The sequence below is a fragment of the Falco rusticolus genome, chromosome 11 (assembly GCF_015220075.1).
Source record: "Falco rusticolus isolate bFalRus1 chromosome 11, bFalRus1.pri, whole genome shotgun sequence".
In the NCBI taxonomy this organism is placed as follows: Eukaryota; Metazoa; Chordata; class Aves; order Falconiformes; family Falconidae; genus Falco; species Falco rusticolus.
The window spans coordinates 2,177,259-2,465,616 of NC_051197.1; the positions used below are offsets into that span (position 1 = coordinate 2,177,259).

Below are 288,358 nucleotides of genomic sequence, written 5' to 3' on the forward strand. Positions count from 1 at the left end.
GGGCAGGACGGGGCTGTGCAGCTGTGCAGGCAGCCGTGCTGGGGCAGGATGGTGCTGTGCAGCTGTGCGGGCAGCCGTGCTGGGGCAGGATGGTGCTGTGCAGCTGTGCAGGCAGCCGTGCACGGGCAGGATGGTGCTGGCAGTGGGCTGAGCCCCACAGCGTGGGGCTCCCTGGGGATGGCTCCCTGGCCCTGCCGGTGTCCCAGGCTGAGCGCCGCCTGCAGCATGGTGGTGGCCCCCTGCTCAGTCCAGCTGGTGCGCCCCAAAAAGCGGCTGGCTCCGTGCACCTGAGCTGCATCATGCTGCGCCCTCCGTGCCGCGCTGCACCCCGAACCACAGCAGGATGCTCCCCAGAGCGCGGTGTGGTGCCTGGCCAGAGCAGGGCCCATCCCAAGCAGCGCAGCGGGAAGGTGTCAAAGGTAAAAATAAAACTATTTCATGTAACTGAAATCCTCTGCTTGGGCCCATCCCAAGCTGCTTCAAATAGCAGCAACAGGGGTGGGGGGGACCCGTGGGATCTGGGGACTCCATGCGGGACCCACAGCAGGACCTACTGCCAGCAGTGACCCCCTCCTGTGGGTATGTCTGTTCTGCAATATGTATTATTATTATTATATTTTATTTTTATTGCAGCAGTCTTCTCTCTGCAATGAGGAGCTTGCCGTGGGGATGAGGACGTCCCTGGGCCTGTCCTGCTGTCCCCCATGGGTCAGCCTTTCACCAGCACTCCTGCAGCCCCCCAACACGGTGACAATCTGCAGCCGGACCAGCTGCCGTGAGCAAAGGCAGCGTAACGGCGCTGTCAGCACAAGCTGTGTCCAGCTCCACAGTGTGTTGGCAACCCCATAACAGAAACCCTGTCCCAGGAGAGCCTGTCCTGCCCCCACAACAGGGGTGCCTCCCTCAGCCCCATGGTCAGAGCTTTGCAGTCCCCAACCTCCTGCAGCACTGCAATAGCAGCATCACAGCATGGTGGGGTGGGAGGGCAGCTCTGCAGACCACCCAGCCCCCCACCGTGGCTGGCGCAGGGGCTCCCTGAGCAGCCGCACAGAGCCGCGTCCCGGTGGGTTTGAGTGTCTCTGGGGACGAGACCCCCCAGCCCCCCCGGGCAGCCCGGCCCGGGGCTCTGCCACCCTCCCCGTGAAGAAGTTCTTCCTCATATTCAGGTGGGACTTCTCGTGTTGCGGTTTGTGCCCGTTGCCCCTTGTCCCATCACTGGGCACCACTGGAAAGAGCCAGTCCCATCCCCCTGATGCTCTCCTTTAAGATATTTGCATGCATTGGTAAGATCCCCTCTCCATCTTCTCAGCAGACAGACAGAAGCGGTGATGGCATCTGACCAGGGTGGCAGAAATAGCCTCAATAGACCAGAAACTTGTGCAGCAGGAGCAAGGGCTGGGAGCCCTCGGGGACGGGGAGCCCTTGGGGACAGGCTCCTTGTGTCACCCTAAGAGGGATGTTCGAGAGAGCTAAAACATCTAAAGCATCTTAAATTGCATCAGCTGGGCCACAACCTGCCCTGTCCTTCCTGGACAGCCCAGGGATCCCAGCGGTGTCCCCACCACCAGGCCAGTTCACCCACCTCCCCTTCGCAAGGGGCCACCGGTGCCGTGAACCCTCGGGCTTCGTTCCAGCACCACAGACTCGATAAAATCTGTGCTTTGTGGGCCAGCCCTCAGCTCCTTCCTGTTTTTTATGACAAAACTGTCAGCACTTCAGTTTTTCATTTCTTTTTTTTCATCTCTAGGACTTTTAGGGGAACTCTAAGCCAGTGGCACCTAAATCTCCTCAGCCAGCAAACCACTTCCAGCACTTTGCAAATCCTTATGGCTGGTTTGTAACTTGGAAAATGCTCTGTGCTGCTGGCTGGCGCACGGAGGGACACAGTGCGGTGGCCCACAGGGTGCTCAGGGGCATGGGGCACCCCCATGAGAACGTGGCGCAAACCTCGGGGGGGGCTGCAAGGCCAGCAGAGCATTCAGCATCCAGGCGCCCAGCCCCCGTTACAATAAGCACCGTCCTGAAGGGGGTTTTGCTACGTATGCAAACCAGAGGGGATGGCGGTGGCACCAGCCATCCTGGTGCTTGGCATCTGGTGGCCCCAGCGCAGGAACCTGTATCCCTGTCCCCATCCAGGCCTGCAGTGGGGGGCACGGGACACCCACAGACGCTGGCCTGATGGCTTGGCAGAAAGCTGCCACTGAGTGTCATTACTCAGATGAGAAATCTGCGTCCTCAGTGTTTCTTCAGAAGAAACCCAAGATTCCTTCAGTGCCTTTCCCTGGCAGGGAGCTCTGCGCGTGGCTCAGGGCCGCAGCACCGGCTTGCAGCCGCTGGCGTGCCGGGGGGAACGCACGTGTTCATCCCTGACTCCTATGGACCAGGGGGGAAAAAGAACAAGGAAACCCAGCCCCCACACCCAGGAGAGCAGACAGTGCCTGTGCACCATGGGAAAAAGCAACAGGGTGGGTTTATTATTTGATTTATTTGCATCATGGTTTCTATTAACAATGCCGACCTCTGGGTCAGAAGTTTCCTGGCAGCAGCGGGGGCTCTGCGGGACCCTTGTCCCTGTGCCCCAGGTGCCAGTGCAGAGCCAACAGCGGCTCGTCCCCAGGACTGATGCCCGGGGGAAGGTTTACGGCTGGTGGAAATCCCCGCTGCAACCCCAGCGCCCTGGCCTCAGTGGGAAACTGTGTCCTGGAGGACAGCTGCCACTCGGCCGCTGCTGAAGACGGGGCTGCTGGCACCAGCCATCATTAACACTGGTGGCAAGGAGGGGACAGTGTGTGCATCCTCCTCTCACAGCCCCAAGGCTGGAGGTCCCAAGCCCATCCGGCTGGGCTGGGGTCCTGCACCATGGACCCCGCACACATCCCAGCCCCTCCTGGCCCAGCCCCAGTGGGTGTTGCACACCCCAGCGCACGCCTGGGCTGCGCAGGCCGGTTGCATTCCCTGGTTGCAAGCTGCAGTTCCATGCACAGCTGGTTGCACAGCTGGTCGCATGCCCCAGTTGCAGACCTGGGAGCCACCCCCTCTCCGGAAAGACACATTTCTGCACCCTGTCTTCCTGCAGGTTGTTTCTCATCCTGCTTCCCCCAGATATCTGAGCAGCAAATACACCCCCCAGATGTATTCCCAGCCCCTTCGGGCGCAGCCAGGACCTGCTGGGGGGTCACTGGAGGCAGCACAGCTACACCCGCAGCGGGAACACTGGGGAGGGGGAGCAGGCACCCATCAGCACCGTCCATCCGCTAATGAGGAGGAAGCACCGCATTGCTGCCGCCACACGGACGGACGTGCTTTGGATGCTGAAGGAAACCACGCGAACCCCACAGGGTGCTCGGGCCGGTGGCAGTTTTGGATGGGAGGCCAGGAAAGCAGAGCCAAGAGGTGTCCTCATCCCCCGAGGAGAGGAGGAAAAACGGCGCCAGCAAGCCGCCCTGCACCTGAACTGGGATTTCCCACCCCAAAGTGGAAGGGAAACAAAAAGGATTTGGGTTATCTGGCAACACAGCTGCCATGGGAGCATTCTCTCTGCTGCTGCTGAGAAGGAGAAGTGAAAGGCGGCTGTTATTTCAGCGCCAGAGCAGCACCACCACGTTTGCATGTACTAATGAAGCCGCTGCCTGGCAGAACTAGGTCACTGGAAGGCAAAGCGAGCGAAGGCGTGCAGAGGGGGGCGCAGGCAGAGGGGAGGGGGCCAGGGCACAGCACCCTGCCCCTGGGCACACCGCCTCCCCCCAGCATGCCCGGTGGGGCTGGTGGCTCACCCACAACTGCAGCGCTTTGCTGTCCGTCCCTGCTGGCCGCTTTCCTCCACCCAGAGCTGCAAATGGTTTTTCAGCCCCATAACCCGCTTCCCATCCCACACGTCCCCTGGAGCCACGGGCACAGCGCCGGACGCAGCTGCCACAGCAAAGCGTCGTGGTGGCGGGCACGGGGCTGCCCCTGCTTCCAGCCCAGCGCACCCAGCTGTGGTGTCAGCTGCCCACCCCGGCCAGCCGAGGCTGAAGCCTCATCTCGGAGCCTGTGGAGCCCCACGCCATGCTGCAGCAGGGTCTCCAGCACCGCCAGCTCCCCCGGCATCACCCGCAGCGAGAGTGGCACCGTGTCCCCACCGCCCCCTCGCCCTCGTGCTGCTGGCCGGCAGGATGTTGTTTTTACTGGAAAGTCAGTTGTTTTGGGTCAGGCGGGGACATGAAAGCATCCCGCGAGCTGGCCCCGGTGTCGCCCTGTGCCGGGCGCAGGCTGCGCGACCATTGCCTTCCTGTCTGCACTGCCTTCCTGTCGCCGCTGCCACCAGCACCGGTCCCCGCTCCACCGCCAGCTGCCGCTCAGGAAGATGAAGGTCTCGCAGCCAGAACGATGGAGCGGGTGGCCGTGCCCTCCAGCCGCAGAAACCCTTCTTTTCCGTCCGTAAGAGAAGGGTTCCCCGTGTCCGCTGGGTTTTGCCACCCGAGGGTCCACTGCTATCGCTGCCCTGGTGCTGGTAGCGCAGCCGCCTTCGTCGGTACAGCCCGCGCCACCCTGTTAACAACAGCAGCACCAAAAACAACAGCCAGGGTCATGCTTTCATTTATTCACTTCATATAAAAATCTCTTAAGAATGCATCTGAACACAATATATAATACTATAACATACATTGTGTGAAACTTTTGGAACCAATAAAATAACCACCTGGAACAATGCAGTGTTCAACAGACATACAAACCCATTGATCATGCACAACTGTGCTATTTCATTAACTAGTTAGTCACAAGTTGGACCAAAAGCTTGAAACATATTTTACAAACTGAGATTGACACCGCTCACGATGCCGGACAAGCTTTGTCAGAAGAAGTTTCACAGCACAATTATTACATCAGTTCACATTTTTGTCATAGAAATTCACATTGGGTTGTTCAGAAATTGGAACGTGACATTTAAAAGCCGGCCTGTCCATGGGGGTTTCTTTTCTCTGGTCCCACCCCCCACCCCCACCCCCCTCTAGGTTTTCAGCACTTCCAACCGCCTGCCCGCTGCCCTGGGGTCCGGTCATCGAGCTCACACCACCCCCCCACCCCCCCACCACCCCCCGCAGGCGGCAGCCACCCAAATGCCCTTCCTGGGTTGCGTCTGTCTCTTCAGCTATGTTCAGGTTCTTGTATTTTACGCAATACAAAAGGTTACAAGAAAAAAAGGCAACTCTTATTCCGAGTTTTCTACACAATTAACATTGCCGCCGACAGGCAATGTTAATTCATATAAATTAATAACTTACAAAACATTACAGTATATACATTACGTAATAAATACACTGTTATAAACAGTAATGGAGGTGTTAGAGCTCAAGGCAGTGCAGGAGGAGGACGGTGGACCTAACCCTAGGAAACGTGAACGATAGGCGAGAGAAACACAAATATCTGAGCGTGCAAATTCCACTGAGCCAAGGAGCTGCCGAGGGGGAACGCGCGTCACACGCTGCCTTATCACGTTACTTATATATGTACTGTGCTGTGCCATGGAAACAAACTACCCTCTATCCTGCGCACGACAAAAATAAAACCCCATTGAGGAAAAAATACTGTTATTCCTAGCAAGCGAACAGAGATGGTGCACGATGGCATGAAGTGACTTTAAATGGGTCGCCTGGGGTGTTAAGATGACGATTAAAGGTGCGATAATGCAAAAGAGGGTTTCCCTTCTATTTAGTCTGTAAAAGTGATTAACTGCAATAAAGTGACAGGTATTGCCCATGAAAAAAAGGAAGACTGCTTCTTGTAACAGGAAGAATCAAAAAAGTATCTGTCAATTTTGAAACACTTTGCGTTGCTTTTTATACTAAACTCCGTGTATTTAATTAATAGACTCTTGAAAAGACATGAAAGTGTTTACAAAGAAGGCACACAGGTCTGCAGACAGGTGGTCAGGTGGACAGGTTTTATATGGAGAGTTATTAATCAGTAGTTTCTATCAGTCTAACTGGTATAAATTCCAAAACTAACAGTATAAAATCTCTCAGTTGTGTGTCGTTTACTCTTCAGTCATGACCCAAGCCAGCTCCAGGACAGGACAATGCTCTCAGCTGACAAGGCTTAAACCACAATGTAAATCACCTGTTAATTTCCTGAGCAATCATTCACTACACGATCTTTAACCCTGACTCCAATCTCAAGTAGCTGGGAAGATCTTTCAGCCCATGTCAGACACAGGCCTCAGACCCAGGCTGCAGGCTAGCCCGTGAGACTGCCCGCGTGCTCATCAAGTGTTTAAAATCCACCCACACAGCGACAGGACATTATGTGTCGACAGGAGACGTATCTTCTGTCACGATTTCTATGTTCGCCTCCCTCTGTGAATCCTCTTCCCCTGGGTCGGCCACGCAGAGTGTCTTTGTATTGCTGAAGTAGCTGATGCTCTCGCCGTCCTTCTCCGGCCCATCTGAATCCTCCTCCTCCAGCGTCAGTTCAAACTGGAACTTTTCCATCAGACTCTGACAGTCCCTGCCCCGCTCCTCCAGTGGAGGAGATGGGCTCTGAGGTATCATGCTCTGGTACCAGTTCCTGTTGTCCTCCAGCGTATCCAGGATGTCCTGGGCATCGGGCTGCACCAGGTCAGCCCACGTCTCCCAGAGTGGATGGACGATATAGTCAATGAACCCCACCTGAGGAACACAGGAACGCGGCACACTTAAGGCCAGGGAATGACTAGGAGCAGGCTGCCGTCTAAAAAGTTCAGATGCTGTGAATACATGACTTTTACAAGCAAAATACCCACCCCCAGAGCAAGTCCCCAAACCAGCACGGTCTTGATCGCAGACATAATCATCTGATACCCACAGCTGCACCTGCAACGTTGGGCTAGGTTGATGTCTGCAATCAAACCTTGGATGAAAGTTTAACTAAAAGCAGGAGCCAGAGGAAAACTCGGCGACGGAGCTGCCAACCCCATCCCATGCTGCATGCGTGCCTTTAAAGATCCCTGCAGATGCCTGGTCCGGACTAGCCTTGCCCTGCAGGAGTCAGGGTGAGCCATCACTTTGAAGGCAGAACATCCCACCGAGAGATGCTTCTTACCAGCTGTTAGTGCAAGAGAGGCATTTTAGACCATCATTGCCTCTACCCCAACTGCACTGAGAGAGCTTGCTGTGTCTGGGGTCGGACCCGCTGGTGACCATGGACAAGGCTGGTGCGCTGATGGCAACGCCGCCGTGACCCCAGCGGAGGCACACGTGTGGCTGGCAGCTGTGAAAACGCCAGCGCGCCCCAGGCCAGCAGCTGCCCCAACGCCGAATGTCACTGCTCTTACGGAGCCAAGTCTGACCTCTAGGTGTATTTTACCACTGTGCGTAGTTTGTACCTACTCTGAACTCTTTCACGGTCCTGCCTCTCTCTATGAACATTTCAGCATTTCTGCTCTACTCTGCCAAAGCAGGCACCGCGTTTTGCTGCGGAGCTGGCGCTGGTGGAGATTTCCTCTCCTTTCCTTTTGTTTCGGGAAGAGCGCAGAAAGCTGGTCAGCTCATCCCAAGAAGTACTCCTCTCACATGAAGGCGACAGACCGCTGCTGCCCGGCTCCTGGGGACGACATGCCAGCGGTGGGAACAGCAAGGGCTGTGGCCGAGCCCGTCAGCCCTTCCGCCGGCCGGCGCGTAAGCTCTGAGCTAAATCATTTTTCAATTGTCTGACTAAGAGGACGTACGTCCAGGATGGAGAAAGCTGAATAGCCGTAAAGAGGATTGAAATTCTTCTGTCTTGGCAGAACGCGTCCCTTCTCTCCTCGCTCTGCCGGACAACATTTCTGTGCAGCAGGAAAATGGCTCTCAGAGGGGCCAGACTCAACGTGCAGATGTTTGCTTTGGAAATCACACATGCCTCCTTCAGACACAACAGGATGTCAATAGAACCATTAACATTCAATTGTAACATACTGTGGAGGCAGCTTAAACAAAAAGGTGATGAAAATTTCCTGCAGCACATGTTCCGGAGAACTTTTAAAGTGAAAAAAAAAAAATATTCTGTATGGTTAGTTAATGGTTTCACTGCCACCCAAAATGCTCGGGGGCCATACAGCACCAATGGCCTGGGATCGGTCACTTTGTCACCAGGCCACTGTTTTTTTAAACAAACATCCCAAATTATGGAATAGCTGGCCAGACAGCTGACCACCGATCTTCCAATATTTTTGTGATGTAAAGAGGTAACATCTGAAATACTTGCGTACTATTTTCCAATTAATTCCTTGTTTTGCTCCAGAATGGATGTGCCACCTCCCTTCCTCCTTTGCCACTAGCTGGGATTTCAGAGGTAGCCATTTTGTGCAATTCCCATTCTTTTTGCATAGCAAAAATACCATTTTGAAACCTCTGTGAAGTGCGTATGTGAAACAAAAAAATTAATTGGAGCTCACATGCGGAACACATGGGCATTTTCTGGCCAAGCCTGGCCAAAGGATTCATTTCTTGTTAGGTTAACAAATAAGACAGATTTTTCCAACAAAATCACCAAGTGGTTGAGTGAATAATTTTGAAACCACTTGGCTTAGCCGAAGAGGACATTTGGAAATAATTATCATCAATTTTGTTACTTATTCAAGCTGAAAAACCTCAATGATGACTTGCTCAAGTCATTTAAAAACAACAACCAAGACACCACTATATAAAGATTGGAATATGTTTAGACAAACATAAATTACCGACTTTGTTACAGCCTAACTGGGTGAAATTTTACAGCCTGTGCTACACAGGTCAGAACAAAATCTGACCTTGAAACCATTGAATCCATGAATCAGAACTAGAGATGAGCCAATTCATCCAAAAAAAAAAAAAAAAAAAAAAAGGCAGCGCCATCTCCTTTAAGGTTTGTATTGACCTAAGTAAAATATTTCTTTGACTTCACCTGGCACACAGCAGCTCCAGCAGACCCCTAACTTAACTGGCCAGATCACGCTCTGCAAAACTGTTCTGCACGAGGCTCAGTAATGACTGATGGCCAGACCTTTCCAGCATCCTGAAGTGGATCTCAGCTGGGAGAAGCTCCTAACCCTGCAGTTTCAACGGGGCTGGCATTGATGTAAATGTCTAACACGGGGTATGACGTCAGTAGGTTTAGGAGGTGCTAATTAAGGAGGCTGGAGGGCATGAAGGCAGAAGAAACCTGGCAGAAGGAAGGGGAGGAGATCAGAACTGCACTTTTCAAGCCTGGGGAACAAAAGGAAACGAACTCACTCTGGAAACTGGGAGAGAAACAGGGCAAGATGAACATGCATTTGGAAATGAGGAGACACCAAGGGGTACATAAAGGAATCTGAACAGCCTCGCCAGTCTGTATGGGCTTCAGGCACAGCTGGATGTCAGGGTCAATCAGAACCAACCCTCTGAACAGCTGGCTGTTTGCCTAATTGTGCTAGAGAAAGCAGATGAATTTTGTCTCAGTTTTAAAAATACAAGCTTAGGCAGTACGAAAATGCAGCTCATGGCCAATTACCTGCGATTTTTCCACTGACGCTGTGTGTTTGTCGCACATTGGACTGATTTCCATTCCTCTTTCTCGCTCTTTGTCTCCCTGCTGGAAGAACTCCTCCATGATCCTGTCCGTCCACTGCCGGTACAGCTCCAGAGACTTTGTGGGATTACTCAAGTCTGCACAATGTACCATATTTCGGAGAACCTGCAATTACATTAATCAGAAAACTCATAAAATCAAATGCAAAAAAAGAGGATGGTTTCAAGCTGTATCTGCTTGCTTAATTCAGAACATCTAACCACAAGACTCCTCGATTTCCAACAGCCTATAAAAATATTAACATCGTAACATCTCTGTATACGAGACTCGCTGCTATGGTCTGCTCCAGAAGTACAACGGGCTGCATGTTTTTCAGACAACTCGGTACTTAGACGGGGTGCAGTTGTGGCAATGGTAATTACATCATACAGGTTTGTTTTTGAATGCAGGTGCTTCCCACCATTCAAAATTTATTTCCATGCTCTCAGATGGTTAAATGCTCCTACTTTATTAAATGAGTAATATCCCCTCCACGCACACAAAAAATGTGCCTGACTAAGTGTGGTCGCAAGGACTTAAGACAGCAACAGGGTGACCTGTTTTAACATCAGCAGTCTTAAATAAAAATGACGGGAGTTTTCCCATGAGTCTGTTCTAAGAATTTGGCCATCAAAGTGGAGAGAAGATCAGGATGTATCTTGTCCTACTAACTACGTAACCCTGTTCCAGTTCTGCTTTGTCATTTCTGTAAATCAAGGATTATGTTTTAGAGAGAACAGACTGTACATGACTGATGTCTCAGAGTGAGAGCTGCTTTTTGTGTGGAGCCACAAACTAGAATCTTGCACCCCTGCAATGCTACAGCAATCTTACTGTGCTTTTTTGACAGGAGAAACAAATGGGAGAAAGCAGCAAGGGCATTCAGGAGCCCTCAAAAACTCGGCCCTCCAGATTAACTTCAGCAGAATGCGCATGTTCGCCGTTCCATGCTCTAAGGGTTAAATCCCCTTTACCTAAAGGATATGGGACCACCTTGTACCCCTTCATGGTGCAGAACAGAAGAAAATGCTGAAAATTTAGGTCAGTAGCTGCTGTATATGGTCCATTCAAAAGCCAGAGTGCAAACAGGAACATAGTTTCTTCAACCCTCAACCAAACACACAAAATCCAGGAAACTCGGCTGACGTACCTGTATTCTGTCTGTGTAGTTGTCCAGAAGGAGGACTCCTGAACTGGTCACCTTCTTGGTTTCCACCATAGTCTTCAGATCAGCTAACAGACTCATGTGCTTTGACATGTCTGTAGCCAATACCTTTACAGAAGTGAAAACAGGATCTCAGTACAGGCAAGCATACAAAGAAACCAGGGGTTTTGTCTAAGAGGAGGAGCACTGGGTGCATGGGTCATACCATGTCGATCACCATCTTCCTGAGTGTCTGACGCTGTTTCTTGGTCAGGTTCTGGAAGATGTCACAGTGCTCCTCTTGAAGCAGTTTGAAACCCACAGCAAGATGGTGGTTCTCCAAGACAGATTCGTCATTGTACATCAGGGCTAGTTCGGAATCTAGCAAAGCAACACAAGTATGTGACTCCAGCATGTGAAATGTGTGACTTCTAACAGCAAACGCTTGTCCTGGGTACTGAAATGTTTATCTGTATGCAATACATCGGGAAAGGTTTTCTTTTTTTGCTTAATGCATGCCAAGAGCGTGCGGTTTTCTAATCCGAGCACATATGTATATAATATAAACAGCCCTTGCTCGGTTCTAATGAACAAAATAGTACTCAGTTGACTTAGTTACGGGCTTTAGAATCACTGACAACAGAAAGCATGAATCCTGCAAACACACTTTCCAAAAAAGAACAATACCCATATTTTGGAATCAAGTAACATGCTTAGCCTGTTGCAGCAGAACACAGTATGAAACACGGTATTTAGCTTTATCGTTGTCAACAGCAATAGCACTATTTATCTTATAGTAATGATCAATTTTGCACTCAGGACTGGACGAATTATTATGCGTTAGCAAGTAGTCGTATTCACAAGATTCAAGGGCACTTTGCAAATTGCACTACAATAGCTTCCTTTGTTAGGAATTCCATTTTAATTACTGCTTTATTTCAAAATGTCCATCTAGTTTAGTGCACAATATTTTGAGAAAGTAATGCAGCCTGAAAGTTGTAATTTGTGACCGTGCTGTAATGGAAAATGCATTTCCATTAGTTTCCAAGTTTGCAGATGAAGTTATTGTGTTTGAAACAAAACTCACTTGTATTAATAAGAAACTGATTGGAGACCCCAGGGTGATCCACATCATGAATTGCAGCTGCAAAAATTGCAGCAAGAATTTCCAAATCAGTGAAGACGGCCTAGGAAGGAAAAAATGGAATTTGTCAGGCAAATCCTTACGTTTTATCTCTCAACAGTCTGGGACGCTGATTCAGAGAAACAAACTGTGCTTTAAAAATTAGTTTTCTGAGGACAAGACATTACTCAGAAGAAAGGCCTAGAAGCAGCATGTGCTCTTTAAGATGAAAGAGATTACGGGCAAAGGTGCTGCTGAAATTTCGTAACGGTGATTTCCCTGGCAGTAAAGGGAGCCCTCAGAAGAGCAGGCAGCATGCTGCTTTTTGCCAGTTGCGTGCTACCGGTCCTTGACTCAGCTTAAGGTTTTTCTGCTACGTTCACACAGGCAACATGGTGCTTTTATTCTGCCACCCCACCCTGGAACGTGATGACCGCCCAACACAAAGCACTTCGCTCAAACTAGGGAACTCACATCCAGTGCGGGGGTGGAGAGCAGAACATGTGTGGACTGGGCAACATCAGCGGCATGGAGGCTGTTGTGGTAAGCTACATCCGAATGGTAGTGGTCCTCCAGCGTCATCATGTACGTCACAAACGTGTCTGAGGAGATCTTGAAGGTTTTTAGTAGATCTCGCTCCTGTACAATAAATGGTAGAAGCATACACGCATTTATCAAATAAAGTTGTCACACTGTAGAAGGCAACAAACCAGAAAGCAATTAGAAACTAAAATAGTGTTGTAAAAGAAGCAAATTGGATCAGAAGATCACGCACCTGAAATATAGCGTACATAATGCAGGTGAGCGGCCTGTTGTGGGAATACCTTGCAACATTAAATATGTTCAGTCCCCACTTATTTAGATCTTCCAGTTCCTTTTGAAAGGACAAAAACAGAACCGTTACAATATTTTTCAAGACATTTATCACTCTCATGTCTTTTGCATTTTCCAACAGTTTAAACAGATGCAAATTCAATCTTGTGATAAGTGTGTGAGTGCATGAACATGCATACTTAATTAAGTACGCGAAAACAGAGTAACTGTGAAGGGCTGCTGCCAAAGAGCTTGTACAAGCAGATGACATTTCTTTGTGTGGCAGGGGAATTATTTATGATGTGTGTTTCCAGGTAGCAAGAAGAAATGCCCTGACAGAGACGAAGGCCCCACAGCCAGTTTGCTGGATATGGTGTTTGCTCTCCTCTGCATTCATCACATATTTTTTCATTATTTTAGGGGTATTTTCAAGGAATTTATGAACATAGAATATGCTGTTAGGGCCTGGTACCATTAATTAAAGCATTTGTAATGGACACATCACTTCAGAGATACTGACTGCAGGTTTGGTTGTGGTTTTTTTTGGGGGGTGGGGGGTGGCAAGGGAGGGGGACAGGCCAGCCAGCCAGTCCATTCCTGGCTTCCAGATAACTCTAGTTCTCCCAGAACTGCAAGAATCTGTCATACCTTGGCCAGATGGTCTTCCTTTTCTGTTTTCACACCAAATCGTGAAATGCTGGTGTTATTTAAGCTTGAACTATGCATTAATTTTTTCACTCCACTGATCTGTGTCATGAGCTGCTGTTTTTTCTTCTTCTCTCTGTCTTTCTGGGTGGGAGAAGGAATCTCCACATCATTCTGCTTGTCTGTAACAAATAAAGGTGAAATGAGTCAACATGGTTTGCAGGGTGAACACTCATCACGCCACTCAAAATCAGCCCCTTAGCCTTCCTGATTAAGTGGCTCTCCACACCAGTTCAAACCCATGTGTTTCTGCCGGGGGTCTTCTCTAATTTTGGGACCGAACTGAACCAAACCCAAAGCAAACCAGGCACACAACCTCTGTTTGCCCTCTGCAAGACTGAATCTTCCCACTGAACCCTGCTGGGACACGAAGCGCCAGGCTGCTTTCATCACAGCCATTTTCAAGCCGCACTGCTTTGGGACACGGCACGTGTCCAGGAGTTAGCTCTCCATGCCTGAAGGGCCCCAAGTTCTGCTTATGGCTAGATCTCAATTAATTTTGGTTATGTATGTTCAGGAAAATAAAATATATATTCGAGAAACACATTTTTCCTCAATAAAGTATAGAAGCATCGATTTTTGCATTCACTCTACTGATACTTATTAGGGCCAAACTCATCTCCATAGCCCCTGCTCTTAAAACACCAACGCAATTAACAAATCTGTGTCACCGATTCATTCAAGGTTTGCCCTTTACAAACATACACAGACTAACATACAATGCACAGGCTGTATTTCTGTCGTCATGCTCAGAGACAGTAAGAGCATTGGGGCACATTAAGTAGGCACCTCGTGGGGCACAAACTTGGCTGCAGAGCTGTGCTTAAGAAAAAAAATCTATCCGCATATGCTACTTACTGCCTTTGCAACTGATTTATTTGCTGGGTGAAAATGGAGATACAATGGCTCAACTTTCACACTAACCATTTTTTATGAACTTTTAGAAAAGGCTCTTTGCACCTTTGCATCTCTGAGGACCTCCAGAAAAGACTAGGCATCTAGGCACCAGTTACTTTTGCCTTGGTTGAATTAAAATTCTCTGAAATAAGAACTACCAGCGTGTCTGCACCACTGCAATTAAGAAGGAAGCCATTATTCACAGCAATAGTCAAGCTGACATCAACGGGTGTTTCCCCTGTGTGTTTTTGCTGAACAGAAGGACTTTCCTCTACATAATCTCCTTAGCAATGACTAAGGTTAAGGCAGCACAAAATGGACATTCTTGAGCCGAAATCTCTAATTTGTTAAATCATGTTCCCATCGTGGTGGCAGCAGCAACATCCCTCGCCCCTCAGGAAAGGGCATGTGCCGAAAGGTCATCGTGATCCTCCCCATTTACGTGATGTGGCCAACAATAAACCCACTGTTTTCTATCTTTGTCCTTCATCCAGATCCAAAGCTGGCATCCTTGCTCTCGCTGACCAAACGGTGACGGCAGGACTGGCCCCTCTGCAAAGGACGTCACTTCCTCAGCTCATTTAATATGTCAGGAGACTGAATGAAGTCATGTGATCCGGTGCTAGTATCTGTAGGTTATCCCCATTGAACAAACACTGTTTGGACATAAATTAATGTCCTCTCTGCATATTTGTTTGTTTGTTTGTTCAACCTCCTCAGTTATAAGACTCCTGTTATTTTGTGTGTTCAGTTAATTTTAAACCAAGTTTTTTTTTTTTTTTTTTTTTTGGGGGGGGGGAAGTAAATCATAAAAATGTAACAGCCTGACTTCCTAAAAAAAGCTTTAAGAACCTTTTAAAAGCTTTACTAATTTATTTTTAATATGAGCAATCAAGTTGCAGTCTGGCCCAATCTGGAGAGCCTGCACCACTCGGCATTAGCGCAGCACTAAGCGGCCGAGCGGCCCTCAGACTGCCACAAAACGGTGAGGACGTCACCATTACAGAACATGTGAGCAAAAGCAGAATAGGGAGGAACAAGACCATTGTCAAGACCTGCAAAAGGAAATGCAGTTACCTGACCCAGCCTGAGCTCAGGGAATAATACAGCCCTGTTAGCACCAGCAGCAGCTTCAGCTAATTAGTCCCCGCTGAGACACAGACTCGCTAACTCGAGTGTATGTGTGGTTTATCAGTTTTATATCAGGTCCACAGTATCAAGCCACACTGGGTATTTCTGCTGCAGCATATCCTGCTCCAGAGACATACGCCTACTGGCAAAGAACTGATGAACAACAAACTCCCAGAAAATGCCATGGTGTTCATGCTTCCCGGCGCGTTGTGTACGCTCCAGGCTCCTCCAGCTGAAGAAGTGGCCTGCTGGCTGGCAGCTAGGCAGTCTTGTTTCTACTCCCTGTATTAATTCATGTTCTGGATGTTACGATTAAGCTGAGCAATAAGACAGGGCCCATGGATTCCCGCAAAGCAGCTACAGACTTACATGGATTATTAATGATGTGATGTGTCCTAAATGCATGCAGTAGTTCCAGTTGCAACTGGCTACTGAAATCACTTTAAAATCCCTTAATGGAAATAATTGTGTGTCATACATTGAATGCATTCTGGGCCATCATAACCGCAGGGCACGAGTCCCCCACGAGCTCCGGCATCCCACATACATTCAGCATTTGAAGCTGTTGGACTCAGAGATACGTATGTGAGGGTCCTGTGCTAAGCTTCATTTTATATGCCAATGGTCACAAATTCTAAAGCTGCTTGAAAACACAGGAAATTATATTTTTCATAACAAATATATTTTATAAATGCAGAGGATTAATTCACATCAGTAGTCCTACGAGCTCCAACAAACCTAATGAAATGCAAAATATTCTCTTTACCCTTCATTCTCACATCCAGTGCAAAATGAGAAAATACACACAAATATATAAAATGTCCGGGCTGAACCTAAACCCTGTCTCTGAAGGGGAAGATGCAGCTGGATGAGGCAGCAGTTGCAGAGATGAGAGTATGCAGTTGGGCTTGTGTGACTTTGTCCTTTAAGTAAGGTCAACGCAAAAATCAAACATTGCATAACGCAGCTCCCAGTCGCTTAATCCATCTGAACAGCAAAATCTTTTGAATTGAAGAAGGAATTCTTCTGTGGGTGGCCTTATTCAAACACCGTATTATTTTCCTCCCCATGTCCACTTTGGAAGTGAAAAATCAAAACATTTAAATAATGATCTGCCCCAAAGGAAAACTGGGCACAAGCACCTACTGATGGCTATTAGGCTGCCATTAATCGTTATCTTTGAATCACCCGAAAGCTTGGGATGCAACGCCTTACCCAGGAAAGTGTTGGAAATGTACTCAGACACCTGGTTGCCGGAGCGGCTCATCTCAGAGAGGTGTGTCAGCTCCCGGTTCAGCATCCTCTTGAACTGGGAGGGGAAGAGCACAAACACAAAGGTGGCATTTTTCTGAATGTTTTTCCAAATTAATACAGCTTTATCACAAGCAAGTCCACAAACAAGATGTTAAAAGCAAAATTCTGGAGATACCTGGAATGGAGTCAGCGACACATAGTTTCATTTAGATATACTGTTCAGCAGCAGCATCACTAGATATTTCTTTTCAGTACCTTAAACTACAAAATTAATTTCCCCCAAAGATGCATATTAGGTTTTACTGCAACAAAATGAGAAGGTAATGTTTCAGAAAATCTCTGAAAGATCAAATTCTTGTATTGTTTTTAAGTTCCACATCCTATAACCTTCTTTTGTTCTCAATTTTGTAAGTTTGCTCCATTTTGAATTATGCAAGTAAAAAACTGCCTATGTTCAGCACATAACAGAGATATGCCACAAATCTGAAGATCTGCTTGGATCATTACAGTAAAATCCAGGATTCGAGCATTTGTTCACCCAGCTATACAAGCTATGGTCCTCCTAATTTTCTAATCACACATTTTCATTGCTGCATCATTTTACCCCGCAACAGTGAATTCCCAAAGGGGAAAAAAAAATCTACATACATGTATGCTGCATGCACAGTACACACATATGTCTATCTCTTGCCATACAGTACGCACAAATAACCATTTTAAAAGCATGTTTTCCTTATAGAGCTTTTATCCAAGCAGTACAGTACAAAACCCCAGCCATTTATAAGCCTTCAGGATTTAAACCCACCTTAATATAACCCCAAGATACAGATAACAAATAGTTTGCTTCAGGCATTTTGGAAAACTCCACGCCACCGTCCACAAATCCTCACGGAGAAATCGCCGGTCAGACAGGAGAGCTTCCTCGGGCACACCGACACCCCCTTCCCCAGTCAATAAAAAAAATCAGTGTTCATCAAAGCCAGAGATCCCCCAACGCCCGGCAGTTGCTAATCCCAGACAAAGCCAAGCTTGGCACAGCATCTTTGCAGAGGGCTGAACGTGGGTGTATTTGCTCGCAGGAGAGAATAATGAAATCAGGGATTGCACGAAAAAACGAGAACTAATCCAAATGTATTCAGCTGGATGGCTGGAAGCACTTATGAATTATGAATTGTCCTGGTTGCTTAGTTGGCTGAAGGGGGTCCCCACTCCACATCAGCTTTGCTCAGCTGAACTGTACAGCAAAAAAATGATGCTGGTTTCTGCGGGCTTGCCAGCTTTAGTAACACAGCCATCTTTTTAGAAGGAAGATTAAAATGGAGGAAGCTCTGTGCATATTTAAATAAGTCAAAAGTAGGCAGCAGCCTCTTCTCCATTTCTGCTTTGTTTTAATCCTCTTCATTACAGAGGATTTTCAAAGCAAGTATTCACAGATGGATTTTTAAAAGCATAATTTTTCACATTTTCCATGTGATCATACGTTTTTCCCCCTACATGGTAAATGGCAAAATGCAGCAATGTAGCAAAATGTACCTTTGCCAACTGGAACTATTTCTCAGGTAAAAGGTATAAGCTAATAATAACCTTAAATCTGTAAGGTCAGCCTGCAATTAATAAATTCTTTTTTACAATATATTCACAATCCCAATTGCAAGATTTAATCATTATTGTAATTTATTTTAAGCTGAAATGCAACCACTTTACTAGGAAGCTGTAGCTGTCCTTTTAGCATCAAATCAGAAGAAAAGCACATTGTCCTGGGTCTGACAGAGATCACAGCAAGGAGTCACCGCCGATGTGCTGCACTCGCCCTGCTTTAGGATGTCCTTGGTGATTGCTAGCTGTAACACACTGCACGACAGCGGCCAGCACGCCAAAAATAAAAGTGCAATCTCTGGTCTAAAATTATTTACTTCCTCCAATTGCCTTCATTAAATGTTATCTATCAGCCTCGCTTGCATGACATCATGAGGCTTCCTCGTGTGCTCTGGGACGTGTGGGACATGTGGGGCACCGGGGCAGCCTGTGCTGCATTGCACCCCTGTCCCCACTGCAAGAGCCCGCACGCAGGGAGAGGCAGAACCCGCACACAGCCCGTGCAGAGCTCCCCACTTGCTGGACCAGCACTGAGCACCACAAAAATCACGCCTCACTGGCCAGGCATGGCTCCAGCTTCTGCTCAGCACCGTCCAGATGGAACTGCCGCTCAGCCTTTTGGCCATAAGAACCACACGGTGCAAATGAAGTTGCAAACCCACCTCCTTCTCTCCTTGAATTTATGATTATCAGAGGTGGAAAGCTGATGTCACCTCCCTTTGAGCACGTGGCTGTCTGCGTAGATCAAAGATGGGGTGCCATCTGCTCGGATTCTGCCACCACCATCTCTGCTGCTTTCTCTTGCAGGAGCCTGCCTTGTCCTAGTGTGACTGTCACACAGAGAGGCCTCGTTTGCCAGGTTACTCAACCAGTTTAAATACTGCCTCATGGGATGCAGGTGGGAGCAAGATGTGAAAGACGGTATCTCGTGGGATACGGCCAGGAGCAGGATGTGAAAGATGCTGGCTGCCCAGGAGAGCATCCCACAGCGCTGGGTCATGGACACGGGCTTTGGCTCATGGGGTCTCCAGTAAACTTTGTGTCAACCAAGAGGGACAAAAGCCTTTTTGAAACTCCTAAGAGAAACCTTAGTGACGGAGAACGAGTGGCAGCGAGAATGAAAACCAAGTAAGAGAAAGCCTGTGGGAGGAGAGGAGGTCTCTGACCCTATCAATTCCTCACAGTGACGTATTTTCGCTGGTCACAAGCACCAGCCACCGACACATGAGCACTCCCACAGACTTACAGCAAAGCATGTGCTGAAACATTTCTCTGGATCGAGGCCTTTATCTTTACAAGGAAAACACCATAATCAGATGATCACACAAACAACTTTTAAGCAACGTTGAATCTGTCTGGTTTTCTGTACAATTGCCCCTTTCAGACTAATAATTCCAAGCAGTGGACAAACATCAGAAAAAATTGCCTTTACCTCACAATTGGCTGCCTTTTCACAGCGGCACCAAGCAATTAAATGGCCTCCACAAGGTCACCTAAGCCATCTGCAGTAGAGATGAGGGCAGATAGAAGACCTTGGGTTTCTCATATCTGATCTTTAACCAGGAATCTGTTCCCTTCACCTCCTCCAACAGCCTTAATCTTGCTCACTTTTCCTGACTTTTAATCAGCAACCTTTTATAAACGAAGACAGCAGTATTAGAGCACTGCTAAAAGGACTACCGGGGCCAGACCCAGCCGAGACACCACCCACAGCCCGAGACACCACCCACAGCGCTGTAAGAATACCCACGTGCTTTGCAAAGTTTATTGCAAATTACCATCTGAATGATGCTGGCACCTAAGCAGTATTTACTTAATAACACTATACCCTTTTAAAATGAACAGAGTTCAGCATGGACCAACGCATGCTGATGGTGCACTCGGCAATCACAGTGTCTCTGCTGCTCGTGGGGGGCATTTGGGATTTTTCCTGAGCTTCCCTTGATGTCAGGATGCTCTGCAGTGACACAGCTTCCTCTGAACTGCTTTTGCCATTTGCCTGCGGCGCCTGCGGGGAGAAAGCGCGTTTGCTGCCTCTCTGCACAGATCAATGACTGATGTCATGTGCAAACCTCTGTAAGATCCCTTCATTAAATCGATTTGACAGCAAAGGGTAAAACAAACAGATTGCACGCTAGCAATGAGAAAATACCAACTGCTCTGCCATTAAGCAAACAGAAGTGGTGCTGCTTTAAAAAGCTCGTGCATGAGCACAGCATGGCCCTCAGCTCGGCAATTACAATAATGCGTATCAGGAACATGTGGACATGTGCTGTTATTTTCATAATTAATAATCATCTTGGTGCCTTTTACAAAGGAAATAAGCACCGATAACCTCACTGTACAGATGGGAACTGAGGCACACACAGAATATGCGCGTGCACACAGGAGGATGTACACGGGAGGGGATGCCCACCCCAGAAAGAAGCAAAATCAGGAAAAGGGCTTGAGGGTCCCTGCTCTCTACCCAGAACTCCAATCACAGGACCGTGCAGTTAACACATTCAGCTGATGAAAAGAGTGCAGATAACATAAATAAGATGAAGCCCCAGCCAAAAATTTTAATAACCAAATACACATGGTGGTACAGCTGACCTTCCCAGCAAGTCGCAGAGGTCTAAAACCATCTGGAGCGCTGTGCGAGAAAAAGCCAGTGCATTGCATGGAGTTTTCCTGTTTTGCATGCTCTGAAGTAACTGCAGAAGTCATCTGAACCAAATTAAGTCTCCCAGAAATTGAATCATTCTTTGATTACCAGCAGTGACCCTTTTTCATGTATTCTCTGGTAGAGGGAATCACAGTTTCTTTCCAGCTTTCCAGTCGTGTGTGCGTGCGGCAATTTCCTTGATTACTGTTGGGAAAGTTCACTCATAGTTCCCCTCTTGGCTGCCCACACTGCACCCTTGCTGCTCATGTTCCCTCTGCACCGGCAGCTGCACTATTTGCTTTGCAAGGACATGACCATGGGAGCTCAGCAGGCGTGCAGCGGCATCAGCATCAGCACTGAGCGCGGCAGCTCCCTCCCTCCCTTGGCAGCCGGCCCTCCACCCCATCCTAACCAAAAGCTCTGTGTGCGAGGCCTGCCTGCCTTCATTTGTGTGAGAGACAGAAAATTTGGCCTGTCGTAGATTAGGCCAAACATCTGCCAGACTGAGGAGCCCCATCACGCTGGGAGCGCGCCGGCAGAGGGGCCACCCTGTGCCACACGGGGCGGCGTCCAGGGCAGCACCCAGCCACACGTGGGACATCTCCCCAGTGCTTCAGTGGGCAAAGTCCCACCTTTCCGGCTCTTCATGGAAGAAACAACTCTTCTTCCTTTCCTAGGAAGGTTAGGGAGAGCCACACCGCGGCACACACAGCTCTTGGCCTTTCCAGCCCCACACCAGCTCCAGCGATAGTCCTGCTGTTATTCCCATTCCTACTCCCCTTTAGAGCAGGCATGAGAGGTGTTCCTGGTGCTTTACAGGGAGACTAAAGACAGGAGGATGTATCTGCTGCTGATGTAAATCCTTTGAAGTCGATGTATACCAGCTGGGGTTCCCTGAGGCCAAGAGTCCTTATGCAAAGAGGCTGCTTAAAAAAGTTTTAGTCATTTGCAGGAGCTGAGGGCAATTTCAAGATAAAAGAGCTGCTGAGATGCTGTGGGGCTCCAGCCTGCCCGGAGTACCTAGGGAGAGTGGGGTCCCACCCCACACTTTGATGGAGGAATCTCGGTGCAGATCTCCAGTGTGTAAAAATGTTTATAAACTCCGTTCCCCGCGACCCACCCTTCTGACGCAAACATTACATCCCTCACTCTTCCACCACTCCTAGGCTCCTAGAAATCCTTAGAACAAAAGGATTTGTGGTACGATTGTTACTTTCGCCTTTGATTTCCACGCAAAGGCTGCTGGGCTGAATCCTTCTCAGCTTAATTGCCTGGGTAAATTACTGCAGGTCCAGAGGCGCAATTAAACTTTGGTGTAACTCCACTCGTTTCAACAGCTCTTCTCCTGGGAATAACTGGATGCCCAGCACTGGGAGCTGGGAAGAGCTGACACTCACCTGCCTGTGTGACGGAGCAGGAACGAGAGTCCAGCCGGAAATTATTTACACACAGGAGGGAAATTACTCATCCGTGTATACAGCAACCAGGTCAAACAGCAAATGTGTAATGCTTTTGTCTGGACCTCTGGTCGCTCTAAGAGAAGAGATGTCACACTCATGTGCTAATGCAGGTTTGTAAAAAAATCAGATTAGTCTCATTGCCTGTGTTTCAGAAGTTAGAATGAGTATTTCCAAATACCTAGCCCTCTCTTCCTGACACGGACAGCTCATTCCTGTATTGCACAGAGACACCTACCCCTCAGGCAGACAAAATTCCCGGAGCTGGGATTTTGCCTGAGCAGTGGCAGAGCCAGGCTCACCGTGTGCGCTCCTGGGTGCCCCGGGACAGGGGTCAGACCCAAACCTGGGCACCCCCTGCTCGCTCCTGAGGCAGGGCAGGGAAGCTGATCTCTGGCACACAAGTGCCTTGTAAGGTCATTTTTCATTGCTGTTTTTTCCTCAAAACCTGCTGGTTTTGGAGTGCTGGAGCATTTCTTTTGTTGCTTCTTAAAACATCTGCAAATGAGTTAAAATTCTTTAATTTATAGAAGCCGTAACTCATTCATTTGTCTGTGCTTTCCTGATGTTACACCACTTACAGAAAGGGCTATATCAAACAAATTTGCAGCTGTCCTTGTTACACCGTAATTTCTATCAACTTTCCTTTTGAAGCACTCACACCAAGGATGACGGGAAGGTGCATTTAAATGTTTAAAGAAAAAAAATGAGCCCACTTCGCAGTAATCATTACTAAAGGGAGGAAAGTTTTCAGACGCATTTCAATGCCTGAAGAAAAGTGGAATGGCTGCAGTCAACTATCAGTCATTAAAAAAATCAAATGCTTTTGCAACTCTTTCTAGTCCTTGTTTCCTAAAACAATATATTTTTTAATGTGCTAGAAACTATTTTTAATGAGATACAAAGTACTATTTGTTTTTGGGGGTTTTTTTGTTTTCCCTTCAGCTTATTTTTTAAACCAAAAAGTAAACACACGGTTATGAAATCTCCAATTTCACATCAAAGGAGAGTTGATTTATATGTATGTTCAAAGGAAGACTTTAAAGGAGTAACATCATGACCAACTTGTTGGCCTTATGTTATTAAAATAATTTTAAATTCCACAATGTAAATGTTGATAAATAAATAGCATGTTGCCATAAATCAGCATGTGGCTGCTCATGAAAGCAGTAACATATATCTGATGTAGACAGAACAATATTCAGGTTTTACCCATGAAGTTTAGCATTTCTGAAAGCAGCCAGCAGAACCTCCCTTGGGTGGGACGTATTTACGCAACACGGGGCTTAAGAAGTGATGAAGTGGAACCTGAAGCAGGAGTGTTAGCACCGGTAGGTTTCCAGCTCATTTCCAGAGACCTGAAATATGCAAATGGCATTAAAATGCCAGAAAGGAAAAACTCCCAATAGGATCCTGCCCGAGGAAAGCACTGTGAATTAGCACTGCCTAGAAACAATACTGAATCTCCTTAGTTAAAAGCAGGCTTGGGGCATGTTACTCACTTGCTGGGAACTGGTAAGGCAGAAGAAAAAACCCCTCCGCCCGATGCTGGCGAATTGGTAAGGTCGTAGAGAAACCACCCCATTTACTTTCCTGAAAATGAATGTGTCATGTGTAAGGTGTGCCTGCCTGAGTTTTTGTTGGCACACGAAGAAAATGCCTGCCATACCCTGCAGGGCCAAATCCGCTTACCACCTCCTCCATCGGGCAGTCCGGAGGCACCCAGTGCTGATGGATTCACTTCGCGGTGTATCCAATAGCACTGTGTCTGGTACCCAGCAGCCCTCGGTTCAGCTTTACATTTGTTGTTTGGGTTGACATGAAATAGCAAGACTGAGGGAATGTAAGATTTCACGCTGCGTGGTGTGACAGAGCACATATTGTGTGGTCTCCTCAGGTGGAAAAACCACAGCAGGGGGTATGGCCCAGTCTGCAGCGCGATCTGAAGCTCCTTTGGTTCCTTTGGCAGAAGCACAGGTTGATTTCTGCTCCATCCAAAATGCTCTTCCTACACTTAAGAACAGGTCTCTTGTAGCCAATTAATACACGCAACCACAACCGGAGCCTGCGTGTCAACTTACTCGATTTTGTAAGGATTTCCTCACCAGTAAGTACCAAACTGCACATGGCAAGAGCTCGCAACCACACGAAAGCTGAGCAGCGATCCCTCAGGAACTGTACTCTCTTCTTCATCACTGAAAGGTACATTTTGTAACATAAAACAAATTACACTGTAAGGAGGAAGGACCACACCGATGGCACATTGCAGGCAAGGGGTAACTCCTGAGACTAGTACCACCTTTTCCAGAGCAGCTGACACAGCGTGGTCAGTCTTCATACCACGTTTTCAGCCCAGCACTGGTTGTATTTTTCACTTGAACGAGAGGTGAGCAAAGAAAACCAGCAAAAAGGAAAAACATTTGTTCTGCAAAATCATTTTTATAGAGTTTTACCAGGTGGAAAAATGTTTGCCATGTTAAGTGCAAAAGGAAAATCAGGAAGAAGAGATGATGAGTACCAGCCTGAGCTGAAGGCTAGGAAGCAACAGCAAAATTAAAACCTACAGCAGCTTGTTTGTTGACATAAAGTTGATTAAAGAAAGACCTGATGCAGCTGACAACATCTGTGGCCTCAAGAGCAGATAGCGCTCCAGAAGGCTGCAGATCTCAAACCAAAATCTTCTGTCAGTCACACCCATGCAAACCACACTGCTGCCAAATGACTACGCAAGGAGAGCCCACAAACCCGCGAGCCTCCCCAGCCGCTCGTCCCTGCCAGGGCAGGCAGGCAGCAGGCAGAGGCAGCCCTGCTCCCGGGGAGCTCGGGGCTGCGCATAAGGAGATGCTGGCCATTCAGATGAAATATGCCTGGATTATACTCTCAATCTTCAGGAGAAAAAAAAAGAGAAAAAACCAAACATCTGAGAGGGAAGAGCATTTGTCATTTAACAAAGAGAGCAATGCAATTAAACATGGGATTTTGTTAATCGTGTGAAGCAGCAATTTAAATTTAATTTAAATTTGAGTCAGGCTCTGCAGTCATCATTTAAGCAAATCCAGCTGGGGTTTTACCTGAGTAGGAGAACAGGCTCTGGAAAATTCAAATAACTTTGTGCCCTGAGATGACTCTTCCATGATGCCCGTGATGAGGAAAAACTCCGGCAACTTTTAATTGACAGAAGTCTGTATGCTTCAGAAAACACAGGATAAAGAGCAAGTCCTAGGAAGAAGTCAGTGTAGCTCTACAAGACGGTATCCCCCCAGAAAACATGGCAGTTGGTCCTGCCAAAATGAAAATGAGGCTAACGCAAGCACCAAAACCATACGGAAGGCACTAATTAATGTAAATATATTTAAATGAAAAGTCCTTCTCACACAGAGATAGGCAAATTATTTGCAGAATAATTTTTATGTGGCGTTTGCCCAGCTGTGCTAAACCAGCAGCAAGGTGAGGCACTTCTTGTTTGTTTGCTTTAAACACAGGGCAAAGGCTTTAATCAGAGGAATCTCTCCCTCTAAGAGCTCTGACGGATGAGCCTTCAAACCAGTACATCTCCACAACATGTTCTGGCTTTGATAACGCAACATCTTTCAATTAAGTTTCACTTAGCGCAAGTATTTTGATCCCCAGCCGCCCCACCGAGAGCAGTTGCTCTGCAACTGGGTAAAAAACAAAGAGTTCGGAGTAAGGCTGTGCAAACTGCCCTGGTCCACAAAATCGGGTCAGGATTGGGACTGCTCCAAGGATTAAAGCCTACTCTGCAATCCTTCACAGCTCACCCTCATCTAAGTGATGCTTCTCCTCCGAGATTTCATGCTCATTCTCCGGTATCCTCACTTCACTTCCAGATAGGTCACTGCTCTGAACAGTTAGTCACTCTCTAGTCCTGCCCTCAAATCATGATTCATTTTGAACCTGCCTTTGAGCTATTATTTATTTAAGCCCCACCCTAATGTGTTATAACGTAAAAGTCTGAGAATGCAGAACTTTTAAAACACATCGCATCCCAGCACAAGCAGAAATCTTTAAAGGACATGTTAGAAGGTCCTGGGCACTGTCACGTCCCAGAGGATGGCAGCTCCACAGAAGGGCTCCCAGGAGGATGGATTTGAACCAACATTCAAACCAAAGTCTTCTTATCTGCTGTGGCTATCTAGACGTGCTGGTCCTGGGATCTCCCTCGTATGGGCTTTTCCCACCCGTTTACCACAACAGTCCCAGCAGGTGAGGATGCATCTGCCGCTCAGAGTCACTGTGCTCTAGGAGGCACCTCAAACAGTGGCACTGGCTCCCGATGCTGGACACTTCTCCCAGTGGTGCAGCTTTCCAGTACTTAAACATTTGAATCAGTTTGACTAAGACGTTCAGAAACTGGCAGCCCAGAGGGCTCACAAGACCAGAATATTATATTGTTAAATAACCCACATACGGCCCCACTATTCCACCCCACTCTTATGACATATCTGATATAGTCAGAATGATTTATTTTAGAGGCCAAAGAGCAAGGGAGGAGGAACAGGATGGATACAGAGATAGCTACCCCATAAGTCCATTTATGATAGTGATGAGAACTGATACACAGGAGTTGACTCGGACCCATCTCCGCAAGTCTTGAACATCCATGAGGAGCTCTGAGGGGTTTTACAGCCTGGGGCAGAGCCACTGCCCAGAGCCGGCTCCTCCTCACTCAGCAGGCTTCACTGGAACCTTGCGCTCTCCACTCCCAAGTGGCTCTGTTAAAAAACCTGGCTCCTGCATCACCCATAGCTTTGCCTTAAGAAAAAGACTGCCCTGTCCTCTAGCACAAGGACATCCTCAACACAAACGAAAAGCCATCAGATAAAACCAAGATGGAGTGAATATTCCCAACCTCAGATATAAACAGCTCCTACCGCAGTTCTCACCGAGCACAACGATCGCCTAGCATCCTGCTCTGCAGACAGCAGCTGTACGTCTAAGAAACAGTTAACCGCTGCTGAACACGCCGACGTCAAACCTGACACGGGCAACGTGTTAGGGCTCTGCAGGGACTGAAGCAGAGCGATGCCAAGGGCTGCTCTGACCAGCCTGCCACACTCCAGAGAGCTGGGTAGCAGATCCCGGTTTCCATAACGTAAGTCCCTGGGCGAGGGGAATACCGGCGTGCGGCTGGGGAACCGCGTGCGGAGCTCAGTGATTCATCCCGGCTTGTAAAAACAGGAGACGTGGAAGTCTCTTTGTTTGCTGGCTGCTGCACAAGCGAACAAGCCCCTCTTTGTGCGGCACTCGGCTATTTTAAAGCGCATTAAACAAAGGAAGTTACAGCAAAAGCAAGCAAAAGACTAAACAGGTCGGCACCACTTAAGGGAAACATCACGTCCAAAGGGGATGAGACGGAGGGCTGGTGGGCTGGCAGAAGACAGGCGAGCGGGCGCGGAGGCTGTGCAGCCCAGCACATACGCTGCTGGCACTTGGCCCTGTGCCGTGCTCAACCTCTACCACTGACCCCAGGAGTTTACATTAGTGTCCAGATGTTTATTTAGCCACTGCCTCCTGAAAGCTAGGTGCGGCCTTGCTCCTCTTTTCTGACTGAAATGCCCTTTGAAATACAAGCAAAATGAAATCAGTTATGTTTATCTTAGTGGCTTCTGGCTCACAAGCAACCAAGATAGGAGTGCGAAGCCCTGACGTGCTGCTGCCCTGAGCCACTGGCTGGAAACGGCCTTGGGTGGCAAGATTTGAGTTGCATCATTCAGCACTTGGGAGTAACGGAGATGGCTTTAAGAGCTGACATGAGAAACTAAAGATTTACTCTGCAGTGTCTGCAGCTGCATGAGCAGTGCTGGCGGGGACAGGTCCCCCAGGGAACAGTCCGGAGAGAGCAGCGGGTTTCAAAAGTGTCAAGAGCACAAGGCAGGCACCCTGATGACACCACCTCTGTCAAAATCAGAATATCCTCACAGAGCACAAACGACATCACCTGTCCATTTACTTACTTGACAGACTGCAAAAAGCTCTAAATAAGACTGGTCTGCTTTAAGGAGATGGAAAGGTACTGCTTGGGCCCATTCAGATATATCTGTTTTAGGCACAGTCTGGGCTGTATACTGCACAGCCAGGAATCAAACGTCTTCTCCATCCCTAAATGCTTGGAGCTGGCAAGACCAGCATTTCAGCTGGGAAAAATACTTGCTCCTTTTTAAGATTCAGGAGATGCACCGAGTGTGTCCTTCTCAAGATCCCAAATGCTAGGCTAGGTAGTAGAGCCGAGGGGGTCCTGCACTTCCATCCGCAGGACAAGCGAGGCTGCGCACAGCTGCCTAATGCCAAATGCAACATTACAGGGTGGCCACCAAGAGAGAATATACCCCCTCTTTATCAGCAGGCCCATGACTCACAAATCCTTCTGAGACACAGCAGCTGTCTGAGCTGGAAGTTGGACAGGGTGATAAATGCAAGCAAAAAAAAAGAATATATATGTTACAATAATGTAAATATGTGGTCTGCTTCTTCAGGCAACACTGAGTGCCTACAGAGCTTTTTGCAGGTAATTTCGTTTCACTGCACAGCTGCAGTGCCATACTCTCCTCACAGCAAAAGGTTAGTATTAATGTTAGGAAAATAAATCCCCTTCGTATTGGTTGCATTCCCTGCAACCAGGTAGTTTTCCAGATAACTTTCTAAATTAGAGAGAAAAAAACTAAGGGCACTGTGCACGGTCAGTTGTTCTGCAGCAAAAGCTTGGAGCTGGAGCAGCAAGGGATTTGGGCTGGCCTGCAGATCAGGCACTGCTCTGGTAATGCAGCAGGACTCACAGATACCGACAACACACAGGGGAAACAGTTTCCCCTTTGCCAGTTTTACGTCCAATCCCTGCTCCTGGGACCGTAGTGTCCCACCGTGCAAGCAGCAGTGCTTCCCTGGCTCACACTGATGTCAGTGCAATCAGACTCGTTAGCTCACAGTAAGATTAGCTGCTCATTTCCTCACTTCTCCTGTAATTAACTCACATCTTAAAAACGTATATGCACATGTTTTAACTGATGTTTTCCGAAAACCATCAGCTTAAAGCCAGGATGCTGTCCTGCATGGTGTTTCCCCCCAGCAATTCCTTTTTGTTGCAGGACTTCTGAGAATCACCCTGCGAACACGTATGCCGAGATCCTCCCTCTCTCTCTGCTGTTGTTGCAACTCTGGGTTTTCTAAACTACGTCTGTCAGGAAGGAGACAGGAAATTCGAGTCACACTTGCAACAGCTGTGCCATGCCTACTATCAGTCTCAAATGACGTAGTTTGGCTTGGGTGGCGCGGGGCCAGGAACTCGGCGAGAGCGGAGGTCAGGAAGATAGGTCACTGTTTATACTGCTCTTGCACTTGGGAGCATGCTGAGTCTATTTGCTTTCTTCCTATCTATACTGTTTCTCTTTCCGTTTTTCTTTAATAATGTGGAGCCCAAGCATCCTGTTTTCAAAACATCTGACTGTTTTTCTATTTACCGGTGACAAATTTAAATGCCGTTGACCAAAGCTGGCAGTTGAGTGGGATACTTGGTGAAGGGAAAAACCTTACCAATTAAGGACCGTCGCAGCCTCCTCCTAAAGATGCACGTCTCTAAACCAAGGGCTTCTTGCTCTGCAAGATCACTCTGCAGACTGTACGTCTGCCACCAAAACCCAAAAGCCACAAACCCCCAAATTAATTTATGTCAATATTTAGTGCTGATGAGGCAAGGAAAGTGAGGTGTGAGGCCATTTAATGTTCTTCTTTCGCAGATGAAAATGATACTGGAAGTTGACCAAAAAACGCAGACATTTCAGAAAATGGTTATGAAAGAACAAAGTTTCAGGAACCTTTTGCTCAGCCCAGCTGCAAGCCATCTGCACACAGAGAGATCACAACTTTTAATTACTACAACAAGCAATTTAGTTAAAGTCTTTCACCTTCACGAGTCTGGTTTGGCAGTCAGAAAAAAAAAAAAAGAATCTCAAAGTTAAGGGTATCAGTGTCCACATTGGAGGTGCAGCCCTCTGCAGCCTAAACCTTTCTCAGCTTTCACCCTGGGTTCCCTCAATACAAACAAACAAACAAAAAATATTCTTTCTTGAAAGCTTGGTCTATAAAACTTTTATTGCTTCCTTTGGCCCCGCACGTTGTGGTAATCGCTAACAGAGGAGGAAGCCGAAATAATAGGATTTCTCTGCTCAACGTTTTTCATAAAATCAGTTTATGATTCAGCATTTCTGATTTCATTAATTTCCACTTAGGAAAGAACCCAACAACAACATGGGGTTTGTGCATTACAACTGGGAACCGGGTTTCACCGTGGCAGCGGGTCAGAGCCAGGGATGCAGCAGACACAGCCCGAATCCCAACGACGGAGCAAGCTCAGTCTGGGACTGCAGAGCTGCTCCATCAGACAAGGCACGGTTGTAAACACTGCATTAAAGCCTGGGTGAGAGAAAGCTGAGCTGGAAAAGCCAAGGGATGGGGAGCAGCCAGGCTGTCCCGGAGGTGCGAAGGCTGCGCTGGCAGCCAAGCGGTGCCGCGGGGCAGGGAGCGCCGCCACCCCGCACAGCGCCCGGCAGCCAGGCTCCTGCCCGGGGGGATGCTGCAGCCACAGCCTGGCGTTCGGCTGGGCAGGACGGAGCTGGGGAGCCCGGCTCCAGCACGGGGAGGGGGCAGGCAGGAACAGCAGCTTCTGAAAGTCGCACACAAGGGTTCAGACCTCGCATTTCGCCTTTCCTCTCTGCTGCTTCTCGGTGCGCTCCTGGGACTCTGCTCTCCCTCGCGCTCCTCTTAGCACAATGTACTTTTCTGGCTTTATATTACTTACTTATACTTACTCTCTCTAAATTAGAGAGAAAATACCTGACTCCTCGCAGTAGAACTCAAAACTCCCCTTTCATTACAAATTTAAAAAACCCACCCAAACCCCAAAGGAGCCAAGGTCCCGGGAGGCGGGCGAGCAGCTCCCCCGGGAGCCGATTCCCTGTGCGGGATCTCTGCCGGGAGCCGATTCCCTGTGCGGGATCCCTGCCCTCGCTCCCTGCCCGCGCGGGCGAGCGGTGCGGAGCCAGCCCACCGCTGGGGACACACGGGGCGCCCACCGACGGGCACAACAGCGACCAACAACGCACCGCAACGCTTAGAGCTTACCGCTATTACGGACAGGCAGCAATGAAGATAATTGACTTCTGAAGTGATAATTTGTTAAATGCGGGCGTTTGCCCGCTGTGCCTGGAAACATCGGTGCCGAAGGGACGGGCGCCGGGCGCCTCGGACCGAGCGGAGCGGGGCCGGCGTGTGCGCGGCGGGCGCTGCTGGGACCCGCGGGGCACCCGCACCCCCGGCCCAGCGCCGAACTGCGCGTTCCCTCCTGCACAGCCGGGATGCAGGCGGCCGTGCCCCGCACCGCGCCCCGCACCGCCCGCCGCCCGGCTCCGCACCGTGCCCCGCACCCCCCGCGCCCGGCTCACCTTGTTGGATGCCATCTCGCTGACGGAGCGGTAGGTCTGGATGGTCTCCAGCTGATCCAGGCACCAGTCGAGCTCCTCCAGCGTCTCCATGGCCAGCTTCTGGTAGGGCTCCTCTGCGAAGAGGCAGACGGACATGTAGTCGGGCTGGCGCGGCGGCAGCCTCTCCATGCCGGGGCCGCCCGAGCCGCCGCCAGCGCCGCCGGAGGTGCCGCACCGCTCCCTCATCATGCGGCCGCCGCTGCGCTCCCCTCGCCGCCGGCGAGCAAATCCCCGCCCGCCGCTGGCAGCCGGCACAGCCCCGGCCCCGGCCGCCCGCCCCGGCCCGCCCCGGCCCGGCCCCGCAGCCCGCCCCTGCCCCCGCGGCACGGGGCACCGGGCGCCCCCGAGCAGGGCCGGGCTGCGGGACCGCCGGCTACCCGCCGGCCCCCGGCCCCTGCGCCCCCCCGGCCCTGCCCCCCAGCCCTGCCTGCCCCCGCACCACCAGCCCACTCCCCATCCCCGCCAGCTCTGCCTGCTCCTGCTCCATGGGCCCACTCCCCATCCCCACCTGCCCCTGTGCCCCACCAGCCCTGCCTGCTCCTGCATCCCCCGCCCACTCTCCATCCCCCCCAGCCCTGTCTGCTCCTGCTCCCCCGGCCCACTTCCCCATCCCCACCAGCCCTGCCTGCCTCTGTGCCCCGACCCCGCTCTGCTGCCCCACCAGCCCTGCTCCCCAGCCCTGCCTGCTCCTGCGCCCCTCCAGCCCTGCTCCTTCACCCCTGCCTGATCCCGCTCCCCTCCCCAGCTCCCACCTGGTCCAGCTCCCTGCCAATCCCTACTCCCTGCCAGCCCCTAGCTCTGCTGGCGTGTTCCCTGTGGCCTTGACCACATCACCAGCGCTGCGTCCCACTGGTCCCACTCCCCAGTGCCATGTGCCTGTGCTCCCCAGCAGGCCCTGCACCCCAGCCTTGCCAGCCCTGCTCCCCAAGCCTGCTGGCCCCTGCTCCCACCAAGCTCTGCTCCTTGACCCTGTCAGCAGGACAATGCGCTCCTGAGCGGCTCTCAGTGTAAAAGTTAAGGTTTACATAAGCGGATACAGTGAATCATAAAATCTCTCCATGAATGTAACTGCTTCTCATAATACCAGTGACATATGCTTACCCCGTAAATCTGTCAAAGTTAATGGATTCAGCATTTCTAATGGCACTGGCTGAGCAGGTAACAGTGACATCAGAGGGCAGGATTGCTATGATATACACTCAGCGAAGCATCTGCTGTATAGCACGCATGCTGTACACACGTATGCCCCATATGTGTGTATACCACTGCCCTCCCTGTCAAACCCTCACCAGGACTGCATGGGGTGTGCTCCCCGCAGGGCTGCCACCCTCTTCGGCCCCCCGTGTCCTTGGGGGACCAAACTGCACCTCGTGCTGGTACCTGCCTTCATAGGGATAGATCCTCATCATCATTCACCATCGCCATAAAGCAACGAACATCATTAATAAGTATTGTGCACAGGCTGTATGTTCAATGTTGGAAGTTACATGGCAGAAAGTAGATGCTGCCAAAGAGTATTTCAGCAATAAACTTGCAGGGAGTGCTTGGAACTGGCACATTGTAAAGATTCAGTAAATCTGAATCTTTGTGGCATTGAAAATGTTTTTTCTGTGCTCACAGAGCTCCAAACATGGCAAGTAATCTCATTCTTGCATACTTCTACGATACATATATCAAAAAGCAGGTGGAAATAGCCAAAACACACAGAACTTGAGCGTATTTTCCTTTCTAACATGCATATTCTCTATCAACTACTTTATCATGTGAATTAGTTGACCTGGAAGGGCTCAAATTCCTTGTAATAGAAAATGTTTGCGTTGATAAAACTAACACAGGCTAAATCATGACTTTAGGAATTGGAAAAATACCATCTCCTCAGACAAACTAAGGAGGAGCTGACCATACGTGTAAATAACGAACTGCACTGTGCTGTTGTAGTGTGTTCTCCGAGACTTCTCCACTAAGCAGAACCATGGCACGTGTGCATTCCTGCAGCAGCAGCAGCAGCAGGAATAGGTTCATAGAGGACAGACTCTGGCACTAGACCCTAATTTAGCCCTTTTGGGGATTTCCAGCCTTGCCCAGGGTCGAGGTTGCAGGACCTGCTACCCCAATAGTTTCACTTCAGATCTTCACCTCCGAAAGAACCATCACGGCAATGCAAGACCAAGAACAGAAATCTGCACTTGATATTGAAGGATTTATTTTCCCCAGAGCTGATGAAAGGTTCAGGCTATTCCCTTTATATTCCCTTACTTTGAAATCAGAGTTTTGTGTAATAAAAGAAAAAAAAACCCACCACCAAAACCCAAGGAAAGGTACTAGATATTACGGAGAACAATGTGAATTAGGAAACTTCAAGTATAAGGTATGGAACAAGGGGGTTTGGCTACTGCTAGTTCTAAATAATTGAAAATTTTATTTTACCTTTTCAGAAGATGAGATAAATATACAGTGAATATTTTATAGATTCTAAATGTTTTTCAGAATTTTTAGCAGACTATATCTGGACAGTCGTGCAAAATGACCGTTCCTTGCCACCAGCGTTTTGCAGCATGTGAGCTGCTTTTCTGCTTCATCTCCCTGAGGCTCCCCTGGGAACAGTGGGAATCCCTTTGGTCTGAAGCCTGGTTTACTCATGTAAAAGTACGAGCATTGTCACTTACCTAGGCCTTTTCAACAAAAACATTTAGAGGACAATAGATTAACGATTTAAATGCAGATGTTTTGAAAACTGCTACTTAAAACATCTCAAGTCATTTCAATGGCAAAGCTGCAGTGAAATGATAGTAAACTGTTCTTGCTAAGTATAATTTTAAGGGGAAAAAATGGGTGAGTACTGCTACTGTTCAAAAGCTTTTTAATGCCCAATTTAAAATAAGTGTATTTCCATATAAAAGTACTGTTTCTAGCTTTTTCTGACACTAAGCCAGCCTGCACATTTCCACTGCCCTCCTGCGCACAGCTCTGTCTGGGTCTTCAGACCCAGGGAAAGATGCATCACCTTCATCCTTGGGTAGCTTCTCTGAAATTCTGCAGTGTCTTTTGGTTTTGACTAATCCAAATATTTTTTCACTCACTAAGTAAACGAGCCCTGTGAAATGTGGCTCTGGTGGTGTGCCTCCCTCCAGGTGTATGCATGCTTCTCAGCTTCTCCACCCTCCCTGCCCTCCTCGACTCCTCAGTCAGTCATTTCTGAACCTGCGGCAGTTTTAGCTCGGTTTGCTCGACCAGTAAGTACGTCAAAAATACCACATCCCTACGAGTTTCAAGAAATTAGACAGTCAAGCAGAAGAAAAGACATTATCCTCCTTGACAGAAGGAAGACAGCGTGAGCTCAACCTTTCTTAGAAACGGGGTAACTGTCTCCTAAGCCGCTTTGTAAGTGACCCAGTCTCAGACCAATCAGACTGGAAACCCCAATTCCTACCAAACCAGCCCTCTCTGGGCACATCCAAGTCCTCTGACTCCCTGCTCATTAACTTGTTGTGACTGTTTACAAATAAATTGTGAAAGCACCGGCTACGATTACACAGATAAGGCTAAATTTGCACCAGGTGTTTTTGAAAAACAGCATGTAAAATTAAAGTGCTTACTCCCAAGTCCCTAGTGAAATGTAAGATACACAGCTATCCAAAAATAAGTCTGATAGAACACCAGTTAGAAGTTGCTCTTCTATGAATGCAATAGCTTTCTGTGGGAATGATCTTAAAAGGGAATAACATGGATTCTCTAACTTTCTTAATAGTTAATATTCATGGATATATACCACATTAATCACATTTGAATATTTTAAAACTAGCGGTACCTAGTGATACTGGTAAGGGAACTAAACAACAGAACCAACGCAGCCCCTGTGAGTGAGAGCAGCTCCTCCTCTGCTGATGCACCATGCCACCTGCCACTCTGCTCAGCACTCCTGCAGCATCAATCCCTGCAGACAGCACAGCCAGAGCTGCGTTCGATACAGCATGATACACGAGAGTACGATACACTCTCAACAGCTCGTGATGCTTCAGTGCCAGCTCTGCCTGCAGGAGCAGCATTTGCTTCTGCCGAGGTGGCCATGCAGGGCACAAGAGGGAACTGGAAGTGATAGCAGGGAACTGAGGAACCCTCCAAAAGCAGGGGGAAAGAAAAAGAAGTGACAGAAGAGAAAGATGAAGCGCCATTGGGATTCTCCCAGACTGGTATCTAGCGTTACTACAGGGATTCACATAAACAATAAACAAAAGTTCAGATGCTACATGACGTGTTCTTTCCCTGAATCCAATGTGAGCGTCCCACTGACATCAGGAGCACAACACCCTCTGTCAGAAACACCGTTAAACCATCTCCACTCGTGGACTTTGATAACCTTCCTGGTACAGCTGGTGCACATGGTCACTTACGGAAACAGTCCTGCAATTTCTGGATATGAACTCCTGGAATACTATATATGTGTCTTCAACTGTATCATGTTTCAGTTTATATTTGGGTGTTGCATAACTAAGCCCTTACCCATAAAATTATAACCAGCATTTCCGTCATTTTTTCTAGCGCCCTACGTGAAATCATTTCTGAGACAGAATACAGAACTAATTAAAGACAGGAGTTTGTTTCAGTTTTCAAGTATTCATGGTGTTTCTGCATGACTTTTGATCCTGGTGGCAATTTAGCAGGAACCGAGGTGACATTTTGTCACAAGACCCGATTTGCTGCCAGACCATCAGAGGACAGACTGGCTGAGCCCTCAGAAGCAGCACACCATTTAATATTTTTCCGTTGGCACTTAGGATGTTCTAATGTACTGAAATACAATTCATTTATGTGCCAGTATTTTGCAACAACTGCATTTTTGGTACTTTTTCCATCTGTTTCTTCTTCATCTCTGTAAGACGATGGAATGGAACATACGGTATCTCTCACTAGAGAAGTGCCTTAGCAGCCCATTTTTAGAAGCTTTTTCCCATTTGCTGACTTGGCCATGCTATTGGTTTCTCACGGTGAATATGGACTTGAGGCTTCTTTTTCTTCTTGAGTACGTGAAAAGTGAAAGGATTTGGACATCATCCTCTTTCTGGGAGTGGTTCAGCTGAAGAGCAAATACACACTTCACCAGAAGGCCTATGAAGTGTCACAGATGAGACGGGGGCTTAATATGATGAACTCTTGGCCCATACTCCCCCACCAACCCCATGTCTGTGCCGTGCTTCCCTGCAGCAGAGAGCCACAGCCCCTTGCCACTGCACAACCACGCGTGCAAGCCCCTGCGCTCGCCCGCTGGCTGGGGTATCGTCGAGCATGAGGCCAGCGTTATCTGCAGCTGCAGCCGTGCGTTCTGGTCCCTCTCTTAACCCACAAACTTGCTGTCCCCATCCTGTTAGCCAAATGCGCCGAGCCTCAGGAGGCAGCACGGCACGGTGGTGGGGCAGAGACCGCAGCCCCAGGGGCTGCGGGAGGCAGTGGTGTCTTTGCCCTCAACTGCCACGGCAGAAGAACCAAGATAGGAAATACTTTGAAACCAGCTCCAAACGCCAAAACTCAAAGTGAGCTTTTCTCTCCTCACAATTCCCTCTTGCCACCCCAGTCCCCTTTAAATAAATACATTAAGACATAGCGTGTCTTGCTTCTGGCAGAGAGCATAAAGGCTAAAAAGTTTTAAGTGGCCAAAATACCAGATCGCAAACAGGTGAGTTAAAAAAGCTGGAGAGGACTTGCAGTTCTCCTCTTTGCTCAGCAGAATATTACAGGTGCCAAATAACTACATTCTCCATGATATAGCAGGCTAATATTGCTAATGGGTTTCTATCTTGTGAACAGGTTGTCCAATTTGGCAGGCCAGAAATGTTGCATACAAATATTTGCAGACATCTTTACAAACTCTGCTCTCCTCAACTCTTAAAGATCAAATTATGGACTGACTGTATGGGTAAAAGATTTAATTCCTAATTCTGCAAAAAAAAAAAGAAATAGTTACTTCTAATGGATAGTAACTTTGCTCATAAACTTTATGCGTGTAGTGTTTAAGACTCAAAAAACCCAAAAAATCTCTATGAAACATGGCTGCCGAAAAGTTCAAAGAGAAACTCTTATGATGATGGTTAAAAAGCAAGGCATTGCTGCTTACAGCAGTCTTCCCAAGTTTTAACGCAGTATATCCTATCCCACGTACGCAGCCAGTAGTTCACAGTACCAGTAAGACATCTTCTGGGTTATTTACTTTTAATTGCATCCTGGCTGCAATAAATTGCAGCTCTTTATAATTGTAAACTTCTTCAAAATTTGAAGCCATCCTTCCTACAAGCACTCTGCAATCAGTTCCAGCCTGCCTTTGTAGCAGCAATTCATCTGAGACTCCGGGGACAGCCACCAAGGTCACCAAAGTGCCCATATTCCAGTGATTCCAGTTGATTTAATAAAAAATATTATCACTCTATCTTAACCTTACCTCAACAACAATTCAGACTCGGGATCAAATCTGCTCACTTCAAAGCAAAATTAGTAAGAACGGTTGCTCTATTTTGCCTTGGAACGGCTTTAATACTGGATCTGTTCCCAAATCTAGTATGTACGTGGCAGTAGGCAGGCGCTGAAACGTTCCCTGAATGTTTAACAAACTGATAAAATACAACAAAACCTGAAGCAGGCAAACACTCATAAGAAACAAAAGATAAAAATTTAAGTAATACAGAATAAAATGCTTCCCTAGTTTCACTAGTGACGGGGAAACAAACGGTCAATAATGAGTCCATTTGGTGAACTGAACTCCACTGCAGCTCTTAGGTGAGCTGGGGCTTTTGAAGTCCCCATGTCCTTGTATGGGAACATGTAAATGTTTATCCTGGTGCATGAAACCGCTTGCAGGCACTGAAAACTCTGCTTTAGGAAACGTCTGAAAGCATGCTCCCAGGCGCCTAACCTGAAAATAACATTAAGGGTGCAATTTTAAAATGTGCTTAATTCTCAGTGTGAATCCATACAACGCAACCCCTGTCCCAGAGGCTTTCAGCACATTTGAATATTTTGCTTATTTACAGATATTTAAAATAATCTACACAGTAAAAAAAAAAAAAAAGGCACATTCAGATACAGACCTTTCTTAAAAATTGTAAAAATACACATTATGAGTCTTTATCGCTGAGAATTCGTCAGAGGACATTAAGACAAACCATTTTTAATTATATAGCATACTATATTTATTATAGATTATCTTAATTGTCATTATTATAGATGACCAAAAAGATTAAGCAGAGAAGGGAGATCCTCTACTTAATCACATGAATGACAGATTATTGTTTTGCGAGCAGTACAGATGTCATTAATGTTTAGTGAAGGCTTCATTTACATTTCTCAGTCCTTGACTACTAATGACTAAGAGCTTCTATGAAAGCAAGCTGGCAAAAGCCCTCTTTGTGGGATCCTCACATATGATGTGATCCACCAGCTGAACTCACCTGTGCTTCAGCTGAGACCCATTTGACTGTAAGTCCTGATGGAGGTTAGAGGACAGAAAAATAAAAGAGGAGAAGGAAAAGAAAGGAAAAGGAAAGGAAAAGGAAAAGGAAATGGAAAAGAAGGAAAAAAAAGGAAGGGTGGCCTGCGTGATTTAACAAGGTACTCTATGTGGTCATGGCTTAGATAAAAGTCATGCAGATCCAGATCACCGAAGGTGTTCCCTCCCATTCCCTCCAACGAAAGAATACGGCTACTTAAACTTAAAAAAGCAAGATTCATTATATGCCCTGCAATAATTACTAGCCAGTGTCTAGCATCACTCTAAAACCCGGGAGCACAGAGCATGTTCAGTAAAACAGGTTTATCAACAAATGGCATGCCAAAACTTGATCGAACAGGGACTCGGGCAGGCTGTCAGCCATTTACCCTTTGCCTTCCCTAATATATCTGTGGTTGCTTACAGATTGTGCGGACATGTTTACATATTTATCCTTGACAATGCCGAGTGAATAACTGACACCAAATAATTTATTTGTTTAATGTATCCTGTTAGTGCATTCATGACTACCCATGAGCAGAGAGCTATTTCCTTGAATTAAACTATTGTTCTAACAGATCCAACAAACGTATTTGAGAAAATTGTTCTGTAGATGGGTTTGAAAATTCACAGGGAACAAAATGAAAGGCAGAGAGCACAAATGCAGTGATTAATTTTAAATCTTCAGTGAAAATCTCCATGTCTGACAGCACCATCTTACAAACTGCAAGCACTGAAAAAAGCCCTGTATCCTGTAATTAGGGGTTTCTTTTATAGATGCTCTGTATGTTTTCCAATATTCAGGGAGTCTATGGACCAGATTGTCAAACTTTTTTTCCAAGCACAAAAGCTAGATGTGTACCGAAAAGGGGGTATTATTCAAAAGCACGATGTATCCAGCAGAACTACCCAACGCCGCACGTGCCAGCAACACTGCCAGCACACAAACATGTTCCTGCTTGTAGGTTTATGGACACTTGCGCACTCCCGGTCCGCTGGACCGCGGGGCTGGAATTAATCTAAAATCATGGGAACGACAGAGTCTTTAGATACACTTCCCCTCCTCCCCAACATTTCATTGTATGCAATGAAACTAATTATATCTTTTGCAAAGATAAGTGCAGATGTGCTAAGAAAGGCACAAAGCCCCAGCACCTGTGGAACAGGTGGAGCCAGTACGCTCTTGAGCAACTCCCCAAACAAATGGATGATCCTGCCCTTCTCCCCCCTCCCGATCATATTTTTGGGACTCCAGTTCAACCAGTAACTCTAGCTGTCCCCTCTCACATTTCTCACACCTGCAGCTATACTGCAACCTCCCTCTGGTGGCAAGGGTGGTGGGGGTCAGAGCGAAGGGCTCTGGCTTTGCTCCCCAGCATGGGGCAGCTGCGCTGGGCACCGGGAGAGCCGTGGAGCGGGGCCAGCAGGTGCCAGGGCTCGGCAGGAGATGGGCAGGCTGCAGGCGGCGCGGGCACGGGCACTGCATGCAAATGAACGGAGAGCTGTCTCGAAGCAATGCTTTTAGCGAAAAGCTGTTTTAGAAACGTGGACTTTTCTGTTAGCCAGCGCTAATACACGCGAGGAGGTGAGAGAGGCCAGGGTAGCGAAACCCCTGCAAAGAGAGACAATGGGATTAACTGGCAAAGGCACCGCTAGAGGTGGCACTGGAGGAGATCCAGCTGTGGGGAACGCAGACAAAATCTTAACACAGGCTCAAAAGCAGCAGAAACAATGGAGTCTGTATTCAGAGATGATAGAGGAAGATAGAGACAAAAAAAATGAAGTGAAAGCTTTCTACTGCTAGTTGCGAAAAATGCCAGGAAATGAGAGATGCTGCTGCCAGGAATAACGTTTGTGATACTGAAATTGTTGATGAAAGTGTTTGACATGCACTACGACCTCAGGCAAAATAAGGCCAAGATTTTGGGGGGCATGTTTTTTTTCTCCCAAAAAAAAGAACAAGGAGCAGAAGAAATGAACTCCTCCGTTACACTGCTGAGGAGTCTGGCATTATAAGTTCCCTAATTAAAGACAGGTCCTTTCTGGGACACACCATTTCAGTTGCCCAGAAAGGCTGCTGGGAAAACTCAGGCCCCAGAAAAACGGCTCCAAACTTGCTAAAGACGCCAAGGCAGTGATTGTAACAGCCCCCGCCAAGAACATCGGGGACACATTCAGGAGTGGAAGACTCGGGGGAGTAAGCAGAGACGCCTCACCAAGTGAAGGCACGGGGACCACAGAAAGCAATATGAAAAGGAGAAAGAAGAACCTCCTGCCTGTAGGGAACGACACAAACCCAAACCACTTCACATCCCCATGCTGCATCCCAAGAAGGAAGAAGGCACAGCTCATTTAACCACCAAAACAGAGGCTTCCAGTGACGGGAGAAATGCCTGCAGCATGACTTGGCCATGCCGCGAAGCGCAGGAGACGTCTGCGAGTCACTCGACTGCCATAGTAGCAGCGATGTTTCTGAGTCAACAGCCAATGTGTTCGCTGCCGATCACTGAGCCAGCTGCAATGTAATCTGAGCAACACCGATAAGCAGTAATATTAGCCTGGAGAAATGTCACTGGGGTGGGGGGGCTCATCTGAGCTATCTTTAGCCATCTAAAAGTTAATCACCTAAGCTCCCCGCACAGTCAGTGGAAAGTGGCTGGGACCTCCAAGGGGTAATCCTGGTCTATTCTCAGCATGACTGCTGCGATGGGCTGAATCACCCTCCGGAGGTGCCGTCATTCTCCTTTAACTACAGAAGGCACCTCTACTGCAGTCACAAGACACTGGCTGGAAGGGACCTCCAGATGTCCTCTGCTCTGGCCTCCCACCAGTAGGACTATCCCCCGCTAATCACCAACATCAAACTGATGCACAAGTAGCTGTAGGGCACTGTTAGCCTCCCCACACCCCTCCTGTCATCAGCCACCAACTGCACACTCAGCCTTTATCACCACCCCTAGAGCCTGGTGGCCCAGCAATACCCAACCCTGTCAACAGTCCGTCTGGCCAGCCAATGCTGCTTCAGCTTCCACGTGGGAATGCTGTGGGAAATGGAGCCAAAGCGCTTATTGCAGGAGGCCCTCCGTGTTCCCACAGCCGGGCCATCCTGCTAGCCCTTGGAGGAGGAGGTCAGGGCTTTCAAGCACAATTTGTCCTTGGCAAATCGGTGTCTATCATTCCAGATTCACTTTCTTGCCCTCTGTGTGTCTGGAAACAGACTCCAGCAGACACCCTCAGTGACCTCTCTGGTGACAGGGAAAAGCCTGACTTGTCCACAGTTCCCCAGATCCCCTTCACCCTTCTCAAAGACAGACCTTCTCAAGCACCAGAATTTTTCGTGATTGACACACGCTGACCTTACAGCCACACCAGCCAGCTTTTCCAGCCAGAATCCTGTCCAACAGGTGGACTTGAACACATCCACCTCCTCTATGTGGCCCCTAACACACCGCTCCCCTCCATCCCTCTCCTTCCCAAGCTGCCTGGGGAAGCAGATGCTGGGGCCTGGGCCAAGACTCTGGCTGTGAAGACTGAGACAAAAAAAGTCACTGAGTATTTTGGCCTATTTTGGCCTTTCGTGTACCAGCTGTCACTAAGCGGCTTCCTGCATAGATTAACATTTCTTCTGAACTTTCTTTCCATACTCCATACCCTCGTTGGAGTCCCCCCGCTAGTCACAGCTCCATCGGCCTTTGGTCTGCCCAGCTGCACCCCACACACCCAAACAGCTACATCCCTCCCTTGTTACCGGTCCTTTTCACTCTTCGCCTGCTCTCTTTCTGCACTTTGACTCGTTAAGAAGCTCCTTGCTTCACCAAGTTGGCTTCTGCTGAAATTCCTGATCTTCCTGCACAACAGGATGGTTTGCTCCCGAGCTCTCGATGTTTTCTTCAAAAATCAGCCACTACTTAAGATCGGTCTATAATTTTTAGATGGCTGAAGTTACGTGAAATTGATCCTGTGACAATGATGGAGTCTTGAGACCAAGCAGTGAACAGAAGCCCTCGGCAGCAAACAGAAGAGTTTTTGCAGAGCCCTGGTGCTGGGAAGCCTGTCCCCCTAGCACTGCTTTGATCCCGATTCCTGCAACCCACCCCAAAGTGAGCGGCAGGAGATCAGTTGTGGGGGCTCAGCCACCATTTTGAAGGCAAAACCGAAACACTTCAAGGAAACCCATACCAAGAGGTCAGCCTGGAGCGAGAGCCAAGCCCTGATGGAGCCAGTTAAGGCAGAACTGGACAAACCTGCAGAAGTCCTGACTATACCCACCAGTACCAGTGTGCAGGCTGGCTGGGGTGGATCACAAGCCAGGTCATGAGAATCAGGTCACCAAGGACCCACACAGGCTGGCAACTCACTGAACAGACCACTGACTGTCAGCAGTAATGAGGCAATTGCTTACCAATTAGTCTAGAGGAGGGTGATTGCGGTTTATTATCGCAGGAGTTGGAGAAGTCGCTCAGTTTCGCCAGGCTTTGTGGCAATAACTGTGGGTGCCCACAAGCAGCACTCATCATTAGAGTTAGTCCTCTAGTGCCAGTCCCTTGCACTGGGCAGCAGGTACTGGGAGTACCAAGAGCATCACTCCTTCTAGGAGAGGATAATGACACGGAAGAGGCAACCAACAGCCGAGACACCTGCCTGGGACAATCTCAGCAGTTCAGTCTGGGTGTTGTGCCCTGCTGAGCTCAAGAAGCTGAAGCTCTGAGCTGAAGGAGGCATCAGGTGGGGGGTACAGCTGTAGTTCTTCAGGGACTGCTGGTAGGAAAGCCTGTGATGTCCCCACAGACACCTTAAAAACAGACCAAAAAAGAATGAAGGAAAACGGGAGGGGATGCTACTCGGGTATTGCCTTGCAAAGAACTGAATTTACGAAACGTTGCTTGGAGAGAAGGACCAGAGGTTCAGTGGGCATTGCAGCAGGGTGCAGAAGATGTTTAATCATGAATCTCCATTCCCACAGAATAAATAATACTAACATCTCTTTTTGACTGAGAATGAGCATTGGGAACCACTTGGAAAGGACCAGCTAATCAAAAGTCAGGGTTCTGAATTAAACTAAAAAAATACTTACATTTATTTCGTGTGTTTACATATGTCAGATATGCATGCATGCTAAAACAGCTGTGTAAATCTCAACTTTAAAAATGCTACAGTGTAAAGATTAGAGGAAGATTCCCAAAGCAAAGTTAACGCTGCAACTTTTGCATTACAATGAGGTGCAAAAACGAGGCGTAAACACTAAGAACACCTGAAGGTGGCTAATAAAAGCCTATGAAGCTTCCCAGAGAGGTAATTTCTGATGTGAAGATAAGTCTAAAGGTTTAATCTGAAATGCTAACGAGGGAGGAAAACTGAAGAAGTTCTGAAGAAGGATTTAGATTGGAGATACCATCTCACCTTGGGGTGGGATGGAGTTTTTGCCACAAGGCAGTCCCGGTTTCTGCAGTGTCCCCTCCCTCCCTCCCTGCCTGTGCATCCCCCCCCCCCCCAGGCAGCCACGTGGAGCGAACAATACAGTGTAGCTGCCACATGCCACAAATCAGAAGGGTAAGTGACAGTGCTTTTATGGTGCCAAATGGAAGTAACAAAATGCAGGAAGCATCTTGTCAGATGTCACTTAGCAGTGATATCATGGGGGAATCTGGGAACGGGATTTGCCTGCATAGTAGGAATTCCTCAGTGCATGGAGAGGGAGAAGCAGAAATGGCAAGAGGGGCAGAATCTAATCTTGGCCTGTTGAATGCACGGGAAAGATTGTTCAGCTCCAACTTTATCTCGGGGAGCAAACACAGGGTTTGGCACATTATCATTTTACTGACCAGGCTTGATTCCTTGTTGCCCTATAGGATTCCTGCCTTAATCACAAGACAGGAGATAAAATACACGCAAGAGAGTACCTCTCCTACACAGGGACTAACAAGTGCAAAAGACTGATGGTGCACTTAAAGGAGAGACCTGCACGGAGAATGCTGAAAATGTTTTTTCAGATGACGTTTCATAAGAAAATAAAATACATACCTCGAACACATTTCTGAAGACAGATCACAGTTACCAAGGTCATTATGAATTTTTAAATTAAGTGAATCCTCACCACACGTTTACTCAACACGCTCCTCAAAGTGCAGTGAAAAGAGAGCTGCAGGCTGCGCATGGAGATGAGCATTGGTTTCGCTGGGCTGCAGAAGGTTCCAGCCCAGGCCCCAGAGCTGAGCCTGGGGACTGAAATCCCAATTTCCTGCAACTCACGGGGTGCCCAGATTGTGTTTTTGTTTCTCCAGCTAAACAAGGAAAGGTTGGACCGCAGTAAGATGGACACTTTACTATATGAGTAAATGTGTTTTCTTCCTGAGCACATGGCGTGCATGTGAATGCACGAGTGTGAGAAAGACACTGAAAAATCAGGATATGATTGTGAAATTACCTAGCTACCCACTTAGGATCTACCTGTGCCGTGCAGCACATTATCTCATTCGATACATGTGGGCTGGCTCTGAGAGGGCTGGTAAGCTTACACGTGCAGGGAAACCAACTTGGATCCTGGAAGCAACATCGTTGTGCTAACAAGGCACTCCACCTAAACTAATTAGCCCTGCCTTTCAACAGGCTTAATTAGGTGGGGCACCATCCTGTGCTGTTGTGGCTAGACGCCTTCCGGTTCTGGATCTGGCTCACCCGCAGCCAGCGTGCGGATGGCAGCGCTACCTGGTGCCATGGCCGCCGCCTGTGGGAGCGCAGGGCCTCGCTCAGCCGCCTTCCGCTGCACGTCTGCGCAAACCGCCGGCGCCCCTGCTGCCGCCCTGAAATCCGCCCTGGGAAACCGCGAGCTGGCTTTCACAACAGGCCTAAGACGAAGAAGGAACTATCGAGACAGACCACAGCAACGATTTTAATTCAACAAAGGGGAAAAAACCCACCCTGACACACGAAAGATGCGAAGGGCTAACCGTACTCTATTTCATTGCTTCAGAAGTTTTGCAAACCACAAACAAAAAGGTCTGCGTTTGGATCTGCCACAGAATCCAGATGTTACTTTCACCCACGTACCCATCTGTAGCCATTAAATCAGGTTTTGAACCGGGTTAACCTGAAGATAATAAAACTTATGGTCTAGGTATTCTGTCAAGAGCGAAAGTCCTTTGACTGTGGCGAAACAAATACCGGGGTAGGAAATGGAAGAGGAACCTCAGGAATGAATCCTGGAAGCACAAAGCACAGTGCCAATCTACCTGAAAAGCTCCCCTTGGCCAGTGGCATTAGAGGTAAAGACAAAGTTTACTAATAAACCTTAGCTCTTCATAAGGGAAATTAATCAGAAGTTTTAAATGAGGGTCAGAATGAGGCTACCTGTGCCACCACAGCAATGCAGAACAGGCTGTTGGTAAGACCTTGGACTTGTTTAAATCAGTTTCCTTGGCTCCTGGAAAGGTTACAATTTAACACAAAATTGTCCTCCATTTCCTCTCAATTTAATTTCCTTAAGGTCTTCAATATGAAAGTTAAGAATGTGGCTCCTGGAAGCATCCCAGTCATAATTCGTAGGAATTATTTAAGACACATATCAACCTTCATGTCCATATGCCCCGCTCTCAGCCTTGGAAAGACTGGGCGTTCAGTCAGCTGTTACATTCTGAGCCACCACACCAGCCATTTAAATTATATTAATTAATAAATATAATTAAATGGTTTGGGTTTTTTTTTTTTCGTGGCTATATGTAATTTCTTGAAAGCATTATCCTTAGGACGGAAGCTTAAAAAACTGATTTAGTTTGGAATTTTAATCTGTTTTCCTACAATAGATATTTCATGTACCCAAAGGGTAATAATGTCAACCTCAACAATTTACCTTACGTGAACTTTTTGCCCTTATTTAGCCTCTCAAAATAAATGAATATGAGCACCATCCTACATCTGAAACCCACAGATATTGCTACTCCGCATTGAGCAGAGCCACTCAAGTACGCAGCATGTTGCAAAAAATGACCTGTTTTGACATATTGGGTTTTTAAGTGATACTCTGAGTAAGCCCTATCGGCCGATCTGTAATTGTACCAAACGACACTGTGGGAAGTCAGAGTATTGCTCACTGCAGACCGTGGGTCGGTCATAGAGCCGAACCAGCAGAAATAGCTTGAACAATCTGAAAGTACACGCAATTAAAAAAGTTGTTTCTTAATCTTCAGTCCTCCAGCTTTTGAAAATGTGGAATGTTTTGCACGTTGAGCCAGTGCCATTCAAAGAGATCTCTGGTGGCACCCTGAGACATATGGATTCACTTTTTGCGCGTCTGCACGCTGTAACTCTGAGCATACGGAGTGAGCCTCAAGTCACACAAATAAAAATCTTCAGACCCGCAGTAGCCCACAACAGAGCTAAAATATTCACTGTGCTAATCATCTGTATTAATCTACCCTAGCAAACAATTTCAGCTGTTCCTAGCTGTGACTCAGTGTGCTTTATGTTTACTAAACTGCACATACGTCCTTTTAGAATAATCTGTCTAAAATCACAGAGTGAGTCCCATGGGTAAAAGGGTGGGGAGGAAGAGGGAGATGTCAGTATCCTACAAACCAGCATAATTTGTTTTGACAGCTTTTAATATTCCGTATTAATCTTTTGCACGTGCTGATCTCCACTGTGCCTCTGTGTCACCTTCAAACCGAGGCCATCACACCCTGGTCGCCACCTTTTTAAAAGATGTTTTTGGGATGTGGCTCAGCACTGGACCATATTTTCCCCGACACTGCCAGGGACACAGCATCAGATTCATTAAATGGTTATCCATAGTCAGAAATAGATAATAGAGAACATCGGATAATAACTTACTTGTGGGGTTTTTTTCTTACACCTGGATCATTTTAGCCAGAAGGTGATTAAACCTGGAGGTCCGATTCCTGTATGACCACTTTCCTAACATCTGAGGTCTCGGTCCTGACCCGAACCAGGCTGTTCGCACTGAGCTGCACCATCAGAGAGGTGCCTTCAAGGGGCAGATGGAGGACAGGCTTGACAGCGACAGGCAGGCTTGGAAGTGTAAGCCCTTGTCAAATCGCTACAGCCAGCCCAGGTAAAAACAGCCTTTCACTCTCAAAATGCATTCAGTTAAGGCCCTCACAATATATTTATTTAAGCACCTCAAACCAAGTTCAAGGAAATAAAAATGTCAGCTATACCGATAGCACCCTTATTAATTAACAATCTCAGTTAAAATATCAGATTAAATTGACATGGAAACTGAAATATTCCCCATTGAAGGTCAAGTATGGGTTGGCCTGCTGCAGATTATTCCAGTGCTTACTTTTTATGCTTTAAGTTTTATGCAGCGTGGCACCTTTCATAATTTCTTACATTTAGCAGCATAATAGAGGCACCTCGTGTTAGCCTTGGCCAAGGTCTCTGGGCTGTCATTCACACTGCCTCGCTGAATTAATTAATTCTGTGAAATAAGTTCAGTGAAATCCATAGAATTTCTGTGAAACATCTGATTGTAAGCTGCACATGACTTTCCATTTAAGGCAATCTGCAATAAGAGACATTCTAGCAGCATGCTAAATTGACCACATTTGGATGTGTTACAAAGGCAGGCTCAGAATGAGCAGCTGCTGCTGAAAAATGTGGTGTGAGCATCATCTCTCCTTGTGTTTCATTTTTTTTGTTCCTGATCTATAAAGTGTGAATAACAGATTTTTGGCTTTTACCTGGATAGTTTGTTCCCACTGTAAGCGGATGGAAATATTTAAAAGTTTCACGCAATATAGTTGAAACCCAGGAAGCTGCAAACAGTGTGTGACATTTCAGTAACAGGAATTTTGGGAAATACCCTGCCCAAAGAACTTGAATTAAGATGAAGGCCCAGCATACCTCTTTGACTACAATCTGGATGTGGACCATGTCGCATAAAGTATCACTGCTAAAACAGAAAATACTCCAGTTAGACTGGAAACTTGTATCTGGATTTCTCTTCTTCAAGGAAGTATCTTTGGGAAGAAAGGGAGATAAACATTTCACAGCTGTCAAATGCCAGTGACATCTATTATTGACAAACCCTGCACTTGTGTTTCCTATCTTGTAAACGTTTACTTCTCTGAATTTTTGCTAGCGGGATTGGCCCCACGCTGTGCTCAACCCATCAGATGCTAGCCCCCACCCCGAGCAGATGGTTACAGCACGTCCTCTCGGGCTGTCTCAGGCCAGCTGAGCACTCCCTGTGCCTGTGCTGACCCAAACATCCTGCACTCCCATCAGCAACAGCAGGGCCACCATCCCAGGTCACTTCTCACAGAGAGGGAAGGAGGCAGGGAGGGAGGGAAGGGGAGCAGGAGGACAGGCTGGCTTTTCCACCTCTGGGAGTAGTACGGTGGCTTTTCAGAGAATGCAGTGAGTGCTTCTGTCAATCTAATATACAGTATTTAAAGAAAAATATGTTGCTTGCAAGATGTGACATCTTAGAATCATTTTGTTATTAAGTGCTAAGCTCGTAAAACCTACCTAAACGCGTGCTTGCAGCACAAAGGGCCTAACTGGATTCAACCCATTTTAAATGAAAATACTGGGGTGTCTGGAATATGCCCTGCGGGCCCTGGCAAGCTGCACCCAAAGCTTCGCTCTGAACGCCTGGAACCTGGAGTCTTTTAGGTACAAGGCAAAAATGTCTGCTTAAGAAATTTTTTGAAGTGTGTGGAGGTGTGGTAGAAGACTTTTCATATGCACAGATGTTTAATTTCCTCTTGGAAAGACATATTTATGACAGCAGGATATTTATACTAGAAAATCTACATTAAAAAGTATAGCTCTTTTAAAATTAAATCCAACTACTTAAGTATTTCGTACTGAATGATGGCCACTGATCATGGGTCCTAGGAAACAACAAAACCCAGCGTCTAACCTTGGGTCAGATCCTACTCCTCTTCTGGTTGATGAAAGGCTGCTTGCCACTGGCCTTCAACAGGCACAGTACTGAATAAAAAAATCACTAGACATTAATTTTAAATCTATGCCGTGCCAGATTTTTGAGTTTGGTGGTTTTTTTGGTTGTTTTTGGGTGGGTTTTTTAAATTTTGAATTCTTAGAATTATTAAGTGCCTGAATGCACAACAAAGTCAATCAATGATACCTTTAGATATGAAAACATATTCCACAGAGACAGACATATTTAGATGTCTTTTAAAGTCTACTGCTTAAAAAAATTAAATCTTTGTAAGCATACGTATTTTTCCAGTGAACTGAATTAACTTAAGAACCTGGTATGTTTTATTAATAGCTATAAAAAATTAACAGTTGTTTCCTTTCTGTCAAAAAATTATTGTAATTATACAATACTTAAGGCTGTCACTTACAGACACTTCTCACAGGGAAAATAGTATTACAATAAAATGTTTCATTAACTATTAGCGTAATATTCTTTACTAGTTGCACAATGACATGCTTACATTAATAAGCATACCACACTTAACTATATAAATCTTTTTTAGTCAATCAGGAGATTAAAAGATACCAATAATAAACCCAGAGCATTTCTAGGTGATTTGAACATTGAAAACAGTCAAGACGTTCATTGTTCAGTGTCACCATTTGGGAACTGGTGAGTCTAAACCGCGTCTCAGAACGGACGCGATTCCACAACTGAACAGAGGGAAAAGTGCATTAGCAATCCTTTACGCCATCTTTAATTCTACCTAGTTTATATATTGATTTTCAAAGCTCTTAAAGTTTTAATCTTTATCATTGTTCTCCTATAATTGTAGAGTTAACTTTGGTGGGCAAAATGTCCACCCTAGAGAGGAAAACGGGCAAATTCAAATTCTGCCTGTCCAGGCCAGTGCTGTACCCTCTGTACATGCCCCTACAAACCAGAACCAGGCATTGCTCCCACCACAACTAATCAATGTGAAGCAGCAGGAGTTCCTGCCCAGTGACGGACTGAATAACTTGGCCACTAACAATCAAAACACAAAGTTAGAAATACTGTGTAAAACACAACAAGAAAGCAACTTACACTTGGAACTGGATCCTGCAGGAAGACAAAGGTTTGAACATTGGGACTGGCCAAGGACGGGCTGACGGCTCTGGGATTTGTGCGGTGCATTACCCTGGGAACGTCTCCGCACAGATACTCGGATGCAGCCTCTCACACTCCCATGGCCAGCTGTGTCTGGGACACAATGCTGCAGCAGTGAGCTCAACCTCAGGGGAGGAAGGAGAAACTTATATATAGCTGCTGCAGGGATGAGCTGATGGGTGCTTTCAGGAGTCTGTTTCAGCTCCCACTGGCTGGAAAATGCTGATGACATGGAAGTTGAAGGGGCTCAAATCAGTGGGACAATGAAGAACCCTATTCATCACTAAGGCATGCACAAACTGTGCCCCACAACCTAAAAAAAAAAAAAACCACAAAAAAACTTGGCCTGCCAGAAGTTTGGTTTGCGTGTTTTTGTTTGTTTTGGTTTGGGTTTTTTCTCAGATCAAGTACACATTTTTCAAACTCATATGGAACTGATTCAGTACATTGAAGACCGCGCTGTCAAAATCTCACCCACAGCAACTATTATCATTCTATGCAGAAAACAAAAGAAACACAGATTTTATCAACTCTGATATTAGCAATGGCAAAGTCTTATTGTCTTCGCAGAGGCCTTAAGCAATCCAGTACAAATGGGAGCTGAGTAAAGCAATATAGGGCGTTCAGGGCTTGACCTGTGCTTAAAGAGCAGAGTGAATATGGGGACATGAGAGCATGCCACTGCAAAGATCTCTTCGCTGCCACCTTGGATTCACAGTTGCCTGGATCATTCAGAAAGAAACCATTCATCAGAGAGAAGCCCTTTTAATAACCTATGACTGTTTTGATGGTTTTCTCCTACGTAAAATGACATCACATTTCACATCAGTGAAATGACAACCTCAACAAAAAAACCCAGCTGTTTGGCTCCTCAGCTGTTCTGCAGAAACACAGTGCTGCTGTGGATTACAACATACCTGCTTATCTTGTCAAGGAAAGGTACTCCCTCCACCTGGGTGAAGATGCCATCTATATATATATCCTTAGGTTTTCAGCTCGCAGCCCCTTCGGAGCCTCTGTCTGATGGGCAGAGCCATTCCTGACACCAGGCAAGGAGAACTGACCGACCCGGAGCTGCCTTCAGCAACGGGCAGGATGGCAGCTCGGCGAGGTCGGCATCTCCCCAGCCGCAGGGATGAATGGATGCCCAGGGCAGCCCAGGGGAGCCAGCGTGCCTCAGAGATACAGCAGGACAGCACGAGCACACGCAGGGAGTCCCACTGGCATGGTGGCTGTGCGCCCCACAGCCGCGGATGGCAGCTGGGCCCAGGGAGTGACAGGCTCCTGATGGCAGCAGCACGTGTAGCATCTTCATGTGACATCCACAGGTGGGGCGGAGGGGAAAACAGTTTTTATCTGTTGCTATGGAGTCATGATTAGCTTGTGTGTCTTCAGAGCCTGCTGAGGAGAAGTGAAGGCTATTTTCTTAAATAGATGTCATGAAATCAATCCTTGCAGAATTTCTGGAGTCAAAGGCTAAACAGGTTTGCCTGAATACCTTCTGTTACTCGATACACAAATAAATCTAGCCGGGAGACCTAAAATGAGTGTCATTTTTCAGCTGGAGCTGAGCTCAAAAAATTACTCTTTAGTCTCATTTGGAGCTGCTTATGCGCACAGTAACATAACAAAAGTGTGTTAAATAAAATGCAGCCATTATCTTCGCAGAAAATGAGTCTTAGGAAATAAAGCAAAAAAAAAAACCCAAACCACCCCTTATTGTAAAGCATAGTGACTTCAGAAGGAACTTTTCCCTTATTCTCTCCAAATGCTAAAAGAAAACCTGATGTTCCTCTTTTAAAATGTGTCTGCCTCTAGGTCTTTGGCACAGGTTTACTGATGGGAGGGCCGGCAATCTATTTAATGACTGCATTGACGTCAATAGCATAACTGAAATACTTACTAAGATGCATGAGTCCAACTTTCAGGGGGTGTGTGTTTGCAGGCAGGCACAACACACGAAACGGAGTCTCTGCAGGAATGAACTACCCCAGAGGAGCAAGAAACGTCCCCAGCGAGGTCTGGAGCTTTGTCAGCTATGGTTGCTTTTTCTACAGGTAACTTTTAAAGCTCACTTTAAAACGCACTTTCAATTTCTGAAGCAGTAAGAATCACTTGCCCATTCAACAGCCTTAATTTTACTCAGTCATGTCATTAAGCTGGTATCGGTCTGATTTCTTTTACAGTGTTGCTTAGTTTCTAAATAATCTGCATCATTATAGCACCACATCCTTTAAAAACAGTATTTGTACGTAATAATATTTATAGGTAAGTCTACAGCACCACTGAATTCACTGTACACAACCGGTTACTTTTTTAGATCAGCTCTGTCGTGATACACGGTTCCTCTTGCACTCTTGTTAAAAGCCAAAACCACCAGATCTACTCGACTTGTACAATCTTTCTCAAGATCAAAAGGCTGGATCTTCAGCCAAACTCACAGCAGACCAACAGAACTTCAAAATGAATCCTCTGTTTCACACATGCCCAGCGCCATTCTCTGCACACTGAGCAGAGGCAATATTATTCTGCAAGAGCGCTAGCTCCATACTAATCACTTGGGATTTATAGATATTTGTAACCAAGAGCTTACTTTGATGCACGGGGATCGTTAACTCCTACAAAAAGTTGGGACTCTCATTAGCACAAGCACCAGCATTACCCAGCCTTCTGTTTACGCTTTATACAAATGTTTGTGCACGAGTCTGTGTACATCTTACACCCACATAAAAAATGAAAGAGTACAAGTTTTGAGTTCGTGTAAAGGCATGTGAGAAGTGCAGGCAAACGTGCAGATGTACAGGAAAGCAGAGGCTAAGGCACAAGCATGAAAAATACCAATCTTTCACTCCCATCCCCAGAGAGGAATTTTAACAAAGCTTTAATCCCCTGAGCCCTGAAAAGCCTGTGTGTGACATATCCCAAAGCGCTACACCCGCCGAAGACTCGGGTTGCAAAACGAATCAGCTATGTTATATTGCTAGCTATATAATTAATTGTGAGGACAGACTGTAATTATTCAGTGTTGAAAGTATCCAAGGGGCACTTGGTCGCCTGCTCTTAAGGAAAGTTTCTGCAAGCCCCTCGCAGCTCCAGGAAGCACACAACGCTGCCTGACCCCTGACATCACGCTTTGCTCCCGACAGCCATCAGTAACATTTAAATGGAGCAGACGGTCAAGTGAACCAGTGTGGGAAAATACCGTCCATCTGGGTATGGATCTCTCGGCAGCGATGTGCCGCCTCTCCCCGGGACCCCCTGCTCAGCCGGGGAGGCTGCTCACTCCCTGTCATGCCACGACCGGCACGGGGCTTTCTCCACAGTCTCAGGGAGGAGGGGGTTCACATACCGCAGCGCCCACGGGTAACACACAGGCTTCTCCACATGCACTGCAAAGGGAAGGTGACGGCGTGCAGAGCCTACGCTAGTCCACACAAACACCAAGACCAAGTCCGCAACCGCTGTCAAGCAGTGGGGGAGAAGCCTTGATACTGGGAGTCTAAGCAAACAGCACTGATACTGTGCTGAGCTGAGAGGAAGAATGTGGTAAAATACAAAAATGTCCTGGGAAAAGTACAAAGGAAACAAAACAGATGGAGAAAAGATTGTACCAAAACGGGTGGAAGAATGAGAGGCTTAGACTGAATGTGGCAACCAGTGCAAGATGATTTAATTCAGAGGGGATTAGGGCCAGTGAAACAAATACATATGGAGGAAGGAACAAAACTAAGCAGGAACTGCCAGACTTGTTGCTGGTTAAAGATTTTATTAGTTGAATCAGTTGGGTAGGAACTAAAGACCTTTCACTGATGCCAGGGGAGAGGAGAGCTGAATCGAGAAGAGAAGGCACTGATGGATTCACTGAGCCCAAGACAGCACCAAGGTCAATGAAAGTAACTGTGGCAGAGGCCACGTTTAAAAAAAAAAGGGGGGGGGTAATATGGGGAAGAAACATCAGAAACACTCATATGACAATGCGTTTGTGACAGTGTGTTTATATCACTGTTTCTGTAACTCCAGAGAAGGTAGCTGGGTAGCGTCCATAACCCCGGCCCCGTGCAATCGTGCTCTGCACTGCTATACACTGCTTTGGAACCGCGTGGTCTCCAGTATTCCCATTATCCTTCCCAGCTGGGGAGCGCACGAGCTAATTAAGGATTTATGTACTTTTTGCTACAGTTTCATATTTCCATGTTATGGTTTCTCAGTTAATTCATAAAAGCAATTTTGTTCGTTCCTGTGATCTGCAGTTATAACAAAATAACAGGAAAAATCTGCCACATTTACTTAAGCTGATACCAAGGACAAAACACAGGATGTTCAATACATACTCCTCTTCCTTTTATGGCTGTGGTTATAAGGTTAAGAAAGCTCTGAAATTTAGTGACATCAGTATCAGCTTTGAAAGCACTTTGTCCCATGAAAAACCCGGCCAGAATTTTTTAAACTTTCAAGAAAATGAAAGCAAGCAAGAAAAAGAATTTCATAATTTCGACACAGCTCATTCATTTCGCCATGGGCCTGGGTCCTCAGTGATGCAACTCCTTGGGAGTACACTAGCAACAGATTTGGCTCCTCTCACTTTGAAACAACTGACAAATCCTGTAATATTTTAGCTGGAGTAAACAGCTGGCATGTATTACTTCCAGTGCAAATGCGGAATGTAATTTGTCTCCCTCCAGGGTAATTTTATTAATGTATGCTAGTTTGCTTTAAACCCCGAGTTCTGTACTTTTCATAACAAGATATAAATCACTCCACTAATGACAAATAAAAGGAGACTTATATGAGGTGCTCATACTGATGTCAATTGATTGTGGTAAATCTATGAATCAACGTGTGACATGGGAGAGCTAAAATAAAATTCCGAGCTTTGCCGACTAACCAATCTAGAGAATATAAACGCATTTTATTTCAAAACACATTCTTTTATCTAGAAGTATGTAACGCAGCCTAGTCCCAATGTTTTCATTACTGCTTCCTTCTCCAAAACTTTCAGGAAAAACACTCTGCGTCCTTTCAGACACAGGAGCCATTGGCACATAACTGGAAGTGTTCTGATAGGAAAAACTCTCCTTCCTTTCATAATTTCCACATCAGAAGCCATCTAGGGGAAAAAAAGCTGTAAACACTGAAAAAAAAAATAATTCCCCTAAAAATCTTTGCTCTTGCTGCATTTAAATGGAAACTTCCTTAGAAAGTAAATGGCCGTAATTGTTTCCTGCCATACTGAAATGAGTTACCACAGGTAACAATGACTGTGAATAGGTAAAGGGAGGCAATCACCACATCGATCAAGGGAACTGCTGTGCAGAATCACCGCAGCTTCCATGGGAAACAAGAAAGGCTCTGCAAGAACCTGGGATGCACTCTGGGCAGCAAAGCGGGGACACTGAATTCAACAAGGGCGGGCAGAAATTCAGAGTGGTCCTGGCTTACATGCTAGAATAGCACAAACCAAGAAAATAAATAACTGCAGGATAGAGGAAGACTGGCATTCTTCACTACATGGCTATTTGCACATGAGCGTGGGCAGAATGTGAGCTGAGGGCACGCAACCTACCACCAGAGCAAGCAGGCAGGTGGCTGGGTGCTGGCCTCACCTGAGAAGAGCGCATCCCTTCTCAGCTACGACTCCAAGCCTTGCAAAGCCCCTGACAATCTGTGAGCATGGCAGCTTTGTCAGGCTGGTTTTCAGAGTCTTCCTTCAACGTGTCCCTTCACAGCAAGCACAGTCCTGACGCTCTCAGCACCGGGGTGCGACAGGATGGCAGATGCAATGTTTTAGGCTGGCCAGGAAGGGAATGCTTCAGCCTAGAAACTAGATCCCGCAAGAGTTGGTAACATCCATCAGCAAATAGAATCTGAAATTGAATTTAGGCAGAGAACCCAAGGTTTTTTCACTAATAATGTCAATATTGGCCTTTTTCATGTAGGAAATAACACAATTTCCTATCAATCTCAAAAATATTTCTTATTCTCATCTACGAACTGTCACAATTTACATAACTTGTGATGATACAACTCACAGGTTTTGTTTCATTTGAAGACTTCACCTGAAGTCAGTTAAGATTCATGGCTAAGAACTCACTTACTTGAGGGGCCACTAATCCAACATACACTTCTCGAATTTTTACAAATCCCACAAGCTGCTGAGCTGCAGTTTTCTTCCACAGTCCTTTTGCTACCAAGTAAAAATGTGCATGCTGAAAATGCATCCAGCACGGCTCATTTCCACATGTGGGCTTATTTTTTTTTTCCACATCTCAGGTAAAATGTTAATATAATTATTTTTAGATATATTCACCCATCCACATATAATTACCAGCACTGAAACATTAAAAACCATGAGTCAGGATCACAAGGCTAAAAATGCTAAGTTGGATTCTTCTCAGTTGCTTTCTTTTTTTGAGCTTTGTAGAGTGAACCAACTTGCTCTACAGTTATGTGTGTCAGACCCTTCAATCAAAAAGGAAGCTTGAAATTTTCATGTAACTCCAGGATTAGAAGCTTGGGTTAGCTAAAAAGTAACAAGTATCCTATGGCTTGTGTTGGAAATACTGTAGAAGAATACCCACAAAGTGTTAAAAAGTTGAAAGCAATCATTTCCACAGAAAGTGTAAAGAAAATTAACCTAACAATTCCTGTAAGGGAATTCTCTCTTCATTATTAGATTCTGTAACTTATACACACAAACCTATGGAAAGCTTATGATTTTTTCCATACAGGCCACAAAATCAAAGTCTTGCTAGAAGAGATTTTTAAATAAGGTGATGAGTTGCATTCCTGCTCGCTCTGACTCGACACTGCTCACATACAGGGAGTGGAAGCAAAGTTTGTGTTGTCCAGTTTTGTTCCCACATCAGAGCTTTCCACATCCCATAAACAAGTTTTGAGGAACCTAATCTGGAAGTGTCCAGGACTATACGTGTCCCCAGACAGTAAATAATACACAGCATGAAAGGAAATGATAGTTTTCCAGGCTTCACACACTGTAAAAATTAAGCTTTACTAGTCCCTCCAAGCACATAATTATTGGAAAGGCTGAGATTAAACCTTATGAATGGGCACTCCTCCAAATCTTATCTTCTTCTCTGTGGGAGTAACCTTTAAATTAGCGCAAGCAGGGCCAGCTGTGTTCCTGAGAGGGGTCCTACAAGCCCTCAGCACTGTGTGGTGTAAAAATAAAGAAACTTGTCATAAGTGAACAGCAGGCTGCCTCTGCTTCCTTTCCTCAGTGCTTCACCCTACCTGAGCAGCCCCCTGCTCCCACCACCTTGCTCCCTGCCTCTGCTTGCTGAGCCCACCCCCTTGCTCTGGCACTCCAGGCAGGCGCTGAGCCCCCACGGGGGTCCCTTGCTCGCCCAGGCTCTAGCACAACCTGTACACAGTGCACTGCCCAGTGCCCTCTGTCCAGAGGCTTTGCTCAGTGCTACTGTCCTCCGCGTTCGCAGTTAAACCCACTTGTGTTTGCTGGGGTCTCTGACCCGGGGTGAGGACAAGGTGACTGAGGTGGAGCGCAGACAGGAAAGAAGATGCGATTAGCCACACTCACTGACTTCTGCTCTCGTTTGATTGCTAAATGTAGATCTCAAAAGACCACAAAGAAACAATGAAACAAAAAAATGCCATTCCAGGGCACCCTAATAAAAGCAGAGGAAGTTTCACCTGAGAAAGGTTTTTGAGATTGCAATTTTTACATAGATCACATGGAAACAAACTGAAATAAACAGGATAAAAAAAAAAAAAGTACAGCTGTGTCTGAGCCTGTTCAAGGCTTGTAGGCTGGGGCTTGTCCAGGCCTGTGCAGCACAGGGACTCAGAAGAATAGCAGTCACTGTGGCCATGACTATCAAACCAAAATCATGTTCATCTTTCATGCTAATATACATGGATAAACCCAAACGCCAAGCTATTAAAACAGAGATATTTTGGACCCGATGGTTCTCTCATATTGGTTTTGCACAAGTAACCCAGAAGAAGCTCTATGAGCCCTGAACTGCACCGGGGAGGGGGCAGAAAAGCAGCTGTTGGTAAAACGATGCGCAATAAGCATCACCTGTATTTGGCCTTGTAGGCGATTATCAAAGTCCCACACTTACCTTGCAGGTTCACTCTGGAGACAGGTGGCTGACTCGTTACTGGAGATCTCCTACAGGGGATAAAGAACACTCTGCAAATAGCTATTATTTTATCCTTTCAAACCCTGTTGGCAGTTCAAACTGCCAACTCCCACGATTAAAAATCCTTTTCATACTCACAAAGAAGCCCCAACCACTTTAAAATGATTTTAACAAACGGTTATCAACAGTTAACAAAGATAAACAGTTAACAAACCGTATCAACGTATCTGTTAGGATAACTCAAAGATGTACATCCCCTGGCTAGGCACACACACGTGCTGGAAAGAAGGCATGCCAAGAGAGATGTGCCATCATCTCACACTGCCTTTGCAATTTTCTGCTCAAAATATGCCTGGAAGTCAGCAAAGGCTGGTCTGTGTGGCTGAAGGGGGTCCCCCAGAATCAACGCTTTCTCCTGAAAAGCTTTTTTTTCTTACAAGGTCTGGACTGGAGCTTGGAGTAATCTCAAATACCACACCAGTGTGCAGGCTGCAAGGCAATGCCATAGGTAAGGTGAGAAATGAAAGGCTTTAGAGCCTACAATTAACAGTTTGAATTTCACCTGGAAACAAGTAAGGAGATGCTGCAGTCGCTAGTGCAAGCTCTAAGACAGCTGAAGGACATTTTGTTTGACAAGGAGCAACAATTTCATCAGAAAAGTCTGGATTTCAGAAGGACCAAAAGCTATTTGAAAACCTGATTCAAGTCAAGCAAACAGGGTCTGACTGGAAAAAGGCTGCAGTATTTGTCCAAATGTCAAAATATTTCATTGTGAGATTTGCCAAATAAAACTGTTAATTTTTCAAGTTGAAACCATGATTTACTCAGGCAAAAAGAGGCTTCTTTTTTAAGGAAGTTAAAAAGAGTTGACACCAAAATCAAGACACTTCATTTTGGATTGAATGCAGTATTTCTGGCTGACCAAAACTGAAACTTTGGGCTTTTGCTTCCCTAAGAAGTTTCTGATACATTTTAACTGAAGCCAGATTTCCCCACACTCTCTCTTAGCCAACCTCCTAACCCCAATTTTTTAAGTCAGCGACTGAACTGAAACATCCATTATTTGCCAGTTCTCCTTTGAAGCTAAAATCAAAGCAAGTGAGCGGCTCAATTCTGCTGCAATTGTAGCTCCAGGGGGTTCTTCAGAAGTGCTCCAGGAAGGCCTCGCTAACCAGGTAAGATCTGCGTTAAGAGTAACACAGCTACAGTCCTGCTTCAACCCCTTGGCCCCAGCCTCCCGATCTGCCGGCACTGCTCCAGAGCCTGCTCCTGTGCAGGGGGCTCCCCTGGTGCAGCACCCGCCTGCCAGCTGGGATTTCAAAGGCTCAGCTTTTCTGGAGGGAGCTACAGGACCCAGATTCTTTGAAGGGTTCAGCACAGGGCACACATGTTGGATGCCAACTTCTCTGAAAATCTGCCCTGACCTGCCGCTGCTGAGCCTTTGAAAAGCCAGATCTTGAAATCTCTAAAAAACAGAAACTCCCCAATAGGGACACCACACTTCCAGTATCTGGGGAGGCGTGCTCCAGGTATCTCCAAATCCTGCACTGAGTTGCACAGACATGCCTTCGGGGAGGCGGGGAGGGATGAAGTAGTGTTCGGGAAGGTATTCCCCACTGCAGTGCCTGAAAAGGGAACAGTGCTGCTCCCAGCATCCTTGAATTATGTCCTGGCCATGCCCATCCTGGTTACTGCAGCAGCCATGGCACAGGCAACAGAGACCCAGAGATCTGGGGTCTGACAGCACTGTCCCTTCTTAGCCACCACCACACTTCAGCATACATGGCTTCGCTTCCTGATCCTTCTCTCTTGCTGGTGGGAATTAGGAGTAGGCGCCGGATGCTTTCTGACTGTGTCCTGGGCCACATCTGCCAAACACAGGCACTCCGAAACCATTAATCATACTCTCCTCTTTTCCAATCAGGAAACTGCCTCAAAACCCCTGATGTTGAAGTCCAAAAAATATGACTTCTAGTTGTTTTTTTTTCCTCCAGCCCTTAACATTCATATTTTCCAGCATTTCTGTAAATATGTGGGACAGCATCCTCTTTTTCTTTCTCGGGCCAGGAGGGGTGGAGGGGGAGGAATAAGTGAGGGGAGAGGAGGGGCTAAAGAAACACTGAGATTCTCATGATCCCCAGAGCAGAAGTTTAAGTAAAATACCACATATCATGAGACATATGATAAAATCATGAGCTGGCAGCACGGCTGTAACCCAGCAGAGCTGTCTGGAAACTGTGCGGGAAGCTCCGCAGTGCCTGGAAGCACATTTTGCCACGGACTTGGATGTTTGGTATATAATGGTTTAAACATTTAATGACTTTTACTTTGGCTGGGCAAATGACTTTATACCTCAATCAAATCTGGGAATGTTTTCAAAAGGACACTGCAAGATGCCTGTGTGTCCTACAGGTTACGCCCTCGCTTCCTTCCGGCCCCGTCCAATTTCAGATTCCTCATTAGGAACTGCTGAAATGCTCGAGCTGTTCAAAAAAGCAAAGCTTAAAAAAAGGAATCTATTTCAGCCATCTCTTTTGCTATTAACCTCCATCTTGGAATGTGGTGGCTCCTTCCCATCAAAATTTGCAAACACAAATCAATGGGAGGAAAGCCTCGTGCCTGGATAAAATGCTGGGCTTTATGTAAAACACAAGGTTGCACTGGAAGGCAGAAAGCAGAGCCTGCGGTGGGCACCCAGGCAAGGCCACGCATGCAGCAGTGCAGCAAGCCTGTGGCATCCCACCGGCATGCGCTTCTGCAGCTCATCCTTCCCCTCAGGAGCCAGCGGGACATGGGAGCCACCAGCGCCTGCCCGTCCCGGGGTGGGATGGGTGGGTGCGTGACCGACGTCACCAGGAATGAATGATGCTGGTTTCATGCAAAACAGCTCTCTTGGGGCAAAACAGGCCAGAAAGTGACGATGCCCGGCTCATTATAAATAGCTAAGGGGAAACAGTGGCTCTGGACAAAGGCCTAAAAAGGTTTGTTTAGTTTCTCCTGTTCAGCAGGTATAAAGCCCAACACTCTCCCCCTCGGTTCAGTGCATTGCCTTCCCGGTTCAGCGCCAGGACCGAGCGAAACGGAGCGCTGTGGGCCCGCTGGGCGGCAGGCAGCCCCCCCAGCACAGCTGCTGGGCACTGCTGCCCGCCCCGCCCGGGAACCCCCACCTCCTGCTGGGGCCTCCCCTCGGCGCCCACCCTCTGGCCCTGACCGCCTCTCTGGTGAAATATGGGTGGCGAGGCCAGGCAGCTGGACCCCTAACGAAGGCCTGGGGCGGCCACGGCGGCACAGGGAGGCAGGTGTCACACCACGGCAGCCCCTGCCCGAGCAGGCACACACCGCCGCCCCCACGGCGGGCCGCCCCCGGCCCTGCAGCCCGGCGCCACGAGCGAGCGGCAGGGCCGCGCTCTGGCGCCCCCTGGCGTCCCGCGCAAGAGGCGCGGCGGCCCCTCAGGCGGCGCGGCCGCAACCCGGCGGCGGGCGCCGAGCAGCGGCTCCCGGGGCTCCCGGGGCTCCCTGGCCCCTGCCGGGCCCTCCTCGGGCCCCCGCTGCCTGCCAGCCGCCAGGCGATGGAAAGCGCCACACTTACTTGTTGGAGGTGCCGTGCAAATTGGTAAGGAGCGTGAAGTTGTTCCTCACACTTCGTAGACTGGCCAGCACCTACGAGACAGGCAAAATGGGAGACATTACCTTCTCCACTTGAGGGGTTTGTTGGGGTTTTTTTGTAATTTGAGAGGCTGACAGGCTGCCAACTCACCTGGGCGAAAGGTGTGACAATCAGGTCGTCCCCATGCCTAAGAAAAAATGGAGAAACTGTGTAAATTCACCTCAGGCAGGGCATCACTCACTGCCGAGAAAGCACGTTTTATAGAGGGAGTTTTTCCTCAGACAAAAAAACCCAACCAGCATTAACCCATGCGGCGTTTGTTTAACACTACATAAAATCTTGTTCGTAACAGAAAGCTCTCGCAAAACAACCCGGCTGGAGCGGCTGTTCGGGTTGGCAACACCAGGCAATAAAAGCCAGGAAATTCAGAAGTTAAGGCAACACGCTCACACCGTGGTGGAAAAAAACCCGTAACGGTCCAGGGAAAGGTCAGCTTTGAATTTCCTGGCTTTTGTTGATCTCTGTCACAGTCTTTAATGTTATTCAGATACTGGGTTTTGTCTGGCTGTTTTCATCATGGAAGATCTGAGCAGAAGTTCTGAGCAAAATACATCGTCACCATCAGTAAGAGGGATTTTTTTGGCGATACGATATGTAGCACTGGCGCGTATATGAAAAATCCAGTATGACTGACTGAACTGAGACATGGCAGGGCAGAGCTATTGCTGTGCAGCACAGCCCTGACAGCGGCTGGAAGCAGGGCAATGCAGCGTGGCTGCTAGCAGGCTCCATCCCTTGGTGTCCTGGTACGGTGCGCACCAGGGGCACAGAGCGACGGCAGGAGAGCAGGCAGGGCTGCAGGCAGGAGAGAGGGGGCATGCCTGCGGGCAGGAGACCAGGAATGGCTGCAGGCAGCAGGGGAGGCATGGCTGCAGGCAGGAGAGCAGGACAGTTGCAGGTAGGACAGCAGGAATGGCTACAGGCAGGAGGGCAGGAATGGCTACAGGCAGAAGAGAGGAAGCAAGGCTGCCAGCAAGAGAGCAGGCATGGCTGCAGGCAGGACAGCAGGCATGGCTGCAGGCTGCCATAGGCACCTCTAGATTCTAGACAATACCCTTCAAAGGGGTATTCTCCCTGGCTGTGCTGCCACAGAGCACGTCCACTTGCCCAGACTCAGGTATCAGTGCTACTAAGTCGACATTTTAATTAAAGTTGTCTCAACACTGATGTCAAAACCAGGTCAGGAGATGCTGGCTCCTCCAAGAGCCATGGGAGCTTTTACGCCTGCAGTAAACGGACCCCTCTAACTGCAGGCAGCTATGAAGCTGGGGGAAATCAGGGTGGCGGGCAGAGCTGGACAGGGCTCTCCCCATGCCAGCACAGCTTTCTCCTCCAGCACACTGCTGGGAACACAGGGCAACTGTCAAGATCCACCATTTACACAAAACATGGCATTTTCATAATTTGGAGTGGTTACTTTGTCTCTGGTAAATATTTACTAAATGTTAACCAACATGGATGGACATTCCCTTTCAGAAGAATTCTCCTCATGGATCTCGCTAATATTTAGATTTAGGACAAAACTTGTAGGCCTTCTGTAACAGTTAAACTTTTTTTTATGAGCACTTCTTTTATAGCTTAATGGTCACTTTAAAACTTTAAACTGTGCCTTTTAAAATAAAGGGCTGCAAATCCAGGACACTCATTTAAGCTCCATGCTTTGTGTTGTATTGATCCTCTCAAGCTTAACCATCTGTCTCAGCTTTCTGCTCGGTTGTAGTGAACAACCCATGACAGAAAACAGGATAGAGAAGAGTAATACTGTAAATGTAAGTACAGTATATTTCTATTGCCCAGGTTAATGGAGCATTAACTACTTAAGAAAAAGCAGAGATCATGTCAACCAGGCTCTGAGAATGTATGGTGAGAGTGCAACGGAGAAAAGAGTGCAAGCAAGCCAAGCACTGGAGCGTCAGGGTTCTCCTGTCTGCAGGTCCAACGGTGGCCTGGGCAGCTCACAGCAGTCTCTACCCTGAGCACAGCCCGGGCTTTACCCTGCAGTTTGCTGCAAGCGCTTCGTACCCCTAACACTAATTCCCACGTGAAGAACTAGTACCAAGAAAGGTAACATGCAAAATTTCTCTGTTATTTCAGGATATGAATTTGAAAGCTCTTCTGCTAGATTACAGAGAAAAGGGGAATATTTTTGAGGATGGCATGGGGGAGAGGGAAGTCATGCCTTGGCAGACCATAAAAGCACCCATCTTGGGCACGCAGGCTATGAAATGTGAGTACCACCTACAGGCTCCTCTTAACAGAGCTCTGAGGATTACAGGAGGCCACATAAAGCTCTTAGTTACTGTAAAATATGATGTGAGTGGAATTTATGCTTACTGTTCACTTGGGAGAGAAGAGTTCCTGGACATCGTCTTTGGTGATAAGTCATAGTCACTGTCGGATCTGTACAGGAACGACTCCCTGCGCTGGCTGTGGCCCGGGAACGTCGTGTGCAATACGAGTCCTGATGAGGAGCTGGCCTGTGGGTCCAGTGGGCTGCGACCTGGTGACGGGCCATTTTCCACATCGAAGCTGTGAACAAAACACATACTGTGTGTCACGCGCGTCTGTCAAAATATGTTTTTCAGTGCATGTGTCATGTTTGCATTGCCCACACCATGTCATTTGATCAGTACAGGAGACGCAGGGCTACATTTACTGGAGCCTCTCGCTGGTGTGTTTTTATTGTATGCAAGCAGGACTCTGCATTACGATAAAACATTTACCCCCGAGGCTTCCTTCCTGACTACATCTGCTCAGTCTTCCTTCAGCCTGAATTTCTCTAAGCTCAGCACAGCTCCTGTCACTCTCAGCATGAACATGCAGCAGTTAAACACTGCTACCAGGCTCTGCAGCCCTCCTCATGCCAGCCCCATGGCCACAGTGTTTGCACAAGTCAGGGGGTTTGATTTGCCAAACCTCACTCCAAGCCTTACAAGTGTAACAGGGACTAGAGAAGCTATGACATGCCACTGTCCTCCAGCCAAGCCCTGTCCCCATCCACTCTGGAAGCAAATTTTTGAAATCCTGCAAGATTGGCAAGGACTTGGCAGTTGTGTGAGCTGGATGTTCGAGTCTCTTTTCAGCCATAGTTCACATCTTAGCCATTCAAGAGATTAGTTCATCAGTTTCAAATAGCCGGGCTGCAAAATGAAAGACCATTTTAAAAAAATTCAAAAAGCCCCAAACCTTCTGTCACCATTTCCATTATACACCCACTTTCTTACGGTTTCGTAACTTGGCTGCTGCAACTTGTGGCTGAAGTCACCCTGGACACTTCAGCAAGTGACACCCCTCATAAACCCTGAAAATAAGAAGGTTGGCCTCTTTTGCTTGGGCATTCAGATCTGATATAAATACCATATGTGTGACCATGTTCCAGCTCAGCCAAGTGAAGTACAGCTGCATTCAGCATGAATTTTCTTGCCTTTGGAAGTCTGAGGCTTCATTTCACTTGCAGCGGGAGCTGAGATCTCACTCTAACCAGGGCATGTGCTTCTCCCCATTCCTGATGTTCTCCCAATTTATTTCCCCCACTGGGCAGGTGCTTAGACCCTGGCCATGGCACCAAGCTGCAATCTCGGCTGTGCATTTCTCTGTCCCTCCTTGCTCCTGCCTGACCCCACTCTTTAAGTCAAAAGATCCCCTGAACACAGTGGCAGGGAAGACCCTGTCTCTCTCCGCTCTGCAGAGCACACAGCATGCTTTTAACTACCCTGTGAGGAGGCAGACAAAATATACACATTAAAAGAGCAAAACTTCTGGCAGATCTGAAAGTAAGTAATGCACATAATTGTGAAAAAAATACAGGAGCGTGTGTCTAGTTGCAAAATGTATTGGCTTATTCTCCTTCTGTATGGAGTCCATACATACACACAGAGATTTAATACAGGTCGATCAAGGGATGAATGAGAAGGGGAAAACAAACACTAAACACCACAGAAGGGAATCACTAGTAGAGAAGTCTTGGAGAAAACCACTGACATGACGGTGCCATCGCTGAACTTGACCTACATTATTTAGAGATGAGGCCGGAGAGAATGAAAGACGAAGCAGGCTCAGAACAAAGGCAGCCTGCTCGAACAGTGACCTGACACCTCGAAGCATTAAGGCCACCTACCTCCCGACCAGGAAATCTGATTAAAATCCAAATTTTATGGCATAGCCTGTCTGTGGTTCTCTGGGCATTGGCAGGAAGGATGCAGAGCAGAGGACAAACCCTCTCACCACTGAACACCCAGGCACCAACTACAACCTCAGGTTTTGCAGAAGCATTTCAGGTTCCTGTATAATAAAACTGAACATCTTTCCTGGAGAAGCACCAAGCTGCAGTGTGACACCAAACTGCTTCCAGCAATGCAGGAGTGGGACACAGGAGCTGCACTGGAAGCAGCAGTGGTGGTGAAATGTAGGCTGCATGCCCTGATGTGGCAGCTCCTGATGTGAGCTGCTTCCTGGCATACACCAACTATTTCGTATGAACAACCACCAATGAATTACTGAACAATTTATCAAGTATCAGTAATAACACACCGTGTGTGAGAGACTGCACGCTTTGCTTAAGCAGTGATATTTATAACATAAATGTCTATTTACGGTTGTGTATCCACTTGGGAGGGAGTGGGTGCTGAGCGAGTTACTTTTGATGTCTCCAGAAACTACTTACTGGAGTGGAGCAATAAAAGACTATGTGTCCTGGCAGTTACTGTGTTCCTCGTGGCTGCAGATAGAGGGCAACTACTTTGGTCTCATGCCATTTGGTCTCACATATGGCTCCTCAAGAATTAAAAAATGCATGAGAACATACATTTAATTAGTGCAATCAAAAAATCACAAGCACCACTGCAAAGATTTTTAGATTCTTTGGAAATCCAAAGGCAGGGCACCAGTATAATACAGAACACACTGAAGGAGACTCCTACATCTACTGTGCCTCACTGTACTGTTTACTTACCTGACTGCTTAAGTACATCTTGAAACTGGTAATGGCTCAATTAATATTCTTTTCTTTTGCTCTTTATATTCTGCTGTTTTACCAATGACAGCCTGAGTACACTTTATTTGTACCCACAAAGTAATCAACGGAACAAACTCAGCTCTGTAACTATGGCGTCTACAAACAACAGCCAGCTGATAGTTAATCCGTACCTATTCAGAAAATTAACCTTGATTACTCAAAACAATTTATTGCAAAATCTTCAACTGAGAACATTTAGTTTACTGACACAAATGGAAATACAGCAATGAACTAAACCTGAGTGCTCAGCTGAGCACAGCTGCTTCTGGCTCTTTGATACTCTATCCGCTGCTTGCCCATAGACCTTAGCAATTGGCTTGCGAGAAAAAGTTAACACACAAGGTTTAAAAAGTGTGTAAGCAGAGGAACAAGTTTAGTAAGAGGGGAACTATCCACCAAAGATCTGGTTTTGCATGGCTTACGGTAGCATGGCTTCTATGCCTTGAGGTAGGTGGAAGATACTCAAATCCTCTTCCTTTCCCCTCTTTTAACATAAAAAAACCCCCTCACTGCTAGCCTAGGCCTATTCTGAGTCACTCATGCAGAAATTCCCACCTAAGCCCGAGGGATTTTCAGTATTTTCAGAGGATGTGAACAGTTACATAGCCGGAGGTGTTAAGAAGGACCTGACACTCTGTGACCTGGGTTAAAGGTGGAGGTTAAGCCTTGGCAAAGGCAGAGCTCCCCAGGAAACAGTTCCCTGAACCGTGAAGGTTTTGCAGATTTCTACAGCACTTGCAGCTCTTGATGAGCTGGAGACATTCAGGCTGCGTTAGTGAGAAGCCCGGCACAGTTGACGCCCAGCTCGGAGTGCCGTGGCTGCTTGGAAGCTGGAGCCACCCTGCTTGCACGCAGCCAGCTCCTGGCTGCACACTGCCTGTGCTTCCCGTACCAGCGCCTGGGATGCTGCAGCATAGATCACGCAGTTAATCCAGCTGGAAAGGCGTTTTTATTTCTTTCCGCAAGTTCAGCCTGCAGCCATGCCGGCCCCCTCATCTGGCTCCTCTTCCTTGGGCCTGATCCAGCACTCAGCCAACCATGTGCTCAGCCATTAAATCAACAGAAAATTCCCCCCCAAAAGTGAGGGTGAACAAGGAGTTTGTAGCTCTCTCTACCAAGTGTCCTGTTTTATGCATTTTTAAGTGTCTATTTTGAACAGGCACTCCCAGTGGTACAGGTGGGTGGGCAAGGTGTTCACCAGGATGGCCAAACCCGGGTCCAAGTCTCTGCTGTCATGGCTTTTTAACAGTTACAAGAAGTCAAATATGGGAAACTGTTTCCCCCAGATGACCCAACATCAGGAGAATGTGGCTCGAGATATGTAGAGCAAGAGTTTAACCTTGTGTTTTTCAAATCTCTGCTGTACACTAAGTTCAACAGTTGCTTTTGGTCTATACAACAGCCCATCTAGAATTGTGTCCTGAGGGAAAAAACATCTCCCAAAGAAACATTTGCTGAAATTGTCAAGAACTGCAATTAGATTGTAAAGTTGCCCTCTCAGGGCTGCATTTCCCACTAATTTTTTTCATTACAAGTTAACTGATGAACTCTGCTGGAAAAACTTAATCACCAAAGAATACTCTGCAGATTGTAAGGGCCCTCTCCAAAGTCTGCAGCACCCCACAGTCTTTGCCTAAGTGGAACATAAAGCTGCATTTGTCTCGTTAAACATAAGGATGGCAAAGCACAAAGCACCCACTGCTACAATAGCCTAGAGAAAAAATGCCAAAATTTGCTTGCAGTTTACCTTCGAGCAACAGCGCTTGCAGTCAAGACACCCCATTTGTGAAACAACCTTTGGGACCGGAGCACTGAAGCAGTGGTGGCAAGTGCCAGAGGTAAAAAATCAGGGGACACCTGATCTGTTATTCTATGGTTGTTCCTCACCCCATGTCCAAACCAAGGCTGGATGAAGTATCTTTGGCCCAGGGCACAGTCCTCAACCATGATGTACTGCTTCTTTCCCCTAACCTCCCACGCCGCCCCCAGGGGCAGTTCTGCATGAGCACGTGTATGCTTACTGCACTCAGGCCTGAGCAGGCACTGTTGAGACTTAAAATTGCGTTACCTCAACACATAGCTCACAGACTTGCTATCTGAGGTCCCTATAAATCCTTCAAGGTAAGCTACATAAATACCTGTCCCCTGTAGGAGATCTCCTCTCTAAAAAGCATGCCTTGCTCTATGGTCTTAGGAGCTCCAGCGCACTGAGCTGGCACTGTTCCCTGCCTGCCTCCAACTTGTGTTACCAGGTTTCTTCAGCCAACTTTTCCAAGCGCCGTGACAATCTCAGGGAGTGACGGTTGTCTCGAGGCCACCAAGGGCTTCCAAGAAGTTGAGTCCACTTGAACAGAGACAAAAACTGGCTCCACAGGACGAAAGGTGACAGCATCCATATGGGATGGGCATTAGTTAACCACTGACACAAATCAGTGGTGCAATCCCTATGCCAGAAAATAATTGCAAATCAAAGAATTGACATCAATCTGTTGAGACAAAAACAAGTCTCCTGAGGCCCTTCTGTTTTTAATGCCAGATTCAGGAGCACACAATTCATGAGTACACGTGAGTGGCACCCCTGAGGACAGCATATTCTCAGGGTTACAGACCACCAGCAGAAACCCAGCAGCAGATGAAGAGGGGGACTGGGGGGCCAGAGAAAGCCACAAATCCCAGTGTGAGCCAAAGGGACCAGCAGACCCACCAACCAACCCCCAACGTGGCAAGTGCACAGCCAGCGCAGCAAAGGCAAAGAGAGCAATGGCAGGGGCAGCACCACAGCCCAGCGAGTCCCCACTCTCAGCACTGCAGAACTGGGAAGGAAGGTGGCCTGTCCCCTGGCTTTCTCTCCAGAGCCAGGCTAGTTAAACTCAACATCCAGGCTCTCCGCTTACTGGGTTGGATGAGAGGAAAGCTGGTGGTGGTGGAGGAGAGGAGGTGGCAGGGTCGGCAGTGTGAGGAGCAGGGTGGCTGCAGAGCAGTGCTCAGTAGGGAGGACAGTGCAAGCGACGGGGCAGCAGCAGCTCCATCTCCTTTGTCCCTCTGCATTTTTTAATAAACCAAGGTCTTAATGAAGTGAAGAGCAAAGAAGACAGCAGGTGGCAGGAGTTAGCTGTAGCTGGCTCTGACAAGCAGCTAAGGAGGGGGCACTTGCTTTGGACCTGTGGAAAGATGTGATTATAACACCGCAAAGAACAAATAAGCAACATCAAGCCAGCAGAAATCATGCTCAACTGTAAAACACAATGAGATTTCATGAGTCAGTCTGCAAAACAAAGAAAATTAATAAAAGCAACCCCCAACTGTCCAAATTCTGCAGTTTTACAGTAACAACTACAATTTCTCTACATTAAAAACTCCTGCAGTCTTCTATCACAAGCAGAAAATCCAACCAAGCCTCTGTAGACAGTTGGATCCCTGCCGTAGGACTCTCCATCGCCCTCCAGCCATCTTTGCCCCCACCCAGCGATGGGGCCAGCTCCCTCCAGCATCCATGAGGACGCATCAGACCAGTCCTATATCAATCCTAAACCAGCCCCGCTCCTTCCCACAGCACAGCATCACCCTCACATGAAAGCACTGCAGCTGACCAAAGACGCCACCTCCAACTAATCCAACAATTCAGGCTTTTGAGCTCTTTGATCTACCTCTGCAAGGGGGTCTTGGCACAAAACTTTTTGGTGGAGTAGCAATATGGAAGAGACAGCATCGGGAGCGCATTGCCCCTGGATTAGCATTGCCCGCCAGCAGTCTTGGAACGTGGTAAGATTTGGAATAAAAACTGAAAAATAGGACTGTGCTATGATTTTGATGTATTCCAGAGTCATTTGAATAGTCATTGCAAGTCAAATCGTTACCATGAGAGCTACACAGCCCCACAGTTTGCTTCTAGATCTGTAATGTAAACCACACAGACAGGCACATTTAAGTCTATCAAACCAGGCAGGCTTGTGTATTTTTTGTTTATGTTACGAATTTACACTTTTCCTGAGGATGACAGCACTGGCTCTACAAGTAGAGGGCTTACCATCTGCTTTGCCTTCCCAGACTCATTCCTGAGGGCATTACTCCCGATCTTCTACGTACGGTACCACCTTTACTATGGTATCAAATATGTTTCCAAAATACAGGATTTCAGGAAGTTTGGGCAGACTCTGCTAATTATAAAGATCCCCTTGTGATCATTAGAGCCCTGTTTCTCACCATGACATTCAGCTGGATTTTTAACACCATTAGCAAGGAAAAATGCTGTTTCTTACACCTTCAGATCTGTACAGATGCAACTGCTTCTCACTGCTATCTAATTTTGTGCACCTGTTTCCCATTACCAGAACAGCTTGCTGTTTTTTCGAAACAACCTTTCATGCAGAAAGGTCTGTGCTTGAAACCATCGGCACCTAATGAAACAGGATCGGACACGCAGCGGGCGTGCCAGAGCTGAGCGCACTGACAGCCGATGCAGATGCCCTAGCATGGGCACAAGGCTCCGTGAGCCTGACTGCTCTCAGTCAGAATTTTTTTTTCCCCTTCCTGACCTTCTCCCACCAAGGAGAACACCTTGTTGCTCTCAGGGGCCTCTCAAAAGTGTTCAAAACCCTCTGCTAGGCTTGTCCCTCATGTGACTCCCAACTCTTTTTTATCTCCAGAGCCTAAATGCCCATGCCTCCCGACATGCAGCCACCAAGCCCTTGCAGTCCCCCCCCCAGCACTGTCTATCACAGCTGCCTGGCACAGAAAACTCAGCAGCACTTACTGAAGTGTTTGTAATGTAAACTGTCATTTGCTGCTAAACATGTTATTAAGCCTCTGCGTGTATCACAAAGCAAAAATATATGTTTATTTGACTTTGTTATCTCTGAGTATATAAGTTCACTCTTCCTAGTGGCTTTCTTGTTCAACGGGTGCAATGGGGGCAGAATAACCAGAGCCCCCTGCCACGGCCCACAGCCTGCCTGCTGCCGCAGAAGATGGGGCCAGGAATTAGCTTGCCTTGTGCTTACAAACTGCTTTGAATCGCAGTTTGCCTGATTCCAGCCCTGGTGTCCAAGGCAGACCTGAGAGCTAGTGGTGCTCGCTTTGCACCCAGGGCCATCTTCAGAGTAGTACAAAGATAAAAATGAATATACACAGCAAGAGCCCTTACAGCTCTCCAGCGTAACTCGTCAGCAGCACCCTGGTGAGGCTCCCGGTTTGCACAGCAGCAAACATCCATTCAGCTGCCAGCTTGGCATAAGCACTGCTAGTTTTTAAGGGATGTTATGAAGTGCTCATTTATTTTTTTAAAGCCCTATTTGCTATGCAGATGCCACTGTGCTATCTGCTTGTTCTGTCTGCAGCGATTACTGCCTGAAACTTTCAGCATCTTGCACATAAGGTCCTTGAGCCATTACTTCTCCCCGTGGCCATTCACTCACCAGCACTGGTGAAAGCCACCAGGCTGCGGAGCTCCTGCCCGAGCCCAAGGATGGTGTGCAGCACCATGCCACACTGGCTGCAGTCTCACGCTATGCCACAGCAGCCACAAATAGATGTTGGAAAAGTACAGGAGGTAGGTAGAAATGAGTTTGGATTTTCTTTTAGCACAGAGGGTTCCAAAAAATTTAATCCTTTTCATGTTTACTACAGATAAGTAGCTTGACGTTACCCTGTAACAAGCTAACATCATGTGGTTGTTTAAGTCCTCCAAAGAAGAAATTCTGAATTCTGTAAACCAGTTGTTATTTTCCCACATGTACAACCTGGGCTATTTTATCATCTTACTATGGTTCACTGTCATTAATCTCTGGAAAATGCAAGGCATAGTCAAACACAACGGACACCCTCTCTATTTTCACTTCCAGAGCCTGTAAATGCAGATGAGTGTGAACGTGATCATTCTTAGTGCAGGCAGCAATGCCACTTCCTAAGGGCTTTTTCCTCCTCAAAGTACTCCAGCTAGCAACCGATGGAGCAGCTGCTGTTCTTCCCTGCCGCTGCTGCCCAAGCCAAGGTATTACCATCCCTGCGCAGCACTTACACAGCTCTTCTTGCCTTACAGGTGTTTCTGCCCAGCACCCTCCATCCGCTCACAAATCATCAGGACCAAATCTGCCCCGGCACACGGGCTGTGCTTTTGCTGTGCTGAAGGACCCGGCTGGGCCTCACCGAAGGGACAACTGCCACCTTTTCCCTGCTGGAAAGGTGCTGGAGAGGCAGTTGCACGCCCATGGCCTGCCCTATAGGTGGCACGGGGAGAGCACGGTGCTCCTCAGCAGACACTCGCTGGATTCTGGCATCACCTGCTCTGCAAAACGGTGCTGTTCTGCGGCACAGGTGTTTACATTCAAGTTATAGGACAGTATTTATCCCAGCCTGGCCTGGCTGCTATGCTCTGCTCAGTGTCAGTTCAGCTTTTACAGCTGCATCTAAGCACCGTAACATTTTACAGACTCTCTTTCCCAACACGTAAGACATGGATGTTGCCTCCCCTGGAGGAGGCTGCCTGCGGCGGCCTGGTTCGTGTGATGGGGACCCCACTGGGGTCTGCAGCTTAGCCCAGTGCTTCTGTGCTGCTTCAGGACACCTTACAGCATTTCTGCCTACGGACAAGCTCTGCTCCCTCCCCAGAGCCAGCCTGGGGTGGGTAATTCCACCCAGCGAGTGGGTACATGGGGTCCAGCCTCGCATTTTCCCCACCAGGGTATTACTGGTAATGAAAGGGGAATTACAGTCATATATTTCATCCTTTATCAATTTATCAAGTATCTCATATACCTGTTAAGTGTAATCCGCACTTAACACTCTTCCCAAAGCATTCAGTGCAGTAATGGTAAATGCCAGCCAGCAGCACAAGTCTCAAGGGACCCATACGCAAACAATCTCTGCTTCCAGTATGTAGGGAAGTGTTCTCGTATCTGTACGGAACCAGAGCATCAGGAGGCTGCCGGCCAGAGTCATGGTTTATTTCATGCTGACCTTAAAAAGAGGATCGCCTGGCACGACTCCAGGAAGCACTTTTGCCTTTTCAAACAGGCCAGCAAAGTCACAGCAAGCCGCTTTGCTCTGCCCTAACTCTGTCCGGCTGCGACAGGTTGCACGAAGGCATCAACTACAAATCAAATAGCTGTTCTGAGCTGCTGTCAAACAGACAGGAGTAAAGTGACAATAATTTTTAACAAGTTACAGAGACCACAGATTTTTCCATTTTACCTGGCTAATCTGACCTGGGAAGACAGACAGACTTTGAGTCAGGTTTACACATTTTCTGCACTGATGTTTTAAACTACCCTCAACTCACCTACAATACCCAAAAGTCCAACAGTGGATGTATGGAAAGCTGCTGCACTAAGAAATGCACCAAGCCTTTTCACTCAATTCATAAAATAATTATTTGACCTGGTTTGGGGATTTTTCTCCATAATTGGTATCTGTGCTCCCTGCCAGCAAAAAGACAATGAAATGTCCTAAAATGGTATTCAGATTATTAAATCCTTTGGAGACTCTTCCCTCCCCCCAAAAATTAATCCGGTTGGATACATTTCAGCAAAATTTTACTTGCTTCACATCTTTCAAATGTCTGTACTCTTCACCTTTTATTTCAATAGGAGAAGACACTGTTCACAGCAAATGGCAAAGTACGCTGATGTGATTTCAAGGGCAATCTTTTTTATAGCTCTTATTGATCATTTCAGGCCCAGCAGAAGCTTAATGTAAAAGCAGCCTCATCCAAATCACGAGCATCTGCCAACTGGTACTATTTGAGCACAAAACATCAAGGATGGAAAAACCTGGCTCTTTGGCAGAAAGTCGCACGTTTACTCAGCCTAAGTGGTTTGGCACATGGACTGAGCGGAGGGTTAGAAACGGCACCCTTTTCTGGGGTACTGCAATGATGAACAACACCAATACCCCATGGTTAATACAACTTCAATAGAATATTTGCTATAACTCCTTCCCTGGCAATCACAGTATTTCTGTCTTCTCTGGGAAATGCAGAGAAATTGCTCACAGGTATGATTTTAAATTGCAGCTCCTTACTCTGGTCAATCACAGCCACAGCCATCACTGTGCTTCTCACTGCTCATTTGTTCTGTTGCCATTAGCATAGCACGGTCCTGACGGTAAGGCCGGAGGGACTCAGCTCATTCCTCCTGCTGAAACGGCCGCTGAGGGATGATGCCCTTCTTCTGTACGTGTGCCAGGGGCAAAGGCCAGCAGAGGAGATGAGATCTTCAAGCTAAAGGACAATGCTATCACAAGAACAAGTGGGTATAAAACAGGCATGAATAAACTGAGGCTGGAAATCAGAGGAAAATTTTTTGCCTCGAGAGCAGACAGATCACTGAACAGCTTTCCTGTAGGAGTGATGGGGGTAAACACCAACTTGATGTTATTATTGGTGGGATTAATAACATAATTGACTACAACATGGTGGGATGGAGCCGGGTGGCGTTGGAGGCTCATCCCACAGCTGGCACCCCGATGGACATGGGAGGGAACCTCCGTCCTGGCTCGGAGGGAGCCGATTCCTGCGATGCCCACGTTTCCCTCTTGCTGTCTGTGAGCCAACACAGATGAGCCGTATCCACTGAACATCCATCTACTCTATAGAAGCACACTTACTTGGGGGACATCACAGCGACACGCAGAGATGAGCTGTCAGGTTTAGGGTCTCTTTGTTCCCTTCCTGCCTCCCCAGTGCTGCACAAAGCTGCCTACCAAACCCCTTCTCTCCTGTGCTAAGCTGAAGCCTGGCCAGCACGGCAGGCACAAGCAAGATGCAAGCAAGTGGCTGGCATCAAAAGGATGTTGCACCATCCCAAACGAGACACCTCTGACATTGCCTTTGCCACCAACGCTGTTACCGTAGCTCTGGATAACCCCCATACCTCAGCACGTGTGCAGGCAGAGGCAGGAAATACAAACCGTGCATCTGCTGGCATGCACAATACAGTATTTCCATATATTTGCATTTTTACTAATGATAGTGAGCTGGAAGGGACACCTGAGTGCTGCCTCGGCAGTGACCAGCAGTGACACGCTCTGCCTGCCCACACTCCTTCCCTTCCTCCTCAGGCTGTTTGAAAACAAAAGGGGGAAAAAGAGGGTGAATTTAAAACACAGATTTTTATTTTCTGCTATTAAATCATGTGCTCTGAAATGAGCTTTAATAATTCTGGACAGTAAACTGCATTTAGCAAAAGGAAAACCTTCTCCAGCATGGAGAGAAGACAGAAATGGCAGGCAGCAAGAGCAAAGAAGGACAGAAATGGTGGGCAGCAAGAACAAAACCCTCTATAGGAGTGACTATGGGCCCAAAAAGCCAGGCAGGGCAAAAGTTTTGCAGCATTTTCATGTAGTTTATGCCAAACTGAGCTCATACAGTAAAAACATGGCCCCAGATTTTCTAGGTGTGGCAGAGCTCAGGATGTCAGTCCTCGCAGGCCTGCCAGCAATTGATCTCAGAACATGTTAGGAAGGAGGCAGACATTATTACCCATTACATCTGATATCCATTATCTGTCTTTTTCCCCCCTTTAACCTTTCTAGCACCCTTACAGCTTGCTTCTCCATCCAAAACAAGTCTCAAACGGCGGTGTGTGTCTGCACAGGCCAGCCCTTCTCAGGTCTCCAGATCAATGCGGTTCTCATCCCGGTTCTCTGGCTCTCACGGAGATGGTGCAGGGACCTCCACTCCATTCCTGGCACTCAACGTGCAGCTCAAACTCCCAGCCTCCTCTACGCACAATTTCACAACCACCTTGTGACTTCTCTATAGCATGTTCATGCTTGCAACAGTCTGCATCTTATTGCCAAATCATCTCCTTGCTCAAGTCCTACCTCAGATCATCATCTTACCACGAAGCCCTTCAGAAAAGCTCCTGCCAGCCTCCTACACTGCCTTCTCATACACTGCATCTCAACCAACTCCTCCCTGCTGCGTTTCTAAAAGCCTCTTGGGAAGGAATTATTTCTCTGATGTGAAAGCAGGTAGTGCACTGTTGGCACCTAAAATATCATTTAATAACACTGTTATTTTCTCTAGACCTGCAAATTTTCCCAAGACCTGCTTCAGGGTTCATTTTGATCTTCCTTAATTAGTGATCCCTTAGAAGCTCTGTTTCATGTCGAAAATCACTTGCTGGAATCATTATTCTGGAGTCACTTGCTACAAATCATAAAGCTGCACTGTTCAAAAGAAATTGAGACGTGGGAGTGCAGAGCAAAATAAATTGCAGCCCCAAACTATGAATATATTAATGCAGCCATAAGTCATCAAGTCCAGTAATAGCAAACAATGCAGCAATACAGCCACAAACACTTAGAGATTAGGAAGAAATATTGGCAGAGTACTTGCTACAATTGATCACCATCTAATAATGCAGAAGGTGAAGTTTTCACTGTGAATAAGCATAAATGTGTAGGCATGGCACAAAATCATTATATCTGATTGCAGTTTAAGACTCACGTCATCATAGCAAAAGCTTCATTCTTGAACTAATAGAATTTAGACATCCTGAGTATTTTATTGTATTGATAAAGGTTTGTACTGAGCTAATGAAGAATGAGTGGGCAGAAGTAGTCAATGCCCAAAATGGATCCATTTTAAAAATATTGAAAAATAAAAAATTGTGTGAAAACACTCCGTGTTGCAAATCCTGAAGACAGTATGCACAGACGTGTCAGTCCAAGGGAGGGAAAGAAATGTTTGATTTCACTCATGAAACACGAGAGAAAACACTGGAAACTAGTGAGGAGCTGCTGAAAGCCCCAGGGGGGCTGCCAGGGGCGCAACAGGCAGGGCAGGCGAGGCAGGCAGGGCTGTAGCGGAGTCCTGGGCCACACACGCAACCCCAGCCCTGGTGATGCTGGGGCCTTGAGCAAACACTCCAGCGCACACCAACACTCCTGCGAGGGCTGAGCCCAGAGGTACCTGCTCAACACCGGTTTTCAGATCAATAATTCTATACGCTGTAGGCCTGAGCGTTCTTCCTGTGGCTCTGCACCGAGTGTGGGGGGGTGTTAATTCTTCATCTGCTTGCAGAAAAGCTGCGTGTGCTAGATCACTGCTAGCCATATCATCTAAATTAGAAAGATGGATTAAAATTAGCCTGTTCAAGCTCAGATTAATTCCCAGCAGAGGACTGGAAGGAAACTAACTGAGCACCGGTCTGCACCCTCCCACCCCAGCTCAGGCAGCTGTCTTCTCCAGCCTAAGCCAAGATGCAGTTTCTGAAACCTTTCCCCTTGCTCTCTGTGCTTTTTCTGAACTCCAGCCGAAATCCAGCTCCTTCCTTCCTTCATGTAGGAGAGTGGGCCAGCTCCGAGTTTTCAGGTTAGGAAACCTTTCTGCAAATGTGTTGATGCACTTGGAACTGGATGATGGCCAAGAAACCAATCAGTCCCAGGGCGAGCAGGACGGCGTGTTATCTGTCTGCCAGCCGCCAGGAGCGTCTGGAAATGGTCAAGATTACCAAGCCAGGGTGGGAGACAAACAACGGGTATTCCCTTTATACCACTCAGCCAGAATAAAATGTGACACGCTATATTAATAACCTGGCGTCACCCAGCAAAACATCTGACCGAGGGGAACATGAAATGCCACGCAGATATCAAGGGCCTGATGGCAAGTCATGTGAAGAACAAACAAGATAGCTGGGTGGCATGAGATGCAAGCAGGGAACAAAACCCTAATGTCAAGCCTTTTTGTGCTGAGCAGAGTCAGCCCCAAATGGTTTGTGATTTTTCCTTTCTGCCAAGGTACTGCTTTAATTGGGCAAGGGAGACTGTTGAGTATTGAATAACATAGAGCGGAGAGGAAAATGGCATGTGCTGGGCTGAGAAGCCATGTAGAAGTCAACCTGCTTAAGTGCAAGAATTTATTACTGGTAGGAACACATCTTATTCATTATAGCTTTTTACTTTACTATTCTAAGAAGTGTTTTCTGTGACTTAATTTAAGAACGTAGCCTTTTTTGTGTGTGCTGTTAACCAGCCACACACAGAAATAAAATTCTGTCTAAATTTATGTTCACAGGCTCCACTCGTTTCAGTAAACAAAGCCAGAACTAACTCCCACCCCTTTCCATTTCCTTGGGTGAGGTGGAAGCAAAAAGCCACTGACTGCTAAGACAGCCTGAGGACATAACCACGGACACGGTGGTGGACCTCACCCCTGCCATGACTCTCCCGTGCACTGGCCCGGTGGCTCAGTGGTGGCAGGGAGCGAGCAATGCCACCTTAACTACACACTGCTCTTACTTGCAAAGCAAGGGCAACTCTTGTGAGGGCTGATAGAGCACAGTTCTCTCTGGGGGCAGGGGCTGAAACCTTCTGGGTGTCTCCAAGACATCAAAAGTTGGCCTAACTCCTACATTATGATGGTGGCCTACAGGGCTTCTCAAGCAAATCTCTGATGTAGAAAATTGAGCAAGCATAGCTGAGTTGCTTATTGACTTGAATTTAACAGATTAGTTAATAAGCCCAGGGACCTCATCACAGAAGTAACATCCTAGCAATGCTCCTTCCTAGACTCCATAATCATCTGAATAGCGTCTTTGGTACTTGAAACACTTTCCAGCATAAAGATGGTTCAATAGCAGCATTCAAGCCTAGAATAGCTGGACTGGCTGCACTCTGTCTTCACAAGGGTATGAAATTCTTGCGGCAGTCTAAGAAAGAAGAATCACTTAGCACAAATAAGGTCTTTTAAAACCGCTGATTAAATAGATATTCACAAGATAGAGCACAATGGCTTTGATGGAGCCATTGCAACCTATTACATAAATCCTCATTCATGCCCATGAGAGCTTTTCCTTTTCTTTTTTAATAACAGAAGAGAAAATGAAGCCACGTAAAAGATATTAAATTGCATAAAAATGTGTGACTGGTAAGTTCATGACTTAAACTCAGAGAAGCAAAGAGATGGAGAGTTTGGGCTGGAGCTCTCGGCTGCCGCGCAGCCCCCCGCTGGGACCTTGCGCTGTGGCCTTGGCTCACTGGCACCGGAGCTCACTGCTTGCTTGCTCAGACCCAGCTCCGCAGCACCAGACACCTCTCCCGAAGAAGAGGATGTAATTGCAAAGTTTATTTATGGATATACAGGGCTGCCGACAATGAAAGCAAAGCGTTATGTGAGGGGTCAGGCTGGTACGTAGAAACTCTGTCCCTTACTCTATAAATGTTCCTCATCTGTGCGTATACTGCGACAGCCCCAGCACCTTCCAGCCAGGCATTAAGCAACGCAGCTGACGCATGTTAGCAGCGCACCATTTATACTTCCACGTACTGCTGTACTAACATGTCAGACCTGATTGAAGGCAATACTTTCACTATAGCTTTGGCAATTTTCTGTGTTTCCTCCCAATAATGGATTTTTTTATTTTTTTTTGGCCAGAATCCACTTCTTCACACATTTAATCTGAAATATATACTATTACATCAGTCACCAGCTGACCTCGTTAGCTGGGCTTGCTCTAATGGAGCTAAAACTGATCTGGGAAAGCAGCGATAAGTTTAATAAATTAGTTTTTAAAACAGTGTATAATTTTACTGCAGTAAAGCAAAAGGGGGTCAGCTTGTTCTTCCAGACTCCACTCCAAACAATTTACTGTCCTTACAGATGAAAAAAATGCAGGCAGTCTTTTGTGATTTGAGTGAAACTAGGGCATTCAATCCATACCCACTTCAAAACTTCACTCACAGATGGCTATTCCTTCAGCTAATATTTATTCTCCAGATTTTCAAGAAAGCCCTTTTATGCTCTCAACAAGGCTAGGTACAGACACAGCATCTCCTTCACTGCCACCTGCCGCCAGTAAATCTCTGCTCTCGTAAGTGTCTCTAACTGCAAATAGATGAAATCAAGCTGCAACCAGGCAGACTCACTCTCCCCGGAGTTAGGGTGTCATACAACACCGGGAGCTCCATGGCCCTGCCAACAAGGGCATGAGGGACCTGGCAACTTGGCCCAGCAGCAGGACTCGAAACAGAAGTCAGTATCCTTGTTGAGACAGCATCAAGAAGCACATTGATCTCAAGAGACCTGTAACTTCAGGAGCAGACAAAAGTGTAATAAAGAAGTTCCTAACCCTGCCTTTCTTCTCGTGGCTGGATGTCGGAGCTCTTCAGCCAAGTGGCTCTACGGGAACTGGGGAGACACACACCAGGGCGACTTGGTGACACGGGACAGCCAAGCTCAACGCTCCCTGGACCTGTAAGGCATCTTCTCTGCCTTGCTTCTTGCAGGAGAGGGGCTAGTTTGTGCCTGCTATGAGCGGTGGGCTTCCTTCCAAATGCTGTGCAGTCCGTATATGTCCACACAGCGGTTCTTCACAACCAGGCAGACACAACTTCTTGTGGATTCGCTGACCCGAGCCACCCCACTGAGACAGGCTGTGGCCCCCACTTCACACTCACCAGCCACTGATGTGGACAGCACACAGAACCAACCACTTCTTTCCTGCTCCTCACCACAAGAAAAGGTTAACAAGAAATGTTTGTTTAGGAGCCCGACAGGTTTTCCCCCCAGAAATGGACTCAGATCACAAGAAGGACACATTTGGAACCTCTCTGGGTGCTTAGCCTGTCTCTGTTCTGCTTTGCAAGGCACAACTCACATGGCAAAACCAGGAATTCAGTTCACTGGCATCACTCTCCATGCGAATTCACCCCTTTTCCTCATGATGTCATCCAGCTTCAACACCCCCAGGGCTTTTGCCAGAGTTGGGAAGTGCTGACGTGTGGGGATTCTCGCTTTAGCTGAAGCAGAGATGATTTATAAGAAATCTCTGACTGCACTTTCTCCAGCTGGCTTCAGAATCTTTGCCTTGGTGTTTTTACAATAAAGCTGCTCCTGGGCTCAGCCTGCCTGGGCTTGGCCCCGCTCCCCTCCCCCTGCACCCACCTGGCACAACGTTCACCCGAGACAAAGCAATGCGAGTTTTCCACGGGTTCATGGAGCTGAGCTGGCCCGCTGCAGGGTGACAGGCAAGCAGGTGGCACCGAGCCACTGGTCCCATGGCTGGACTCCATCCCTTGGGCAAGGGGCTTGCAGCCAGGATGGCTCCCCAAAGACCAAGAGCTGGGAACAGAGATCAGGGGCACTGAGAGCATCGGGACTGGGACAGGCTGCAGCACTTCAGCGGGAAGTCTACCTCAGCCAGCTTTAGAAGGCTCCCACCTGAGCCGATACTCTGCCCCACGTTAAATAGCATGGAAGCGATTACACAGCAGGGTAAGATCCACGTGCCTGTATCTGGAAAAAACTTTGTGTGTTCCTGTGTCCAGCCCTCTGCTACTGCAGACTCCGCACCAGACAACCTCCTCCATGAACTTATCAAGCTTCCTCCCAAGTACTGGGTTCCTTCCGATCTCTAGCACACCTCCCCAGCTGCCCCAGCAGACCGTGAGGTCTCCCTGACGGTATCTCGGCTGGACCACAGCTGCTCGCAGGGAGAGCCCACAGCCACACCAGCTCACAGCCTGCAACTACCCTGCAGGCAGCACGCTGGCTCTCCTCTGCCACTGTTTTCAGCTAATCAGTTTGCAGTGTACAGCCAAAGTTTTTCTTATTAATCCCCACACACGTGACCTTACGCTCCGTATTGCTCAACTTCACCAAGGCCAGGCAAGCCTTCCACACGTGCAACCACATCCAACCACAACGTGCAACAGTGGGCGTACAGAAGATCAAAAGATGGCATCAGCACAAACACAGAGATGAAAATGTTTCAGAAGATCAGATGTAGGATTTATCCCTGAAAAATCCCACTGCTAACTTCCTCCAGCCTACGAGATGTCCTTGCTGTACCACCAGTTCCAGCGTGTTTCCCCCGCAGCTCACTCCTTACCCATTTTACAGCTCTTGTGGCAGTCCACACCTCCAGCTTGCATCTCACCATGTCATATACGGCACCACACTGAACCCTTTGAGATAGACATCTACTGAATTTACTTGATCTGGGAAAAAACCAAGTTGCCTAATATAGAAATGATGTACCTAAGACAGATCTGTTTCACCACTGCCCTCGTATTTTTAATTAACCCCTCCTTCCAAACTAACCACTAAACCATCTTTAAACATCTATTCCTATGCTAAGGAAGTGATAAAAATTGAACCGAAATGTCAAAATACTGCATATAATAAACACTCAAACAATATTATGTACAATCAATGTAAAAATAATAGACTTACATGAGATAACTAAATAAAATCTGATTTAGGGCTTTTCAAGAGCCTTGCTAGCTTGTCTTTTGTATAACTTTTGAAATACTCGGGCTGTGTTGAGTTTATAGAATAATTCTAAGAAATAGACTATAACTAGAAGGACACCGCTTTTTTCTCTCTTTCTAAATAGAGATCAAATCTAAGGACTATTTATCTAACTCCTCAGAAAACCCAGAGTCCAGCCCCTCAGGTATGAGCACTTCGGCAACGCACACGCTGCAGTTTAGCAGCTCTGTATTTCCCTGCTTTAAGCTTTTCTGGATGCCAAGAAGCAGGCGCACATCCCCACTAAGGATGACGGCAGAGGACTTGCCGTCCTCATGTGCCGCGGCGCTGGTGAAGCCGCTGCCAGCTCATCGCCTGCAGCAGCAGCAGCAGAATGAGTGGGAAGGGTGGCAACGGGGACACAGCCATGGGAAGGGACTTCCCTGGTCACCCATCGAGAGCTGCAGCCCTTACTTCTCTGAGATCAATTATTTTATTATATGCTTATATGAAGATTGCAAACATCTGGAAAATATTAGGCAAATGCTGAAGAGAGAGCAGGCTTCTCTAATTAGCAGAGAGCTGCATCACAGCTCCTTCCTGCGTTCTGTGAAAGGGGAATTTTCGGGCCAAATTCTGCAGACTTATAGACTCAGGGCCCTGTTGGCACCCAGCAGACCCGCTGCCTCTGGCTCTCCACAGCATTTGCAGCAAGATACAACAGGTTTATTTCTTTGATTTTTTTAATCTACAGCCTTTGAATTGCTCCAAAATATATTCAGTACCAAATACACCAACTCAACAGGGAAATTGCTTCATGCTCCATCTTGTCTCTTATCAGATGATGCCAAAACACCCCAGATCTGCTCTTGCGGGTGACAAAACTGCCAGAAAAATTTTGGTTGGGAAGGTCCTTGTCTACACACCAAAACATACTTCCTGGATATGCCATGGATCAGCTCACAATGGGGTTTCAGCTGGGGACAAACATGAAAGCATCTTCTGTTCCCATAGGTAGCAACAAGAAGATGGGCTGCTTTGAAGTCTATTGTAAGGCTTTTTTTTCTCTTTTCAGCTCTAGGCAAAGACAAAAAAAAAATAATTCTCAATGCTATGGCAACTTCCCATGGAAAAACTTGTCACCTACCTGCAAATGAACATATGTACCTCAACAATTCAGGTGGGCAGAAACCGTGGTGGGAATACGATAGACTGTGCAGGGATCAAGACTGTGACACCGCACCCTACATCAACATTTGACAGCATCGAGACAATCTCAAGGCTGGTGTTTTAAGAGCCACAAGTGAAGCACAATGATTCAGGCTTAGAAGCATGTCAGGGAATCAAAACGTTAGCCAAGTGATCGGTGATGCCTTGGTTTCCTTTCACCTAAAGTCACTGCTAACAGGCTCTGGCTGACGTGACCAGAAACAAGCCAGGTATTGCGCAGAAATAGCTCTGGTTCCAGCAGGTGGCATGTGGCTCCTCTTGTCCAGAAAACGAAGGCGAGCTGTTCTCTCCTTGTTTGCCAAAAATTCCAGGTATGTTCCCAAAGAGTGTCACCAGGGAAGGATTTCAGACTTCTTGGTGCTGAGGGCTGGAGAGCATCATGGAGTGTCCCTAGAGCCTCCTCCAGTGGCACCAGGAGGACTCAGCAGCCCTCCAGAGCTGCTGAGGCCACTGGGGCGAGGTGGCCCATGCAGAGGTGAGTACAGTAGACCCACAGGCTAGAGGAGAGCGATTAATCTGAAAAAATTACCTGAGATTTTAATTCAGAATGTATTTTTCATGATGATTTCCTCTGCTGGTATAAATCATGATGTGAGGCACTCCTGAATCATGTCTTCACAGGGGTAAGAGTGAGCCCTGTCTGTACGTTCCCCAGAAATTCAATACAGCCACGTTGGCACGTACAGGTAGGAGATGAAGGAGCCATCTGAAGGGGTAACCTGGGGTATCCCACCCCTAGCATATGGGAAAATCTAGGCACAGCAATGCTTTGACGGACCGATGCCTTAAGTAGGTGACCTTCTAGAACAGGTACGAGGCTCCCCCATGATTTCTGGCGATGCAGAACACAAACCCAAATGTTCCTATATCTAAAAAGGGACTGTAGAAACGGGGTGCAAGCTGGTGTAAAGCAGCAAGACAAATCAGCATTCACACACTGCTAGGAAGGGGTACCCCAGGCTGGGAACTCTGTCCAAGAGCTCCAGTCTGGGTCCAAGTGCCACATCTGGGGCCAGCAGCATCCCTGAGCGCTCCATGCCAGGCTCCCGTGACACCCAGGTTGTGCCAGGGGCCTCCAAGAGCGTTTAACACCCCCTTTCCTATTTTTGAGGAAAAAGATCTTTGCCAACAACCTGCCTCTCACTTTTGCAGAGTAGCAGTGCTGCTTTTTCTTGGATAAACTCGTACGGACCGGCACTTGGCACTGAAGGCTGTTTATGAAAACAAGTACCAGCTGGGGGAGGACTTGGGTGGCAGCACACACTCCCTAAAAGCTTTTGGATCTCCTCAGCCCGCTCCAGGGAGAGCCTGCCGTTCGGAGGCAATGAGGACAACTCCTCCAACAGCTATAGATCCAGCCCTCCTCCCACCCAAGAAACCAGCCACAGACTCATACATGGAATTTCCCCTCCTACCAGTTCCTAAGACCAGATGATTCTACCCCAAATATTTGTTTATAAACTTATGAACCAGTAATGATGCACTAAACAGTTTTGCAAAGCAAGGTGAAGTTTGTGCAACAACATCTAGAAAGCTGTATTATTGATAAAGTCAAACAAAATGAATCTAAACAAGGTAAGATTTAATCTCTTCGTTCTTGCATTAAGTCATTCTGAGGACTTAATTTTAAAATACAGAAGTGTTCTGAGAATATTGTGTAATTACAAACCAATAAGAAAAATCATCCAGGAGGAATAATTACATAATTTCTAGATGAACTCACTGCTTAGAAGAACTCACAGCTTAGAAGAGCAGTAATAAATAGATCCTCATATCATTACTGTTGCTGCGGCTGATGACTCACCACTGTTACTGGGATCATATCCCAGAATAGTCATGCTACTCTGTGTACTGCATGCAAAATTAGCCATGAGGGACTTACTATTAAATGAAACAGATTCGGGGGTTTAGGATTCATGTGGTCATATCATAAAAACAAAAGCTGTTAAATATTTTACTTGAACACAGCGTATTTCAGATACCAAACCTGAAGGTATCTGCTCTCCATCAGACAGAATTAGCATCTGCATAAACCAACCGCATGGGTTTTCAGGTAACAACTCCCTGTCATACCCTCCTGGTTCTGGCAGCACAGGATAGCCAGCCCTCTTACACACACCAGCTAAAACATGCCACCCTGAGAGAAAAATACACGTACTTTTATAGAAACGTAAAGGAACAAGTACAGGTATCTGAAACAGTTTATCGAAAAGAAAGAGATTAGCTAATTGAAATTTATGTGCTTAACAGCTAAGGCAGACTGGTGTATTGGTCTGATAGAACTTCATTCAAAATGCGTAACAAAGACATTAGAATGTCCTGCTATTAGACTACTCAGCCTCCAAGAAACACCAGTAGTTTTGTCTAATAACTTAATTGCATGATATAGATGTTATCTGTGCTTACGCGCCACACCAAAGCGTGGTTTGTTTGCCACCTTCAGTGAACACCAAAAGTCCTTGGAAGTGTAGGGCAGATCGCCACGAAAGCCACGCAGGAGACCGACAGCACGCCGGGACTGTGAAAGGGCCTCCCAGCCTACTGCACAACCTCCTTCCCAAACACGTTCTGTTCTTTCACCTCCTGGGACATACACACACCCCAAAGTACATCCGCATCCTTTACCTGCTCAACACGTTTACTGGAAACAACATCAGGAACATCCAAAGTTTACCTTTTGGTTGAATAAAACTCTCTCCCCGTGCATTATAAAATGATCTAGCATGTATTACAAGTGAAAACACTTCCCCCCCCCCCCCCCCCCCCAGTCTCCAAGCAACATCCAGCACTCGGCATACAACAGAACTTTATCAACATGCTACCACTCAAGGTACTTGCTTCCACCTTTTTCAGGTGAACTGCACCTTCAGACTTCGCCAGCCACTAACTCTTCAGGCCTTCCTCTTAGGATGTTGGCTAGTTTCATTTTATGTTGGTTTCTTAAAAGAACTCCTATTCTGCCCTCCAAACAAGCACACCAAATTACAGAAAATCTTTACTTATCATCGCAGCAATCACGCACCAGCGAGTTAACCGAAGCAGCATCCAGATTGCTTTGAAGCAGGCTCCCACTTAAATGTTCTCGCGAGCACGAGCGAGCCCCTGCCCGGTGGGGATGTGTCCCAGTGCTCTCTGCCTGCCCCATGCCCAGCACCTCGCGCTCAGCTCATTTGCAGCACAAGCTCCTTCCCAAAAAGCTCACAGGTAAAGCAGCTTGCTCCCGTCGGAGCCAGGGTGGGTAACGCTGTAACACCAGCCACCACTGAAGTGACACGTACGGGTTTTTCAAACTAGGTTCAAGGTTCTCCAAGATGAAGAAGCTGGTTGAATCAGTGGGCAGTAAACGCGAAGCACCTTGTCCATCTAGCTCCTGTGGGTCACCCTGCAGCCCACTCCACCGCTGCGTCGTGCTGAACCTGCCTCCTTTTCTGCTGTAAACCCTCAACTCTTAATAACTGCTGTGGCTTCCTTGGAAATACGTCAGCTGCTGCCCTAGATACCGAGCCTGCTACACCAAACGGTCTTTTCCAGACTGCACGGTGACTACCAGCTTATTTCTCATGTCACTCTCAGCATCCTTCTGTTCATCCTCATTTCCCCGTTTCTGCCAGCCTACCCAGAGGACTACCACGCTGCTGTCCACCCTTCCCAGCTCCCTCTCCTTCTCTTTGCCTAATATGCAAGAAACCACGTATTTATTTGTTGTTTTTTCAACCTTTAGACAACAAGAGTTTGGCTTGTTTCTCTGCAGACATTAATCCCTCCAGGCTAGGTAATTAATACCGGGCTCCCTGAAGCAGCCTGTCCTTCTAAGATCTTACTGACGCTCCCCAGACCGCCCACTCGCGTCTTTAGCTAACAGCCAGCTTTCGGGCCGTATTATAGCTCTCCCCTTATGAGAGTCAGTTTGAATACTCAAAGTTGTATTTCAAGCTCTCCTAAAAGCCAAATATATACTGTCTATCAAATTCAGTTCCTCTCCTAATTCTCTTACTTCTATAAACAAACCCACCAATCACATATGCTGTGTTTTTTGCTCATGCTTGTGCTTTTGACAGTGGGCCAAACCATCGAAATTGAAAGAGTTTCTAAGCCAGTGCAGGCAACACAATATATGCTCCTTTAAATGTGGCAAATCTGCTTTTAATAGGCTTTTAACGATGACAGATTTTAATCCTGTGGAAGCAATTGTCTAGACTACTACCTGTGCATTTTCACAAGCACCTGCTATATTTGCTTTTCCAGTCCTCTGCTTTTTCTATATTCCTACCCCAAAACCGTATTACTTACATCATCAAATGCGGCATTCATTCCAGTAGTTTACATTATCGACCTATTGTGCTTTATCCATGGCTTCTAAAAATATTTTATAATGCAATCAGGCCCTTCGGGCTAATTTAATTCACTGTCATTTCAGTAGCAGACCTACACCTATTGCTTTCATCACAGAAAACATACGAACACACATCAGGTTCACATGTCCTCCAGCTTTCAGGGAGTAGCTGCTAGGGAAAACCTTTGCATTGCTCCTCCACATTGAATAGCAAATCGGGGGGCACAGCATGTGGCTTTTAATAGAGGGCCCCTCATTCCTGTCACAGATGCTGTGCGTGGTCCAGCAGCTCTCTGGAAAGCAAAAGGGGAGGCTGAAGGGAATCCTCCTAACAGCAAAGTCCACATCTGACACTTGCATTAAAACACAAGTTTCACACAGGCAAACAGGTAAACAGAAAGAAAAATGAAATAAGGGAAGTCTTCTACCATGAAAGAGGAATTGTGAGCGTTTATACAAAGTTTCAGAATTATGTTAACCACTACAGAATTAACTAGTTTAAATTGCTGGTTGTTACTGCTTACATTAATTGTTAAACTTTCTTTGGAGTTAACACCTACACACAGTAGGTATAAACACCTCGGAGGGAGACACACAGTAAAAAATGTTTAAAGCTTCCCATTGCAAACCCCAGTGCTCAGTGTGGTGCGGCTGCTCGCCCAGCCTGGCTCGCTCAGGATGCAACTTGCCTGGAAAGTTCCCGCAAAAACTATTGAGCTGTTTTCAAGAATAAAACTATGGAAAACATGTTCTGCCCACAATAAAAAATGGTCTGTCAGAAGCTGGCTGGGTTTGATTTTTTTTTTTTCTTTCTTTTCCGTTTCAGGCTATTGCTGTAAAGGTTTAATTTGAAACTTGGCAAGAGTGCCTGGCCAGTGTTGGTCAGGGATCAGCCCTTCCTCAGTCAGCTGGGGAGTCAGATGCTGTTGTAAAGCAATCGAGGTGAGAAAGTTTGAAAAATAGGTGGTAACATACCCAAGGACTACTATAGCACACGTGCATGGCAGGGTCTTGACCTTGACCCAGGCTGCTCTGGGTTCATACTGTGGGAATATTCCTGCGGCGATGCTGGGCATGCAGGCCACTGCTCCCTGCGCCACGGCACAGCACCGGCACCAGGGAATGCAAAAATGGGTCTCAGCATTCCTAAGAAGTTCCGGGGCTTTTTCCACTCTTGTATCTTAGCAGGCTTAGGAATACAGATTCTTGTTTCTAAAGCTTTATCAGGATTTTCTTCATAAACCTCTTTTACAGAGGTTAATAACTGGGATAAAGATTTCTTTTAGCTACAAACTTCCTAGCACGTAAGGCAATCTCTGGGCAGTTAGCTTTTTCAGAGAACACCACCATGACAAACGGGTTTGAAATCTGGATCCTGCAGAAGGAATGAGTAAAATTTTGGGTTCTTGCTGACCTGGGTTTTGTTATATACAAAGAATTGTAGAAGTGGTGGGTTTTTTTTTTCTTTTCAAAAACACACCCTCCCATCGCTTGTGATTTCCAGTTGTGCCATCCTGAGAACAGCTCCACAGTACCAGTGAACCGGCCCCCTACAATTTCTCCATTTCACTGGTGGGAAAAATGAAAAAGCTATTCCAGGGGCCATGCGACATTCCCTTCAAGTTACTTCTGCTCAGAACAAAGCCAGGCACACCCTGCACAGCAGCACCCCTACCAACACCATGCCCAGAGCCGGACAGACAGGCGTTGGGCGCTGCCCTCTGCTCCCCAGACCCAAAGCTCAGCCTAAATTTAACCCTGAGAACTAAATAAAGTATTTTCCCACTCACAGTCCTGTCATTGCTTACATCCTGGTCAGCACTGGGTGACACAGAATTGTAATTCACAGCCATGGTATTTATTTTTCATCCAGATGAGATTCCTCAGCAGGACTTTCTAAAGGAAATAAAGTGTGATTAACAATCTTTCTCCCCACATTGCAAAACCAAATCTGTAATCATTATCCAACTCCTATTTCCACTGGTTCTGTTCTGAAAAACTCTGGATTATGGCAGATCTAAGTCAGTGTCCAGCTGCCAGGAGAGGAGAGCTGTCCCGAACCCATGCCCTGCTCACCCTCTGGTTCAGTGAGCCACTTTTGCTTCGTCATTTGGAGGGCAACCATCTACAAAAGAAAGATCCTGAAGCTCATGACGCAGAATACAAAAAGATACCATTCCATGTAACATAACGATGTTAAAAGCCCATTTATTTTTTTATGAGTGTTGTAAAATTATGTTCTAAACTGTCTGAACTCCAGGAAAAAAAGCCATTCGGTTACCTTTGGAAGAACAGAGAGCATCCATCCGAGTGGAGGTGCCAGTACTTCTCAGCAGGGCAATGTTATAATGAGCCACGCTCCATTTCAACCGATCTATCTGACATAGCCGCAGCATCACAGGGCTTACGAAACTACAGATGGTTTGTGCAGACGCCCGGCAAAATTATTAAAATGCTGCATGATGGCACTATTCATAATAAGCAGTTTTGGGCAGACTGGGCTGTATGTAGCAGGTAAGCAGCAGCAGGTCTTCTCCTGCTGCCCCTCCTCCAGCCTCCTCTTTCGCAGCATTTTTATAGCCTTTGTTCAATCTATCACAGATGATCCTCGATGCTTATTAGAATTTCAGTTTTATTTATTTAAATGCTAACTAGATAAAGGCTGTGAAAAAAAAAGAACAAAACAGGAAAGGTTTTCCGAGAGAATAAACCTCATTTTTATGCTTGTGAATTAGCTACCAGACTTTTATTATTTCATTTATGTGCAAGTTTACTAGACATTCCGGGCTGGTTTGAAACCTCCCAGTGACGTCAATGGGCCAGCAAAATTAGAGCTCTGCGAGACAGCAGCACTGCACCCAGCCTGCCCGGGTCTGCTGCTCCTCTCAGGGTGACAGCTCAGACAGATACAATCAATCACGCACTCCTGGCACTGCACCAAAGCAGGGCTGCTTCAGCGTTCACAACAGCAAAAGCTCCCCATTATTTGGAGAATATTTTTTTTTGTTCAGTACAATTAACAAAGAGAGTGGTATTAGAAACTGCAGATGGCAAATGTATTAAAGCGCTACAGCTCTTCACTAAATTCTGGAAGTTTAATTTGTTTGGAAGAAAAAATAAAATTCCAAAGTAACAAAATCATTGCTTGGTTTATAAAGGGATTTAATCATCATTTTACAGGATATATTCCCCCCTGCCCCGATTCCTTGTATGGTTCTGTTGCTTTTTTATGCAGCTATCACTATAAATTCTAGAAAAATGACTGCAAGCCTTTAACAGCAGTTTATCTTTTCTACTTGTTTTTTAAGGAAAGCATATGAAAATGTGTTAATTCTATCAATCTAACTGTTAAACATGAAAACAAACTCAGTAAGAAATCGACCCATGATACTGTTTGATCCAGTGCATCACTGCTGTACGCTGTGAAGCCACGTGGACTCATTTCACTCGGTTCATCAAGGGTTTGTCCCAGCTCATCCAGCCCTTCTCGTCTGAGACATTAAATCTGGCTGCGTGAGCCGGGGTGCAGCACAGGACCGCTCTGCGCAGCGGTTGTCTGAAGAGCCAGACAGCATCTCGGAGCACGTGAGGGGGAGATGCTGGGAGGAACGGGTATCAGCGGTGGAAATGTGATGGTGGCCAGGACATGGTCTCAGGGCACGGCTGCAGTAGCAGGGAAGGAGGGGGGGGCAGGGGGCCAGGGGAGTGGGGGTGGGGTGGGGTGGGTGGGAAGGATCACGTAGGAAGAAATAAAATGAAATAAAATTATCTTAACTCTCTGCAGCACTATTACAAATAATCTCTCAAGCTTATACACAATGGTGATGAGGGAAGTAAAATAATCAGAGACACAGAAGCATGCTTAGAGGTTGCAGAGCAGGGAAGCTAATCAGCAGAGCTCTGCAAGCCAGTGGAGCACCAATGGTATCCCCCCTCGTCAGGATGAAGACCACTGCCTTCTCTAAAAGCGTTCAAGGAGAACCTGGGCTTGTGTAACAAAGTCAGCACGTGGCTTCCTGGTCATCTCTGGATGCCACCTAAACCAAAGGGCATTCCCTGGGGACCCACCGAAGCCAGGCGGGTCTGCTGAACCACCGGGGCAGCTCCTCCATCCAGGCTCACCCTGACAGGACCCACACGGCGAGGGCTGTCTGCGTCACGTCAGGACTTGGGCTTCTGTGTCTTAGACAAGTCAACCAGGAGGAGAAGGAGAAACTGGAGAAACAGCTACGCGTGCATGACAGATCTAGATATACATTAACCTGGCTAAAAAGAGTTTGCCATCCAAATAAAGTGACACAGATTATTTAACTGGAAGTTGAGATAATGAATATAAATATGATAATGTAAAGACAACACTAGCAGCCTCAAATGCTCTAACTTTTATCTTCTGCCTTGCAAAACCAGCATGAAAATATAGCCAGGAACAACTTGAAAAGATACAGCATGAAGGGAAGGGAAAGGTCACTAAATACCAAGCACCATTCCTCCACCAGAATCCCTCCGTAACCAGCTCTTCTAACAGTGAAAGCAAACACTGCATTGCTCAGACTCAATTAAATCCCCATTATTTTATTGTTCAAAATCTCGTTTCAGCCAGGCATTGTCTTCGCTGCAGACACATTTCAAGAGCGTATTCTTTATTCTTCCTACAGCCATTTGTGAGCACAAGAGAAATATTTGGCCTTCTTTTTCTAAATTGTGCCTACAGATTTTTGAGTTCTGTCTCTCAAACCTACCCTCTGCATATAAATCATTTCTTTGTTGAAGACACTACCTATTTATAGAAGGCTAAGGAATTAATATGTGAAGACAACCAAAATGTTTCAAGTACATCTAAAGTCACAGCTAAGCCCCACGAAAACAAGGTAACTTGAAGGTCGAGCAGATTTTTACCCACAGTATTGGTGAGTATTCACTCCCGGACCAAAACTTGAGTACTTCAAAACTCAATAAATAAAAATAAATAAAAATCGTAGTCAGTATATACGGCACCGCAGTATGAAAAGTACTTCCAGCCTTATCTCCAACCGCAAACAACCAACGGAGCTGGAAGTGTTAATGTCAGGGTGGCTGTTCTGCACACTGTGCTTATCACCCCTACCATAACGATGTCGGTATTTCAGTCCTGACACAAGGATCGGCCAGGAGCAGCTGCCCCGCGGACTGTAGCTGCCTGCGGGCTGCGGAGCCCCTCCAGGCCATGCCCGTGCTGTCAGCCAGAAGCAGAGCCCTGCCCTTTCCCTGCACCGCTTCACTGTCTCCGGAGTTTTTCTACTCGCCCATCGGCGCAAGGCAGCTGCCCTTCAGCACTGTGCAGGGGACAGACAGGAGTTTTAAAACATCCCTATGAACAAGCGCCGGCCACGGAGTTTCCCGTTTCTCCACCATGCATTTAGAAGAACTGATATGCCAGTGCACTCAGCTGCTGACAACTATTCTCCGTTTCCCCAGACAGCTTCCAAAGCCCCAGTCCAGCCAGAGCATCCCTCAGCACAGCACTCCCCTCTCCCCACCGAAAAGCAGCAGCAACCAATGCCTCACATCACCCACGTGTGGACGGGAACCACCAGCTCCTCTCCTGAACTTAGACTCACAGCATGGTTTGGGTTGGCAGGGACCTCCAAGACCACCCAGTCCCACCCCACACCACAGGCAGGGCCCCCTCCCCCCAGCCCAGGCTGCTCCCGGCCCCGTCCAGCCTGGCCTTGAGCCCTGCCAGGGATGGGGCACCCACAGCTGCTGCGGGCAGCCTGGGCCACTGAACCTGGTGGAGAACCCGCTGCTCTGAACCTAGAGGCCGTCCCAGCTGGCCCCAGGCTGCACCGTTTAAAACAGCCTCTCTGAAATGCTTCGTTAGGATCTGGTTTTGACAACTCTTCTGCAATATGGAGCAGTTATTTGTTCACTTGCATACCCACCTGGCAGCGAATGGCTACTTGGTTGATTTGTTTAATTTAATTAATGTGTTTTAGACAGTTCAGATCAGTGAACACTTATGCTTCCACCAGCATCTACAATACTTTTTTTTTTTTTTAAATTTTAGTTGAAGAGTTTGCTTATGCATGATGGGACAGAGGAAAGACAAGTTCAGAAGAGGACTGAAAACTTACTAGAGGAACAAAGTGCCTGAAGATACAGTGCAAATGGCCAGCAGTAATTAATGAATTTCAGCCACGACGCATGCCCTGAACAAGCAACCAGCCGGTTACAATGGTCATGATTGGCGAGACTCAGTCTGAAACTGTTATGAGACCAGCACGGGGCGAAGAACGTGCTTTATCGCCACCTGCGCACAGGTTAAGTGAATCTTTATAGGCTAACGCCTATCCTCTCCTTTGTAAATCAACACAGTGGCAGGGCTCCCTCTGAGCTGTACAGTTTTAAATGACCTGAAACTTCTCCAACTGATCCGATGGGCTCCAATAGCTCCACTTGTCTCCGGGACCCATCTTTGACAGCCCCCCCTCTCAGGATTATGGTGGTGTTGAGCTTTTATTCGAGTTCTGCACTTCCTCAAGCTAAAATTACTTATGTTGCTCTTGCAGCTACAAAAATGTATGTCTCCTTTCTCTGAATGAAACGCTTATTTCTGTGACATCCTCTGCTCTGTGCAGGTGTTGGCACTGTCCATAACTAACGCACACAGTCTCTCCTCTTCCTTGCATTTGTAATTCTGGCAAATCAACTTAATGCTTCCCACCCCTTTCCTCCTGATCCAATACCCCTCAATCTTAGCTTACTGGGGTTCCGTCTCAAGAGGAACTTCCTAAATCCAGCCAACAACTCCCCCTGCCAAAAGGGGAAGCTGTGGTGATAATTCTGTATCTACATAGATCTAATATGGATTCTGCTAACGCTCAGCAACAACCTGCCACTGTGTCAGGTGCAGCCACATGATTCCTCACTTATACCCGTCCTTCAGATCTGGCACGATGTTGAGAGCTGCCAGCAAAGGCGCATCCTCCTCCCTGAGCTCACCCAGCCTGATCTGCCAGCACCAAAACACATCCCTCATGGCCAGGTGCCTTTGGAGATAACTCGTGCACAAAAACAATTTTGCAGGGGCAATGTTATACAGATTTTGACAATCCCGTGGCCACTGCTTGCCAAGATGCTCCTAGGATCTCCCGCGCACACCTGGGTATCACATACGAACTGTCCTCTACCGCTGCAGACAAATGGGCATGTATGGAGAAAGGAAAGCTGAAGGATTTTGGTACAAAGATGACAAATTTGGGCAATGTGCTTGTCTGAAACTACGAGACTGTGCAACGTGCTGCACAGCAATTGTACATCTGACACCTTCATTGCACGGTCCTTATTACTCTGCAAGCATTGCAGCTGCCTGGGAACCTGGGAGCAAATACCAGAGTCAAAGAGCACGAACACGGTAAGGTCGCCAGCACGCCCACGTGAGCAGCACGTGCTGGACCTCTTCAGCAGGGCAGGAGCTCCTGCTGTCAGCACACTTTGCCCTCCTGAGCACACAGCCGCCATGCCAACAGGGGAGGCGACACGTGCCACCAGGTCTGTCCTGCAGAAGGGCAGAGGGTGCCAGGGCAGCACTGTGCCACCGATGCAGCTCTGCCAGGACGGCATGGCCAGCAGCAGGGAGAATGACCTCGCCGTCCACCCCAACCCACAGCGCAGCAGAGAAAGAGCAATCTTCCTCGTCTCAGCTATCTATCGATTCACCAGCGCCGCACCGAGTGCGGAAGACACAGCCCTAATGTCTATGCAATGTAATGACAGATGCTGTTGGGTTTTTTTAATGAAGAAAACCTCACACTAACACAAACGGGTCCTTGGGATGGGGAGGACGTACAACACCTCGCATGGACAACTCAAGCAACTGGTGGGACCCTCCTTCCTTCCCCTTCCTGCTGCCTCCTTGTTTCCAGGTGGTCCTTGTTTCTTCCTTTCTTAACATCTGCTTTAACCAGAGGTCTTCCAATAATACAGTAGTGCATTTTCCCTCTTCTTTATATATTTACCTTTCCATTCTCCTGTCCCTGAAACACCACACATGGCTCTGCTTGATGAGCAGACTCTGAGCTCTGGAGAAGGAAAGCTGACTGTGTATCTTTACAGACCGTTTAAAGACTCAGACCCTCAATATTTTTATTAATATATACAAATACTGAGCTATAGGTTCATCTTGAAGCCTAATGCAGAGAGAGTCACAGTTAAATGATTATAAGTAATAATAAGATTACATTGGATAAATTCTGTGTAAAACCAAAATATGTATGTGTATAGGTAAGATTAAAGAATACAGTATTTGAACATCTAGAATATAAATTTTCTCTATATTTTATATTCTTACAAGATGCTGTACAGACTAGATGGGGTATCTGAAACTGTAAGACTATATTTCACACTACCCAATGACTTCATATCTTAACTCCAACAGCGGACCTTTACCTATGGAAAGGAAACCCATTTCTGGGCAGTCCATCAAGCACAAACCTGTGGCACCTGTGGCAGGACATGCCCTTGAAGGTCCCCTCCCATCTCCCTCTGCCCTAACACAGCCAGATCAGAGCAGAGGCAGCAGCGGCAGCTCCATCTGCTTATTAAAATGCAACAGTAGTTGACAACAGACTTGAGAAGGTACAGAGGTAACACCATGAAATCACCCAAGTGAAAAGACGTTTTAGTGAGTCATTTTTTAAATGAAAATTCATGTTCATATACATCTTACAACAAAAATAATTAAGCACGATACAAAATCTTCCATCCTTTTCCCACCCTTTGCACACGCACCCCCCAGTTACTAGGCGTCGTGAGGGTGCGTCGTGAGATCAAAATCTGATCAGGAAAGACAGAAGAAAAGAAAATATTCAGCAAGCACCCTGACAATTTTACAGCTTGAGGAACACGCATATCCTTATCAATGCTTCTTTTTAGCACCTGCTTTTTGCAAACATAAAATTGCAGACTTTCAAGCTCTTCTGCCCACCAGAACTGCCCTTAGCTGGACAAAACCTAGGAATACTTACCAAATCCACGAATGACGACGATTAGGTAAAAAATTAATATTTAACATCTTCCAAGACGATACTTTCCTTCTACTTGTCCGAAAATATTCAGTACATTTTCTGCTTCTTTCAAACTTCTGTCTTTCTGAAGTTGTATCAGTGGCACGTAGATGTTTCCAGGAGTTTTTATTCTTTGTGATTACATGTCAGCTCCCATTGCAGGGTGGATGTCACTTTATATACGAATGCAAATGACTTGGCAATCAAAATGTGAGGGTGCATGTGGAACAGCCTCTACGGACTCCCATATTTCTTCATTTATATCAGAAGAAAAAAAATAATCTATTTCTGGCAAAACCTTGACTGCAGTTTCCTGCTCTCATTTGTGTAATCCCTTCCAGTGATCCTGAGACAGCAGGGGAAAAAAAAGCGAGCCTTTTCCAAGCTGGAGAAACATCCCTATTTTCCTGTTTATCCTTTCCAGGTCACATCCCTCGTTCATTCACCACCTTCACAGATGAATCAAAGTTTTCTCATGCTGCAGAAACTCCACTCCCAGGTCCTTCCTGCGTAACCCGCTCCGTACCACGGACGTGAGGGATGACATGCCTGGGGTGTTGCGGTGCAGGCGGCTTCAGGGGGACCCAGGTCCGTGCCCAGGTTAGGGGCTACAGCCAGGAGGGAGCAGGTCTCTATGGCAAAAGGCCTGGCTCGTCCAATCCGCTAAACCAGAAGAGACAGCAAAGCTTTCCGAGGGCTGCGAGCTCCCTGCAAGGGGTCATTCTGCACAGACACGGGTACGCTCTGCCTTACTCCTGTCACTCAGGGACGGGTCTGTGTTTCTGGACACAGCTGCCTCTCCAGCTCTCCCTCTGCCTGGCTGGAGAGGTGCTCTGCCTGCAAGAAAATCCTCCAAGCAGGTACCTCCGCAGCTGCAACTTCACCCAGAGCCTTTGAGCCAGAGCAGATTTGTGTGTCTCTGCATAAAATGGAATTTTACAAGATTTACATCTAAATCCCGCCGCTAAACATCAAACCCAGCACAGCTCCCTGGTGCATCGAGACGTCAGGGGGTGGGTGGTGGGAAGACAGCCGCCACGGAGCCGTGCGGGGAGCGGCTCCCAAAACCAGGGCTTTCCGCAGCCGGGGGCGCAGAGCCCCTCGCCATCACCCACCCCGGGGCTGCCGCCAGCGCTCAGCAAGGCTGCACCAGCGCCGGGGCTGCGGAGCCGGGGAGGGGACCTGGGGACAAAGGGGGGTCTGGATAAATAAAGGAGACTTTAAAGTGCTTCCAGCAGTGCCAGCGCGAGGGTTTGGGGATGCTGAAGGGGACCTGCCCACGCACCCCTGCCCCGGCAGCGCCTCCGCCCACCCCAGCGCGGGGGCAAGAAGGGGGTTAGGCTAATGAGGCTGGAGCGTATGCTGCGCTTCCCTCTGTTGGGGAAACAAAAAGTTCAATGTCAAGAAATGCGCAGCATGTACGAGCAAATTTGCCGTTTACTGGATTTTTTTTTCTCCCAGTGAAGTCTCGAGACATTTCACCTTGACAACCAAAAGGAAGGGATTTTATCATCGGCTGAAATCAAATGCATAAGCAAACATGTATAAATGGGCTTTCTATAGACGATGTATAAACAGGCTTTACATTTCATCGGGGTCATAACCGATGCATAATGTTCCCTCCCCACAGAGCGGGGAGTTCCCAAAGTGGCAAGAGGGGACAGCAGCCCGGGGCACCCAGCAGGGGATCGCACGCCAGGCGCGGGGAGCCTGCCCTTACACCGAGACCCGAACCTTGCTGGACCACCCCACCCTGCAGTTAAGTCCGAACTGGAAAGGGGAATGAGTAGTTGTTTTACTAATTAAGATCTCAAATCCAATTTCAAAATACACAGGAAGGGGTAGCCTGGCAATGTCTAAGTTACAAGTCAGCAGTTTGCACCAACACGGTCAAAGCTAAGACAAAACCCAGACTGAAAGAACTGTGCACTTCTCTTCCTTAACCGTTATATGAAACATTAAACCATATTTTATTTTATTGACATCAAAAACCATTTTATAAAAACGTAGGGGCAACTTAAAAGTATAATAGAAAAGTGAGAGTACCTGTAAAGATGAGGACGGATACCTAACATGCAGTTTGTGCCTCAGTTGCTTTGCTGCATCTCCACTTTGGTCAATTCATTTTGAAATGAGCCAGTTTTTACACGCAGCGGCAAATAATCCGCGTAGACTACAGAATTATGCATCTTATACATGAAAAAGGCCCACAAACATACATGGATGGAGATAAATATACAGATACACTGACAGATGCACATCTCCAACCCCAGCCTGCAGATGGTACTGCTGGGACAACGGGCAGCTGGACAAATGGCCATTTTATACATGCAGCCAGCAGAGACAGCAATTCTGCTGTTACTGCCTTCAAAAGGAGAATTTATATTTTCAAAAGTGATGTCTATTATGCTGGAAATGCATGTTGATTTGGATATAGCTGAAAACTCAGCTCAAAAGATATTTCAGGGCATTTCTTAATATTGTGGGAATTTCTAGACCCCTGTGTCCTCCATTTCTTTGGCGAAGTAAAGCCCAGCATCCCAGGCTTCTTCCGTACATGCCTGGCACTCACCGCCAGGCTAGCCGACCCCAGCAGCATAAACCCACCGATACACCTCATAGGGGTTTCATAAATGAAAACCACTCTGTGGGAGAGCTACATTCAGGAACTCCCCCCATGGGCCAGGTTGAAATTTAGTTTACTTTTTGTCAAATAAGAGAAATTCAGCTCATGTAATGAGCTTAACCCAAGCCTCTGGGCCATTCCCAATGGACATGCCAACATTGTGGGCTCGGGGGGCAACAAACCACTGTCACCCCCCCAAAATCTCCCACCCGTCACTCCACCAGCTTCTCTGCGCCCAGCAAGTTGAAAACTCTCACGATTTCAAGTGATTCAAAGGAATTCCTTTTCGGTGTTCCCCTCCTGCCCGACATGATTCTGCTCTTTTAGCTCTTCCCCAGCTCTCAGGCTGGTACAATAAAACATTGCCAGGTTTAAACTGGCTGTGCCCTCCACCCCCCCATGCCTGGGAAGGAACACCAGCGTGTCCCTCTCGAATAGAAAGCCTGCCACATCGGCCTTCAACATTATTCTCATTCTTCTTGGTGAAAAGGCAAAATCAATTCACTGCTGATTTGGTAACAGACATTTATGTGCACTGTTGCTTCTTTTCTATCCCACCACACCGAGATCATGCATTTTCTCTCCCTGCTCCCGTTTGTACGGTATCTCCCTTCATGTTTCCAACTCTTCCCTTCATCTAGCATCCTGAACTTGATGTGGATAATTGCAGGGAACATGGCAGTAATCAAATGGTGGCTGGGTGGGAAGGATAATAAGTCATTCTCCTGGCTTTTTCTCCTATAGCTTCTCAGACAGTTGAGTAATTATCCTCCACTAAAGACCCAAATGAAAGACTAGCAATTGCAGTATCAACATGACATAAATGAATATAACTCTCGGGGCTATGATGAGAACCCCCTTCTGCCTCACTTCTGGGTCTAAGCACTGCTGATTGCCCTGCCTCCTACTCCTACATACTTCAAAAAAACCATCAAATTGTTCATTCTGATCTTTATCCATTGGGTGACACATCTACCTATTTAATATGTTTATTAATTAGAGGATAAAACGCTTTGCAAGCCCTACTAATGATGAGTCCTAGTCCCATCGGTCCATCCTGGCAGCCCCTATAGCGATGCTCCACGTCAAATGTTTTGTGAAAAATTGCACAGGCTCTTCAAAACCATTTGCTAGAAAACTAGCATGTAATTTTTTTCCATGTCTTTCAGAAAAGTTACATAACGCAGCTATTGCGCAGCTGGCCTGTTAGCGTGCCGGCTTGAAACACTCCAGGCCCTTCGGCACTTCGTTACCTTTACTCCCCCAATCAACAGCAGGTTGCTGTGAAGGTGCAGGAATGTTCCCTGTCCTCGAAAGGCGCAGATACTGCAGCCTGAAAACAATCAGCTGATATTTCTGCTATCTTGAGACAAACCAGAATCGCAGCACGTTTGTAAAAATATGCACATCTGATGCCATCTCTTTCCAGATTAAAGACCCTATTAAAGACTTTCTTTCCAGATTCAAGACCCTACACTAATGCAAGAGTATATTGGGTGTTTCACCCCAGAGAAATAAATAGAATACTAAATATGTTTAGAGGAATATTTTATCTTCCTCCTAGTTATTAACATTGGAATAATCAGGATAACATGCAAACATCCTAGCGTATAATGGAAAAGCTTGAAAAACCACTCGGAAGCAAACTTCTCCAGTGCTGCTGCCGGTGTTTTATTAGCTGTGCTGCAGAGCAGTATCGACCCTTTCACAAATGTTTCTATCATTGGGGTTCTTCTGTCACATGCCGCTGCCACAGGCTGCTTGGCAGAGTACAAAGCTATCTATTGATTTGGAAAGGATGCGATTGCTTGTGCACCAAACCAACTACTCAGCCACACAGAAGCTTTTCGTTCATTCTTTCTTTCTGGCCACACTGACTCATAATGATGAAATACTGATTTGCAATTCTAATTTCCTTCTTTCTCTTAAATAGGCTGCCCAAGGACTGACCCAATTGCTCCAGGAACATTACCTTGCCAACTCTTAAATACCAGTATTCTCTGTCTAATACTGAAAAATACACTTATTTAAGGAATGCAATCATAAAACATATACCCATTCAAAATAGTTAGCTTATCAAACATAATTTTAAGATAATCTGTTTTTCTTGAATTTTGGAATTCTATTCACCAAATTATAAGCTATACCTGCTGTAAGCTGACTTGAAACCTGCACGTAATTTGGTGTGCCAGGAAATTACGAGCTCCAAAATCCAACCTGGATCTCCTGCAGACTCTTCTGCAAAACACATATGCCAAAAACCCCGCAGCAACAAGAGGCTAAGATAAGCTGGGTGTTGGACGGCAGAAAGTAGCTAGCATAATGACAGGTATGTATTCACTAGGAAGAGGTTCAATGAAATCTCTCGCCAATGCAGATGACTGTTTAATTGTCAACTCAGCTCTTCAGGGCTGTTTCCCCTCCTGCTCTGCAGCTGGTGCAGTCCCTACACCTGTGCTCTCGGTGTTTAAGAGGCACCGAACGTGAATGATGGGCTCCCTCACACTGCCTTACGCCTGCATTGAACTCCGTCTGCAGAGCTCTGGATAAATACAGGCGGGAGATGGCACAAGCACTTTACGTTTTCCAAAAACGGTATCACTAGAAGTCACTTGGCAGCAGGAAACTGCAGTTTCTGGAGCGATGCTATCAATATACCCTGAATCTTTCCTCCACAAATGCAAAACCAAAGTGCCCCCCCAGGACGATTCATCTTTTCGAAACAGACACATCACCTCCATCTTTCTCACCAACACCTTCCTTCCTCTCTTCCCGTAAATAAAACTGTATTTTCAAATGGGTAACATTCAAGCCAAGCAACTTAACGTGGAAGAGGAGGCGTTTGAAAGCAGATGGTTCACACAAAGGGTGCTAAAACACAGAGTCACAGAAGGGTTTGGGTTGGAAGGGACCTTAAATATCACCTAGTGCCAACCCCCTGCCATGGGCAGTGGCACCTTCCACTAGACCGGGTTGGTCAATCTGAGAGACGGTGGTTGCTTTCAGAAAAGAACACAGCCTTTGCCCTCAGGGAAGCCCCCAGACCTCTCTGCCCACTGCCGCTGGCCACCACGCAGGGAGAACTGTGCACCGGGCACAGAGTGACGCGCGGCGCATCACCTTCTACACCACAGAGCCTGCATTGACCTGCAAGACCTGGCTCTGACATTGTACTGCAGCCTGGTGAGCCAGACTGGCATGGGTAAGTGAAAGTCAGAAAGAGCCTGTACAAGAAACAGGGGAAACTGATAAAAGGGGGAAAACATGGAGAATCAGCTCGCTGATATTTGATCCATCCTGCAACTTCCCAGCAAACATTTCTGAAAAGTTTCCAACAGAAAATAACATAATGAATCAACAACGGCAGCTGGCTTGTGAATACTGAGCACCACGCTCTTCATAACCATCTCCAAGGGGTCTTAGTACTGACTTAGCTTGCAATTCATTAGTGGGAGAGTTTTTATCTATTTTATGTCAACAGCATATATGAAGACACGTTTGGAATGCACATTTTTGGTGAGAGCACACCAAAATCTCAAAGCTGGGAATGTGCTGTATACAGAAGAAGTACATGCAGTGCACAGGTTTCCATCTGGATTATATTTTGATCTACAATTTTATTGCACCTTTAGGGAGCTTTAATTTTATGTTCCACTTTGGCTACCTCCAACCTCTAAAGCTCTTGCAAACCAATTTGTGGAAGAGATGCTGCAGGGGATGCGAGTTCCCACCGCAGCACACGAAGTGACTAAACGAAAACCGAGCCTCATTTATCTGATGGAAACAGAAACTACCAGAAACTTAGGCTTTATGTCTACGATGAAATTTATTTCCTCTCAGTGCTCCACTTCTTTGGAAATGCAGTTGCTGTATTACCTCGGTTAGGGAAGAAACACTGATGGCTGCTTCCTGGATGAAACTAAATGAAGTAACCGAGAAAAAGTGCTGTAATTCCTTGCATATCAGAATATAATCACCTGTCTGTAAGCAGACTGATAATTAGAGATGAGACATCTCAGAGTAGTTAGGTGGTAACATATCAAGCGTCATGAGGCTTCCCGAGCTTTCCAAGCCGTGACTCTGGGTCCCCCCCTCCATCCGCGGAGCCATCTGGAAAAGCAGATGCAGAACAAACGCCCGACGCCGGCATGCTCTCCCATCTTCCCACTCCCTGCTGCAGGCCAGGAAGAAAACCGGAGCCCCACACCAGGCTGGATGCCTTCTGGATGAGTAATAAATCCCCATAAACACAGCCCTAGGCTCTGACGTGGCCCTGGTGTTTTCAGACTTGAGCATCTAAAGCTGGACTCCAATTTAGGTACCTACGTAAAGGACAGGATTTCTGGACGTGATAAAGCATGAGGACCAGGGCAGCGGGCGGGAAGGCACCCAGCAGCAACAAGCTTTGTTGGCTTCCCCAGACCTCATCTACAGCACTGATTTATATGTGAAAAAAATAACTGCCTCTTTAACATAGGTCATAATATTATGACTTATAACCCTCAACACATTTTTTTTGTGTGTGTGTGTGTGTCTTCAACCCTTTAAGCTTAGTTTTTGCAAGCATTAGCTTTCATAGCTCCTTGACTGAAAAAGGGGTATTTTTACATGATGGCATTTTGTGTTAAAACAAGCAGATGACAATTTCGGAGTGCAGTACTTAAGGAGCTATTTCCTGACAGGAGACAAGGGAAAGCAGCAGTTTCCTCAGGCACTCAGATTGCTCCTTTCTGCTCTCTCCCATAATGTTAACTCCCATCATGCTCTCAATTTCCTTTGAGTACAAATCCATCTGCATGAAAATATTTTAAAATATTTTCTATTACATCTGATTTTGTGACAGGGAAGAAGTCCCAGAACAGACAGGAAAATTTAATCACGTTCCCCATATGCTTCCTCACTTGTGAGTGTGTATTTTACATCCACCACTGGCCATGGCCGTGGTGATCCCAAGTGAAGCCCATGAGGAGAAGCTTCGAGATCTTTGCAAATTTACCACTTAGCACTTGTTCGGACATGAAACGGCCACCACCAGCTCCTGAAAGCAGGCTGGTGCCAGCACAGCCTGTCTCCACTGTACCCACCGCCAGGCACCATGCCCTTAGAGCAGCAAGCAGAGTGAGAACACCAGCAGTGCGTGCCTTGTGGGAGCGGAGTGCAACCGTCTGGGGCAGGACAGGGAGGCAGCTCGGAACAGGGCTCTTCATCGACCTTTAGCTAATATTACAATCCCTGACTTTCACCCTAAGGAAGATAATACAATACCTTGGACCCTGAAAACCAAGGAATCTTCAGTTTCTCAGACCCCTTCTGAAAACTAAAAAAGCTACGACGATATTGCAAAACTTACCTATGTTAAGGTTTTGTTTAACACATAATTTCCTTGGCACATTGAAACGCCCCTCTCAATGATATATTATATTTCTGTAACAAAGAAGTAACTTATATTGACAATAGTTACTTTTTCATATTGAAATCACTCTCATTTTAACTTGCAGCAGCAGAATAATATGCATGTCTATGCATTCATCCAAGCCTGGAGATTTTGGCATGCTAAAACTGTGAAAAATCAGAACAGTAATAATTTTAAAATAATCTGAAAACAGTGAATGTGCCATCATTATCCCTGAACATTTCCCAGAGTTAGCTGTACAAAGCAAGTCATGCTTTGTCCTTAAATGCCTGTTACGGAGCCCAGCGCACTGCAAAATTCCTACAGCACATGGCAGTAATTTGCTCTGCATCAGGTCCAAAATGGGTGAGCTCCAGGGTGGCTCAGGCATGCTGCCGGGACCTCTACCTCCTCTGAGTGCTCCTGGTGTCTGGTTTTACATCTCCTTCACTCGGGGGCAGGAAAGAATCTGCTGTTTTGTTGAGCGCAGGACGCTTTCTCCTTTTTTGCTCCATTGGCTCTCTGCTCGTGTATAACCGCAAGGCCCTAAGCACAGAGAGCGTGGGGAACCCACTCGAATCCTTCGGTGGCCGAGCAAGGGGAAAACAAGAGTATTAACCAGCTTAACAACAAGGTTAGTGAACATGAAGAAACATACTTGGAAGCTATATCAAGAAGATAACAGCTTCATGGCCACAACATTTACTGGTTTCATACATCCTTGTCTTTTACAAATACCTGTGCTATCCTGTGACCATTAAACTAATGTATATATGAGCTGGACGGATGTTCCAACACCCATCCAAACGCCTTCTGCTGGGACCCCCCAGCAAAGAGATCTCAAATGCAGTGCATGCTGAAATGGGCCTGAACAAAAATGATGTGTTCTTTGCAAACCTGCTCTTCCCATGTATTTAGCAACCTATCTTGTCACTTCTGTGACTATTACATTTTGTTCTCACTGAAATCGCAGAACCATTACTCTCCAGGTACATCCATCAGAAACACACCTCCCTCATCTTCCCAGCTTCCCTGGTGGGAACACAGCTTTGCAAAACAGAAACAATGGACATACAGAAGCGCGGAGGGAAAGGACTTCTTAGAGTCATTATTATTTTTTTATTCTCTAAGTGTGTTGTTGAACCTAATTAGAGAACAGGTATACCCAGACAGAATTTGAGGGAATATCTACTTCTATTCCAGGCATTGCATTTTCGATGACAGCCTCATGAGGATCTGCTTCACGTGTGCTGTTCAGAGGTGCACTGGAGGGGTTTATATCACGCAACAGTACAGAAAGTGTTTGCCCAGATAACACTCCTTTTCCTGCCATTACTACCAGTGGCAGAAAAGCATCTAATTCCCAGGGTACGGCAGCCTTGGGCAATGCCGGTGTGTGTTACAGCACCCACGCACCTCTCCCGCCGCCGCTGGAGGCACCGCTTCTCCCAGGGGACTAGACTCGGGATTTACCAATCCCCAAAGCACCTCTCTCTCTGAACTAGGTGAAGTATCTCCCTTTTGCCAGCAAAGGCTTTGCAGGAAATGGAGGTTCTTGCTATTCAAGAGTGCAAGCTCTGCCAAAGCCCCACAGAAAACATCCATTTATTTTACTGGTTTGGCATTATAATAACATTTTGAAAGAAAAATTACATCGCACATCATTTAATACACACCTATTAATTTCAAACAGATAAAGCTGATTAATCTATCTTGACCATGCAGTTCAACACTATAGGTAGAAACACACAGTTCCTAAAGATGCCAGGGCTAAAATGAGATGTTTCAGTCCTGTCTCGTGCCGGACCTGGTAAGAAGGACAGACTTTTTCTGCACAAAGTCTGCCTCTCTCGGCAGAGACGCCCCTTGGAAAAGCCTTTCCCGCCATCCTCAGTGATGTTTTCTATGGATTGCTCTTGCCTGGCTTTCTGGATGACCTATGGTATATGATAAAAAAATACTATTCCCAGAACAGATTTCGTGAAGAGGTTTAAGTCCTTCAAGAGACTTACTCATGCATCTCAGAATAGTCCACATCGCAGCCCGGCATCATGAGTGTATATATTTAACCGTTACTCCTTATCACTTATGTTCCCTCCCCTCTAAATATCACTGCCTCAGGAACAGAGAGAAGGCACGCTCTTCCTAAATGTTTCCAACTTTGGGAGGAAAAAACCACCACACATACACACAAAACTTTTGGACTTTGGTATCTGGGCTCTCTCCAATTTGTTTGCCCATTACTACAATTTTTAAACCATTTTTTATTGCTCCCATTTCCCTAAGAAAGCAAAATTTCAGAGTAAAGGGTAAGAAATCAAGAAGCACCTCCCCTCTGCACTCCTCAGCCCTTTTTTTGCATCGCACGTGCTACAGGCAGACTTTTGTACACTTGCCACATAAACCGCCAAAAATACGTCTACCCAAAATATGTTGACTTTCTTCATCCAACATGGAAAATAAAAGCTACATGTAAAAGGAGAACTGTAATATAAAATAGCAGGTGTCTTTTAACTGGAAAGGATGCTCCTGTAGCACTGTGGAATCTTTCAAGAGCACTTAGGACACCTGCACAGAAGAAAACCCGCCGAGCTGGGTGACAAAGCCCGAGACACCACAATTAGGATGCTAACACTACACTGCTTTTTTCATGCACCCAAACAGTGATTTGAGAAATACGCTCCCAGCTTCAGGAAAACACAAACCCAGACGTTTTTAGAAAAAGGCTCCGCACAGGCCACCGTTACCTCCCGACACTCTTCTCTCCCAGGAGCCTGGTTATGGCATTTTCTTACAGGAAACATTTGATGCAAGGCAAGTGCAGTGCATTTGTTTCCTTGGAAACAAACCCTTTCAACCTCCACTGCACACAATCTTAAGCAAAAGAAAACTCTGTAATTAGGCCCAAGGTCTAGCTATTTTTAGCCAGCAAGATGTTAAATCACAACTATTTTATTAGCAATAGAACACAATGAAAACACACTTATCTCAATTATTGGAGTAGTAAGTCTTTGTATCAACCAAAACAATAAACTTGTTGAATTACACTAAGAAATATAATTGCTTGCCCATTTAAAAGATTTTGGTAGATTTGGATTTAGCTACACTCTGCGCCAGGATCAAAAGCAAACCTTTAAGCGACAGACAAAACTGAAATAATCAAGAGGTAACATTTACTCATTTAGGAGACTTTAAAACCTTGAATAACCATCAGTGTGCTGCTGCTACCGCTGCTTGTAAACAACATTTGGCCACAAAGGCTGAAGCACTATTAAGCACCACCACCCCCATGAAACTTGTCAGTACTTTACTCAGGCCCTAGCATGAAGCACTATCGTTAGCACCGACTTTTAGCTAAACACTGTTTGCTCTATAATAAACTACTGTATAAAGCTCAGTAATGATTCGTTGGTTGGCTTAGCTACAGAGCTTTTGTGGTCAGGAGTGAAATCCTTTCTAACACCCAGGAAGATGCTGGACCACTGGAGATCCTCTTGTATCAGTGTTGGCAAGAGCTGGCATGGATGTTTCAGCCAGCAGGATCAAGAAGCATGCATATGCTGGTCTTCACAACGTCCACTTTCCAAATCTTTACATTCATAAACATACAGTTGTGCCAGGGGAGGTTTAAATTGGATATCAGGAAAAATGTCTTCACCAAAAGGTGAAGGTCAAGCCCTGGAACAGGCTGCCCAAGGAAGGGGTTGAGTCCCCATCCCTGGAGGGATTTAAAAGATGTGTGGATGCAGTGCTTAGGGACATGGGTTAGTGGTGGCCTTGGCAGTGCTGGATTACTGGCTGGACTCAATGACCTTGAAGGTCTTTTCCAACCCAAACGATTCCATGCAGCAGTCGGAATACTGAATGGCCCGAAGAGTAAACTCTTGAGATTTTCACCAGCATTGTTTTTCCTAGCAGAACCAGAGGCAAAAGCTTGTTTTGTTACAGCAGTCCCTGAGCTACACTCTTAACAAACACATCCACAACAGGAAAATAGTCCAGGAATCAAAATCCTGTAGTCAGAGAAAGTAGGTAGATCCTTCTACTAGAAATATATGTATATATACGTGGCCTAAGGAACTTATTTAAAAGGAACTGGAGAGTACAGTTTAAAAAATACTGGCTGATTCGATTCTGCTTATGATTCCTCAGTGTTTTTACCGTAGAAAATCTCTGTATCGTTTCAATTAGAAAGATGTTAACTGACTTCTAAAAAAAAAAATTATCTGTAAAGATAAATGGGAAATAATTACCTACTACATTCTACTGTAAAGTTGGTATTTTTTTCTAAGAAAAAGTTTCAAAGAATTACAGAATTATTTATTCTATAAATCTGTAATTTTATACCATTCTCTAATTCTACTGTTAATTTTTATACTTTTATAAATTATAGGGTATTTTTCTATGCACTGAACAGATTATCAAAACATTATTGCTGTTAAATTATACCACTAGGCTACTCGGGGAAATGGATCATTAAAAACAAAATTTACAGAATTATAACATCACATTCCATGCAGCAAAACTGAACCCGGGAGTGAAACTCTTTCACAGCCCTTAACTTGTGTTTGCTGTTCTCTGGAGATTCTCTCGCTTGCTGCTGATAGATTTTCTTTTTCCTTGTATTAATGTTTTAAAATGAGGAAGATTTGTTCTCTGTCCATCATGTCTTTTTGATTAAACATTACACCGCAGGGTTTTTTCCACAATAAATAGAGTGATTTTCAATAAAAGGAAGTGTCATGACACTTGTGAATTGAATCAGTTGGACAAACAGAGGTAAATCACAGGGAAGGGAATTTTAAGGCTTTTATGGATAAAGATTATTGTGCTTAATGTTGAATATGCGCTTAACTTGCTTGTTGAATTAAAGTTTCAATCTCTTCATGACCAAAGCGCTGCCCCGAGAAGAATCACAGCTCCCGCGAAGAGCTGATAGAGGTGAATCTCGAACCGCCATTTGAAGACATAAAGCTCTGTACTGTGATACTGTGTTTTCTTAGGTGTCTAGACTTTAAAAGGCAATTAATGCGCTGTAGCTGGAACATATGCCCTTACATGATTCACACAAGCAGCAGCAGCCAGCCTGTTAGACTGGAGTGGGCAACCTGTGGTAGGTTGTTTACAGGGAAGTCCTGAGGGAAAAAGGAGAAGATGGAGTAATGAGAGGCAGGGAAGGCAAGAGGAGAAAAAGCAACTTCAGGCTAAATTTCACTTCATGTTATCACACACAAATAGGTGTGTGTATGTAGGTACTGCTGCTGCTGAGTCAGCAGGGCAAGCCTGTCACCTTTGGATTTGGGAGGTATGTGTGTTTGCACAGGTAACCCCCAGATATTACCACAAGCAGCAGTAAATCTGGTATTTTTATTAACCAGGGATTTTGATATTTAGGTCAATATATAAACAGCCTTTTGGGCAGAAGACATCCCTGTATGGAAAAGAAGATGATGAACATCCTATTGAAGATCTTGCTGCAGCCTACTTGGAAAAGTTATGGAGCCGCTGCTTCCGTAAGTACAGAACTACTTCAGATGACTAAAACCACCATAATGTACAAGATAACATAGAAATCTGCTCATCTTTCTGATGGAGGGCTGGGAGGCCAACTTCTCTTCCTTCTACCAAAGCTCACCCGATTAAAGGATTCACAGTTACAGATTCATAACACAGAATTAAAGGTTCAGAGTTCCACTGACATTACAAATGTAACAGGTAGGGCCAGGCTGAGCAACGTTTCCGACCTTGTGGGCTAAAGTGACTCCCCGCAAGATAAGCATCCCTTCCCTTCATATTTAAATCGATTTGATAAAAGTATGTCCTCTCCCTTCTTCAGTCAGTCGTTCATGCCTTCCTTGAAAGAAAGGGCTAAAGGACTCCAGCAGAGGCTACACGCAACTCAACATGTCCTGTATTTCTGGTGCTTCTCTGTTATTCACACAGCAACTGAAGAATAATGCCTTGTTGCAGAACATTTACCAGTGTTTTAAAGGCTGACCACAAATACACAACCCTGAGTTGCAGCAAAGCTACACAAACGTAGCGCGGTCTGCAATCATCACCAGCGGGCGTTTGCCGAACATCCTTCTCCACTTGTGTTACAACACCCTTGTACGTACAGCGTGTCGGGATCCCACTGTTTGAAGCAAGAAGTGGTAGTTAACTCAGAAGTGATGACCTTTTCAAATGTCAGGGTGTGACTGCATGGGTGGTATGCAGACACCCCAGCCCCAGCCACAGGAAGGCCAGCCGGCTGAAATACAAATTCTTGCTGCAGCATGCAATATATTGCTGCATTGTTCCCCAAAGAGCAGGTTAGATATTAAATTCTCTCTCTGTTCCGAAAGCAACCGACACAACAGCAGAAAATTCAGAGATGGATCTAGTCCCCTAAATGAGGCAATTCACAGCTGACAAATGACACCTCTCTCTCGCCTAAAAAATGCTTCATTAGAAGTGCAGCTCAACCCCTACTGTTCGGAGAGAAAAGATCATTTACTTAGAGTTGTGTTGGATCCTCATATCATGCCTCTGTCTCTTCAGCTCCTCCTAAACAACGGCTGTATACAGAAATCTACCTGCTGAGACAGAAAATTGCCCCACTTGTCACAGAAAATACATATCCCAGGAAGCAGCTGGTGTGCAAACTATCTCATTTTGAATGATGGGAAGCTGAGCGTCCTAATGTTTTTCATTCCTCCAGTCTCTAGGGTATATCTGATTCTGTTCTGCAACAGATGACTTAACATTATGGATTTCAAAGAAGGCAGGCCCTGTTGTATGTCAAATAAAGTCATCAATATGCAGAAATGTAGTGGAGGGCGATATGGACCACAGAACCACGCCTTCACTGGGAGCACAAGCAACAAGACCAGTCTGTGTCAGGAAGATTAAGCAACCACAGCTGCCTCTGCTCTTGCATCGTACTGCATACAGATACCGGCCAGTTTTTCTGTGGTCAATCAAAAGCCCCACCAAGATCTTAAATATGAACATTGAAAAGGCTTCACAACTCAACAGAGCATTTCCAGCGGCGGGCAGTCTCAGTTGCAAGATATATTTGTTCCTGGACTTTGGACAATGGAAACTTGGACTGAAACGGATTTTTCTCCAGCCTCCCCATATGAGAAGCACATCTGGAAGACATTAGCCTCCTATACCGGTGTGTTTAAACATAAGAATTGGATAAAATGGTTTCTAGGCCAGTGAATGTATTTTTTTTTCCTAATTCAAATAGCAACTGAAAACTGTTATGTCTGATAATAGCCAAAGGTTGTAACTAGTTAATAGAACCACAAACAAACAAGTTGAATGCCATTTCTGCTAAAGAAAACAGTAACATATAGATTAATGTTTGTCTAATTGTACATGACAGTAATTCTACCGGGGGGGCTTCAAGTGACATAAACAAGGCTGAGTGGGTTATTTATCTCACAGTAGCCCCTCCGTGGGATTTCAGCTTCACATGAATAATTCAGCTTGTTTTAAAAAAACAGCTTAATATGTATTTTATTCCAACTTTTTCATTATGAATTTTCTCCTCCCTGCACTCCCTGCTTTCAAAACTGAAAAGAGTAATTTATTGTGCTTTCAGCTATATTATTCTCAAGGCACACCAATTTTTAACTCTTTCTTTATCTGAGAGAAGCTGGTACATCTAATTGTCTTTGACTTCAGTGAGATCTTGTTAGAGCAGCTTGAAATCTGCCCCAGAAAGACAAAAAAACTAGAGACTGATCTATCAGCAATAGTTGGGAGAACTGGCTGAAGGTAACTGCTAGGATAAACTCCTAATTTGCTAACAAATAATAAACGTAACTGGTTACGCATCTCTGGCACACTAATCAGCATAAGTGGGGCACACTGGAGCAATGACAATACTTGTTAATAACAACCCAGTTCTACTTTTGAAAATTGAACTCAACAAGCCCAGCTTCACCACATGAAATAGATCTTTCCACGCACTACATACACTAATCGTTTTAAAGCCCCGTTTTTGCTAATTGTCCTGGAAGCTCATTATTAAGTTCATTATGAATTTCACAAAGCTAAATATCTAACATACATCAAATGTTCTAGTGCTCTAATACTGTAATGTAATACGAATGTTAAAAATATGACTAAGAACAGGTCCTAAAAAGGATGTAAATTGAGAAGAATCAACTCCAAGAAAATGATGCACACAAATCGGCCAGTTTGCAACTCCTCTTTCACCAGTAAGGTTATTCACATGGCTAATACTCTATTTTTGCATCCATCCAAGAGTCCACAGTCTTACTTACCACTGTACCTAGTTCCCACCCCAGCCTGCTGGGATCCATGAATTAGGCTTCTCCAATCTGCCAGCCCCTGGTAGGAAAGTTTAGCACACGAATCCCATTGAGTTTGGCAGCTACCCACACTTGGGACAGAGATGCAGTTTCCTAGCAGAGAATCCCAAGCCTGGAGCTGAGACTCACTGGTCAGGCCAGTATGCCCAAAGTGTCCCTTGGGAAAGAGGTCCATAAAGAGCTGGAGGCAGCAAGACGCACCTTCCTCAAGGACCACCTGCACACATCTCCCCATATGTACATCTGGGGGAACCACGGCACAGAGATCAACATGCCCAAGCCACAACACTAACGATGGCAGGCTTCAAAACACAGAGCAGCTCACTACATCCTAATCAGAGAATCCTTGAAAACTAGAAAGGCAATTTGCTATAGCCACACTTTAACAATATTAAAAGGTATTTTCATTTAAATCTTGGGTAAAAAAAAAATATTTAGTCAAACAAATGCAATAATAAACTGTAACCTTTTCTGGTTTTTGTTTGTGACAATTTATTGGCATTAACGATCATTATTTCTAACACGAGTAATATAAAAATGTGAAAATCACATATTAGAAAATCATCAAAATGACAGCAACAGCAAATACATAACTCTTTAAAATTAGACCCTACTCTTTTCTCATGAAGTAGAGCTCTTTTCCATTGCAGCAAAGTGATAGGTAAACTAATAATTTAACATGAAACGGAAGGTGTAAGAGAAAACAAGAATTGAACAACACTTTCAACTTCACAATAAACTTTACATGTTACATGCAAGCATAAATATAATAGAACATCTGGAACTGCAGAAGGATGGGAGTTGATGTAAAGTGTGGAACTGGTTTATCGGAATAGAAATCAACCATCCTAATGCGTGCTGCATATAAAATTCACTGAGTATCTATGAGCAAACACAGCCACAACCTATTTACTAACAGCTAAGTAATAATACATGAGTTCGTTTATAAGGTGCTGATACTAGTTAAGACAGTTGAAAAAGAAGTGGTGACCACTCCTTTGACTTAGCCTCCCCAAAAAAGTGCTCTTCACGTTGACAGGGCACAAGCCTAATCTGCAGTTTTTCACTGGACTTCAGCTTTCCTGAAAGTGGCCAACCTCTGTTTAGCTTTGGCCAGAGGACACAGATCAGAGTCACGATATTCAGAAATGCAAAAAATACTTTTGTAAGTAAGGGAGTCTGCCGTTCCCAGTTGAGTCCCACAGCCAACAGCTGGACCTGAGCTCCATTTAGATGCTTGAGTTGAGCAATCCAGCTGCAGCAACCCAGAGTATGGCCTGAGCTACCGATGCCCTACTGCTTTGGAAGCACAAATTAAGAAAAACAATTCCAAAGTAACTTAACTCCTGTAGGGTTCAATGACCACACTAGTCGCATAAGAACAATTTTTATAAAAGCACTTTTTCTGAGACAAGCACCTGCCCTGAAGCTGTCCTGCCTACAACCAACCCGCCCCTGGCAAGCTGTCATAAAACGTGGTCACCAGAGGCTGGCCAGATGCAAACTGAAACAAAAAGCTTTGGGCTGGCTCCTCCTGCCCTCACTCACATCTTTATTTTAAATCTTCAGAGCATAAATATATAAATACTTCTACAAGGGGAAAAATCTGTTGAATACTTTACCTTATAGTAAAAAATATTTTCCAAATCAGCATCTAAGGAGAGTTGTAAAATGAAAAACTAAAGACTTTATCAGTATATAGTGAAAACTGGCAATCCAGCGGTTTTCTGCAAAACCATAAATGTATCTACTTCAGTGGAAATGAACAGTAATTCCCAACATACTCTTGCATATTAAAGTAATGTGCATCCACATCCTTATACTTCCCCAAATGTCTCTGCTTCTCTTGAATCCATGGCACTGCCTCATTATTCTGAGCAAGAATCAAAAATTCAGAGCTCTTTTACTGTTCATATTTATTTTTCATGAGCATACACAGCTCGTATAAGAAGAAAGAGTGGACTTGACTTGAGCAAGAATTTGGTACATCCAGCCAATTCAAAAGGGAATCAAATTAAAGCTTACAGACCTTTGAAACAATTTCTTCTAGCTTTGACTGCTGTATTTGCTGCCTAATCAGTAAATTCTGAGGTTGGAACACTGTAGGATTTTACAAAAGAAGGATTTTCTCTGCAGAACCATACATTTTTCATCTCTGCTACTGTAACAAAAATAAAGCAGTAGAAAACATCATCGTTAAGGATCTTAAGGCCAGACTGGTGCCTAGACATCCCCAGGTCAAGAAAAAAAATAAATCAAACTTTTATTTATATACTCCACTGCTCTTCAGAAAGGAACAAGGATCAATGTCTTTAGAAGTTTTAACTTTAAAGATAGCAGTACTGCTAATAATATTAAGCAATGTGTGGTGGTGGTTTGGCAAGGAAGAAACACCTCTGGTCTTCAACAGAGATAAATCAAAGGAAGCTTTTGGGAAGAGCATGGGGGAAATAAGCCGTTGTCACAGACACACAGCTCTAAGGGAACACCAGCAGTGCTCCGGAGAAGCAACAAGCGAAGCAGTTGTTGGAAAATCTCTGCCTCCTAATTGCCAGGAGACTCACCAGCCAATTTTCCATGAAGAGAGGTTCAAACCTGAAGAGCCGCACATCATTAAACCCTCAGCCCAAAGGAGAAGCAGCGGTGGACAATGACGCTGGGACGCAGGCGATGCGGAGGGGAGAGGCAGTGCTGCAGATGCACCAGAAATAGTTAAATCTTTGAAAGAGACAAAAAGCTGTAGGCAAGCTCCAGGTGGATACCTACAGCTTTCTGTTCCTATTTGATACACACCTCTGAGCACTTCATTTGCTTGGCAAAAGGTATTTGAAATTACCAGACCCAAGCCCACCAAGAGGAGTGTGACAAAGCGGTGGGCGGCACGTTAGCAGGGGAGGGTTGCTGAGGAAATCCAGCCTGCGGGTGAGTTCAACAACCCCTTTCAAATGACATTTTATTCTATCAATTAATGTAATTTAAAATAAATTTCATTATGATTCATCATTACGGCCCAGCACTAGTTCCATTACAGCCAGTACATCTGACAGCACTAGCAGTGGCAAGATGGTCAGCTCGTGCAGCCATCGCAGTCCCTACTGCAGCCACTGAGCAGAGACAGCAGTTAGAGCCGTCCTAGGAAAACCATTCGATAAAATCTTTGCATCTTTGTTTACTGCCTCTAAAATTTAAAAGAAGTGACTATTACAATCTCAAAAGTAGAAACAATGGCTGAAAATGAGCCATTTGCACCCCACCAGTCAAGTAACACGCAGTCTAAACATTTTAAATACAGTGTTCACCGAGAAACCCACAGTGACATCTGTGTGGGTGTTTTAATACACTTGGTAAATAAAATGCGTTCGAAAGATCTCTCCAAATGCCTACAACAGAGAATGCTGAACAGGGAATTTGCTGATGGGAAGCGGCTTGTGAGATACGGTGGGATTCCACCAGGAAACCATAAAACTTGTATTACAGTGCCTACCCCCTCCCCCAGCTACCTGCGGAGACAGAGCTCTCGATTAAAAATACACTGTTGAGCAGCAGCAGTGGCTAGATTTACCCAGGAGTCTCCAGTGACAATCTGAATTAGGGTTTTTTTTTGTTGTTGTTGTTGTTTTTTTAAAAAAGAAATCCTTCAGAGCCGATGTCTGTTTTCTCCTCATTCAAAACAGAAGAAATGCAAACCAAAATAAGCAACTGGCGTGTGTCAGAATTAATACTAAGGTGATAGAACCACAAGAAACAAGTGCCAAAATGAGGGATGCAGCCTCAACGCACATTGGGGAGCTTCCAGAAGAGACGGCAGAACACCCTTTCGTTTTTGTACATAGGTGCTGCAGTCGCTTTCCCAGGAAACTGCTGCATTGTCCGTGACGTTCTATTATACGGTATGCATAAAATCATAGCTCTCAACACCATCTAGATACAGCCACCAATCTTTCTGCTAGTCCAAACCTCAACATTCAGATATCAAAACTTGAATTAAAACAAAACATGAAGACAAAAAAGAAATTTCCCTTTCTGCAGCTGACCGTTAAATGCAGCTTAGTAAGACAGAAATGTAACCTGTGAGATACTGGGGTGAAACATATAAAAAACTGTAATTCTATTAAATTTTAATTGATATAAAGGAAATATAAGACCTAAGGGGAGAGGAAGAAGGCAAGCCCCTGGTCTGATCTAGGGCTGAGCTTGTAGGAGCTTCTCATCATGGGTCTTGGGTACTTTACAAAACTGTCCCTGGCAGCTGTGGCCATGCCTCCAGGTAAAGCAGGCTCTTGTCTGTCCCCGTTTCCATGGGGGGTGGGCACTAGGTGATCTTTAAGGTCCCTTCCAACCCAAACTGCTCCGTGACTCTATGGTATATTGCTGTACAGCCAACAGCTATGATTGTCAGGGCTCCCTCCTCTGCTATTTGCACATTTTATTCACCGCTGCTGAGGTCTGCTCTGCACTGCAGTTCACCTGGGCACAAACGCTGGGGTTGTAAGCGAGCTGGGGCTGCTCGCACTGAGCGCTGCAGAAGCACTAAGCCTAGCAGAAATCACAGATGCCCAGTAAATGCCTTGCCCGTTCATGCATATGGCACAAGCAGTACCTAAACCGTCTTTAAATCAGCCCAGCTCAGGTACATCAACACGGGTGCAGTCTCGAAACCATCCGCTTTAATTGCCAGAATACGGAGGGCAGAGGGCGGTTTCAGCCCTCTCCCTTCGGCTGCTGGCTGAGCATTTCACTTTGCTGAGCTGCAGAGAAGTCACTATTCTTGTTTGGTTTGCAAGTTAGTTTTCTACCGGACCGGCTATGGTGTGGCAGACCAAGAGGTGGCACTGGGAAGGTGCGACCATCCCTTCTGGCACCAGCAAGGACTCCATGTGGCTTACCATGAGCATGGACCCACGCAATCATCTACATGGAGCAGCCCACAGCCGTGAACGGAGATGTGATAAATGCTGTTCCTTGCTTTATTCCAAAAGGAACAACACCCATGTCAGACTTTGTGACACTTCAAGAGCTTAAAACATGCTCATGCCAGCTCTTCTTTGGGGGGAAGAGCTGCAGACTCAGCCCCTTGCTAGACTGAAACAACTCTGTCCAGTCAGAGCTGTAACATTTATTAAAATGATGGACTGCTTTTTCAAATAGCAATGTGATGACATACCTCCACAGCAATACCCTCTCATTTTGTGTATGCAGCAGTATTTGACAGCAGTCATTTAATACCCCCTCTAGGATTTTACTTTTCCACTTGACTGCAAATTTTCAAAAACAAGATTTAAATGTATTCAGGTTTTCTCCCCCTAAATACATGATAATGCTTACACTAAAAAACTCCTTGTTCTTGTATTTAATTTTTAAAGCACACATAACAGGCAATGCAGCTATGGAAGCATGTCTTTTTCCTTTGAGATGGCTTCCAAAATTTTGTATTAATAGCTGAAATCCAGCAGGATTTGGCAATGTGCAAGCACGGCAAGGCCAACGACAGTAGTTCTGGACATCAGCATCCCTTAAGCCAGCCTTCCAGAGAACAGGGACTACTTGGGTCTGCATGGGGAAGGAAGGGAATGCTCTGGGGGAGCAAAGAGGAGCATTTTGCCTCCCTCTGCAGTACAGATGTCAACAGTGCAGTTGCACTTGGGACCACTGCATTTTTGGGACCTTGTAAGTGTGCCACACTGGGAGCCAATGGACAACATCTGGAGCCAGGGAGAAATTCTCCTACCAGCTCAAACCGGCAAGAAACATCAGTGAAGAGAAGTGAATTAAATTCTTCTGTAGAGTGACCAACCATATGATTGTCCAGAAGTTACATGGACAAGTGCTGAGCAATTGCAGAGAGGGCACTGATGACATCTTTAGCGTTGTCCTCCTCCTTACTCAAGCAAACTACAGAACAGAATGCAGACTCTACCCTTTATAGTAAGTTTTAAGTTTCTTAAATGGTGATGGAAAATGCAGTGGTGGCGTGCGGGCACTTTTGGATTGTCTCTGCAAAGGGCTAAATGTGATGACTCAAGTGCTCTCTTCCAGCTGTCCTGCTGATCAAGACTACATTAGCAAGGCTTCTTGGCTAGGATGGGATGGGATTCCTGCTATGCCCTTTGCTACTGTGGCTAATGCAAGAAGGAAAACTACCTGCCTGGGAAGAGGGCATGACGCAGCTCCAGCATGAGGTCACTGAAGGATGCGCAAAGAATACTGAGTCGCTCTCACCGACCTGACTGCTGCTCACGCTAACTGAGAGGAAGAGTTGCCAGCAGCCAAACACAATGTCAACTCTGAATTAAAAGTTTGTTGGGTAAACTATAGGCCTAGGAACCATTAAAATGCTGTTGCCATGAGCTACAGAAGTTATTTTCACATAGACTGCAGCCCAGGTGGCAGAAAGCAAGCTTTTAAAAAGATATTAATTTCTAGGAACCAACATATAAAATTTATTTATATCCCCTTACTAGAGCAAATCTAATACAAAAGTAAAAAGACAGTGGAAGACATTCTGATACCCTCACTGGCAACTCAGATAACAGCATTAGGTTTCAAGCAAAACAAAATGTTTCATTTTTTTTATTACAGTCTGATTTGCTCCAGGTTACACATTAACCTGCTGCATTTGTGAGGCAATAGCATTGTGCCGTGTGTGGGAGTCAGCAAATTAAATTGTAAAGCTTCTCTGAAAACAGTCTTCTCACAAAGAACACAAAGAAATTAAAATAACATAAATCATTAAAGTGGATGAGATTTTTCTTTTTTTCTGTATTTTTCCAAGAAGGTATCAGTTACCACCTGAATAACAGTGGTATAACTTTGATAGCATTTCTAATTCAGAAAGATCCTCTAAATAATTACATTTCTTACATTAGATGGCAAATTTTATAAAAAAGTCTAGCTCGATATGGAAGAGTAGGAATATATTACTCATCTTGCTTTTTATGTGTAAGTTAAAACTATCAGGATTTACTGTGTTTGCCTCCCAACTTCAAGGTGGAAGCGAGCATGGGGATGCGCTACCCCCTAGTGCAGGGATTCCCCTCCATGGGGCTGCCAAGACACCATGAAAATACCCTGGATGGAGGAAACCCCTGGAACCCTACCTGAGTGGTGAGCATGGAAATTAACCAGCTTTTGGACTAGTTTTTACCAAGATTCACTCCTTCATTGCCTGCTGCAAACCTGGCCTTGCCATACACCCAACTGAAATGTCTGCACCAAAGAATAATGCTGGTTACAGCTGAGATGCAAAACATTATGGTGTGTAATACACGTGCACCATTTACATCTGCCTTCTGCTTCACCACTGTGCTTTCCCCTTTTCTCCTTTATTTTCTCCCCCTCCTTTCACAATTGTAAGAAGATTTTTCCTAGCAGCAATACGCAGGAATTTGCAAGTGTTACAGCTGGTCTTGAGTAAGAAATCAGATTATTCCATAGCTGCAAGGTATCTACATTTCTTCCTGAGGTATCTGAGCTGGCCAATATGCAAGAAAGGACTCTAATCCATCCAGACCACAGAAATCACAGCGTTACAGAACAGTTTAGGTTAGAAGGGACCCCTGGAAAAGTCTCATCCAAGCCCTGCTGCAAGCAGGTCCCAGCAGACCAGGTTGCTCAGGGCCTTGCCTCGTCAAATTTTGAGCATTTCCAAGGATGGTGCTCCCACAGCCACTCTGGCCCCTGCCCCGGCGTTTGAGCACCCTCACAGTTAATGCAGTTTTTTCCTTCCAAGTCAGAAATCTCCCATGTTATAAGAAAAGGCTGGCTCTGCCTTCTCTACACCCTCTTGTTGGACATCTAGAAGCAGCAGTGAGATCTCCCCTTCCCCTCCTCTCCCTAAGGTTGAGCAAACAGAGTTTGCTGAGCCTCTGCCGATACACCATGTCGAGCTGCCAGCTACACGGTCAGTAACGCAGCCAGCTGCGGGCTGGCCTCCCCTGCTCCAAGGGCAGGATCAACCTCAACCTGCCAACCAGGAGGTCCAACGTTTTCCTGCAAAGCTGCTTTCTACCCAGCAGCCAGCCCAGGCTGTCGCAGGGAGTAAACCGATGCAACTGTCAGCACTGTCACATTCCTCTATTAGTTAGCCTAGGTGTCTAATTATTTTCTTCTAGTTTTCGATTAAATCTGTGCTATTTTGCTTTTGCTTGGTATTTGGTTTTCATTCCAGAAATCATTGCTGGTTTTAAAAGCATATTCATCATTCCCATCAGCTCTATCTGAACAAACAACAGACTTTTAAAATATTCACTATATCATCGGAATTGATTTTAATTTGAGCCAAAGCATAGGGATAATTTATTTTATCAGAACACATGCATTTTTCATGAGGAAAGTATGCACCTTGAAAAACGCTGACTTTAAAAAATACTAATGGCTTACTGACCATCTACATTACAGTTATAAAAAATACATATCCTTCAAAAACGCAACAGGAAAATTTTGTTTTAAAGAATATAATTGGCTCTTCTAGTACTGCCAACAGATATTTCCAAGAAGGATTTATGAATAATGTATCAAGTATAAAGGGAAGAGGTTATTTGCCCCTTGAACATAGCAAATAATCAGGTTGGCCTGAAATACTACGTTTACAAGGCTTAGCATGCAACACATCACTTACGGCGTGGTGGAGAGAGCCATAGGCTCCATGAGAAACCCCTACGCATAGGCTGCAATAGCTGCCCTTCGCTCTACACCTTCCATTCTTTGTTCACTCGCTTTGATAGCTGATCATCAGATTAGACCCTGATTTGGCAAACTAGTGAATGAATGTGTCCTAATGACATGATTTGTCCCACGACCCCAGACAACAATGTCAGATTTGGGCAAAAGTCATTTGTGCATTCTCCCTTTGTTCTTGTAAAGCATGTGGAATTCTTTGCAATATAGGCAAGTACCATATATGTATAAAAAAACAAAACAGGAGGTATATGTGCCCTCTGTATGTACTAGCAATGTGCTCAAGTTAGATCTCTAACGCTTCTGGCACGACTTATTAATCACCCGGAATGTAGTGAACTTAAGTTAGCTCCTACCAGAGACCTGCTGTGCCTGAATAAATCCCTGCTCACTACATACGATGCAGAATTTCTCCTTCCCTCACCCCTCTGGAAAGTGAGATTCACAGCAACCCTTTTCGTAGAAATAAGGGATGAGAACTGAAACCTACTGCTCGATGACCACGTTTCACCCTGCGGAGGAAGGGCACCAATACACGCATGGACAACTGGCACGCAAAACAGGGTGGCAGCAGATGTGGGACCAAAAGGGGCACTGGCTCTGTCTAAAACTTAGGGTTATCAAACATCTGGGTGACAATATCTGTCCACATTCTCCTCAACATGCATTGCTGCTATTCAGAAGAAAATACAAGGAAGATAGAAGATTCTGCTGAACTTAGAAAGGTAAGATTTTATATTTTAAAAAATAAAGATCAACTAACTTGTGGGTGTCTAGAAATATTTTTGCATTTACTCTAGTATTTGTTAAAAACAAAGAAAATAAGGCAAACACTTTGTTGCAGGAGCTGCTTTTCCTTCCCCTGAGTTTAGTAAGTTCACATGGGGCAGCTGGAGGGAGGGACCAGCAGATCTGCCCTCATTTGTGCGTGCAAATGCGTGTGATTCATGCCTGAACTGATGTCAGAGAAATACATAATTATTAATCTCTTTAGAAGGATGAGCAATGAGTGCTGCTAATGAGAGAGGATTAGTGAAGTTTTATCACGATGCCTTAAGAGGTGATGGGCAAACAAGCAAAACTACCCAGAAACCAGGAATTTCCCAGGTATACCTGCTAATTAATAAAACATATATAAATTAGGTGACATTATACAAAAGCAATATTCTTGGGGGGGAATGACTTATCTATTTCTTTAGATGTTTAAAAAACCTGATGTATTTATGCTACAGATGAAAAAGATGGATTGAAAAGAAGTATTTCATAGGAGTAAACTTTCATGTCATCAAATTGATTCCCTGTAGCTGTGATACAACAAATTAAAACCTGAAATTCAGATCTCTAATATTACTTCTAAAAGGATACAATGCCATTTCTTCAGGAAAGAGGCATTTTGTTTGGAATAATAAATTAGAATAATAATTTTATGATTCAAAGTTAATGCATTTTTATTTTTGAGAACTGAACTAAACAGGTTAGGAGAAAATAAAACCTTCGAAGAAGGTATTATTGAAACACATCCTTGATTCACACGATAACAAGTATCAGGCACAAACATCTGTCAGTATGACTTCTTCCTTACATATCACGGGTCAATAATTCTTATTCATTGCTCCTGGTATTTCCTATCTACAAATCCACACCATCTACCACTCGCTTTTTGACAAGACCATCAGAATACAGTACATAAAAGTATAGGCATTTCTTCATAAACAGGATTTTCTTGAATCTGCTGAACATTTCTGATAATGAAGTGTCCCCTGAAAAACTCTGAAAAATTAACATAAAACTAGCCCCCGAGGAGCATCATTAATTTTTATGTCATGTAACCCACGTCATACTCCACTTGCAGCAAGAACTCATCGCTAGTGTTGACGCTGCCCATCGGGTCATGTATATACCAATGGTTTCCTCTGGGCCATTTCTTCTATTAGATTTATAAAATACATTTAAAAACTTCTGTAAACTATCCATAGTTAACAATGCTTCATACCGTCAACCAAAAATCTTGGAAAGATTTACAGGCTGTCAGTTGAGATGTGTTTTTTTCTTTTTGGATTTCAGAGGTGAATAAAAAATGGGTAAGCGTGTGAGATTTTATAAACAATCTGTCTATGCTGTACAGTATTACCCTGTATTTCCTGGGCTTTCTCAATTTACTGTTATAGATGAATTGCACCCTGTAATTTGTAAAATATTCTTTCTGAAATAACACAAAAATAACCCCTCAACTTCCACTGAATTGGAAGCAGCAATTGATACATAATCATAGAATCGTATCACAGAATCACAGCATGGTTTGGGTTGGCAGGGACCTCCAAGACCACCCAGTCCCACCCCTCACCACGGGCAGGGACCCCTCCCCCCAGCCCAGGCTGCTCCCAGCCCCGTCCAGCCTGGCCTTGAGCCCTGCCAGGGATGGGGCACCCACAGCTGCTCCGGGCAGCCTGGGCCAGCGCCTCGCTGCCCTCACAGTAAAGAATTTCTTTCTAATATCAGGTCTAAATCTAAAGCTCCAGATGGGCTTCTTAGTGGCATGGGGCTTGGGGAGGGCGCTGGAACTGAAGCTTTTTGACCTGATGGGTTGGTGTGGTGTGAAGACAAGCAGAACTGTCAAGTCAGAGGTTTGCTCTGCAGCTTGCAGGGATATCTAATAACTTTTTCATACAAGATGAAAGTGTTTCAGCTAGACTTTAAAAACTTCACTGAAGGCCTCAATTTAAAAAAAAAAAAAAAGTATCCTTTCTACCTAACATTTCTAATAACAGAATTCTAAACCTGATTATGGAGAAAAAGTCATTTTAAAACAGAAAACGGGTTACTTGTCTGTATATTGCAATATTCTACACAGACTTTTTTCATAACAGACAATATGAATATGTTTAACCTTGTAAAAAACTGATTTACTGGGGAATGCAGCCACCACCATGAGAAATACAATCCTGCTGTACCTTAATTTGATTTAGATAGCATCAAAATTCTGTTTATAACATACAAAAATGACTACTCAGCTGCAATGCATTCACTTGCTCCGCACACCCCCGGGCGTAGTGCACGCTGTGAGCACCCCCTCTCCCACAGTGAGAAACGGTCCCACCAGCACAGTTCAAGCTACAACAGCACAAGGCAAGGGAAGCACCCTGGAATAATTCATTCTGGTGACAATGATCAGACCTCAGCAAACACCGCATCTGTAAACCAGCGCCCCAGGTCCTCTGAAGCCAGTCCTGCAACCAGCAGCCAGAGGTGGAGGCTCTAGTTGGTGGCATCCGAGCCAGGTCAGGACTCAGGTCCCACACAAAGCAGCAATAGGGCCAAAGATTAAAAAAAAAAAAAAAAAAAAAAAGCCACAAAACTAAACAAGAAAGCCAGTCATCTGCATTGATATTGTCCTAACTAAAACCACTAAAATCTTGACCAAAGGAATAAACAATTCATAGCTGAACCCCAAAACTTGCACCAGCTCCCTCAGCTCCAGCACAACTTAACAAGAATAATAATTAATAGCAGGACCTAGACAGCTACAGATTCTGTGAAATAATCACATCCACAAATCACTCTCCCGAAATTAGAAAGCACAGAGCTAATTCAGCTAGTATCCAACACACTGCTGGGACAAGAAGCAGAACGTGCAGCCACAGTGGCTGGCTAGGTCAGAAGAGACATTGCAACCCTGGGAAGAAGGCTCAGGTGATGCAAAGGCACCATCTGCACCAGCTGCCAGAGGGAAGTCACAGAAGATGCTTCCCAAGACCATCAAGAACTACATAAAAAATCAGGAAACATTAGGCAGAAAAATTCATGCTAAAGTAGGGCGCCAACTAACGTTATTGAACAGGCTCCTTTACAAGTACAGCATAAATAATTCTTCGTGCTTCTTTTGCTTTCAAGGGGCTGATTATTCCAGGCCCTAATTTTTCTGTGACCCTATTCAGACTTCTTTTAGAATAAACAAGAAGGGGAAACGTGATGAGAGTAGCTAGTTACTGGTAGGTCCTTGCCCAGCGCCACCAGATTCAGCACACCACGCTGGAAAGGGTGGTACCAGTGATGGAAGCACAGCTTCCCAGCCTGGAGATTTTCTAGTGCTCTTCCTCTCCGTCTCTCGTGGTGGGCAGAGGTTCAGTTCTCGCTGTCCTTGTTTTGATACCAGAAGGAAACAAACACATTAATATGGAGCCCATAAGTGGCGGTGTGGGCTGAGCTCGTTATCCGCAGCAACAGCCGCACAAACGAGCAGCGGGGGTGCCTTGCTTCCTCAGGCTGATGCCTTCACCGACTCAACACTAGCTCACTCATCAGCCCAAAGCGATCTTGTATCCCACTACAGAAAATCTTTTGGGTCATTCCCCATAAACCATTTGTATACTTTCCTCTAGAAACAACATGAAACGTTATTGTTTGACTCTATTATTGCCTCTGGTCTCTTCCAGCTGCTGCACTCCATGTTCTCTGTCCCCATCACAAACTTTCCAATTTTTCCTGCCTGCCGCGGTGCTGACTTGCCGCTCTGCGTGCAGAGCTCCGGAGGCAAGCTCTGCTTTCGGGTACACGCAAGCAGCTCCTCTTTTTGATGCCAACAGTGTACTAAAACAAGAAACTGGAAATAAAATCTCTACACGACTCTCATCTTTCAGCTTTAAATACCTGCCTTGTCATCCTGCCACCCCTGCCCCAGACGACAGTATTCTGTCTCCTACTAATATACATTTACTGGCAGCCCCCACACTAACGTATCTTCTGCCTTCTGTGCTCATCTGTACGCCCATCTTGGCTTTCACCTGTTATTATATATTCAGCTTTTTCCTGTATCATATCACTACTCCCTTCATCTTGCTCTATCAGATCACTCTACTGTGCAAAGTAATTTCCGCTTGCTTCCCCCATTTCCAACATTAAGCACACAGCCAGAATATTACTGGTTATATTCTGATGAATGGTGCCGAGCTTTGTGTAAATATGTTAACAGCAGCTTCATATTTACAACTAGATTCATCAGAATTGGTCTTCATATCACAAGAGTTATGGATATCAGCAGATTTATGGTGCTTTCTTTGAAGCCTCCACCACATACTGTAAAAATGCCACCCAGCCTGAATTGGAGGGTCCTTTCTTGTCTCCACATCAAGGACAGGCAGAACAAATTTTTGCTGTTGCTACCTGCCTCCTGGGAAGAGGTTCGCAGAACAAAACTTAATATGAAGCACAATTTCCCCAAGAGATCAGAGTACAACATCTGGATTAATACGTGTATAGACAGATTGCTGCACATGCTAGATGGTAAAAAATTGTGACACCCACCTGCTAGAACAAGTCTTCAGCTAAATTCAAGGAAGAAACCCTTCCCTGTGAGGGCAGTGAGGCGCTGGCCCAGGCTGCCCGGAGCAGCTGTGGGTGCCCCATCCCTGGCAGGGCTCAAGGCCAGGCTGGACGGGGCTGGGAGCAGCCTGGGCTGGGGGGAGGGGTCCCTGCCCGTGGTGGGGGGTGGGACTGGGTGGTCTTGGAGGTCTCTTCCAACCCAAACTGTGCTGTGATATGATTCTAAAGCAGGGATTGACTACACAAATTTGACTACAAGTTGAAACAACTTCAGTCAAATGACTCCAAGTAAAAATCCCCACCATTTCATTATAACTGCGTCTAAAAGGCAAAAAGAACACCTTGCAATGAAAAAAAAAGTAAATCTTTTTTTTTTTTTCTCTCAAAAGCCTGATTATTTCATCACAAAAGTAGGTTTGTACATTGTTGTTTATGGATGCTGTCAGGGAAATCCCCAGCAAGTTATCAACCTCATTTTGCATGGAGATGAGCTTAAAAAGAGTAGAAAATAATTACATACAATCTGGAAGCCTGCAATTGTTTTCTGGTTGACAAGGACACTGCATTCTTTCTTAACTGCCACTTTCCCTACCTTAATGGACTTATTTTCCTTCAGACTGACATTTTTTTTGAAAGCTGTCTTCAATTAGTATGAATTTAATTGATGAAATGTTTAACATACTATCAAGGTACTTATTTATATAACACTAAATATTTAACATCTCTTGTGTTAATGAAGGGAACCAGACCACGAAAAGACACAGTACAGAAAGCAAATGTTTTTCTGACAGTGCAAACAGGAATAATATTGTATTTGTGTGTACACTGCTAGAAATAATTGAGATATAAACATAATGAACAATGCAGAGCCGAATGGGAAACAGCATCTGTCAGTAAGGTCAGCTAAGGTCTATATTATGTTTCATTTTTAAAAGGGAGATATTAAAGAATCACTATATTCTAAAATTTGGAAAATGGCTTAAATTGCATAAAAACCCCAAACCTTTCAGGAGTATTTAGCTAAATATAAATTTCTACACAATATTTTCAAGGTGAATTCCTGGGTTCACAATTAAGAGGCACTCATTTAACCAGAAGTGAGCACCATTACTTTGTAAGGATACATCTGCCTCAAGCCCCATACATTGAAAGCCGCAGCACAGATTAAAGTGATGCACGTGAGAACAGCTTACAGCTGGCTTCCAGAACAATCACTGAGAAATACTAATGTGGGGAAGCTGTGCCAGTAGGGTCACTGCAGCTCATTTGGGAAGAGAGCTGAGGGCTTCTACGACTAGTTCGTACCAGAGGGGTTCTGGTGTCTCTGCCTGGGTACCCGCAGCAGCAAAGAGCCAGGGGGTGTGAAGAGAATTTGGGTGTGAGTCTGCACCTGACAGGAGCCTGGACTAACGCAAGTGTCACCCTGCCTGGTTTGGTCCTTTCCCACCCCACAGAAATTCCTCTGGGAAAGTGAAAAGAAACAGTGTAGGGGGGAGGTAAATTTTCTTGGGAGACTGCTGAGATCCAGGCTTCTGGAAAACTGGCCACCAGGGCATGGCCAAAGCCATAGAATCATAATTGTTTAGGTTGGAAAACACCTTTAAAATCATGAAATCCAACCGATTCATCAGAAAATGAGTCAAATTACACCTGTCCCACATTGGGATTATCCCAGAATCTGCATAAAGTTGGGTTTGGCAACCCAGCCAGGGGTGAGGAGGAAGAGCAGCTGGCATCGGGCCAGGGTAGGCGGTATGTCTCCTACACCCCCGTGCTCGGGCAGCCCCATTACCAGCTTCCCTGCCCCGGACCGATGGGCCACCACCAGATGCTAAGCCCTCTTTAAATACGCTGATGCTGAAGCAAACAGCCACAACACGGAAGAAACCCCAGACCCCACCTCCTTTCTAGTCTCTCTGCTAAAACTTGGACAAACCACTTTTGTCTTCTACATTCAGTTTTTTGGAGCTCTCTACATGGGAGAGGAAAGGTTCAGCCCTTGTTCAAGGTCAAGGACCTTGACAGCACAAGCAGCCAGAACATGCAACCCCATTCACCTACTGACGTGCAATTTAAAGTAAACTAAATTCTTCCGGTTTTCAGCTTACATTGTCAGGTCTTAATAATTCATTCTTGTCTGCTGGATTAAATAAGCTTGCTTTCTTTGCTTCAGACCTGCAGCTGAGTCAGCACATTGCTCCTGCTCGCTGCACAGCAGCCTAGCTTTCTCCTTTTTGTCCAACAAACTTGTTAGTGTTTGTTTATATTCTTCTTAGATTTTTCTAATGCAAAGCCCCTTTTGTTGGTGTTTATTTTAACCCTATATGTTTGATTATACAAAACATATCTTTCTTGGGTAATGTTCCCTCTAGGAGATGGCTCCTTCTAGCACCATACAGATTTCCAACTGCTGGAATGCTGCATCACTTCACAGAGAAATCCAGCAGAATCATTTTTGTAACCTCTTTTTGTTGTTTATTTTTCAGAAGTCCACATTTTAGCAGGTGTCCGCTCAGATTTCACCTCTTGCCTTACAATAACATCAAAACTTCAAACAATTCAGGAATGGAGGAGGAGGAGGATTGCAGGCTGGGAGGAGGCAGACCCAAATCCCAGAATTAACTGTCAGTTAAGACAAACACAATTCCGCCTGCATCTCATCCATAACATAATGCAAAGCCCACCTCTTGAATTTACTTTCCTTGAAATGATCCTCTTAATATGCACTCACATGGTAAAGGCCAAAAAAAATAAAAATTTCCAGTAATACTGAAGCTTGTTTATATCAAGAGATCTGGATTAAAAACTTCTTGAATTCAGTTTATCTGGATGACATATCTTGGCATTCGCTGACCTTACAAGTTTTTGATAGAGAAGACTCTATAAAGTATTTATCTCCCAACAAATAACGTCAGCCACTAGCATACAGATCTGAGTTAGAAAAATGAGCTGTTGTTTTGAATACATTTAAAAAGGCAATGAAACTAAAGATTATTATGTGAATCCAATGTGCCTATCAGAGTACAACAAACAATTTAACCATGCTTCTCCTTTTTCCTTGGCTTCACTGCCCATGCCTGCACTTTCAATAAGCAATGCTGACTAATAATTTCAAGGATTTCCATGAAAACAATGTTCAAAATGCAGTCTGATTATTTCTAATATAATCTGCACATAAAGTACTTTTCAAACCAGAAATAAACTTTCTAATATTTAGCAGTGCTGGTACCAGCAGTGCACGTTTCCCCCCAGGAAACAGAAAGTGTTGCCCACAGAATTCACTTAATCAAAACCTAATTAGAATTCAACAGTAGTTCTTTAAATTCTTAAGCATGTTTGTGTCAACAGCATAATGTTCATGTGACAGTAATGTATCAAAGTGATTTTGACAGCTATTGTATATACTAAAAATATTTTCCATGACCAAGAAGAACCTTTAGGACACCTGGATTTTTTTATTTCAATTTTTTTTTTAAATGTCTAAAAGTATGGAAGTTTTCAGAAGTCTAAGAGACGCAATCCAGATAACCTGCGACAAAGTGAAAAATGTAGTAACAGAAGGGATTTTTTTGCCTTTAACTTGTAATAATAGTCACTGGCATCAAAGTGTTACACAGAAAATACAGAAACTGGATGAGATTTTCCTTCTCTGAGAGTCACCGCTCCAGGTCCAGCCCTGGTGCATTATACACCCTATACCAGAGGGCAGGTGTGGGGCTGGAGGCAGGCGTGGGGGCAAGAGGCAGCTGCAGAGACGCCGACGCCTCGTGCAATGGGGTCCAGCTCTCCTTTCCATTTCTCAACTGGGTAAGAGATAGTTTCCATCCTACTTATTCTGAAACTAGCTAACAGTCAGCTGGATATCTTGAAATAAAATGTAGCCCTGTATTTTTCAAAAGTAATGAGACCTTACCTCTTCGCATTTCTCATGCACAGCATTTGTTCCACCACTGAACCTAATTATCCAGCAGAAGCCCAGCTATTTTTTCCCTTGTTTTTTTTTTTGCATTTGCCCCTTCTCTGTGTTTTATGCTAAATATTTTTTAGATTGCCATGAAATTCCAGTAATTCACGACACATGGAATTTCTCATGAAGAAAGGTGCTATTTATACATATACATATCATCAAGCTTAAAATTTCCACTTTCCTTGAAAGGGCATAATATTACATATGGCTGTTGAATTTGTATACCTATACAAACAACTGGAAATATAGATTCAAGCAATACTTTATGGCAAGAAACATCACAAACCACTTGCGTTACTGAAACCAGCTATTTGTAAAAATTTTGTTACTTGTAATGAAGGTTCAGCTATGTATAAGCGTAGGATGACATTATTTTTTTAAATTATAGCTCTTAGTACACAGAAAAAAGTCTCTATGCTGGATTACTAGCTTGACATATAACCCTCTTTTCTTACATTTTATGAATGAATACAGTACTTAGGAGAACACAGCACAGTGGAATAAATAAATGATAAGCCCTGCACCTTTTGCAGGATTGTGCTAATCACAGTAAGCCCAAATAGTGTCATCATTTCATTCCATCTGTGGAGCAAGCAGTCATTGTTTTTTGGTACAGTACAAATTTACTGGTAAAGAAAACCCCTGCTCCAGGAAATTTGTACTAATTAGTGACAACAGAAGGTGCAACTCTAGTGAAACCAGCCTCCCCAGCACTGGAATCACGGAGCTGCCCTTGTCCACCTTTATGGCTGGTCAGCCTCCCCTACCTCTTCCTTAGCTGGGACAGCCTGACCAAAACAGTTTTGCAGTTGGGAAGGTGAAAACTGCAGGACCTTACAGTAATAATTTTCTCACTTTAGCACACAGTTTACATTAAAACTCATTATCCGTCTACTAAAAGTTGAGTGAGCACTTAGGAAGAATGATGCTTGCAGAGCACACTGCCCCACAATTGTTTGGGATTAGCTATCAGTTAATACCATGATGAGGTTCTAGCTTCATGTCGTGTTCGTTAGAGTCAAGAAGAGAACTCCTGACCATCTAACAGAGCTGCCTCAATGAAAACATGTTCCCTCTATACCCAGCAAAACACACATCCCGCAGAGGATGCTGACACATCTCCACTTGCAATGATGCTTCTTCATCCCTTTCAGTGCAGCAGGCAGTTTACATCCCGTAAGAACAGATTTGCTCATTGAATGTTTTATGTACAGTCAAGTGAAAAACTCTCCATTAAAAGAGAACAGCCCTCTCTAATACAGTCAACAAAGAGATGGAGCAACTGAGTGATCGTGGACGCTGGTGGGCACCTCTCCCCTTGCACTAAGCAATGTGTACTACAACAGATGGGAAAACGCAGGCAAATGATACACTTCATATTCCATTTAAAGAGCAGAAACTACAACAAGTTTAGTACCAATGTCTCCATTCGGGGCTGCTTTCCCCACAGGGAAAAGGAGAAGAATAAGGTTTTCCTAACATTTTGCAGAAGGAGGGAACCAACAAAGAACAAAATTACAGAATTTGCTTGTTTATCAGATCATCCTTCAAGTTCTTCTCCTTTTGTCTTCCTTTGCCACCTATTTTAAATTGCCACCTACACAGTGCTAAGACCTATTTCCATAAGCGAAACTCCAGATTAGGAGAAAAGGCATATGTAAACCATCCTGGACGAGCTGCTACCAAACCCACACCTTTACCCAAGGCAGTTAGTAAAGGTAAAGCTGCATGGGAGCGACCGTTTCACAACAGGGAGCACCACAGAGTTCCAGCACTGACAAAAACTGACTTACAATAAAATTTAACAAGAAAGTACAGTTAAAGATACACAGAATACAGCTTAATGCAACTGCTCTTTGCTTAAAGAAATAAATATTGCCATTAGAGGTCTGAGCACCCAAACCATTTACAAAACAATGAAGGACCCCATACTCATTTCATGTCACTAGAGGAATTTAAGAAGCGAGTAAAAAAAATCTCCAGCTACTTAAGTGTTGCCCTATTCTCAAGATGAGTAACTATATATTTTACATTAGGAATCGTCATCCAACTTCAGCTCTTACTAAACAGGACAGGACTTGACAGGAGTGATGACATGGCAAAAATGTTCAGACTCACTTTGGTGCCAAGCCCAAACCCCACGGAACTGGAGCCACTGCAGCCACCAGCAGGAATACCACCAACTTCTGCTAGAAAGAGAGGATGGTGTGCTTCTGAGCGATGAAATATCTGAATTCCATTTTGTATGTGACCTGGATCCAACAGCAGGAGCTGGAATGATCAACAGCTGACGCTACAGAGCATTACTGAATGCTGAACTCCTTGTGCCACTCAAAGTAATAACAGGTTAGTTACTTCTTTGTTAATCCATTAACACAAAACCCTACTAAATGCTAACTTTCAGAAGCAAATGGCCTATTCTGTTGACCTGTTTTTCATTAGCAAGTAATGATACATTTCAGCTATTAATATGAAAAAAACACCGTGCAAATGAAGCAAGTCCCCTTTTTCAAAAAAATGTCTATTTCAGAGATTCACTTGAGGTAAGAAGAAAATTAATGATACCAAAACACAGTATTGATTACATAAGCAATTTCAATTAAAACTACAAAGTGATTGTAAACTAGATTAGAAACTTGTTCAGGGGAAAGAAACAATAGTTATTTTCTTAAGGAGAAAAAAAAGCTCTAAATGTCCATGTTTCCATAGAGACAACCTCTATCCTTTTGTGCTTACTAATCTATCTTGGTCGATCAATACTTTATGGTAATTGTTTCCATGGTAATTGCAACTATAATAATCCGCCTTTTCAGTATAAAAGGAACGTAGAGAAGGAAAAACAAAACAACTTGGGAAATGCAGACTGTCTCTGCAACATTGACAGCAGAACACACTCCTTTGTCTTGACGAAAAGAATTTTTAAATTTGTGTTTAATTAACACAGCTAACTGTGGAGTTCACAGTTTAGGTGAAGTTTCATGGGGACTCTGAGGATGAGGATGCAAACTTGGTTCTGCTCAGAGCTGAGCTCAATCCTGTGCGGCCGAGTTCAGCAAGCCAAGAAAAATAAACTAAAGAGCCCTCTGAGCTGATTTCCCATGGCATGAAGGAACAGCACGAGGCTCTGGGCATCACTGCTACCCTTCAGTGCTCCTTTCTTATCCTGACACCCTGCTGATGTGGACAGGGACAAGAACTAGGCGGTCCAGAACATCAGGGACAAAAGAAATGGCAAAGAACAAACCATTAGCAACAACAAAAAAATAAAATCAGAGAGTTGGTGAGGAGTATTTTATTTCCACACTGGACACACATCCAACCTGATCATCCAGGCGACACATAGAAATGCTGGGTATCACCCGCAGGGCACTGCAGAGAAAAGCCTCGAGACCTTTATCTTGGTCATTAACTCCCAGAAATGATCGTTTAAACATTCATTATCATTCAATGAAAACAAACAAAATAAAGCGACAAGGCAAACTCCATGCTTCACACGGGTCAGTTTTTCAGCTCCAGTGAACAGCGAAAAGGCCCTCCGACACAGCCACCTAAAGTTAGATCTTCAGCGAAACTATGTTCTGGGTTTAAAATTTTGCATAGAAAAAGACGTCACTCTCACAGTAGTACTTCCACATAGTTAAATCTCAAAGCAGTAGGGTAAAGGTAACACCAGGTAACACAAATTTAATCTATATAAAGATTGGCAATTAGCAGCTAGCTAAAAGGAAATTACCTAAAATACTCTAGGAAAATACTCCCCCTGAATTAGGACCAATTTTGCAATTTCTGATAGCTTTCCATGTGAACCAAGGAGAGCAACAGTATAGAAATTAATTATGTTGATTATATACTTGATTACAGTGGATTAAAAAGCATTATATGAGTGCTGTTCCCATGGCAGTGTGAACTGTCAGTGCTCGCTTCACAAACTTCTGCCATAAAAACGCAGCAGCTCTGAAACGCTAGGTTGGCTGGATCCTTCTCTACCTGTTTTAACCAGACAAATTTATTTTCCAGATAAAACAGCTAGAAAAATGGAAGATGTGGCGCTCAGCTGAGCTCATGCTTTAGCTGTGCATTAGGTCCGCTAGATTCAGACAAGCAAAACCAGAATATAAAGCAGTCCCCAGCCGAAGTTTGTGTTTGTTAACATGTGTTGGCTCATTGGCATTTCCAATGCCAACGGCTCTGAAAAGAGCTCGGCCCATTCACTGTTAGGGAAGGTTGGCGCAGAACGCTATGCCTAAAAAGTGCATTTAAATATTTTTTTTTTTAATTGCGGAAAAAAGAAAAAGGAAAAAACAAAGCATACTTTGGCAGGGAGAAGAGTAGAAAGGCTCTAGTTGTTTATGTAATATTCCACATTATACAAAATTCCCTGAACTAGCCCAAAGGTTTAAATCCTACGCTAGCCTGAGCTCACACCAGAGATTATCTGGTGGCATCACCAGTGGCATCAGCAGCAGCTCTGGGTTGTCAGCAGAGCGCCGAGGGACAGGAGGAAGCACTCAGACAGCATTCCCGTCCCCCCTGAACCACCAGCTGTGCACAAATCTCAGGCTGGCCACCTCTGACTAGAGAAAGCACTTCAGAGGAAAGTCAATAAACATCTGTATGAGCCAACTAAACCTTCCGTGCCACCTCCCCAAGCGTTGGCAGGTCCAAGGGTACATCTGACCTGATGCATCAAGCAGGGAGTCAGTCACTTTGCATTTTACATCACTTTAAAATGATGATGAATGGTTTAAATCAATAGCTAATCTGTAAAAATGCAAAGGCGAGGGCAACTTCAGGGGGAAAATCCTGAAGGCACACAAAAGGCTAATTCTGCTTTAACAACAGGTCACCTACTTCAACAATGAAGTTACCAAGGAACCCCTGAAGACAAGGAGCTGCCAAGTCCAATCCATCAGCTGGCGCAGTGTTACGGTGGAGCCTGCTGTTAGGGCTGACCCCTTTGGACCCTTCCTGCGATGTGCAGCACACAACACTCAGACCAAAAAAAAACCACATGGGCAGAAGGAAAATGATAGGTCATTTTTCTGACTAGCTTCACGCACATTTCATGAGCCTTTCTCTTGGAGACAACATACTAAAAATGGCACACAATTTGTTTTCTCAACTGCTTCTGCGATTGACAACCATTTTTCTGAAACAATTGCAACCTGATTGTGGGGCAGGGTGGAAATATTAGAGTTGTTTGCCAGTTCAGGATTTTGTATTTTTTTTATACGTATATACATATACACACACACACACACACACCCCTATATGCATATATATATACATATATATTTCTCTCTATATATTTTAAAAGTACCTACCTGCTTACTAGCCTGTAACTCTACTGACTTCTTTGGGAAGGAACTCTTCATCACACAGGCACAAAGAAGAAACTACCAAGCCTCACAGCTTGCAATTAGAAACTTTTCCATAAATGTAGGGAGTTTGTAAAAATTCTAAATATATAAAAGCAATGAAAACACAAAATCTGTATTTTGTATATAACCAAGAATATTCTAATACTTGAATTATGTATGGCAAAGCTCTTTTCAGAAGTCATTTAAATACTTTAGGAATTAGAACAAAACACTGAAGTTTAGTCCTTTTAGTGCCTATGTGTCAGAATACAGAGTGCACCAATCCTTAAAAACAAGCTTTGAACAGGTTAAATATATAAAAAGCACCATTAAAAATACTGTGGTATTTTGTATATTTGTAATGGACAGTGCACTGAAGGAGTCATATTTTACCCTGCTAAAGGCCTGACCCTGCTCCCCTGACGTCAAAGGGACTTCTGCTGTTGACTTTAATGACATCAAAATTGTCCCTTATATATTTAACACACTGCTCTGTGCTATAGCACTACACAAACATGCAGATGCCCTTTGCTGGTATCATTTAATTGTAAAATTCAGCTCTTCTATATACTTAAAATCTAAATTAAAATTAACTCTTCTGCATTATTCATTTTTAATTAAAAGCTCCTTTTGAAAGGTGTAAAGAAACTCAGAAGTTTCTCCATGAAAGCAAGAAAAGGGAAGCAAAAACCTGGAAACTTTTAGGTGGAAAGCACTACTTCTTTGCTCAGGAGAACCAGGACCCTGCTTCAGAAGGGAGAGTAGACAGCACAGCAGGGTAGAGATGCAACTTTGCTCTGTGTGACCTGCCATCTAAAGGGGACTTTTTTGAAAGATGGAAGCCAGAGAAAAACTACAGCAAAAAATAGCAAATGAAAATACCCAATGGGTCTCTTCAGTAACAAACGAAAAAACTCAATATAGCTGAGCTTCACTCCACTTCAAATTGCAAGAAAAATAGCGTGGTGTGACAGTTTTGTAACCATGTTGGAAACCTCCAGTTGTTTCATTTTTATAAATTTATACAATCATGTTACACTTAAAATGCCAGCCAAGAAATTGTATGGGGTTTTTTATCTTAAATTGTTGATTTAAGAGGGAAGAAATCCTATAAAACTCCACTTCAGTGATGTAGAATAACATGACAAGCTATTTCAGTATGCCCTGTTTTATATTAACGTTATCTTGTTCAGGTTCAATTAGAGATGTGTTCCTCATGCATTTTTACTGAGAACCATAATGCTTTCAGCCCCAGTTTGATAGCGCAGAACTATTAAAAAAAATAATAAACCACCCAACCAAATTCTGAACTACATATGCTTGTCTTCTTAAAGTTCTCATTATTAAAGTGCATTTCTCTTCCTCCTCCTCAGGTAGCAGATGGAGTGTACAAAGCAGACTTCAACATATCCTTGGGAAATAATTTCAATAAATACAGCTCATTTTTAAAGCTGTAGGTATCATAAATATGAAGAGAAATATGGCTGAAGATATATACCATACTTACAGCCATGGAGCAGCGAAAATGTGATTTAAGAATTCATAATAAATGACATAGAGCTGTATATGCATATATAACAATAAGTACTTTTCTTAACCCACTGGAAAAACAGCCTTTGTCTGAAAAGGGTCAGCATGGTAATAGTGCATCATGTAGAGTAAGGTGAAGATTACTGACTTTGCCGCCATGCCTCTAGTCATGGGAAATGCCTGACATACTAAAATAAGTGATATATTCTAGTAAGGAGTTTTTCCTACTTGAAAACTTACACTGGAAATAGAATTAACAGAATCATTTCGGTCAGAAAAGACCTTCAAGCTCATTGAGTCCAACCATTAGCCCAGCAGTGCCAAGCCCACCACTAACCCATGTCCCTAAGCACCACATCTGCGCATCTTTGAAATACCTCCAGGAATGGGGACTCCACCACCTCCCTGGGCAGCCTGTTCCAGGGCTTGACCACCCTTCCCATGAAGACATTTTTCCCAATATCCAGTCTAAGACTCCCCTGGCAAAACCTGCGGCTAGTGCCTCTTGCCCTATTACTTGGAAGGAGAGACCGACCCCACCCCGCTGCACCCCCCTTTCAGGCAGCTGTAGAGAGCGATCGGGTTCCCCCTGAGCCTCCCTTTCTCTGGGCTGAACACCCCCAGCCCACCCAGCCCCCCCCGCCAGCCTTGTGCCCCAGCCCCTTCCCCAGCCCCCTGCCCGGCTCTGGACACGCTCCAGCCCCTCCAGGTCCCCCTTGCCACGAGGGGCCCGATCCTGCACACAGGGTTCGGGGTGCAGCCTCACCAGTGCCGAGCGCAGGGGGCCGTCACTGCCCCGGCCCTGCTGGCCACACTGTTTCTGGTACCAGCCAGGACGCCGCTGGCCTCCTTGGCCACCCGGCCACGCTGCCGGCTCATGTTCAGCGGCCGCTGACCAGCCCCCCCGGCCCTTCCCCGCCGGGCAGCTCCCAGCCCCCTGCCCCCAGGGGCTGGTGTGACCCCCGGGCAGGGCCGGCACTGAGCCCTGGGGACCCTCGTCCGATCGGCCTCGGCCCCTCGACGCAGCCTGCCCAGACCCCCCTGCAGAGCCGGCCGACCCCCCGGCAGATCAGCACCCCCCAGCTCGGGGCTGCCTGCAAACCTGCTGAGGGTGCGCTCGATCCCTCGCCCAGGTCATGGGTGAAGGTGTTAAACAATAATTAACTAAATAATAAAATACACAACATTAATAGAAAATAAGAGAAACTTCCAACCCAAGATGTTTATCTAAAAGCTACACATGAAGAGCTGCTATCTTTAGTGCATACCTTATCTAATGTAGATACAGCTAGGCAATGTTGGCAGCTCCGAAACCACCTGAGGTTTGGACTTGCTTCCTATGCTGATGACCAGGAGGTCATCAAGGCACTTCTGCCATTCTATGTCCCACTGCCCAACACAAGGACCTTGAACACGTTCAAGTTGCAGTGAGGATGTTCGTTACTCTAACAGCCTCCTGCCGGGCTGCAGCAGGACCGTAAGTAACCGCTTTGGATGACAGTTCAGAATACAAATGCCAGGATGCATCAGGCCAACGCACAGAAGAGAATCAACGGAGCAGCCACTTGCTCTGCTCTTCAGGAAGCTGCTTGGTGAGCTCATCCCTCCCGCCTTCTCCTGAGGCCTCCTCCCTGCGGTTCACTCCAAACATCACCTTCAGTATTTTCCAGAGGGTGAGGGAGTTGATGGAAAACTCATCAATGATTTCTAGCAAAGATAATTTATGGTTAGAGGAAACTTTGATCTGAGGACACAGAACAAGAGCCCCGGCAGTGCCTTTGATGCAGAGGATTGATTACTTTCGGCAATGCTGTCTTGGTTGTGCTGTTAGTTAAGGGATTTACCTTTCTTCTCACGTTGAAATGTCCTTTGCCAAATAAAACGTTTATTCCTTTTATGTCAATTACTTTGTGTCAAACATATTGACTCAAGTCTTCATTGTGGGATGTTGCCAGGAGTGAAAAGTTTTTCTAGATCTCCTTCCTTTGAAGAATGTTTCAATATTAAGTATGAGTAAGCTAAAGATGAAGATGAGTCAGACTTATCACTCAATGAAGAAGCTGCAAGAGGGACTCTGAACTGCTGGAGATGATACGGAAGCCCTCCAGTGCACCAGGAAAAACTTATCTAAATGCTTCTTTCAGCTGGGAGAATCACATTTGCAGCAGCCTCCTGGAACATGGTATGTAACTCCTTCATGTTATATTGGATTTTCCCAACAAATGTTCAATGGAAGAAAATGCACCTTTATCTTAAAAGAGAGCATGCAAGTCATCGCACAACCCTAACATTCAATACCAAAGCGGTAATGAGTTTCTAATTTGAAAAACCCATAGGAATTTAAAAAAACCCAACAACTTAATTTCTCTAGCATTTCTGCTGAATTTATTCCATTAAGTAAATTCTTCCTCAATTTCTCTGAGCAGTACAAAAGAAGTCTGAAAATTATTCAAAACTTGTAGCTTGTTTTTCTCTCACTACATACAAAAGACAAAAATACTTCACATAATACTGACTATTCAAAGCAGGAAAGACCCCTATTAATAATATTTTTCTAGGAACATAACTCATTCTTTTTGGAAAGGAAGTCAAAAATAGCAATTAATCTCCCTGTTCATTTATTTGTTAATTATCAGTAAACTTCCAATTTTCACGGGAAAAAAACCATTCCCGGCAAGAGTGTCACAGATCCTGCAGTTCCCCAGGGAGGCAATGTCAGCCTGGAAGCACACCTGGGATTCCCTTGTAATGATTTACCTTTCTCATGCCTTGTTGCACATCACCTCCTGTCAAACAACTCTTACAAATGAAGGATTTACTTTTCTAGCATTACAAATGTGATGATTCCCTTATAATCCCATTCTTTTCTCATACCACTCCAGGGAAAACTGAAACAGAACTGGCAGGTCTTCGTATAAAAAAAGAAAACAAAACAAAACACAGAAACCCCAAAATTCAATTGTGAGCGTTCTTGTGACAAACTCCAATACACAGCACACGAGTGACACGCACGGAAGCCCTCAGGTGCAATCTCTGTACTTTCTGCTAGACCCTCCCAGGTGGAAAATACTGCAACCATGGCATGGCGGTGGCCAGGGAGAATAGGGGGAGCGTGCCTTCAGCCCGGCTCTGCCTCCGCAGGCGGTGGCGGCGCACAGCGCACGGGGCCCCGCTGCTTCACCAGCCAAGGCGCTTCGCACGGGTGTCTCTCACGTGGCGTGACTCAGAGAGGACCATGCTTTTGGATGTTCTTTTGGAGCTTAAGTGTTTCTAGCCCCTTCCCAGCTTCTAGACACAGAACCATCCATACAGAAAACCTACTGCAGTGTACGACATTGACACGATGGGGAAAGAGGAGGCATGTCAGGCCGGCAGCGCCCTAGCCCAGCGAGGCAGCTGCAGCGGGGCTGGCACATTGACGTCAGCCCTGCTGACCCCCTGCCCTGCTTTGTCTCCCTCCTTCCTTGCTCCTCCTCCAGCCTCCACCCATTTTGTCCTTCCCCACCCCCACCCCCCACCCCCCTCCCGCATTTCCCTCTTTGCTGGTATTACTTCATCCCTTTCTTTTACCTTTAGGCTGGTTTTGCATCTGCTGCCCTCCCTTCCCCAGTGTTTTTATTTACAGGTTTGCTCTGCGTTCAACGCAGCCAGAAAAATCACTTTACTGGCATTCCCAGCACACTAATGCTTCTCTGTTACAGCACAGCCACCTCTGGCTTTCACCAGTTTTATTCAGTGGAGGGTGGAACTGACTAGGCGCAAGGCTGTTGAATCAGCAGAGTTGCCACTCCAAGCAATGCTGAGAAGAAACTTGCCCGGTCCCTGTCCCACCACCTTCTCTCCCACCGGGCAGCACCCCGAGGAGCCTGCTCGCGCCTGTAATGCACAGTGTTTCTGGGCGAGCAAAAGAATCCCCTTTCTGAAACTAAAATGCTTCCCTGAGCCTGTGGGTTGATTTGCAATTCCATTCTTAATTCTTAGCATGATTTTAAAAAGCCAGAAAGTAGCTGAGAGCAGATAGTTAATCTATATGTAAATGAACAGCATGCATATGGTATCACTCTGCTAGAGGACCCTTGCACAGAAAAGCAGAGCCGCTTCAGCTTTGTTCCACAAATGTTCCAACTGCTATTTTCACGGGATGACGTCCTTAGTGTCATGGTTACAACAATGCTGCATAAAGCATCGCTCTCGCCTCTCCCTGCTGATATAACAGCTCACTGGGAACAGCTGAGCCGCCGCCACCTCCCCTCCCGCTCAGTGCCAGCCGGGGCTGACCCCCTGCCCGGGGGCAAACGCCCGCATCCAGGCGGCTCGGAGGGATGCCAGCAGAAGGGCGAGGGGTCTGCAGCTGGTGGCCGTTTTAACGGCAGGGGCAGGGATGGAAAGTAAATTTGCACCAAGCACTGTTGCTTGGTACAGCTGTATTTAACAACAGGATGTACTTGTACACAAGCCTCATTTCCTCATTATATTTTAATGGTCTTTGTTTATTAAAAAAGTTAGTCAGCACTTGTGAAGGCTCCTTAGCTGACTCGGAGCTGCTGTGCTTATTATTCCATAGTTTTTCAAAGTCCCTATTTCATGTCACAAAGATCAAGCAAGCAGTATTCCCGGCTGTATGGACATTCAGTAATCTCTGCAAGCTCCAGGAGAGGTCTTTGAATCTTTTTTTTCTGAGAAGAGTAATTTAAGCCTGTTCTACATACTGTTTTTCCCTGTTTCCCCCAAATACAAAGCAACTAATTTTTCATCTTGCCAAAACATCACTGAGCTTAATAACCAAATAACGGATTTCAAGAACAGATAAGTAAAACTTATTCAGGCAGAAGTCTCATCAGCTGGGCTTTACAGTATTCTTCCCCCCCCCCCCCCCCCCCCCAATATTTGCTTAGACCTCGACTCCTGTATGCAATGTTAAAACTTCATTTGAATATCAAAAGATAGCCCCTTTTCTGTTACCTGTTGGTCCTTCCTGAGAAGATTACTCTGGTCGATCTTTGTCTTATTATGCTATTTTCTCATTTTTAACATTAGCAAATACTACTGTAATTTCACTATTACCTGTTTTCAAATTAGAATTGAAGAAGAGGCTGGTTTGGGGTGGGTTGCTTTTTGGGGGTTATTTTTGAGTTAATGGCTCCCACCTGTGTCTTTCATGGTAGAAGGCAATAATTAAATTGCAGAATTTCAAACATTTTCTTGACATAACAGTTGCTTTCCCATTATCAGACTACCATTTTCCCCTCCATCACTATTCTTAAAATGATGAGCAACTGACAGCCATTAAATGTCAGCGCAGAAAACTGGCAGATCGATGGCGAATGATTTGTGACTGAATATACTTCAGTAAGTCTGGCCACCTCCTCTGACACAGTATCAACAGAGTTCAAACCAATTATTTTTCAAAATAAGCCTGAAAAGCGCAAACCCCATGCCACTTTTTTTTTTTTTTTCTGCCGCTTTTTGCCCTTTCCTCCCTTTATTTGTTTTTTAATCAACCAGCTGAATGTTTGGCACATGTTAGCATTCAAAGATGCTCATTCTTTGGCATGATCGCCCAAAGAAAAACAGCCCAAAGAAAACCCCCTCAATTTCTGCTAAAATCTACTTGCATTTCAAAGTTTCAGACAGCCAGCAGAAATTTACATAGCTGAAGTACGTCATGAGATCCTTTGAGTCCTACTGATTTATGGGTGCAAAGCAGGCAAGGACAGCCTCGCTGGAGGGAGCACGTTCCATTAACAGCCAGCCTGGATCGCCTGGTCATTGCTGCTGGCCTTTGCTCCTACCTGCAAATATGATTAATGAAATACACAGGTATATTTACTTGACTTGAAAGTTTTCCAAGATTTTTTTAAATAACTTTATTTTCTTTCTTGATGTCCTCTTATGTTTTCTTTATCAGTAAACCTGTGTATGCATTGAGGAAAGTAAGACTGCTGAAATAAACCCAAGAAAAATAAGATTCATTGAAGACAAAACATCCTAACATTGCTACAGTATCCACATTCCTCACTCTAAACCTTAATAATTACTACAAAAACATGTTTTAAGATTCCAGCAGAATCAGACCCTATGCAAGGAAAACACCTGCCAGAAATTAATGCTGTAAGACTTTAAGTCTTACCACAAGGCACAACCTACTGATTTCTGATGATTAAAGAGGAGTAACTCCTGCTGCTTTCAGTGTTTGAATAACTTCTGGCATTTCACAAAGTGGCTTGAAAGTCCGAGCACGAAAACACATCAAACTGCAAGACAGAATGGAAATTTCCACCTGAAGAAATACTTTTTAAAAGAAGAACTGTTTTATTGGTAGGCATTTTTTTCCCTTTATTAGTCTCTGCTGATTCCAGTCTCCCAACAAGAAGGATGTTTTCTCTGTAGACACTACCCACCTTGGGATAACTCAGCAGACAACGCGGTATTTATTTCTTACAGTATTGGCATCTTAACAGTATCTGGGTGCTGGCACCTCATTTAGTGTGTGTATAACCACAGAACATGGAAAAGGCACAGGAATACAAATCTGTAGCACTCCTCTCACTGCTCATTTGACCCCGCTCCATCCTCTTTCTTACTTTAGCTAAGCTTCAGTACCTTTCCCTTGTAACATAAACTCATTGTCCCAGAGCACCTCAGGCTTCTCTGGTTTATTTGCAGCTGCAGACCTCAACCCTGCCAGCCTCTTTGTCATCGAGGTTTCCACATTCTCTCTTCACAGTACCAATGGCAGCCTTAATTGCTTTGTCAGGGTGCGTAAAATTTAAAACCATTCAAGTTTTCATTTAAACATTTCACAAAACTATCCTAAAGCCTGAAGGAGGTGAAAAGGAAGAATACTGTTTCAATTTAAATATCAAAAAGGCACAAAATGTATATATTTAAAGGTCAAAACTCCCAACACTATCTCTTCTGAAGCACTACAGATAACACTGAAAATCTTTTTTTTTGTGTGCATGTGGTTTAAGTGTCTTAAGTGCTCTCCCTAAGCCTATGGTAAGAATTATTGTTTAATGAAGAAGGGGACATTCAGAAATTGCTTCCAATAGAGAATCCACTTCAATGAAAAAGAACAAATAATAACTAATTCTCCAATACAAATAAATACCCTCAATTAGTTCTCATTATTGCTAACCCAAAGAAATATGCAATCATTTGCTATTGTTCGTGATTCGTTTGCATTAAACTTTACTACATATGGAGACAACAGGATCCTGCCAATCTGAAAAGTTTATAATTTGTTTAACAATAAGAATCTCCACTCACAACCAGCAAAGACATAACGACAGATCACAGCAGAAAGGGTTCCCATTACTGGGACAGCAATTCGATAACTCTTGACTCATTTAGTGAAAATTGCATGACTTCATCTTACCGAACAAAATCCTAGGTAAAGGGAATACAACATGTCACATGAAGCAAAGCAGCTATTAACCTAAGAGTAAGTGGCAGAAACTAATGTTCCTAATAAAATACGTAGAATACAAGTGTCACTGGTACAAAAGAAGGATGGCTTGACTGAGGTTCACAGTACAAGTCCTACTAAATTAAAAATAAAACAATCAAGAAATACACTAGTGAGGCTGGTACCCAAGTGGTTACATTCACCCAGGCTGCCAATTGCCACTCAAGATGCATTATAAATGAAATAAAAGCTTATTAAGGACATAAAATTGGTGTATATCAAACCCTGGGTAGGTATATCCAATTCTGTCCAGAACAGCTGGAATCAGAGTAAAGGATTATCTGCAAAATTATAATTAACCTTCTATAAACAGGCTAACATAAAGAGCTGCCTTCTGTTCTATTCTGTAAGACAAGAAGAGACCCAGGCATTAGATTAATGATATAAAGATTTATACTTTAGTAAAAAGGACAACTATGAAATGAAATCCTGCCCATGAAAATCCTGGTGGTTTTTGACATCAAAAAGCTGGAATTTCAGCCCTACGTACATCCCTAACCAACTACAACATCCACTGAAACAATAACAGTGAGAAAAAGAACAAAAAAAAATTATCTTCTGGCATGGATGGTAAACAGAATATAAATGCATATTATTTAACTTCTCAGTGAGATTATATAGAAACAGCCACCACACTCTTAACAGCATTTTCATCTCTACAGTCAGATGTGAATGAGATTTGGAGATACAGGCAATAACTGAAATCATTCACCAATAATGAAAATGGGTGAAAACTCCTGTGGAGAGTTGTACCATTTGCCAGATTCTTAACTCAACCAAAAATGTGTATTTAAATAATAATTATCAGGATTTCACAGGAGATCATTTAAATAATTTAAATAAAGCAATTTAATTCTCACTAAAGTGCTAGACAAGACCCAGTTACAATGGATTTTTCAAAAATTCCATTCCCATTAGATAAAAAACCTCGATAAAATTTAGGGGGCACAAGACTATTAGGAAGATCACCTCTTTGAGGGTTCTTTTTTGCTTGTTTTTTCATAACGGTACATGCTATGCTCTACATTAACAAAGCATCCCTTTCACGCCTCACGAAACTGTGGCTTCTCCTTCTCTCTAACACGCCTTCTACAGACGCATATACTGACAAGCATTTCGATGGTTCACAGGCTTCCAGCGGACTCTGCTGCTCCTCCTCACTCTTACTGACCCAATTTAAAGGTCGTAGCTACAGCACCAGCCACAAAATACAGACTGTGTAATTTCCATGGGCCCTTAATTAACTGCAATAGTAACCAGGTAGTATTGGATTTGCAGCAGATTACTGCATCTTATTTTTATTTCAGTTATTATTCTTGAGGTGAGAGTATAAAGGCAATTCACAACACTAGTTTCTGCATTCCATATCACGCAAAAAACTGCAAGTTAATTGTAAGCAAGGAAGAAGTAGTTTGGATGATGGACACCACCGTGCAAGGTGCACAGATGCTCCCTGACTCCACCTGGAAAAACAGATGCTCTGGTTTCTACCACTACTGCTTGAAGCAGAAGGTAAGAGTATCTCCTGCTGGAAGGGACCATGATCAATGTCCAACAATCAATGTCACCAGGTTTATGCTCTGTACTCCTGCTCTTGTCCACGCTGGAAGATGACTTTGGATGCAACTCTCGCAGCCATCCCCATTAAAGTTATTTTGGTTGCAATCTGGGACAGTCTTGAGGAACATGAACTGGAGCTTCTCAGGTGACAGTGAACTGGAAGGTGCACCTCAGATGCTGCCAGGGCTCCCCAGCCCCTAATAGCCACTCAGCTTATAGAACCAGCCCAAAGTAAAACCCTGAGAACAAACCTCTGTGGACACTGGCTCCTCACCACTGTTTTCCTCTCCAGATTCGCTCTTATTGAGCCTCCTATTACCATGATTTGCCAACATGGACAAAACTTGACTATGCCAACAATACCTCTTCCTACAGTCATCAAGGCAGCAAACCTTAAAGACCAAACTAAGTGAGCCTGAGTACCTCTGCCTGTTGCAGAACAGCTTTTTTTTTTTTTTTTTTTTTTTTTTTTTATGGAAAACCTAAAAAGCTGCTGTTTCACTACTGTTAGTCTGCAGCAGATGTTGCACTGTCTCGTCCAAGTATGCCTTTTTTCCCCCCTCTCTAATTAAGAATCTACACAAAGTATTTCACAGATCTTCTCCTTCCTCTGGAGAGAGGACTTTGGTCTCGTCAGGGAGAGGGGATGCACACCATGGAGGGGCTGGTAATGGAATCTAGCTTTTCCAGCAATGCAGATAAATATTTGGAGAAAGGAGGGAGGAGAGATCACAGTTGCACCCCTATGCAAAAAGAGGAAAAACCCCAACAAATAAAATAAGATCACTGCAGAGACCTGGAGGATTTGAGATTTGCATGGTGTGCCCTGGAGCTCAATAAATCTGCCCAGGGAACAGTCACACTGAGGATGGGAAGGTTATCCTGGTACCATCTCTGACACGTTTAACACCACCAGTGTGACTGTAGGGGTGACTGAAATGTGCTGCCTTACATAACTGCAATCATCAATCTTTCCAGCAATTATTTTCCACTCTGACCTATTGTTCAAAACACCAGCTACAAACGTAAGGTGACTTATGGCTTCACAGTGAGTACAGATGGATATACCTTAATTGCAATTACTAAGAAGCCACTGTACTTTGCACAAGGTAACTGGAAGACCAGCACTGCATCAAAGAGATTTTTAAGAGAAAGAATTTAGGTAAAAGCAGTTAAGTGAATGCTACAATCCTCCATTTTCAATGCATTATATACCCTTACCAGCTTCTTTTCAGTGCAAATACAGCCTTTATACCTTACAGTCATTTGTACCAACACACACTAAATAGGCAAAAGGTGGGAGGTTGAGTACGACGACTTACAGTGGAGAACAGCATTGCACAGCAGTAGTATTATCAGATGTCTCATTTATCTTGTTTTTATGTAGTAGAATGAGATTTTTACTCACCTACATGCCTGCATAAAAAAAAGGAATTTAAGTAGATAAATGAGTAATATTTTTTAAGATAAATGTTGTTATATATTCACTCCTGTTATTTTCCTACACATATTACATTGTCACAGAAGATCTTACTCAGTGCTGTCACAGAAGTTCCCTTGAATATCTGCTGTACCTTTTTATGAGCAGAAAGACATCCCTGTGAGGGATTTCAAGACGTTGCCTGGTCTTTTCCCACACTCTAAACCAGGTTCAACTAAATCCAAAACTTTCTGGCCTCACCTCACTCAAGAAATGATTGAGGTTGAAGACCTTGCAGCCTGCCCAGGCATTTCATCATCTTTCCACCAAAGCTTTTCTGAATGCCTGTAGCCTGATAATCTCCCTTGCTGCAAGACCTGCTAATTATTTCTTGCCCTATCTGCAGCAGACATGGAACGAAATTTCCTTCTGAAACTTTTTATATAACTAAAAAAGCCATTCCCACAAGGGTAAATAATACCAGTTTTTTAAACTTTCCTGATAGACCATGTTGCTATTTCTACCATTTTCTTTCTGATTCACCCAACTCTACTTCTTGAAGTGAGGTCCCTGAACTGGACACAATCCCGCAGCTGTAGCATCACTATGCGCAGTAGGGCAGGGTATCTCATAACTGCCTTGTTTTCTCAGAACAGTAATACCAAGCATTGTGTTCAAAAGCTGAAAAAAGCATCAGCTGTAACTTGGCTTTCAGTCCAATAATATGGCATTTAGCCATCTCCAGACCATTAGGATGATTACTAAAAATGCAACTCTTTGCTTTGTTGCTATTCTATATATAGACTAAAAACAACCACAAAAGCCAACACTTGTCTGATTAATATCTTACCTTGCTTCTTCCTGTCTAACACACTTTTTCATAGTAAAATTCTGTAACATCTCATAAAAGTAACATGTGAAAATGCAAGTGATTTGCTCTGAGGACATTTCCTCCAGCTTCTCTAATGTTATATTTGCCTTTCTGGACACAAAGGTTACAAGTAAAAATATTGCTTAGCCAGCCAGATAGAGAGATGTATTGCAAGAACAAGAAAATTTTTACTGTAACAGATCACAATGCACAAAACAACATGCTTCGAGTGCTGCAGGCAAAAGTATCTATCCACTCTGTTGGCTTAATACCAATATTTCAATACTAAAGCAGCTCAGCTTTTCAGCACAAGTATGGGCTTTTCAGTGGAAGCATTCTAAAAGTGTGATGTCTACATATAGACCTGACATGCAGATCATAACCATGAAATTGGCTAAAAATATTCTAAAATTAATTTAACAATTGTAGTTGAGAAGATGCATATGGATTAATGAATTACAATTTGTGTTACGGGTATTTTCTCAAATAAACAAGCTGCAACACAAGTACGTGCTATTGTGATTGCTTATTCTGTGGCGCTGAAATTCCTACAAGAAAGCAACTGTGAATCATCTGAACAGTCATGCTCCTCAAAGGGAAAAAAACATCCACAAGTACATTTAAATAAAAAAGATCTCTTGTGACTCTCTGCTTCCAGAACGCCCCACTGCTTTGGGGTGGGCAACGGAGGCTCATCAAGATTTGTCAGAGCTCCCCCTTCTCCCTCGGCCGGAGGAGGTGACACCCGGTAACATCGGGTGTTCCGTACAATCGCCTTCCCCCAGCAGAGACAGCTGGCAGTTCTGTGGAGCGCTGCATCAAGACAAGCCTTTCCTCACCTGACCGGTACCTGCAATACTGCAGTCCCAAGCAGCCACGAAACCCAGCGGGATGGCCACTCCACCAAGAAGAGGAAATCCCCTACACTGGGTATCAGCCAGCAGCCAAGATGAGGCAGCAGTCTCCAACATACTGTATTCACCTCCTCTCCTCTCTCTTTTCTCATCATGTACTGAACTAATTTACACCAGAGCTTGATGGAAATTGCTAATTGTGGTTATGTCAAAGTGAGCTTCCACCAAATCTTTTTTCCGTGGTTTTGACTGGAGGACAACAAACTAGGTACACTTGATGCCTATAAATCACCACAACATTCGCTAAACCAAGTCAAACACATATGATTGAACTAGTATCTGCCATATGTATTCATTCCACTAGCGAAAAACTACTACAATTCAGAAAAAAATTTACGGGATGATGATGAACCTCCAAAAGAAAAAACGTACAAATGAAATACATCATGGAAACTGCATGTTACCTCTCATGCTGTGTTGGGTTAAAAGCATACCAACAGGCACTGAAAACAACCCCAGCAAAACGAGACAGCAATCTGGCTGATTTGTGGTGGAAACAGAACAAAGAATTGTGCTTTATGGCTCAACCTTCTGTTTTTCAGCCTCATTTTTACTAGAGATCATCAACTGCTCACAGTCACAGAGCAACTCACATTTTGGATTGACCAAATTTCCAGGTCTTGTTTCAACAAGAAAACTGAAATTATTTTCACTTTTACTCCACCTGGACACTTCAATATTTTTAGCCTTTAAAAGTTAATGCATTATGTGAAAGACTACTTATACTGAAAAGCAAATTGTTTTCCAAACCTCATGAAATCCAGCTCCCCAAAATCCAGTGCTCTGTCAGGAACTGCAGTTTTAACCATGGTTGGTTTATATTTTGAGAACAGAGGAATGAATAATAAACACTGCACTACTTAACAGCATGATCCGCAGGACAATAGACAGCTTATTAAGGGACAAAAGACCAATTAAAAATAGTAGATGAACCTAAACAGCAACTGGTGTAATACTGGATTTGGTCTACTACTACTTCAATCACAGCATGGTGCCCTGCAATAAAGGGTTTGCCAATAAATAAGGGAAACACAAACCCACAAACAAAACCCGGGATGAATTCAGCTTTGGGAAAAAAAAAAAAAAAAAAAAAAAAAGAAAAGGTAAATTTAATCTCTTCTGGTGGATCGTATTTTTACTTTGGGATAATCTCTTGGTGACAGTCAGATGAAACCTTCAGCGCAGAAGAAGGGGATGGATGAGGAGACAACCTGTATTGCTCAGGCACCCCCCAAAAGACAGTTTCCTGCTCTCCAAACAGCCTCCCCGTCTCAGACCTTCCCGAGCCTCCTGTCCAGCAGGCTGCAGCTTAAACATTCCTGGAAAACGTATGCCGTGCTGGTGTATTGGGAACAGCAGAGACTTCGATGCTGTAAATGCATCAACAGACCCTAGAAGTGACATGACAGATCTGGAACGGTGATGTATGAAGTGGTGGAAGATTGGTCAACAGCAAAGTGCCTTGCAGAACGCTAGCATTCTCACCGAGGATCAAAGCTGATCAGGCAGAAATTACATTTCCTTATGTAGGTGGCAACATATGGGACTTGTCAAAACACATGCTCCTGCAGATGCACATGTCCCAGAGCAACACTGCCTCTCACATTCTGGGACTTACCCTGGCTAGAGGAAAAATTGTACATTAATTACTGTAAGCTTAAAAATGATGTTGCAGGAGTACCTGGGGTCTGCCACGGTGCCCTGCACAGCTTCTCGGCAGTGAAGGAAAGTCTGTGTTTCATGGCAGCGGCACAAGTGGTCTGACGGGGAGCAGTGACGCTGCTGGGGCTGCTGCAGAGGTGAGGGCAGCAAGCCGGGGGCAGTGGTAGGAAGAAGGGCGTTTCTCACGTCTACCTTCTGGCACAGCCCACATGAGAACCTCTCCTTTTCCAGCGCACGGTCCCAAGCAAGGCTTTTGTCCTGCTGCTGGTGGCAGGGACTGTACTGCACCTCCACAGCCCGAGCTCTCCTGGGGGAGCTGCCCTCTTTCCACTGCCCCTGGTGCCTGTTCTGTAGGTGCCTTGAGATAACTCCACGGCTGGTACCCTGCAGTCCCTCCAGCTGACAGGGAGCTCCGTGCTCCAGCAGCCACACACCTTCTTCACGTGGCTGATGACAGAAAGACAGATGGCACGGTGAGGGGCTCTTCTGGAAAACAGGACTTGAACATACTGCATGGGAGGGGCTTCCTCAGGTTAGAGGAGCAGAAGCAGTGCTGCTTCCAAATTAAAGTAGTAAATGGGACGTATAGCATGCATAACTTCCGGCTCTTTCTGCCATCAGCCTGTCTCCTCTCACTTACGCTGCTCTGGACATGAAGCTCGCCTGCTGCTAGCACCCACTCCTCACTGAGCATCCCAGAGTTGACTAAGGGTCTTGCTTCCAGCCTCTAAGGCCCCCAAACCATCCAAGACCCCCAGGTATCAAAGCATGAACCTGAGTGATAACTGCTCCTCAGACCCAACCATGATGTTCACCAACCATGCTCCAAGCTGCAAGATGAAGTACCATGGGAGCAAAGAGCCACTTCCATTCCTGCTGCCTACCATCGGCATTGCAGACCCACACCACCACTTCGCACTGGGATAGCAGGGACACAGCAAGGCAGCCCTGCCCCGTACGGGTAGGTATTCCCATACAGTGACTTTGCCTACTGTAAATCAAAAGATGCAAGTGAAGAGACTATCTGGATACTGGTAAGGCACTTTCTGTACAAAAAGCAACGCAGAAACATTCAGCACAGAAAATTCCTCTTGGTCTGTCCTCAGAAGACTTAAACTTGATGACCTGGAGATTAATCTTCTGCATGTAACGTAAATCCAAGTATAGCAGCAGGAGGCCCACACATGTCACACCAATCAAAACAGCTCAACCCAAGCAGTTCAGGAAAGGATTACTGCAGTGGAATAAAAAAAATGTTTTAAAAGCTAAATAAGACAGCCAGTATCTTAAAAATATTTAAAGATAGGAAGATGTGCCCCATGCTTCTAAAAATTAAATGTAAGATTAGAAATGTGAAGTCAATATATTTCACCTCAGCTTGAATGCTGATTCATACGCTCTCTACAAGGTATAGACTGGTAAAAGCAGGAACAAAAAGTAGATGCTACAGCCGATAAAAAACTCAGCTAAACAAGTTGTCTACAGGAAAATGCATTAGCCCAAGAGATGCAGAAACAGCAGGCCACTCGAATGAAATTGGATTCTTTAGATCATATGTCTAAAACATTCAAAATTCCCTTGTTTATCAGTAAAAATTAGTACAATAGGGATACTCCAGGCACAAAAAACCATACCCAATGTTGATACCTGAAATGACAGTGAAACAATTATTTTTTCCTACAGACAAACTAGATAGGTTTGAAAGGAAATAAAAAAATCAAGCAGAAAAGGCCCCATGAGATTAGTATAAAGAAAGATTAAAATAAGAAAACAGTCATCTTTTAGGCATGTTACAGCTAATGCAGTTATGTTGATTGTCAACATTTGTTTCCAGGTATTAATACAAGGAGGAAAAAACTTATTAGGGTGGTAAAAGATAAAAGCATTGCTAGGAATAATGGGATGAAATGCAGCATAAAAGTGTAGGCTATGCAAAGACGCTTCTAGATGACAATATTTACTAAACACAAAAAGTTTGTCAGGTCGCTGAAGCTCTGACAGACACTTAGGACAATTTAATTCCAGACCCACAGGAGCACTCATGCGTGTACTCCGCAGCTGAGTCGGCTATCGGAAGAGGACACTGTTTACCTTTCGGGCAGGACCTGTGCTGGACGGGGAGTTCCTCCCGCCCCATAGACTGCGAGCACGGAGTGTGCAGAGTGCATTGTCAGACTATCGTTTAGCTCACGCGGAACAGAACGCTTAAGAGCAAGCAGATGAGTGTTGGGTACATATAAAATACAATTAAACATGGGCTAGACATTAAAAAATACAATAAATAAATGTTATTATGCTAAATCCTTCAATATTTATTCTGCTTATGTATTCTGTAAACTAAAAGGAACTCCTTAATTAGGATTCACAGACTTTGGGGGTGAGGGGAAGGAAGACCTCATTAGTGGCATGGCTAAACAAATAACAATTGAGTTACTGCATAGTTTGTAAATTCTTTCACTTGTACTATATCTATACATCCTATTTAACATAAATACCAAGCTGTAGAGAAAGTTAGTAGATTATTTTCAAAAATAATTTTGTGACCCTGAAAGGATGACTAAAAATGTTTATAAATAAAAGTCTTAAAATGAAAATAAGATCTCATTCCTATGAGACCTGTGACAATTTTGCAATACACAAATTATCTCACAGAAAATGTATTTGTAATCATTTTTAAACAGGAATGGTTGCATTAGGTACCTATTACTCATATGTGCTCATACTTCCTTTAGGTCTGTGCTGACTCCTCCTTACCAAGACCTTACCAAAGTGAATGCCATTTCCAGTAGCACAAAAGACATACTAGTATTATTGATGAAAACCTTAAAAAAAGTTGATTCACATTTGAGGTGCCTAGCTAGAAAAGCAAAAGGGTCACAATCCGCAGTAGTTTCTCACTTCACTCAAAGTGAAGTCATTGGGAGCTTCGCAGCTCATCAGAACCAAACTCAACAACAAATATGTACTAGAGGAAACACCTCTGGAAGTTGAGGAGCCCAACATCTAACCCATGATGAATCCCCAATTTTTTAATTGCGGCAGTAAGCCAAAAACCCTAAAACCAAATACCCACCCGTCCCCCTCCACCCCCAATTACATTCTTCAGCTATACAACACGGTTAATTGAATAACTTTGTCACAAGGGTTGACAACATGAATTAATCAAAACTAACAAACAGCTGCAAACACTTGTAGCCAGTAGTCTCCATCTGAACACTGCCGCAAAGGCTTCTCTTCAGTATGCCCCCTTATACCACACTCACTAAGCACTAAGAAGTTTTTAATCTTGGTTATTCCTTTCAGTTGAGTCATTACTAGAATATTTTACTGCCTTCCTGAAATGATTAACAGCAGTGACCTTTTCAAAATTTGGAAGGATCTTTCCTGCATGCTAAGTAATATCACAATGGCTTAATTTAAACTACAGCACAAAACCAATCTACCTAAGTAATCTCTGTCAACAATTAATTTAACATTAAGAAAGTCAAATAAAAATGCGTAGTCAGTAGCAGCTCTGTTTTTAATTCGTTTGCCCTTCTTACTATCCTGCTCAAGGCAAGAATTATTGGTGACAAAACCAGTCACAGATACCACATCAATATAACTTTAGTGCATGAAGCTAAACTCACTTCAGCTGTAAGAAGCTGCAGAGATCAATTTTTCAACATCACAAAATTCTCACCATTACAGTTTCCTAGTTCCTAGATCCTAAGAGGCTCAGTCAGCCCTATGAAAGACTGGATTCCTGTACAAAAACTTCCAAATCCCCGTTGCTTCTTATAAACAAACAAATAAATAAAACTGGACCCCAAACTCACAATTGAACCAGCACAGATCAACCAAAAAGCTACTTGAAGGAGATGCCTGCTGCAAGAAAAGCCCAGCTGAAGGGTACTGACCAGCTCTGACACTTTAGGGGATCATTGCTGTGTCTTTTCACTCAGATAAAATTACCCGTCATTTTGGTGAACAGTTCTCCCTTAGAGTCGGTCTATCGACTCAACTGCTACGAGCTACAGGATTCCCAACCCAGGACCTTTATGTCAAATGGGGAATATCAGAAAATTGTCTACACTAGTCACACTGAAATGAAAAACAACAAGTTATTTCCAATTGCGACATACTGCTGTTTTTAGAGACTTCTGTATTATTTTAAACCCAAAATGCCAACTTGGACAGGTGACATGTCACAATGCAGTGTTCTATAAGCCTCTGATATGCTTTATCTGGCTTTGAAATCCAAAATCCAAATTTCTGAAAACGTAGATCAAGAGATCCAGGACGAAAATAGGCCATTTGCAGCTCTGAAAAGCCTTTGTATTAATGTCTGCTGTTCTCAGTGGAAGCAAAGTAGTCTCAAACATTAACATCTCTGCTTTAATACTTGTCCCTATTTGAGATTTACTTTCATCTCTCCTATCTCTTTTTAACCTTTATCTGTGGTAATTGTTTTTGTTAAGTCTTGTTAATTAAGACTGCAAGCTCATCAGGGAAACATTCTCCCCTTTGTTTTCCAGTTTCATAGCCTGGCAGAAGTCAAGCATCAAAAATGCATCAGATACTGGTTCAACAAAACATTTCACAGAATTAAGAGTATAGACATGAAGGTCCTGAAGTCCATCTGTGTGTTTGTATCAAATGCTTCTGCTCACTAACAATGTATTAATAATATAATAGGCTTACTGCTTCTGGTGAGAGATTTTAATATTGACTATTAAAAAAACCAGTTTCTATCTGAATTAAATCATTCCCTCTTTCAGCCAAGAGCTGATGCCCTTCAAAGGTTCACAGGCTTATCACAGCATTCCCTCCCACCACACTAACTTCCCAGTTTGGTCACTGTTTAGCTAAATGCTGTGTATTTATTCTCTTTGTCTAAGGCCCTGAAAGTTGGCTGTTAGTCTATATGACAGGGTTCATAAATTAGTGACCCTGAATTATTCATTAGATGTTTAACCAAATCCTCTACCAAGACCCCCAGTTGCTGTAAATCGAAAAACCAGATTATATATTCTATTTTTTCTCTATATAGCACTACATACTACATTTTTTCAAAAGATTCCTTAAAGCATCACTAGCTTTTACTTTAAGTGATATCACAATAAAAGGCAGATTTAATAATCTGTTTCAGTTTCTTATCTTTCCTTTCCTTGAACCATTAATATAAGTGAAAGCAAAAATGCAACTCAGCTTGTTATATTTGCAAAATCAAATGCATTAGACAGGGTATTATTTGCCTCAGGCAATGCCATTTCAAGCTTGTATCACTACTACCCAGGACCATTCAGTTTACAAAGAAAAGAATTTGGATTTCACAATGACTGCTGTCACTCATTTACAACTAGCAATTGCTCTTTCACCAAGAAATCAGTTTCCACCCCAGCACATTTGAATGAACAAACCTGTGGTGTTTATTACATAGGAAATATCTTCCCTAAGGTCTTGAAATAATTTTAATCTATTTCTCTTTACCTTCATAACACATTAACAAGAGAAATCAGAAATAAGCCAACACCTTTCTTATGAGACCAATTTTATATTTAACAACATGCAAATGACATTTTTAACAATGAAATACGGTGTTTGTTTGGATAAGGACCACTAAATGAGAAAAATTAAAAAATCCCACAAACCAAAAAACAACTAAATGTCTGGGACTTAAATCTCCAGGTTGACTGCTCAACTGTCACCAGCTTGGGGGGTGAGTTGCTCTTCTGTTGACAGCATTTTCAAATGTCTGTAGTCGTTTATCTCAGAGACAACTTCAAAACTTAACACCATGCTCCTGGCTTTGCAAATTTGGACTGATATGACCGATAAATTCCACCACTTGAAGGTCGGTGGATATTTGTCTTATATTGTCATGCACGCAACTTTAAATGAGTTTTTAAAATGTCAGCTCTATATATTTTTGAGCTCGCTTCCATACTCATTATTTACACAGTTATTAACGTAATCCTCAATATTGTGCTTGACTATTCCCTGCCATGTTCTCTTGCTTCACCTCCCAACCCTTCAGCACAGAAGGAAGATCAGTTTCTCAATTTTACTGTTCTTTTGAGATCTACATAACGAGTGAGAGTAAGTCAGCTAACAGAAAGACTGAGTAAAAGGCCTGCTCTGATATTTGAGTCTGAATGATAAGAGGTCCAGCGACAGAGGTGATGGCAAGTGAGTGAGTGATCCAGGTCAGGATTGACAGGAGTACTCTAACAGGAATGCAATTGTCATCTCAGGCCACAGGGAAAATTTGTAATTTCTCCCACATCTATTATTAGAGACTAGATTCAAGTTCTTTATATATGTATTTTTCAAATTTCACTTTGTGAATTAACATCAATTTAAGTCCTTTTAATTAATTCTCAAATTATTTTAACCAACCATTAAAACCAAACCCGTTTCTCAAGTCCACCTTGAGGCTACTTTGAGCAAGTACACTACAAAGGGAGTACGCTGTCAAATATTGTTAGTGGTTAATATTATGGGAAACCTAAACAATACAAATATGCTCTGAATACAACAGAGAAACCTATTGGAAACTATTTTTATCCTACAGAGCAGAGTCCTGACATTTTTTACTTAGCCTTCTGTGGAGTCCTAGTTTACAGTAATTGAGTAAATGAAATTCCAACCCAAAGTATGAAGACTATTCTCAAAAAAACTTCAATACTTTCCAAGCACGGTTGAAGAAGATTCACATTCAGTTCCCAACAGGCTGACCAACTGAAAGCATTTACAACTTGTTATATTTTTTTTTTCCATTGTAAAATAACAACTGACAAGTACGAGACAAACTAATAATTGCCTATGGCGGGCATGCAGTGTATTGCAATTGTGACTGCAAAGCGCTTCTTTCTGGGACATGCTGTAAAAAAATAGCAAAGCCTGACATTTAAAGATTTTTCTTTTTCCTTAGGGAGGCAAGTTTCAAGTACAGTATTGCATATTTTCATCAGTCCCTTCTTGAAAACAGGGCAAAGCCTTAGGGCTTAGTGGTTTATGAAGGTGTTTTTGTTGTAGGCAGAATGGAGAACACATCCTTACGTCTATGGAGATAAGAGCTTAACACATCTGTACGCTGGAAGAAAAGGCAGCAACTGACTATAGATCCTAGAATTAGAGAGATTGCCACGGCACTGTACTCCAGGGAAGCCCATTTGAAGATCATGCTTGTGCAAAGCGCGGGCTTCTCATTACGCCAACTTCTCTCAGTGTTCATCTTCCAGTGTTACCTCCTCCATCCTGTACAATCTTCTCTCTTTTGTTCCTCCTTTGCCATGAGGCCTATGTAATCACCTGCATCTCATTACCAGTATGATGGTGAGGAGATCTCTTGAGATAGTAGGACTGTTCCTCATACATTCTTCTTAACATTGAAGGAAATTTGTCTTGCAAATATCAGGTAAATGACAATGGAGTTCTTTGGGGCTTGGGCAGGGTTGAGGTGTGGGGTGGTTTTGGTAAGGACATCATTTATCATTTGTTACCATCTATCTTTGAGGGCAAAAATAAATAAAAAATGTCTTAGTGGCTATGATTCAGAAAAAGGCAACATTTGCAGCTTCCATCAATTCTACCTGGAACTGAAGGAGCTCAGTATCAAATAAAAAGGGCGGCCTTGTAATAATGTTTGAATACACTGTGTCCTCTTGATGAGTATTTTTACTGCATGTATACATGGGTTTAATCTAACAGCAAACTGCTGGAAAAGCAATCAACAAGCCCAACACCGGCTGGAGGCAGCTCAATCAACAAACACTGGAGGGACAAAGCAAGAGCCATTTGTTCTCAGTTCCACCGCTGACCTCCAGCAGCTCAACAGAATAGTTTAAGGGGATCCAGTCTGACAATACAGACCTTGACTATATTTCAAAGGACACGTCACCTCAAGGGGAAGAGAGAGCTTTGGAAAACAGACTAATACTCCGATCTCAGAAGTTAAGGGTGGCTGTGGCTTGCCATCATTAATTTACATTAATCATAGTTAAGAGATGTGTATAATTACGACTTACTTTGAACACTTTCCTGCTTAAGTCAACCACTAAAGACATACTTAAATGCAGAAATCACAGAATCCACTTACTGTGATAGCCAAGAGCAAACGCAGTTCGTCACTGCAGTCCACCCACGCAACAGGGTAACCCAAAGTGTTCTGCTTCAAACTGGCAAGCACACATTTCCCAGCTGCAATACTCCGCGATCGTGACTCCATCCCACCCCAAACACCCATAACTCAGGCAACTGGCATAAGGACAGAGCCAAATAGATGATCACAAAGTAAATTACCACAGTAGTAACAACGGGCGAAGGCAGCACGGCTGGAGGGGCACAGCTTCCAGGTAGCCCCAGCCCAGTCTAATGGCTGGGACACAGCAAAGACACAGCTCCCTTAGGCACTGCATACCATAAAGGATGCACAAGAAGGATGCTGGGAGCTCTGCAGTGGCGACAGCCCTCAGGAAATCAAGCCCTTGTATACACTGTGAAAGTGCTCGTGATTGTAATAACAGAATGCTTACGGAAAATGAGCCTCCCTAGGAATACCTGCCTCATCTGGTTTTCATACAAATATCCCAATTTCCTACCCATCTAACTTAAGCTTGAGATGGGGCAGAATAAGGCAAATGGGCTGAGAACCCCTTAAATGAGCACTCATGTGTTAATGTACAGGAAATTAGATCCTCAACAGATCACACACTTGTGTATGAACTCCTACAGTGGGACTCCCAATCACTTAGCCATAATAGCAACCATGCAAATCTCACACTGAGTGCCATGCCATTTATCCATCAGCAGAGAGGTGTCTCCATCAGTGGTGCATAAGAACAGCTTGATTTTATGACAGAGGAAACGCTGCTTAAACTCAGCCTACTCATACTGATGGTCATTATATCGCTACTTCTGTTTCTGTGAAAGCTGCAGTGTAAGTCTTTGGTAGAAACAGGAACACAAGAGGTTAGGAGGTGAGGGAATTCCATAGCAATGTATATGCACAAATGAATAAAACCCACTCTCTGAGGTTCTCAGAAGCTACAAGAAGAGATGCCAATGTAGACAGAGATATCTTAAGTCAGAAAATTTTTATTACCTACTCTGTGTTTTTAGCGTATTCACAGGAAAACACTGGTATTATAAAATACATCTACACAATTGGGCAGAGAAGGAATTTCAAATGCTGGACAGAACGCCTAAGGAGAGCTACAGCACAGTGCCACCAGGAGCAGATGCTTGTATAAAGCTCTCCAGCATAGCTTCTCAACAACATGGGCTTGTATGTCTTAAATACCTCTGCCAGGGTATACTACCTAAGCTTCTTCAAAGCAAATGCTATTGCTATGAAAATTCATGGGAACTTGATTTTTCAAGATAAAATTCTAGTTTTTGAAGATAAATTCAGGCTAAGAACAGAAGTTACTCATGCTGTGAACACTGTTTATCTTCCCAGGAGTTTTACAACACTGTATGAATAGCGCCAGGACCTGGATTTACTTGATTTTACTTTCCTAGCTAGGTAAATTAGTCCCCACGTTGCTTTCTGCAACATTTAAACAGTAACAGTCTGCATATATGGTTTGCAAGTCTGGGAAATACACATTCAAATCTCTTAAGAATGGTTTATTAAAGATTTGAAAGCTGGCACTGAAGTCTAACTGAAAAGTAGATGGCTGTATTACAAGCCACCTTGAGGCTGGCAGCGTATTCAATAGCTGTTCACAACCGCTTGCAGATGCAAAGACCCTGGAGGCAGTAAGTGGGTAGGTTACTAACCTCAGGTCCTCACCTGAGAGAAACAGACAAAATTTCCTCGAAAGCCTGAATCCAAAGGGACTTTCAGAGGTGATGGTCAGATGTGGAAGGCTGAGAACTCCTCTGGCTCAGGGCTTCAGACTTGCCTCTTCCAACAGTGTTGGTCTTCAGTCCCAGCAGTTGGCTCTCAGAGCTGCAACTGCCTAAGGACAGCCTGACATGCTAGTGACAGTGATTGTGCCAATTGGAATCGATGCAGAGTCATCCGGAAACGGTTTCCCACAGGATCAGTGGGCTGTCCGGCCCTTCTTCCTCTCCCCCCATTCTCTTCTTTGCCTTGGCTCTGCGTTCCTTGCCAATCTCTTGAGTTTCCATGTGTTATATTTGATTGTTTTTCATTCTTTCCCCATCCCCCATAGAAAAAATACAAAATAAAATAATCCCCAGACAAGCAAGAGCTTATCTAAGCAATATAGGATAGGATGTTTTTAACTTGTTTATTTTGGTAACTCTTCTTTTTCCCCCTCCATCTTGTCTTCCCTGCTTAAAAAAGAGAAACACTGCAGTACATAGCACCCAACACTTCACTCATAAATGGATGATTAGGTCTGTGATAAACCTTAACTGTAAGTAATAATACATAATTTGACTTAGTATGCCTTTTAAAGAAAGAGATCTGAAAATACCCTCAAACCTACAAGGACTGAATGCTTTCCTAACATACCACGTTCCCTTAGACCTCATTTCTGTGTCATGAGCTCCAGAATCCACTCAGCTCAGTAGAGGTTCAGACTCTCCAATTACCTTAGTAATAATGAATCCAATAAAACTGGAAGAGCTAATTTTGCATTATTGTTATGAAAGAAAACTTTCCGTCTAACCTAATGAAGTTGTCCATCACTATGCAATTATTACCTGCATATGTAAAATGTCAGCAGGGTTCACTAAAGCTTTTTGAAATGACGCAGCAGCACAAAATGTCTCTAATCTTCAGATAGCTCTTTATATGGTTCTTTAGATATTGAAAAGGCAGCAAGCAACTGTTAATTTACGACCTATATTCTGCACATTTTAAGAACATACGGTACTTTGTTATTATGGTAAGAACTACATGCTAATATCATTAAAGGAGGCAATGTCTTAAACATTTTTGTTGTGTTTGCACTTTGTCAACCTGTATCAGTGCAAAAACTGCTTGAGCTGAGAGAAAAATTAATTGACTTTTGTTTTCTTTTACTGATAAAATGAGATTAATGCCTCCTTATGTTTCCTTTCAGGTGGTACAACACGCTTGCTTTTCCATGCCAATGTCTATACAGCTAGCTACGTCAGAAATCAATGAAACAGGAATCCAAGAAGTTACTGTACCAAGATAAAATATGCAACGAAATGGAAATTATTCCGTATATGTATATGTAAGAATCTACCTGCAGTACATTTTCATTCAGAATAAGAGTCCTTTTCTGAGGTCTGCATTATGATGCATCGTACACTGTACACAATGGCACAATGAAAAATCATCATCCTAGCAGTAACTGACTACATAATGCTGGACACATGGAGCTATTGGAAGTGCAACAAAAACTCTCCACATGAGTACAAATTGATTCAGGGCAAATTGATAAAATGGTTCCCATTTAATTCCATTAACTGCCATGCAGATGTTTTCCCTTCATAACATTTAAATTTGTTGCGGAGAAAGCTGCATTAAATTGCTCTATCATGATGAAATGCAACTTGCTGGCTTAAAAAAAAAATGCAGAAGGCCTTTACACAATGTTACATTGAACACAGAAAGGTAAATTCCGTTCTAATGAGTGCAGGCATCCTAATTCTACCCACAAGAGCTCTGCTTTTCTAGTCCAAACAAGTTCTAGACAGTAGCAAAGTAGGCAGCTTCTTAATGTAGCAGATTATTATGGCAACAACAACAACAAAAATAATCCATGTCCCCAGTGCTTTCTCTGCCAACGACAGCAAAGCCAGCTGGCAGCTGCTGCTGCAGAGAGGGAAGCTGCTGAGATAGAGGCTGGTGGGTATGCCTGGCAGCAGGGTCGGTCAGCCCAGTTGTAACCCGCTTGTCTCACCCTGGCCACCCATCTCAGCTCTGTTTGTGACAGGGCCCCATCTCCGAAACAACAGAAGTCTGTCTGCACCACTGGGAAGTTTCGAAAAAGTTCTTTTTCCTACTGTGATGTTGCTTGCAACATCAAAAATACCTCACACTGTACATTTTCAGTCCCTCAGCACTGTCCCCTCCTCCTACCTGCAGGTCTTTCCTCCCTCCTCCTCTCATTTAAAGGCCGATTTGTATCTCCATACTCTTGTCAGCCCCTTTACTCCAAGTTCTTCTTACACTTTTGTCAATCATTTTACTGGAAATAGTCAAAACTCAAAGCAATCTGGGTCAAACCTGATTCTTACTTGAATGCCATCATTTTAGCCACGTGGAAAATGTGAGTATATTGTAGTATACCACACCACAAGGAAGGTCTACATTTATCAGGAGACAACAGTAGATCAATCAAGCGTTTTGTCCAACACAAAAAAATTAGGGTTATTTTACCATCAGAAGAAAATAAATCAGCTAATCATTGCCATTTCTTCAGAGTCTTATATTATTTAATATCTACTCTGCCCCTCAGCAATACCTATTTGTAGTGCTGAGAGAACAAAAAAAAACAACCACCTGAGAAACTTAAAAACTTAAGTTTTCTTCCAGTGCTTCCCAGTGGTAGAAGTTTATCTGTTAGAAGAGATTGACTCCATGGATGTGTTTCTTGGAAAATAAAACCTTATTTCATATTAATAATTTTCCTATGGGTAGCTATGGCAATCTTTTACCCCAAAACACTATCAGCTGCTGTTGCACCACTCTTCTTGTTTTACTTCAGCATTATGCTTGTGTCACTATTTCAGTACATTAATAAATGTCTATTATTTATTATCAGTTAGAGCTTTATATTGTGCTGAGACAGGCACTCGTGTGTGTCAAGCAATGCTGCCTATTAATTCATAGCATCCCATGAGCAGAGTTCACGTTTATTATTTACATTTTGTATACCATACCCACTCATGTAGTCCAGTAGGAAATTGAGAGCAACTGCAATTTTCACATTGCAGCTTCCCAAATCCGCTCTCTTCTTTCTACTTCTATTTGCAAATCCAGCCATCGCAGCATCAGCCAAGCATTTTCTGTGGCACTGCTTTAATTCACTTCTGACAAGAACACTGTCCATCTTTTAACCTCAACTGATTTTTTTGAGTATTGCAGAATGCCCATACCATGATCATTACAGAAGAACCTACAAACTTGACTTGTCAAAACTACCTCCAAACTCACCCCATGCAGAGAAGCATGCATTGTGGAACCCGTGTGATGTTCTCTTAAGGCAATCCCAAGTAATAGAAGTAAAACAGGGGGAACATTGAGGAAAGCTAGCTGTCATTATTCAGAAGGAAAAAAAGGTGAAAAAGATAACAACCACCGAACGATGGACTACAGAATGTATAGATCTGCAGTGAAGCTAATCTACACTGCATAAATTATGTGGCAGACACATTTGTGGTTTATCAGTCTGTCCTGGCAACCAACTCGAGCACGTAAGCAGCAAACCGTACCTCCTAGAAACACACAGCACAAATCCATAGATGCTATCACAATGGCAAGTTTCATACATCAACATAGCTTTCAGCAAAGCTAAATTCAACAGTAAAGCTTCCGAAGGAAACCATTTTGGCACAGAAAACATTAACTTGATTGGTAAGCCTGTGTATGAGAGTTGGAAGTCACGGATTCTCTAGGCAGGTCTCCGCTGCCACAGTAAATCATGAAACCTCTCAGAATCTGCATTCCTCATAGATCAGCACACTGCAAACAGTTAAAACTTAAAGGTATTACAAATTCCAGAAAGTGTTTATTTCTCTGAGAAGGTATCCGCTCTCATTCTCTCTCCCCACCCCAGAGAAATGGCTGAATCTATCAAAATTAAATTATCATTAATATAATAATCTGTTGTACTTTGCTTGAATCTTTAACAGCTGGTGAATATTTTAAGACCATGTTTTCCCACCTAAGTGGCTGGGGGATGATAAAAGTTTCTCCTTTCTGTCCTCTACTTTTGTAGACGAGGTTTAAAGGCAATATATACAGTCAAAACAGATGTGAAGATCACACAGCTGGGTTCAGTATTTGTTGTGTGTGCTTACTTCTGTTGTCTGAAGAGCTCTTTCCTCCTCACCTTCATGTCCTTTGGAATCCTTCCTGCCACTTGCTGCTAGCACTCAGGAATGCTCCTCAGGACAGATGGGAGAACATATTCAGCACAGAAAAAGAGAGGAACCTTCTGGTTTTTACCCATCCTTTTCCCTATTCAATTCAGTTTGTTTCTCCTAGGACTTTCAGTAGATAACTGAGCAACACAGTGTGTCCAACACCAGTCCCAGTTCGAAAGAGAAACTCCAGACAGAAAGAGAATCACCCTATTTCTCCAAAATGAAAATAATGAGGGAAAAAAACCAAGCTTGAAATCACATCAACAGTCAGTGAGAAACACAAACAGATCAGCTCATTGAAGTAAAGGCAAGTGTGTTAGTCAGTGCTGGAACTATGGAAATGCACCCTGCTATATATATAGCAAAGTTGAAACAGGTCCAAAAGCATACCATACAGTACTTTCAGCAAGACAGGCTATGGTGAGAGGCACTAGCTTTGTCTCAAAAGCAAAAGTCAATTCTTCTAGCCCAAGTCTTGGATGAAGCTGGCCAGGAGAGCTCAGACCAGGGGCCCTGGTGCATGGGCTGGCAGCACAGGGCAGAGGCCACCTCACCGCAGGTGGACACGGTAGGGCTTGGTGCTGAAGGGGACACCAACAGGGGCGAGATCCCACCAGGAGCTCTACTCCACCACGCGCGTGCTGCCCTGTGACTTGTACACAGCACCGCAACATGACCAAAGCACTGGCGAAGTTGATGGATCTTATAAACACCTGTTATCCTCAGCAATTTCAAGTATACAGACAGTCTCCAAAACCTGAATTTTCTGAAGTGCTGATCCACGTGTGGGCTGCCACTAGGTAAGGCTTTCTTATTTGAGTCTAGAAGAACAATCACCAGAGAGCAAAACAAAATGTGACATCTTTTGATAGCTTTGATTTGCCTATAGTACATTTTGCAGCTTCAAGTAATTAAACCGACCAGTTGTTATTCACCAGGCTTGGGAAAACCCTCAAATGCTACCCCTCTGACTAGATTATGCCACACTATTTAACAGACTAAACTCCACCACTGAAGATTACTGTGTAATGAAAACAGATGATGTTTTCAAAAAATTAAGGTTAGCATACGATTTACATTTTACATTATATTTTAAAAAGCAAATGCATGTCTGTATTTCAATTTCATTGAAACACAATCAAAAGAAAAAACAGAGCAAAATTTCCTAGCATACTATTTCTGTTCCATCCTGTGTTTTCTTTATAAACTAAATAATGGGTATAAAGAAAAAAAAACAACCTTAAAGCCACTAAAATGAGGAAAACTAAACATGAACTAATTTGAAAAAAAACCACAAGTCTTAGTTAAGAAGAGGCAATAAACATATTCTAGAAATCACTTCATTAAAAAGCCAGTGCTCATCACACAGCATAGCAAATGACTGTCTATATATTAAGAAACTGATTAAGTGATCTAGGTTGTATAAATATTACTGAGGAACTACTTCTAATCTTGAAGATAAATACTGCAAGGTAAATAAAACTGTATTATAGGCAGCAGAGTGCACTTAGAAAATATCTACTTTCTTTCACAAGACATTCAGGATCTTCCAAGACGTTGCTGAGAAGGACCGTCCTTTGGGTGTAATCCCAATGACATTAACCGTATTACTTGACAAGATTGAGATGGCAGACCTGTAGAGAATGAAAGTTATTTTTACAACTCTTGCTTTGAAAGTCCTCAGGCTAAGGCCTGGGCAAGGGAGAACAGACATGAGCAATGGAGAGGGAACGAGCTGTTCCTGCGGTAGCAGTGGCTCACACGAGCAAGCACTGTGGACAAAGCATCCATCCTTGTCTTGCAGAGGTGCTGACCTCCCTCCAGTGACTGCAGAGGAAACGCTGCAACCAGGTGTGCGTGCAAGTTCAGCACGGGATGGTTGCTAACAGGTATCAAGTCGTGTCAGCTAGCTACTGCCTGCTCCTTTCCTCACACACCCCCACCCCCCCAAAGGCAAGTGATACAAACGGACTATCAGAAAGGAAGAAATAGCACGTGGGCTTTCAGGATCTCCAGGACAAAAATGATAGTCGCAAGAAAAGAAGAGTGAGACTTGTGGATTCTGGTAGAAGGAAAAGACCAAAGGTTTAAGAGTTTTTGTACTGTTATTTTATATGAGTGAGGCATTTGAAGACTGGACACAGCAACAGCAGCCACGGTAAACTGTTTCAGGGGTTTGGAGCAGGAAGGAATCAGCTTCACAGGTATTTAAAGGCAATTCTGTTGACAAGTCGGTCATGTCCTGTCATGAGAACTGGATCCCAAGGAAAAGAAAGATTCAGAGCACAGAAGCATTTGAATCATGGGCTTATTTAAAAAAAAAAAACAACAACAAAAAACAAACTGAAATTTTGTTTTCCTTTTTCTTTCTGGATAAGATCTGATGACTGGATATCAGAGAAGACTGGTGATGACAGAGATTTCATCAGCATAATCACGAGAAAAGTTGCAACGTATTCAGTTATAAAAGAAGGAAAATGCCTAGAAAAGGCAATTAGTTGAAAAGGAAGGGAAAAGAGCAAGGGAAGACAGAAAATTGAAAATAAGGGGCATAGAAGAGGGAACAGAAGATTCATCAAGTAATAACATTAGCAACAATGACAAAGGTGGTGAAAGATGATCCTTTACCACGCCACTAGCCCCCAAACTGAGGGTATTTACTGTTTATGAGGCTATGAAAGATATAAATTATATGATATCCAACAGCATGAATCAATTTCCTTGCTTACTATTACTGTGTAGTTGATATTTCTTGTACATTTACTCCTGAAGTAATTCCTTTGCTACCCAGATACTAACTTCCAGCTCAACATAGAAGAGCACCTTACGTAAGTGGCATTTTTGCTTAGCACAGGTGATGATGTTTTCATGCCCTGCATAACAAATTTACAACTAATAAGCAAATTCAGTTACGTAGCTGAATGTACACTGTCTGCAACACGCATACAACAACTGTACAGACATTCTAATGAAATGTTCTATCACACTCAATTTAAATTCCCTCCTGTTTTATGACATGCTAGAGCAAATTGAAAATATGTCTGTGTTTGCTATATGTTTTGACTGCGTTAAATATGTACTCACAAGCAAGCATTCTTGAAACCTTTCTTTCTAAGGGTGATTTTCTTCATTTCTACAATAGCTTACATCTTATCTAAGGCTAAAACACTTACGTGCAGTTCATAACCACCTGATACTAAGAACTTAAAAAAATTAAGAGTATGGGAACCTTCCATCTTTCCATTAAAAAAAATCAACCTAGAGTAATCCCACCTCCTTTATAAGCTGATTGTTAGTTACATCTATATGTGTGTATGTGTGTGTGCATATATATATAAAATTTTTTTTCACCAACAATGCAGATAACCCTGACCACATTCTGCTCTACTAATTCCCAGCAGTACCGTCTTTCCATAGCACACATTTCTTGAAATACACTAGTGGGGGTAAGATGAGCAGTAACCCACTGCTTCAATGCTGAGAAATATGACAGATGTTCGAGGGAATTAATGTGTATAAACCGAAAGACTATTGACTACAATCAATTAAAATGCTAGAGGAAGCTAAAGAACATACTGAAACCACTACAGCATGTAACCAGTTTGGGTGGCTGTTATTACTGCTTGGATTAAATTTAAAAAAACAAAAAAGGCGGGGGGGGGGGGGGGGGGGGGGCAGAAAGCCTGCATGATTTTAGAATTCTAATTTTAATTTAATGCTGCTACACCTCAAATGCATTTCAAACTATTTAAAAAAAGATTTACAAGTCAATTATCTCAGTTCAACTCAGTAAAATTCCCTGGTATGAAAGTTGCCAGTTTTTCCTCTTATTTTTCTTACTGTTTAACAGCACATAACTACTGTCAGAGCTACTAATCCACTCTAAGCAATTAGTAATTCACTTCAGAAGTAAATACAGCTTTGAATTATTTCGGCATTACTCAAATTAACCACTTTAATATAATGTTCTATTTTTAAAAACAACAGACAAGGATGGGTATTTCAGATACCCCAAAACAACTGGCCCATATAGATACAAACGGGACAGCCTCATCCTCTCTCCTCTGATTTAGTCTGTGGAATAGGAAACTAATGGGATACAGCTCTGCATTAGCAGGGTTTAAAAATATTTATGTTACTTAAAGTTTTCTGGTTTAATTCCCACAGTCAACTAGTGCATATTTATAAAGACTTTTGGAATTTAAAAGGTGGATTGTACAAGACCCATACAGAGTAAATTTAGAAAATGAACCAAAAAATATTCTTACAGATTTTCCTGAATTACGTATTTTGATTACTGTTTACAGCACGGTTTAGCCAGGATAACTGACAGTCAGAGGCATCTCACAATCAACTGTAATGGCATGCAAATTGACTATTTGGGGTTCGTAATTTGAAGGGAGGGAAAAGATGACTCTTAACTGGAGTTTCCTTGGAAAAAAATGGCTGAAAGAAGATAATTTGTAGCTAGCAAAAACTGTTTAAAAGCTCTCACAGGGAAGTTGAAGCCCTTTCCAGCATTTAACTCCAGGAGTACCCTGCCCAAATCACCCAGTCTGCGCCGTACTGTCATCTGCAGGCAGAGCTGACAGAAGCAAAGAAAAAAACATGTCTCAAAGGTTTTGAAATGAATTCATGTGCTCTACCTACGACAACGTAATGCCTGGGAAAGTTAGCGGCTGCTGCCTTTGTTCAGAGATTAACCATGGCACAGATGAATAATGGGCTGGATTTATTCTAAAGAACAGAAGCTGAATGACAATTGTCGAGGCACTGCATTATACATACTTTGGCTGTCTTCTGCTCTATTCATTTAACACTTGCAGAGTGTACCATGAATGAATCTCAGCTCATTTTTCCCTGTTAAACCCACAGCCACACAATGTTTTGTAAACCCACACTGATACCCAGCAGATCTTACCATGTATGTGCCACCGTAAAGCGACGACGCTGGCGGATGCTTTTATTCACAAGCAACTTTCTGAAAAAGCATGGAGAGTTCCTCGGTGAACTGCGAGGAGAAATTTTTGGAGACGTAGGTCTGTTCCCAGGCAGCTTGGGAAGCTCGAGCTCTAAATGCATTTGTTCTTTGAAAGTCCTTATGTAAATCTCTGACTCTGGAGTAGCAAGTTCCCTAGAAGAATCTTTTGCTGTCATAGCTTAGACGTTATATGAGCTCTCACCATTCAGAAAACGTAAGAAAAACACATCACGCAGGCATCGCCGCAGATCAAAAATGCTGATAAATCGGCAGAGCTTACCCTGCTCATTCACAAGGCTGGGCTCCAAATGGAAAGGCTGCCTGAAGCAACAGCAGCATAAATTGAAGGACGATAAGCCAGGGCTGTCAGAAAACCCTTTATCAGCCCAGCTCTCCCTCTGAAAATGCGCCAAAGTGTTTCTGTGTCAGCAGCCTCTGTGTGGATGCAGCTTGCCTGCCAGCTACCCACCGACGCGCGCCGGAGCCATTCAGCCCCGCACACCAGCTCATGAAAAATTCATAACAGCCAGCTCCCGATCAATCCCTTTCCTATAGCATTTTGGCTTCACATACCGAACAGAAAAACACTGGATTTTTCAGTGTGCACTAATAAAACCAAGGAATTCCCTAGCCTGTCACAAGCCAAGTAACTTGATTCATTCAGGCCCAGTATGTTTAATAAAAAGGTCTTCATTCAGAATTAGTTTTACCCATACTGCAGTAGCTCCACCCATGACATGCTTATTGGCTCAATATTATTTTGACAACTGGATTCTGTTGAGCTACGTATTGTGTGATGAGCGTGTCACATTCTCATGAAATTTTAACGAGCTGTCTAACACCATGACATTGTTCCTGGGCACCTCCGAGCACACCCCGGGCACACCTGGAGAGACCCCTGGGGTGGCAGCAACGCTGGCTCTGATAGAGATGTGCGCAAGGCTCAGGGTGGGCCAGGAAGAAAAGGTCTAGTGGGGGGGAAGGCAAGCAATAATATTCTGCAAGAACAAAGCCTGCAAGAATGCATGTTCCACAGACGAAGCTGAAAGCCTGCCGAAGCAGCATGCTTTGCTGTCCTGGGATCTGTGTATGGTCAAAGGGCAGAATCACTGCCAGATACTGCACAGCCCCAACACAGCAAGCACCACTGGAGAAGCTAGCACAGGGAGAGAAAACAGGGGGAAACACCAAAGGATGGGGAGCCTGGCATTTCCCTGCAAAGACAATGCAAATTAATTCAAATTAATTCAGCAATATATGTATTTAGAAACACAAATCCCAAGGTTTTTTTTTCTGGACATAAACACCATGAAACCAACACTTGCAAGGCTAAAAAAACCCAAAAAAACATCCCAGCAAGAAAGTTGAAGACAAGATTCGATGCTCATAATAAGGGCATAATACTACAGGGAGTGGCAGAGCATCTTTTTAACTGGTCAAAAGTAGGTGACCTTAAATGTAAATACAATAGTTCTTTTTAAAGCAGGAGGAGACAGGAAAGAGTATACCCAGCCAGCCCACGGTGAGAGTGCGCTGATCTGCATACAAGACGTTGATTGCACAGTATAGGCATCAATTACACAACAAATCCCCACCAGTTCCTATTCATTCCAGTTCTTTTCACTCACATATCCCAAAACACTTTACAAAAACATTAGCATGCCTTCCTCAGCTTCAAGCAAAAGGCTTGCTATAGACAGCTTCCCTATAGCAGAGACTACAGACGAGTTACCAGGCATTCTGCCTAACCTGCCACTATGATAATCATCATTCAGATTTATTTAAAAACAAAAAAAAAACCCACCCAAAGTACAAAACCCCCAATCAAACAACAAAAAACTCTGCCTGAGCCTAACCTAAGGACACTGGAAATGCAGTGTTATTTAAAACCAAGAGGCTCACACAGGAGCAGAACAGGAACATTTAATGCTTTAGGAATTATGACGTGTTAGGCTGTGATATGTTACTCTACGTCTCGACTGTACTGACAGCTAGTGAAAGACAAAGGGAAGCTTGGAAGCTATGCTGAATGATAAACAAAATCCACACAATGCTTAGAATCTGGAATTCCAAACAGAAAAAAATTAACTTTCTAACTCACCAGGAAGCAAAATGGGATATTGGAGAGGTTTTGTGAGAATACATCCGATACTAGAGAAAGAATATTTCCATGTCTTTTCAGAAAGCTATTAAAATGGCAAGGAGAATAAAGGGAAACTCACCTTTTAAAAGCACTCTGCAATAAAATATGCTGTGCAATGGCATGCTCCTCGTACTATGTACTTTCCTTACCTGAATTCAGAGATGTTAGAAGCAGTGTCCATTAAGGGAGCGGTTCTCGTTATTTGGACATTCATAAATTAGTAACGAGATGTCAGCCCCACAGCCTGCAGAAGGTACTGTGGGAAGATGTGCAAAGGCTGTTGATGGAGCAAAGAAATGCAAAACAAACTAAGCTAACGCAATGAGAAAAGGAGACTGAGGGGTAAGCAAGCCTCCACTCTCCCTTGTGAAAGCATAAAGAATGAAAAGACAAAGTGCCACCCACTGCTTTGGGTAGCCAGAATGCTACCTGCTTCTCCAAGATGAGGTCGAGGACAGTAGTTGCTTGGTACTCAGAGTATTTTGAAGGCTGACCATTAACACAGGATATTTCTTTTGTTAAGTATCTTCCAGATCTTGGAGGCAACGGGAGCTAACTGTTACCTGAAAAAGGCTGTAGAACAGTTCTCTTTCTGTTTCAGCTACCTTCACGATTCATGCTGCCAAATTCTGACACTGCACACACAGAGGACCATGCAGTTAATGTCTATATAGTCTCTACTGATTTGTAGCACTGGAATTCTGTCAAGACATGCTGCTTTACTCTAGGATAAGCCAAGAAGAGGTGAGAACAAGAACATCTCAAGAGACTTGAGCTAACTGGCACGAAAGCTTGCTTATCAAAATAACCTTGGCAATAATTCTGAAAAATGAATTTTGCTATACTTGTGAGGTTACCATTAGCAACAGAAAATAATGGTAGACAGAGCACCTAGGGTACCAGAACACTTGGAGAGGCTACCAGATGCAAGTCCCAGTTTACTGAGGCTCCCCTAATATACCAGCAAAAACAGTCAACAGGCATCTCGTTTCCTGAACTTCTGTAATGTCCCAGTAACACAGTGTAAAGCAACAATTTATCTATCAATACAGATTATTCTGTGCAATAGGATCAGTAGTCCTTAAGTAACAAGTAATTTCAGCTCTTCAGAAATGGGGCCAGTAATACAAAGGCAGAGTTGAGAGGGGGAAAGAATGATTAAGGAAAAGGGCCTGGTAGTACTGGCAGGAAAATGAAACTGCTTGGAAGAACAAGAACAAATAAGGAAATTTTCAAAAGTTTGAGTATACTTGGGTGAGTTTTCATACAAGCTTCCTAGCTCACCAAAGTGTCTAGGATTGCTGAAGGTTTTAAAATATTTTAATACTTTTAATAGAATAACTGATATAAGTGGTAAACATTTTCAAGCATGCAATTCCTCATCAAAGGCCGATCTTCACTGTGTTGAAAGCAACTGCTAAGCAACAAGAACACATATTCTTTACAGTAGCACTATTATTTACCTGTTTCTAAGTCATAATTGGCAGGATAAATTAAAATGCCAGGGAAGAGGCAACTGTGAAACATCTTACATGCTTCAGTAGGAAAGGAAGAGTGGTTAGTTGCCTTTTCACAGCACTCAGTCAGTGGCAGAGTAATTGGATAATTCTTCCATACAGCACACTCTCCACAAGCTTATTTAGATAAAAAAAATTTGGAAACTGCCCTCTGTTACTTAGTCGTTGTTCCACCCATACACATATTAGCAAGGCATCCCAAAAAGATAATGCTAACCTGACAGCAAATTAATTAGAAAAATTATTTCAAGGGATCACGGTTTGCGGGTACTACTTTCACTTATTTGTCAAAGAAAGGAAACCTAAGGGAAACATATTTTTCATCAAGTACAGAGTCTTCTTTTCAGAAGTCCTGGCTTTTAATATTCTGTCTTTAAAAGCAAAAATAAAGATCTCCTTCAAACAACATGAAAGTTAAGACTACTACATGTGCCAATCACTATAAAACATAAAACACAGACACACACACTGCCCACATATTTTTAATTGTTGTTCAAGCAATTTGCTGTCTAAATGCACACATGCAACGTGCTCCTGAAGCAATGAAGAGTCTGTTCCTTTGTACTAGTTAACCCTGGCAGGATTTTGATGGTCCCTCACACATACATAGCAGTGTTTGCTCTGTTTAAGTCAGGCATCTGTGCAAACACGGGATTGTAAAGGTCACTTGGGAGAAATGGCTCTCTCTAGAACCTTTATTAATAGTTGAGGATGCACAAGGGAAGGACTTAATCTGACTCTCAGAAGCCAGTTTCTTTCTTTTAGACTACAATTTGAACATATTTGATGTAAAAATGCCTATTGGGCCGGCAACATTACGCAATCTCACAGCACTGTTGCTACTTAATATCTGGATTTCTGCCAAGCACACAGGGTAGAAGATGGGTTGGGAGAATCTACGATAGGCTTCCAGGAGAGAAACTCTAGAAGCCAATTAGTGCTATTAGAGAGAGATAAAAGGGCAATGTGATCCTGAGTAGGAGACAGTGAAATCTCTGTCCCCCTCCAACAGGTCAGCTAAATCATATTTCCATTATAAAAGAAAAGGGTTGATCAGAGCAGGTGATCATGCAGGAAACTAGAAATTGGAATTAGAATTGGGTCATTGAAGCGAGTGATGAGTTCAGAGGAAGAGAGCAGTTGAACGCCTGTTTTTGTGAAAGGATTGAACAAGGTTCTGAGGAAAAGGAGAAAAATAAACCAAGGGAAGGGAGAAAAAAAAGCTATAAATTTATAATTTTCTTTAGGACTAAACCAATAAAGACACATGAATAGAGAAAGCAGAGGAAAAGAGGAGGTAGCAGAGAGAGTCAAGAATATGGGTATAGTCACTTATACTGGAAAAGAACTCAGTTAAAAAGGCTCCAGTAGCGGAGGGAATAAAGTTGCAATGGAAATGTCACAGGTCTGACATGGATGCGATCTTCAGTTCGATGCCTAAGGTAGAAGATGTAATTTCCGAGATGAGCCAGCGCTGGGAATAAATAAGTGCAATCCAGGCAATGGGAGACAGGCAAAGATGCAAGGGGGAGGTAAGCGAAGCAAACAAGAGGGAATGTCTAGGAGGACACTTAGTGCAAGACAAAAAAAAAAAAAAAATACATCAACAAACTGGAACTAAGGAAAGGTAAGTGGCCAGGAAAACAGATGCCAAGGAACAGTGCTTCAGTGAAAATGGAAGTCGCTGTGGATCAAAAAGCAAGGATAGGAAACGACAGCCAAGGCTTTAATCAGAGCAATGGCTGGTAAGAAAGAGGTGGGAAGGAGACACTGATGTGAAAAGAAGAGCTGGATGCAACATTGCTAAAACCTGGAAAAGATTCCAAGAAAACGAAAAAACAGCTGTACAGCCAGTGTTATATACATAAGGATGTGTTTGTGGTGGAGAATTTAAATCTTTTCAGTGATGGAGTTAGTTCTCTAGACACAACAGCTGCTGGGAAAAGGGAAAATAAAGGTGAAGAGTATAAGCTGAAGAGACTGTTACAAGAGGAAATGACAAAATGTGTACTTCATGCCTTCTTGATTTCCTTTCTGTTACAACCAAGAGGCACACTATGTCCACCCCACCAGTGAGAGCTACTGGTTATATTTTAGGCAGAATTAGGGTTAGTTAATTCCACCCCATCCTAATCCCAATTTTACTTTTAGTTCCCTTAGAGTAGCAACAAGTCTTATAGCCTCTACTTAAACATATACCTACGAACCATCATACCAAATTCTGATGCTTCAAAATAGTTATTTAGCCTGAATAATAAGAATTCACCATTCTAATTTGAGATGCATTTGATCAGCCACATCTTCCTACAATGCAGTAAACAAGAGCCACAACGCAGCACAGTGATCAAACTTCCAAACCAAGCAATACAAACCTAGGGCTTAACAGTAACGTAAATGTAACAGCAAAGAAACACTATCTGGAAGCTGTGAAGAGGTGCTAATGTAGGAAATGTCTTCCACCCTCCCTTAATAATGTCTTCTTTAATAGAAGACTAAGCAAAGCCCAAAGCAGAAAAGTCTCTTTGGCTCAGAAGTGGGAGGCTTTTTGGTGTTCAGTTTGTACCTTTTTAAGTGTGTGTGTTTGGGGGGGGGGGGGAAGCCCACCTTTGCTCAATTGCAATGCCTGCTGTCTCACAAGCTACAGCTTCTAGAAGATGGCTCCATGACAGAAATCTCTAAATGACATGTTCAACAATTTTTCTTATACTTTCCTGCAAGTCTCCAGAATTGAGATGCTGAATGAGAAGCAGAAATACATCATTATTACTGGTTTAAATGACAAATTTCCCATATTTAAGAGGCAAAAAAATAGAAGCAACAGTTAACTGCAATTTATATTACCATTGGAAGATAAGTTTTTTTCTATATTTAATATTTTAAAGTTATATAGTTTGTGTCTCCATTCCCACAGATTTAGGGGCCTCTGAAATTTTCTGATTGCATAGGCCTTTAAAGCGATGTTTTGGAGCACTATGAACGGTCACAGAAGACAGAACCACAGTACCTAGCAACCCTTTGGTTTGCAGTGTAAGAGCTGAGCCAACTGCAGAAGAAAGCAGCAACCGGGAAGGTCCGCATTTTAGGGAGTCAGGACACCAGCACAGAGAAATTACCCACATCTATGAGCTTAGCAAAGGTTGAACGGGACCCACCCTATACCAAAGGTGACCTTTTGAGCTCTTCCTGTTCCATTAGCATCCAGTTGCTTTTGACAGGGCTATTTCTCATTCAATAAGCAGCTAACACATTAGGTTTTGGTTTAGCACCCAGCAGTTGCAGGCTCTGTGTACGATTTCATAAGTTTTAAGGTCTTTAAAGCATCTAACACTGTCAAGAACATCCAGAATACTTTTCAGATTAGTCACAAATAAATGAGCTCCATCTTTAATAAAGATACCTTGAGAGAGTTGAGTGGCTCATCTGTTCACACTGAATTAGTAGTCTACGTCAACCACATCATTGTACTGTTTGAGTAGTGCACTACAAGGTGTCCTCTGTCACAGAGAAATTATTTGCATTCAGAACATGGATGGAAAAGTTAGTAGTAACGGTAAGCCTGACACCTTTCACCTGTCATTTAGTCCTAAACTTGATTTGGTACATTTTCTTCCATAGTAAATCGCACCATAGAAAGAGACACACACAATTTATCTGAGTTCCGTGCACTTTTCAGTGTTTAAACAAAAAAAGTACACTTTCTTATCATGCTACAATGCCATTTTTTCCTTATCTCCCAGTAAATACATATGAGGAAATATTATTTATACATAAATATATAAAAAAATATATATCACATACTATAAGCCCTCAGAGCATGATATAAGATACCTTATTGATAATGGTAATTTCCTTAGCAACTTTGATTGTGTTTGATTGAGAGTATTTCTCGGAGAGTATTTAAATGCCTTCTGTATTATCCATAGTGAGTAATCACATATGTTGGACCCACCTGTATTACTTGTGATTATTTTCTCATTTCGGAGCTATAGATTAATATTTTACCTATTAATTCAATAAGCCAACTCATTCTTCACAAGCAGAGACCTTGGGGGTAACTCCAGGGAAAAGAGAAGCCAAGGCAAAACAGTCTTAGAATTTCACACACCCTTTACATCCAATGTGATGAGACCAGGCTTTATGCTGCTGCAGAGATGCATGAAGGAATCTCTAAAAAGGGATTTGCCTGGACAGGCTAGCTCGCCTCTCACCAGGCTGTTGTTTTATTCACTCCACAGGGTGTTATCTGACTGTGATTAGCGTTAGCTGCACCTGTCTCTGCCACGAATTTGCCTGTGACTAAGCACCTCATCTTGCATGAGTCACCAACATTCGTAAGCCAGGATCAGGTCTTTGCTCAGCACCATGCAGAGAAGCCTCTGCGCCCAGGTCTAGGTGCCGCTGCAGGTGCCTCCGCGCCCACGTCCAGAGGCAGCTACGGGCACCGCAGCTACTGGCCAGTATCACCCACAGTACTTCAGTCACCGGTAACCTCCTTTTTTAATATGAAATGCAGACAAACATGAGTATCTGTAATTTCCATGTAACTAGAATGATAATGACACAATGACAAATATGAAAAAAAACCAATATTGCTCTTTTCAGAGGAATGTTCTTACTGATAACAGATAATACTGTGTAACCAATTCAGGCACCCACTTTGTCAGGTTATTTGTGCCTCCTGTCATACAAGACATACATGCAAGATATTTTAATTACTTTGTGTTTCAGGTCATCTACACCTTATCAGCTCTTACAAATTAAACAGTATCTGGCCTATATGTGCATTTATTCATGATTATTTTTCCTTAAAAAATTTTCCTTAAAAAAACCCAAACCAACACAAACAGGTAAACCTCACTACATTTACTGTTCAACAGCATGGTTGTAACCCCCAGCTTTGCCAAGCGCCTCATGTTTTGGTGCTGAGAAAAAATAGAACATGCATTGTGCGCAACTGTCAGAATTCACACACAGCTTTGTCCATTACAGCTTAATTAAAGGAATACATTCACAGCCAAAAACCTAGAGATCAGTGCACTGCCAGTGCCAATAAGAGCAAGGTTGAAGAGAGGAGGTGGCTGTGGCCTGTCCAAGTATATAAGTCGTCTCCCGTTTTTCTTGGTGGAAAGAGAGTGTCCAGAGACAGGTAATGAGCCTCCTGAAGGAGCAGACATGGTAAGAACCTGCAGAACGTGACTGAGGCTGGTAGCAGACTGTTAAGTAATCTGATTTAATAGCCTGGTTACAAGTATTTAGAAACATGATCTATAAGTGGACTTTGCTGAATTTTGGCGGGGAGATGAATGCACGGTATGTGGAATCAAACTCCAAGCATTGAAACTTCCCAGACATACAACATCCAGGATGGGGGCTGCTGGAGGAGGTCGTCTGTTAAATGGCCATGGCACAATGCTGGAAAGTAGATTCACATCGCAGCCCTACAGCAACCTAGAGCAGGTAACAACACACTCATCTTTTCCGCTCTGTAATCCATTTCAAATATGTTGTACCCCATGGCTTCTGCTCTAGTGTAAAGACACGAGAGGCCGTATGACAGTGTGCAGGCCACGTGTCACAGCTAAACTGATACACAGGCCAGGATTCACTCTTTCTCTTACACTGTATTCCAGAGCTCCAGCGATAGTTCAAGGCATCACTGAAAAACCACGTAGGCACATGCCACACATAGCGCTGGTCACCATGCGGCAGGGACATGGCTGCCCACCGCCAGCAAGCACACACGGGAAGAAAACTGGGGGGGACTGGGAAACACAGACCCTTTTGATGCACATGACATTTGCTTTTATTCTGTTGTGGGTTTTAGAGGTACACAGGCCTTCACAGTAAAACGACTTCTGTGCTTGCACAGGAGCACAAAACAGACCACCATGGTGTAATACTGAACAAAATGGTAACTAATGCCAAGGATCAGCTGAACCAGAAGGTAGCTCTCCAGGTAACAAAGCAAACTGGGTTTGATCTTTCCTTTCAGATGAAGTTATCAATAGACAAAATTTTGAAGATAAAAGAAAGTTGTGTCAAACTCTTCTCTGATTCAGCTTTTATATCAACTGTATTTCCATAATCTCCATGTATTTTATATTCTTGGGAAGATGAAGGTTGAACATAATACTTCAGAAGCTCCATTGTCTTTTGCTAATTAACAATGACTCATTTCTTTCCATTCTAGATACATTTCAAGATGTCTTATTTAATTCTGCATTGAGGTATATAATTATAATTGAATCATTAAAAGCCTTTTTTGTGTGCCTACAGCTACCTCTGTTTTGAACGACTAGTATCTCCAGGCAAACCTGGCAGCACCAAACTTCAGGATCATCTTCAATAAAATTACTGGGCTCACCTTGCAATTCATACAAAAAGGGGATGCTATCATTTTAAGCACATAAGCAGACTAAAATCCAACAAATCAAATAAATGCAAACTAAGAAAAAGATTATGTTACACCAACAAATACAAATTGTGTACAAAAATACTTTATAAAATAATGACAATTTAAATTCAAAACTTATGACTAATCCAACATTATGTTTCTTCTTAAAATTCCTCTATACCAACTACACCACAGATAAATCATACTTCTTCTATTTAGGCCTTGCAGAAAACATAAAAATAAAAAAAAAATATGCCAAATGAGAAGATCCAAGAGCTTCAAAAACTGACAGCAAGAGACAATGTCTAAATATAGGCAGTCAAAACACTTATCTGTATATTTTTAGCTGAGAAAATAACTTCAGTGATAACTCAGAGATAGCACGAATTATCTCTGCAGCAGTTGGTTTTTTTAGATAGGTTTGCCTTTGTACTATGCATAAAACAAGCAGTGACCCCTGTATATTTAGGTTGCCCACCGTTTTTTCCTATTCTGAAGGATTCTTGTGATTTGTTTTTATAAAGAGATCTACAGGATTTGTTGCGTAATGTCAGATGAGGACGGGGGTCCACTAGTGACCCCCCACAAACCAGCCTTCTTGTAGCAGAGCCAGGGAAGCAGGCTAAGTGTGAGTGCCAACAGCCTCACTGCTAGTTATGTTTCTTTGACTGATCCTCTGCTCTACATAGTTCTTGGGTCACTAAGAACCACCATCCTCACAACCAGGTAGGTGAGGATGGGATATCCTCTGGTGGAAACATCTTACAAAGGGAGAAAATAACAAAATTTTAGAGAAGGCACTTCTCTAAATTACCTCGCTTACTTACATTTATTTTTCCACATCTTTGTGAGGTGTTAAAAAGAAGCTGGGGTGGGGAGCAACGATGACAACAAATTCAAGGCATGTCCTCTTCCCATACCAGACAAGCAGCTCTTACTTCTCACCTTGGTGAGCTCAAACAGATTCAAGCCTTAGTGAACAACTTTATGTAATTTTTATGATCTACCTGCAGACAACATACAAACTATCTCGCAACAAACATTTTCAGCTTTTCAAAAACTATCTTGAGGCGTCCCTAGCAGTCCAAGCTCCTACCAGTGTTCAGCACCAGGAACAAGCCATCTCTAAAATGTACCGGATAATATCTCTACCTACTGAAGAACAAATAAAAGCACTGAGCTGATGAAATCCTTTAGGACTGTTTCCACATCTAACATTCTTCAATGCTCTCTATGTCTTTCATATTGTTAGGAAACTTAGGACAAATCACAGTCAGTCTGATTTTCAAACCTAAGCTATCATATACATTTTCCAGAAACAGCACAATGTAATTAAAAACTATTTTCCCTATAGAATATATGAGATGTTATGACAAATACCGTTGACCTCCTTTTTCAAGGTAAGTAAACGCCCCACAGAAATGTGGTATAGGCTTCTGAAATACAGGAAGCATGTTCAATCAGAATAATTGATCCTGCTTTATTACAACAAAAAAAATTATGTGATTTATAGGAATAATAAACATTTTGGACTAGATGATTCTAGAGGCTCCTTCCAACTTCAACCATTCTGTGATTTAAGACATTTTAAATATAGGTATAAAAATAAAACACATGTTTTTAAGGTTTGGGTTTTTTTCTCCTAGGTTTTTATTTTTCACATCATACAGGAAGCCAGCTCATCTATTTTTTTTCTATTCCAAGCTTGTAGCATATTTCTTCAGCTCTTACCTAGCTGAATTTGAAATGATCTAAGAAATAAGACTTCAACCTATTTCACAGGGCATTATCCCGTAGTCTGAAAAAACATTTAAAAAAACACAAGAAAAAAGCCCCACACTTCTCCAAAACAGCATTACTCCTTCTGAACTTCTGGTTTTCATCTCACTGTTCCTGCTTAAGCTTCCTATTACCCTAAATATTTCCTTTCATTCCATGGGATTTACAGATTTCAAGCATGTAAAGCACCGACTGGGCATATGACCTTCTGCTTAGTTTACTAGCCTGAATACGGTTTTATTATCCTTTTTAATCCTCCATGCAAATCTCCATCCCCTTTATCATTCTAACTTTCCACGTCTATCCCTCAATTAATTGCAACCAGCCTAACAGCTTCACAGTGGCTACGAGCTGGCCTGAGCTGAAGTCAGCATTTCTACTGAAGGTTTGATCTCAGATTCAGTTGCTCAAAAACTAATACTGATTTTTCTTTTTTGCTTTGTTTTTAACGTTGCATCTAATTTACTGCCCACGATCACCATCTGGAGAACAACGCGCAGTACTACAAGCATAGATTTGACACTACATACACGCATCAGCCCTCACTGCGCACGCAGACTTCAGAATGCAGTAATGCACTCACACAACCTTCATTGCACACCTAAACTTCAGGAAGATTTTCAGATGGACATGGGAAAAAGGATCAATCCCTTCATATTTTCTGTTTAGATTGTGACCACCAACCCGCACAATAAAATTGTTTCAGAAGAAAGCAAGTTATAGACCTGGTCACTGACAAATGGCTAGCAACAACACAACATGCTCACAGGCACACAAAACACTAATCTGCTGATTAATTACGTATGCTGTAAAAAAAAAATATCTGAAAAAGTAAAGACAGACTAATGGTTAATGTTTTTACTAAGTGGCAACAATGTGACTCAAATAGCAACCAGCTCTGTTAGCAGACAACTTCCTTCGAACCGAGTGAGTTCTCATTTTGCTTTTGCAGAAGAGCAAGGTAGCTTTTGCACTGGACAATTAGTGACACATATTTCGATTTAGCATTTAATACTGTAGTCCTAATATTTAATTAATCTCTATGCCCTGAAAAAGAGCACTCCTGATTATATTTAGATATTAACCATAGCAATTCTTAAGACCTTCATTTCCTTACGCTTTTGGACTCAACATAAAACTTGGTTTTGTATCAACATTGAAACTTCATGCAAAACTGTCAGTATATCCCCACAGATCCGAGTCAAATGTGTAGAAATGGTGTAAATAAAAAGCTAGCTGTCAAACCTAACACAGGAGCTGGTGAGCATCAAAAAATAAGGTAAGAGAACTGTTTTGGAGGCTCTAAGTGTAGCTACAAATGTATACTTCACACCCTCGTTCTTCCCTCTTGCCCGCATTTATCAGCACAAAGCTTCAGTTACAAAATATGGAGCAGGATTGCAGAAAGCATTTTAACAACTTTCATGAAAATATGGACAAAATTTGTGCAAAAGCAGCTTATAAGGCTTCCACATTCAGATTGCCACTTGAAGATCTATATCCTACGTACTTCTTCCCTTGCATGATTCATGAAAGCTATTTCGTATGTGTACTGCTTTGCCATTTTCACACAAAATATTATTACATTGCAGCTGGCTTAGAATTATTGCTTTGGAGTCAGCTTGCCCATTTTTTTCTTTGCTGGTTATAGATCTTGTCAGACCAGCATTGGTCTCAAGAAAACAAAATTCTAATAAAGAAATGAAAACAAACAACTCTGGAGCAGCTTTATTTTTTAGGTTCCTATGTATCTGAAGTTAAAAAAATTATGTAAGTCATGGCTCACCCTCTCACAGTTCTTACTTTTGTATTATCACTGGAAGTTAAATTTAAGGTGATTTCTGAAAAAACGTGGCAGAAAAGCTACTTAAAGAAGGAATAGGCTTGTTTTCCTCTACCCCTCCCAAATAATATGTTCTACATTTGAACTGTTACTCTTTTCTTCAAACCACAGTTATGCAATCCCAGGAACAGCTAAATCTCCAGTCAGTGCATTCTTAGCACACAGTCTGTAGCACAGCACTGATGTTGAATTCTGTACTATCTCAGTGATGATCAAACCATGAAAAATATTTTTAAAAGAAAACAAAGCACTGAAGCTGTCTTACTGTAATCTGACTATATTCTCCATTGATAGGTAAGGTTTTCCAAAGAGCTTGGCAACATTCAGAGCTGTGCAAGCTGCATGGGTAGTACTGGGAAGCATTGTATTTCACAGGTGCAGCATCCCCTAAATTGGTCCAGGAAGAACCACAGATATATTATTACACAAACTCTCCTCTAGGGTTTCGGTTCAAAAATCTCATTTGATAATTTAGATACTTGCCATTTGGTATGTTGTTCAATACAGAGCACAAACAGTGAAATGCTTTGGAGCAATGGAGATCAGTGAGCCTAAATAAACCATCCAGAAGAAAGCAAAACAGCATTCCAGCACAAGAACAATAAAAATATAAATGAGCGTATAGGAGACATTTGGTGCTAACAGGAAAAGGAAGAACTGGAAAAATGGCTCGGCAGAATGCACACCCCAAATACACGCTGTCAGAGTTCCTCCAGGGATTTAATCAAGTTAACAGGAGAAAAGAGAAATAACCCCAGCAGATGTAGAGCTTTTGCCCCTCACAGTTCAGAGCAAACCCCTGATGATCAGGTTCTGACTTAGCCCTGCCTCTCCAGAAACTTCATCACTGTTTTTCTGGTTAAGATGATAAATTTCTACAAAGACTACAATGGCTTGCACAAATAGGAAACAAAACCTCAAACTGAAGTGACTTCTTTGTTCAGTATGAAATATGCATGGAAAGCCTCACTTCCACCCTACCTGTCCTAATAAAAGAGACAGTGTCCCTTATAGAAGTTTCATATGTGTTTCTGAACATACATTAAGTATAACTGTGTAATGAGGAGCTTGGGTATCAGCATGGGAAGTTAACTGTCATCACAGTATCACTAGGAAGCTCTTTAAAAATCTTACAGCCATTACAAAAAAAAAAAGATGATAGCTACTATGCACACTAGACAAACGAAATAAAGACATTATTTCTAGAAATAATTTTTCATGTCATAATAATGAGATGTTTCACATCTGTCTTTGGGGTTTCATATGCACAGAAATAGATTACAGAAAGCTTGGCTAAACCTACACATTTCTGAACGAGTCCTACTGATCTCTTGTGAAAAGCATCTCCAAGCTACAGCTCTGCAAACCCTCAGGAATAAAACCACCACGTACTAAGTGACTGTTAAACAATTTCTATTGGGCACATAAGAGTTACGTTGATTTACCTTATAGAATACCTAAATCTAGACCTTACATTGTTTATGCATTTTAGCTGTATGGACCCCAAATGTCTTATACCAAGGCCATTTACATTTCAGTGAAGAGCATCTTTTTGCATGATTCACTAACTCTACCACCGTAACACTGCCAATGAATTTGACCTTGTACAACCAGTAGCAAGACTGTCTACCTTTGGGAACATACAGAGGTCAGGAAACCTCTGCATCCTCAAGGTAAACTCAGGGAACAAATTTAGTGAACAATTTCCATGGTCCGGAGACAGGTGTCTAAAGCAGCGCAATCTGAATATTTGGTGCTGCATTAATGCGGTAGATTTGTGGACTAAAAAAGATACACGCCACGCTTCGAAGGAACAGCACGCTGCCATTACCTTCCACTGAAATGCTGGGAAACACAAGAGAACTGGCAGAAGACAAATCAGGACAGGTTCTGACCAGACATACTGAGGCTTTTTTCTGAGACAGTCATGCAGCAGAACAGGTTGCCCAAAGAAGATCTGATGTCTCCATCCTTGGAGGTTTTCAAGATCAAAGCACATAAACCCCACTGCACAACCACGTCTGAGCTCACAGCTGATCTCACATCAAACAAGGTTTGGACTAGAAACCTCCCAAGGTCCTTTCCAGCCTGAATTATCCTATAATCCTATGAAACTAAGAGCTGGATACCCTTTTCACAAGGAGTACCCTCTTTCCTGACCCAGTCTGAGATTTACACTGTTTAATGGCATTAGGCTCACCTACAGGTAAAGCCCTTCCCCCCGCCCCGATTGCTTAAAACATGTGAATTTTCTGCCAGTGGCCTCAGCATTTTTAGTAAAGCTCCAAGGAAAGATAAAGTGGGGTGATAAAGAAAACCCAGACATATTCAAAGAATGGTCTTACTGGTCAGGCCAATGGTACATCTAGCCCATCATCTTGTCTCCCACAAGATATTAAAAGCACAGAACAGAAAGGAACAGAAAGCAAACATATATACTTCCCCTCAAATATTTCCCCAGTTCTAAACAACTTGCAGTTCAGAAGCTGAACAAGAGATGGAGTTTATGTATTCAGAAGGAAACCACAACAGATTGCTCCTCCAAGGATCTGTTAAGCTTTCCCTTAAGCCTGCTCAAACTCCTAGCATCTACGGTCTCCCCTACAGCACGAAGTTCCACAGCATAGCTATAAACTGCATGAAGAACGACCTCCTTGCACTTGCTTCATGCCTGCCAATTTATTTGATGGCCCCTTTTTCTTATATTAGATGGGACAATAAGCAATAGACCAACTACCTCTTCTCTTCATACCACTTATAATATCTTGGTTTTGTCCCTTTGCTCAGCTGTGTCTTTTCTGTGCTGAAGAGTTCAGGCCTCCTTGGACAATCCCAGTGCAGCAGCTGTTCCATATATTTGATCATTTTAGAAACCTTTAACTCTTTTTAGTTCTGCTATACCCTTTTTTGAGAGGAAGGACCAGACCTGTACACTATATTCAACATGTGACCAAGTAATGGGTTCCCACCATGGCATCCTGATGTTCTCTTTTATCCACTATTCTTTTCCTTCAAATCTTTAACAATTAACTCGATTTTTTCTGACCATTAATAAGCACTGAACTCACAACTCTATTGGACTTCTATCCTATACCCAGCACCTTGCTCCTGCATAGTAGTATTGTTTTGCAGCTACAATTCTTTCACACTCAGATATATCACATTGTATTTATCTACACTGAAATTTTCCTATCACTTTATTGCCCACTCACCAAGTCTCTTAATGCTCATATCATTCCAAAGCTGTTTCATCACAATGGCACATGCTGGGCTTACACAAATATAACCCGCATCTGGGGTATACTTCATACAGAACTGAACCACAATATACAAGCCCAAACAGCCTGGGGACCAGATTCGGCTTACACTGCTACTACACAAAAAAACCCTCAACCATGACTGCACCCCCGGGAGCATGGTCAGGCCTCAAGTAACTGCAAATTTGTAGGTAAGGAACTGCCTGGCATGGGGTAGAGACCAGTGCTAACCTCATCAAAAGCACTTGATGACTAGAACTTAAAGAGAAAATGGGAAAGATTACACCATTTTTCTGCCCGGCTGTAAGAGCAGTCAATCTAACTGGTGCCCAAGTCAGAAAGGTGAGGGGGATGCAAAGATGCCTGTGTGAAGACGTGTTCGAACCGCATTCTGCATTGCGGTCACACAAACCAGCAACTCCCAACTTGCTACATGGATGTAAACAGATATGATAGTGTCAAGCGAGCCAGAGAAGTTGGAAGCTATCTGCTCACTTATAAGAGATTAACAGCAGTAAAGAAAGAGCAGTAACCTGAGTATCAGTTCTAAGTATTTTCTCTTTGTGGGCATACTGTTCAAGAAAACACATTTTGTGCAACACAACAGCATACATAGAGTCTGCTGTAATGGAAGAGAGGAGCAGCAATGCCCCCTTGTGTTACAAGGGAAAGTAATGATAAATCCATTGCAATTCCTTGCATTTTCCCAAATCGTGTATGAAGGTGTATTCAAAGATCAGAACTAACTCATTCTTAAAAGCACACCTTATGCATAGGCTCCTAATTGTCCTGCAGTCAAGATTACAATCTGCTGCAGGTATGCAAACAGGAGCACTCGTAAAATGCTTATAAAGGTAACCCAATCCTTTTACTGTCAAAATTCACAATCCATCTGAAATTAGGTAACTCATTTTGTTAAATTTATCCACAGCAATTAAATGCAAAAATGGAACAAAAGCTCCTGCTAATTCCTCTTTGATTTCTGTATCTCATCTATTCAAGTACATAGTTCAAAAATCCTATTTTCAATAGGAAAACTGTTTTTGAAGGATTCTAACAAATTTAGGATATCCTCTGTAATTGTTCAAATGCAAACTGAAATGCCACCTCTGAAGAGTGCCGAGCTTAACAGAAGCTAAAACCAGAATCAGACTTGGAAATGATGAACATGTCTTGCAGCCAACAAATGAAATAGAGTGGAGCATTTAAAAATTAGAATCTAAACAACACTTGAATTCCAAAGTTGAGCATACAAGGTTTAAGGTTGCATGGCAATGCCATTTCAAGATTCATATGGCAAGCTGGACATCTAACGTTATTTTGCCATTAAAACCTAAAAATTGCTATTCCATTAAAGCCTAAAACCCCCAAAACCTAAAAATTGCTATTCCAACACGTGAACACTTGGGGCTTTGTCTTCTCCTCCTCCCTCTAGATGAACGTCCTTGTTGTAGCACTTAACATCCTGTGTTTCTGTTTTGGAGCTCACCTCTTAGCAATCCCCTTTTAATCAGCTCTCTGATAGTTTCTTGGGGACTTTTCTTGAGTTTAACATCAAAGTCAAATGCTTTTCCAAGCCTTTCTTCTAACATTTGCACAGAAAATAACCAGAGAGCTAAAGTCTCTTTCTCCAGTCTGTTGTAGAAAAGTCTACCACCATCCTGAACTCTTCTGTGCATAAAAAGCTAATAAACACAAATCCTCTGACAGAGCTCAGAATTTACAACACTAAAGTTTCATGAAGATGCACAAAAAAAGTGAACAGAAGAGGTTTTAACAGAAGTAGAATTTAAAAAAAAAAGGCAATTACTTTGTAAACTTACATCCATGGTAACGGATCAAGATCAAAAATACTGATTAAGATATTCAAAACAACTATCTAGTAACTTTAAGCAGGAAAAAAAAAACCCAAAAACCAACTTTAACCAAAACCACAAAACAAACAAAACCAAACACTAAAAACCCCAACTGTGTGAGATTCATAAACAAGGGAAACAACCTACCAGTCTTGGTAAGTGGTGATTGCTATACTTGGAGGTGTCAACAAAGGCAGAGTTGTTGGTCTGCAGACAATGTCTCTGTCAGGGGTCCTTGCTTTTTCTGTTTGTCGTTGGGATAGCGGTGGTAACTGCAAATTGCCAGAACAGCATCTTCTTCCTCTCCAGAGGTCTATGCCCAGAGCATGGGTAGAAGTACTGTAGGACTTACTCAGCCCACACTCCAGGTAATCCAGAGCATTCTGCAAAAACAGAAAAGCCACTGAAGTTCTGCAAACAAATATTTTCCTCCATGAGGATGAAACACATTCAATTGTTCTACAGCCATAGCTACTCACAAAAAATAATTGTATGACGAAATCTTGGCAGAGTCCGACTGCGCTGCACTGTTATCAAATTATGAATGAACTTGCAAATTCACTCATAACTTGTCTAAGCTAAATTCAACAGCTAATTCTAACTAAACATTTCAATAATGTATGTCACTTTGGCAATATGTTAAACTTTTAATATTTCAAACTTTCTCAGAGAACATTCCACTCGATATCCACCTAAGGATCATTCCTCTCCACAGCACAAACACATTGGTTTGCCACTTTTTGTTTTGATGAATCACCAGGCAGAGAAAGGTGCCAAGAATACTGGACTTAAGACACATCCTGAATCATCCAAGAGCAACTCAGTGAGAAGAACTCCCAGCTAATCTGCACTATGTATGGCATTGCTAGTAGAAACAGTCTCAAAAAAAGGTTTTGATCAGTTAAAGCAGTTTTTCTTCTAGTTTCTAGTGATTTTTATTTAAAAACATCACCATGACCACAGAATTGGCTGTCAGTCTTCTCAAACCCAAGCCAGAAGTCCTCTCACAGAACAACAGCACTGCAAAAGGGTTATCAGTTTTGGTCTTACTCAGAGAATTTAGCTAGTCAAATATAGTTGTCCGATATAAATCAGAATATTTCTGTATTGTGTGTGATGAGCTACCAGTAGAAGCTGGAGGTTTATTACAATCAGCATGTATATCTATGGCAACCCCTCTACATTTTTCTTCTTCTGCTTGCTCCTGAATTTTGATCTCCACTTTGCTCTCTCCACCCTTCACAGACCTTTCCAAGCCCACTTTACAGCCTCCCCAAATCCCCTGGTTCACTTTCCCTACAAACTGCTACCACTGTGCTCTCCCAGCCAGCACCGAGTAACTTTTTTTTTTTAAAAAAAAAAGTGGTTTAATTTTTCATAATAATTTTTTCATAATAATTTATTACATCCTTCATGAACAACTGCAAAGTAGCATGACTCCTCCGCTGCCTCATAGTTTCTAATGGAAAGTATGTTCTCCATTGTCCTGAGGGCATTAAACAACTCTGTGGTACTGCCTGCTCTCTTACCCTCAGCAAGGAATCTCAACACAGCAAGGAAAGACAAAACTGACAGGAGAAAGGCATACTACTAGTTTCCTCAGCTTTCCCTGCTTGTTTGCTCACCCCGCAACCATGTGAAGGATCCAGACAGGAAACAACACGGCCCACAGCTCCTCTACTCCTTGTACATAGCCTGAAGTGCTACGAGGCATGCTGGTGCAGATTCATGACGTTACTAAGGCATCAACATCATAATGACCTAGATAGAAGTTTAACGTATTTGGCATGCTGTGTTTCCAAAAATATGCTAGAGATCTTCAGTGATCCAAACCCTACTCTTTCACAGCACAAAATCAGGTCAAAAATACTCCTAAGGAAGCCCAGAAAGGAAAGCCTGCCTTCTGTATCAGCAAGGCCTGAGCAGACAAGCATCGTGCTCAGGCAAACTGACTAGGAAGCAGTACAACATGTGGTCCAAGAGTATAAAAGAAACACTTATTGAAGGAGTGCTATAGGATATGCTATCAGGTTCCACTCCTCCACTGTATTTTCATATACATTCCATGTGATTTTCCATTTTTGGCGAGCCTCAGCTGTGACAAACAAGACAAATAAGGCTGTGGTTATCATGCCATCATTACAAACTGATACATTTCTCCAGAGAATGGGAACTGGAGTTTAATTAATAGGGTATTATGATGATGATTAGCAAGCGTAGTAATGGAATAACATACACATCATCACATTAGGTGTTCAGCAAGTACACTGGGGAGAGATGCTGAAACATTTGTAAGTACAGAAGTACAGCATATGCACAAAGATGGGATCCAGAAGAGAGCTTCCATAAGGTACACAAACACTGCCTGCTGCCTGCCAGCGTTACACTGACCAAAGACCTGTGAGGTACATGCTCTGCACAAGACTCCTTTAAATGTCTCATGGTGTCAGGGCTGGCTTGTTTTCAAATGTGCTGGGCTTATCTTCTGCCTATTATATGAGCTGCAAACAATTCTAAGGAAACCAACGAGTAACCAAAGCAAAGTCAGCTGACACTTACAAAATAAGACAAAACTATCTTTTTATCTCATTTGCATAAAGTACTGTGAAAAGTAAAACATGCCTTTAGAAGCAACTTACGTCATCTGCAGTTACTGTCATCACACTTCTGCTTTTCTTCATTATCGAGATTAAAGCGCACCCCGTTATAAAATCAAACGTTGCTAAATCAAATTTCTTCAGAGAGGCAACCTGAAAGAAAAAGTTGTATTTTTGAATAAAACACTGGTTCTGATAACAAACTGTGGAGCTAACTGCTAACATCACAGCTGATTTATAATTTACTGCCCATTTTCATAAAACACTTGGCAGCAGATGCTGGTGCAAGTGTAGCTCTCTATTAGTGAAAGGTCAATTACAATATTTAGTAAAATCATGTTAAAAGTAACCAGTATTCAAAACACTGTGCAATCTAAGCAAGCTTTGGAACATGTCTAGTAATACAGGATCAAAGCTAACAGGTTCTACTTGCAGAGAATTTTTCTTTAAATGAGCCCTTTTCAGAGGTACAGTATAGAAAGTCTCCAAGAATGGCTTGAGCTGGCTCTCAGAGAAGAAAAGGAATTGCGCTTGTATGCGATTCTAAGATTTAATCATAACTCACAAACATTATTTATTCTTGTGCTGGCACACACACACCACTTCAGCCACTAAATCACAGCCTTCTGTAGAGGGTGACACTGCAGCCACTTTGAACTATGCAAGAGTGCTAAGGGGAACAAAACACAGCCGAGCAGCCGAAGCAGCAGGGGAAAACAGCACATGGGAACAGCCCCCCTCGGACTGTTCCCAGGCCCCCTACTCTTTCTTGCTGTGGATTTAGCGCTCATTAAAAAAAGCTACATTCAGGATTCTATACAGAGAAGACTGAGGGTGCTGGGGTTTTTCTTTTTTTTCCCCCAAAGAACAGGTAGAGCTGGAGTGCCACTTTTTGTGCGCTGACAAATTTCCACCCCCCTATGCTTGGAAGGATTATTTTTGAGCTAGAAGACCGCTGAAGGGCCACTGTTCATGAACTTTATTATTGAAGCCACCATGAAAAGCTGTGCAGCAGTTTCAGGCTTGGCAATATTAAGACTTCTAACATGATGTTCACTCGGAGACATCACGGACTTTTAACTGTGTTCAGATCACCTGCTCATGCAGGGCAAATTCAGGAGAGCAATAAGCAATTCAGACTGTCTGCAAAAAAAAAAGACTGCCAGACCCTGGCCACCTACCCAGCTGACGAGGAAAGATGTAGCGTCAAAATTAGGCACCCAGTTCTCTTCCCTGCCACTACCAGCAGTCAGGATCCCAGAAAGCAGGCAGCCTGCACCCATCACTTTTATTGTGATGTTCAAAGCCCCGACAGCCGGTACTGAAAGTCATCTTACATGGCAATTGCTGGTCATACAACACCTGTTCTTTGGTTCCCACCCCACAATGAATTCAGGAGTCTGCATACCCAAGCGTGGCAGCTCAGCTTGACGTACAGCTACAACACAACTGTGCCATCAGGGGGTCACCTTAATACCATTGTGCCCAGGTTAAACAGTATTTAGCTTGCATGTCCACCTATTTAAATCAAAAAAGCTTAAAGAAAAAACCCCACGCTAATTCTCAGACATAGCATCCACATAGTCGTGCCTGTGACCACAGAGGTCTAAGGACACTGCAGCTTCCAGGAGCCAACTGCTCATCTGCTCTTCCATGAACAAAAGAAGTGCTGTAATGAACCTGCTTTCCCCTAAACCAAACCACACTAGGAAAAAAAATAAGAGAGAGAGAGAGAGAACAAAACAAACTCCAAGGAAACACTAACGCACAATGCCAGCATGGTAGTTGAGACTGCCTGCAGTTCTGGCTGTGGCACAGGCACCTCCAGTTGTTTTCATTTCCTTAGGGTTCATACATCCAACACACATGTATCCCTTCGTTGCCAGCCAAAGCATTCAGAGTGCTCAGATCCTTGCCAGACATAACTCACTGCCATTTCAGCACAAGTGCCAGCACACAGGGCTGTACGCTTCATCGTGTATGAAGTAGCACTGGAAAAGAGCCGAGGGATTTGTCTTCTAAAGCACCTAAACAGCTTCCCTCCAGAAAAGGATGAGCAGGACCATCCAGGAGCAAAGGACAGAAAACAATGGAAAGTGCTCTGCAGTGCCTCCCCCCAGGCTTGCTGTCCTCTCAGCATCCATCACTGGCTGTCACCAGAGCCAAGCTAGTGGGATAAACAGAATTATGGCCTGAGCAAAAACCCTCTTCTCATGACCACAGGCCACATGCATGCCCCGTCAAAGCAATCAGGAGTGGGTTTAGACATTACAGCAATGGAATTGCTATTAAAAACTGGACACTTGGCAGCATGGTTGCATGGCAACGTCACTGCTCTCTGCAAACCTTACCTAGCTTTTGATCCATATTACAATTCGATGAGCAGGCTAGAAGTAAAAAAAGTCATAAAAGCATAGCATACCAGGCTGGAAGGGACCTCAAGGATCATCTGGTCCAACCTTTCTTGGCACAAGCACGCTCTAGACAAGATAGTCCAGTACCCTGTACAGCCAGATCTTGACAGTGTCCAATGTTGAGGTATCCACCACTTCCCTGGGGATATTATTCCAATGGCTGATTATTTTCATTGTGAAAAATTTTCCTAGAGTCCAAGAGTTATTACTCTATTAGCAGAATAAAAGACATACTACAGTATCAGAATAAAAATCTAGAATACTTTTAATGACTCCACCAATCTTCAAAAGCTAGGAGAAAGTAAAAAGCCCTGTTATAAAAAGAATGCAAAACTGCCAGCAGGCAGCAAATTAGATGACACTGTCCCAAATATTATGCAAGAAAAGATGACCATGACAGTGGTATGTATGCACGGACTAGGAATAATATGGCATAACTATTTCCTGCCAGAAATAAATACAGATTCTATTGTAAAATCTAGACAAAAATCATAGAAAGACCAAAAGGAGGAAGCAGTTGCAAAAGCAGCAGCAAACAGATTTGTGTTTAATAGAGGTATGTACTTAATATAAGTACAAGTCTGAGACATCCATTACTGACCTGCTGCGCACACTTTGTGATGCCCAACACAAATGAGCTCACACTGCAGCACATCCCACAATGGGACTAATAAATCATAGAATCGTTTAGGTCAGAAAAGACCTTCAAGCTCATTGAGTCCAACCATTAGCCCAGCAGTGCCAAGCCCACCACTAACCCATGTCCCTAAGCACCACATCTGCGCATCTTTGAAATACCTCCAGGAATGGGGACTCCACCACCTCCCCGGGCAGCCTGTTCCAGGGCTTGACCACCCTTCCCATGAAGACATTTTTCCCAATATCCAGTCTAAGACTCCCCTGGCAAAACCTGCGGCTAGTGCCTCTTGCCCTATTACTTGGAAGGAGAGACCGACCCCACCCCGCTGCACCCCCCTTTCAGGCAGCTGTAGAGAGTGATCGGGTTCCCCCTGAGCCTCCCTTTCTCTGGGCTGAACAGCCCCCCCAGCTCCCCCTGCCCCCACCAGCCTTGTGCCCCAGCCCCTTCCCCAGCCCCCTGCCCGGCTCTGGACACGCTCCAGCCCCTCCAGGTCCCCCCTGCCGCGAGGGGCCCGATCCTGCACACAGGGTTCGGGGTGCAGCCTCACCAGTGCCGAGCGCAGGGGGCCGTCACTGCCCCGGCCCTGCTGGCCACACTGTTTCTGGTACCAGCCAGGACGCCGCTGGCCTCCTTTGCCACCCGGCCACGCTGCCGGCTCATGTCCAGCGGCCGCTGACCAGCCCCCCCGGCCCTTCCCCGCCGGGCAGCTCCCAGCCCCCTGCCCCCAGGGGCTGGTGTGACCCCCGGGCAGGGCCGGCACTGAGCCCTGGGGACCCTCGTCCGATCGGCCTCGGCCCCTCGACGCAGCCTGCCCAGACCCCCCTGCAGAGCCGGCCGACCCCCCGGCAGATCAGCACCCCCCAGCTCGGGGCTGCCTGCAAACCTGCTGAGGGTGCGCTCGATCCCTCGCCCCGGTCATGGGTGAAGGTGTTAGAGGGCTGCCCCCCGCCCGCACCCTGGGGACACCCCTTGCTACGTCCCGCTGGCGGCCGGTCACTCCAGTCGCCGCCACTGGCTGGGCTCGGCCTCCCAGCCAGGCTGTTACCCGGCGCAGAGCACCCCCGGCCCAGCCATGAGCGGGCCGTTCCTCCAGGAGAATGCGGTGGGAAATGGTGCCAAGGGCTTTACTGAAGTGCAGGCAGACACCATCCACAGCCTCTCCTCATCCACTGAGCAGGTCACCTTGTCACAGAAGGAGATCAGGTTGGTCAGGCAGGACCTGCCTTCATAACCCCACGCTGGCTGGGCTGATCACCTGGTGGTTCCGTACGTGCCGTGGGGTGGCACTCGGGATGATCTGCTCCATAACCCTCCCGGCACCGAGGTCAGGCTGACAGGCCTGTAGCTCCCTGGATCCTCCTCCCAGCCCTTCATGTAGATGAGCATCATATTTGCTGTCCTCCAGTCAACTGGGACCTCCCCAGTTGGCCGGGGCTGCTGATACAATCGGAAGTGGCTTGGTGAGCATTTCCACCAGCTCGCTCTGAATACATGTCAGTTCACAAACCAACATAAATAAATAAGTAAATACATAGTAAATACACACACAAGTAAGTATCCAGGAAAACATCTTCGGAAAACAAAATCTGAAAGATTGAGAGTCTAAGAGTGTCTCTAAATTTTGCTGAACTTCAGCATCAGAACTGACATGAGGAGAGAAGAAATAGAGATGGACGAGACTGACTAGCACATCGTTTCTGTGGATGCCTGAGTCCTCTTATACCACAACTCCCTTTCCTTTATAAATATTTATCAATTTCTTAAAGTAAATTTAACCAGAACATGAATAATTATAAAAAACATATTTTGTTCAATGTGGATCGCGTTTCTGAAGAGCCTATCAAGAAAATGTAAGAATTCCATTAGTCATGACTAAATTACTGTTCAAATCTGAGTCATTCTTTTCTTGTGTCTTTACATAAAAGATCTGACACCTGGGATGAACATCTAGGGGAAAAGAAACGAAAGAGGCTTACTGCAGAATTTTTCCCATGCACATTTTCTAATTAATGCAATCTTTTTTACAAGCGAAGAATTTCTCTCCACTACCCAAATTCTTCAAAAAGAAACTATATCCCAGTGGGCTGCTTAAGTGTGGGAGTGCCTAAAAGCAGCAAGGCTTTGTATTTGATGTTAGACTACAACGAAAACTACTCTTTCGGTGCTGCAGTTGGGTCTAACCCATTTTGCTGGAATACATCCTAGGTAGGGTATGAGATTTCTCAAGCTGCCCTAGTTCTTCCACCTGAGTTTTTTGTGTTCAATGACCATGGGTTTTAAAAATGACAGTAAACGCTCCAGCAATTTCAGAGTGATAAAGCCTTATAGCAAAGGTATGAATTAACAGGGTTCAAAACTTGGCAACTGACAGTGGTGAGAACAGAACTACATAGATGTGTGTTATAAATCCTCCTTTTCCTACACACCTTTTTAAAAATAGCTATTCAACTCATCCAGTGTGAAATCCACTATTTAAAGAAATTCCTAAAACACATCTCAGTGTGCAAGTTCTGGTATGATTTGGAATACCAGACACACATTTCACCACGTCACAGTTTTCCCCACACATTTCAGCTTCTGCATGGGCAGGTTTAAAGCCACAGGGTTACACGACAAGCAGATCAGCCCTCTCACCCCTAAGGACACTCCCCTCACCGATGTAACACAGACAAGGCTGGACCAGGAGGATTAGATTTTTGCTGCTCACGCAGTGCTAGCTCTTTGGCTTATCAAAAGGTTTTGGCAAGCAGAGCTGTTTATCTGGCTCCTTTCATACTCTTAATTTCCTCCCACTTTTCAAGAAGGCAAGACACAAAGATTGGGAGAGAATGAAAAACAAAACCCAGTGAAACCCAGATCATACAGCACATTCTGCAGTACCATACCTGTTCCTTCCTAACTGCCAGCAGCGCTGCCAGGGCCATGACACACATTACTGGGGCAGTATTTTTCCTAGCAACAAAATGCATATCCTTACAGGTTCAGCAGAAGCTGAGGATGATCACAGATAAAACCAGAAACTTGTATGGTGAATTAATAGAGAAGCTTTACTAAGGAAAGGGCTGGGATGAAAAAGATTATCTGACCACACAGATAATTACATCATTTGTGAGCTGGGTTTCAAACAACTTGTTTCTCCTTAAAAGTCATCAAAACTTCACAGGGAGAGTAGTCAGACAGGGTGACAGTCACACAAAAAAAGTGATAATCTTGGGTCTAGCTCTCCCAGACGAAACACATGGGCTCTCATTTCAAGCTTGGAAATTGCACGCGGTTCTTTGTAAGAAAAATAAACCCTACATGGATTTAACATTGGTCAAAAGAAACTTCAGGTGTAAATAGTAATCGGTACCTGAACAGTGATGGGTTTGTATTTTACTTTAAACAAAACCAGCAACCCCAGAATGTGAGAGCAATTCTTCGCCCTGGGACTGCTAAGAAGGTCAGCTTGCTTACAGAAAAGGAAATGGAGGTCACGGCCAACTGGTTGCACAGCATGGCAGCAGCACCGCAGGTACTGGAGCCATCCACCTACAGCAGGAACTAACGTGCAGTATGGTTACAAGCTGTACATGCAACAAACAAAACTTCAAAGAAATACCAGTCAAATGTTTCTGCAGAAATTACGTTCCCCTGAAAAATTAGTTTCAGAGATTTTACCTTTTTTTTTTCTTTTTGTGCATTTCACATGCACACATCTCGAGCCACAGAAGAATTAACTGTAACTTTTTCCCTTCTACCAATTTAGGTGCTAGGCTATTTTTTTCAGTATTGAGCCCTAAATTTTTAGCTCTGTGACTACCACTAAAACATCCAGCTACTTGGACATAGCCTCCCAGAAATACATACATAGGAATTTCCCAAACAGCCCTTTTTACTTCCTCTTTAGAGAGTAAAAAGGTGGTGGGTTTTTTTCAGTGGTCTTTTCTCATTTCTTTTGAACAGAAGCAACTAAACTGGTCTGCAGAGCTTATGGCAACTCTTGAGAAACTCACTCCTCCTCAGAAAACTCAATCTGTTATAATTTTCATAAAATGTCGAGAAGACTTCAAAGCACTACACAAAATCAACGCAAGGGCATCTATGCACACAAATGCCTGGAACCTGTGAAAACAGACTCAGAAAAGAAGGATTTGCCCTGAGAGGTAAAACTAGCTTTATTGCTTATCACTGCAATTCTCATATAAACTACATTTCCCATAGAAGTGCTAAGGATCTACCAACACGATCCAACTAGAGGAGTGATTACTCCAGCTTGTCCCCTTGTAAGGCTGCTTTTAAGCTTTCTCATAATTGCCAACCTGTGAATTACAGGCTGAGTATGCAAACCCAGTCTAAATTAATTTGCTGGTTTTAAGCCATCACATCTGTGCCATGTGATAAAGTTCCAAATTTATCTACAATATAAATTAAACCAACTCTTTTATTATAAAAGGTAAATTCTATACACAGGATACTCTTTGTACATACTTGGGAAAGTTCTGTCAAAGTCGTGCAGGGACAAAACCCCACAATTTTTAAAATCCCCTCCCTTCCCATGTTACCACTGGGTAAATTACCCTTATTACAACAGTGTCTTAACTTTCATTAGGAGGTTTCTTACTGAGATATCACCTGCTTCTTAATGCTATATTGGTGTTAAGGAGTTTTCTTACTCCCAATTTCAGTGACAAAGGTTAAGAGGATTGCAAAAACTCATCTCTTCTCTGGCGACCTAATCACTAAAGCTGAGAATAACCATGTCAGTCTATTCCAGAAATTCCAGTCGCTTCCTGATTTCCAGCAGAGGGTACAATCAGGTTGTCGTTGCTCTTCATTTGTTTCAGTTATGGTAAGAAAATCAACAGTAATTTGAACCTATCATTACATTGCTTACTGTCATTAGGCCCAACATGCTCTGCAGAATCCCTGTGACAGACAAGCAATATTTTTCACTATTACTACTCAGAAAATATGACCATATTTTTTTCAGGAACTTTCAGGCAAAGGTTAATAGCCTGGGCAGAAGAAAGAATTACAGAAAACACTATTCTATTTTCTTTACTATGTTAATGCTTTTAAATCTTACCTTTCTAAAAACGTTTGTCTACTATTGAGGTTAAATGCAATTAATTTAAAAATCTGTTCTGACAGCAACAAAGGATACAGTTTAATAGTGCTGCCTACCAGCATGCGCAGGATTTCAAGGTAATTACTTAGAAAAGTGAAGCATACTATTAAAAGATGCAATTTATACTTTCTTGTTCCATGTGCATATGACTAGAAGAGCCTCCCACACCTTGGAGTGGAGCTGAACTGCATCCAGAGAGCAAAGAACAATTAATTATGCTTTTTTTAAAAAAAAAAAATCAGTTTAAAAGCACAACAAAAAACAGTGTGGCAGAAAATGCACACAACGCAAATTTCCCCCCTTTAGATTTGGTGGTTTTTTTTTTTAAAAAAAATAGACCTCATATTCCCCCTGTGTTTTTATTAGGAAAGGAGCATAACGCATTAAGCCTTGCTGGTCTACACAGATAACGGAAATGCTGCAGATCAGGCAGGATTAGCATGTGCTGGATGAACAGCGTGGGGAAACTCACTTACTGTGTCATGGCCAGCTCACACAGCACTTGCCTCATGCCACTGATTTATTTCTTACCTTCCTAAACACTCACCCAGAGATCGCTCTAGTCCAAGAGGAGAAGTTCTAAAATCCTCAGATCTCTCTTTCCTCTGAAGTTTTTATGGGAAGGGCCAAGCTCAAACAGTCTGCAAGATGGATTACCCCCCGCACCTTTTTAAAATAAAAATATTGAAGCCATGCAGCAAAGCAACAGAATGATCCTAAGCACACAAGTATACAATCAAGCCTACAAATAAAGACCATCCTCAGAAGAACTCTTGTAACAGAGGAATATTCCTAATCTTCCCAATTTTTCTCTTTGAAAAAAATGCAAAAGAATAGTGGAGAAAGATGAAATGCAAAATCAGCACAGCAAGAGGTCCCTTGAGAACCAAAACAAAGCTAGCTGAGACCTGCAAAGGAGGGGACCCACAACAGCAAGAAGAAATCTTAACTGCACACCAGCCACACAGCAAGAGGCTGAAGGAGAAAATTCAAAGCATCTATGAGAAACGCTAACAGCTTTGTGACTGCAGACCCTTCAAATCTTGCTAGGGACAGGCTTAGCTACTCCATTTTATCCGTGCCTTGCATCTGCATCACAGGGCAGCAGCTCACCCCACCTACCAGAGCCAGTGCTGTGGCCCGATCTCTGACCTGCCGACCAGCTGTGCCTGGCCACCAAGGTCTACGTGAAGAGAGAAGTCACGGCGCAACGCGGCAGCTGAGGTTGGCTCCTTCTGGGGATGCCCCACGCAAGTAAGAGACTTGTTATAAATGTCATTTCCATGCTGCTCCAGAAGCCTTCTCCCACCCCACAAGGAGATGAACACCACCTCACTCCCTCCCCAGCAGCCAGGCACACAGCCCTGTATGGTTGTTTTTTTCCCCTTGTACTGTTTAGGCAAGTAAAAATCTCATAAAAATTAAGAATCTCCCTTGAGTCTCCCATAAGCCTTCTTGCTGCTGTGTCTTATTTGAAGATGGCTTATAAAATGGGAGATGAGGGACTGAACAAACATGATCAGATACCCAGCAGCATCTTCAAACAAGAGAAGGCACTAGTCAACAGCTGGGGAAAGAGCTCTCCACGATGCAGCACAGTGGTTTTCTGTACCAGATAGTCACGCTCAGGCAGGGCCCGCTCATCCCACCGCCCAGCCTCAAAAACAACCCTGTGGGCCGTGAAACACCACCTAAAAACCAATTTAGCTGCCTGAGGCAAAACCTATTCCATGGCCAATGAGAGTAAATGCTTCCATCATGAACACAGCGAGGTCACGTAAATAGCTTTTTCTGACCACAGACACACACAAAAACTAAATAAAAAGGATGCCTGGTGCCAAGGTAAACAGCTGCTGCCGTTTTTCATCTGCCCCCCTGTGTCCTCTCTTCACCAGGAAAAAGGATTCTGCAGCTGATAAATTGCATTTTCATAAATTGTGCATCCTAGACTGCTCATAAAAGACAATCCTGTAAGGAGTCCAAGGAAGAAGAAAGAACAGCCTGGGAGAGACCTCTCCGTGCTGCTAAATGAGTACAAAATGAGGTTACTTCTGGGGTAACAGCATCTAGCCACGCATGATATATTGTTCCTATCAACACTGCCTGTCTGCAGCATCATTTTTGTTAGTGAAATACAATGGATTTATTTTTTTAGATCACGGAGTTTGTGCGGCAGTAGCTTCTATTATTAAGTACAACAATAATAATTCTGTGCTACAGTGCATTGTCTCAAAAATTTTATATAATATCCTGGAACACGCACATAAGAAAAACAGCCATATATTAACAGTAAAGCTAACTGTTGCCTCAGCATCTCCTACCCAAGTTTTGGACACATTTAACATCGCTGCAACACCTCTCACCCACAGACCTCAAAGCATTTGATGAGTGCGCCCAGCCCTGCAGTAGCGGACACAAGCGCACCAAAAAAAAAAGCAGCACCTGACTCAAAACCACTTCTGAGTCAAAGCAGAGCCAGAAATAGGACAGAGAACCAGCTACGCTTACCACTGCATGAGGGCACCCAGGAAAGAGTACGCAAGCTGTATACGTACAGATTAGGAAAGAGAACCTATTTTTAACTCGCACTGTTCGCCTTATTCCCCTCTATCTGTCAAAAAAAGAATTACGTTCTCAGATTTCAAAAAAATAACTTAATTGTTCATTTAGAACTAAGGAAATTCTCTAAATGTAGGATTTCGGGCTTCTCAGTAGAACTCAAACCCATTCCAAAATTCATGCCTAAAAGTATCTGTCATAACACTGACTTTGGAGGATAAGTGGTTCATCAAATGGCTCCACCTTTTAGACAGTCCCCTTTTTATGCAGAAACAGAGAGTAATTAAAATTAAATTTCACATCTCACCTGCAAAGGCAAAGCATGGCATTCACACTATTAAAGAGGACCTGACTGCATTAGCTTAGCATGGTCACCTACAAACCTGACATATCCCAGTTTTCCTCCATACTAGCAATTTCCAAAATGAAATTTCTGTCTGTCCATGCAATAAAAGACAATTAAGACTAAAGGAAAAGCCTTTGGCATTCTTCACATGCACAGATGTTTTCTACCAACCACTAGCTTAAAATATATAAAGTAAAATATTTTAATGGGAGTGGTTAAAGAGGCAACTATGACAACATTTTTGTATTCTGAAAAACTAATTTATAAAAAGAGACTTAGAAAAAGCCTAATTAGAAGAACATTTAAGCTTTCTCATTCCAGGATTTTTCTTTTAGCCAAAGCAGATGCTACTGTTTCTTTATACTAGTGCTACTTTGTTTCTTTCAGTAGCTAATATTTTGCTTGTTGGGAAAATATTTGCATTATTGTAGATTCCAGGCTGAAACTACAAACATTTATGTTTTTAAATGAAAGGATACTTCAGATCGCTCCACAGTTTTCCCAGAAATCAAGTGCTATTATGTTAGCTGAAAGTGGTAACACCAGCCTTTTCCTCAAACGTCTCATTGTTATCATTGTCATTTTTTTCCTAGTTATTTAAATCTCTTCAAACCTTTAATTATGTGGGGTGATACTTCCAACACTCAGTGTCTGCCTCATGCTGCATACTTGCAACAACTACAAAGAGCACAATTAATGAGCAGTGCACTGCTCAGTAACCTTTACTTGCAGCATCCCCACGCTTCAGAGCACAGACATCATTTCAGAGGGACAGGCTTCATGTCATGGCTCTTTTGTGTGTGTCACCATGAAAGTTCTGGCTCTTCTGTCCAAATTATTCAACACAGAAGTTGCAAATAGAATTGCAAACTTAAACATTCCAAAACACAGGGATGTATGAGAATCCCAGGTTGTTCGAAGTGTGGTCAGGGGAATCCCAACCTAGTTACAGCCTCACCAAGAAAACAACTACTGCTCTGCACACAGCTGGCAATTCTGAGAAACAGCAACTGAAGATGGGAGTCTTGATGTGAAGAGTCAGCATTTGTATCTACAGATGTAATAACTGGTAAAATTTCAACAGTCTCTGGCCCATAAAGTAAGAGATACTCAACTACTGGTAAAGGGAACGCCACTAAATGCAATTAATATTGCTCTTCTAATAAAATTTGAAAATGTGCTGGCAAAAGACCATTCCCCACCTTTGCAGCAATGAAGCAAAACATCTGAGTTCTTTTTAAAACAGGTAGTTCTGTTGGCCACAGATGATTATGTACTACCTCATGTATCTTTTCTCCAGAAATGAAATATTTAGGTATTACCAGTACAGTATTCTTTCAAGCTAACCTTAGGTTAGGGAGGAAGAATATGACATTTTTCGCTTGTTCCAGTGCAAAAAAAAGTCAAAGCAGCCTGATTTGCACACGACTTGCTTTTTTTTTATGCCACAAGGCATCAGCCTACAAAATGCTGTAAGCCACATGAGTGGCCTAACACTTCTGCAAGGTTTCCCATTTCATCCTTATCACATGCTTAGACAAAACCCATCTTCCTTTCTCAGGGTGGCAAAGTAGACTTTTCTTCTGGGCAGGAGAAATGCCAGCTTTCAAAATGAAAGATGGCCTGCTCATCCAATATTCTTCTCCCATAAGCAAGATCACACACCAAAGACCTGGCCTTGCTGCCACTGCTGCTCTCAAGAACGAAACTCCCACTGGAGAGGTAGCACTGCTGCACTGAGCAGCTGAGAAGCCTGCAGAGGCTGCTTGGATCGTGCAGGGGCTTCGTGTGGACACGGTGCCCCTGCAGGGAGATACTACAGCCCTGTTCAGCCACACAGCAACGTGACAGCCATGGTAATGTGCCCTCCACTGCACCTGCTCTCTAGACTCATCTCTCCAGAACAGGAAAAATCTTTAAACCCACTAACTTTTTACCGCATCACCAGGCAACCAGGGGCTTTCTGCACCACTCTCCGGTAACAGAGTTTTGAATCAGTTAAGAAAAAGAACTGACTTAGGGCTACTTGCATGTTTTATTTCATTTCTATAAATTGTTGTATGAAAATAAATGTAAGGATTTTCAAAGATGGACAGCAGATTAAGAGGATATATGCCTTACTATGGCCTCACCAAATCATTAATTTACCACCAGCTATATGAATCTCCAATATGTAAAAAGTACAGAGGAGTTTTAAAGCTCTCATCTTTCAGAACTGCCTTACTGAGAAACTAAAGGGCACCCATATTCCTGTAGTAAAACAGCAGTATTAAATTACTAGATGTGTTTTACAGCAGGAATTGTTCTTCCTGCAAAATTTAAAGCAATATATCAACATCTTTATTACAGTTTAGAGAATATAATGATTAAAAAAAAGTATCAGTTTTTCACCTTGTTCTTGTCACCCCAGTAGATAGCAGATCAAAGAATCCCAAATTACACAAGTGGCAGAGTATTTCCGTAGGGCCTTTAGTACAACCATATACTCACCTGTAATTTTTTGTACACTTAAACATATGTGCATTTATCTTGTATGAAGATTGCCATTATACAATTAATTGCTCAACAAAGACTTCACTGTTCCTAAGGCAGAAGCTGCACACATGAGAATTACACTACGAAATAGCAAGCCTTTGCTATTTCAAAGGTTTATTATTAATTCTGGATGCAGAATTGCGTACTAAGAACCAAGCCAATTACAATGGCAAAAAATATCTTCACATCAGGCTGAAAAAAGCATCCCAGATTTCTGCACTCTGTTCTTTAGACATCCATGCCATTACCTGATGTTAAGACTTGCAGAGAAGCAGGTAAATGTTTATATACTGTTGTGGTGAGAGCTGCATCCCAAGAAAATGCAGAGTGCAAATGATGAAAGACCATAGATATGCAAATAAAACAATCCTTTCCCACACTGACTCTACACAAGTATTTTTTAGAGAGGTCAATGAAAGTAATATACTTCCTTCTGTATCTATAAAAAGATCCCAACTAAGTTACAGGAAATAAATTCCCTTTTTTGAAACCTCAGTAGATACCCTCGCTCCAGGGGACCTCCAGAAATGAGGTGGTGCTACCCTGCAGGACCCAAGAACCCACAGATTCCTTATTACCCATTATGAAAAAGCCTCCCAGAAAGACCTAGCACTGCTACCACTACCACTTATTTTGGACGTATTTTGCCAACTTTCTTCAGGATCTCCAGACATGCTGTAGAGATGAGCATTAATCGTTACATGGATATACAACAGGAAAACCAAACACGTTTTTGCAGCAGATGGGGTGGATAGAATAAACTTGTCCTTCCTGTTGACAAATATACTCGGGGTTTGGTAAGAGTCTTAATCACGCAATGTGCCTGCAGTGGTGCTTCCTGGGACATGGACAGAAAAGAGACTGGGGGAAAAGGATGCTGCCAGCTCTCCATATGTGGGCTTTCAGATCCCTTCCCCCACAGCTGAGTCACTCAGATCATACATTTGAAACCTTAGCTTCCCAGTTACTATAACAACTTAATGGATTTCTTCTTGATGTTATTAATTACATTCAACTTAATCTGTTCATACAGGATTTTGGAGGAGGCACTATATGATAGCTTCTCTTGTCCTTTCAAAAGGCGTTTACATTCCTAACTTACTCCAACACTCAGGTGCTCCCCCCATAAATGTGCTGCCACCAAGATAAGGAAATGCTCATATTCCTTCCTTTGAGAACTCAGAATAGAAGGAAATGGTTTTTTCCTGAAACCAAATAAGATGCCCAAAATAAATCTGTGAAAGATGTACCCACAGCTGGTTTTCTACAGTAAACATGGTGCACAGAACAGCCTGTAACCTGGCTGAAAGTGGCATTTATAATGCATCCCAGAAGAGAAAGACTGAATGCTTTGCAAGCAAAACTACTGAAAGCACAAGCAAAGAAGCAGTCAGAAACTAATTTATTAGGTCTACATTTCACAGCCTCAGGGTAGGAACAGGCAGATCTCTACTGCTGGAAATAGCAGGAAAATGCAAGAAACTCAAGGCAAATCCTAAGGTCCAGCAGCATTGCACTACGCAGAATTAACCCCCTTCATTTTCACATGTATTGGCTTTTGGAGATCAGAAGTGCCACCTCTACGCAACAGCATGGAGGAGAAAAGCGAAGACTTCGTGTCCCCTGGCAGCACCATGGGACAGGGAAGACAGCAAGTTTCTTCAGCCTGGCTGCACCAGGAGGGCAGAGAAGGTGCTCTGCCTGCTCCGTTCATGCAGGGATTAAACAGCACTGACCTCCTGCCACTTCAGACCTGCACAGAGTTTAAATAACGCAGAAAGACTCCAAACACCAAATCCTTTCCTCTTCTGAAGGACAGCGAGACCCTGACAGGCTACAAGATGACTACCAGCTGTTTTGAGGGCAATGGGCTGAAAAAGACTGAAAATCAGCAACTCAGGATCTGTAGAGGGGCACTTGCAGCACATCAGTGTTCAGTATACGTTGTTGTATGTCCACCCAGGGGCAGATGTTAGCTGTTGGCTGTTTTCCTTCCTCCACAGCTTGGAGCAAGGGGAGCCACCAAGCTGCATCCCTCCTGCAAGCAGAGGCTTCTCAGCAGCCCAGTGAGTTAACCTGGCTTGGGAGACAGCCTGTAGGTCCTTAAATATGACTGCAGGTCTCTGTGATAGAAGTTTTGGCAGATACCCAAAGAGTTAATAACTGAAAATTACAATATCACTTATTTTTGGAAATATGTCTACTGCTTACTTAAAGACATGCTAATTCAAAGGGCCAAACCGTAAGTATGGAGACAACTGAGTGCGATGGAGAACCTGAACAACTCAGGAACGAAGCATTCTCGCCACGTTCTCCATTTAGACTTACCCCTTTTAGCAGTAGAGTGCAGAACTGAACTCATCTGCAGAACCATAGCCATACAGCGCTCAGGATAATTTTAACCCCAAAGACATATGGAAAACACTCCTTTCACCCTCCTCTGCAGAAAAAGATGATCTGAGCCTACAGACTTCCAACAGGGAAAAAAAGTCTTCTCCAGATATTTTAAATCAAAAAAATTCACAGAAATGACAATAATAGTTGTTTATACTTACAGTATAAAAACATGGCCTGCATTTTAGTCACCACCAAGTATGCAGTGATAAAAACAAGAACACAGGGAGAACAATTTCATGCTGCTCACAATTTTCTTTTAATTTCAAACGACTAATTTCTATGAATTTAATTACTCTCATTATAAAGTATAGTTGTTAGACACCTACAAGTACCCTTTTGAAACCTATCATTGTAACCATACTTCAAAAAAATAATAATAATGGAAGTATATGTCTGAAGCACAAAACAGTATGAAGCAGCTGCGCATGCCACATGACTGCACTTCACAGCTTTAACCCAGGTGCAGCTTGTTTGCTCCCAAAGACACAATATCAAAAATGAAAACCAAAATGGGTTTATTTTCCTGAATAGAATAAGCTTTCTTAAAGAAAATCTGTTTTATTCAACCACAAAGTAACAGGTACAAATGTAGAAAGAGAACGAATATGATGCGTATGTATTTATCCTGAAGTACTGGAGGTAGGACTGACACAGCTCTGGAAAGAAGCAGGTTGACCTCAAGATGGTTTTATAACTATCTCTTGTGTTTTCCCAAATCCACAGCTAATCTGCAGACTGGAAAGACCCCCTGCACTTTTCAGTCAAAGTACTGAACAGAAGTTCAACAGTGCTACAGGCAGCGGCAATCCATTGCCTTGAGAACCAGCTGATATACAGACAGCTCCGCGCAGCAATCACCCATTTGCATTGCCTTATCAATCCACTTCTTACCTGGCTGCAATGCACCTCTTAAAAACAGCATTGAAAAAACAACTTCAAAGCTCTGACTCCCCAGCCTACTCCACGCAAGCAAACTTTAAGATGAGCCTGGACCCGAGAGTACTGCAGCTCTGGTGTAGAGGCTTCCATCTCAGTTTGCCATTTCTTTACTGCTTTTACACTGTCATACTGGAAAGCAAGTGCTGGTGCCCACCAACGTGCAGGTCTTTGATCCATTAGACCACCACAAGACCTATCAAATAAAGAAACCATTAGATATCTCTGCAGAGTAAAAATGGAAAAGGCAATAGTAGTAACTACTCCAGCAACTGCACCATATTGCAGTTTAATCATATAGTGAGTTATGTGAAAGGAGAAAGGCATTTTTTCTTGGAGGATGGTTGCCAATGCTTTCTCTGATGCACTCAAGCCCTGCACAGAAAGGAGTTTCCTAAAAGGCGAGTGCTACAGCAGGATACCTACAGCGAAGCAGAAGAGGAGCACGTGCACTTCTGCTGGTGAAGAGGCACGTGGAAGCATAAGCCATGCCATGGAGAGGAATTTGGAAGATGTCTCCCTGCTTGCTCCTTGTTTTAGAAAAAAATGGCCCTCAAAAAAATAAATAAATGCAGCTAGTATCAGTTCCTCCAGCCGATAAGAGCAACAAGGAAGCTCCACAACAGTAATACCTCAGGTCAAGGAAGAGAAGCAATATTTACTCTAGCAAAATTCACCAAAGCTTTCTACTGATGCACACAAAGTCAACAGAGGTTTGCTTAGAGCTAAGGTACTATTCCTTATCATAAAGCTTCTTTATTTTTACATAGGTCTAAACAAATACCTCCTCTTTTGCTTACCGAGTACCTCCTAACTTTTACTACACATAAATGATTTGAGGAACTAGTTTCATTACAAATGTGTTACATGATAGGAGTCTTGCACCATAACAGTACTAATCTTGTAGACTAGCACTTGTAGAGAACATTTTTTACACTGATAGTGGATGATTAAGGAACAAGGAAAGATGCTAAAGAATGTACCTTTCTCCTTCCTTCTAGTTAGCTACTTGCCTGTGACCAGATTATTTTTCCTTTTTTAAAAATACATGGTTTTTCTGTGAATATGCCAATAGGCTCCAGAAGAAAACTAAGCATTAGGGAAACAAGTCTTTATTTTTATAGTTCTTGTGCCTGACTTCATTTAAACACTACCTTGTTCTTGCCTCTCCGAGAAAAGGCATTTAAAAAAATCTTCAATTTATATTTGAATCAATTCAGTGACCCACAAGCAGCTTTGGGGGGAGGGGGGGGGGAAGTTCCTATGGCTTCTCCAGAAATTACAGAAAACAATAAAAATGAATGTAAAATGTGAAAAAGCACACAGGCCCAGTTCACCTACAGAACAGGGCAAACACTGGACACATGGCAAGTAAAACATCAAACCTCTAACAGTATAGGCAGGGGATTTCAGGATACCAAAACATTATGCATATGTTGAAAGCAAGTGAAAAGCTCAGAATAGGAAAAGAAGATCACCAGCTTCGTAAAAATGCCAGGCTTCTAATCACCCTGCTTATCCAGTCCAAGTATTTATCTTTTGTTAATGGTTTCCATCCAGAGGTCTGCAAGTTACGTATATACATAATTCATTAGGAAAGTGCAGTGAAGAGGAGTTATAATAGAAATTTCTGAGTGAATTCTAGAAAGGAAATGCAAACTTGAGCCAGAGAAAAGAAAGAAGGAAAAAAAAAAAAAAAACAACCAAAAAACCAAGTGAGGCATAGTCACTTCTCCCAACCCTGCATACCTGGGAAAAAACAGTGGGGATGGGTATCCTCGGAACTATTATGGTAGAACATTAATTGTTATTAAAGCAATAGGCCACTGGCCTAGAGGTTCTTGATGATGTACCCCTTTTAGAGTTGTCTCAAGCAAAGATCTGTCACAAAATCCTCAAGGTTAGCAGGCAAGGATACTGCTCATCCCAATCTGACTCTCCAACTTTGTTCTTCTTGCACTGTACCTCACCACCAAGGCTCCCTGGAGAAGCCTCTATAGCTTTCAAGGATGACAATGCCTGAACAAATTTCCCGTTCTCCTTTGAGGATGCCAAAAGATAAACCCTAGATACCCTGAAAGTTTTCTCTAGTGGGAAGAGGAGCACTTATAGGAGAAGTGGCGATCTGAATCCAAGTGCTCAAAAAACACTTAATATCCTGCTTCTAAATGTTCTTTGTCTTCTGCCCAAGAATGGCAAGTGGTGTTTCAAGTTCACAATAACACTAGCCATTCTCAGACGAAAAACAGAAAATCTTGTGCTACTTCAGTGACAGTTTTCCAAGCTGATGCCTACAGAGACTGCAAATATTATACATAGATGCCTTTTCTTCAAGTGGAATGACCAAAATAGGCAGTAGGGGGTTTAGCTCTCGCCCCACACACAGGCACTGTGAGATTTATTATTAGTATTCCTGAGCACACTGTGCATCCTGAGAATATGATTTTTCTTTGAACAGAATCCCATCAAACAGAGCAGCTTCACCCCGAAGGTTTCCATATGTTTTTATACTTATTTTCTTCTCAAGAGCTCTTCTGAGGTTGGATCATTTTCTGTTTCTTATTTGGGCTTGTAGTTTCAGAAATGGTTACTACTGAGGATTAATAATTTTGGATTCCTCTCTTCCTTAAGTTCCTGTTTTCATTATTTATAAGCACTCTTGAAAGTATCCCTGTTGCAAGGAGCTCCACTCCAGATTTATCCTTCACATTTAACAAGTGCTCTGGCAGTTTCAGAAGGTTTTTCTGGTACTGTTTGTTCAGGCGGTATGCAGTCTATTGCTTCCTTGAGCAATTACTGAATTACAAAAGCATGAATGAAACAAAAATCAATTGCAAAACTGTATTTTTCAATCTGAGCATAGTACTGTTCCTTCAGCCAATGTTCTGAAGTAGTTTTTCACTCGGTGACCATCTCGCAGGCAGAAATCATTCAATTCACATCAGTCTGCTTGACTCTGACGTTTAGCTTCTGTTTAGCAACAAGGTTAGAGAAGGTTCTCCCCCACCAAGCAAAATTTCACCCCTTTTTTTTTTCATGTTTCATAGTTTACATCCCTAAACTGATTCTTACATGTCAGTAAGAAAACACTGCAGCTCCAACAGCTCCCAGACTTACATACTGCACACAGTCACTTTATTCACGTCAGTTTCCAGAAGAAACACTGTTTTTTCTGTGTCAGTGGCACCTGAGTTCACCCAGGACCCCAGGCAAAACCATGGTTATTTATTTTCCCAAAGGAAAGGGTCAACTTATTGTTTACAAGTTTAGAAACACTGTTGTACAAGAAAAACATCTGAAAGAATACTGATGAGAAAATCCCAGCATTAAGCTCTCACGCAAACTACTTTTTGCAGCTTCCTTGAGGTATCTTTGTAAAAAAACACATCACTGCCTCAGCAGAATATTCTCTCTAAAACGCTGCCAACAGGTCGAGTTTCCTTTGGGGTTTGGGGAAGCAGAGGTGACTTCTCTCCCAGGCATGACTTACAAAGCCACCCTTTTGGCATCTGCTTATTTGCTGCTCCCCACTCTGCCATGCTTGCCCAGCTCTCTGTAGTCTTCAAGACCGTATTGTTTCCTTGAATTTATTTTAGATGACCTCTCTTTCCATTTCTCTCTTCCTACTCCTTTATTTGTAGAACAGAGCTTCTGCTCTGTGCATTGTTTTACAAAATATGCCTTGAATACCTTGTGAAAAATCATTCTTCCATTGCAAACATCACACAAACAATGCCTGCCCAGTTCATGCAAGTTGAAAAGTATTTGTTAAAAAAGGTATTAGCACCAGATGCTTGGTTACCCTTTTAGTCAACCTTTTATTACCTGTTATGTTTTAACTATAGAAATTCTAGTTCCGTGCTGCTCACTAACACTTCATGCTTGGAAGGCATACATTTTACCACAAATAGCCGCTGTTCCCTGCAAAATCTGCTGCTTATAATCAGGTCAAAAGTAGGGTATTATCAGCAGCGCTGCAAATAATTAGAGAGCAAATGAGTACATATTAACTCTTTAGCAGCTAAGTCAGGTCACTTGAACGTTCTTAACAAGCAGCTGTTTGCAAATGAAGTTATTTCAGCAAATAACTTTCACAGTTTTTCTCAAAAATGTCATCTAATGTTTGCAGTCTCATGCTTCCATTGAAACATAGCCTAGACATTCAACATAATGCAAAACCACTGAGGAGGTCCTCCATCCTCTTCTGGGCATCACTCATGACACTCCAAGAAACAAAGAAAACATGAGTCACCTTAACTTCTCTGATGCATTGCAAAGGATCCTGGTGGCTTCTGCTGCTTTTCTGTTACCAGAAACTAATTTAATATAAGATAAAGCATATCATACACTGAAATAATGGCATCTCATCAAATTACCTGCAGCCTGCAGGAAAACAGAACTGCTGTACTATTTCTTGGCCAACCAACAGCGAAATCACCTGAGAAGGAAAGGTCCTCTGAATTAGCTAGTGTTTCAATTATAAAAAGAAACGGTAAAAGCCTCAGTCAGCTTAGTGCTTTCATCTTCAGAGAATGGCCTACAACAGTAGGGAAAATACCTCTGAAGAGTAGTAATAAGGATTTAAGGTTTTCAATGATAAACAAACAAAAAAAAAAAAATCACGAAGTTTGCAGCTCTCTTTGATCAAGTTCAACTTTGCTGCAACTGCCTGGGCAGGACAGTCCGGGCTCTAGCTTCCCCCAGCCAACCTCCACAGCCTGGTCTGAAGGAACCTCTGTTGTAGGGCACTAAAGGGGCTGACACATCATGTTTAATATTGAACGACCCACTGGGGTAGGACTGCTCTAGTTACACTTGTGATTTGGGTCTCTGAAAGGAATATCCACATTTATTCCCAAGGCTACAGCCAGTGAGGCAAGGGACAAATGCCCTTGTTTACTGGCAATGAAGGGTCAGTATGACTACACCAAGGGTCGGATGGAATCCTTCATGGAGTGAAGGCTCTAAAAACCTCAGAGCTGACTCCACTTGCTGGGTAGGAAAAGCAGTCTCCATATGGCTGCTCACAAGGGTGACTGCCTAACAGGAAACATCTAAGCATAGCAAGTTTTAACAGAAACCTGGACTTTAACTCCAGCTCAGCAAGGCTGCTCATCTTCGGAGCCCATCAAGAGACATTTGCCTACTTGAATCCAGCCATCACAGTTTATGGACCGTAATTCAGCGCATTTCTTAGTGTGTTAACTGCTCCCATTTCTAATTCCAAGCTCAGAAGCTCAACCCTAGTCAAGACTTATCCTTCAAGGCATTTCCCCCTGTTAGTATCAGCCCTTACTGGTGTTACAGAAAGAAACAGGCATCAACCCCACAGCTTGCCAAACCCTAACCCTAGTTTTAGTCATACTACTACATGTCACATTTCCACACATGGGGGAAAAAAACCACCTAAGCTCATGACATCACATCTCTTTTCCTGTGGCTTTTTATGCCACGTTGCACTGAATTCTCAGCTACTTCCACCCCACCAGAATCTACAAAACTTCACATACACCAACAGTAATGCTGTATCACCCACCCACCTCATCCTGAGCCCCAAAGCCAAATCCAATCCAGCCTCATTTCACTGTCCCACAGCCCATCATAAACCACCTGCTAGCACCAACTCTTACCCGTCTCTTAACTCTTCAACAATTTAAAAGTAAAGATGTTCAGCCCATAAGGTACCAAGCTTTATAATTCTACCCCAAATAAGCTACCTCTTTTTCCCCCTCTATATAAAATAACTTGCTCTATACAATACATTTGATCTACACTGTCCCAATTCCCAACTTACATTTTCAGTAACACCAACACTGTCCTTACTTCTTCCACACCCTGAACCTGCACAGACCCCTCTGGATCCTACATCTTAGTTTGTCACAGCCTGGTTTCACGGCTCCCCCACCAACAGTAGCCAAGTCCGGTTGCCCTCACAGAAACACCCTGTGTCCCAGCCCCACCTGACAATGCCTCCCCCCATAACGGGACACTTCCCCTCCCCTCTGCCTGCTGGCCATCTCTCAGCAGGTGAAAGACAACATTTAGGTTGAAGGAGGCAGTCAAACTACACATGCACAAAGCACTATCCAGCCCATGACTTAGCTTTTGGTTCCTCTTGCCTCCTCACTCCCCACTGGAAAAATACATCTAACACTCCTTGCTTGGCTTCCAAAGAGGAGAGAACATTCAGGAAAGAGAGATGGACGGAGGGGAGGAAAAACCCCCACAAAACACACACACACAAAAGACTACACAGAAAGAAAAGGGAGAAGCAAAGACAAATACAGGGGAATTTTCTGGATTTTTGTCCCCTGACTTGCTAAAAAAATAAGCAAAGTGCACTGTTAAGTGCACAAACATGAGAAAGTACCAAACCCAGAGTGCACATGTGCACTTACAGAATTACACATTTTAAGCATCTGAATAGCCACAGATCTAATCCATCATCATCCACTAATCTATTTTCTCATCACTGACAGCAGCGCCAGATGCTTCAACAGAAAGTGCAAGAAATTCTACTGTAGGCAGACACAGAATAATCTGCTCTCCTAGAAAGTTTCCTCCAAGCCTTATTTCTCAGAGACTGGCTTAAGCTATGATGGATAAACATTTACATCTTTTCTACAGCTCTCCAAAATTGTCTCTTTAGTATTTGCAAAGTTTTTCATATTTCTGGATACTTCTGTGATTTACAGAAATTACTTTGGATCTAGACAAGTTCTGTGCTTCAAGAACACTCTAGCAAATAGTCCCCCAATCCAACTAATTATATATCTAATGAAAAAAAACAATTAACAGTCTTGAATTTTTCCATTTCACTGCATGTCTACTTGTTTTTATATTGTATGACCAGGAAAAAGGGTCTTAACTTACCTTCTCTGTACCATTCATCACACTTTTTAATATGTTAATGTGAATAAGGGATATACTCTTAAGCTATTTGAAATATAATGGCATGTAGGGCTTACAGGTGAGCAGAGCCAGTGGCACGAGCTAATGGCATTTCACACTCAGAACGGCACCAACAGAAAGCAGAAACAGGCCCTTCGTGCATGTTTTTAGCAAGCGACACGACGCTATCAATTTGTTCTTTTTTTTGTAAAAGCAAGTTTTTAAAGCTGAAAACTTTGTTCATAATTAAAGAAATTCAGCTAAAATGTTCTACATAAAACAGTTAAATAACCATTCCTCTCCACTGCCTCAAACCAAAACACTGCAGCAGCAAGAATCTGAAAGTGAAGCTGACAAATTATTTTAATTCTCTAAACTATGGGAAATACAGGGGGAAAAAACAGAGCATGAGTAATAACATCAGATTAATATCCTTTTGCCTTAGAAGCAATGTATGTATTGCTTCTAAAGCAAAAGGATAGTAATTCCTTCATATTTAATATATGTAGACACATATTTGTTTGCAATAGCCTTCAAGTTTAGGGGAGCACTTTCACATCATCGTTTGTTCTATGCCTTTCTAATAGGTTTTTTTCCATCCGCTACAGCTAAATTTATCCTACTGCCATAACTAGACACTTTAATTTACTGATGGAACTAGTGTAAAGACTTACATGCTTTATTTGCTGCATAATAGCCTTTAAATGTAAACAAACAAAGGTATGTCTATGCACCATTTTCTCAATGCATAAGAACTACTCACATCTATACCAGAACAGCTTGTACAATGCAGATCACTCCAGGGCAGGATTGTTCGCGTAAAACAAATCAGCCCAACTGGCCTAACTTGTCAATGCTTAAAACTGCCGTTTTAGGAAGGATTTTACAAACCTATCCATGGCTATCCATTTAATATACGGAAATTCAAGATAGTTGACTGTAATGACTTTTTAAACAAGACTACTGTTCACAGAGATGATTAGACAGCTAATCCGTTACAAACTTCCTGACAGGTAAGTCAGACTCTTCAGTAAGGATCTGAATGCTGAATAAGAAGAGGCCTCCATGTGAGGTGGAAAGAGCTGGGAAGCAAGTACAGGGGTGGTTGGGGAAGAATAGGAAGGTCTGGGACACAAAGCTGCCACTGCTGGGCAAACAGAGGGGCTGGTGAGCACTGAGAAAAGTGAGAGGAAAGATGACAAAGCAGGCTACGAAACTCTCTGTGGCACTTCCATAAATATATTTTCGGAAGAAGCAGGCAACAAGGCTGCATCTTGTATTTTACTTCAGATTCATGTTTAAGCATTACATTAAAATGGTTTACCGGAATCTAAAATGTTCAAAGATGAGAATAAAGTAAAATGTAGCTGTACCTGGAGTACCTGAGCAGGCCCATGGAAATGTATTAGAATAGATTAGATGACAAGAGAGACAGATAATTACAATGAATAATCTGCTATATGCAGCCAGTATACTTAATAGTGTACTAGAAAAGCACTCTTTTTACTAAAGAGCTTTAGATTCTAGATGATTTATAAATCAGAGATTTATTTACAATCTGGCCACCATCTCTGAAGCTGGTGGTGAGGGATGCAGCAAATAAGCATCTTGCTCATAGCGGTATAAAAAGTTCTCCGTTTCATTCGATTTTAAATGTGCCAATGCAATTATTCAGCTTATTCACTGGTGCTTCCTCTGGACATCAGAATTTCAAATGAAAAAAAAAAGCATTGTATCAATTGTGCCGTTAAGATACCTTACACATCTATCAGGAACTCCCTCTCCAGCATAGGGGACCTCTTGGGATAGGTCCTACTGCAGCAGACACACAAAACAATTCCATGCCTCCGTGGCTACGCTGCACCCTGAGAGATCTACAGTAAATAGCTCGTTGCCTATCACAGCTGATTTATCACTCCTCAACCTTCACCCAGGGAGGGAAAGGAGCACCCCTCTCCGCCAGCCTGTGCGGCACCCAGGGGCTCGCAGGCAGCTGTTGCCTCAGAGCCGGTGCAGAGCTCCGCAGAGGAAACGCTCAACTTCCAGATCCTCTCTAAACTCACAACTCCCACCAGGCACCGAACTGAGAAAAGGAGAACCAGAAAAAACAAACTGACTCAAACCACATGTTAGGGAACACGATGCATAGCTGTAAAGCCTGGAAGAGAAAATGTCATGGAGAAAGCAGCGTTGGGAGGACTGACCCCAGCAGCTGGAAGGGTGCCGGGCCCCGCTGGGTGGGCAGCCGATACCAGACCCCACTCACGGGCAGAGCGTGGCACCCATCCCATCCCATTCCATCGCGAGAATCCGACTCCTTTAAATGAGAGGCGATGCTTCAACAAGACAGCCTTAACAGGTGCGAAGTAAAATGAATAATTCTAACAGAAATTCAGAAAGACTGCAAGAAAATAAATAAATACAAGTGCATCTTCCCTCTCTGGAAAACCACTACCTTTTTTTTTAAAAAAAACCCTACCAGTTCTTAATGCCATGTGATTCAATACCACAAAACTTGCAGAAACCGACCCACAAGTGACTCAGATGTCTCCCTCAGCCAGACCCGCGGCGCGCAGGCGGAGGCCGCACCCCCGCCGGGCCTCGCAGCGCCCGGCCCCGGCCCCCGCGCCCCTCGCCCCGTACCTCCGGCGCCGGGGGGGCTGCCGGGGGGCTGCCGGGGGCCCGGCCCTGGCGGCGGCCCGGCCAGGCGAGCAGCGGCGAGGCGCAGGCGGGCAGCCCAGCGCCGCTGCCGGCCCGGCCCGGAGCGGCGAGCCCGGAGAGCCGGGGAGCTCTTACCTTCGCCGGCGGCCCGGCGTCCTCGCCGGCGGGGGGAGGGGGGTGCTCTGCGGGTCCCCAGTCAGCGCCGCTCCTCAGCGCTCCATGGCTCCGCCGCTCTCCCCCAGCCGGCGCTGGTAGAGGGAGCAAGGAGCGGCGGCGGCGGCTTCAGCTACCAGGGCCACCACCTGCCGGGGCTGCGCTCCGCTCCCCGCGCTGCCGGCAGAGCGCGGCGCTTCCCCTGCGGGCGCGGGGCGGGCTCGCCTCAGCCTCAGCGCCTCAGCGCCCCGCTTCCAGCCCGCCGGGCGGGGGCGGCGAGGGGCGCGCGGCGGCGGCCGGCCCTGCGGCGGGAGCGGGAGGGGGCGCGGGGCCCGCCGGAGCCCTCGGCCCTGCCCCGGGGGAGCCCAGGCCCGGCACCGCCCGCCGCGGGAGCCAGCGGGGCGGCCCCCGCCTCAGCCCCGCGGGACGGGCGGCCACGCCGGCGTTCGGGCCTCGCCAGCCCGTTTGGCCGGCCCCCCCGCCGGCGGGAAGGCGAGCGCTGAGGGCAAGCCTGCCGCACGGCACCCGGCGCAAGGCAGACAGCCGGCCTGGCGTTAGCGTTGCGTCCGCAGGGGCAGCGCGGGAGAGGAAGCAGCCCGCGCGCCTTGAGGGCTTGCCTCGGGAAGCATCGCCCTCGGCCCCCTGAGGGACGGAGCGGCCAGCACCCCCACGGCCGAGGAGCCACCGGCCCCCTGAAGGTAGGCAGCCCTGTACACTGTGAGGGGCGGCACAGGGGACGCCCCAGCACGGCCCCCTGAAGGTACACAGCCCTGTATGCTGCGAGAGGCACAGAAAGCCACACCAACATCACTTGGCTCAGGCTGGCTGACAAGCAGCAGCTTACCTTAAAGCTGGCAAAGTATCCTAAAAATGGCACACTATCTTGCAGCTGTATGCTAAAGCCACTCGCTGGTCACACCACCCCCAAACACCCATGATGTGGAAGATAAGGATAACTCATTTTATATGGTTTCGTTACGGTAGGAGCTTCTGTTTGATCCTAAGAGCGATGCAAGATCCTTGGGCGTTTGATGTCTTTATCAAAGGCCAAGTTTCTGGAGTAATGATGCGAAGAACTTAGTTCACATTTTACAAGAGGAAGTTTCTAGCCTTCCCAACTGAGGAGCAGCATGTGGCTTAAAGAACCCACACCAACTCCCAACACCTCAGAACACAAAAATAGAGTGCATTCATTATAAAGCCTTTTAAATTAAGAGTTAAACTTGCTATTTGTGGATGACACACAGACCCTTGTTTTCTTTCCCAGGGATTAATGACTACAGCCTCTGGAAACTGAACAGAAGGCTGCTTTGTTACAATTCTTGATCAAGTATGATCCCATACCCTTGTATCCCACAAATGCACAGTGCAGACCCTACCAGATCTTGATAAACCAGTCTTTATGCAGTGCAGTGTAGAAGAACAGTATTGAATGAAAGTTTTGTACCACAATCATAAACAGGAAAAAAAGGTTGTCTGTATAGCTGTTCAGTTATGCTATGGTAAAACTAAGAGTTAATAACTGCTCGAGAGATTTCTATAATTTACAGACATTTATTTTTGCATACAGAAGATACAGAACTAATTATCAACAAAGTTTCTATTTCCCCCTTCCCCCCAAAAAAGGGCAAATTTATTTCTGTGCATGTAGTGTAAAAAAATTGTAAGACTGCTAATACTTTAATTCAAATTACAGTTTTAGGTATATACTGTATTTCCTTCATTACTTCATACTGCAAGCAAGGGTACAGAAGGCAGCCTCCATGAATACAGATCCCACAGTGCCAGAATTTTTGAAGCAACTTAAAAGCATTTCTCTAGAACGTTTTGCACTGTTACAACTTGCAACTCATCCTTCCCTTTGCCAATAAACTACCACTCCCAACATTTCGTAGCCTATCACGTCTGAAGTCCCCAAAAAGAAAGATTTGCACTACTATCTCTTCCCAACATCATGGTTGGATGTGGAACTAAGGATGCTTACATTTGGTCACAGGAGCTGACCTTTATCTCACACAAAAGCAAGACACCAGAGGTTGGGGCAACGGGGATGCCAGCTGAATTTCAGCAGAAACGGGAGCTATCACCTTACAGAGCAGCCAGCTAGGCTTTTGCCTCTGTGGCTGCCTGCAGTTCCTGCAGAGGAAGGGCACTTGGTACCACATCACTTTACTAAGCAGCTGTCCGGGGATAATTTGCCCTGGTGCAAAGCAACAGTGGCCAAAGCAGCCTTTGCGGCAATGCATGGCAGGAGCCCTGCTTGAGACGGAGCTGAGCCTCAGGTCAGGATGGCACTGTAGGTCTGAAGGTGCTGTGGTGTCTTACAGCCCCATACACTCCCTCACGGGGATGGACACGTACTGATCCGCACCAATATACAGGCTTGCCCTGCCCCAAGCCTCATCCTTAGGTAGAGAACACCTTTGTTCTGTCATGCAAAGGGTGTGCTTTTGGGAAAGAATATGGCACACAGGTCCCAACTGCCTCCAGAAGAGGCAAGTGAGACCAGCACCAGATCTAGTCTGACCTTCTGTACTTCATCGGTCGTTGCAATTCACCGGCTTCCTCCTGTTCGGTATTGTGTATTTGACTAAAGTTTGTCTCCCAACATCACCCAGCCTGGGTCAGAAGATAAGGCAGAGGTCACCACTTAGCAGTCAGTGAGCAACCAGAGGAACAGGCAATAAAAAGTTTACTTACCGCTCCAATTTGAACTTGTCTGACTTCAGCTTTCAAATAGTACTTCTTCCACCCTCCCTGCCTAAACCAAAAATTTATATTTATTACATGCTAATCAAGTCACTGCTTAAGCTACTTTTTGGTAAGTCAAGTAGATTGAGCTCTTCAAATTAGTCATACATGGTGTTTTCTCCCCTCTTCAAACGTTTTTACAGTTTTTGCTAGGCCTCTCAAAACATGCCAATACCTTTTACAAAATTGGGGCTGCCAAACCGTTTGTATCATTTCAATGCCATGGAAGAGCAGCAAGTAGAAACAAGGTGATTCTCCCCCTCCCCGTATGCTGCCTTGGTCAGCAAGTCATGTAAGACATCTGATCACGAGTCCGGTGTGCAGGGGTGTTAAACTTTGTGAAACTCCATAGAGATTAAATCTAGAATCTAGGGAAGCGTTGCCAAACCTGAGGTGGTCAACCCTTCTCTAGATTCTAGATTTAATCTCTGTGATTGAGGTTGAGGCAAATCCTTGATTGTTGGCTATGGAGTATTTAGGAGAGTTGTCTCTTAACCGCAAGCACCGAACATACATGAGTTATGGCAGGACACAAAATTCCCAAACGGCTAAAAGAACCCCCTATCTTCTAGAGTACAAGGCCAAGAAAATTAAAATCTTACTCTTAGTCCCCCACAGCTTTCAGGCAGCACATACTAGCTTTTTAACTCCCTGGCAACAAGAAATACCAGTAATCCCGATTCAGTCAACAATTCACAAACACTGGTGAAGTTTCAAAGCCAAGTAACAGACAGCAGTGTCTCACCCTGAGGGGAGGAGGACCTGGTTGTTACTGCTGCCTGTTAGCTTGCAGCAGCAACCTCAAATGATGCTCCTCTCTTCACAGCGCTCTGGTTTTCTGACATCCTATTGGAAACTTGAATACTGGCAGCTGATACAGGGAGGATAAAATTAAGAACCTGCTTAGAGGTCATGCTGTGATTGTATCACAGGCTGTGTTATTCTTACCTTCCTCTGCTGAATCTGCCAAGTCAACTTCAAGAAGTCATCCATTGCATTAAGATATTCCACTGACCCTGAGCACTCATAATCTGCACTAGGACTGAACGCTGGAAGGCTTACTGTTCTTACACCGCTGTACTGATATTTACCAAATACCATTCATGAGCACAAGTTTTTCAGCATCAGGAAACTCTAAACATCCTAAAGGACTTAATATCCACAAATCTGAGTGATATCCTGCCAGTCCGTGAGAAGGTTACGGACAACTTGCACTGACCAATACTGTATAATCAAGGCCTTCATCATTGCCCACAGGCATCTATTTCCCTCTCAGACACACAGTTGTCTGGCAGATCCTGAAGGTTCCTGCTTGTGGCACATCTGGTTATCCAGCTACTGTTCATGGCCAAACCATTTCCTGCGAGAGTCCACAGAGAAGCTGCCCAAAGGCCACCTCCAAGTGCACCTCTCCTAAAGTGATACAGCTTGGCACAAATTTAGGCAAAGGCATAGAGATGAAGCAGTTTCATTGGCAGCGATGAATTACTCTCCTTCTCTCAGTAGGTAGGAGGCAGGCATCTGTTCTCATTCTCCAGAGTCACTTCATGCTTAAACTTTTAACCCTGGCATCCCACTGCCTTCCACACAGGAACTGGCAGGATAATACACTCCAAGGCTTTGAATGCTTTCTGAAGGGGGGCATCTTTCACAGCGATGGGACAGTGTTCCTCCACTGCTGGGCCTCTTGCTTACAAGGGCCCATACCAGGCAGTGGACAGACACTTGACGGTGCCAAACACTCAAGTGCCAACAACAAGGAGATGATGCACAAGCGGTCAGTTCAGGCAGTAACTCGGGAATATCTTTGGATGCATTGTTGACACTGAGCTCCCACTTGCCAGTCTTAAGTAATGCTTCTCATCATCTCCAGGTGACTTCTTACCATTTCTGTCCCATTATGGTGTATGATTCGATTGCGATTTTTCATGCTCTCATCACCTCCCAGTTGAAGTACAGATACATGGTGCAACTGGGAAGGCAGCTCACAGCGCTTCAGAAACTCAAGCTAGTATACAGGACAGTGCAGAACATCCCCTTAGCAGCACCAATGGTAACCATCCTGGACTCTAGTTCCCCACAGAACAAAATCAAATGCAGGGTTTTTACCTTCCTAATCCTCCGTGCTGCAAGCCCACCATAGCCAAAAGGCTGCCCAGTAAGATGAAGAGTGTTGCTGACACCGTCACTGCTGGTCAGCGGAGGGATGGCACAGCTTTGTGACCAGAAAGTAGAGCTCTTGGGACCAAATCTGAGGTTATGGAGTGAACCAAGAAGTAAACCTCATTAATGTGTCACCAATTATTGCTCCATGGGACATGTACAATTCCTGGGCATTGCTTTCTCTACTATAAAAATAAAAAAAACCCCCACAATATAGATGTAAAAGAGGATGGGGAAAAAGTCCCACTTACCAAACTAGGACACTATTGCATCCTCTTTTTCCTGAGGAGACAGAAGACAAATAACCTGGCAGATGTTATTTTGCTTAATGCACTCAAATACTTTGGCAATAAATGTGGTAGGAGAGCTTGTACAGAACAGAATAAATTGCTTCAGTGAAATACTGTCAAAAAAGTAAAAAGATATGTTGCCTATTAAAATAGAAAGGGAGTAAAAGCAAATGTGTTTTGGATGAGGTTTGCTGGTATTAGCAACACTAAAAATAAGGGAAGCGAAGGGAAACGCAGCCTTTACTGCCAAAAGAAAAAGGAAAGTTCTTCTGCCTAAGGTGAAATTACTTCTTTTCCCAGTCTCTTTGCTGGTTGGTTAGTTGGGGAGGCACCATGAAGGACATCACTGGCAGAAAGGCTTCCCAGTTCCTGTGCCCCCCACCCCTCCCCAAAGGGGCAGCACAGCCCCAGAACTTCCACTGAGAAGACAGTTCCCATTTTGTGGTATTTTGCACAATCTTCTGGTTTTGTTCTTGGTTTGTTCTACCCCCTCCCCTCCAAAACTGCTTTTCTCAGAGAGGACCAGGAGGAGATTTCCTAGTACTGCCAACACCAAGCAGAGAAGACAACCAGTACCTCCCCCCACAATTGTCTTCTTTCCTCTGTGCCCTCAGTTCATTAAACCCAGATGGCTTTGTCATCTTCCCTCCTCTTCCATAAAGGTCTTGGTACTAGAGAAAGAGGGAATTCAGGTGAAAACCGATGGGAGGCTGCAGAGAGATGAATAGGACAGTATGGAAATCAGGGAAGGAAACAAACACCCTAAATACTGTAAGAAATCAATTAATTCATTGGGCAGAACTAATGAATGTTTGTGCTCCCATCTCTGTCCTTCCACTGCAGCTCAAATAACTGAAGAAGCTCATATACATCAAACAGAGGGGAATTAAATGTGGTATAACAGAGGCTGTGCTCCTGTGATCAGGCAATGAGATTTACCCTCCACATTTAATATCAGAAGTAGAAGAATTCTTGTCTTTGCTTTTAAAGGAAAGACTGAGCAAGAGCAACAAGGCGTAGGGCAGACACTCCGTCCCTGCTTAGCTTCCTTGCAATATTATTAGAAGCCTACTTGTGAGAAATGCATGAAACAGTTAACTGTGCTGTGAAGGATGCACTTCCTATCCCTTCAAAAGTTCATTTGGGAGGCTGTTAATAAGTCTTTTCACTCTCACAAGTGGATGACAAGGCTGCTGTTGATTCCCAAGTCATGCATATAAACAGATAAATATAGCAATCCAGGCAGCCCTACCACCCAACAGACTAGCTTCCCTAGAAAAGATCAACTAGCTTTCCGTATGAAAAGGGTCGCAGCTTACTAAACCGCTGAAGCTCATTTTATTAGTTTTAAAATCCTCTAAAATGCAATGTAGTTTTTAAACATAGTGTACTTCTATGCAGCCCTAAAGCAAAGCTGAGGATGGCATGCAAACACAGGAATTCCTTGTTTAATAAACAAGCATCCAGCTGTAGCCTGCAGCAGTCGGGACTTCAGGAGACTGGAAGCAGTGGTGACATAAGCCAATGAGGGTAATTCCATGGATGATTTCTCCTTCAGAAATAAGTTTGAAAACCAGAATATTTTTGTTGAAGACAACAACATTTCAGTGCAGAAGTAACATCACAGCACTTTCTGGGATGCGAGGCTGAGATGGCTGACTCCCATTTTCCTCTGTACGCTGGGCTCTAAGAGGCGTCAGGGAACAGTTCACCCTGGGGCATCATCACAGACACTAGCTTGGAAGCACTGTGCGCCCTGTAAAATATACTTAACGGAGCAGAAAAAAAAATAATCAGCAGGAAGGTGGGTTATTTTGTGCCCTGTTTTGGAAAATCTGGGTGTTCCCATTGATTCGGTTCGAGGGTCAACAGCTTTTGTAACAGGCCCAAGAGGTACCACCTTAACCTTGCCTGCAAGGGACCAGGTACTGGTTTTAGCAGGGGGAACAGGACAAGACCATTTCTTTTCAGGCAAAGTATTCAGAAAGAAAAAAGCTTGTGTCACTTAGCCAGTTCTATAGCTTCTCTACAGCCTTGGTTGTGTACAGCTATCAGTGCATGCACTTTACTCCTCTTCCTCCACCTCAGCCACCCAGTATGTATTGACAATTCTGTCAGGCAGAGCTGATTCATTCGACTGAGCCTTTTATGAATATCTAAATCCCTGAGAGGGTCAAAGTGGAAATTGGTGGTCAGGGTCACAGCTGACACTTTCAGAGAAACCTGCTGGGGAATAATTCTAATCCTCACAGTGAGGACTCACTGGCTGGCAGCCTAAAACCCAAGTATTGATGCATCCAGCCCAGTTTATAAAACTGTAGGAGGGAGGGCTGGTCTGTTGGCTGGATGTTGACGAATTCTGTGAAAAAAATAGCTGCTAACAATATTCTTCAGCTCTTGTCTTGCGTAACAGCTAAGGCTGGAAGGTCCTTGTATTTTACGAAGGAACCAGCTAAAATTCCATCTAATCAACTAATCTGATCACAGGTAATAAATGTAACAGATAAGAAATTAAGTCCTGACATTAAAGCTAGCATACTTCATTGTTGGGAAATATTTGATTTTGTAAAGTGCCAGTAATCCATCCACTTAGCTTAATGGAACATTAATCTTTTACATGGAATAGGAAAATAGGCTTACTTTGAAACAAATATTAAAGGCCCAACACTACTATGAAACAGGTTTAAGATCATTTACCCTAAACAGACAATTTCAATGGAGTTTCAACCCACTCTCTCGGCAGGCCTCTCTACATCAACCATGGAGATCCCTAGTGATGATTCTTGCATATCCAGCTCTCCGTAGAAGAAAATAACACTTCTGCAAGTTATACCTTAAACTTGTTCAGCTATCAAAACCCATCTGGACACAGCCCTGTGCAGCCTGCCCTACCCAACCCTGCTTTGGGTAGGAAGGTGGACTAGACTATTTCTGTAAGTCCCTTCCCACCTCCGTTATTCCATGATTCTGTTCACACAGTACTATTTCTGGCAGGATATTTGCAAATCACCAGCCCAAGCTGGGTATATGATCATCCAAATAATTTATTCTACATACCATTTCCTTAAAGCTGCTTAGAAGAAATCATTTTAAGCAATCTGGAAAAAAACCCCAAACCCAGCTATTGCAACTTAACACATTTAAGCCCATTTTGTTCTAACACAGACCTTGCTACCTTACCATTTACTCCAGGCAGACTTCCAAGCCTCCATCCCAAGGTCTGGGCTCAGCGGTGCCCTGGCTGGCTCAGGTCCAGTGACAGTAACTGGAGGAGACACATCCCAGTGATAGTAACTGGAGGAGGAGACGCATCCTAGCGATGGCTGGGCAGGTCCATCCCGCAGGCAGGGATCGAGAGAGTCCATGAACCACATGAAGGTGCAATAGAGCCACAAAGTGCTTCTTCAGCACAGCCCAGACTGAGCTTAACTAGAGCCCCTGGGCAGGGGTGGGGGCCCCAGGTGATGCTGCTCAGGGCCCTCCCTTCTACTTCTCACATGTGCCTATGCCTTGCAAAGTGATTTTTCTCTCTTTTGCTCCCAGGAAAAATGTCAAGAGCCACATCAGGGTTCCTCTTTATCCTAAGCATGAGGCATGTACAGCAGGCTCATCCCACCTTTTGCACTGCTGGATGTAATGGAACAGGTATTTCTTCCATAGACTTTTGCCACCCTTTTCTGGTCTTGATCTGCAAGTCTGAGTCTGGGTAAATGTCTGTGAACTGGGCTGTGACACTTCATCTTTGAAGTCCATAAGGTGTCTAGATGACATGTCCCTACCACTTCACACTTCCTTCCTTCGGCTGTTGACGTGTTTTGATCAGCCCTGAAGAATGCATGGCTCCAAACGGCCTGCGCAGGGCTGCAGTGAGGTTGGTACAGTGCAGCGCTTTCCCTGAGGTAAATCAGCAGCAGGATGAACACTGGCTCTCAGCACTCCCATGTTTCTTGTCCCTTTTTCCAGTTCTTCATCTTGACTAATGACATCATTCCCCTTAGGACTCACAGTCTTGATGGTTTGAGCCAACGTTCTGCTTTTCTCTTACAGGTCACTATACTTCGTAAATATGGCACAGAACAGTTGTAGCCGTCCGCTGTAACTGTGTCCTCGGGCTTGCTCAGTGCTGTGTGCAGACTGCCAGCACCCATTACTATCATCAACCTTCTTTACAAGGTGACTTTCTTCACTCCTCTTCTGCAGCTCATCTCCAGCTTGGTCTGCAGCACAAGGTTTTTTTGCACACGCACACACACCAGCTCACAAATCCAGAGTGCAGACCAGGGAAAGCTGCACCTCACACATGAACATCTGAAGTCTTTGGCAATCCACAACCACCAGCAGAAGGACTGCGTGGACACGCAGTATTTGCAGAGCAGCATCAGCCGTTGTAGCCCAGCCTTCTCTTGGGGGACTGCTCTGTGTCAGCGCAGTGACACCTGAACAACTGTGCCTGGTCTATCAGCAGCACTGGCTACAGATGGCAGCTACACGATCTGCAGGGTTCAACTGGTAAATGCACAGGGAAATGATTTTTCTGCATGTCAGGAGGCTTACAAAGGTCTTATTTAGCTTTCTTGTTTGCATCTAGTTTTTTCGCTAGATTTAGAAAATCATGTCCGAAAAACGTATCTAATTCAGTCAGGGTACAACTCCACTAACATAACCAATTTTACAAAACAATTCATTTACTAGGCTCAGCTAATTAACATCAGCTCTCTAAAAGCATACCAAAGCAGCAGCCATTTAGTCTTTAGACCCTAATCGTGTGGGGGTTTTTTTGAGTGTGAAAAAGGATCTCAAATTGACAAGAAAAGTTCCCCTGTCTTTTGCACACTCCCTTTTGCCTACAAAAAACGGCAATTTTTTAAAACAACAACGAAACCTCCTATGTTTTAGCCTGACCATAGCTGATCCAACAGAAAGAAGTTAGAAGAAAACAAGATGAAATAAACAACAGCTGTTTAGAGCAATGAATGTCAGCTGTATCTCTGACCACTTTAATGGCAGGCAAGACAAGATTCAGGTTGTGATCTGTGTGGCGTGTATTAAACTCAATCCTAATGCTTTGTTCTGCTCACTTACTTGGCAGCAGTGGAAATACACGCTCTCTGAAGCCCCCCTCTATTTTCCCATAGATTCAACAGTAGCAGAGTGGAATGCTAAATACAGGACCAGCTGGTTTATGTCTGCTGGTGATGGAGTAAGCAGGCTGGAGGGTTTTAGCAATGGGTTCTGAAGGTGCAGGGTCAGCTTAGAAAATGTGGGGTAAAATCTCTTCTTCTAAACCCATGCTATCTGCATCATCATCAAAGCAGAATTTTTCCTTCCTTTGCTCACGACAGCCGGGCGGGCTGTGAAGAGCTTGTTCCTTGCTGGCGTTCGGCCCTCCTCGTCTGCCTCAGACACTGACGCTAGCCTGGCTTGCGTTTCTGGGCACTGTCACCACTTAATGGCTCTGGGCAGCAGCGTGAACGTGTCACAAAACAGACCTTGCACTGAAATATATCTTTAGATGTGCTGAATTCAGATCTCTGCGAAAGCTAGTGCAGTTTTAACCTTGCTAATGCAGCAACGTAGGAGCAGCTGCTTCAGCTAGATAGCTCCAAGTGGTTTAGAGAGCAATCTATTAAAACCCCAGATAGGAAATTGGATGTTAGTCATCGCAGAGTGATAAAGACAGGGCTCCTAATTCAATATCTATTTTCATATCCAACTGATTGGAAAAAGGGGACCCATAGTTATAAGACACGAAACAAAACATTGTCTGTACTTTCAGAGCATGTCTCAGAATCCCATGGTTTGAAGACAAAAGGAAACGCAGCAAACACCTTCATATTAGATAGAGTTGTAGGAAGAAATCTCCCTGCAGCCATCTTTCCTCCTGCTCCAGGTGGAAGAAATTGCCTGGGTGTGCGGGACAGTGGGCAGCGCAGAAAGGGAGCTCAGGCCCGAGCCCCCCAACAGGACACTCCCCTGGCCCTGGAGCTGAGGAGCAAGACAGTCCCCACTCCATAAGGAGCAGCGGCCGCACAGCTCTTCAGCTGGTGTTTTCATGACCACACAACTGAAAGCAGAGGGATGGCAAGCTGTTCTAGCAAAACAGCAGCAGGTCTCTGCAGCTCGCTTTTGACATTAGGCAGGCAGAAGACTAAATAATTATTTCACTGCCAGGCTTTTCTTTTCCAGATCTTTAATCATCATTGGAAGCTTGAAGTAAGTCTCTGAGTGTTTCTTTCCAGCACAAGTTCAAGCCTGCGCTGTGTCTCCTGCTGTGTCTCCCAGCGCTGCCTTGCCAGTTTTGATTTGGGAGGATTAACAGTGAGTCTGTTCCTTGGCTTTCCCATCACATCCATTCTTCTTTGCAAAGTGACACAGCTGACAAGCAGTTGGTTTCAATATTGAAGTGAGTTTCTCTGCTGAGAAGCAGCTTTGTAAAAGTAGCACCAGAAAGTTTTGTGTTTGTTACTTGTCCTTAATGCTGTGCTCAGGTTTAAAGACATAAATGGATGGTTTAAAAGTAATTTTCAGGTATGGGAAATGAGCTTCATTTGCATTCGGCAACAACCCATCTAGGACTATGCCAAGAGGCGCTGTGCTTTGCTGGTGGTAAGAAAGGCAAGACAAGACGCTCTAATTACAGCTGAAATAGAAACAGAGGTGTGCGCTGCCGTGACCTTTATCGTACACAGGCTCCACACAGCCCAGACCTTGCTGTCCACCGCTTTTCATCAACATTAAAAGCCCCCCAGGATCTCCTTTCCTCCCTCTCTCCTCATCATTTGTTTTCCCATTCATTCCCGAACAGCAGGACACTGCATTATTTCATAAGCCATCAAGACTGATTTTCAGATCTCCTAGGGAGAGTTTCTCAGTGCCTTTCCCTGCTTTGCTGATGACAGCTCTTGCATAAGAAGCTCCTGATGGGTAGTAATTAATTAGAGTTTCACACAGATAATTCACTTTTCTTTTGTTTAGGATAATCAATGAACAGAATGACACCTGCCAAAACCGAGCGGTTTTCCATCCACAAGGGTGCTGCGTATTTCCAGTTTGGCTCTTCTTGAAAGGAAATTATTTTTGCGGGTCCTTTTGGTCTTCCTGGGGCTGCGTGCCAGTAGCGCAGTGCTCTATTGTGAGAGCCACAATGCTGCCACCGCGCCTTTGTCAGTGGCAGCGTCTGGCCACGGGGTCGGGGGCTGAAATCTCTGTGTTTTATTGTTGCACATCAGAAAAATCTGTATGCACACCAGGACCCACGGATTTCGTTCAGGCCTTGACAAAATTAACTCCTGCTGCTTTCTCAGCAGAAGGAAAACTGGAAGAATGGGGTCTTCCGTCTTACAGAAGTTCACACCAGAAACCTGCATTTTAATTACTTTTTCTGCAGTAGAGAACACGTAAACTGGAATATCCACAGCAAAATCACAGCCTGGGCAACTGTTTGAAGCAGGTATTGCTCATTTCTGTGTTTTTAAATCACCCCCTTGACGCGCTGGCAGTGCTCTGAACGCAGCCCAGGGTGCTGGGGGACGACTCTGTCACAGGAGCACAGGGCTGGCTCACAGCCAACTCAGGACCCCCAAGTCTTTCACTGCTTTCCAGCCCCTTGGCACCCATCCTGAACTGGTGCTGCTGCTGAGGGGGGTGTGTGTGTGATTCCCCCCAGTGCAGGACTTTGCCTTTTTCTTTGTTGCAACTTCATGAGGTTCCTGTCATTTCTGCAGCCTGTCCTGGTGTGTCAGGCACTCCTCCATCCCCGAGCACTCGTTCGATGGGACACGAGGTGGTACAATGGAGCTGCTGAGCTCTTGCAGAGAGAAATGGGGTCTCTCCTGCTCTGCACAGACCTGAAGGCCAGTAGCTCCCTGATGGGCTAAAGGCTCTTGCAGAGTCTGATGAGGCTGGCAATTTTCTTACATAAAGAAGTTTTTTTATCATAAAACAGTCACTGGGTCAGCACGCTGAGATTTAACCAGACAGAGCAGGTCTCACTGGTAGCAGCAACAGAAAGTCAGACCCTGTGTCTCAGAGAGGTGTGGGGTGTGGGGATGCTCAGTAAGGGGCATCTCCTCTGCCCCTCGCCAGCAGTGACCCACAAAAAACAGAGCAAGTGGGCAATAGCAGGCATTTGGCTGGGGCAGTGGAGCTGCTGTGGGCACACAGGGGACATTTCTACTCTATTTGGTGACACCATCTCCCAGCCACCAGCTCCCCTGGCGCAGCCCGGTGCTGAGTGCCATGGGCTGGATCCTCTGTGGCAGGAGGTGAGGGCCATGCGCCAGCCTGGTGAACCACATCCCAGCAAAGAGGAATCAAGGAAATTAAGTGCAACATCTGTGCAGAAAAGAGGTACAGAAATAGCCGTTGGTGCTCAGCAGCTTGGCCCCAGCTGGTACCCGCAGGTTAATTTACCGAACTCACCAGGGAATGGAAACCTGCCTGAGGCTGGTGAGCGCCTGCTTCACCAGATCTCACCTGCAGGTCTTCTAAACATAAACCGTGGGAAGGAGGAAGACAGCGCCCTTACAGAGAGCGTGCGTTACCCCCGTAACTGCAGTGCATCCTCCAAAGCCACCGCGCTCTGGCCATAGCCTGTCATGTTGCCGTCTCCCCACACGTGTCAGTAGGGATAATTTGCGTTAGTGATAGTGGTAGCTTACTGCAGTACAATATACTGCAGTATAATAAAGTAGAATAATAAAACCAGCTGCATTGTGTAAAACATTATTACTCAAAATATTCATGTAACTATAAAAAGACACTCCAGAAGTGCATCATACTGTAGTATTTCTTACAGACAACCATAGAAATCTCCAAATATTGATACTTCTCCCCCAGCACATGTTGGTTTTGGTCTTGGTGGTTGTTTTGGTTGGTGGGTTTTTTTTACAGATTGATGCAGAAAAAACTCCTGCCTCCCCATCCTCATCTATCCACTGGCCACCCCGGTCAGAGCAGCTTCCCTGGTCTGGGCAAGCACAATGGCAGGTGATGCAGAGAAAGGAGGTAGATGCAAATTTCAGTACTTGCCCATGGAGGTGTCAGGGAGACAGTGGCTATAAAAGAAATACCTGAAGAAGTAATTTTACCTATTCTGTGTTTATTTAAAGGCAAACCCCCCACAAAACCACAAGAAGATAGCTATACATTTCTTAGGATAAAAAACCCCAACATTCAGTGTTTTCATTGCTTGCCTCCATTGGTCCCTTTTCCCCTCCCACATCCAGCTGCAAATCCTGCTTGCATCACAGGACTTTTCCTTACGTGCTCAGAAATAAGTGATCCGCTGATCCTCCACGCTCCCCAAGACAGAGGGGTGCCCCCCCAGGGATGGGACAATTCCCAGCAGGCAGAGCCCAAGTGCAAAGCAGGACTTCGCAGTGCAGAGCAGGCGAGTGCACAGTGTGCTCAGCTGGCTGAAGGGCAAAGAAATTCCCAAGGGCTTGCAGAATGAAATAACTCAGGGTGGGGACATGGAGGATCCTTCCCCATGCAGCCCCATGCTGGGCAGTGGCAATGGCAGTGGAAGGGGAGATAGGGACAACCTGGCTCCCCTGGGACTCGGTGGCTTTTCAGGGCGCTCGAGGGCTCCGTGTTGCTATTTCTGTCCCAAAATGGGCCCAAACTTCGTGACGGGTGAGGGAGCTGCTCACCAGCTGCTCACAGCGGTGCCTTTGTCAGCTTGTTCTGAATCACACAGACACCTTGCAACATCTCATCGCAGGAGAGTGAGAGTATTTTGCTCAAAGCAGGGAGGGAGACACCAAAAACCAGCGCGGGCACGGAGCCGGTTAAGTGTGCCAGCTGCGCTGACCCAGCTGGGATCAGGGCAGGGACGTGGGCAAGAAATCTGCTTTTCAAATCAGTTAGGCCTGCAAGGCAGCCACAGAAAGAGCGGGTGTGTGAGCACCAAATGAGCCAGATTGTAGAATTGTGGAATCGTTGAAGTTGGAAAAGACCCTTAAGATCATCCGTCCTAGTAAAAGTGGGGCCCCCCGCCCCCGATTCCTCTGAGCTCTGCCCTGCAGCCGGCTGCGCAGCACGGGGCACTGCAGGACAACAGTACGTTGTGTTCCGAGAGCCAGCCGATAGAAACGTTATATGTTATACAGCAACTCCGGTCTCTTCAGGTCCAGGTCCAGTAAACTGTGAAGTGAAACTCTAAAGTTTTTCCCAATTTAAAAACCAGAGGGTGGGGATGGAGCTAGTCAGTGGGGAATCCCGGGGGACAGGACTAACCTGGCTAGGCAAGGGCTTGCTACAGCAGGCGAACACCTATTCAACAGTAACGTTGACAAGAAACATTTTATTCACAAAAATTATTACGAAATTACTCTGACACTCTTAGAAAGTGGTGTTTCAAGTTACACTCTTATCAGAGGGAAATAACTACTGTAAATGCTCCAACAAAGCAAGCCACATACAAGAAAGAAATTAGTTCACAGTTTATGCCAGGGGAAAAGAAAAACCCCAACCCTGTTTTACTGCAGACTTCACTGACTGCTGATCGCACGGCTCAGCGTCTCGAAGGCAGGCTAACACCCTGCACGCACAAAACACAAAAACTGAAAAGAGGTTTCTTGTTGCTTCATACATCAGTTGCAGTTTAAATAAAAAAAAAGGGGGGGGGGGCATTTAACAGCTGCAAGTGATATGTAAAACAGACACATTTGATTACTTTTCTTAGACAAATGAGCTATACTGCTGAATGCTCTTCAAAATTAATTTGCAAGAGCTTAATATTAGGGCTTAGTCTGTGCTTCAGAAGCTGCACATGGTTCCTCCTAATTGCTTGTCCAGTTTAAAGTGAAAAGGCCTTCCCTGGTGGATGTGGAGCCATGGCAAAAACACTTCATCTCGCTGAAAAATGACCAGCTTTACTGGGAAGTAACGCTGGGTTATTTCTAGCCAAGGCATATGGATATTCACGGCGAAGCATTAAGAGTTTCACTATTAGGAGCAAATGGGAACTATGCTGGGTTACTCCTGCAGCCGAGCCGCAGGTTCAGGGTGGCACCACGCCCCCGGGGATGCTCCAAAATGCATTTCTGCAGCGTTTCTCTTCCCTCTCCATGCCACAGGGCAGGTGAATCCCTTCAGCACCGAGCCCAGGAGCAGCCCTGGCTGGAGGGAACCGTGTCAGGCCAGAGATGAAGATGAAGGTCATCAGCCAAAAGCCATTTTGCCCCCGGCGATCCTCTTCCCCTGATGCAGGTCACCGCCTGACCCCATTCCCTACTTTCTCCCTGTTTCTTGGCAGGGACTTCCCAGGTCTCTTGCCAAGATGGAGCTGGAGCCCAGGAGACACCAAGCGTGGACTCCTGGCTCTGTTCCATTTCAGACCGCTTAGAGCACACAGCTCCTGGTGCAATCCTCTCCTCCCAGCCCTTCACTGGGGGAAGCAGCCGTGCCCAGTGGCACCCGCTGCCTCTGTGGGCCGTCGGTCTGCAGTGGGGGGCAGGGCCTGCCTCCCATCTGGCTACAGCAGTCCAGCTGCCAGGAAAAATCTTCCTTTGGGAGATTATTACAGCAGTTGTTCTCCTCTGATAACCCTAAAGATGTCATAGTGTATTTAAATTTCCCTTCCATAGGAAGTGTGCCTGAAAGAGGGTTGTGCTTGCAGGTGTAACTGCTGTAGGGCCCTTGGAGTTCCTGTGGACTTAATAACCTTGTACGTGCTCTTAAAAATCCACAAACTCACTGCTAGCACGAGCAGAGTTCCCTCGACGTGGGTGGTGCGTGTCCCCGGCACATCAGGGGGAACCGAGTCTCAGATCTCCAACAGCCACAGCCCAACCGCTGGCAGAAGAGTAGCCGCCCGGCACATGCAGCCAGCCCAGGGCCCACTGCGCCTGCCCTGCTTGTGGCACCGACCGCCAGACACGAGGCCACCCAGCGGAGTCGGGAGGGCTGGCTGCTCACAGCTCCGCAGGGAGAACCACCCTGAAAATTACCTTACAAACCGCCTCTGCCCAGGCACTGCACCTGCCCATCGCTGTCCGGCCCAGGTATAAAAAAACAGGGTTTTGCTCCTGCGTGAAGCACATGGATCAGCTGCTGCGTGAAAGGAGACCACTGCAAACACCGACGGGAGCAGCTCAGCTGTGCTACACGAACATATCAACCCGAGGCTGAGGGGAAAAACTAATGGTGAGAAAAGGCAGCAGCCGAGCGACCCCAGCTCTTCGCTTCCTCTCCCACAGGCCGGTGCTGCTGCAGGAGCGGCCGCAGCTGAAACCGTAAGCAGAGAGCAGGGCAGACGGCAGCAGATGGTGGATTCAGGATATGCAGATCTTGGCTTTGCACAAGAGCCAAGAACGGTGAGGAGCGGGATTGAATGTCCATTCAACACGGATGGAAATGCCAGGCTGAGAGGCAGTTTCAGGAAGTATTTATTGAATAAACTCGTACAGCTGCCTCCTGCCCTTCCCTGCGGGCTGGGACCCGGGGTTACCAGCACTATCAGAAACCCGGGGACTGCACACAGGGCACAGCGGTTGCTTCAGAGAAGGCACACGGACACTGAGGGATCGCACTGCTGCGGCCACAGTAATTACACATCTTTCCTTTTTGCTGGAGCAGAAATCAGCCGGTGTTTACAGTAGTTTTACATTCACAGTGGGGAGTTTTGTAAATACCAGATCAATTTGTTTTTCTGAGGAGCACCACTTGCTTGGCCATTGGGAAAAAGCCCTGAGCAGGACGGCAGAGAGGCACCCAGGAGGACAGCCCGGACCCCCAAAGGTGCCTGCACCCAGGTACCTCCCACAGAGGACAGCCTGTCTGCACGCCTGCTTTTTAACAAGGCAACGCTCGAGCCCAGCGGCAGGCACGGCAGCAGGCACCGCAGCACGCCCAGGCTGCAGACGCTCTCCTGCCACCAGCTCTGAGGCCCATCGGAGTCCCGCACCACAGCGCACGGTCACTCCTGCCTTTTCCCGGGAAAGCCTTCAGTGGGTCACGCGGCGGAGCCCTCCCGCGCCGACGCGTGCTCCTGTCCTTCCTGAGTTACTGGGTAAGGACTTTGTACAGTAAAATCAATGTGAGCTTTCATTTCTTGAGACAGCTGATCTTCAACCGCAACTAAAGAATTTTTCTAGATGCTGTAATTACGGAAATCCAAACCTCATGATGAACTATGTGTTTATTATTCCAGTCTGCAGAGAACCGCACCACCCTTTTCCACATCCCAGCGATTCCCTAACCACATCCCGACACGAAGTTCCAGCGGACGCGGCGCTGCAGGGGCAGCAGAAGGGGAGTCCCTCCGGTTATACCAGGGCAGCAGCCACATCTCCATAGCTCCCATTAGCTCTGCTCCCCACGGTGGCCAGAGAAGGCTGGTGTGCAGGAATCAAGGTCTTCCACCCTAGCCGGTGCTGCCCCGCAAGGGATCCCCGTGGCGTTAGTGGGGTGGGTTTGGGGGGGCAGCGGGCCTACAGGAGCTGCCCCGCATCTTCCTGCTTCAGGAGGTGTTGGATCTGGTGGACAAACAAACCATGAGGAGAAGCAGAATCCAACACCCAGCTCTGTTCCCTGGGCACTCTCGGGCCGCTGGAGGTTGTGCCACATCAAGTTAACATGCTGGCAGGAGTGAATTTCTTTTTTCAGATGAATGCTAAGCCCAGCATTCACCAGGGTGCCAATACAGCTTTACTCCTGGAACTCTATGGGAACGCTCACGTTTCTCCCTACAGCCTCCAACCACATTTTCAAGTGACAGAAGAGTTTTGACAACGAACACAAAACATGTTGTAATTCCCCCGCCATACAGAAACAAGTCCATTAGATCTGTCATATGCAACATCCAGAAACAAACCCGCCAGCACCAGCCAGGTTAGCAGCTTGCTTGAGAAAAAGCAGTGGGCTCATCCGTAACACTTGTCTTAAATTCAAGGTGGAGACAGATACTCGCTTTGGTCCCTTCTGCTCCGCAGGATTTCTTTCACAAATATTAGTGCTTCCACACTGCTCCTGCCATTCCCTATTGTTGCTGGGGTTTGCCCTTTTGTTTTTAATTGCCTGTATAAGTTTTACATAAATTTAGTTTTGGAATACACAATGTAATCATCTTTCTTAGCTTCTCAAAATAGTTCTTTGAAAAGGCATATATACAAAAATATTTACTAACTATGAAGTAGAAAAAATATATTTGGCTTGCAAGTAAGTGCAGTTTTCTTTACCTGCGTATCCCAGAAAATACAGCGGGGGTGCAAGATCTGATTTTCCTCCCCCCGAAGCCTTCCAGCTGAGCGGAGCAGGGCTTGTGAAGGCCAACAGACTTCCCCAAGCCCAGCCAGCCAGGCCAGTCACCAAAGATGAAAAATACAGGATCCTTGGGACAAATGACTGCCTTTTCTACTGGGGGCTCTTAGAGAAGGGGTTTGGAAGAGATGTTTATTTTACAGCAGTACCATTTCTACCAGACTCTCCCGTTCAGCAACAAAAATGTGGACGTTTTACTTCCAAGTCCATCGTTTTACCTGGATAACACCCCACAATTAATGTAGCCACAAGAATTTTGATTCTCTTTCTCTTCTCACTGTACTGCCTTTAGCTCCTTCCACCATTACTTCTTCAAGGAGTGTTTTATACACCCAGGCACTGCTCAGCACACGTCGCTGCCCTCACGGTTTTTTACAGAAACTTTTCAGTTTCCTTTAAAAGAGCCCCCACAGCAGCAGCCACCAGTCTGCCATCACTGGTCAGGGCTTCACTCTCAACGACTGAACTAGAGCACTCTGACCACTTTTTCAGGTGTGGACCATTTGGGTATTCACAGGCTCAATTTAACACAGATGTCTGCTAAGCAATAAATACATCAGGATTTTGGAGAAAAGACCCCTAACAACTATATTTGGTGTCTGTACAGTGCATCCATTCACCACCAGTTCAAGCACGTACTGATGCACCATGGCCCAGTGTTACTCTTTCTGAGCGTCTGCTGGCTGCACCGGTCCAGGGCAGCTCAGCCAGTAGCACCGTTAGAAATCATTCCCAGAGGAATGCCCACTCTTACCCAGCTTCCCCCCCAAACCAACACATACTTCCATCTACACATTCGGGCACTCCTCTCCCTCTCGCCCGTGGAGTCCCCAAGCAAACGCTGAAACAAGAACAAGCTCTTTCAGCACAGTTTGCTGACATGTCTGAAGAGATACTTTACTCCTAAAAGGAGCAAAGAACCACGTGTCTGGTCTGCACCGCCTGCGCTCCCCCCTGGGGACACGTGGCCCTGCCTGGCAGCACCACGCCGCAAGCACCCACCGGGTACGAGCTGCTGGGAACTGTAACAGGCCTTGAGTAACAGCGTGAGAAAGGAGCTGTGTCCGTGCGGCGAATGTTGCTCGAATCCTTCCCAGCCCTCGAGAGTCTCCACAGCACGGCCTGCAAAAGCCCCAACCCCTCCACCTCTCCCCAGCTGGAGCAGTCATCTCTTGTCACGCACTGATGACACCAGGGAGGTGCCGCAGGGCGCTGCCTGCGGAGGAGCAATGCGGTGGCCGTGTACGTTCGTGGCAGCAGCTACAGAGGGCTTATGGCGCTGCCCATGGCTCTGCCCCGCAGACAGGCCACAGCCCAGCCCGGAGCTACCGAGCATCGGCACGGGCGCTACCGGGATCACATCCAGCCCTCTTGGCCTCAACAGCCACGGCACAGAGTCCAATTTCACATGCAGTTCTCCAGCGGGGCGCTCAGACATACACCTACCAGGCATCAGGGACAGGGAAGTTGGCACCAGGGACTAATTTGAACCCCATCAAATCTCTAAAGGAAGGCCTCGCATTTGACAATTAGGTTGAGACGTGGAATTTCTTCCTACTAAAATCCTGGCACTCGAATACAGAACCAGTTACCCGGCTTCAAAAGAGGAGAGCTCCTGAAAGCAGTCGGGAGAGGGGAAAAACGGAGGAACGTATCAACGCCTAAAAACCCATTCAGAGTATCAGACTACACTGGGATGACTTACGAGTTTTTCTCTGTGGTCTCCTGCACCTTGGCAGCAGTCATCTGAAACTGCGGCATGTACGGCACAACAGCTTTATATTTAAGGCTACTTTGGATAAACGCATTTAAATTAGGCGGTGCACGCTGAAGAAACCCCACATCTTTGAGCAGACTGGTTGTACGGAATTGACACATCACCCTGGACCCTTCTGTTACAAAGATGTCATTCTCTTTTTTTTCCAGTGATGTTATCCCTAGGTAATACAGGCTCCGCTCAGGACTGTCTCCATCTGTGAAAGCATCATCCTGCTCTGAAGGCTCAGAAAATCCCTCTGAAGAAATAAGGGAAAGGGAAAGAGTCTTGCTGGGCTGCCTGCCAGGCGGATCAGGTAATATCAGAAATGCCCCATTTCCCACCTCCCAAGAGCTACTGGACAAGGCGCCGGTAACTAAGGAATCTTCCGCTAAGAAGCATCTATCAAAACAACTTCTTAGATTCATTTTCTGTTCATAAAGCCCACTTGATCTGGAGTCACCGATAACGGTAGCGTATTTAATATCGGGCTGCCTTCTAATTTCTCCACTGCTTTTGTCATCATGGGAGCTCTCGAAGAAGCTGCTACTATTGAAATGGCTGCTAGAGCAAGCAGAATCACGTTCAGAGTCTTGCATTTTTGTAAACATTGAATCAATTACTAAAAAATCTTGTGTGTCTTCTTTTTTCAACGCTTTAGTAACACTGATGTCTTCCAGCACTATTTCTGGTTCCAGAAGAAGAGGCTCAAATGACATTGCTTCGGGGTGCTTGATAAAAAGATGCTCAAAAGTTTCAGGCTAGAAGAAAAGATACATTTTAATGCTCATCTATTACTTAATAACTTTATTTCAGCATGAAGCTATTGATTTTAAGAATCACAGAGAAAACACCCATTGCTTTAGTGAAAAGTATATAGTTGCAAATCCTCCACAACACATTTCCTCTTTAGGTCTGCGTGTAGGTGAAGACTGACAGGACAAAAAAAGCGAGAACCTGCCTGTGCGTCAAGGCTCGCAAAGCAAGCGCTCGGTGACGTGCTCAGTGCTCCAGCCAAGACAGCGCGTCACTTAAGCTGGAACAGAAACAGCTGCGTGGTCCCATTCATTTCTACATTAATGAACATGCGCATATTGTTAAAAACACACGCAAGTGCTTTGCAAGACAAAGGTCTTATACCTTTAGATGTCCTTGGCTTTTTATTTAGATTGCATAAACAGACTTAATCATTTACATGTCCACTAAAGTAACTTTCCCTGCTAGGATTGTATCATTTAGGGTAAAATTCTGCCTTTCTGTAGTATTTTTAGGGCGTTCCCATCTGAATAGTAGCTGTACGCTTGAACTGCGTCAAGAGAAACAGACATTTATTTTGGAAAAATGTACGCTTTACTGCTACCTAATAGATATGCACATACAACATACAGCGGCCCGAGCCAATGGCAAAACTGCAACTCCTAGCTACAAAGGAAAAATCACTTGAAAAAACCACGGATTTCCTAATGAATTCAAGACAAAACAAATAGATAAAACCAGATTTTGTGTATATTAGCAAAGCGTGTTGTACAGCAGGAAAGCTGCCAGAATGGCTATGAACATGTCAAAATACTTAGACTAGTATATAATTATAGTGTACTCACTGGCACAGCTTGGGCTACTACTTCGGTCTAGACCAGCTATCGGTATCGTCGGTGCCCTCAGGTGGCAAAGCTGGCGAGCTGGTTTCCAACTGCTCTGGGACTTGCCCCACACAAGTCCATCACCTTCCCACACCGAAGCCAGCCTGCGCACTGCAGCCTCTCCTACTCTTCAAAATAATGTCCGTAACTGCATCTAAAATGAACCAGCTACTGAAACGAGCTGCTACTCTACTGTACACGGCAAGCCAAATAATCGTAACTTACACTTGTGCGATGAAAGCCATCCTTCCTCTCACAGGTTGGCTGTGAGTTGATACAGGAACAGAGACGCTGCTGTGCGCAAGCAGACTAACAGGCCATCGGTGTATACTGCCCACAGCAGCATTTTTAAATGGGGGACGTATTAGTAGGATGCTTTTGAACAACCAAAAATCCACATTTCCTCCTGATATACTGGCCCGCCGACAACCGGCAGCTGGTTTATCCTGCATGGAGATGATTTACATTCCTCCCCAAATCTGCTTGCTCCCTCACCCCAGGCCCCCGGTACCTGCTTTTACAAATGCATGTGGGTACCACAGAAAACACACAGGTAACGTTGCCTGCCAAGATTAAATACGTCATGTTCAAAGACAGGTGCGGTGTTTGGCAAAGGCCACCATCTGTCAACTCAGACACATCACTTACTAAAACATGTCCCATATTTAATCAAATACAATGCATAATCCAGCATCCAGAGTAGACGTAAACCTATAGCATGTCAGCAACTGGAGAGTAAGCTGGGTGAATGGTGCTGTATTTCCACAGGATACACACGTACGGTAGAATCTGGGCACAAACTCTGTTCAACAACAGGCAAAGCAGTTCTGTAAAATGGGAGAAAAGTCATGGCCTCAGGTCACCCGTTCCCCAGCTTTGCTGACCAGATGCAACGAGATCCAACCACAGCAGGGATTTCAAGCAGCGCTGCTCCCCTGCTCAGTCTCGGCTTTAAGCTGTATCTGTCTGACAAGCAAGAGCCTACCCCCAAGCCGCCAGCCAGGCACCACGCCTGAGACAGGCTGAAGTCAAACCTCCTTTGCACTCCAGTGCAAACACAGATACATCACAATACACCATCGGCCCAATTCTGCTACAACCAGATTTTGACTTTCGCAAATATTTAACTTTACACACTGCAAACTGGCCCACGGACATAGCAGGGTAATTTAGAAATGCATGAGCCTTTGCAAAATTGGTGCTAATTTCCCTGTAAAATACTTGTGGTTGTGTTTAAGTAATTTCTCCAGCACTAGGTCCTAAAGCTTTTTTATTTTTATTTACTATTTTATTGAGCAAAAGGAATTTTTATGATTTTGACATCATGCATACATGTAAAGGCTTGTAAGACAGTGTCTCGATGCAAGACTTGCCTGGTTTTGATGCTGATTTTAACTTCTTGCTGCTGTGAGATCAGGATAAAATAATACTCTATAAACACAGTTCCGGGGTACCAAAACCCAAGTGTACTATAGTGAATATACAAAGTAACGATCAGGTGTTGACTCAAGGATTTAATATCGATACGTACCAGGACAAGACAGAAGTTCTACATCAAATGCCTTCAGAAAGACATCAGAACTTTCTGGCAGTGGTATATCGGCTCTTGTTATGTAACTGGTGCTTATTACAGCTAAGGAAAAATGCCATACACTTACCACATGCTGCTTTTTCTACTGGAAATTCCATTCACGCGTACAAAAGCAGGATTTGGTCCTAAAAACACTGTTTCAAAGAATGTGTCCTGGCCTTGGACACTTATGAAGCGGGAGGTGATCATGCTAATCTGAGGACGGGCACTGCACTTTCAGTGCAATTAACTAACATTAAGCAACGTTTTCCAGTAAGATTAGTACAATGTTCAGAAGAGGCATGCTTTCTACTGCATAGCAAGCTGTCAAAAGTCATGTCAAACTTCAATTTCTTTCATACTTGCATGCATCATTTCTTTCCCATTAATTATGGAACAAGGAATATGAATATGGAGCAGTGCCACCAGGGTGTCAGCTTTACCCTCCTTCCCTAATTAAAACTTCATCACCTTTCATACACTTATTTCAGCTCTGCCAGTCGGTGAGGAGAATCATTTCCAACATGCTAAATCCAACGTACAAACTTCATGCACCTCCGCAATCGGGGACAGTGAGGATTGTCACGAGTGCCCTTTTGCTATAGATGAAAAGACGAAATACAGGGGCCTCGGTGCCACTTACACCCCTGCAATTATCAGCTGCTGCAAGAGCCCAGCCCTGGCCATGGAAGCAGCTATGTCAGACCACTCAGGGGTTTAGTGACCCCCCGCAGTAAAACACGCTTCGCTTTCCAGACCAAGGCAGGGGCACAGGCTCAGCTAACACCAGCCAGTGTGACTGCTACCGCCAGCTGGGAGGACAGCCACTCTTCCCTCCGTCCAACCACAACGGCATCTTCCCCAAAGGAAGGGCTTCCAGGAGCTTCATTTAACATTAAAAAATAGAGCATGGTTCATCAAAGAAGTAAAAAAAGAAAAAAAAAAAAGCCACAGAAAATTGTAAGTAAAAAAAATGAGCAGAAACTGCCCAACCACCACAGAGATCAGATTTTCCTGAAGGATTTCTGGCTTGTTTTTTCAAATACAGATCTAACGTTGGAGATTATTCAAGGCATCTGCACTGATGTGGCTGCATGTTTACATAGTAACAAACAAAGAAGCCACATAACACACACATCAGTATTTTCAGGAAAAAGCAAGCAAGCAAACAGGAAGGCACAACACACACCCAATTTCTGCATTCTCTGAGTTGCTGCAGCACCCAAATGCCTGTAAAAAGTTCAAAAGACTGTAAGGGGACAAACAAGTACTTGTGCAAGTAAGAGATGTGATCGCTTTGATGTGCCTGAAGTCAGTGGAAACTCCCAAGCCAGCTCTCAATTGGAACAAATACTCGACTGGAATTTAAAAAAAACAACCACTTTCAAGTGAGGTCAATAACTGGGCAGATTTGGCACTCAAGCTGGATAAATCCCAAACCAGTCTGATATCTCTGCTTCCACGGCTGTGTCCTGAGAAGGGCTGGGCTCTTTCAACTCCTTTTGAAAGCCAGGGCTTGAAAGTATTCAGCCCTTTGCCAGCCACAGCCTCAGCAGGGCAGTAAACAAGAGTTACAAACGCCAAATCAAAAGTGCTTCTGCCTGTGCAAGTGACAAACTGCACTGTTTCAGTCTGTAATACGGCACTTGCTCCTCATTTTTGTGAGGGCATTTTAGATTTATGACAGAGCTACTTCAGGATTCGTTATATTTAAACAACTCAGCATTGTATTGTATCTGTGCTTCCTGTCTTCTGAATATAAATAGAAAAATCTTCTAACAATTCTGTATAGGAAGCCTGGGAGCTGGCCCAATGGTTCAGCAGGCAGTGACCATGATTAGACTTCAAAGAATGTCCATTCTCTGTTTAAATGAAATGAAATAAAATAAAAGATGAGAAAAGAAACCTTCACTGGGAACGCAAATTAAATACCTGAAAAATCTTCTGCCTTTAGATGCTCTTTCTTTTAGAAATAACAGCCTTGAATTCAGATTATTTTCTCTATGGTTTCACCCTGACGGACTCCGGGACCATGAGAAACTGCCTGCTGGCGCAGAGAGGGTAAGTCCGTGTAAAGCCTCTTGTCACAGCTCATCACACCACAGCTCCCGAGCCACACGCCAAACGGAGAGGCAGCTTACCCCAGCAAAGCACATGCCCTTCGATACACACGTGGTGCTCACCGAGGTGCATAAGCATGACACATATGGGATTCTGCAACTGATTTACTAACTACCCTGCAATTTAAACATTCACAGCAGGTGTTTGGTCTCTGGTCCTGACCCACTTCCAGAGGCTGGCTTCAAGGGGCATGCTGTGCTGCCCGTCCCAGGGGCTCCCAGCTGCTTCCTTCAGTAATTCAGGCAGGGTCTAGCCTAACCAGTGGGGAGAGGTCAGTACTGAGCACACAGCAGTCAGAGCTGGGGACTGGGGAAATACACACCTTCTGGAAATTAACTCCTTGCGCCCAGGAGCAATTCTTGGGGTTTGGAACATCCTCCCAAAACAGCTTCTTCATTCTGAAATATTAGAGAAATTTGGGAGTTGGTACTGTCCTCGTACACTCATGCTACCATCACTCACCTTTGCTATGTCAGAAAAGGAATCTGCGCCAATTTATCCAGATCACTACAATAATGAAACAATCATTTTAGACATTCTAGATGGCCAAAATTTAAGAGGAAAAATAAAGACATAAAGAAGTGACGTACCAGGGGGCAGTGCTGCAAAATATAAAAGGTACAGGTGGTCTTGTCTGAGAGACCCCAACCCACCTCCCACAAAATCCAGAGGGATTTTTACTTCAGACCTTTGTGATGATAATTAAATACAAACCCCAAGGGCTTTACAAATTCAAAGCACGTGACACTCATTAACTTGCCCACAAATCCTTCTGTAGAAGTAAGGAGCACGTGGTATGGGCTGAAGTGATGCTTCCAGTGAAAATGAACAGCCCTGATGGTCCCATTGCTGCAGGGGCCCAAAAGGGCGTGATTTTCACAAGGTAACAAGCCTGCACGCTCAAGACACTTTAATCCTTGGTGCTGTATTCCACAGAGTCCATTGCCTTTCACTACACTGTATCAAATCTATGATAAAACATAATTCCTAGCTTTCCTTGGAAGGACCCTGCCCAGCCATCTGGCAGACAGGCATCATCTAAGCTGCACCGCCTTCCTCTGAAGGCCTCCTGGGACTCGGACATGACAACGAACACCTTACCTTTGGTGTGAAACCAGCAACGCTCCAAGCAACAACACTGAGGTTGAAATAACTATTGGCAGAACCACATAGAGGCTGGCGTTATTCTCATTTTCATATCCACCTAGAAATCAAAGGAATTCAGATAATAACGCAGTAAAATAATTCATCTGTGAACAAATACTTTGCAATAGGGAAATCATAAACAGTAGAAACCACAGTGTAAGTGCAAAAAAAACTTGATAAAAGAGTTTTATTGCACATCAACAAACCTTTACCTTGAGAACAAACAAAGGAAGGAATTATTTCAAATACTGAGGTGACTCCTCCATCCCTGTGGAAGGTGCCCACTGCTCTCTTGCTATTAAGAAATTAAATCAGAGCATATGAAATAAGAGCACAGTCCACAATTGGAGAACGAAGAATCACAGAGCCCTAGGATCTCAGCTGTTAAATCTGATGCACAGGAACTCAGATCCCTTGTTTAACTAATCCCACAAAGAGCTTTCAAATGAAAGCAACTGAAGTCCTAGATCACTCTTTATAGTAATATCAAAATGACTTCAATACTGACATTTCTTTCTGGTAAGATACAGACTTCTCCTGCATTTAAGGTTACTTTTACAAGCTCCTATTTCATAAACAACACTGAGAAAGATCCCGTAAGTCACCTTTGGTAAATTGATCTGTTGCTCTGGATTTGCCAACTCCTCCAGCAAACACAGGGTACAGGCTGAACTGGTACTTCTCAATCAGAATAAAGTGATCTGGAGAGAGGAAATGAGCCTTCTCAATCAAAACTGTTACCCTATTTTTTAAACAATTACCTCCACAGAGGCTCCAAGTCACATATCAGAGTTCAGATCAGCCCAGAGAAGGGAATAACAAAAGTCATCTTTTACAGACACATGCTTCAATATCAGAAGATTAAAACTATTAATCTATACTGGATAACCTAGTCTTTTTCTTTCACGGAATTAACACCTTTATGGGACTATTGTAAAAATTTCTATGAGTAAAGCCAAAATGCAAATGAAATGCACGCATTAACTTGGGTAATTAGCTGGCATACTCAATATTCCAGAACTAATTTTATTGTATTGCCAAAAAATGAACAGACTCCTGAGCTTCATTCTTTATTAACTTGATTGTTATTGCAACAGTCAATCCTTTACAGTCAGTCCTCTAACGATAATCCAGAATTGCTCTACTGGTCCTTACCATAAAAGCCATCAGAGAGGAAGAAGAAAGAATCAGAGAGCTCAGTAATGCTACATTTTTCAGTTCCATGAAAATATAATGCATTATGTTAATTGTTAAGTGCACACTCACCATAAATATAATATTTGCTAATATTTGGAGGAACTCGCACCCATTTCATCTCCTCTTCTTTGTTAAGGTTCTTCCATTCAATAATAAAAGATGTTATCACATAGATCTGAGGTGAAAGCGTCCAAATCAAAATCACACAGGTGCTGTTCACTGGGTAAGCGCTAAGCGACTGCACAGCACTCACTGGCAGAACAAGGAGAAAATGGCCGTGAATTACATGAGCTCGGAGGTGAGATGACAGCTGGGTTAGCAGGAGAGGTGTATACTATCAACTACACACACGGATGACTGCTACAGAGTCAGCATTTTATCATTTACATAATAAAGCCTGACCTTTAGTCCACAAGTTATTTCTCTTTAAGCCAGCAAAGCTTGGTTTACTCCAACTAGTCCCAAACACCAACTAGATAAAAGTTTCTTACCACATCAAACAAACACCCTTACTCTCACATGCACCTCCCTAATTATCACTCCTTCACTGTAAGATTAGCAACAACTACTGAACTGTCAACATCTAGCTAGCAAAGCACACACTGAGAGCCTTGAAAGCTAAACCCTACTGAATCTCTCCAAGTAAAATACCAAGACAGCAATGCAGTCGGACAAACACTTCCCATGACATGTACTACTGACCTCAGGGTTTCCAGGATATGCTTGCACACAGTATCAGAAAGAATTTTATCCATAAAAATGCTTTTGAAATTGCATGACAGCCATAAAGTTCTACAAACAGACTGCAGTAATGTTTCCCACAGCATATAAATGCATATGAATGCTACACAATTGAAGTATTTGAAAGCCATAGCCTTTATTTTATTCATAAAGCAGAGCACAGCCGAATCAATGAAGAGGCTGCCTAGGAAGTAAAGCCAAACCTCTGAAAACTATGTACTCTGGCAGCCCATCAGGTGAGCTGCCGGAGAAACAAGACCACATTTCATTTTGGAAACAACAATACATTCCCTAGCAGGAATGTTGGGTGTTCCCAAGGCAAAGTAAATGAAAAATCAGTTCTACAGCAAGACTTTATTTTTCTTTGATTAATCGTATTCTGTCAGGGGATGAAAGACAGCCCAGTGAAAGACAACTCTTTTCCCAACCCAAAGATCATTAAGATTTTCATGGAAATTTCATTTTTCAAATAGCTCTGCTGGTGAGATGCAGGATCTGTTTCCTATATACAGCTGAACGTAGCATCATAAAACATTTTTTTATTCTGACAAATACAAAGAAAGCTTTGTCCAAAAGCATTGCAAGGATTCCTAGCATTTTCCACATCTCAAAACTATTACCAACCAGTGTTCTTACCTGTGCTCATCTGCTGAGACAGAGTTAAATTAAAATTAATTGAAGAAACTCCAATTGAATTCATGGCTAAAATTGTAACGGTATGTGTGCGCTCAATCCACGGAAATGAGCAGGTAGTGCCATTATCAACATATTCTGACCACGTGGTGTTTCCTGAGGTCTGATGCTTTATAACGTATCGACTCACACTGCACAATGAGTGATTCTTCATCAGTGGCTGCAGCAAACATTGGCATTAATTAACTTCCCAGTCTTTGATTTCAAAAGCAAATGTTACTTGTGCAGAAGGTACTGTTCCAATTTTAAGAAAACATGACCCAATAAAGACATTCTATAGACCAGCTACTCTCCTTTTAGCAAAGGTGCCATAGTCCATTTAAAGACTTCATTTCTCCTGCCGCTCTCTCTGAGGGCTGACACACTGACTTGCTGCCTTTCCAGTGAAGGGGGGGCAGGGGGGACACAAGGAAACACAAACTTTCAGGCTCCCACTGTCACTCACTGTTTTATGTCAGTATTTTTCAGGACTGAAAAACCAGAACAGATGACTGTTTGCATATCAAACACTGGCAAACAGGAGCAGGCAGGGACTGATGTCCTTTTTTTTTCCTCTGTCCTGCATTAACCTTTTAACATAGCTTTGCCCAGTTTACGCGCAGTTGCGGCGGTGTTTATACAGGCAGCTGTCTAGCAGTCAGTGGCACATTCTGCTCAGAGATCCTGGTCAGCAGAACTTGGCAGCTGAAGGCTGCATCTCATTACAAATTACAGTCTTCGATTCTATGTTATTCTTTTTTCTGAGTATTAGAGCAAATTGCAGAGCAAGTCTCTGTTTCATAGCATTTGTGTAATTCACACTGAAAGCAGAGGCTGACACGAACACCTAGTACGGCACTGACACTTCAGCTGCATTATTAGTACAGTGCGGACAGCAGGTCAGGTCTCTGCACAAAGGCCAGAAGCTTGTAGCCTGCTCAGAGATCTGAGGGCTCTCCTAAAGCAGTGAGGACTGTAAGACTTCAGGAATTATGGGACGCTCCACGTGGCTGCGATGCAGCCGCCCATGCAAATCCATGGCTGTGGTGCATGCAGCTGGACCCCAGATGTGTCCACCCTACAAAACTCAGCTCAGTGGCCAAGTCTGGAAACATGCCTGCTGCCAGCGTTCATCTGTGCTGAGCCTCACCTGCCTCCCACCCACCCACAGCAACCACACAGCACCAGGGGAGTTTCTGTCCTACTACATTACTATAAACTTTGTTACGATGAGGGTACAAAATCAGCCCAACGTGTGCCAGCTAGCTGCAAGAAAGGCTGGAGAATAAAAACAGACAAGGCAGGGAGGAAGTGATAGCAACAGGAGGGAGTAAATCCAAAGTGGACCAACTGAGCTAAGGCGGTGAAACCACCTCCCATTGTACCACAGTACTACAATCAATACTCACTTGCCTCCAGTATTAGCCAAGAGGCAGGAACCCAAGAGAAGTCATACCCCAAGTGCCTTGCACACCAAGCCCCACACCCAGCAAGTGCCCAAGTTCACCTCCCAGGGAAACACGTGTCTATCATACTCCCTCTCTGGCCATCCCACCAATGGTTTCTGAGTCAAAGTGAAAGATCAAAACATAATTGTTCTCACCTTCCACAGCAGCGTAACATTCTTCTGCCTCCTTGCTGGATCTTCAGTAATAAGTCTCCAAAATTCAGGGCCTTGTAAGGGGGCTGCAAGATTACACGGTTTTGGAAGAAGTGTCACACTTCTGTCTGCAACCACACAGACCACCACCGTGCACTCGCAAAAAACACATACCTTTGATATCTTTTACAAGCGTATAGGCTGATCTGCTCCAGTTGCTCCAGTAACCTGACCCATCCAGTTCTCTGCACCGGACCTGAACAACATACTCAACACAAAGTTTCTGAACTTTTATTAGAGCTGACCTTGGCACATTTGAAACTTCATAAAGCTGCAACAGAAGTAAAAAATATCTAGAGTAAGAACAAAAGGCTGTTTAGGCATCAGTTAAGAGTCAAAATTCCTGAAAATGAATCCAATGAAAAAGTGGCTTAATCAGTAACACTCCATCGCTAGATAATGCAAATGCTCATAACCATGATTCACTGCATGCCGCAAATTCCACAAAAGCCAGCTAACGCACTAAGTGACAACACCACAAGTCATGCTTCAATCTGGATTACAAAAAGACAGTACCTCCCATGTAATTTCTTCCCTGTTCACAGCATACCGAATCTGAAATTGAAGGTCATTGTTTGTAAATGCTGGGTTTGTCCAGCTCACATTCAGCAGCCCAACATGCCGGGTGATTTCTGCTTTAACATTGGAGGGAGGAAGCGGCTTTACTAGAAAATTGAAAGAAAAAAAGAAAAGAAAAAAAAAAAAGACTATAATGTCTGCAGAGACATTTCTCATTAAATCAAGTCATCATGGTTTACTTTCTCCTGTCCTGAGGGTGGCAGCTAACACATTGTGGCCTCTGTTATTCCAAGTAAGGCTGGACTATCGCGCAAACACAACAATTCGCCCACCCAGGCGGGCTGGCCCTTCACTGCAGACAAAAGCACTGCTGACTGAGAAAAGCAATGTATGCCTAACTGGAAACTCATTCCAATTCTGACCCAAACTAAAATCACCAAAGAAAATCTTAAGCTGAAATATCAAAATCAGGGTTTCTCACAGAATAGACATTTAATTTAAGAAATAAATTTTAAAAAATAAAATTTAAAAAAAAATCCATGAGCAAGTTTCAGTACGTTTCATCTTAATTTAAACCACAACAGCTTCTTATTGGTGCTAGCAGCTGGTACCTCCCCTGGTACAAACAACAGAAAATACAGCCTGGCACTAAGGGGGGGCACCACGGTGGGAAGCAGCAGCACACAGGGCCCAGAAAGGCAGCTCCTATAAATGCTCACGACAGACATTGTGTGATGATTAATGGAAATATTATGTTAAGGTTTGATTTCACTAATAGGAAATTCCACCAAAACTGAGCTTCTCCAGCAGACTGAATAGGACTGTCACAAAGCCCTAGTTTGTTAACAAAGAAAAGTTAGAATAAACTTGTTTTGACTAACGAGATGGTGAGCACAGAGAAAACAACCAAAAAAATGAAACAAGCTTTAAATTTTGGGTAATAGAATGAGTACACCTTGTTTTACCATGATACAGAGCACCTTTCATCCAGCATAGGTCAATTCTGTTCATCACTTTTTAGTTAACATGATGACTTGAATCAACCAGACTAGTAAAGTTCTGCTAGAATTCCTCGCTGAGCAGCATCACATAAAGCCATCATCTTTCCCAAGAGCACAGGCGTGCCCGACAGACCAACACCACGGCTGCCACACTGACGAGGTGCCAGGCTCCCTGGCAAATGGCCGAAGCAGCAGAAGTGCAGGATCTGCGCCCACCAGCCCTCACAGCACCCTCCTTTCTGGTGCCCAAGGCTCCCACTGGTTCTCTGATAATCAATGAATGTGCTTGTCAAAAAGGCACAAGCAGCCCTCTCTGAACTAGACAGGAGCAATCTTGAAAATTGCAAGGCCACCGCAATAAGAATAATAATAGTTATAATTCTCATACCCCACTTAGCTATGATGCACTAAACTCTGCCTTTCCTTCCTGTGACATTCGTTTTTGCTTATTCTGTTTAAACTTTGAAATGCAAAGGACAGTTTGTTTTAAGCTATGTTCTCTGTATGCATGCTTCCCCATAGGCATTATAGATGTATTTTATTATTCTGCTTTATTTCATGTAGCACTTCTGTGGTCTAGCTGCCATGTTTTCTCTCTACATATGTTCACACTCGTGTCCAAAAAATACACAGTCCAACAAATGCTCTGAGTTATAGACCAGATAATAAGACTTGCTTTGCACATTTTGCAGTGTTTGAAACACCCACTGTTCCTGCCTCTTGCTTTTACACAAATCTAAGATCTCTGTGCCACAAAACGAACTCTTGAAAAGCACGCAAAAGTAGGATTTTAACGATTTTAAATGAATATAACTGTGTAACTAATACATCTAGTGCTACACTGTATTAACGTATAAACTTAACTAATTGAAGACTTCAGAAAAATTAGATAACTAAGAACCTTCAAAATGAGACTGCCTTTTTAAACATGATACTTGCATTTTCAGTAGATGTCTTTGCAAAACACCTGAGAGGATAAAAATGCAAAACTGGACATTTTATCAGTATTAGGTGCAGTTACAATCTGCTGCTGTGCCAAGAAAAATGTATGAAAACAACATTTAATGCAATGTCTTTTAGAAGACAGTACCAAAGCTCTTATGTTTTTATGTTCTTTCCAAAATCTAGTTTATTTAAAATGCTGTGAAGTACTTTACCTACACCATTTAAGGAATCAAATCCAATGTCACAAGTGAAGAAAGATGTGCACAAATCTTGACCTACCCACATCTGCTGGAACGACACAAGTTGGTGAAGATTCAAGAGTTCCTAGTAAGTGCTTAAACTCTATCCACATGGTATATCCAGATAAAAGAAAAATAGGCTGAAATGTACACTCAAAAGAATGATTCTTCTGTAAATGGCATTCTTTCACCTCTGATTTTGGAGACGTACTTGGAAAGTCAGAACAATAAATTTTGCTCCTTAAAAGAGAAAAAAAACCCATTCAATTAATACATTGGAACTATAAGCTGCTCATGTAAAGGCATCAGTAAAACAGAACTCTGAAGGCAATTAAAACAAATGGTGTCACTGGAACCATCTGGGCTTTTTTTATTATTATTTGGACAGATCTTGAACTTGAATCTACACTGAATAGATTAAAGAGACTACAGTGTTACTCCTCAAAGCTTTGGCTCTTAGCCTAAATAAAGCAGGATATAAAGGCTCTCCCCAGTGCAAAATCTTTTGATGAGAGACTAACAACAGGAAGAAACAGGTACCAAAGCAGGCATCTCCAAATACTCATAAATCATGTTACTTCAGTGGTATGTATTAGCAATAAACAGAGCAAGGCAGATCTCCAGCCGGGAATAAGACTTTCAAAATACCAACTGGCGTCCAGGGGAAAGCTGCCACGTGGATGAAATGGGCATGTACAGTGAATTCCCCAGGAGATGGAAATCCCATAAAAGTATCAATTCTGGAGGGCACCATTAAAATCCCACATACAGTCAGTATCACATCTGGCAACAGAACAGAGGAGACCCAGACTCTGGATAAAATGGCACTGAACATCTTATCGGTGATGGAAAGTTTTCGTGTTTCTCCTCATTTCTCCTAAGCTTGTGCGCAGCTCAGACTTGTGGTGAGAGTGGCCAGATAGGGTATTAGTTACTCAACTGAACCACAAAAGTTACACTTAGCTGAATCTCTCCTGCTCCTGCCAACATAGCTAATACAGATTAAACTGGTGCCTTATGCTTTGAAGGTTTAGCTTAGCATTCACTGTTTTTACAGGATGACCATTTCTCCTCTGTTTCTGTTGGCAGCACTGACTGCAGAGGAAGACGTACTAACAACCCAAACAAAACAAAACACCAACTGTGAAGCTATCACACCACATTACTGAGGAGCGTTGGATTTCATCTGTAAAATGTAATTGCATCAGCAACTAAGAAGAATAGCTTCATGCTCCTGGAAAACACAACACGCCTGATGTTGATGCAACACATCTAACTTCCAACTTCCGCTGTGAGGACTTGCCTATGTCTAAGCAAATACTAGCAACTCCAGCATATTTATGGTGCCTCTTGCAATCAAGCTTGGGCAATTAAAAAACCTGACTATTTCATGTGGTTTCAAGCTTGTAAACATTCGAGTTCTTTTTGTATTTTTGTTCCCAATATGCAACAGAATGTTATGCAAATGATACTGGTTGGTTTTGTAACTATAAATTTTTAAATGTCTTATACTTCCACTTTTGGGTCGTCACTACATTCATGTGATCCCTCACAATTTATTTTTTTATTTCTCTTCTTTCAGATCTTACTGTTAACAAACCAAAAAAAAAAAAGAACAAAAAGAAAGATCACAAAAAATACTATCATCTGGGAAGCATTTTCAGCCTGTATTAATGTTCACCATTTGATCTAGCAGGAACACTGTAGCAAATATACAGATTATCACCTCCTATTAGAAAATAGCATTTTTAACTAAACCTGAACAGTGAAAAAGTTGGAATGAAAACGTGGCAAGAGCAGCATGTTTTTTATTTCAAGAGCCCTGCCCAGCAGTACACTCATTATATGAATATTTGTAAAGGCAGTTTAAACAAAACCTACCTTAGCAGTCAGCTAGTCACTAATCCTGCCCTAAAAGCCTCCACCTGAAATCTCGAACATTCTAGTTATTACTTTAGTCCACAAAATCCTGAGAAATGTTCACCTGCGTAATACAATAGTTCAAAACTTCAGTCCACCTCCAACAGGGAAGACAGTCCAGCTTTCCAAAGGATTAGGCCCTTGGGCTGATTTAAGCTTGTTTGCCAAAACTTCCGCATATCCAGTCCAGCACAGCAGTAAAATAAAAAATTTGTTCTCAGGAAGGGTTGTCTGTCTATCTTGTTTATTTAAAGACTAACACAGTTCTAGGAAACTCCCAAGCTCAATATATTAGTAACTCAAAGGGATTTTTTTTAGTTTCATCATAAAACAATAATCCCACCGGCAATACTTGTGCACACAAATGAAGATAAGGATGATGACACCACTGATTTAATTATCGGTTTTGTATTTTGTAAACTTTTTTTTTTTTTCCTCCGCACCACATCCCACTTCTCCTGCTCTATCCAAAAGACAGACAAAATTTAACCAACTACCTGAAAGCTAACCAGGCCAAAACACCTGACCAAAATGATGAAAACTAAGAACTTCTCTAGCCACCAAAGATGCTACCTTCATAAAACAATATGCCTACTGTGAACCAAGATTTGATTAGCTCTTTATAAGCAAGATTTTATTCATCTGGAACGAATTAAATTCCATCCCTGTGTTTTTATCTGCTGTCTGGATATAGAAAAAAAAGATACAGAATTACAGAAAAATTGAAGATTGAATGGAGACCTCGAGAGGTCTCAAGTCCTACCTCCAACTCAAAGCAGGGTTAAATTCAGAGTCAGGTGAAGGTCCTGTCCAGTCGAGATCTGAAAGTCTCCAAGGACAGAGATTCTACAGCCTCTCTGGGCCACTGCTCCAGTGCTCAGTCACTCTCACTGTGAATGGCTTTTTTTCCTTATTTCCTTACAATTTGTAGATACGAGCAACTAGAAGAATAATTTTTTTATAACTGATACAAGCAAACACATCTACTTTAAAAGAACTGGCTTCCAAACTGCATCTACAGGTTTTACAAAAGCTGAAAAAAACCTGTAAAAAGAATCAATGTTACAGACTCTGGTATCTACAGTTCCCATTCTGCACACGTGGTTAACACCCCTGGAGTTCCACTTTGGAAAAATTCCAGCTTACAGAAACTAAGCACAGCTTATAATTACATTTATTCAGAATTCTTTGATGTAGTAGTATTTCCAGAGCAATGCTTTCCCAACATACATTCCAAACAAACATTAAAAGCTATACATACCTGTAGTATCTTAACTGCAAGGAACTCCCCAGGAGCAATGTGTTTGGGTTTGCAGACCATCTGCAAGTCATTTTAGTTAAGTACCCATCCGTTTCACATGTGATAGCAATATTCACATCTAATTAAAACACATTGAAATGTTATTAATAAAGATATAATTGCTTATACAAAAACCATGCATTACAAATCATAACTGCTCAATAAAAGCTAACTGGAGTTTAAAATGGAAATATTCTGAGCCGACTATTAAAATGCACCAAAATTATAATTTAAAATCATCTGGAATCTTACCTACTACATATAATTCAGCGTATCTATGATGACATTCCCTATTTTGATGACAACAGTATAATGCGTTATAGAAGAAACTTCCTCTAGGTTTTGTTGCTTTCAAGTTGAAAAGAGTAACTTTGCTTACGCGATCATTCACAAGCGTATACTGACTTTCTGGGATTTCTTCTGCTAAATTCAGCCACCAAACAATCTTCTTGGACACTACAATCTTGGTTTTGTTTTTATAGATGCAATGAAAGGAAACATTAGAACCAACACTGGTCAATATCTTAGGAGGGAAGTACAGGACTTCAGCTACGCAGAAGTAGGGAAAAAAAAAGGAAAAAAAATCCATTGAGATTAGAATCTGAACAAAAAAAACAGAAAAGCAATGTCAATAGAAAAATATTAGCATTATTATTATCATCCAGTTCTATTTCTAAATTTCCTACTTCTTAATTACTATTAGTAACTATAGGGGAGAGGTGCAGAAACGAGCCTTTGACTGTCTCCATCTATAACTGATGTTTGTAAATTTTGATAAAAATAACCTTTAATATCCCCAGGCAAACGTGAACTAAATGAGCAGAAAAATCACTGGAGGCTACAGCAAAAGCAATACAGAGCAGCACAAGGGAAACAGGGAAATACACAGGCTCTTGTAAATTAAATCTTGGGAAAAACTAGATTGACACTGCTGCTTGTTACTCAGCCCACTTTAAGGCATCAGGTCAGCTTATTTAAATACTGCAACGAGTACTTGCAACCTAGAAAGGACTAGCTCCTGTAACTCATCTCGCAACACAGAAACCACAAATTTTAAAATTGTAACATTGTCCTCAGGGAGAAGTGAGAGAAGATCTAAGCAAAAACATGATGTTTGGGTTTGGAGGAAAAAAATACATCTAACTCTCTGAATCCTGCAGGGATGTTGAAATCATATGGTAGCTGAAGCATTACTGTAATACTGGAAGAAAGAAAACTGTAAAACTGAACACAGATTTTGAGTGAATTGCTGTGGAGGACTGGGGAAGAAGGGCCTGAAAAAAATAAATTTTTATAAAATAATAATATTCAAGCTTTCCAGTAGTTTCTACTCCTGCTCCTACTGAAGTCAGCAGGACATTAACATCTCAAAAACTTGTTTTAGATTCTCAGCGGTGCAGCTAATACCACATGGTAGCTGTGATACAGTAATTCATTCACTTAGGCATAAAGACACTAAATTTGCAAAGCATGTAGGTACACATAAGCTCAGCATCGTTAGTCGGGTACTCAAGGAAGCTACAGGTGTTATTTACCTGCTGAAAAGGAACAGTTTGCCAAAGATCAACCCAAAGCCAGCAGGAAAATTCTTTAAAGGTCCCATTTGCTTCCCATAGTTGCGGAAACATATCAGATCTTTTTTGGCTATTTGCAAAATACAGGCCTTCTCAGATAGAAGAGCAGACTTAATATTGTCATTGTCAGAGACTTTCATGTTAAATATAAATCAGAACATGAAGCTAGTCAGCTGTCCAAAAATATAACTGCCTGATTTCAGCATTTGCTCTTCCAGTGTTAATGTGCCTCCCTGGATGCAAGGCAGTGTTCCTGCTCTGCTGCTCCCAGCTGTGCTGCACACTCCGCTGTTCTTCCATTGGCTCATCCTAACTCTGGCCATTAGGAGAATAGGCCAATCTGAGCATCCTGCAGTGAAGAAATTAATTCCTCTATGCCGCCATCAGGTTTGTCACAACGGGATTATTTGACTGATAAGATGTATGTTTAATACAATTACATATCCCGTAACAGGATTAACGAAAAATCATCTTAGTGTCTACTGCACCTCTTTTTAAATCTGTATTTCTCAATGCACACAGAAACTGAGAATGTCAGTACATGTTTGTGAGAGAGAAAACATATATTTACCCCCAAAAAATTCTCAAAGCTTTATAGCTATAAATATATATACATGCACACAGACACTTTTCTTTTAAATGTATATATACATCTATATATATGTAAATCCAAAAGACTAAGGGGCAGTTAGGCCTCTAGACATATATAATCAGGCATCCTGTGTTTCATGCTCGACTGCTGTGAGGGTCTGTGTATTTTCAGCTTTCGTGGAAGAGAGCTCCTTCTGCAAAGTTTAGCTACTTCTTTGGTACTCAATTTAAGCACACATATTACACTATTTAGCATACAGTAAGCAGGTGTACATGTAAGCAACTAGGTAAGGCACTAGTATTGTCATGTAATAGTTCAGAGGATACCTGTGACAACACAGACCAAAACATTCCCAGTTAATCATAAGCAGAGCATGGAAAAATACAATGCAAAAAAAATCCTGAAATTCTCAGGCTGACCCAAACCAGCTCAATCTGCAAAGCGAATCAGCAATCCTGGTAACTCACCAAGGATTTGCCAAACAAAATTTATTTTCTTGCCTATATTCAACTCTCAATAGAGAGTGAGCCATTATGACCTATCATTTTAGCAGGAGCTATGTTGATATAAGGGACCTCATTAAATCCTGACAGCCCTTTACTCAGTCCAGGAGAGCTCTTACGGTGTGCAACATGTCAGGAACTCACCCTATTTGGGTAGTACATTTTTTACAGTATATAAGATTACACACATACACTAAAGCCACATGCATTGAAACTGACTGACTGGGGCTATCATGGAGTTTACGGATGGGGCTCACAAACCAAGATGAATTTGGTTAAATCTACAAACCCAAAACTTTGTTCTGTGCTTTTCATTTAGCTACAAAGCCTCATACTAAACTAAAAGTTAAGAGAAAGCATCGGGAGAAAAATCTTGTATTAAGTAGAGATTAAACGCTGCCCACTGTCTTTTGAAATTGAAAAACCCTTGGAAAAAGAGCTTTTTCTGGGTCTGAACAGGTGCATAGTGAGCAACAGGGCCAGACAAGGAGTAGTCACGGAGATGGCTGTGCAGTCCACATGCATTAGTCCAGAAGTCTTTTAATTCAAGTCTGTACAAAGGAAAGCGCAGAATCTCTGGCAAAGCCATACCGGATTGAGAAGCAGGAGGAGAAAGAACTTCCACAGGATTTTTCAGCCCAGCTCATGCATACTGTGCCTCCCTGGATAACACATGCTCTCAAACAGTCATTCCACAAAACAAACTAAACTGGGCAATCTGTTCTATTCCAGAAGACTTACTGCACGTAAGTGCCTGCATGTGACCTACCTCCCAAGTTGAGGTTATACGGTATGCTCCAGTCACTCCAGAACCCTGGACCCCGATGATTCCGGCACCGCACTTGAACTAAGTATGAAGAATCAAGTAGCATATTGTCTATGGCCAGTGAGGTTTCTAGAGCAACACGAACCATCTGTTGGTTTACCAGAAGCCATCATTGTTGTATAATAAACAGAAAAAAAGAAAGAGACAGAGAGAACCAAAACAAATGGTCTAGAGAGTAGGTTTTAAGTAGCAAGCTGGGTAAAAATAAAGCTTTCTTTTTAAATTTACTGTAAGTTGAATATGGTGTAATACACGTTATTATGGACTTCTAATTAACAGCTGCTTTTATTCCAGAGCCTATTGCATGATAGCAACAGAAAAAGCAACTCACTAATAAAAAGCTATAATTATTAGCATCTATTGTGGAATTCAGGGTTTGCTGAAAGGAGAAGCTTTGCCTTTAGACTTCACAGAATCTAGAATTTCATGCAAAAAGAAAGATAGGAGTTTGTTTATAAGACCCAACAGGAGACAAGTCATTCATCATTGTGCAGGGGCTCTCCTAGTGTAAGAGACAAAGTCCAGCTTTCCAGCTTTACCACACTCTGCTGACATTTACCAGGGTCTGCTGAACACACCAGCTCAGGAGAAACCAGACCAGCCATGTTGCTCAACCCACCAGAGCCAATGCCCAAGACAAGGAGGATGATAAGAAATCCCGGGCTCTGGAGAAGACCCACCAACATGCACTGCTCCATCACAAAGCAAAGCGAGCAGAGCCGACTCACCTGCCAACCACTTTGACCGGAATTTGCAGAGATTTTCACTTCATACTGAAGCGGGTATGGCATCAGCACAGGGTCAGACCAGCAGATCTTCACTTGACCTTTCTCTGCCATTTCTAGATGCAGGTTCAAAGGAGGTTCTGGTTTTACTGCGGACAAATTAATTTACAAGTTTACCACTAACCTTACTGCCTGTAACTGCTGGCAGTAATGAGATTTTACTGATTCAGAGGTCTCTTTCACGCCTTTTCTTTAAATGCATTTTTCAAGAGCTGTTCTACAGCTAGTGTATGACAAAGTAATGTCGTGTAATATCACTGGAAAACTGCACCTTGGCACTGCTATATAGTTACTTACCAGGACCTGCTGTCTGACCTAACATTTGCCTTAAAATTACATTAATTTCTTGCCTTGGGCCACGATTCTTCCACATAACTAAGCACTAACTTAGCTGCTTTGCTGAAAAGAGGACTGAGAAAGGTGGGAGCGCTGAGCAATGCAATTTGTTCAGCTCCTTAAGAGACAGGAGATACTATCATTGTACTGTACACAAAGAAATTCTAAATATTCCTATCCCTTCCACAGTTATTATGGCTATTAAAGGTCTCCAGGAGAGCTACACTAGGGCAAAGTAAAAAAATGGAGGGTTTCAGAAGTCTCCCACAAGGATGCAGATAACTCTCTGGACAGGAAAATGGATGGGCAATTCAGAATGATGATTAGGATTACATTCACTCCTCCTCAGACAAAGGCAAGGAACCTAGATCCTACTTTTACCTGTTACTAAGAGCTTTTCAAATCACTGTGTAAGTACAGTGTCTTTTAGGTGATTTTGTTCTCATTCACAGCTCTGAGTCTCTCCCATGCAAGAACAATATCCTGCTAAAAATCACTGCAGAGAATAATACAATGTGTAAAAGCTAAAAAGAAAGCATTTTCAAGGGTCTTTGGCAGTGGGCACATATTCACTTCCAGTTCCATCTGCACTGGGCGTCCCCAGCCTGCCCCCACACCATCCCAGATATAAACATCTGTAATTTCATTCAGGGCTTTATGCTGTCTACACTACATTTTTCCTAACCTGAAAAATATGAGTGCAGGAGGCTGGAAAGGCTCACAGAAGTAGTTCTAATGAGAGAATGAAAGTGACGGTAACCTCCATATGGAGGTGAAGATGGGCTGGTAGCAGTAATCGAGCTGCGGTTCGGAAGGAGATGCACGCCCATGGCCATTAGCTAGTGACACAGAGAACCAGAATTGCCTCCTGTCATCTGAACCCCGCGATCAGACAACAAATCAGTCTTACCCAGAACCTCCTACAGCTGCTGCCAGGTCCAATAAAGTAAGAGTCTGCCTCTATCAATACCAGATAAAATACAAAATGGCCTTTCACTGATGTCTTGGCTCTTCAAGGTGTCTCATTAAGTGGTATTACCGCAACCTCACTAAGTTTACCAAAACCCTAGTATTACTTTCAGTATAAGTTCACTACACTAAGTCAGACCTTATTTTATTATTACTTATAGACCATCTCAAAGCAATGGCCTTAATGAAGTCCAGCAGGAAGTAACTTGGGAGGCAGCATAGATTTTAAAACAAAAGTCAGTAAGTTTTACATCACACTTTTGAGATCTTACAATCAGATAATGATGTCTGTTCTACTGATGCCACCTGTTCTACCATTATCATCTATAAGCAACTACAACTCTGCATTACATAAGTACTCATAGTTTTACTTTAAAATAACTCTGCTAAATCGCAGCAGAACATACACTAATATTATGCATTTTAAAAATATACTTCACTAAGCAGAACAGACTTATGTAATTTTAAATACTGGCAGACACAACTCTGAATTTTTAATTTTTTCCTGTAGCATAATTTAAAAGCAGCATGATGCAAAAATGCAATCTCTCATCTTTAAAATTAGCCCACCCAGTTTTAACTTACTCTGCCTGCAAAGCACACCAGTGACGAAAAAGTTTATAAAAGTTGTATTATTTCCCCCCACAGCTGACAGAGTCCCCACCATTTTAAAATTTGCTAAGATCTGCAATAACTGTGCACATTGGATAGCAATACATATCGAATTCATTATGTCAGTATAGTTTTAACTTGATTAAATAGAGAAGGACGTTTTCCAACTTGGAAAACAAAGGTACTGTATGTGTAAGGAAGAAAGCATCAAGACAACAGAGCTGCTTGAGAAAAGAGATGGGTTTATTTGCTAAGGAAGCTTAGGAATAGCTTTCCCCCTTCCCCTCACTTTTTAACTTAAGATCTCAGCAACACAGACAAGCTCTACCACTGCCCCAGGCTCAGGCACAGGGAGGTCCTGATTAGAAATGAAAGCTCAAGTATGTTGACAGCCTGGCCTTTACTCAGTATGGTTTTGTACTAGAGCCCAGACAGGCATTAGGCAGCTAAGAAATGTGTACAGCACCACCCTGAGCAAGTGAGACAGCACCACGAAGCCTTTTCCTGTTCTGTCTGTGCCTTCGTTCTCCAGAAAAGACATCCTGCTGCTGTTCTCTATTTAAAAAGTTTTAAAATATAGGTCATACTTACTTATGTCTATGGGCTTGACTGACATCAAAGGTGACCACAGAGGTGTAACACCGATCACCATCTTCAGCCACATGATGTAAGTGTAGTTGAGCCTCAGAGAAGGCACGCAGCACTCACACTTGTCATACTCACTACAGTCACACGGAGCAACCATGATGGTCCCCTTCAGAGAGCTTGTAAATACATCTCCCAGTGACAGCTCTGATCTACAAGGGGGAAAAAAACAAACCATAAAACAAACCAGTATTGTTTTCTATACTCTATCTCAGTAGAGGAGGTTTGTCAATCTGAGTAAGCTTTATTTAACAAAAAAAAAAAAAAAAAGAAAAAAGAAAAAAGTAAAAAAGGCAGTAATTGGAACCAATTGCTTTTCTGTGCTGTTTCTCCCCTTTTAAATGGCTTCCAAGTAAAGCAGTTTAAATGATTTTCATGAAAGTACCCCTAAGGTTTGATTTTAACCCTAGGGATAAGGTATTACTAAACTAGAGGATACCTGTTGTTTAGTCAGGCTAGCTTCTGATTCTGATGGCTGTTATTACTAGATACTTCTTAGACACACAAAGTTAGTTTACCTGACTAATTGGCAGCATTCTGTCACCCCCATAGAGATATCCATGAGGCACCAAAATAAATCTAAATAATTTAACATTCCTTCCAGCTTCTGCTACAACTAAGCAAGCAATATAACAATCAAAACCAATTATTCAAATGAAAAACAAGCTTTGGACTAACAAAAGGCTGAAGAACTCTACCATTCAGGACACATTTTAGTCCTCATTTTCAACATCTTCTAATATTTGGAAGAAGAAAAAGAGACACCCCTGTGTCCTCCAGAAGTCTTACCATTGTACAGTTAATTCCAAGATAAGGCTTTAATTGTTTTTAGGCACAGCATGTTTGTCTATTAGATAGTCTGGTGTTTCCTAGGAAAGCAAGTTACTTGCACACATTACTACTATTGTCTTGGACAGGCTCATGGAAAGTATTTATTAAGTAACTTATGCATTGTGCTTTTTTACCTTCTCACAGTAAAGCTCATGCGATTATTTTTGACCAAACGCTCAGATTTTGTTTCAAGGGTAGGGGTTGCCTTTTTTTTCCTCTCCTTTCTATGAACACACCTTCCTTGAGAGTTTAACATAAACAGGTTTTGATTACATAATCCACTGCAAAAATCGTATAGTCTAATAGCTGCATGGATATAACATATGTTTTATAAACATTTCAATTAGATTTTCTAATAATACGATTTTGATACATTTTAAATTAAATAAATGATAAAGTAGCATATACTGACACAAGCAGTCATGCATTAAGTCTTTTGATGCTGGCAAATGTTTTATAGGATACAAAACGAACATATGCATTCATATGGAAATAAATGCCATCACATTTAGTTTGTATCTCTAATACAGTTTTCCTTGGGTCACCTTCAAGAAGCAGCACAAAGAAAAGCCATAGTATTTCCCATGTACACATTAGTACACAGATGCTTTTCAAGTATGTTTTACAGGCATTTTTTAGAGCCATCCTCATGGGTTTGAGTGCTTTTATACATGATTTCAATCTCCATTGGCTTTAGTCAAACTATTTTCAATTTATGAAATAAATACCACACAAGTGGGCACAAAGCTGCTCCTACTCTAACAACCAGCAGTTCCCAAAGTGTTCTTCATTCTCATTTCCACTCCACAGATATTCTTTAGGTTCTTTCAAACACAGATACACTCTTATGGTGTACTGTAGGTACCCAGTGACACAGGCCTCCTTAAGGCAGTGAATTCAATAGCGTGAAAACTTTGTGGCCAAATTTCTCACAGCAGCAAAGCCAAGACAAATCCTGACAGTTAAGCCATCCTGGATTCTTTCCTGCTTTTGACATTTCACCCTCACAAAATAAGCGTATGTTTTAAATTGTTCTGAAGTAATTTTGGAATTATTTCTGTACAGTAAGGGGTTTACTAATCCAGAGAAAGAAATTCAAGTTAATAGAGTAAGAATCTTTTACAGAAAGTTTTGAGTAGTTTTATAGTTTCTATGACTCACTGTAACACTTGAATTCAGGGAGGGCAGAGAACTCTACATTGCAGAAGAAGGGACAAGATTTTCTGCTTTTTTTGGTTTTAGTCAATTCGGCATCTAGTGCAGTAGGACTACTGACAGTATCTATTGCCACAGAGCACAGGGAAGGGGGCATGATTCACTGATCCCATTACCATATTCTGCCCTACTTAAAACAGAAAAGGTCTAAAACTAGGGAGAGGCTGGAAGCAAACCAAGGGCTGATGAATTATGGGGCAAAGCCTGTACAAATCATGCGGACTGGGACTGCAGAGAAACCCCACAATATACACACACTGATCCACTTGAGTCAGGGCCCCCTAATCGTTCATTGGTCAACACACACATTATACATCCACCTTGGTTTTAGGATGCTCTCTGAAGCCAGTAACACAAGGATTTTCAGTAACACTGTGCCCTCATACCACCTGTACTCTGCAGTAATGACCCCATAAGCCATGCAGGTTCCTATGAATATATAGTTTACATTTATTAGTGCTGCAGTCAGTCAATACTGACATTCCTGAAATAATTTTTACCAGGACTCAGACTTGAGGACACAAGACTTAAGGAACCTTATGCTGATGGTATCTGGCAGACACACAGCTTTTAAATTACTTGGAATATTTTTGTTTTTATAGTTGTGGCTCCACTTGTTTCTCCTGAATTTCCTTTCAAAGACTTCACAGGGCATTCTTTTATGTTTCCTTACCTTCTACTGCTGCTCACAGATTTTATTAGTCTCAAAAAAACCACAATCAATCCATAAGAATGTAGTCTTTTCATCAAACCGTGTCTTTAGTCTGATCTATCTGGAAAGCAGTTACCACCACATACCCCTCCCACCCTCATCTTTCTCCGAATCATTCCTAATAATTATGTCATTTTTACCCAGACTGAGCCTATATGCACCCAGACTACCACCTGTGTACAGGAGGGGAAAAAAAAATGTGCTATAGAGTTCCTTCTCACGTTGTGTTGTGCCAATATTCTGTTTCAAAGGCTACTCATTTGGGAGTAAACAGGCATGGGTTACTTCTCCCTGCTCCCACTTCACAAACCTTTTCATAAAAAGCTGTGTATAGAAATGCAAGTGTAACTGGAGGAAAACCCTGTGGCTCCATGTCAGGCAGGTCTTCCACCCTTGTGATAAGAGCATTACCAGTATCTCACTTCCACGCTGTAGGCTTCCCTTACAGCTCACTACCTCTTGCAAGCAACCAGGGCAAAGCAATAGGAAAGACCAAGCTATGCTATCAAGACGCCAGGTCCACTCCTGGAAGAAGACATCCACATACTAAGAAACCAGGTAATGAGCTTTGCATTTCTGTGAACTTACACAACACAGGGACTATCTCCCAAAATTGAGTCTGGGATAAGAGAATAGATCAATGGAGGACATGATCATGTGGGGCCCCCACACCAACTTATTCCAAATTGTCAAGCCTGGGTTAAATGTATGAAAGCCAATTACAAGCAAAACAACAGAAAGCCAAAGTATTTTGGAGAACTGCAGCAGCCTGGGACTGCACGAGCAGCCTGTCATCTTCAGTTTGGCTGCAGATGGATCCAGTCACAGAATAACCATTTTTCCTAAGCTGTGGGTACTGACTTTAGAGGAGCTTATGCTTATAAAGCCTTCTGAAGTTCAGGAGAGGTCAGTGCCTTCATGCAGTAGAAGGAGAGGAGAAAGTTTGAGTAAGCTTAAATCAAAGCAATGGGCTATTAAAAACTAGAGTTTTCCATCAGACTTGCAGCACACTGAGAGAAGCTATAAATCCTGGTTCAACAAGCACTTTACATCACGCAACAGTGATCAGACTTAGGCCAGATCCAAACTGTGGTGAGGGGAAGGAAAGTCAGAGGGCTTGTAATATACATGAGTATATACCGTGTTCCCATTCAGTTTTATATGCGGGCCTGCTGGCCTTGGAAAGATTTTTCTTGGCACAGAGAGGTAAGCAAAACCAGATAGGTACTAAGCATATGAACTTCTGTGAATGGATTACCACAGCCCAACTCTTCAGATTCAACAGAAAACTAGTGAACTGGACTTAAGTTTTAATGGCTGGCAAAGAAGGGAGGGACAATGCACAAAGGCAATGTGCCTTTTAGCTGGAAACATGGGGCTGAAGCATAAGACACTGCAGAAGAGGGGAAAAAAAATAAAATACTGCATGCCCTGAACCACAGAAGTAATTAACATTGCAACAAGGGCATGTGTCCAAGGCTTGCTTTGCTTTTCCACTCCAAACACTTAACTTTTTCAGTTGTGTACAGATAGTTTTTTTTTAGTTAACACCTTAACACCTCCTAAATGTTTTGTACTTTGGTGCACAATTCAACCATACTTCAGAAGGTTTTATTACTTATGCTAAATTAATCTGCGGCCCTGTGGTAAACTTTTACATTTTAAATTAGACACTGCAGAATGTCTTTACTGAATTCCAATCATTTTCTTGCAATTGGAACACCTAACCGAAAACAAAGAAATACATGAACTTCTACAATTCCTCTAATTTCAGGGAACGTACATCATCACATTTAGGTAGCTATGTTGAGACAAAACAGAAACAGGGTCACCACTGTAACTCTGCTTTCAATATTTCTATATACTGTGTTTCTGCAAGCACTACTACCTTTATTAGGAATTGAGAGAGCAAAGCTGTCTGAGGTTCTAAGGATTTTCAATAATTATATATCAATGTACTTGATATATAATAGCCCTAGGACAATACTTATTTGAACAAGCTGCCCCATTAAACTGCAGAACATCTGATGGCTGCCTAGCTCATGAGAGTGCAAGTCTCTAATGAAAAGTTAAAGTTCTCCAGCTGAAGAAGACTGTGTATAGCTGATGCACTGAACTAAGCCACCAGTCTTGAGGCAAACTGCATGATTTATCTTTAAAAACATGGGAGCCTAGGGCCAGAACTGAAGGAGAGCCTCACAGGTACTTCAAATACATCAAAAATATGAGTACACCCTATACATCACCATCTGCTGAAAGGGCAAATTATAATCAGTGCTCAAAATTAAACTGGGAGCATTCATGGGTGTCACTATGAAAGGATCCCTGAGGCTAAGTGATTTCAGTTAATGTAATTAACCACCAGGGTTTACAGCATGCCTAGAATACATAACACTGGAAAGATCACTCACTTTTGTTAGACAATTAACCTAATTTGTCTAATTAAGATTCAGAATAATCCTCCTTCTCCCAGAGACATACTGCAAGGGAAGGTAAAAGCCCTGTCGTTACCCTTGCTTGAGCCTCGTACATAATACTGTCATAGCACTGTTTTGGACGGAACAAAACATTTTCTATTCAAAGTAACTTGATACCATTTACAAGCAGGCAAACTGTGGATGTATAAAATAAGAGGATACTACTTTAATGCTGAAAAAATTAAAAGCTTTTGAGGACCCAAGCTTTTTTGTTGTAGATTCTTCTAGGTCATTATTTTTGTACATTACCCGTCCTGTATGTGAGAATTCTGGCTTGATTTCCAGACTCCCAGGGAGAAACACATGCCAAGAATGCATATTTTTAAAACTGGGAATGTTTTCAAGGTATTTTGGCTGATGTGAATAAAATGTTAAGGTATCAGCAAGCCAACAGGGAAAGCTGTCATCTTATCAAAGTCTGAAAAATGCTTTGCTAGCTGCTCCCCCAGAACATAGGGACTCTAAAAGAAAAATATTAATATGAAACCTGGGGAGCGAAACAAGTTCTCCAATGTCAGGGGCTGCACTGCATCTCACCTATGCAGCAAAAAGTCATCAAAAACAGAACAAGGACTTTAGTGAGTCTATAAGGGCCTGCTCTCATAAATTGCATGACACTTACTGAATTCCCTTCATTAACACAAAGAACTTCATCCCAGCACGGACTCAAAACTGTTGTTCCATGGATGTTAGGCATACCAAAAAACCCCAACAAACCAATACAGAGATTCCTACACAAGGATTACTGGCAAAGATTTATCTATTGCAGTTGAGACTGGATGGAACAGAGGCAAAGTCAGATCTGCTTCTCCCACCAACACACATGTAATGGTATTTCAGGAATCAAAGTAATGAGGAACACTGGAAATAGGAACACACTTAAAATCTGATTTCAGCTTTAAAGTACTATGCCAACTAAACAACCATATTTATTACTAGTTAATATATTTGCTTTCTACCCTGACTACAGGGCTAATTTTTGACAAGTGACTTCTGGCCTTTTAAGTAGAAGTCATCACCTGTAAGTGCAGCTAATTCAACTATTTGTATTTAGCCTGTTACCCAAGGAAATTAAGCCTGTGTGTTCATGTCATTCCTTCCAGCCCATCGGTAATTCAGAAAAACCCCAGTGTGGTTTCATAAGTGGAATCAAATAGATCTTTTTATGATCAGATCAGGCAGGTCATGCATACAAGACCTGCCCACCCCACAGTCAGGACGATTACCATTCCAGAGAATATTTACCACAGTGACAACTGCACAGGGGGGTGTCTCTCAGGGGCATTAATGTGATTAGAGTAGCGCTTGGCACTGTATTAAATGTTAAGTAACATAATTAATTCCAGAGAGAACACATTCTGGTCAAAATCACAAAAAAGGCAGAACCAAGATCACAGCTTTACTATTAGGCAATTTTAACAGCAAAGATATTTCAGCAAATCAACACTAATTTCATTAAAGCACTTTAAGAAACATGGAAAGACAGAGGAGGGTGATACTCCATTCCAACCATTTCTCAAAGACAGAAACATAAACTTTCCATATTGTCCAAGATTACTTTTAGGTAAGACAAAGGTATGTAACACATCACCCGCTTGCAAAGCTAATGCTACTACTGTGCTGCAAGCTTGAGGCTAATGTTGATGTTTTAGAAAATTCTTTCAGATTTCTAATGCTAGTAGTGACAAATTTAACAGTGTGTACTTACACAGCATATAAAAGATTAACCTTCATGTCGTCTCTCAAGTACAGCTTCAAAAACCGTAGGCTACAAACTAACAGGTCCAGCTTGCCTTTAATCCAACATTCAATGTTCCAATTTGAATCTGAAGAAAGGGATTAAACATTTCTGAACTACATTAAAAAAAACAAAACAAACCAAACCCAAACAACTGAAGAGACAGGATAAAATTCACTCACAAAGAGAGGACAAGTAACAGATATTCACAAAGGTGAGGCTGGACCACAAGTGTGCCAATGTTTATGAATAATCTGTGCTGACTTGGGTACCAGTATATGCCCCTAAACACTTAAAAGGCTAACAACCTATGTGATACTGCTGCATTCTAATTACTTGAAAAGGAATATATTTTACCTGACTTTATAGACAAGACCACAAGGGGAAGAAAGAAATTAAGCTGCTGGTTGAGGTTTTGCTACTATTAACTGGTACAATCTCTATGTAGCTGTACTGTGTACACTGTGCACATACATATGCGGCTATACTGCATACACAACAGCAACAAAAGTAGCGTGGCAGTGTTTAACAGAGATTTATTTGTTCCATAGGACAGTTCTTGTAAAATGAAATTCTACTCTACTGAGGCCAGTGAGATTCCTGCCACTGACAGCAGTACACCAACAGGCCAGTATGCTGCTCAGAGACTACGGTTTACAGGAGGGAAAAGACAGCTTGGAAAAAATAATTCAATCTAATCCATGTACAGATACTAAGGCATTATAATCCAGGCAGAAAAGATGGCACTTGCTTTCCAACTCCCCTGCCTCCCGAGGGAGTTTAAAGCCCATATCCACAAAAATATTTTAAATATTTCTCATAGCATCTAAACATTTTTTAATATCTGGGCTTATATCGTTATATGCAGTGCTACATATTTTATTCAGAATTCCTCTAGAAAGCCAGCCAGCTTCCCCATCCCCCCCCCCCCCCTTGAAAATGTACTATACAATTTCCTTCATCTCCTACTACAGACATCCATGAGAAAGGATTTTACCATACTATGTAGTCTTCTTTGGATAAAAATGAACACCCATTAACACAACTCCCCTCCTCCCAAACAACAAAAAAACCCAACCATTTTTTCAAGAAGTAACTTCTAATGCCCTTGAATGGAAAACCTACCTATTTCCTGAGAAGCAGAGATATTTATTTCTGAAGGAATAAACTTCCTTGCTTGCATGCTTGCTCTGTACAAAGAACAATCAATGTTGTTATCACTCCAAAGGCAACACAGAAAACTTTCTTCGTTCATTAGCAAAGGCAGCTTGGTTTTGGATGCTCCATGCTCTCTCCTCAAACCAGACCAGCTCTCTACAACTCCAGCAGAGAAAGGACTCAGAAACGTCTCATTCAGTAGCCTATAAGGTAATGTAAAGTTCCTGGGAGGAATCTGGTGGACCATGCAGTGAGCAACTGCCATTTGAAGAAAATCTGCAAATATAAAGGCAAAGATATCAGATATAAAACAAAAAGTTCATATTATTTGACAATGACAATAGAGTGGCTGATGACTTGCAATCCAGCTCTTATAACATGGCTTCATTACTGTACAAAAATTAATCCCACTGCAAATATAATACATTGTCACAGCATAACTGTTAAATACCAAAGAATAGTATTACAAGAATATATGACTGGATGTAACCACACAACCCCAGGACATTATCTGGGAAATGAGATGTAGAAAAAGAATAGTCTTTTCCATCAGACTTACATTCTTCAAAATAAATCACTCTGACCACATTTGTAGCTTTTGTTGGTAAGTCATAGCTTGAATTACATTAACAATGATTTTGAGAACGATGAGCATGTCTGTTTTGGAAATAGCTTACTGTAAAATACTGCATGAGTTTCAAAAATTACAGCTCTAGTTACAGAAAGGCACTTGGGTTGTCTGTGCACTCTGTGTTTAGCTTTTTGACCAGTAAGGAAATAAATATTTTAATCAATTAATTAGATGGAAATTAATTGATGCTCTATGCCTTGCAATAGCCAAAAAAAGATAAAACCAGAACTTCTCTAGCACTGTTTGATTAATAGCACACAAACGTAACCTAAAAAATATAAAAACACAAAGCTTTTAAAAAGGTAGATGCATGCTACCCGCAAGCAGACACTGTGTTACTATGCACTGTGTTAAACTGTTTCATTTTCTCTTTACACAGATTTTGTATAGTCATATTCCTGAAGGCTTCTGCTCTTCCTTCCTCTCTCATTTAACAGAATTTTTGCCTCTGTAAATATCAGCTTCATTAGGCCTCCTGGCTGCATGCAGAGGATTCAGTTAGAACAGATACTAGTTCATAATACAATAGATAAAAAAGGATAAATGAGTAAAGTGACATGACTGCCCATGAAGCAGGAGGTAACTAACATACTACCCAATTCACAGTGTCAAATGGGGGGCAGGAAGAGATTCCTGATCTCTTTTTCTATATAAAAAACCCAACCAAAAAAAAAAATTCCCCCTCGCATACCACACCAGACAATTTCAAGGGATTAATTAAACCCTATAAAGTCAAAATGTGTGCAGCTACTTTCTACTTCTTCAGAAATGTAAAAAATTTTAAAAAATGTTAGAAGAACTATAATGCACTGCAATGCAGAAGGTTTAATACAGGACTGCTACAGCTCTTAAATGCCTGTTAATAAACTGCGGCATGCATTAAAAATGTCTTCCAGCTACAGCTGTAACAGTTTGTCCATGACAGAGATGCAGAGGAAGCCACCGCTTACAGTTCTTTCCCCAGAATACAGCACACATGCACATCTGGATTAACAGCTACAAAGATGCCAGCCCTGGCTATTTGCTTATTCAGAACCAGACAGAGATGGCCACTCAGTAGAAACACTGATTTTCAGTCGTGACAGGCCATCAGATAGTGACAAACTACTCTGAAGCCCAATGAAAGCTCACCAAGGCGTCCAGGTTTTCTAATTAAAAGGTATGCAATATGTTTAGATTACATAAAATAGTTAAAAGAAGGCTGTATAATGCAATACTTGATACTGAGTAGATAAAGGCAAGTATATAGAAAGATAAAGATGTATACATATACAAAAGAGATATATCAATATATAAAGATGTATATGTATATAGAAAAGATACAGAAACCTAACGATTTATTCATCTTTTGTGAAGGTACAAGAGAACACAAATTTTGAAGCGAACTTCATTGGATTACAGCAACTGCTTTCTCCCTAAGCATCATCACCAAAAGTCTTTAAACAGTTCTTATTTTAATGAAAAAAATGAAAGGTAAATACCAGCTGACCCTGAACAGCATACAGCAATATTGTTACAGACATTTCCCAGACAGAAAACCAATTTGTTATACCCTCCATTTGCAGTTAATAGAGGACCCTTTATTAGCACTGTGCACATGAAAGCAGCAATGTCAGCTACCTGAAAAAGCAGAGCTCAAGCTCGAAGTGACACCCTGGCTACACTGAACTAAACAAAAACTGCAGTTCTGATGGAACAGGGATTTTTCCTTCTGCTTTTGGACCTATTAGGATCACAAAAAATTGCCCGTGAACTTTTATCTTACCAAATTTTGCCTGGGGCATTTATTTGAAGACATCTTGACTCACCACATACTCTCTACTGATGTTTCCTGATCTTAAGAGTCAGTTGCACTGCTTTTTTTGGATAAGACACACAGGCACAACCCTGAGAGTGTCAACATTTCAATTCTGCACAATAACAACATCAGGTCCTTTGTATATTCCAGTTGCATGTTGTGATAAGATACTAATCCAGTAGAATGACTTGAAACACCACTGTAGAATAGAAATGGTGATTACTCTTCGTTCTACAAAATTTCCACCAGACTTATTTTTTTAGTAACTTACCCAACAACATAAACACAGTCAGAATGATTTGCCAATACATCTTGTTTTGTAGCACTGATCTGAAAAACATAGAGAAAACTAACTGAGAGCTAATAATTATCAGTCTGTTTTTTCATTGAGGTTTCATTTTGCTGCACTTCAGTTAATTTGATGTTCACACCTCTGTAAATAGAAAGGAAGTACAAAATCAGAATGCTATTTGAGGAAAAAAACCAACCATTGCTTAGAAAATGAATTAGATATCAATACAGCCCTTCTTTCATCATTAGAGCTATATAGTACCTCATTTCTCCGGGCCTTTGCTGATCGTTGTTCACCTTCTGGGTTTGGTCATCTGAACGGCACTACAAATCCAAACTATCAAAATGCCCTCCAAAACATCCTCATTCCTTAAATATTTCTGAGAACAGTTTCCTTGAGAACACCTATGTTGGCAAAAGAATTGGTGCCAATGCTATGTAATCCACTGGCTTTTCAGTTTGGGGGTGCCTGTACTGTGCTATATATGCACATATGTACTGCATGATACCTACACTCATCTGCAGTGGGACAACCTCTGAAGTGGCTAATAGCAGCTGGCTCTGCAGCCTGGAAGGAAAGCGTATGTGGTCACAGAAGACCAGGAGGAAAGAAAAAGGGTGATCCCTGCCTGTTTTTTACTGTTCCTGTCAGTGCGCAGTCTGAGTATGTTTCCATTGTCTCACCCAGGACAGTGCCTCAACAAGTCCCCGCAGAGTGGAAGGCCAGCCCCACAAAGGAACTTGTGGCTCCTAAGAAAACCAAATAATTTTTTTTATAATGAAGAAAGCGACCCCCTGCTCAGAGCTATCCCTCCCCTCCCATTTGGCCCTCACGAGAGACTTCAATATGACCATCCAGCGACTGTAACGCTGCTTTAAGTCTTGACCATGGCTTAAAGCAGAGGTGATTCAATAGGCACAGCTGTCTGCCTGAAGGAGCAGACAACTGATCAAGTGAAGTTACAATATTTCACTATTCTTGCCTCCTGGCAAGCTCTCCCACAAGGAAAGCCCTTGCAAATTCAGCTGGGGCTGGAGCCAAGCCATTTCTTCAGCACAGACCATCTTCATTTTGCTCTGCAAGATGAGCCTGTCCCATCCACTTTTCTCACCATTCACCCAGGTTATAATCAGGGTACTTTTTAAGCTACATTTTGAGCAATTAAAGAGGAAAGCTCAAAATTTCAAAGGCAGTGCTTCACAACCCCCTACTTAGAGGAAAATTTGCCTCTCAGCACAGCTGTTAGGAGGCCAGCCTTACCTGTATCTCTTCCATTAGTCTATTTTCTAATAGGTGAGCCATGAAGGCCAGAGGAATTACCTATCTACGACCTTTATTAAGTCTGTCACTTCACAAAGATACAGGCTGGGATTACATCCAAAAGCCTATGATTTAAGTTACCTAGTTTTCTTTCTCTGAGTTCCTGACTGAAGAAAAAAAACCCCACAACCTTTTAAAATAATTTACTTGGCATAAGCATACAGTATTCATACTATTAAACGTATAGCTTAATGAAAAACAGTCCATGTTCCTCTTTTACAGGTGCAACAACAATCTGCTGTTCATAGCTCAACCACTTCTCAGCAGGAAACTGGCAGAGATAATTTCCATATGTTGTACAAGAAAATTAGATATACATTTCAAAAGCTTTTAAAATTATAGGGCATGGATGTTACTGCAAATGCTTTAAAGCTCTCACTTTCAAAACACGTAAAAAATTTCCACCATCATGAGCTCTAAATAATCCATGAAGTTATGGTCCATCACTTGCTTTCCCGTCATAGGCACTGCAAGAAGCAAAAGCTGTCACCCAGACACCTTAGCCCTATTGCTCCTAGGTGTTTGAAGGAAAGAACCACTATTTTGGTGACTACAAATATTTCATTGTACTATTTCAAAGCAGAATGTGAAACAGCATCTCTCATTTGTTCCTGGAAATAAGATGACAAATAGTTAATTGTGTTAACAGCAGCCGCTGTGTTAGTTTCACCCATGCCATACCTACTGTAGACTGAAATAAAGCAACCACAGATCCTCAGAACGACAATTACCTCAAAGGAGTCACAAGTATGTAGTCTGCTAAAGATAAAGGCATTTTCACTTCCTGCTGCCATAAAAATGACCAGATGGAGCAATCACAAAGATTCTGTAATCAGCACTAATTTAAACCATAATTAAGAATATTTGGTCCAGAAGGCAAAAATACAGTTCAGACTAGCTAGAGACATCTTCTCTGTTACTTCTATTACTTTAATCTAGGCTGATTTTTTAAAAAGATGTTTGTTTTTATTTAATCCTGGTTCCAAGAACATTCATGAACAGAAAAAAAAGTGCCGTACATGATCAAAAAGCAATGTAAGCTGCATGTCACCAGCATTAGCTCTCTTTCTGTTCAAAGTTCAGTATTGCTTGTGTAAACTTTACACAGGAATTGGGTAAAAACAGGTATCTACAGACAACTCCCAGGAGAAGATGAATGTACTACTAGACCAGACAGGGCTGCCCTGTATCTTTTCTGGTGAGAATACTGAACTCACCAGAATTCCTCACTTCACTGTAAGAGAGAATCCAAGTTTTACAAGGAAGTTACAGGGAACAGGAAGTTAAATATAGGAGAATTATTAAAACTTGTAACAATAACTCTGTCCCAGAGAAACTAAGTTAACACAGCAAGGACAAATGGCTTAATGCATGACTGGGGAATTATCCATACAAATGGAAGGAATCAAAGCCCATTTTAACACATCGATCTTAAGATGCTGCATTCTGAAACCACCAACTTTGCTGCTGCTGTGTACAAAACCGTATTCCAATTTCATGTGTAAATAGTGTGTTCCCCTCCACAGTAACCACTGTACAAAAACACTGTAACATGCGGAGTCCCTGCCTTGACAAAAACATCTGGTTAAAAACAGCAGATATGACAAGCGAGGAGGAAAACAATGACAAAGTTAAGACCATTCCTCTTTACAGGCTGCCTGAAAAGTCATACAATCCATTGGCATATCAGCATGGGAAACATTTTCAGCACAGCCTGAAACAGGCATGGCTGGTGATCCACAAACACCTGCTCACTGGGCACAGAAAATGCACTGAAAATTTTCATGTTCCTTCTGGAGCTGCCTTGTTTTTCAGTTTCTTGTCTTGACAACTTAAATTTCTTCATGTCTCCTTTCTGAACTACAAACAGAAAGGGTTGACGTGAAAAGAGGACTGCTACATGAGGCAGGTCTACCTGTCCGGTTCGAACATCAATGAACAGAGGGTGGCACTGGTGACTAAGAGTGCCAGGTCTCTACAGCCCATCCTGGACCCAGCAGAGTAGCACAACCCTGGCACCACTAAACACAACTCAAATTCTCACAGACTTTTACAGGGACTAAGACTAGATGAGCAAATATTGCAACATCAGAGCCTTACATATTAGTGGTATCCAGTGAGCAATTTCAAAGCCTACAGTGATTTACAGAAACTCAGTTGCCAGGATCTAATTTTTTTCCCCTCAAGTGAGGTACCACACATACATACAGGGTCATGAGTATCATTTTTTTCTTTTTCTTATTCTCACCCTCCCAAAGAAAACAACAACAGCTGCTAGTTAATGGGAAACAGGAACATAATACTGCAAGCATACAAACCGTCCCCGACTTTTGCGAGCACTCCACTACAGCTGTTTTTAAATATTTAAAAGATCTCTACAAAGCATAAAAATATTTTACTGATATTGGCTACACACAGCGTCCTTTGGCCTGCTCTTTGAGGGTGCTGAGGGCTTTCCAGTTCTGTTGGTTTTGGCAAGACCAGTGGTTCTCAGTCAGCCCTCCTGGGCATGGAGTTTCATTGCATTTGTCATTTATTATATAGTAAACACTATTATTAAGAGTTCAGAGTAAATGGAGCACACAAAATAGCAATGAACATGACTTGCATTGAATTATTTTGCTTTCTAGTAGTAAAGCTTTAACCGAAGCAACCCAAGTTGCATGTCTCCTCACACACTAAGTACAGTAGAACTAGCAGCAGAGTACCCTTGTCCCACCCGTGCATGACTGCCAGGCAAAAGCACAGCTACAAAATCAGGCTCCAAGCCTGCTAATGGAGCCTCTCTTCTGAAACTCAACAGCACAATGTCCCAAACTCCACTGTCTCCAGACTGTCCAATTTCTCTTGCTTGTACTGAACCTACCCCCCCATTTCACAAAGAGCTGCGCTGCTCGAAGGTGGGCTCCCTTCGCCAGCCCACCGCAGAGAGGGCAGGCAGGGGGCCCAGCAGCACTGCACTTGCATTTGCTCCTGCAGCTCCTCTATCACAGCACCAAACGCAGCACTGATGTCTGTGTGTGCTCGTGATGCACAGTTTGAGACCTAACTTTCATAAATATTCCCAATTTTAAGCTAGCAATAGAGAAAAGTGCTTTTAATAAATGTTTTCCCTCACTGTTGCCCGCTGATGAATGCACATTTGTTTTTCCTTGCGTGCAGCTGTAGCAGAGCTCTTGTAATTATCTGGCACTTAAAGCTCCTTCATATTATTTCCTTACTTAGTAGTTAAGGGTTCTCAGTGTTTTCATCACAAATTCTATTTACAAATGCTGTAGCAATAATTGATGTTACATTTCCAAAGTGCCCTTCTATCCGACAGGACTGTAATGGCTCCTGCAGTATTAGTGACTCACAACCCACATCCAGAGAGATGGGTTTCTTTTGCTTCAGACACTAAACCCTCAAGAGGTAAAAAGCAAGAAAAAAGTCCGACGCGGGGTGCACCACGCCAGCCCCCGCAGCTGCTGGGGCTTTCGGAAGGCGATCCGTGTGGGAAAGACCAATCGCCCACGAGCTGTGCGGGCTTTTGGCGAAAGCCCCCCGGGTGTCGCAGCCCCCCGCTGCCAGGCGGGAAAGCGCCGACCGGGGAGCGCCTCAGGCCCGCGGCGGGAAGGCAGCGGCCCGCGGCAAGCCGCGAGAAATCCGAATTGAAGAAGTAAGGGGAGGGGGGGGGAAGAAAAAATAAATTAAATTCACCGACCTAGTTAGCTTCGTTCCCGGAGTCTTCACCGACAGCCGAAGTCACGCCGCGGCCGTCATGCCCGCTGCCCCGCCGGGGCGCAGGAGGGGCCCCGGCGCAGCCCGCGCCGCCGCCGGACCGTGCTGGCCGCGGCCCCGCCTCGTCCCGGCGGCGCGGCTCGCCCGCCCGCCCTTACCTCAGCACAGCACACCGCACCGCACGGGCCGCCCGCCCTCACCTCAGCACACCGCACCGCACCGCCCGCTCTTACCTCAGCACACCGCACGGCGCGGCGCGGCGGCGGCCCGTAACCCCCCTCACGCACAAGGTGCCGGGGCAGTGGGGGAACTCGAGAACGCGGCGTCCGAGCCCCCCTCACAGCGCAGGGACGGGGTGGCGCTTCCCCTTGCGGACCTCAATTCCTCACAGGCAGCAGGTCGCTGAGGAAAATAAAGTTTACGCCTTCCGCGCGGTCCCAGCCGGTGAGGCGGGACGCGTGTGAAGCCGGGGCCGCGCAGAGGCGGCACCCGCGGGCGGCCGGGCCGCGCCCAGCAGGTGCGTGCCCCGTGCCTCAGCAGCCGCCGCCACTGCGAGCTGGCAGCCCGCCCCCGGCCCCCTCACCCCCTGGGGCCGCCCCGAGCCTGCCCGCCCCCGGCCCCCTCACCGCCCCGAGCCCCCTCGGGCCGCCCGCAGCAGCCAGGCCGTAGTGCCTCCCTCAGAGGCCGGGACAGCCACATGCCATCCCGCCTCCCTTCCGCAAAGCGCACAAGTCCAAAGTGCCTCGGCTGAAGTTCCCCCCTGCTCGCACCTTGCCCCGGGCGCTGTGACACTGACACCGCCGCTGTGACACTGCCACTGCAGGAGTTTGTCCAGGAGAAATTCAGGGAGAAGGGGGAGTGAATATTTAAAGTTTTCCTCGTCTGACAGCCTAATGCATTACGATAATTATAGAAGGAAACTTAATGACAGGTTTTTGTGTTTGGTTTTTTTTAATGCAGAGTGGGACTATTTTACCTAGAGAACCTTCAGGGAACAATCAGTGCTGTCTGGAGCCACACAAACGTTTGTTAAGAATTTAATTAACATTCAGCATAAGTATTCCGGTTAGTGGTTTTAACAGTGGAGGCTGTACAAAACAACCAATTATTAATGGAAAAGGTGACATAAACCAGAAGCATAGTGTGCTTTCTGGCTATTACACCTATTCATTTTAAGTCTCAAGGATCTCTGCATTTTCACAAAATTATAAACATGAATGTTGTGAATTATTATTAACACAAACATGCCTACTTGTCAGCAGAAAGACAAAGATTAGTGTTCTAAAAAAAAAAAAACCAAACTGATTCAGATACACTTCTTTTAAATGGCACATTAAGCAGTGCTATGCAGTTTGGTTTTGACGATTTGTTGACATAGATAATTATTTCCCATTATTGGAAAAGCTACACATTTCCGTGAACAACCTGGATGCAAAGACTATTTTCATCTCCTCTTTACTATACTACTCTTCTGTAGCTAATGACGTTTTAATATCAGCTATATAGAGACTGTTATCACAAAGATTTTGTTTAACTTAAAAATCCCAAGCCTAAAGAAATTGACAGTGAAAATTAATAACTAGAACTAATTTTGAATCCCAACCTTTAATTGTTAAAATGAGTTCTTCAGGTATCAAATTCATGAAGACCGGGTCTGAAGTTGCAGAAGTGAAACCATCCCCAGGCTATACAGCACAGTTCTAAAATGAAGAACGAATACACCACAGCAACCTGTCCTTCTCCAAAAAGCTATACCTTACATAGCTCAGGAGACACCTTCACATGGAAGTCAGAAGTCCAGTTACTAAGATTAAAAAAAAAGCCCCTTTCCTGCAGGTTTGTTTGTTCTAACACATAGCTATGGGCCCAGTTACACACTTCCCAGTCTGGATCACGCCCACAGTAGAACATGCACCAAGAGTACCTTGATTCTAAGAGCAGTTGTGGCTTAACCCCAGCTGGCAACTAAGCACCGCTTGCTCACCTCTCCACAGTGGGATGGGCGGGGAAGAGAATTAGAAGATAAAAGTGAGAAAACTCATGGGTTGAGGTAAGAACAGCTTAATAATAGAAATAAAATAATGATGATTATTATAGTAATAAATTGTCATGAAAAGGAAAATAACAAAGAGACAGAAATAAAACCCAAGGAAGGGAAGTGATGCAAAGGAAAATGATTGCTCACCACCAACTGACCAGTGCCAGCCAGACCCTGAGCAGTGGCCCCCAGCCAACTTCCCCCCAGTTTATTGCCGAGCGTGATGTCATATAGCATGGAATAACCCTTGGGTTGGTTTGGATCACTTGTCCCAGCTGTGTCCCCTCCCAGCTCCCAGTGCACCCCAGCCTACTCACTGGTGGGGTGCGGTGAGGAGCAGAAAAGGCCTTGATGCTGTGTAAGCACTGCTCAGCAATAACGAAATCATCCCCATGTTTCCAGCACTGTTTTCAGCACAAATCCAAAACACAACACTACAGCAGCTACTATAAAGAAAATTACCTCTACCCCTACGCCAACCAGCACGTGCCAGGTGTCACCAAAGATATGGCAAGAAACCCAACCAAAGAAACCTGGAAAAAATACTAAAGCAAACAGCAAAAACAGATATTATAGATTTTCTATAACCCCACATTAGATAAAGAATCTACTTAGTTTGCCATAAAGATAACAGTGTTGGTGGTAGCATTAGGAGCAGGAAGCATAATAGGGAGCAAGGAAACTAAAATTACTATACCCACAGTAGGAAGAACAGTGAAAGTGATTAATACATGAAAACGAGTTATATAAAATTAGCACATGCAATCACAAGACCCAGGTACTGGTACTTTAACCAAATCTGTTTAGCAGTAATACAGTAAGAGTTAAAGAACACACACCCCTCAAACCAGGGTGTGACAATACCCGATTTCTAAAACAGACAAGACTTTAGAACAAATCAGGGGTGGGAGGGTTAATCAGTTGGGAAGTAAACCCCAAGGAGAAAGAATTATGAACTATTTAAAGCAAAGTACAATACTGGTACTGAGTCAGATGGTTATAAACCTGCCATAAAAACATTTAGGCCTGTTATTAAAATCTGAGTCTTGGCCAACAGAAGACTTATTTCTGGAAAAATCTTCTGATGGGAATAACAGAACAAAAAAGAAACTGTTTTAAGTGAAGGTTTAGTAAGTTTATGAAAAGAATGATTATACAGGTTTGTGCGTCTAATAAAAAGAAAACTCAGTAATCGAGACAGACTATTCTAGCCTCATGTTTCTTTGCTACCAATGACTTGAATGACTCCCCATTTTACCCAGATTTCAGACCACTTAATACCACTTCCCTTTCCACACAAGCAGATTTCAATTGTTATACTACTTGACAGCCAATTCTCTCTCCCTCTCTGTCTTGAATATACCTTGGATCCCACTGCTGCTTGACACGAAGCTATGCTTTGTCTCCCACTTCCTCAATTCCACAGCTGTTTTCAAGGCTTTCATGGTATCCCCTCTCATGGGTTATTTTCTCTTAATGAGATTAATTCATTCAAATCTCTCAAAGAGCTTGTTCTGCTATAATGCATGTATCCATTACCTGCTGGTTCTCTTTTTTAATAGTGGATTAAAAAATAATCATCACATTTTACTCTGCAAGTAGTAGAGTAAGTGACATTCTGACCCTTTTGCACTTCAGCATTTGTCTTTGTGAATAAACAGCTCCTTGAGAAAAGTCTCGACACATATGCAAAGCAATACCACATATTTAACAGGAGCTTCCAATTAAAAAACCCAGAAATTTCATCAAGGAACTTAAAGTGAGGACTGAGCCCTGCTGGAAAAGATGCACCTTTAATCTTGTGCTTCTCCTTTTTCTTGGAAAAGGCACCAAGAGTTTAGAAGCAGCATACCAGAGACTGATAAGCCCCAGGTATGTACAACTGAGGAGTTTTTACCATGTTTTTCCAGCAATATTATTTTAAAATAAATGCAGAGCTGGTATCTCTGCTTCATAAGGTATGAAGAAAAATATTTTTATTTATTACCAGAAGCTCTTCTCAGTAAACAGACTTGAACTTGACATCATACTGTCTTTCCTATCATGTAAATAGCTCTACCACAGCTGTATAAAGAAACCTACTGATTGGCTTTAATTTATTTATTGACTTTCCGTAATTCATGATCCATTTCCTCAAAGTAGCATCAGCCAATTTCACTCCTTACTAAAATAACCACCATCTCTAATTGATAAATGCTATTTTAAAAATATTTCTGTATTCTAATACGACAGTTTGGAAAATCAGGCTACATAAGATTTGCGTCTGATGTTAGGAAGCTGTTAGAAGTTTTTGTATCCCAGACTTGCAACAGAGGAAGCAAAAGCTGTCACAAGCTGTCGTCTGCCACGTATCTGCTAGGTGAGATCCAAAGAAGGCCCATGACAAAATAATACCCAAAGTACTCCAACCAAAGGTCTGTGTAGTACTATTTAGAGGGAAGAAATATCTCACTGTTTACATGGAACCCTGTTTACACATCCCATAAGGATGTTTGCTTTTTTCCTCCCAACAGCTGCCTGTGTTGACTCAGGCTGGATTTGCGCATCGCCCTAACCCTCAGATCCTTCCTGCAGAACTCTTGTTGGTGCAGTGGATTATTTCTCATTTAATTGCTTTGCATTTGTCTTTATTGAATTACAGCCTATTTATTTCAGAACAGTTTTCAAAATCACTTTAAATTCTAATCTTGTTCTCTAAACTGCAACTGTTGCTAGCAATTTTGTTATCCAGAGATTTAACAGAAGATGCACTTTTCAACTATTCAAGGATTTAATGAAAATATCAAACAGTTTTAGACTTCAGGTGTACCCCAGAATGATCACCCCACACATGGCCTTTCAATTTGTGACTTGTTGACTGCCCTTTTTTTTGAAAAGGTCCTTTCTGTCCAACTAAACACTTTACAGTCATTTAATGTAGACTAGACTTCCCTAACTTGCTTAGGAGAAAGTCACATGAGAGAACCAAAAACATCACTGATGATAATATGTTATGATGTTATAAGTTTTCCCTATCTATAGGAATACACCTCTCTACCAAAAATGCTTTGTCACCCTGAGGGACCCTTTTGGTTCTATCTGTTCTGTTCTCTGTCTTTTGGATTTACTCCTATGTGCTCATGTTATTCTTCTACAACTCCTCTTCAATAACTTAACTTAGCTTTCAATTCCAACTAAAGTTTCACATTTACTGTGAGGGCGGCGAGGCGCTGGCCCAGGCTGCCCGGAGCAGCTGTGGGTGCCCCATCCCTGGCAGGGCTCAAGGCCAGGCTGGACGGGGCTGGGAGCAGCCTGGGCTGGGGGGAGGGGTCCCTGCCCATGGTGGGGGGTGGGACTGGGTGGTCTTGGAGGTCCCTGCCAACCCAACCCAATCTGGGATTCTGTGATTATTGAGGAAAATATTATTTGCTCCTCTACTAATTTCCCTGCCTTTAATTCACATTGAAGCAGGTGCTTTCCTGCCTTTCATGTATATTTTTCTCAAGAAAATGCCAGCTTCTTCTGGACAACTCCTCTTTTTTTACTTATTTTCCATTTGATATTCACTTTGAGTTTATTGCAGTTTTCTTTCTTACATACTTTCATCTCCATTCTGCAGTTTTCTCACATCTTCACATTTTCAAATTCCTCTTTCTCAGTCGGGGCTGGGGGGGGGGACGGGGACGACGACAGAAAGAAAAAAAAATATAGAAGAGTCTTCTCTCAAGATGTTAACCAGCTCTGGTTAAAAAGGTCCTCATCCACCTGACTTCGTTAACAATATAAAATAAACACTTACCTTGATCCTGGCTTTCAGCAAAAATCATATGCATCCTTGTGATAAAGACTTCATTCCTTTTCATGCCTTGAGACCTCTTTGAACAAGTCCTTCCTTTCATGTTCGAATTATCTCACAAAATTTACGTTTGGCCAGTGCAGTTATTTTGACTCAATACAAAGATTTTTCAGTTTTTCCCATACTTTATTCAGTACTATACAGACATCCAGGATGTTAAGCAAACTGACCCATGATCTTCCTTCTTTTGCTTGTGTAACTGTATCTTGAACGAGTTTCCTCGCTTTTGCACCTTTTCCATGTTGCATAAGTTTATACTTAACATTGGGTTTATGACACTGGCCCCTGCCAGTCTGGAATCAAGGGAACCCGCTCCAGTTTAGCAGGCCTGTGACCAAAGACAGTGCTCTCCAGGCACAGCACAGCAGCCCCTCTTCTCAGGGTCTCACCCTTTGGGGAATGTTTTTTGGAGAGCGTCTTTTTGTAAATACTAACAACAAGGAAATTTATTTTAAGACTCCACATTTCACCTCAGACTTTCCCTTGAAGCATTATAAAAACAACAAAGGCCCAGAAGCCTTTCAAAGAGTTACCCACTGAAGAACAACAAAATGCTATAAAATACTAAGTCCAGAGTGGTTTTGCAAAGCAGGTGAGAAGACTTCAGCGACCGACCTACAGGCATGCTTTGAAACTGACTGTGAGCAAGAAATATGTAACTGTAGAAGAAGTTTCTCTGAGAGAACAAAAGTAATGTTATTTAGCCTTGAAGGTTTATTTATTTATTTTAAAAATGCAACATTAAAACAATTCTTTCCCTTCCACCAGTCATGCTGGATACAGTCATATAGCCACTGTGTTGGCA

The 288,358-nt window shown here is 44.0% G+C and overlaps 2 protein-coding genes across 17 annotated transcripts; both read right to left on the minus strand.

The window, feature by feature from the left end:
• Positions 1–5,812: 5,812 nt before the first annotated feature.
• On the minus strand, positions 5,813–221,369 carry PDE4B (phosphodiesterase 4B). Of its 6 annotated transcripts, XM_037403903.1 has the most exons (17): positions 221,033–221,369; positions 194,451–194,561; positions 191,959–192,194; positions 65,443–65,637; positions 63,199–63,235; positions 63,031–63,101; positions 59,421–59,470; positions 31,748–31,860; positions 16,554–16,647; positions 13,254–13,432; positions 12,568–12,666; positions 12,267–12,431; positions 11,757–11,856; positions 10,896–11,050; positions 10,676–10,798; positions 9,469–9,651; positions 6,282–6,647 (listed from the first exon to the last, which is right to left on the minus strand). In XM_037403903.1, the coding sequence occupies exons 2-17, from the start codon at positions 194,490–194,492 to the stop codon at positions 6,282–6,284; spliced, it is 2,208 nt and encodes a 735-aa protein (XP_037259800.1). In that variant the 5' UTR covers positions 194,493–194,561; positions 221,033–221,369. The 6 variants fall into 6 exon arrangements, with proteins under 6 accessions (XP_037259801.1, XP_037259800.1, XP_037259802.1 ...); XM_037403904.1 differs by lacking the exon at positions 221,033–221,369 and having other exon boundaries at positions 5,813–6,647; positions 194,451–194,492; XM_037403905.1 differs by lacking the exons at positions 191,959–192,194; positions 194,451–194,561; positions 221,033–221,369 and adding an exon at positions 172,963–173,349.
• Positions 221,370–238,628: 17,259 nt separating this feature from the next.
• LEPR (leptin receptor) lies at positions 238,629–282,366 on the minus strand. 11 transcript variants are annotated; one of them, XM_037403668.1, is made up of 20 exons: positions 282,307–282,366; positions 281,914–282,082; positions 276,620–276,678; positions 273,887–274,195; positions 272,732–272,849; positions 265,735–265,940; positions 263,170–263,315; positions 262,385–262,529; positions 259,199–259,495; positions 258,908–259,025; positions 255,767–255,966; positions 253,539–253,687; positions 253,137–253,293; positions 252,966–253,048; positions 251,327–251,543; positions 250,019–250,201; positions 249,358–249,453; positions 248,708–248,810; positions 247,929–248,004; positions 238,629–243,036 (listed from the first exon to the last, which is right to left on the minus strand). In XM_037403668.1, the coding sequence occupies exons 3-20, from the start codon at positions 276,657–276,659 to the stop codon at positions 242,221–242,223; spliced, it is 3,459 nt and encodes a 1,152-aa protein (XP_037259565.1). In that variant the 5' UTR covers positions 276,660–276,678; positions 281,914–282,082; positions 282,307–282,366; the 3' UTR covers positions 238,629–242,220. The 11 variants fall into 11 exon arrangements, with proteins under 11 accessions (XP_037259565.1, XP_037259566.1, XP_037259564.1 ...); XM_037403669.1 differs by lacking the exons at positions 281,914–282,082; positions 282,307–282,366 and adding an exon at positions 281,664–281,890; XM_037403667.1 differs by lacking the exons at positions 281,914–282,082; positions 282,307–282,366 and adding an exon at positions 276,902–281,632.
• Between the last annotated feature and the right edge of the window lie 5,992 nt (positions 282,367–288,358).

Excerpts from the sequence above, each read along its gene's own strand:
- PDE4B (XM_037403904.1), bottom strand. The coding sequence starts at position 194,492 with ATGAAGAAAAGCAGAAGTGTGATGACAGTAACTGCAGATGAC. Across the intron at positions 63,102-63,198 it reads TTGTCACACCTTTCGCCCAG|GTGCTGGCCAGTCTACGAAG; the intron begins GTGAGTTGGCAG and ends CCTGTCTCGTAG. Across the intron at positions 16,648-31,747 it reads GCGAGATGGCATCCAACAAG|TTCAAGAGGATGCTGAACCG; the intron begins GTGAGCCGGGCG and ends TTCCCCTCCCAG.
- LEPR (XM_037403666.1), bottom strand. The coding sequence starts at position 276,689 with ATGTTTTTCAGATCAGTGCTACAAAACAAGATGTATTGGCAAATCATT. Across the intron at positions 272,850-273,886 it reads CTCTGCTTCTCAGGAAATAG|ATTCAAATTGGAACATTGAA; the intron begins GTAGGTTTTCCA and ends CCCTTTCTTCAG. Across the intron at positions 265,941-272,731 it reads GTTAATCTTTTATATGCTGT|ATCAGAGCTGTCACTGGGAG; the intron begins GTAAGTACACAC and ends TCCCCCTTGTAG.